Raw genomic sequence first — 288,358 nt, 5'->3', positions numbered from 1 at the left:
AAAGATCCAAACCCATGATTATGTTTATTCAAAAATAGGATTTGTTATTTAACTGAACTGTGGGTTAAATGCCAGAATCGGAAAGGTGACTCAGAGGTAGTGTCTGTCTGGCTTCCAGGAATTCAGCGGAGCTGTGGACCACGACTTACAGACAGATCGCTGTGACATGATGATGTGCTGAGTGCCATCAGGATCAATACACAGACTAGGACCCGTCTCGCCTCGTGGAAACGGGATTGGTTTCCCAAGGAGTCAGCAAATGAATTGGGTCTTAAAGTAGGATTGGCCTCAGAACGAATAAAGAAGTGTTTAGGGATGTTGAGGTAGAAAATTCATGAACAGAAGCAAAGTGTAAAGGTGCAGGCGTGTTCATTCAGCTACTGAAATTTTTAAAAATGATTAGAAAAACCAATACTTATTAAATTTTGCATTAGTGCTGAAGGCTGATAATAAGAGAGAATGGTCTGCTGCCAGGAGACGTGTAAGTAAAAATAGAAGCGAGGGAGAAGTCGTCTTTGTTAATCTCACACTCCACGCGTGGATCTTAGCTTCTGTAGAGTGGATTTATTTTATGTTTGGTAGTAGCCACGCACTGATAGGGCTAAATATTGAAATTAAAAAGTGTGCGTTTCTTAAGGGAAGAGGTGAGTGCTTCTGTGCGCCTGCCTGTTCACACTCTGCTCTCCAGAAGCTTCCTGAAGCAAGAACTTGTCTCCTCCAGGGTTTTATGGTTTTCTGTGCTGCCCCTGCCATCCCCACCTGCCAGCCAGCACAGACCCCAAATGATTTTCCAAGTGGAGGTTTTGAAGACACACCGAGGTCCTATTGTGTGTGTGTGTGTGTCTGCTGCAAGCTTGACAGGGCCCTGTAGTCCTTGTCCCTCAGACTCACATGGCCACCCCCCTGCCTACCACGGTGGCTGGCACCCCACCTGGGGGCCCAACAAATGTTTGCCAAAACCGCCTTAGATAAAAGCCCAGGTGGTGGGTGGCCCTCAGGGTGCAGCTGTGGCCTCAGGGATGCTTAGTTCTCGCTCCCCTTGGGGTGGGGACCCTTTACCATGCCAGTGAAGAAGACTTTGGAGTGTGAAAAGTGGTGTTAATAAAACATATGAAAAACAAACAAACAAAAAAACATACGGCAGAGGAGGGCCTCCTGGGTGGCTCAGTTGGTTAAGCGTCTGTCTGCCTTGGGCTCAGGTCCTGATCCCGGGCTCCTGGGATGGAGCGTCTGCCTCTCCTCTCCCTCTTTCCCTCCCCCACCTTCTTAAATCAATGAATGAATGAATCAACTTAATTAACAAAAATACATATGCCAGGATTTTCTGGCGGAAACCAAGAGATCTGGTCAGCCCTCCCGCTTCTCTTAGCACAGGATTATTGCGAGATGTGCCTGTGCCCCCCCCCCCCCGGGAGTCCCGTGACCCCCGTGCGCCGATCCCAGGGGACCTCAGAGTGTCCGTTCAGGATCTCCGAGAGGAGGGTGGCCCTGGGGACCCGAGCGGACCTCCTCCCCCACCCCCGGGGTTCCTGACAGCCCCGTGCCCCTCGGGGACACGCCACACTCTTCAGGCTGAGCTCGCGTCTCCTGTGAGCCCCGGGGTCCTACCCAACGGCCGGGCGTCGAGGGCGGGACCCCGACCCCCGACCCCCTCCCTCTCCTCCCCCGCCTCCCCGCAGCGGGGGGCGGGGCCGCTTCTCGGTCGGCTGGAGGGGCCCGCGGGCGGGGCACGGGGCTGGCGGCCGGGCCGTGAGCTCGGGACTCAGCAGGTGTCCCGGGAGCCTCACAGGAGGCAGAGGAGGGCAGCCCGGGGGCCCGGCGGTTAGCGCCGCCTGCAGCCCGGGGCCTGACCCCGGGGTCCGGGGATCGAGTCCCACGACGGGCTCCCTGCGTGGAGCCTGCTTCTCCCCCTGCCTGGGTCTCTGCCTCTCTCTCTGTGTGTGTCTCATGAATAAATAAGTAAAATCAGAAAAAAAGAAAAGAAAAGAAAAAAGAAGAAAAGAGAAAAAAGAAAAGAAGGGAAGAGAAGAGAAGAAAAGAAAAGACTAAAAGGCAGAGGAATGACGGAGGCACGAGTCTGCAGTCCGAGGGAGCAGCCCCCGCCCCCCGCCCCGAAGAGTCCCCTCGGGGCTGTGTGAGCCGGGGCCGCGGCGGGGCAGGTGTGGGCCGCGCAGGCGCAGGAGGGCCGCGGGCCCAGGTACGCGCAGGTGCTCTGCGGCCCGGGCTCTGCTGCGGGAGCGGGAGCGGGAGCGGGAGCGCGCGGACCCCCCCCCCCCCCCCCCACGGGACCCGCCGGGGCCCAGCGCGGTCGGAGCGGCGGGTCGCCCAGCGGAGCCTGCCCGCCAGGCCGAGAGCGGGCGGGATGGGCCGGGCGGGGGCGCTCCCCGCTTCCCGGATGGCCCGGAGCACCGGCTCTGGCCCTGGCGGGGCGGGAGGGGGGGGGGGTTGATTAAAAAAAAAAAGATTAATTAATTAATTTACTCATGAGAGACCCAGGCAGAGGGAGAAGCAGGCTCCCTGCAGGGAGCCCGACGCGGGACTCGATCCTGGACCCCGGGGTCACGCCCTGGGACGAAGGCAGACGCTCAACCACTGAGCCCCCCAGGTGCCCCCAGAGATGTGTTTAAAAAAAAAAAAGAAAAATGGCTCAGCGGTTAGCGCCGCCTTCAGCCCAGGGCGTGACCCCGGGGTCCCGGGATCGAGTCCCACATCGGGCTCCCTGCAGGGAGCCTGCTTCTCCCTCAGCCTGTGTCTCTGCCTCTCTCTCTGTGTCTCTCATGAATAAATAAAATCTTCAAAAAAAAGAAAATGAATGCAAGCCAATCATCTTGGAGAGAGATTCTGTCCATGTGCAGTTGCTCTGGTTAAAAAAAAAAAAAAACCACACGATCTCCCATGAATGAATAAAACCTTAAGAAAGAAAGAAGGAGAAGAAGAAAGAAAGAAAGAAAGAAAGAAAGAAAGAAAGAAAGAAAGAAAGAAAGAAAGAAAGGAAGGAAGAAAGAAAGAGAAAGAAGAAAAAGAAAGAAAGAAAAGAAAGAAAAGAAAAAGAAAAGAAAAGAAAAAAGAGAAGAACACAGACCGTGTGTGATGAGGTGAGGGTTGGGTTGTCTTATGTCCCTCCTCTCAAGGGCTGACCATCCTTTCACTCTTAAGGCCGGGCCCTGACCCCCAGGGGGGAGCTGAGGACGCCCGGAGCCGTCCAGCGAGCATCTGAAACCAGCATCAACTGCTGTCCTGGCCGGGCAGGCTCCCCGGGCTCCAGGCCTGCGGTGCACCCTTCACAGCTTCCACTGTCCATCTGCCATGAACATTTCCTCCGTTGTGTCGTGGAACCTGCTGGAGCAAGAGCTGAAACAGCAGTAAGGGGACGACTCCCCTATGGGTAGGTTCAGCGCGGGCCTGTGGGTCAGGCCACAAAGGGCTCCCCAAGTCCTGGCCAGCGGGTCGGTGCGAATAACCATCATGAATTTGAGGGCAGGGGACAGCAGGGAATCCGAGTTCTCTTCCCTCTGCGTTCAAAGCCACAGGACTTGTTCTTCAAGGGTGACTCAAAGCAAATGTCACAGCTGCTGGGGTATTGGAATTCTGATACATAATTGATATTTACATAGTGATTTAGGATTCCGGCCTGAAAGCTCCGACGTCAGTGCGAAGTAACTTAATTACACTGTGTGTAAATACAGTATAGTCCTTCCCCGGCCAGCACTGCCTGGCAGGGACTCCTAGTCCCACAGTGACACAGCGGTCATCAGGTGACCCGCGGAGCATTTAGCAGGCATCTGTCGTGGTATTGTGCTCCATCACCTAAAACGTACCCCTCCAGATGTTACAGCAGTCCTTTCTTTTAATATATGGATAGGTTTGTTTTTATATGTTAGTTATTTAAATCCCCTGAAGAGGGGAAGCTCATCAGAGTGTGAGTCTTGCCTTTACAAAAGCCATGGTTTCATTTCTTCTTTTCTTTTCTTTTTTTTCTTTTCTTTTCTTTTCTTTTCTTTTCTTTTCTTTTCTTTTCTTTTCTTTTCTTTTTTTCTTTCTTTTCTTCTTTTCTTTTCTTTTCTTCTTTTCTTTTCTTTTCTTTTTTTCCTTTCTTTTCCTTTCTTTCCTTTCTTTTCTTTCTTTTTTTCTCTTCTTTTTTTCTTTTTCTTTTCTTTCTTTCTTTTTTTTTAACTGGCTATCATACAAGGTGTTTTCAGTAAGATTTTGGCAGGTGAAGCCTAGATTTAGCTATAGATTGCATAAGGGAGGGTAAGGACCACACACTGTGGGCAACACTTGGTCCTTAGTCTCTTGGTCTAACTAAAATTGTGATTAGCTGGAATGCCTGGGTGGCTCAGTCGCTTAAGCGTCTGCCTTGGGCTCAGGTCGTGATCCCAGGGTCCTGGGATCCAGCCCGGCATTGGACTCTCTGCTCAGTGGCAAGTCTGCTTCTCCCTCTCCCTCTGTGATCTCTCTGGCTCCCACTCTCTCTCAAATAAATAAATAAAATCTAAAAAAAAAAAAAAAAAAGGACTGTGATTAGCCATCTGATCTCAGTAGTAGCTAGTTTCTTACACTGGGTGGTTCATTAATTTAATATAGAGAACTCAAATTTCAAGGTCAGAGAGGCATAAAATGGACTTACTTGTTATGAAGGGATTTTAATGCACAGAGCCCTAAAAATAGACTTCTGGATTTTGTGTCTCTGCCTCCCTTGGGCTGGCCATCTGGAGGGCAGGTGGAAAACGATATAGTGATCCAGCAGCCCTAGGGTTGACTTCTGAATCATCTTCTCCATATAGAAAAACAGGACCTAGTGGGGGAATAATACCTGCCCGTTCCATGGAAGGCTGGCGGTTTATCCATATACATGAAACAAAGCTGGTTTGTCAACGTAGAATGCATCGTGTGATCAGTGAAGAATCATTTTCCAAAATTCAGTTAATGTAGAAAATCAAGCAGTTTTCAATTTTTAGAATGCTTGTTGTGGAATGAAATAGACCCCTGTCGTAGCCCCTAAGCCCCCAATCTAGACTTTTATTATAAACACTTAGGCTTTGAGACAGTAATGTTTAGAACAGAAAACTGGTTAAGGAAAAAGTGATTCCATTGAACACATAGGGCAGCTCATTTGATAGTCAAAGAGAAGCAAAGGTGGATCTTAATGATATCATCATGTTTTCTCAAATCTAAGATGCGCTTTATTATTTTTACGTTTCCAGTTCTGTAGTGGGTAATATCTTAGAGTGGATATCTATACTGAGTGTGGAAATGTTACTTTCCTCTCCCGATTCTCCCCAAATTCCCCCCAAAATCTGTCATCAACTCATCCTCTGAAAAATCAGAGGCAACTTCGAATTATTTCAAAAATAAGCCAAGAACTAAGCAGAGATAAATTTCTCTACATTTCTGCAGAGCCTGTAACTTTATATATGAAAGTGTAAAGATCAAATATTGTCTTATTTGATTAAAGGAGTGTCCCAAATGAGATCATTCTACTCTGTATTTCTTTGATTAAAAATCATCACCTATCATAACATTTTGAATTCTTGAATGATTGTCAGCAACTAAGAATAGTGGGAAATAAAATATAAAATCCATTCGAAATCTTTCCATTTGGAGCTAGGCCTCTAAAAATCCCTATAGACCTTAGCAACTGTTGTGTGATCCATGCGAGCAAACTATAGGCATTTACCCATGTAAATGCTCCGTGTCCACCCCAAGTGGGTGTCCTGCAACACAATGCCCACAGCAGCTACCTGGTTAGCATCACGCTCCACAGGTTTAAGGGCTCTTACAAGACTGTCCTCACTTCAGACACCACCTGAAAGTCTCAGGGCCACCCATGCTCCTTACCAACCATCTATAAATTTAAGGGTTCCCATGAGCCACTCAGGTTCAATAACTCATTGGGATACCATAGAACTCAGGAGAGCACTATACTTAGGATGATAGTTTTATCAAAATGGACACAAACCATGACCAGCCGAATGGAAGACATGCTCAGTGCAAGGTCTAGGAGAGTCCAGAGCTTCCATGCCTCTCATTGTGGAATCGAGGTGCACTACCCTCCCGGCACATCAGTGGGTTCACCAACCAGGAAGTTCCGCTGACCCTGAGTCCAGAGTTTTTACTGGGGTTTCATTACGTAAGCACGATTGATTAAATCATCGGCTACATGATTGAACTAAATCTCCAGTCCCACTTCTCAGGGATGGGGCTGGTCCATATTCCCACCTTCCAGTTACATGGTTGGTCTTTCTGATTACCAGCCCCCCTCTGAAGCTAGCTGGGGGAGAGGGGTCCACCTTGAGTCATCTCTTTACCAGATCATTGACACCTGGCACTCTGGAAACTTCAAGGATTTCTGAAGCTTTGTGCCAGGAAAAGGAGTCAAGTATCAGATATATATTCCCCATTATAGTAGATAGTATAATCCAGATTTTGTATAAGGTTCTCATTTGTGTTCCTCCCTTTCTGCTGGCTTACTCACAGGCTACTGCAGTCACTGAGACATATCTTGCTGCCAGGTAGCTCAGCAAGCTCCAAGTTATGCTTATTCCCCAAATTAGCTTGTCCAAATTCCCCATAATGGTTAATAGAAATCGCTGTCCTCCTGGACATTACAGCTCCAAATTTCAGATTCATCCTTGACTCTCTCCCTAACGTTATTAAGATTTCCTACAAATCTCCTCCGATCACATTACTGAGATCACTTTCCAACCTTTCTGAACCTAGGCCCCTTGCTAATATATGTTAAAAATCCAAAAGCAAACAAAGCATGTAAAATTCCACACACTTCACTTTGTCCTTTATCCCAGAGATTCTGGGACTACCCTTGTGGTTGAGAATTTCTGAGCTGGATGATGGCTGCATCACAAATATGACTTTAGTCATTTTCAGCCCTTCCAAATCAAAGATCATCAGTAATGTTTCAGGGAAACTTGGCTCCCTGGGCCCTTGAACACACTGCCACTAGCTCCATTGGCTCTGAAAATAATAGTAAGGGACTTAAACATTCCACTTCATCAATGGATAGATCATCCAGGCAGAAAATCAATACGGAAACAATGTCTTTGACCATCAGATGAGATGCACATAACAGACATATATGGTACATTCCATCTTACAGAGCACTTTTTTGGATTTAAATAAGCATAGGGGGACACCTGGGCGGCTCAGTGGTTGAGCGTCTGTCTGCCTTTGGCTCAGGGTGTGATCCTGGAATCTGGGGATCAAGTCCCATATCAGGCTCCTCACGGGGAGCCTGCTTCTCCCTCTGCCTATGTCTCTGCCTCTCTCTCTCTCATGAATAAATAAATAAATAAATAAAATCTTTAAAAAATATATAATTAATGTTGGGCTGGGTAGCTTGAGAGCGGCCGAGAGCTTGCAGGCAGTAGGCAGTGGCAGGTTGCAAACACACTAACCTCATTTTTCCTTTTCTTTCCTCTTCCTCGTTGTTCTATTTTATACATCCCACAAATTAAAATTTTCCAACCCACTTCTTTTGGTGCATCCATGCACCCATTTGTTTTTTTTTGTTTGTTTGTTTTGTTTTGTTTTGGGGTTTTTTTGTTTGTTTGTTTTTGTTTCTTGTTTTTTGTTTTTGTTTTTGTTTTCATGCACCCATTTGATCCTTAATTTATTCATTCATTTGATAATCTCTTGAGCACCCCCAGGCCCAGGCACAGTTTTAGTGTCAGGGTAGAACAGTGTTTAACAATATCCAGCCCCTGGCCTCAGGGAGATACAGTCTCATGGCAGGGGTAACAGGTAGATAAACAGACAGCATAACTTCAGAGTGTAATAAGTGCTATGAGAACAATATTAAAATAGGCTAAGGCGATAAAAGGGGGAGGGTGATGGGGGAGGGTGATGTGTAAGTTAGGTCGGGTGTGCAGAGAATGTCTTTCTGAGTGGGCAGCATTTGAGGCAAACCCTGCATGACCTTGATTTGTCTCTTGACTCCTGTTTCCCAGAGGCGGCCCCCATTTCCCTATGAAATGGGGAGGGGAAGAGAGCATTCTAGGATCACACTGCATGGAAGCCAGAGTCTGCAGAAGTTGAGAATATGGGATTTGGAGACAAGCAGACCTGTCTTAGGGTCACAAAGGCTTTTTGATCTTAACTCTGAAATTAGAGAAATTGGGCCCCAATGGAGTTTGCTCTTAGTTTTCATCTTGGGGAACTCTGTGCCCTGGGAGAGCCCTAGCATTCTTTCCTGGAAGCTCAGTGTGAGCAGACCACACCATCAAGCTGCTGCGACCTCCTACACCGCTTCCCTGAGTGTCCCCCAAAGAGCCTTGAAGGGTGTATATGGGTTTCCTGCTACAGTAGGAGCTCAGCAATGAAGAGCTCTGCTTCTGCTCTCTTAGATTCTGTGGCTCTCCTTCTCTCTCTCCCCGCTCCGCTCCTCTCTCCATAAATAAACCTTCCTTCTGTTTATTTAGGGTGGTGAGCAAGTCGCACTCAGCCCCAGGGCCCTCCTTGAGGTCTGCTGCATTCAGGAATCTTTGTGGGGAGCACACCTCTGGGGATTAATAGGAACAGGCAGGGCAGTGACAGTGAAATGTGAAGAATGTTTGGGGGGTGGGGAGGGCTCTGCAGGCATAGGGCCGTTTTCATAGGCCGGAGCCCCGAGGTGAGTGAATGCCTTATTATTAAGTCATGCAGAGGGGGAAAAAGTCACTTTGGGGCTGAAACCAAATATGGGAACTTTCAACACCAAAGGCAACTTTTTCAGAATATTTTATTAAAGACCCCTGTGTCACGCTTCAAGCCAGTATATTATCAGACTTTATAAAAGATAGGCTTTTGTTGAGGTTCTTAATTGGAACTCATTTGAAATACAGGTACCTAGATTTGCGTCTGCATGAATGCATCGGGACATCACAATATTTAATGCAAAGTAACGTAACAGATATAGGATACTTTTTGTACGTGCTTGTGCCTGGAAGGTCTGGAAATTCCTTCTGGCTTCCCACTCCTTTCCCTCTTCCCAGCTCACGTTCACTCTGTTCCCACACCGCACCAGACCATCACTCCCTATGGCCTGGTAGCAATTCCTCTCCCTTTCTCTCTGTCTTAATTCGTTCTAGAAGAAGTACAAATGGAGAGGAGCAGAAATTAAAAGAGCTTTCTCGCTGGTGTTTCCCAGGGATAAGCTGGGTTTCTTTTCAGGTGTCTTCCCTGCTATTTCCTGCTAAACTTGATGCTTATGCCCAGCCTGAAGCTGCAGAGAAAGAGAAAAGTCAACAGAGGAATCGAATCCAAACCAGAACTTTGCCCTAACTATACCGCAGCTGATTTTGTAAAGACTTCATTAAATATCAGACATGGCCTGCTCATGGAGAATTAAATTAAAAGTTGCCCATAGAGAATGCAAAGCTGGTGCAGCCACTCTGGAACACAGTTGGAGGTTCCTCAAGAAGTTAAAAATAGAGCTACCCTATGACGCAGCAATTGCCCTACTGGGTATTACCCCAAAGATACAGATGTAGTGAAAGACTGAGACACCTGCACCCCGATGTTCACAGCAGCGATGTCCACAATAGCCCACCTGTGGAAGGAGCCTCGATGTCTTTCAAAAGATGAATGGATAAAGAAGATGTGGTATATATATTCCATGGAATAATACTCAGCCATTAGAGAGGGTGAATACCTATCATTTGCTTCGACATAGATGGAACTGGAGGGTATTATGCTGAGTGAATTAGGTCATTTGGAGAAAGACAATTATCATATGGTTTCACTCATATGTGGAATTTAAGAAATAGTGAAAGGGACCATGTGGGAGAGCAGGGAAACTGAGTGGGGAAAAATTAGAGAGGGAGACAAACCTCAAGAGGCTCCTAACTCTGGGAAATAAAGGGCTGCAGAAGGGGAGGTGGGTTGGGGAAATGGGGTAGCTGAGTGACAGGCACTAAGGAGAGCATTGGGTGATGAGATGAGCACTGGGTGTTACACTATATGTTGGCAAACTGAATTTAAATGGAATATTTTTTTAAGTTGCCCATAGAGAGCATATCACATTTAAGAGAGTAAGTCGTATCAATGCTAGACGGACAAACAAGCCCGCAAGTCCGAAGACTCTCCATCCACAGTGCTTTAAGCCTCTGAGAACCTGAAAGCCTCTGGGGTTCATTAAAGCTCCTGAAGCTCCGTTCCAGTATTGACCAGCTCCAACTGTTAGTTCTTTCTTGAGCTACAATTTCTCTCTACCCCCTGGAAATAGCTCTGCATCTGGTGGGAGGGCGGGCGTGCAGAGTAGGCCCAGTTTTCCTTTTGGTTGAAAGCACTATCCTATCTCTAGGTTTAACACATTTGATTTAAGTGAATACTTTTCACCTGATGTTTTTTGCAAGTCCCCTCAACAGCCTGCTTTCTCTCTTGAATTCTTTCTAATTAGTCTCTAACCCAATTAGACTGGCACGTTCTAAACATCTTCTTTCAATGACCTCTCACTTCACTTTTTTGGCCCACTTTTCCTCTGATCAAACACTGGGATGATATCCACTAGCTGCTACCCCCACCTTTGCCATTTGCTTTTGTGGCCCTGCTCTTTTTATAAAAACAACCACTTAAAAACTTAGATGAGGGCAGCCCGGGTGGCTCAGTGGTTTAGCGACACCTTCAGCCCAGCGCCTGATCCTGGAGACCCAGAATCGAGTCCCATGTCAGGCTCCCTGCATGGAGCCTGCTTCTCCCTCTGCCTGTGTCTCTGCCTCTTTTTCTCTGTCTCTCATGAATAAATAAATAAAAATCTTAAAAAAAAAAAAACTTAGATGATGTGTATGAATAGGAATCTATATTCTTGATGTAATAGGTAGTTCATATGTATTTGTCTCTGTGCTTCTATGCCTGGGAGAGGCAGACTATAGGAAAATCTGTCGTTCCAAAAGGAACTTTTCCAAATGTCTCAGGACACTGAAAGTAGCGCTTTCTTTCATATTGCGGGCTATTTGATAGCAGCCACTGTTCTGAAAGCTTCACGTGAGTATTCTCATATACTTTAATTCTCACAAATTCATAAGGTAGATGAAGCTGAGGCTTAGAAGGATTTTGTGGCTATCGCATGGCTCTGTAGCTAACATGATGGAGTCAGGATTATAACCCACCTTCACAACCAGTGTGATATCCTGCAGCCACTCCTGTGGTCTTTGTCATAATGTCTGATATAAATACGTGTTGATTTACTAATTATCAAGTTAATCAAAACCTAACATTGTCTTCCAATTTTGCCCATCTGGAGTGTTCATCTAAATAGCTTTAAGAAACACTCCAAGTATTTTTGAAGCCCATTCCCTAGGTAATGATCCGAGGATTTGGCTCTTTCAGGACATGTGTTTATTTCCTCATGCTTATTCTCTCTCTCTTTTTTTTTTTTAATTTTTATTTATTTATGATAGTCACACAGAGAGAGAGGCAGAGACACAGGCAGAGGGAGAAGCAGGCTCCATGCACCGGGAGCCCGACGTGGGATTCGATCCCGGGTCTCCAGGATCGGGCCCTGGGCCAAAGGCAGGCGCCAGACCGCTGCGCCACCCAGGGATCCCTTTCTCTCTTTTTTTAAGATTTTATTTATTTATTCATGAGAGACACAGAGAGAGACAGAGACACCGGGAGACGGAGAAGCATGCTCCATGCAGGACTCGATCCCAGAACCCTGGGATCACAACCTGAGCCGAAGGCAGACACTCAACCACTGAGCCACCCGGGCGCCCCTCATATTTATTCTCTTAACAAGATTTGCGGGGTAATTATCACAAACACATCAAAATTATGTAAATGTCTTTCCTCCTAGATCAACTATAACCGAATGACTGCTTTTGTGTGCGTGTTTTAAATAAACTTTACTGAGGTGTACTCTACTTACCATAAAATGTGTACACTTAAAGGGTCGATGAGTACTGACGAATACATAAATCCATGGGATACCACCCTAATCAAGGGACAGGACATTTCTGTTAATCCAGAAAGTTACCTGTGTCCCTTTCTGCAATAGGTCTTCCCTCTGCCCACCCGAAGTCAACCAGTAACCTAATTTTATCACTAAATCTGATTTCTATCACTACAGCATCACAAAGTAGAATGATACCTACATAGATGGGATCTTTTATTTCTGGCTACTTTCACTCAGCCTGAGGTTTCTAAGAACCTTTTGGGTTGTTCTGTGAGCTAGTATTCATTCCTTTTTATTGGTGAGTGGCAGTGTGTTGTATGAACATAGCACAGTGTTCATCCATTTGCGCATTTGAGTCGTTTCTACTCTGTGGCTAATATGAATAAAGCTGCTATAAATACAGACAAGTCTTATGTGGACATATAATTTCATTACCCTTTTGTAAAAACTTAGGTTGCAAGTTAAGTGTATGCGTAACTCCAAAATGATCATACTGTTTTATATCCCACTGGCAGTATATGAGAATTTCAGTTCCGTATGTCTGCCAACACTTGGTGGTCAATTGGATTTTTTTTTTTTTTTTTTTTTTTACTTTATCCTTTCTAGGGGGTGGTATCTCTTTGTGGTTTTAAGTTGCATTTCTCAGATGACTAAATATGTTGAGTATCTTTTCATGTTATTTTGGCCATCTGGTTATTTTTGGTCTTTTTTTTTTTTGGTTATTTTTGTACATCTTATTTTGGGAAGTATCTGTTCTTTTAGGTTTAGCTTGTTTCTTTTTTTTTTTTTTTGGTGGGGTTTGTCTCATTGTGAGTAATAAGAGATCTTTATATATCCTAGATGTAAGTTCTTTGTCAGATTCATTTATTACAATTATTTTCTCTTGGTTTGTGGCTTGCCTTTTTTGTTTGTGCCCAATTTTTTATTTAAAGTTAGCATCTAATGTAATTCTGGTTTCAGGAGTAGAATTTAGTGATTCATTACTTACATATAACAGCCCGTGTTCAACATAACAAGTGCACAGCTTGCCTTTTTAACTTCTCAACAACGTGTTTTAATTTTAATTTAATTTAATTTAATTTTTGTATTAACACAGCTTTATTTGAGGTGAAAAATAAAGTCACACTTTTAAAAACAAAGTAAGCCTCATTGCCATCTTTTTTATTTTTAATAAATAGGACTGACTCTGCTGATTGGATTATATGGTGGACGTTTTCCATAAATTCAAGGAACTTAAACCAGCAGCGTAAGAGGGTTTTTTTTCCAGCTTTGAGATGTAATTAACATGTAATATTACATGTTTAAGGTATACAAAGTGCTGATTTGATACATTTATAAATTGTAAAATGATTATTACTATAGAATTACTTCCATCCTGTCATATAGTAACCATTTTTGGGGGGCATTTAAGACCTTCTCTCTTAGCCACATTCGGGTATATGATACAGTATTATTAGCTATAATAGCTATGCTGTACATTAGATCCCAAAAGTTATTAATCTTATACTGAAAGTTTGTACCCCTTTGACCAACATCTCCCCATTTCCACCACCCTCCCCAACTCTTGGTAACCACCATACTACTGTTTCTCCAAGTTTGTCTTTTTTAGTTTCCACATATAAATGAGACCAATACAGTATTTTGTCTTTTTCTGTCTGACTTATTTCACTTAGCATAAAGCCTTCAAGGCCCATCCAAGTTGTTGCAAACTGCAGGATTTCCTTCTTTCTCAGGACTGAATAATATTCCATTGTGTGTATATGTACACACATATTCTTCATTAGCCAGTCACCTGTTGACAGGCACTTAGGTTGTTTCCATATCTTGGCTATTGTGAGTAAAGTTACTGTAGACATGGGAGTGCAGAGGTCTCTACGAGATTCTGATTTCACTCCCTTTGGGTATTTACCCAGGAGTGGGACTGCTCGATCATATGGTAGTTTTATTTTTAATTTTTTTTTGAACCTCCATACCATTTTCCATAGTGGCTGCACCAATTTATATTCCTACCAACAGTGCACAAGGGTTCTCTTTTCTCTACATCTTTACCATCACTCGTTATCTCTTGTGGGTTTTTTTTTTTTTATAATAGCCATTCTAGCAGGTGTGAGGTGGTATCTCATTGTGGTTTTGATTTGCATTTTCCTGATGATTGGTAATGTTGAACATTTTTTCATGTGTCTGATGATCGTTTGTGTCTTCTTTGTGAAACGCTGTCAGTTCCTCTGCCTGCTTTTAAAAGAGTTGTTAGGGGTGCCTGAGTGGTGCAGTTGGTTAAGTTTCTGATTCTTGGTTTCAGCTCAAGTCATGATCTCATGGCTCATGGGATTGAGCTCTGCTGCATCTATCTCTGCACTCAGCAAGGGGATCTCCTTGAGATTCTCCCCCTGGCCCTCTCCCTACCATGCTCTCTCTCTCTCTTGAACATAAATAAATCTTTTTAAAAACTTTTTAAAAATAAAAAGAATTGTTAGTTTTTTTGATACAGAAGTGTATGAATTCTTTTTATATTTTGGATATTAACCCCCTATCAGATGTAGGATTTGCAAATATTATAAAATTATACAGTTTCAGGTCTTAGATTTAAGTGTTGAATCCATTTTGAGTTCAGTTTTGTGAGTGGTGTAAGGTAGAGGTTGAAGTATAATTTACATTAAATAAACCACATATGTTTAAATTGTAAAATTTGATTAGTTTTGATATATATATATATATATACCATTGAAACCATCATAACAATCAAGATAATAAACATTTCCATCAGCCTCTAAAAGAATTTCTCTTGAAGAACAAAATTTTTTTAACTTTGTAGTTCAGTTTATCAAATATTTCTTTTATGGTGATATTTATTTATTTATTTATTTTAGAAAATCTGGGGATCCCTAGGTGGCGTAACGGTTTGGCGCCTGCCTTTGGCCCAGGGCGCGATCCTGGAGACCCGGGATCGAATCCCACATCGGGCTCCCGGTGTATGGAGCCTGCTTCTCCCTCTGCCTATGTCTCTGCCTCTCTCTCTCTCTGTGACTATCATAAATAAATAAATAAAAATTAAAAAAAAAACCCTCTTATTTAAAAAAAAAAAAAAAAAAAAAAGAAAATCTGTAAAAAATTTTTGCCTAAGAGAGTGAAAGTTCTAGCCCATGTATTTTTCTAGAAGAATTTTTAGCCCATATCCATAGGTCAAGAAACCATCTTAAATCAATTTTTGTGAATAGAGAAATAGGATCCAAGATTTATTTTTCCCTGTGTGGACATCTAATTGTTCAAACACCCATTTGTTGAAAACACTGTCTTTTTCCCCCATTGAACTACTTTTGTGACTTTGTTGAAAATTACCACATATATATGGATATATTTTTGGGCTACTATAGCCTTATCCTAAGTCTTAATATCAGATAGTATAAGTTCTCGAACTTTTTCAAAATTATTTTAGCTCTTCATTCTTTCATTTCTACAAAAATTTTAGAATTAGCCCATCAATTTTGCACAAAAAAAAAAAAAATCTGCCAGAATTTTGTTTGGTATTATTTGACCCTATAGATAAATTTGGAGAGGATTGACATCTTAACAGTATCCAATGATGATGGTAGACTTCTTATATTGAAACTTTCTCATTTATTTATTCAAATCTTTTATTTCTCTTAGTAGTGTTTGTTGGATTTCAGAGGTCTTACACACTGCTTGTTAAGTTTATTCCTAACAATTTATAGGGTTTTGATGCAACTTTAAATGGTATTGTTTAAAAATTCAGTTTCTAATTACTTGTTGCTAGTGTATAGAAAGATAATTCATGTTTGTGTATTGATCTTGTATCCTGTGACCTTGTAAAATTTACTTATTAGTAAATTAGTATTAGTAGTAGTAGTAGTAGTATTGTTTTGAGATTTGTTAGGATTTTTAAAATGTAATCATCTGCAAGTACAAAAAAAATCATCTGCAAGTACAGATAGTTTTACTTTTTTCTCTCCAATCTGTATGTTTCCTCTTATGTATTTATTTGTTTATTTGCCTTGTTCCACTGGCAAGGACCTCCTATACAATATTGAAAAAAAGTGATGACATTGGGCATCCTTGCTCAATAACTGATCTTTGAAGAAATGTATTCAATATTTCAACATTAAATATGATGCTTGCTATAGGTTTCTCCCCATTGAGGAAGTTTTTATAAAAATGAGGAAGTTTTTTCAATTCCTTGTTTGCTTAGAGTTTGTGTGTGTTGTTTTAACCATTAATGAATGTTGACTTTTGTAAACGCCTTTTCTGCACAACTTGAGATCATATGATTTTTTCCCCCTTATTTTATAATGTGTCGAATTTCATTGACTGATTTTTTGGATGTGAAATCTTGCATCCCTGAAAAAACCCTCACTTCACCATGATACATTACCCTTTTTATATGTTTATATATTTTATTTTGTGAGAATGTTTGCATCTGTTTATGAGAGATGGTGTGTATTGTCTTTGTATTAGGAAACGTTCCTCCTTTTGTATTTCCTGGAAGAATTTGCTTAAGATTATTATCATTAATTCTCCGTTAGAATCCACTGGTGATATATTTAGGCCTCAAGTTGTCTGTATGGGATGGTGATGGTGGTGATGATTAAATATCTTAAATAGGTATTGAACTCTTTAGAGTTTTTATTTTCCCTTGAGTCAATTTTGGTAAGTTGTGTTGTTCAGTCATATTCTCTGGTCAGTCCTATGTAGTATAATCCTATACATGTGCAGCCCAGCAAAGGACCTGAAGGGAATTTTCACAGTTTTTTGCCCACATATATTCCCCAACTCCTAAGCAGCTCCCTTTTCTCTTGCACCCTTCCCGTATAGATTCCAGCAACTCTAACAGCTCTAAATTCTGATCTCTGCCTTCTCAGCTCAAGGGGACTACCATGTACTGTTTGGGCTCCAGCTTCCTGCACCATGATCAGGAAATTGTCCCTGGAAAACAGCCAGAGCAATCAGAAGACACACTTCATGAGTTTTCCTTCTTTTAGAGCTCACAGTCTTATACTACCTTGTGTCCAATAGCAGAAAACATAGTTTCATATCGCTTGTCCAGCTTTATAATTATTTATGGTGGGGGGGGGGGCTAGTCTGATCCTAGGCATTCTATTATGGCCACAAATAGAAATAACTTTCTTGTGTTTAGAAAAACAAAAATTATTAGTGAAGGTGTCCAAATTTCTATATATAGACTTTGTGACCTCTTGTGACCTAGCTTGTCTATCCTGCCTGTCCATCTAACCTTATCTGTTGCCACACTGCCAAGCACTTTATGCTTCAGAAAAACTGTGCTACCTAGTGTTACTCTTTGCTACACATATGCACAAATGAGGCTGGATTCTTGGGTGTTTGGTATATGCTGCCTTTTTTGCCTTAAATGTTTCCTACCCCTTCACCCATGTATGCTTTTTCTCCAGAACTTTTTCTGACCCATATTGCTGGATCACAGGGCCCTCTTTTTTCTTTACTATGTTTTTACTCTCAGCATAGCAAATTAGACTTGGCCATTCATCTTTTTTCTGCTTCTTCCACTTGCAGACAGCAGTTTTTTCTTTTTTGTCTCTAGATAAACATCCAGAAAGTCCTTAATAAATATTTGCAGAATGACTAATGCAATACCATTAATAGAAACTTTAACTTAAGACATATGTTTTAGTGTTTCACTGCTTTAAATAATTACCTTTAGTCATTTGGTTATTAATCTATCTTAGTGTGCCACACTAGAAATAAATTACAGTCTTTCAAGCCCAGCTCCTGCCCATCAACCTTAGTGAGATGGTGTCTTTAGGAATTAGGGGCAATAATGGTATCCCATAGGCCAGACTCCACAGCAGTCTGGAGTGAGACCTTTCATGACGTGTCACTTTTATGTTTTTGGCTCATCTGATATCTTGATTCATGATCTTGGGACTGGTGATTCTTTTCTCTGACAGATCACCTGAGAATCTGGCAGCTGTTACTTCTGCAGGATTCCTGGTGCTCCAGGTTCCAAGGCCGCCCCACTCTGTGTTTTCCATTTCCATTTTCCATTTTCCATTTCCATTTCCATTTTCCATTTCCATTTCCACACATTCTGCAGTGGCTGGTTTCCTTTGCTAGAGATTAGATGTCTGATATCTGAACATCAGGCTTTCAGTTTCTGGGGACTTCTTCTGTTTGTATTCCATTTTAACATGTTCTAATTTTTCCTTGCTCTTTTATCTAAGAGGAGATGATTTCTTTCTTGGGTGCATTACTTTCTTGTTTACATGAACATTCTACGAAGGATTGGAGTATCATATGCCTCAGAATTGCTCTAAATGTGACATTCTGAACATAGATTCTGATACTGAAACTAAAACTTTCTTAAAAGTGTGACTTCTCCCTCAAAAGAATAACTTATTGGTCAAAACCCGTTTGCTGAGAGATCTTGACTTTCTAGAGCTTCAAAGTTGGGTCCTTATAAGCAATGTTAGCCAGCTGCTGCCCTTCTTCTAAGGACCACGAGGCCTTCTTTTGTACCTTAAAACCACTAGCATTTATACAGGCAAACACAAGCATCTATGAAAGAGCTCATGACTTAAACTACTACTCAGGACTAAACTTATGGAAATTGAAGTTAATTCAATTAACAATACATAGATAAAAAAAAAAACATAGATCAATCTGTTTCCTTACTATTTTCCAGTAATAACAAAATTTTATATTTACTTTATAGACATGAATAAATAACTTCCTGACGTCTATATTTGAGAACACTTCTATACTTTATAGATTTTTTTCTTTAGCAGTGGGATGACATCTACCAGCAGAAATGTCAGAACTTATCGGATGGATTATTTGATGACTTTCTACATTTTTTTCTTGATATTTGATCTATTCAAAATTTCATCAATTTCAATCACCTTTTTTTTTTTTCTTCCAGAATTTTTTTCTATTTCTGGGGCCCCTGGGTGGCTCAGTCAGCTAAGTGTCTGACTCTTGATTTCAGAACAGGTCATGATCTCAGGGTTCTGGGATTAAGCCCCACATAGGGTTCCCTGCTCAGGGGGGAGCCTGCTTGACTCCCTTTCCATATGCCCCTTCCCCTCCCTCTGATTGTGCTTACTCCTCTCTCTCTCAAATAAATAAATATTTTTTTAAAAAAATTTTTTTCTATCTCAACAAGTTTATTGAACCTGTAAGCATGCGATTAAATAGACTCCTCTTATAATTTTAGTGAATTATCTGGTTATTTTTAGGAATTGAGAAGAGACCACGGAGTTGATTTTTCTGATTGTTTTAATATGGTATTTGGCCAGGAAATCCAGAAATCTCCAAATCCGGCCTTGGTCCAGTTGGTCCTCTTTTCTGAAGGGACTCCAAGGGAACTAAAAGAACAGGAAACAATAGCAAAGTGACACAAAGGAAAGCAAAGTTGAGCTTCAACTGGACTCTGCCTTGGCACTGCAGAGCGAATGGCAGTAGGCTGCATTGGGTCTGGGGTGCACAGCCAGGTCTTCTGACTATTGAGAATGGGGAGAGCAAGTATCTCATCATCCCACTCTGATGATCCAGAAGAAAAGTAGACAGAAGACCCAGTATTTGCCCCCATAGCTAGCATCGCCCTAGGACATTTCTGGTAAGCCAGTAGTTTCCTGCCCAATCGCCACATTGGAGAAAAGATACAGGAGGAGAAAAAGAAAGATGACCAGTGCCTCCTGACAGCCACAGAGAGGGACCTATGTCTTGGGGATGGGGGAGGTGTTGTGGAAGGAGGGCGCAAGTAATAAATTGGGAGAAACAAGAATCTCTGTACATTTTAAGATTTTCTCCTTTGGTAACAACTTTATTATTACAAATTTATTGTTGACAGATTTTAGTGTTGACATTTTAGTGGAAGCACAATTAACCTCTCCGCCTTCTCAGCCAGGGGTCTGCTGCTGAGTCATTGTAATGCGCATTTTCAATACGAAATGGACGCCCCCTTTTAAATGAGGCCAGAGAAGAGAGAGTTAGGGGTTACTTCATTTTAATCTAATACTTTCTTCTTTCATATTCTATATTCTTTAACGTCTGGTTCAAATATGATTTATCATGGGTGTTATTTTACATGATTTAGATGTCTTCCATCCTTGTGAAATTTTGAGGTGGCAAAGTGGACCTTCTGCTTTGAATTCATCTTCATAAAATGTGAAGAATTGCCAGGTAGGGTTTTCTCTTGACTTATGACCTAAAGGGAATGAAATATATATATTCTACTTTCTGTTGCTGTGAGTTTAATATCGTAAATACTAGTACAAGAAACAATTCTGCAAAAAAATAGGCTTGTGATCCAATCTCCATTATTTTGCCTTGTTCCTGAAAATTGTAGAAAATGAGTTGGCTAAACAAGAATTAATACGGGGATCCCTGGGTGGCTCAGCGGTTTAGCGCCTGCCTTCAGCCCAGGGCGTGATCCTCAAGTCCTGGGATCAAGTCCCTGCATGGAGCCTGCTTCTCCCTCTGCCTGTGCCTCTGCCTCTCTCTCTCTGTGTCTCTCATGAATAAATAAATTAAATCTTTAAAGAAAATTAATACTTTTCCTAAAATTATCTACCTAATACATTCGCTTACCCAGTTGTTTCAATTGCCAATCTGTGTTCACGATTTAAATCTTGTTCACGATTTAACTGTTTGAAAGTTACGTTGTTTTTGAAAAAAAATAAATTTTTGCAGGAACTTTATTCTTGCATGGCAAATATACATCTATATTTTCACTGACTGATAGAATTTCAACCAGTAAAGTATATAAAAAGTTTCATCTAAGTTCCCTTAAATGAGCATTTAGATTTTAACAGTAAATTAGACTGGCAGGTCTCATTGTAAACTGACGTCATAGTACTTAGAAATTTTGGTCACATGATCATCGACCATTCTTAAGTTCAGGAACACTAAAATTGAAATAGAATTCAGCTATTTGACCTTCCGTGTGACCATGAGCAAAACTGAAACAAGTTTATATCTAGTTGAAAGTTGCAGCTGAAACTTGGTACTTCTTAATATTTACTTACATTTTTTCCTATTTTTTTTCTAAATAATTACAATTATGATGTTATATTCTGCTTAACCATGGTTAGACTTTTTTGGGATTTCTCAGTAATTATTTTTTTAGACAAAAATTTTTTATTACTTTTAAATTTTATATTATGATCAAATAATGTCTACTTTTACCATGACTCATTTTTATATTTTGTTCATTTCTTATGTACTTAGTCTGTCTTATACATTAAGCAGTGAAGGTTAAAATAGTCTTACAGTGACTGGCTGTATAAGATGTTCTATGCATTTTTTAAAACAAAGTTTCCTATATATGTTTTGATGCCATGTTATTCATTTTTTTTTTTTTTGCCATGTTATTCATGTATTAAAAGTTCACTCTAGGGACTCCTGGTTGGCTCAGTCAGTGGAGTGTATGACTCTTGATCTCAGGGTTGTAAGTTTGAGCCCCATATTGGGTGTAGAGATTACTTAAAATGTTAAAAAAAAAAAAAAAAAAAAAACATGAAAACCTCACTCTACTGTTTTCTGTTGTGACCATGGCAAGTTGTTTAAATTTTCTGGGCTTCAGTTCCTTCTTTGTAACCCAGGGTTGCAAGACTAACTTTTCTGTAGCCTTTACTGGAGGATTAAATGAAATAATTTGCACAAAGGGAAAGTGCACATTTAATAGCGGTTATTGTACGTTCTTTGTGTTTTATGCATTTTGTCAATGGCATTTTTTATTCTGTTTGATCCATTTTCAATTTTGCCTGGTGTCAAATTAATATTGTTATACTTGTTTTCTTTTGGTTTCAGTATGCCTGAAATATCATTCCCTATTGCTTTATTTTTTTTATTGTGATAAGCTATACATAACATAAAACTTACCATTTGAACCATGTGTAAGTGTACAATTCACTGGCCTTAAGTACATTCACAGTGTTACGCAACTACTACCATTATCCACTTCTGGAACTTTTTCATCATCCCAGGTAGAAAGTCCTTTCCCATTAAACGGCTCCCTATTCTCCTCTCCTTGTAGCCCCTGGTAACCTCTATTCTACTTTTGTCTCTATGAATTTGTCTTTTCTAGGTACCTCATATAGATGGAATCATGCAATATTTGACCTTTTGTGTCTGGTTCACTTAGCATAATGTTCTGTTTTCAGAGGTCATTCATGATGTGGCCTATATCAAAATTTCATATATTTTTATTGCTGAGTATTATTCCACTGTATGTATATTGTATTTGTTTATCCGTTTATTTGTCAGTGGACCCTTGGATTGTTTCCTCCTTTTGGCTGTTGTGAATAATGCTGCCATGAATATTGGTCTCTAAGTATGTGCTTGAGTCTCCTAATTTCAATTCTTTGAGTATGTACCTAGAAGTGGACTTGCTGGATCATATGGTAATTCTATGTTTAACATTTTGAGGTACTGTCATAGTGCTATTCTTTTTTTTTTTTTTTCCATTATTCAGAGTTCTGTGTTAGGTGTATCTCTTGTGAGCAAGTATATAGTTGGTTTTTATTTTTTTCAAAACTGTACATATACTCTCATTTCACCCTCACAAAATACACATGAGATGTGCGTGATTATTTTTAACTTAAAAGAAATAAACTTTCACTAATAGGATAGTTTCCTCAAGCCACACAACTGATTAATTTCAGAGAGCTTAAGTGATTCCAGATATCTGATTCTAACTATAGTGTTCTCTTTTTATCTGATGGATCCCATTTCTTTCCAGTAGATTTTAAGTTACTAAAAGATGGGCCTATGTCTGATGCATTTTTATGATCCTCTGCACTTTGATGAGTACTTTGCAAGCAACGTTCTTTGTGTTCAACAAACACATACTTGTTGGTTGGCAGATTCATCATGCATCTAGATCATCATGCCTAGAATATCCACATTTCTGACCAACCTTTTACTAAATCCTATGCATCAGCCAAAGGATATATCATATTTCACTAAATTTATTAGACCGTGGCTGCATACAACTGTTTCTCTGAGTCTCTGTTCTCCTAATATACTTGTTTTCTGTTGGGCACTTCATCCTATGACACCTTATTACCTGCTTCACATCTCATGTGTCAAATATTTTATGTTTGTTATTTGATCATTCTTTTCTGTGCTTGGTCTGAGATACTTATTATTTGCAAAGAGGCATAACTCTTCTTAAGATTTTTCTCTTAGTCTTGATTCTCTGCAGTTTGAGTGTGATCTGCCTCGGTGTAGATGTTTTTGGTGTTTATTATGCTTAGTGTTTTTTTTCTGAGCTTCCTGCATCTGTGGTTTAGCTCTGGAAAATTCTCAATCATTATTTCTTCAACTATTTCTTCTGTTCCTTTCTTGTTTTTACTCATGTTCTGTTCATTGTAGTTTTAGGATATTCTGTTCATCTGTTTCATTATTTTTTCTCTTTACATTTCAAGTTTCAAAGTTTCTTCTGACATCTCTTCAAGCTCATTGATTCTTTTACTGGCCAAATTCAGTTTACCAACGACCTCATCAACTACATTTTTTCATTTATATTACATCTTCATTTCATTACAGTATTTCTTTTATTTCTAACATTTCTTTTTCTTTATTGGAGTTTCCATTGCTCTATTTCTATTACTTTTTGTCCTAGAGCCCTTAACATACTAATCATAGTTATTTGAAGTCATTGGTCTTATAATTCTAAAATCTCTTCCATCTATGAATCTAGTCCTCAGACTTGATTTGTCTCATCACATTATGTTTTTTTGCCTTTTAGCATGCCTTGCAACTTTTTGATGAAACCAGGCATGATGCATCAGTTAAAAGGAACTGATGTTGGTAGAGCTTTTGTGTCAAGTTTTATGTTTATCTGATTAGGAGTTAGGCTGTTTTTACTCTGCTGTAGCCTTGGTCTTAGAAGCTAAACTTCTCTCTTCTATCCCTATTTTGGTCTCTTTTGTTATTTGTGGGCGTCCCTAAAATTTCTTAAGTCAGATCTGAAGCTCACAGTTTTGTTTTTGTTTGTTTATTTTTAAGGTGTAGTCCCTTTTTTTTTTTTTTTTTTTTTTATGGGAGTTCTCTTGATGTGGTGGTTAGGTGAGAAGGGAGGGGAAGCATTCTACAGTTCTATGATTGGGTCTCTGTCTTTTAGTGAACTTGAGTATCTCTCTTCCCCCACATGGAAGGCTAGAGGGGGCTGAAGTTGAGTGTTTTCCTACCCTCGGGTCAGTTTGGCTTTGGTATAACCCCAGTGGGTTAGGTTCTGGTAAAACAGTTTCCTTTCAAGGCAGGCCTTGTTAAAAAGAATAGAAAGCTCTGGGAATATTTCAAAATGGTTCTATTTCCCCACTTTCCCCTGGAAGCACTAAGGGATTATTCTATTATCTTCACAAGCTGGTAGGGCAAAATGTGGGAGCTCTTCAAAGAATGGGTCCCCTTGGAGATTTTAACTCTAAAGAGAGTCTACAGTGAGCCTCCAGCAGTCAATCAGTCAATTGTTTAAAATGTTCCTACTGATATTGTCTCCAGCTGTGGCCTTCTGGCTCTGTTTTGCTCCTGGTGTGCTGCGATTATCTGTATCCATCTGTCTGACGAGTTTTCAGGGCAGTTTGCCCTGTGACCTCAGTTCTGATGGATTTAAGAGGAGTTGTTGATTTTCAGTTTGTTCAGGTTTCTTTTTCTTGTTATGAGTATGGAAACGATGACTTCCCAGCTCTTTACATGTCAGGCTAGAAACCAGAAGTCAAATTTATAAATATTTTCCCAAGTGGTTGGATCTTCATTGCTTTCTCATTCACCTGAGTTGTCTCTAGAGCCACCAAGACCCAAAAGACACATGAATCAAATAATCGTAAGAGAATGGATGAGAACTTTTTATGTTTTTATGATGTTAATTAGCATTCTTTTTTTTTTTTTAATTTTTATTTATTTATGATAGTGACAGAGAGAGAGAGAGAGAGGGAGGCAGAGACACAGGCAGAGGGAGAAGCAGGCTCCATGCACCGGGAGCCCAATGTGGGATTCGATCCCGGAGGGAGCCCAATGTGGGATTCGATCCCGGGTCTCCAGGATCGCGCCCTGGGCCAAAGGCAGGCGCCAAACCTCTGCGCCACCCAGGGATCCCCGTTAATTAGCATTCTTTTACTTCCACTGAAAGAATTCCCTTTAGCACTTCTTGTGAGATAGGTGTGGTGGTAATCAAATCCCTCAGCTTTTGTTTGTTCTGAAAAGTCTTCATCTTTTTTTTTTTTTTTTTTTTTTTGAAGGTTGGCTTCACAGAGGATAGAAGTCTTGGTTGACAGTTATTTTCTCTTACTCTTTTGAACATGTCATCCCATTCTCTCCTGGCCTGAAAAGTTTCTGTTGAGAAATCTGTCACTAGTCTTATGGGAATTCCCTGGTATGCAATTTCTCTTTTCTCTTGCTGATCTTCAAATTATTTGTCTTTGACTTTTGACAATTTAATTATAGTGTGTCTCAAGGTAGTCCCATGCAGGTTCAACCCAATGGCATTTTGGGCATCTTGAACCTAGACATCCATTTCTCTTCCCAAGCTTGGAAAGTTTTCAGCCATTATTATTTTAAATCAGCCAATATTATTTTAAATTAAAAAAATTTTTTTTAATTCTGTCCCTTTCTCTTCCTCTTCTCCCTCTGGAATTCTCATAAAGTGAATATTGTGTCTTTTCGTTGTGTCCTGTAATTCCTGCAGGCTTTCTTCACTTTTTTCATTTTGTTCCTCTGACTGTAATTTCCAATGTCCTGTCCTCCAGATCACTTATTCTTTTGTCTGCATGATCAAATCTACTTTTGAAACTCTAGAATTCTTCAGTTCAGTTATTGTATTCTTGAACTCAAGGATTTCTGTTTGTTTTTGATGGTTGCTGTTGCTTTGTCAAACTTCTCATGTGTTCATGTATTGTTTTCTTAACTTCATATAGTTATCTGTCTGTGTTTTCTTGTAGGTCACTAAACTTCCTTAAGAGGATTATTCTGAATTCTTTTTCTGACAGTTCGTAGATCTCCATTTCTTTTGGGTCAGTTATTGGAACTTTATTAGTTTCCTTTAGTGGCCTCCTATTTACCTGATTTTTCATGATCCTTGATTCCTTACATTGGTAGTATCTGCACATTTGAGTAACAGAGCTCCTCTTTTAGACTTTACAGGTTTCTTTCAGCAGACACAGTTCTTCCTCACCAACCAGCTCAGTTTGGATTTCTGGATGGGTCTGCTGGTAATGTTCTTGGGCAGATGGGACCTACTAATAAGGTCTATTTGGGGGCAAGACAATCATTTGAGCTCTAGGATAGGGATAGGGGAATGTGCCACTGGCTGAGAATAGTTGGGTAGGACTTCTGGTTTGGCTCACTACCGAAGTAAGGCTATAAGATGGGCTCAGGAGTTGCTTGGATGTTCTGGTCCTGCTTACTAGATGGTCAGGACTGGGTTCTAGATGGTCAGGAGTAGTTGGGGCTACGAATTAGCTTTCCTGCCCTGGCACGGCAGCAGGATAGGACCCCAAGCCCATATAGCTTTGGGGAGCTGGATCAAGCCAGAGTGTATGTTGAATTCCCTGGTTAGGTGAGGCTGCCAGTTTCACTGCAGATGGGGGTAAGCCATGGGCTGTACTCTCTGTTCAATCACCTCTGCACATAGGGATGTTGAATTGGCTACAGAGCTTCTCACATGCTCTGGTTAAGTTCCCTGGTTGAACAGGCTGAACGCTGTGTTCTACAATGAGCAGGACCGTGAATAACTCTATCTGGGCACAGTGAGGAAAGCAGTAAGGATGTTCGTTCATTGTCTAATCAAGCCAACCTGCACCGCAGGGCCACTGGCTTTTTTCTGCAAACCATCAGCTCTGCCTGCCTACCTCAGCTTGAGTACCATTGGGTTGCACAGCTAGGAGTTGTCTCCAACTGTTCTGGTCAGATGAGGTCTGAAAACACTCTCCACAGTAGGTGGGGCTATGTCACAGTCTCGTGGCCTGGGTGGGAGGGTAAGGGCCACTCCAGGCAACTCTCAGTTTCCCCAACAGGATCTCCAGTTTGGAGGGGCCGGGGGCTACACTCAGCCTTGTCTGTGAATTAATCCTCCTGTTTGTGTGTAATGTGGGAATGCTGCACACCTGGTATTGGCTTTGCTCTGGGGGCAGTCAGCTCTGCCTGCCCCCCTCTTGGTTAAAGCACCATGGGCCACACAAGGTCAAGAGCTGTTGCCAACCCTTTTGGTAGGATGGGGCTGGAAAACTCTCTCCACAGTGGGCAGGGTAGGATTCAGTTCCTTGCCTGGGTGTAGATAAATCGGGCTCTAGGGCTAGTAAAACTCCTTGTTTGAGGATCAAAATCAGGCAGATCTGTACCCCACTGAGTTCCCTGGTCAGAGTGTACCCCTGACTTGGTTCTACAGATGAGCAAACCTGCTGGTTGGGATTACTCTTTGGGCACTACAGGTGTGAACTCAGTCTGCCAAGATTCATGTGCTGGTTCTTGCAAGCCCTTCCCCACTTTTCTAGCACCATCAGATTTCCAACGGTTGACTCCCAGGACTCCCCTGCAGTCCTTGTAGTACAAGATCAGCATGGGGCCTCCCACAAAACAGTCCACAATGCTGGGATTGGGGGAGCCCTGGTTGACTTTTCTCACTGAAAAAACAAGTGGCTAGGGGAAAGCCTCTCCACTTGGTGCTGCCCTGTCCGGGGGAGAAACAATATAGTCAATGTGTAGCCACCTCTCTTATCCGTCTAATGCAATCTGTCCTGTTCTCTGTGGTTCATGGGTGCTTCAGCTTCATACCCATGTTCTAGGATTCTCTCAGTGGCATCTTGTTCTTGAATAGTTGTTAGTTGTTCTTATGAGGGGGTCTGAATTCAGAAACAGTCCATGTCACTGTCTTGGTGACATCACTTACTTCTACTTTTAACCCCAAACTGTCTTTGATTTTAACTATCCCAATACTTTATTAGAGTTTGCTTTTAATGGTTTTTCAAAAATCCAATCTCCATCTTCAGACTCAAAAATTATAAAGATGCCTTATGACCTACCTGTCCCACCCACAATTCCCATGTAAGGTGTGAAATTTAAATTGTTTCCACCTCTTCATCTTGATTGTGCTTTAATCCCAATCTTCATTAATATAATCAGGAGTTTAAAACTCAGGCTACTGTTATTATTTTATATTTTGTAGATATACACACATTCATTTTCAAATGTTGCGTCCCACATTTGCCTTGAGCTTAGCATCTGTATTTGTGATAGTGTATTTTCTATAGCCCTATCTTTAACTGCCTTTAGTGCTCTCAGCTAATGCTTTTGGTTCCTGATTTTCAGCTTCTTGTATGTTTATTTGCTCTCTTAGTCAACTAAATAGATTGAACCTTCAAGGAATTTTTTCAAGAGGAAATGAAGGCAGTTCAGATTAGAGGCAGCTTTACCAAGTGCCCCTGAAGGGTAAGCCATACGACATCTCACATAGAGTACTCCTACCCCATCCCCAAGGTTGCATTTGTAATGCTACAGATTTTTCGGGGGGAATGCTATTTTTAAAGAAGTTCCCCAAATTGTATTAGCTTTAGAATCCTCAAGAGGTTGGATCAGCCTTTGATTCTATTAATTAACCTTTGAGTATTTGCAACTGTTACTTTCCCTTGGGAAAGATTTGTGGAGCTAAGTTTGAAAAAAAAAAACAATCAGATTTTTAAGTCTTTTTAGGAAATACCCGATCTGGAATTCATGTGAGATCATTTTTTATCCTCAGAATTCAAAAATTTCACTAGATTATGTCCCTCCACCCCCCACCCCCACCACTTTCTATCCTGGGTATTTTCTTGAAGTGTTACTGTCTCCAAATAATGGTAGAAGGAGAGCTGTGGGATGGGATGTGGATGGAGGGCTTTATTCTGGTTGTCTGTAGAATAACCAAAGCATAAATCCCAGTGTGAGTCTAAGTTTTGGTGGCAGGTTTCAGACAGTTGGGTAGGGATGATACTTTGGTCTATCTTTTTCCAAATATGGTAGAGCTGCCATAATTTGTAAGAAGCATGGGCTGTTTTTCTCAGTCCAATCCCACTAGACTTATAATTTGTGGCAAGATCAGCCTGACCATTTTTTTTAAGTAACAGTTTTATTGACATATAATTCACATACTGTATGACTCACACTTTTCAAGTATACAATTCAGTGGTTTGTTGTATATTCACAGATATGTGCGAAGCCCATCACGATCAATTTTAGAACATTTTCATCACCTCAGAAAGAAAGCCCATGTCCCTTAACTATTACCCTCCCTCTAACCATTCATCCCCGTTATCCCTAAGCAACCACTAATCTACTTTCTCTACCTATAGATTTGTCTAGTTTGCACATTTTATATAAATGGTATCATGTAATATACAATCTTTCATGACTGATTCCTTTCCTTTGGCATAATGTTTTTTTTAAAAAGGTTTTTATTTATTTATTTATTTGAGAGAGAGAGAACAGGAAGGAGGGGTCCAGGGAGAGAGAGAGTCTTAAGCAGAATGCAGGCTGGGTCCCCCGCCTAATACAGGGCTCAGTCCCACAACTCCAAGATCATGACCTGAGCCAAAATCAAGAGTTGGATGCTTAACTGACTGAGCCATCCAGACACCCATAGCATAATGTTTTTAAGGATCATCCATGGTGTAGCATATATTAGAACTTTGTGACCAAATCACATTCCATTATGTGAATATTACCACGTTTTATTTATCCCTTCATTAGTTAATAGACATATGTTTCTACCTTTTGGCTATTATGAATGTTGGCTGATGTAAGCATTTGTGTAAATGTTTTTATGGGCATGTATTTTCATTCCTCTTGGATAGATACCTAGGAGTGGGATTTCTTTTTTTTTTTTAAGATTTTTATTTATTTATTCATGAGACAGAGAGAGAGAGAGAGAGAGAGAGAGAGATGCAGAGACACAGGCAGAGGGAGAAGCAGGCTCCATGCAGGGAACCTGACGTAGGACTCGATCCCAGGTCCCCAGGATCAGGTCCTGGGCTGAAGGCAGCGCTAAACCGCTGAGCCACCCAGGAGTGGGATTTCTGAGTCATATTCTCACTCTGTGTTTAACCATTTTAGGAACTACCACACTGTAGCTGCTCCATTTTACATTTGCTTCAACCATTTAGGAGATTTCTGATTTTTTTATGTCCCCATCACTACTTCTTATTATCCAACTTTTTGTTTATGGCAATTCTTGTGGATATGAAGTGGTATCTCACTGTGGTTTTGATTTGCATTTCCCTGTTGACTAATAATGTTGAGCATCTTTTCATGTGGTTTTTGGCCATTTGTATGTTTCCTTTGGTGAAATGTCTATTCAGATCCCTTGCCCATTTTTTTTAAGATTTTATTTTTATTTATTTATTCATAAGAGACCCAGAGAGAGAGGTAGAGACATTGGCAGAGGGAGAAGCAGGCTCCCTGCGAGGAGTCTGTTGCAAGACTTGATCCGAGGACCCTGGGATCACAACCTTTGAGCCAAAGGCTCAACCTTTGAGCTCAACCTTTGTGGCTCAACCACTGAGCAACCCAGGTGCCCCTCCCTTGCCCATTTTTAAGTTGGCTTATTTGTCTTTTTATTATTGAGTTGTAAGAGTTCTTTATAAATTCTGGCTATGGTCTCTTATCGAATATGCTACTTGCAAATATTTTCTCTTACTCTGTGTGTCAGCTTTTAACCCTCTTGATACTGTCCTTTGAACCCTTTTATTTTGATGAAATCCTATCTATTTATTTTTCTTTTGTTGCCAGTGCTCTTGGTGTCATATCTATGAACCATTGCTTAATTCAAGGTTATGAAGATTTACGCCTATGGTTTCTTCTGTGAGTTTTATCATTTTAGCTCTTATATTTAGGTCTTTCTTTTTTTAAACATCTTATTCATTTATTCATGAGAGACACAGATTGAGAGACAGAGAGAGGCAAAGACATAGGCAGAGGAAGAAGCAGGCTCCATGCAGGTAGCCCGATGCGGGACTCAATCCTGGAACTCTAGGATCACTCCCTGAACCAAAGGCAGATGCTCAACCACTGAGCCACCCAGGCGTCCCTCATTTAGGTCTTTGATCCATTTTGAATAAGCATTTTATATGGTGTGAGGTTAAGGGTCTCACCGTTTTTGTTTTTGTTTTTTGTTTTGCTTTTTTGGCATGTGGAAATCCAGCTGTCCTAGCACAATTTATTGCACAAACTATTGTTTTCCTACTGAATTGTCTTGGAACCCTTGTCAAAAATCAACTGACCTCAAATATAAGGGGTTATTTCTGACACTCTGTTGTGTTTCATCGATCTATATGTCTGACCATAGGCTAATTCCACACAGTTTTGATTTCTGTAGCTGTGTAATTTTTAAAAAAGATTTATTTACTTATTTGAAAGAGAAAAAGAGAAAGGAGAGCTCTTTCTGCCCCCCTCTTTCATTCTTGGATTCCCATTATGCATGTGTTGATATACTTGATGGTGTCCTAGGGGTCTCTGAGGTCATTTTTCTTCATTCTTTTATTTTAATTTTTTCTTTCCATCAGACTAGATAATCTCAATTGAACTTTCTCCCTCAAAGGGTGAGAGAGAGAAATCCTCAAGCCGACTCGCTCCTGAGGACCCTGAGATCATGATCTGAACAGAAATCAAGAGTGGGGTGCTTAATCAACTGAGCCACCCAGACACCCCTGTAGCTGTGTAATTTTTGAAATCAAGAGATTAATAGTCTGTTACCTTTATGCTTCTTTTTTAAGGTTGTTCTGGCTATTTGCAGTCCCTTCTGATTTCATAGGAATTTTAGGACCAGCTCGTCTATTTCTGCAGAAAATCCAACTGCAATTTTAATAAGGATGTCTCTTATAGACAGCATATAGTTGAGTCATTTTTAAAAATATTTCTAATCTGCTCTGCCAGTCGCTGTACTTTTATTGAAGCATATAATTCATTTAATGTAATTACCAATAAGATAAAATTTAGGTGTACCATTTCCTAATTTGTCTTATGTATTTTTTGTTCCTTTATTCTTCCATTACTGCCTCTTTTTGTATTAAATAGATATTTTCTAGCGTACCGTTTATAATCTTTTTTCTCATCTTTTACTATATATATATTTTAGTCATTCATTTTGGCGGTTGCTTTGGTAATTACAATTAACATCTTAACACAACAATTTTATTAAAATTAATACCAATTGAATTTCAGTAGTACATGAAAACTTTGTCTCTCCATAACTCCATTCCTAGTTTCCTCTTTTGGGTTATTATTTTCAAGTAAATGACATCTTTTATACATTTTATGCCCATCCTCAGAGATATATGATTGTTGCTTTATTCAGTTGTCTTTTAAGTTAGTTAAGAGGGAAGAAAAGAGTTGCAAAAAATACATTTGTAATGTCTTTTATGTTCACCCATGTAGTTACTTTTGCTGATACTCTATTTCTTTAGTGGATTCAAGTTACTGCCTATAGTCTTTTCATTTCAACCTGAAAGACTGTTAATTTCTAATTAATTTCTTGTAAAGCAGTTCTGCTAGTGACAGTTGCATTTCATTTATCTCAGAGTGTCTTAACTTCTTTCTTTTGAATGATAGTTTTGCTGTATATAGAATTCTTTGTTGGCTTTTTCTTTCAATGCCTTGAATATGGCATCCCACTGCCTTCTTACTTCCATGGTTTCTGATAAGAAATCATCTCTTAATCTTATTGAGGATCACTTCGTTTAACACTTACATGCTTTTTGTTGAACTTGGATGTGTGTGTTAATGTCTTTCATTGAATTTGGGGAGTTTGGGGCCATTATTTCTTCAATTACTCTTTCTGCCCCCCTCTTTCATTCTTGGATTCCCATTATGCATGTGTAGATATACTTGGTGGTGTCCTAGGGGTCTCTGAGGTCATTTTTCTTCATTCTTTTATTTTAATTTTTTCTGTTCATCAGACTAGATAATCTCAATTGAACTCAATTGACTTTGGAATTCTCAAATTGACTTCATGAATGCTTTCTTATGTCTGCTCAAATATCCTGTTGAACTATCTAAAGACCTTTAAAATTTTCATGTAATGTACTTTTAAGTTTCAGAATTTCTGTTTGGTTCTTTCTATAGTCTTTATTGATATTCTCTATTTGGTGAGACAGTGAGACATCATTCTTACACTTTTGTTTAGTTTCTTTTCTTTGATATATTCAAAATAGCTGACTTAAAGTTCTTGTCTGGTAAATCCAATATCTAGGCTTCTTTAGGGACAGTTTCTATTGATTGCCTTTTTCCCTGTATATAGGCCACTTTCTTCTTCTTCTTTATGTTTTATTATTTTTGTTGATTATCAGGCATTTTAAAAAATATAAGTTTACATATCTGGAAAGGAAATTCTCCTCTTCCCCAGGGTTTTTTGCTTTTGGTGTTTGTTGTGGTGGTGGTGGTTGTTTTAATGACTCTCCTGAACTAATTTTCTAAAGTCTATATTCTTGTGTGTGATCACTGAAGTTTCTTTTCCTTTATTTTAGTGGTCAACTAATTATTGGAGAAATATTTCCTTAGATGCCTAAAACATCTGAAAAATAAGTCTCTCAGTCTTTGCTGAGAATCTCTGTGTGCATGTTGGACATGCCTTCAACACTTGGTCAGGCAGTTGACAACTGCCTTAGTCTTCAATTCCTGTTTGCACAGAGCTTCAACATTATCCAGAGGTGAGAGCCTGGTGCCTTCCCAGGTCTTTCCTGAATATTCACACAGTCCTCTAGAATTCCAGGAGTTTGTTAGAGATTTTGAAACCCACCCCCCTTCTTTTTCCTTTTTCTTTCTTTCTTTCTTTCTTTCTTTCTTTCTTTCTTTCTTTCTTTCCTTCCTTCCTTCCTTCCTTCCTTCCTTCCTTCCTTCCTTCCTTCCTTCCCTCTTCTTTTAAAGATTTTATTTGAGATAGAGAGCAGAGTGCATGAAAGAGAGAGTGAGCAGGGGTGAGGGGCAGAGGGAGAAGGACAAGCAGACTCCCTGCCAACCAGGGAGCCCAATGGAGGGCTTGATCCTAGGAGAGGCTTAATCCCCTGAGATCATGACCTGAGCCCAAGGAGATACTTAACCAAATGAGCCACCCAGGCACCCCCAGCTTTTCTTTCTTAAGTGTTTTTGTCAACCTGTTTTTTGATCCCCAACTGTTATTACCGCCTCAGGCAGCTGCAATATTAAGGAATAGCCACTAATTTTTTTCAACAAATACCCTCAGAGGAAAAGCTGTTTATATTCAATGATCTCTGAGTCAGATCAAATGAAGACAAGTTCTCTGAGTGAGATTTTCCGAAGAAATTCCAGGTAGGTCTTTAGGTGTGGGGATTTGTGCCCCCTCCAGTGGCTGCTGGGCTTCTGATATTCGCCAAGATTGTGGGACTGGTTGGTTACAAGGCTACCTCAGAGGCTGGTAGAGAAGGATGGGCACGGAGCAAGTTAAAATACCTCAAAGTTGTTCTTATAATTGGAATTCAGGCTTTTTAAAAATTTTTAATAAGTGCTCCCCAGATTGTTGCAAGCCTTTAGTTAATTTCCAGAGTTTGAAAAAAAGTTGATGTGGACAAGTTTTGAGTGTTCTCTTTGCTTTTTTGGAAGAAGATGATTTCCAGAGGTTTTTACTTGCCCATTCCCAGCCACATCACCCTTTTAAAAATCTTTAATCAAATTGTATCACTGTGTCTTGAAAATCTCCCAAAGGCTACTCCTTATAGTTCAAGTTCCAATCCCTTATCAGGATGTATTAAGTCCTGTGTGAGTCTGCCCCTCCTGCCCCTCTGGTCTCACTACCTATTGCTCTATTTCTCTCACTCTACAGCCTCTCTATTCTTCTTTCCATTCCTTAAATACAGAAGGCTGTTTCTTTCTGGTCACTCATGTCTTGGTTCATTGCCGCCTCCTCACAGAGACTATGCCTTTGCTACCCACCCTCCTTCTCTTTTTTAATTTTATTTTATTTTATTTTATTTTATTTTATTTTTTTTCCTCCTTCTCTTTATCACATTTCCCTCATTTATTTATAGCAATAAATAAAATATTTTATAACATTTTATAATGTAATGTTTATAATATTTTATAACATTATATAACATATAAATAAAATATTTATAACATTTAGCACTACCTGAAAAGATTATGTTTTTTATTTCTTTATTGTGAATGAGCTCTCTCCTTCAGGCGACTGTAAACCCTATAAGATCAAAGGCCTTATCTGTCTTCTTCTCTGCCATATCTTCATTGCCTAGAGTGCATTTTCAGCATATAATTAGGTATTCATCGTAGAGTGAATTAAAAGCTAAGTTCATAGTTGCACGGGCCCCCCAAAGAGACCCACTCCAGTTTGGGAAGAGGATTAGAACTTCGTTTTTTTCCCCCTAAAATTTCTCAGATCTGTAATCTAGCTGTTAAAGTGTAGTTACTAAACTTTCTCTTTAAAGACAGTTGTGACAATTATTTTGTGAAACTAGTCATAGTCTTTGTTAGTTATGCCCAGTATACATTCTCAACCTCTTTACACTCCTGGCCTCATATCTTAAGACCTCTGTTTATTTTAGAATTCAACTTTATATGTTATATAACCTTACCTTCCCTTAACACTAGGGAAAAAAAAAAAATCACAGGAAATTCTGAAGAATTTCAGTCCCTAAAGTGAGAGACCATAAGATCTGAAAGGAAATTGAACTATAATAACCTGTAGAGGGTAAGACCTGTGGAAGTTTTGGTTGTTAAGTTAGGGTCTTCAGCATACAAATCTATTCTTCATGCTATCACTTAATACGCTTAGTGCTACAGTATTCCCACAGAGTGAACAAACCAAATCTGTATTTAATATAAGAAAAATTTCCATCGTTCCCCTGCCACTCTTATGTGTAAGAACCATTTTCCTCTTATGGCACTCCTTGCAGAGATGAAATCTAGATTATTGTGAGTCCTGTATTAGTATCCTAGTGTTGAGCACACTGAGGTGTGGCATTATGACTCATTCTGTGTAACTAACTCCACTCTATCCAGGAACTGAGCCGTATCCATAAGTGTAAGAGATCCAACACCAGATGTCAAAAAGTCAATGTTTATTTAAGAAAGGAAATATGTCATTGTGCGATTAACTCCTAAAAGCAATAGTAATCTTTTTAATCATCTGAGTTTGTTTTAAAGTGCCACTGTTCTTTACTTTGTAGTTGGGATTGTTTACTAAATACTAGGTTTTCAATGAGAAACCAACATGAACACTTGTCAGCCTCAAGAGTTTCTTTCTGATGGTTAGTCGATAAAATTAGCCTGGGAAATTCAGAAGTTAATAATTTCTTGCTTTGAGAGAAGCGTTGAACCTTATCAGGATTGTACCTGGGTGGATTCCGCTGAGGTATATTCTCCTGGAGGCAGGGAGTAGCCTGTGTGCATAGAAGGAGGCTGGAAACCAGACCACGTGGCAGTGAATGGCACAGGCAGGTTATAAGAAAGGTTCATTCAAGGAACCTTTTTTTTTTTTTTTTTCATTCAAGGAACCTTTGATCCCCAAAGGCCTTCCGTGGTAGACATGCTGCAGGGTATCTCATTGACTCAACACACACCAGGCTGAGAGGCACTGGCAAGCATATTTGGTTGGTTCAGTGGGTTGAAGCATGATACTAAGAGGGTCCAAGGACACCCTCCCTGATTCTTCTCAGGCCAGTTTGCCTGGTTCAGGGGTAGAGAGTCTAACCCAAGGCCATAAACATTATCCTTGGTTATTCACTTAAACCAATGCTAATTAAAATTCTGTTTCACAGTTATGCTCTTGGTTCTATAGGGGATAATGGTAAACAGCCTATAGAAGTCACCTTCTAAATGCTATTCTCTTAGTTTGTCCGTGTTCCAAGTTTATTTCTAGAGAGAAATATTTTGTAATGTGAATGGAAAAGCTACATATGGGAGAATTATATAAGTTGTACAAAACATATCCAGGCATTTGCTAGCTGATTCATTTAACCAATATAGAGTATGTGTTTAGGACCAGGTTCTAAGAATACAAAGCAAGTAAGAAATAATTCCTGCTGTCAAAAACTTACAATATAATTAATACCCTGTTTTGATTATTTGTAATATACACACTTTTAGGGAGGAAAACAATAATATGAGGTCACATGAAAGTCAAGTATTCTCACACAGTTCTACAAGTAAGCTCTTTATTTTTTCCTTCTTATTAAAAATATCAAATCTATTTCTCTTGATGTTGCAAAGTAAATGGTTAATATTTTTTAAAAAACTGTATTTCTAATAAACATTATATATACACATATTATTATATATAAATTAGTTCCAGGTGCTTTAAAAAAGAAATCTAAATTGAGTATTCTATTTAAGAATATAATTCTGGGACAAGTAAAATCAACAACATAAGAAACAACAAGTGGTGGCTAGGATATGGAGAAAGGAGAACCCTTATTCCCACTGTTGGTGGGAATGCAAAGTGGTGCAGCCACTCTGGAAAACAGTATGGAGGTTCTTCAAAAAGTTACAAATAGAACTATGATCCAGCAATTACACTACTAGATTACACCCAAAGAATACAAAAACACTAATCCAAAGGGGTACATGCACCCCTGTGTTTATAGCAGCATTATCTATAGTAGCCAAATTATGGAAACAGCCCAAGTATCCATTAACTGATGAATGGATAAAGAAGATGTGGTATATATATATATATATGTTAGATTATTACTCAGCCATAAAAAAGAATGAAATCTTACCATTTGCCATGACACAGATGGAGCTAGAGAGTATTTTTATAGCTGAGTAATATTTCATTATATATCTATATATACCATATCTTCTTTATTTATCTATTGATGGACACTTGGGTTGCTTCTATATCCTGCCTATTGTAAATAATGCTGCAGTAACATAGGGGTGCCTGTATCTTTGAATCATTGTTTTACTTTTCTTTGGGTAAGTATCTAGTATTAGATACTAGATATGGTCATATGGTAGTTCTATTTTAAATTTTTTGAGGAGCCTCCATACTGTGTTTCACAGTGGCTGCATTGCTTTACATTCGCATCAGCGGTACACAAGGATTTCCTTTTCTTCACATCTTCACCAACACTTGATATTTTTGTCTTTTTTGGTACTAGCTGCTCTGACTAGTGTGATGTGATATCTCATGGTGGTTTTGATTTGCATTACCCTGAGATGATGAGTGATGTTGAGCATCTTTTCATGTGTCTGTTGGCCCTCTGAATTTTTTTTTTTTAATAAAAATATCTATTCAGATGCTGTGCCCATTTTTAAATTCTATTGTTTGTTTTTTTAATGTTGAGTAATGTAAGTTCTTTATATATTTTGAACATTAACCCCTTATCAGATATGTCATTCACAGATATATTCTCCCATTTATTAGGTTGCCTTTTGGTATTGCTGTTGGTTTCTTTCACTGTGCCTTTTATTTTGTTATAGACCCAATAGTTGATTTTCGCTTTTGTTTTCCTTGCCTGAGGAGATAAATATGTTGCTAAGGGCAATGTTGAAGAGATTATTGCTCATGTTTTCTTTTAGGAATTTTGTTGTTTCAAATCTCACGTTTAGGTCTTTAATCCATTTTGAATTTGTTTTTGTGTAGGATGTAATAGAGTAGTCTAGTTTCATTCTTTTGCCTGTAGCTTTTCCCCATTGTATAATAATTCATGCTTCCTCTGTCATAGATTAATTGACCACATAGGTGTGGGTGTATTTCTGGGATCTCTCTTCAGTTTCATTGATCTATATGTCTATTTTTGTGCCAGTACCATATTATTTGATAATAATAGAGCATAAAATCTGGAATTGTGATACTTCCAGGTTTGTTCTTCTTTCTCAAGAGTGGTCTGGCTGTTTAGTGGTTCCATACAAATTTTAAAATTATTTTTTCTAGTTGTGTGAAAAAACACTACTGATATTTTGATAGGGATTGCATTGAATCTGTAGATGGTTTTGGGTAGTATGAACATTTGAACAATATTAATTCTTCCAGTCTATGGGCATGGTATACCTTTCCATTTATTCGTGTTATCTTCCTCTTCATATGTTTCGTGGCAGTTTATGATTTAATATATTGTGTATTACTTTCCTTTTCATTAAATAGTCTACTGAGGCATCATTCGGAGTGGGTACATGGTGTTTGTTTTTAAGATTTATTTACTTGAGAGAGAGAGAGAGAGAGAGAGAGAGAGAGTGGGGGAGGGGCAGAGAGTCTTAAGCAGACTCCGTGTTGAGCACAGAGCCCAACACAGGGCTTGATCTCAAGACTCTGAGATCAGGACTGGAGCTGAAACCAAGAGTCAGAGACACTGACTGTGTCACCTAGGTGCCTCATGCCTGGTGTTTTAACCATAGATGTACTTAATCAAATTTTTAAATATTTTGAACTTTTTTTGATAGTTATGTTGTTATTATAATAAGTGCTAATGAGAAGCATCTGTTGTTTATAATAGCAAATAAAACAAAATACAACAAGCAAGAAAGTATTTTGTAACCTCCCAGTTTATTTTCTTAGGATGAATTCTTAGCAACAGTTCTGAAAACAAGTGCTTGAATAATTTTGCAACTTGTTATAGAAATACCAAGAGCATATTCTTTTTGCATTCGGTGCCTATATTTCCAGAACATAATGGGCATAATGATGATCTGATATTTTTCCATTATTATCCATTCATTTAGTACACAAAGCGAACTATGTTACTGCTCTTGGGTTGTCCATCCCTTCAGCAGCTGCAGCTCTTGAGTTGCCAGGAACTCACTCGACCGGCAAAACCTTGGAACACTTTATTGGGCTCATGGTACCTACTTATAGCACTGGGGGAGATGATGCATTTCTTTCAGTTCAAAGAAATGAATTCAAATAAGTTTGTGTAAGTTTAAATGCCAAATGAAGGTTTTTGTATGTTCAAACCTACCCTGCAACTTTTTTTTTTCCATAGCCCCCTCCTATCACCATAACATCCAGGCTCTAAGACATATCTGAGGAATTATCAAGAAAAATTAGAAAAGGGAATAAGTCTAGTCTAATAATGTGGGGATATTTGAACTTGGAGATCGCATCTGAGGATCTTAAAACCCTTCTGGGCCTGGGCATCTTGAGACATATAGCATTCACTAGCAGCCTTGAAAAAAATCCCTGGAAAGTTTTGGATGCTCTCAACATCAGCACTGAGGAGACTGCCTAAATCTTCTATATGTCCTTGCCAGTGTTTGGCAACTATTGATAAAATAAATACAAAAATTGTATAGAATGTGCATGTCAAATAGTGAGAACATTAAAAAATCAACTCTAGGAGTACTTGGGTGTCTCAGTCAGTTGAGCATCTGCCTTCAGCTCAAGTCATGATCTCAGGGTCCTGGGATCGAGACCTACATGGGGCTCCCTGTGGGAGCCTACTTCTCCCTCTCCCTCCATCTCCCGCCCCCCTACTTGCTCTCTATCAAATATATAAATAAAATCTTTTTTTTTTAAAGTCAACTCTAATATGCCCCTAACACAAAAGGAGATTCTATTTGTTATTTAAGACCAAAGAAGGGACGCCTGGGTGGCTCAGCGGTTGAGTGTCTTCGGCTCAGGGCCTGATCCTAGAGTCCCAGGATCAAGTCCTGAATCAGGCTCCCTACATGGAGCCTGCCTCCCCCTCTGCCTCTCTCTCTCTCTATGTCTCTCATGAATAAATAAATCAAATCTTAAAAAAAAAAAAAAAAAAAAAAAAAGAAAAAGAAAAAAGAAAATGCCAGTCTTGGCTAAATACTAGAGAACTATAAAGATTCCCTCTAGGGAGACAAAATGATGATGATGATGATGATGGTGATGATAATGATGATAAGTGATCAAGGCAAATTTGACCTCTAACCTCTCCCCTACTCATAATCTTCCCAGTTTCTTAATTCCTTTGGATTTTGTTCTAAAACTTTCTGGAATCATTTGGTCCTATATTTGTGACTTTGTTTTGGAAAATGGTGTAATGTAATTGGAAACTTTAAAAATATTTTCTCACAAAAATACTAAGCACATAAGTTAAAACAAAACAAAACCCTACCTAATTCTTTGAGTCTCCTCAACTCCAGCCATACTTGAGTAAGTCTCATGTATGGATTCTACAGAAAGGGAGCTGACTGGCAATAGTGGTTCTTTCTTCTGTGCAGAATCCAGCTGTAAAAAATAGTTAAATATCACCTGCACTTTGGTGGGCTTATAAGTACTTTGAAATATTTAATATCATATTTCCTGTGTTAGCTTAGAAGGTGGGGAAGTAGTTGCATATTTACTTAGGTCTGCTGTGGGTGCTAGTGGCAAGTTCTATTGTGTCTCTGACAAGCCCTTCATAATGGGCTTTCTGACTTCCTACTCTACCTACACGTTTCAGAGAAGCACTGTAGAGTCAGTCTGGAATAGTTTCTAAGGTAATAACGTCTTTAAGGCTGAAAAACCTTCTTGTACCGTCCATGGTACATTCTATAAATGTCCTTTGATAAGCTTGTGGTTTAAAAAATGAACTTTTTGCCTTGAGGTGGAAATAAAATCACAGATTTAGTTAAAAGTAGGATACTTTCCTGGCTTCTGTAGATTTAGCTAGGCCCCAGGGAATACAGTTCCTGGTATAATATCTTAAGTCTCAATATTACACATTGAGTTATAAATGTTGATGTTGCTTTTTAAACAGGTTTTCCATTAAAGGCATGACTTTTAAAAATTTACCTCCTCCTTTACCGTGATTTTTATTGCTTGACTGTATCACATGTTGGAATATACCTTCAATTTTGTAAGGAAAGCTAATGATGATATAATAAGCATAAATTTACTTTCACTGGGGGCATCTGGGTGGCTCAGTGGGTGAGCATCTGCCTTGGGCTCAGGTCGTGATCCCAGGGTCCTGGGATCGAGTCCCGCATTGGGATCCCTGCATGGAGCCTGCTTCTCCCTCTGCCTGTGTCTCTGCCTCTCTCTCTGTGTGTCTCTCATTAATAAATAAATAAACTTTTTAAAAAATTTACTTTCACTAAAGGATCTGTATTCCATAAAGTGAGGTATGACTTGGCTGGTGTAAAACGTATCAACTTGTAATGTAGATTTAACTGATTATATTTAGTATTTAGCAATATCTTTTATTCTCTTACATTTATTACTACTATTGTTTATGGCATATATATGGGTGTGTGTGTACATGTATGTGTATATATGTAGTTCTTCTTAATATTGGAAATAATATTTTTTAAAGAAAACATGACTCATATATTCAGCATGAACATTTGTTAGTCATGCATCAAACACTGATTATATGCTAAGTCCGTGCAAATAATTTCTGGTTAGAGATGATAGTAACTAACTGTGAAAAGTCTTTATTGTGCCCTTTTCAAGGGCAATTGAGCATTCAACTTTAAAATAGCTCTTAGAGCTGCTTTAGTTATTTAGGGATGCTTCTATTTTTAAAGACATCTTTACTAACCGTTTTCGAATTACACAGAAATGCTTAATATAGGATTTGCAAATTGTTCATGATGTCCTCTTATTATTATTGTGGCTGTGTGTGCATGCACGTGTGTGCGCAGGCGTGTGTGTGTGTGTGTGTGTTGTCACTCCTTCGGCTCCTTCGTTCTCCCCCACATTCCCACTGTGTGGTTGGATTATATGCGTTCGGTATACCCAGTGGTGTTGTAAGCTACCTCTTTGTGACAGTTCTCCCTTCTCGGGTGGGTTTTCCTTATAGGTTCTCTCCTTAAAAGATGCTTGTGCTCACCTGTATTAAAACCAGGACATCCAAGAAGCATTTGAGTATTTGGAAGAAGATAGAACTTAAGATTCAGTCAGGGTTGGGAGGCCTGGGTGGCTCACTGGTTGGGCGCCTGCCTTCGGCTCAGGGCATGACCCCAGGGTCCTGGGATCGAGTCCTTCATTGGGCTCCTGGTGGGGAGTCTGCTTCTCCCTCTGCCTGGGTCTCTGCCTCTGTGTGTGTGCGTATGCCTCATGAATAAATAAATACAATCTTAATAAAATAAAATAAGATGGAGTCAGGGTGACAAGCTTCCTGGAACCTGGCTCTCCCCTGAGTACACCGAGTACACCTCTCCCTTGTAGTACCTTCCCGTAACACCTGCCCGTTCTCCATGTGATATTCCACAGGCAGGGAGACTGCAGGCCTCCTGTCTGCCCCTCCCTGCTGCTCTTGACGAGGAAAAGGGACAGCAGTAAACTAGAAGCAGCCTTTCCACCCTCACGCAAAAGCCCTTTACTCCTCTGGAATGGAAGAAATGCCACCTCTGTCATTAATTCACAGATCTTTAGGAGGGTGCCAGATTGGGGTTAGGCCTCGGGGAAACAAAATTGAAGAAAGCAACCTGACATCGCCGAGCTCCCCAGATAGGGAGGGAGATGGACAGTCCCCAGACAGTGACGGGGGGATGCTCCCCAGGAGGGGCTAAGAGGTGGAATTGAGGGCAGCCCCGGTGGCCCAACGGTTAGCGCCACCTTCAGCCCGGGGTGTGATCCTGGAGTCCCAGGATCGAGTCCCGCATCGGGCTCCCTGCATGGAGCCTGCTTCTCCCTCTGCCTGTGCCTCTGCCTCTCTCTCTCTCTGTGTTTCTCATGAATAAATAAATAACATTAAAAAAAAAAAAGAGAGATGGAATTGAGGACAGAGGGGTGCCTGCCTGAGTGAGGGGGTCAGAAAACCAGGGGATGTTCCTGGAGGGAGTCAACACCTGAGTCCCCCCCGAGGCACTGGCCTTCCGGGGGGCCTGTAGACACAGCACACAGCCGGGCCGGGCGCTGGACAGGAAAGGGAGAAGCCACGTCCCCGGGGACTGGGAGCCTTCAGTGTCCAGGAGGTTCCCCGTCCAGGGAGGCCGCGACGGCGGGAAGGGCGCGAGGCCGAGGCTGGCGCCCAGGGACTCGGAGCCTGTCCCGCTGCTGCGGGAAGCCGGTGTCATCGGGGGGCCACGAGCCGCTGGAAGCTGCACTTGAGCTTGGAGGCTTGGCAGGGGTGCGACTGGCTGGTGGCCCACGGGCCGGAGGCCGCGCCTGGCCTGGAGGCCCCCGAGGCTCAGGGCGCGCTAGGCTGGTGGGCCGCGGGGCTGGGACAGGAGCCGGCACAGGGGCCGCCAGCGGGGCGGGGTGCGCTCGGCGCTGGCCCCGCGACACCGGCCACCGTGCTCCCGGCTCGGCCAGCAGTGGCTCCCTCTGCCCCGCAGCGCGTGTGCCCCGAGCCCAGAGGGCGCCTGAGCCGGGACGCGCTGAGCCCCCTGCGGACCCTGTCGTCCTGTGCGCACGGACCCGTGGTCAAGCTCAATGTATAAACTAGGTGACAGAGTGACAATAATAATAATAATAATAATAATAATAATAATAATAATAATTTGAGTAATAATAATAATAATATAATAAAGTAGGGCAGCCCCAGTGGCCCAGGGGTTTTGCACGGCCTTCGGCCCAGGGCATGACCCTGGAGACCCGGGATCGAGTCCCACGTCGGGCTCCCTGCATGGAGCCTGCTTCTCCCCCTGCCTGTGTCTCTGCCTCTCTCTCTCTCTCTGTGTCTCTCATGAATAAATAAATAAAATCTTTAAAAAAAATAATAATAATAAAGTAGAGCAATTGTACAGTATAACAATATACTGTAATAGCAGTTGTGCAAATGCGGTCTCTCTCTCTCCCTCTCTTCTCTCAGAGTATCTTACTGGACTGTATGCACCTTTCTTGGGAGGATGTGAGGTGATAACGTGCCTAGGGGACGAGAGGAAGTGAGGGGAATGGTGTTGGCTTTGTGATGTAGTCTCAGGCCACTACTGGCTTCCCACACACTGTGATGACCTAAGGATCGTCTGCTTGGAGCAGAAAGCGCTGCTGTTCTGGTGGCCCCCAGACCAGAGGGGCCCCCTCCCTCCCTCTCTCAGCACCCCAGCTCCGGCCTCGCCACTCTCCTTCTTCTCTTCCTCATCTCCCGGAGTAAAGCCCAGGTGGTCTCTCAGGATGGCTTGCAATCTAGAAACTTCAGACTCCCACTTCTCTCCTCCCTCTCACGCAACCCCCTCTCCCTCTTAGTCACCAGATTTGACTGATGCTACTGACTGTTTCCCAGTCTGGTTCCTCTTGGGCCCCTGCTGCTGCTCTGAGTCCTTTCCCTCTGCTCCTTCATCCCTCCCTGCTCCCTGGATCTACCCCTGAAATCCTTGTCAGCACTGATTAGCAGGAAGAAAGATCAGAGAGGCGAGGAAATAGAACTCATTCCACCCAGCCAATTTCAATTTTTGGAAGATTTAAGCAACGAACTAATGACATTTGGGGAAGTTTTTTTTTTTTTTTTAATCACAATTTAATCTGCCTTTTCAGGTCTATAAAAGTTGATCAAATAAAAGAATTAGGACAACTTTCTTTTCCCTGAAATACAATGAATTATATAAAACAGTAGGTCTTTATCTAAAATTATTATTGAAGAAACTACCTGTCCCTTCCTGTCTCCTTTTCACCAAGAAAAAGCTAATGTATTTCAATGAGGAACAAAAGGTTTTTAAAAATTCACCCCTCTTGTATAGGAAAGTGATGATACATTATGAAAAACCCCAAAATGAGGGCACCTGGGTGGCTCAGTGGTTGAGCATCTGCTTTCAGCTCAGGTCATGATCCCGGGGCCCTGAGATCAAGTCCCACATGGGCCTCCCTGCATGGAGCCTGCTTCTCCCTCTGCCTGTGTCTCTGCCTCTCTCTGTGCACGTCTCATCAATCAATAAATAAAATCTTAAAAAAAAAAACACCTCAAAATGATTGCAAGGGATTACTAGGATTGCAAATATCTAATTCAAATATTCTACACTATTGTATGTATTCTAAAACAGAGATGATGAAAACGAGAAAGAGTTCCCTAAGAACAGTGTGGTGAACATCTTTTTGCGCAGATGGGACAAGTTCTTAGGCACTCTTGCCAAATAGTGTGTGCTGTTTAGAGCAGCCACTAATACCAGATCTCATTAATAAGCACTAATCTCTTTTCAATAGACTGCATTGGATATCAGATTCATAAAGTAAACTCTCACCCCGGGGTGCATGAGTGGCTCAGTAGGTTGAGCATCCGACTCTCGGTTTCAGCTCCAGTCATAATCTCAGGGTCCTGAGATGGAGCCACGCATTGGGCTCCATGCTCAGTGGGGAGTCTGCTCGAGGTCCTTTATCTCTCCTCCTTCCCCTCCCCACCTCGTGCATTCTCTCTCTCGAAGAGGTAAATAAATAAAATGCTAAATAAAAGAAAAGAAACTCTCATTTCTCATGATGACACTTTGTTCCTGAGAACTTTCTAGGCTTGCCTCAAAGACTTGATGTTTGAAGATTTTTATGTTTCAGAATATATCTGGAATACTTCTTCCTTGAATGGGAAAGGCTTTCTGTATTGCAGAGAAAAATGTGTTTCTGGAATGGGAAGGCTTAGACTATAAACCATAGAAGCCATTAGAAGAAGGAGGAAGGGGGGATCCCTGGGTGGCTCAGCAGCTCAGCGGTTTAGTGCCTGCCTTTGGCCCAGGGCGTGATCCTGGAGTCCCGGGATCGAGTCCCGCATCGGGCTCCCGGTGTGGAGCCTGCTTCTCCCTCCTCCTGTGTCTCTGCCTCTCTCTCTCTCTATGTCTATCATAAATAAATAAATAAATAAATAAATAAATAAATAAATAAATCTTTAAAAAAAAAGGAGGAGGAGGAGGGGGAGAAGGAAGGGGAAGGGGGCGGGCTATTCCTTCTTAGAACTTGGCTTTAAGACAAATAGACAACATATGAATTTACATTCTTTGCTGAAGGTCATGATACAACTATGATCATGAAAAAGGTGATTTTAGAAGATCAAAACTGGTGAATCGCATACCTTTGTAACACTATAGCAGCAATTATAAAACAAATGAAATGTCCAGTTAAGGCACTGCCATCGGTAGAGGATGGGACATTATTTAAATCTGGCAAATTTCCATCGGTAAAATGCCTGAGAACTTCCAAGACTGTGCTCCCAGGTTAAACTGGCCCAGATGTTGGGGGGATGGAGGTGGGGCCCCCAACAAGCTGGGAGATGGCCTCCCTTAATCGAAGGAGACCCTCCCCCCTTTTAGCTGAAAGCATGTCTCTGCACAATGACCTCTGACACTAGGCATGGTGTTAGGAATCCACAGGAGAGTGGAATCTGATGGCAGAAAACACAAAGAACAGCAAGAGGGAGGACATTTGGGTTGTAGTACCATCATTTCTACTCATAAGCTCTTTGTCACACACAGCAATTATCTTAATGTCTTTCATCCTGATTTTTCTCACCTCTAGACATGTGTGCGGTCGATACAGCATTGCTTATGTATGACCAAAAATATGGCAAGGAAGGGTCAAGGGAAAAGATGGAAATGAGGGCACGTTGCAAGAGGGTTTCATAAAGATAAGGTGGTGCCCTGTGCTTTGGTGTGTGTGCCTGAGGGGCTTCCTGAAGGCCAGGGAGTCCTGTGAAAGGAAAACTGAGATGAGAAGGGGAATCACTTCCATCTTTTGCTTCATCTCTATTATTGGCATTTTTAAGTAGAGAACGTGTATTAGTAGATTACTTGTAAAATTTTAAAACCTGAGAGTATAGAAATAAGACTATGGCATTTTTTTAAAGGAATATTTTATCAGTTATAGAAATTTAACGTAAAAGAAGTAATTCATTTGTTTTTCGCTTTGAATATAGGTCAGTGGTCCTTCATTATTCTGAAATCCAAAAACTTTGAAGACAAAATGTTTTAAGAGAAGTTTTCAGCAAACTTATTCGATGATAAAATAGAACCTGGACTGAGGTTAGTCTTTATTCCTTTTCTTACACTTTTTGTAAATGTACACACTGAGAACATACATCATACGTGAGTCATTTTGTCTTGTGAAAAGCTAAAAAAATTCTGATATAGCGTGACTCTGAAGTTTTCCTATAAGGAATTGGTGTATCTGAATATGTATATCAAATTCACGAATAAAACCAATAGTCTAGTGGCTCGCTTTCTAGAGATTTAGTCAGGAGAAATCCAGGTGCCTCAGGTCTGGTAGCTTTATTCAAGGCATAATTCAAAACAACAACGTTTACTAAATTGGTACTTTCAGGGGAATTATCAAGATTAATAAGAGGTGATTGTTGGGGCAACCAGGTGGCTCAGTTGGTTAAGCCATTGACTCTTGATTTCAGCTCAGGTCATGATCTCAAGGTTGTGAGATGGAGCCCCTCAAGGGGCTCCGCCCTGGGTATGGAGCCTGCTTAAGATTCTCTCTCTCCCTTTCCCTCTGCCCCTCCTCCCTCAAAAAAACCCTCAAAACAAGAGATGAGGGATCCCTGGGTGGCTCAGCGCTGCCTTCAGCCCAGGGCCTGATCCTGGAAACCCGGGATCGAGTCCCACATCGGGCTCCCTGCATGGAGCCTGCTTCTCCCTCTGCCTGTGTCTCTGCCTCTCTCTCTCTCTCTCTCTTGAATAAATAAATAAAATCTTTAAAAAAAAAGAGAGAGAGATGATTGTTGTTCCCAAGGAATTTGCATTTTCATGAGGAATGCATTTGCACTGAAATTTAATATAAATTACATCAAAATCAATGCTGTCGCAGGACTATAATCAGAAGGCAAAGACCCGTGAGAGTCCCAGACTCCAGGAGGAGGACGATGGGTCTAGACTGGGGGACGCTGAGAGAGGAGACAGTTTCAAATTTTGAAAACTCAATTCCTTTTCTCTAAGTAACAGGTCGCGTTGCTGACAACACGTTTCTGCAAGCTCTGGGAGGCCCTGGGGAGTCTGTGTTCCCGGGCCACCCCCCAGAGTTAGGAGACATATAGAAAGTGTAAACACTGGGGACTCCTGACCCGGTCGTTCACAGTTCTGGTGATCAGGAGTCAGGGGTCCTCCTGTTACCCAGGGGCCATCTCACCCAGGTGCACGAGTTCCAGCTGTCCCTGAAAAGATAAGCTTGCAGCCTCACAGTTTTGGTGATAGACACCCAAGCACATTGGTTGTAAAGCCACCGAAAGAGTAGTAGATAGTGAAGAAAGAAACTGATGATTAAAACACGATTAAAGGGGATCCCTGGTGGCTCATAGGTTTAGTGCCAGCCTTTGGCCCAGGGTGTGATCCTGGAGTCCCGGGATCGAGTCCCACGTTGGGCTCCCTGCATGGAGCCTGCTTCTCCCTCTGCCTGTCTCTGCCTCTCTCCTCTCTCTATGTCTATCATAAAAAGTAAATAAATAAATCTTTAAAAATAAATAAATAAATAAAACACGATTAAAGCCAAGTTTTCCACTGAAGCCTAAGTGGGCTACACCAAGCCCTGAGAGTGAGCAAATGAGAGACTTGTGATTTAAACGCCTTATAGTGGGATCCCTGGGTGGTGCAGTGGTTTAGCGCCTGCTTTTGGCCCAGGGCGCGATCCTGGAGAACCGGGATCGAATCCCACGTCGGGCTCCTGGTGTATGGAGCCTGCTTCTCCCTCTGCCTGTGTCTCTGCCTCTCTCTCTCTCACTGTGTGCCTATCATAAATAAATAAAATAAATAAAATGCCTTATAGCTTTAGTGCCATTCGTTCCCTTGAAATCACTTCCTTTTGCTTATTTCCATTTTTATGATTATGATTATGGTGGTGGATTTACCGTATCCAGAATGACGGTGCCAGGGGTGCTGCAGGTAGAAGCTTCGCCAGGTATTGAGAAGAAGGGATGTGTCCTGTAACGGCAGAGAATTCGGGCATAGTCCACATGGGCCGAGCATTCCAGCAAATGCATGAGAGCAGCTGCCAAATCAGCAGGCAGGAAATGCTCTCTTGGGGACCCGGGACGACTTCAGGGTGCGTGGGGCAGGTACCAGCTGTGGCAGCCTAAGTGGAAAGTCCGGGGACCAGCGTTATAGGTGGGAAACTAGCAGTACTAACAGCAGGACAGTGTCTACACCCGCTGAAACGTCAGCCTCCGGAGCCCCATGTTGTGGACGCTCTATGGAAAAGGCCTCTAGGCTCTTGTCATTCCACGCGAGGGAGCTGTTGGCCACGGCTCTGGGGACGTTCGTGGCTGTTGTCGCGCTCATCGTGTTAGAGCGGTGGCAGCTGCCAAACCAAAACAGAAAATAGAAGAAAACAACTTCCATGAAAATATCTCCTCTCAAACACACACAACTTGTTGACTTAGTTGGCGTTGTGTTCCTTCCAGCCCGGTGCCATCTTCTGGGCTGTCACATTCGTAAGACTGGTGGGTGGCAAGATGATGTCAACTGGATTCGGCGGCTCGTAGTCATTTCCACTCCCGGCCCCGCTCACGGGTAGAGATGATTGCAGTCAATGGGCTCCGAGCTCACAGATGAAAGCCTCACTTTTCTTTTCCATTGAGATCACAATACTGTCCCCTCTAGCAGGATGACAGTTGTGCTGTCACCAACATCATGTCATACCATCTCCCTCGCAGTGGCCTCGTCTAAGCGTGTGAGCGCAGCCGTGAGAACAAAACATACGTTACCGTGAGCTTTGTGAATCCTCAAGGCACGTATTAATGAGTTTGCCTTTTTAAAATAATGTCAAAAATGTAACGTAAGAGGCGTGGCCACTGTGAGGGAGGAGGAGCAGGACCCAGGAGGCCGGAGGGCAGTGAGTCGGGAGAGGGAGAGGTCGGGCCTGGCTGCTGGCCTCTTGCCGTGGGCCTACCTGCCTCGCAGGTGAAAGTGGGGGTTCCTCTGCAGCCTCGGGACACGTGCCCCTGACCAGCCCAGGGAGACACTGCTGAGTCACCTGGGACCACAGGACGCGGGGCCGCTTATATCACCAGGTTATCACCGGGTGATGACCGAAGGGACATCGAGTGATTGTATCGTGTTCTGGACACAGCACGGACCATCCAGCTCCCGAGATCTGGAGGGCTGAGTCCGTGCTACAGCTGCAGGGCCCCGACCCGGAGAAGCATCAGCAAATACCCAGAACAAGTGTCCAAGGATCAGATATCGTCACCTGGCAGGCAGGGCAAAGCCAGAGAAGGTTCCTGGCGTTGGAAATAAGCTTCAGCTGACCGGATGTTATGCTGATGGACGCAGGAGGATTAGACACAACTAACTGTGCAGGAAAACACCAGCCACAGGAAGGTTCGCTTCCTTTGTTCCCAAGTGGCAAAAACCGTCGAACTCCGAGAAGTGCGTACTTGGTGGTTAGCAGCAGTGACTCCGTCCATACGTGCTGTGCGAAGTGCGCCTTCTGAGAAGCTGAGGCACGGCCTGTGCAGCCCCAGTCGGGTGGGCCGGGAGCAGCGTGGGGCCCTCGGGGGTCCCGCTTCACAGAGAGCTGCGCTGCGGCTGGAGCCCCCCTAGCAACTGGGCCTGGTCTCTTGCTCTTTGGTCTTGCCTTTTGCTGCGTTAAAATGTGCAGAGAGGAAAATAAGAAACGGAAGGTCACCGTGATGTCAGACAAGGGTGCCTCGTTCCGAGAGCTGGGCATCGACAGGCAGAAGCTGTCTGGCCACCTGTCCTGTTCCCAGGGTGCACCGCTCCCTCCCAAAGGGAAGGCTCTTCCAAGGCTCAGCATCACCAAGGGAAGGAAAGACTTGCATGGTGTTTCACGTCGCTGGGGTTGTGCACCAAGAACCACAGACGGGGTGGCGAAAACAACAGAAATGTGTATTCTAACAGTGCTGGCAACTGGAAGTTCGAGATCAAGATGCTGGCAGGACTGGTTTCTTCTGAGGCCTCCTCTGTCCTTGGCTTGTAGATGGCTCTCCCTGGGTTCTCACCTGGTCTTTCTGCGTGTCTGTGGCCTAATCTCCTCTTCTTTTAAGGACACCCATCCTGTTAGATTAGAGCCCACCCCATATGGCCTCACTCAATTACTTCTGTAAAGTTCCCATTAACTTAGATACAGTCGCATTCTGAGGCACTGGGGGTTCCAAATTCAACATATGAATTTGGAGGACACACAGCTCAGCCCAGACCCAACATGAGCAGCCTCAGAGTCTGTGTCTCCCACCAGCTAAACTCAGGCATGCTGACTGGGCTGACCGGACAGGATCGCAGTGGGGTAACTCGGGGGACCACTCAAGAGCCTGCAAGATTGGCCCATTGAGACTTGGCTTCAGGGCCCTAGTGTCAAATTCTGTCCCTAGTCCCCCCCGCCTTTTTTTTTGGATTTAAAAACAGCTCTTAATGTCTTATATGAGGGACAAGGTTTCAAGCTGCTGTGGAAATTTTTTTCCTAGGGAAAGAGTGGATTTCTTCCTTGACTTCTTCCAAAAGAAGTTTCCAGGGTGTAGGGCATTTCTCAAAATCCATATGAGGTCCTCATTATTGTGTCTGTTTTGCAGACAAAACACTTTGCCAGGAAGTCTTTGGCAGAGGCAGCCCTGTAACTCAGAAATTCCAAAAAAAAAAAAAAGAAAGAAATTCCAGACTCCTTGAGTCTTGGGGACACAGAAGGAAGCGGTTCCCAGGACCGACGCATACTGCCTGTCTGCACGGAGCAGCTCCACACACCCCACTAGGCCCTGAGCTTCTTCCTGTGATAGGGGACGGAGGACGCCACTGCGCGTGGAGGGCTTTGGCTGGAACAACAGGACTAGGACTGCTGTGTCTTGAAAACTGCAAAGAGATTTTTAGTGGAGCAGAAAAGCTACAGTTACATCACTGGGTTTGCCCATCATTAAATGCATTGGCTTATTTTATATTATGTCTGACCTACATGTGTGAGGCTGTAGAGTCTTCCCTGTTTAGTAAAACATGGAGCAAGAAGGCACAACTGAATAAATACCAGATATTCAAGACTCGATTTTTAATGTTGGTCGAAAGGTACACAGCTTCACAGCTGGCTCATTATTTCTAAGCATGAAGACTGAAGACCTGATTTTGTTGCCTTAGTGCAATCCGTTATTAAAATGTTTGAAACTTTGGTCTTTATACTCATGGGATTATTTTTTTTTAAGAGGGGAAAATAAAAGGTAATGACATATACAGAAAAAGACTGATTTGGACTGAAAATCCTTAAACAGATACTTTTATTTCTATGGAGACATAATTCTAACAATTTAAAAAGAGAAGTAGATGAAAATTTTTTTTTTTTTTTTTTTGGAAAACATCTCTCCAAGTTTCCATAAGCGTCTCTGTTTATAAACAACTTTAAAATTAACTTCAGTGCCTTAGGTGCCAAAAAGTTAGACTCTAACAAGGGACATTTGGATATATTCCTTAAATGCAATGGACACCCCGAAGGAGGCATCGCTCTGTGGAAGTTCAGAGGAATACACTGATGCTTTTTTCAGTGCTTGATACCAGCTTGTTTTGGGGTAGATTCTTTTTTTCAGAGATGAATGCTAATTCACTCTGAATTAGTTACACAGAATAAGTGTTAACAATATTTCAAAATTAGCTGTTTATAAAATAAAGCACCATATGGGGGTGAGGATCTCTTCCATTGAAGAACGAGGGCATTCGCTTTTACTAGAACTTCTCAACTCAAAGCAAACAAACTCATGAACAGGCTGTCTTTAGTCAGGAAGGCAGAGTCTTAACTTCCAGTCTATTTAATCCCACGGTGCAAAAGGGCAATGCAAGTTTTAAGTTTTCAAGTTCACAGTGTGCCATTTGGGAAAGGCCATGTTGTTTAAAAGCATCAAGGAAGAGGAAGGAAACCCTAGTGGAATCACTGTGCCTGAGATAATTCTACTCTCATTTTAAAAAATGTTCTGAGACTGCCATACACTGAATATTCATATTGCCCCAGATTTCATCTGTTGAAATCCTAACCCCTAATGTGACGGTGTTGGAAGGTGGGGCCTTTGGGAGGTCATGAGGTCACGAGGGTGGAGCCCTTGTGGATGGGATCTGTGCCCTCACAGAAGAGACCCCAGAGAGCTCCGTGGCCCTGCTCTGCCATGTGGGGCCATCTATGAACGGGGAAGTAGGGCCTCCTTACTACACACCAAATGTTCCACCCCTTGCTCTTGGACTTCCCAGCCTCCAGAACTTTGAAATAAACATCCGTGGGCTATAAGCCATCCATGGTTAGAAGACTGTGGTGGTCAGTGAGAGCAGCTTGACTGGACTAAGACAGGCACTTTTGGGTAGAGAGGCTTGGCTTTTGGTCCCATTTTATTTCTGAACACTCGTCTCCCATCAATTCCCAAATAACCCAAAAACTATAAAGTTGAGAAAAGCAGCCATTTTTCAGAAAACTGTGGAAACAAATCATCAAAATGGCAGAAATAAACTTGTTCCCAGATGCATGGCATGGCTCCTGGGAAGTAAATGGTAAAGTCCTGGCCTCCGTGGAGTCTCTGGGGGTGGGGGGAGGTGGGGGGAGGGCTGAGTTCTGGAGGAAAGTGTGGGCTGTGAGGCTCACCCTGGAGAGCACCCTGTGAAGTCTGCGCAGACCCCCCCCACCCACAGAGCCAGGGCAGGACTCAGGACATCCAGGCTGCCGTGATGAGTGAAGAGCTGTGGTTTCTAGCTCAGGAGAGGATGTAAGTGTGAAGGTGGTTGTAACCGTGGTCGGCAGCCTGGGGAGATTGGGACACCCCCCCACACACACCACCATGGAACAAGAAGCTGCTGGGAGTGGTGGGAGCCCAGCCTGGATGGTGGCCAGTCTTTGGGGACACAGCGACAGCCATATAGAGAGATGGGACTGAGGAGACAGATATCCAGATGCCAGACAGGAGGCCTCCCCGTCATCCTGGTGCCAGGCAGAGTGGCTTCACTCTAGATAGAGACCAAACCCCCTAGTCAGCGTAGCCTGAGGCTCTGTTGCTCTCCGGGCTCCCTCAGGCTGGCTCACTGATTAGCAACAATCAGTGAGCAAGAACAAAAGTAATATGCTGTCCATGGAAAGATTCTTTCTCATGAAATCCTATCAGTAAGATCCAGAGAAAGTGTATAATTTTGAAAAGAATTTGTGGCAAAAAAAAAAAAAAAAAAAGAAGAAGAAGAATTTCAGACAGCATCTACTCTTTACTGTCAACAGTAAAAAAAATATGCTCTCCATAAAATTAGATGAACTGTAAAATGATGTGACAGTGGAAGATTATGCTGAGATAGAGGCAGAACCATCCAGAGAAATAAATGAGGGTTTGAATAAATGTTGTAGAACTAAACAGATAATATCAGAGTGTCATAATGCATCCAAAGCAATGAAGAGCAGAATTATGCCAAAAATGCCAAAAATTATTTCAGTGATACAGAAGACAGGCCAGGAAATATATATAACGCAAAAAAAATAATGAAAAAAGAGAAAAAGAATATGCAGTATTTCATAGATATACAATGGAGATTCAGTATGTAGGTGGCTATATTTCCGAAGAAGATACCAGAACAAATTGACCAAAACAATATTCAAACGCATATAAAACTTCTTAAAGACCTCAGTCTCCCAATTAAAATAGCTCACTGGATACTAAGCAAAATGAAGAGATTCAAACTCTTAATATGCCCTGGTGAAAGTTCCAAAATGTATGTAAAATTAGGAACTCTATTAATGCCCTAAAACAAGATTGCATACAAAAAAAGGGGGGGGATTCAAACCGGTCCCAGAGTTCCTTATTTTTTAAGATTTATTTATTTATGAGAGAGAGACAGACAGACAGACAGATAGGGGGTGGGAGGAGCAGAGGGAGAGGGACAAGGAGGTTCCACACTGTGCTCAGAGCCTGACATGGGGCTGGATCTGAGGACCCTGAGATCACGAACTGAGCTGAAACCAAGAGTCGGATACTTAACAACTGAGACACCCAGGAACCCCAGAATTCCTTAAAAAAAATACTATAGATGCTGAAATCAATGATGCAATCCATGACCATTAGAGTTTTGAGGGAGAAACTCTGTGACCCCAAATTCTTTATATAGCCAAGTTGTCTCTCACTGTCAAGAACATTAAAATATTTTCAGAGATTCAAGGGCTCAAAATACACAATCCATGTGCTTTTCGTGGGGAGAACCACTCAGATGTGGTCCACAGTCTGGCAGCATCCTATCACCTGGGACTTTTCTGGGAATCAGAATTTCAGAACCAGACTCCATCTCAGATCTACCGAATCGGAATCTGCATTTTAACAAGATCTCCACATAATTTATATGCACATTAAAGTTCAAAAAGTACTGCTCTAATAAACCAAGTAATTAATAAAAAATGTAGCTACTCCCTCCCAAACAGTAAAGTCACAGCTTCTCAGCCTTGAGCATTTAAATTAAATACCCTAGAATCAAATCTTTTTTTTTTTTTAAGATTTATTTATTTAAGATAGACAGAGAGAGAAAGAGAGGCAGAGACACAGGAGGAGGGAGAAGCAGGCTCCATGCAGGGAGCCTGACGTGGGACCTGATCCCGGGACTCCAGGATCGCGCCCTGGGCCAAAGGCAGGCGCTAAACCGCTGAGCCACCCAGGGATCCCCTAGAATAAAATCTTAATAAATGTATATTGAAAGTCTATGTATACATTTATATGACATAAAATCATAACCTGAAAATTGATGTCTAAAATTTAACATAAATAGGGGAAAAGAGATGACAGGAAGTAAAATGAGCCTACATCATGTCTTATGGTTCAAAGGCACTCAATGGAATTCTTAAGTTGGGACATTTTATCCTTGAATTGGTAGACAGGTATGTCTTCTTTTTTTTTTTTTTTTTAAGATTTTATTTATTTATTCATGAGAGACACAGAGAGAGAGGCACAGACACAGGCAGAGGGAGAAGCAGGCTCCATGCAGGGAACCCGATGTGGGACTCGATCCCAGGACCCCAGGATCACACCCTGGGCCCAAGGCAGACGCTGTAACTGCTGAGCCACCCAGGCGTCCCGATGGGTATATCTTCAAATATGTTCTTGAAACTCTTAAAGAACAACGATGATCAAATTATAAATTAGCTATGTAACAAACTATTTGAGAGGGGAAAGTTCATAATTCATAATGTAAAGGAAAAAATAAAACATTTGAAAACTGAAGAATGAACCAGAATACATTCTTTGTGAAAATAAAGGTAAATGAGATTAGATTACTTACTGAAAGAATTAGTCAGGTTTTTGTCGATGAAAATAGTTTTGTTGCTTATCTTCAAAAAAAAAAAAAAAATGGGAAGTACAAAGCACCACAGGGGTGAGAGCTGAAGTTCAAATCTGAGTTGTCATTTGCAGTGGCTGTACCATTAACCACTAAAATGTACTGTCGTGCATGTTGTGACTGTTTTGAATATACCTTTCCCTTTTTAACTCAGTCCCCTCCTAAGGGCTGTAGGGTTGTGGGCTATTATAAACAATGCTGCAATGACCTTGTGAAGTTTTCTCCCAAAGATAAGGTCTTCAACCAACGGCTAGGTGAGGGGGTATACTTACTTACATTTAAGCTACCTATTGCCAAATTGCAACTAAGAAGCATTTCTTAATTAAATTTAAACGGTTTCCAACGGCAAAATTACAAAAGTGATATGAAAACAGGCTTATTGCAAACATTCAGATGAACTGTTAACTGCGTATGTATGTGCACATGTGCACACACAGCCCTCAGATCCCGGTCCTCTCCTTGTGTCAGCCACTATCACAGTTTAGAATGTTTAGCACACAGGATTTTGAAAAGCAGAGCGAGGATTTCACGCCGAAAGCATTAGCATGAGCAGCATCTGACAAGGGCAATAGGAAGGCCAGCCTGTCTGGGACAGAGTTACATGATGCAAGAAATAAGTTTGCAGGGGCACCTGCGTGGCTCAGTTGGTTGAGCGTCTTCATCTGGTTTTGGCTCAGGTCATGATCCCTGGGTCCTGAGATCAAGCTCCACATCGAGCTCTCCGCTCCGTGGGGAACCCGCTTCTCCCTCTCCCTCTGCCTCCTCCTCCCTACTCATGCTCATGCTCTGTGTCTCTTTCTCAAGTAAATAAATAAAATCTTATTTTTAAAAAAAGGAGTTTGCAGAAGCAGAGGGAGCTGTGAACCCCACGCAGATGATGTGGGGTGTCAAGTAGTAGGAAATACAGAGCTGTTCTTTATTTTGGGGCAAAGCAGTGGCATGACAAAGCTGCTTTTTACAGTATTTTGGACTATCTCTGTTAATCTGTTTATATTGCTTATTAGTCATTAGTCATTAATTAGATTATCATGGCCAAGATGGTTGCACATGGAACTGGTAGTAAGAGCCAAGATCCTAGGGAGAGAATCCAGGGAGGAAATGAGCTCAAGAGTAGTAGCAAAACTCGAGGAGGATGTGTGGAAGGAGACTTCTCAATAAGCTGACCGGTGACCTACTGGAAATTCCCAGCGTATCCAAGCCGCAATGAACCTGCGTACTGTATGGACACCGGCCGAGCACGACAGCTTCTTCAGATCATCCACCCAGCTTCAATCCCATGGTCAAGTGGTATCATTTCCTCCCTGTGTCCACTCTCACTCCGTGGCCTCTCTCTGCGTCTGCGCCCTCGCTTGACTAAAGCAGCAGCCTGGCCAAACTCAACAGCTCGGCTGCCCCACGGCCGGACTATACAGCGGATCCGCTGACAGGTGCACCTGGAGAATGTTCCCATACGTCACATTGACTTCCAAGGGTCCTCAAGACCCCCAGGCAGTCGTACCAGCCTGCCCGGGTCCCTCACTTCCCCATCCTCTTCTGGACCCCCACCTCAGACTTCTCTTCCCTCCCCAAACCTCCAGTGCTTCTTCCCCCATCTTCCGTCCCACCTCCTGACATCGCTTCCCATCACCATGACACAGTAGAAGCAGCCAGAAGAGGATCAGTGCAGGTTCCCATCTACCCACCTGTCGGGATCACTGCTCACCCCTGTGTCTGCCCGCCTCTTGATACATGCGACTGGCCACGCTCCTTGGGCCAGCCAACCTCTCCCCCTATGCAGCTAGTGGCCTCCCCCCACACTCACCCATGAACAGTGCCCCACAAATCCTCCCTTCTCTCTCGTGCACCCTCACTGCTTCCTTCTTTTCTGGATCAGCCTAGAAACCTGCTGGCTTTCCTTCCACGTTGAAGAAACAAAACCCTCTTAGCCACACTCTCTCTTCCTATTGTGTTCCTCCCCCCCCCCTTTTTTTATATACGAAAGAAGTTCTTAAATGTGTTTTTATACTCATTTCTCTGGTTCCTCTCTTCCTGCCCCCTGGAAACCACTCCAATCACATTTTTGTGGCCACCTCTCCACTGAGACTTACCACGATCGAGGTCACTGTGACCTCAATATTGCCAAATTCAAAGCCAAGTCCTCTTCCCAAAGGGACAACACAGCCTGTTGGCCCATCACACCTGACTGATCATAGGATGACCTGTGAACGTGCCGTCCACGCTGGCACACATTTGAGAGGGAATGGGGTACTAACAATGATCACACCTGCCCCTCAGGTGCAAACAGGGATTTCCAGGGCAAGTGAAGACATATTAGCAGATTTACAACATCTACACACTCCCTCCTCTTTGAAACATTTCTACTCTTTTTTTTTTTTTAATTGTGTTTATTTATTCATGAGAGACACCCAGAGAGAGGCAGAGACACAGGCAGAGGGAGAAGCAGGCTCCATGCAGGGAGCCCGATGTGGGACTTGATCCCAGGACCCCAGGATCATGCCCTGAATCAAAGGCAGACGCTTAACCACTGAGCCCCCCCAGGCGCCCCAACTTTCTACTCTTGCCTTTTAGGGCAACGGTTACCACATTGTCCTCCCATTGTACTCGCTGCTCCCTGTGAGTCTTTTTTTTTATGCTCCTGCTCACCTGCTGGTCTTCTAGACCGTGAGGGGTCCCAGGGCTCAGCCCTTGAACCTCTTCTCTTGTCCAGACTCTCCCACAGGGATCTCGTCCTGTGTCATGGCTTTAAATTTCACCTACATGCTTATGGCCCTCAAATTCCTCTCTGGCCCCATCTCTGCCCTGAACTCGAATAGCCAGCTGCCTACCCCACGTACCTACAGACACCTCTAATTTCATGTGTTCAGTTCTGAGTGACTATTTCCTCCCAAAACCTGTTTCCCATCAAAGGGAATGATGTCTTGATCCTCTAGCAAAGAACCCCAAGGTCCTCCCTAACTCCTGTCTTTGTCACACAACCCTCCTCTGCTCAAGTGGCACATCCTATTGGCATTTATATCAAAAAGTGTGCGTGGCCAGCTGGCATGCAGTGACTTCCCTTCCCGTTCATAGAAGCCAGCCTTCTCCCTCTGAGCTGCCCTACCCTGTGGCTGTCCCCCCTCTGATCACCTAATACTCGCCCCTTCATCCCTTCTGCTCTGAGTCCTCTGCTGTTGCTGTGTCCTCAGCTAGGATGCTCTTCCTCCCAATGGTCACCGGCGTCCCTCTATGTCACCGCCCTTGCACCTTTGCTCAAAAACCACCTTCCCGGCGAGCTCTTCTTAAAACATAAGTGCCACCGGAACCCTAACACCTCACATCTCCCTTCCCCGCCTCGTGCCTGCTCCTTGGCATTTGCCCCTGACAGAGGATGGATCTCCCTTATCTTAAAATTCTAGTAAAACAGGAGGGTTTTGGGGGGACCTGGGTGGCTCAGCGGTTGAGCGTCTGCCTTTGGCTCAGGGTGTGATCCTGGGTCCTGGGATCGAGTCCCGCATCGGGCTCCCTGCATGGAGCCTGCTTCTCCCTCTGCCTCTCTCTCTGTGTCTCTCATGAATAAATAAATAAAATCTTTTTTTTTTTTTTATTTATTTTTTATTTATGATAGTCACACAGAGAGAGAGAGAGAGGCAGAGACACAGGCAGAGGGAGAAGCAGGCTCCATGCACTGGGAGCCTGACGTGGGATTCGATCCTAGGTCTCCAGGATCGCGCCCTGGGCCCAAGGCAGGCGCCAAACCGCTGCGCCACCCAGGGATCCCAAATAAATAAAATCTTAAAAAAAATTTTTTTTAAAGACAGGAGGGTTTTTTTTTCCCCTACTTCAGTCATTGCTGACTCCCCAGCGCCCAGAGGTGTGCCTGACACAAACTGGACCCCAGTACATGTGTGAGTGAATTTCCCTGCAGTTAGGTGCACAGAACGGTGGAGGACATGCTGCACTTACAGCGAGCCCAGGAAGCCAGACATTCATCTTTGACTCTGAAATAGTACCTTAATCGAGCTGTTCATGAAGAGTTCTGCAAAGCATTAATGGCCTGAGATCTACCACAAATAAAAAGCAGTCTGTGATCAAATAAGTTGGGGAGACACTGCATATGATACTGTTGGGGATTCACAGGATGTGTCTACATATTCAAAGTCCTGAGAACTCCTTTGGCAGGTGAGCCTGTATCTTCTTATTTCTTCCCCATCCCCACTTCATCTGGCCACTCTCTCAGTCTTCCCAGCTTCTTGGCTCACCTTCCCGGTGCTTGTGGGGCTTCTAAGGTCACATTTCCGACTTTGAACCTGATTGCAGGGCGCTGGGCCCTGATGCAGCGGGACTTCTGGTGGAAGCCAGTTTGGTGAAGAAGCAGGTGTCACGCAGAAGCCATTCCTGCTGGGGGCTGGGTGGGGGGCAGGGCGGCGGGTGCGGAGGCTGAGTCCAGCATCCTGGACCCGAGGTGGGACAAGCAGAGCTTGTGCCCAGAGGTGGTAGCAAAGGTGACTGCACCTGAGCAGTACTGTGGTGTGACCTGGAAATTGCTTCTGGCTGTTTGTCCCTGTTGAAACCCAGTGTTCTGCAAACATGTTGGGGTCAGAACTCTTTTCTTTCTCTTTCTTCTTTCTCTTTCTTCTTTCTTTTCTTTCTTTCTTTCTTTCTTTCTTTCTTTCTTTCTTTCTTTCTTTCTTTTTCTTCTCTTTCTTCTTTTTCTTTCTTCTTTCTCTTTTCTTTCTTTCTTTCTTTCTTTCTTTTATTTATTTATTTGAGAAAAAAAAAGAGAACACGAGAACAGGGGAGGAGTAGAGGGAGAGGGACAAGCACACCCCACACTGAGTATGGAGCCCAGCACAGGGCTCAATCCCACGACCCTGAGATCATGACCTGAGCCAAAGTCAGGAGTCGGATGCTTAACCCACTGAGCCACCCAGGTGCCCCCTAGACCCCTTTTCTCAACCCCTATTAACCAGGGAATATCAGCATTCCTCTGCTGGTCTGTCCCACATCTGTATCCCCAGCGCCCTGCAGCACCCCCTCCAGGGCCACCAGGGGCAGAGAGCCCGGCTGTGCATTACCTAACCCCCATGCCCCCCAACTCTGGGGGCCAGGCCAGGGGACCCAGCTGATCCTAGTATGCAGCCAGCGTTGAGAACCACTAGTTGAGGTGAACTCTTTTCCTGGATTCTGAAGTTGGAATAGGGCAGCCTTTTAGAGCCATTTCTCAGCACCGGGAGCGTAGGATGCCCCCCGGGCCCGAGTGAGACGTCCCAGGCCACGGCCAAGGCAGCCGCCAGCTGGCCCAGCCACGGGGGGAGCGGAGCTGCCTCCTTGGGGCGAGGCCCGGGTGCTGACGGGCAAGGCTCCGCACCAGCCCGTCTCCTGCACCGAGGGAGCGTGTGGGACGGTGGCAGGAGGGCTGCCACAAACACGTCCAGCAGATGCGGGGCTGGGAGCAGGACCCAGGTGCTGAGGAGCAGGAGGGTCAGCTGTGCAAGGACTGCAGCGGGCCGCGGCGGAGAGCTAGAGCCACAACCCCTGGGCCTTGGGAGACAGCCTGGTTGTTTCCGCTTAATGGTCTCAATCTGTTCGAGAACAATTTTTAAAATGCTCCCCCTGGCATGGATCCCACGTGGGTTGTTTTTTTTCTTTTAAAGATTTTATTTATTTATTTATTCATGAGAGACGCAGAGAGGCAGAGACAGGCGGAGGGAGAAGCAGGCTCCCCGTGGGGAGCCCCATGCGGGACTCGATCCCGGGACCCCAGGATCATGACCTGAGCCCAAGGCAGGTGCTCAGCCGCTGGGTCCCCCAGCCCCCCAGTCCCCCCCAACATGAGTTTTGAGCTGAATCTGCTATGTCCCAGTGTCTCTTCCCGTGATGAGTAATCGTTCAGCAGGAGGTGGGCCGTGTTGCCCAAGGATGTCAGCAGGCCAGCAAGTCACTGTCACATCTCTGTGGGCCTTTTTCAAACACTGAGAATAGCTCTGCTCCTCTGAGTGATCCAGGCTGGGAGGCTGCCTCAGTCTTGAGACTGCCTCTGTAGACGCTCCCCGACGAGAGCAGTCCTCTAGCGCGGCCCTCTCCCTCAACAGTCACATTGGAACAGTCACAAAAGCTCATTGAGAAAAGTGGTTTCTCTCCTTCAGCTGCACCTTCCAGAATGTTCTGACCGACAGAACCACAGGATGTGAATGCTCTCAGTACCTGCCTAAAAGTAGCATTTTCAGCCCCGTAATAACTCAGGATGCACCTGTTAAAGTGGTTCCAATGGTGGCATTTTAGTTTCTGTATTAACAAAATGTTCCGTGGGGTCCTCTTCCCAAAGTGACAACCTGCCGGGGTCACATTTTACTCTCAGAAGGTGGACAACGCAGGCTGCAGTTTTACCTCAATAGCAACTGCTCCCGCTTCAGCTCTGATTGCACTCCCTGGGATGAGGACAGCTTTACGAACAAGAGGCGTCGCACCCCTTGGGGCTGCTGTTGGGATGAGCGCACAGCTCTCTGAAGGCTACGGGTTTACAGTAAAGGGCAGCGCAGCAGCACTATTTGTTCGGGGGTGATACTTGATCCTCGCCTCCGGGCCTATAGCCTTATCTGCTGGGGACAAGGCTGTGATTTTAAGGGCCCCAGCTGAAGGAAGCCCTCATCTGAGAGCAAACAGCTGTGACTTTTCGTTTAATCCCTCGTGTATTCATTCAGCAGACACGCAGAAGTGCCTGTACCAGGCATCGTGCTCACAACCCTGGCCCCATGGAGTCCACAGGGGAAGCCCGACACTAAACAAAGAGTTATACAAACAAATAATGACTGTTCTCTTCAAGGGTAGAAAGGATGGGTATTGTGAGAGCATCGTGGGGGTGAGGGCCGACCCCTGCTGGGGGTCAGGAAAGTCTTCCCTGAGAGAGTTAGGTTCAGTTCATCGTATAAAAACTCCATTTCTCCATTCTTAGGCTTTCTCGAGCTGAAAACCAGGTTGCTCAGAGGTGGGGTTCCGAAAGGGTAAGTCGTTTAGTCTTCCTGGAGCCTGGGAAAGAGACATGGGCTGGGAGATGGGCTCCTTCACCCAGCACTTGAGCGTCTACCATGTGCCAGGCCTTTGGGCTCTAGGGAGAGAGCGGTGAGCGTGACGGAGAGGGCTGGCCTTCACGGGGCTGCTGGGCAAGGCCAGTGAGCTAACTTAGCACGTGCATCTGCAACACAAGGACATCAGATTGTGAAAAGGGCCACGCGACAACTACGCTGCACAGTGACAGAGACAACGGGGTGAGCAGAGAGGGGCTGTTCTGGACGGCTATGCGGGGAAGGTGTCCCTGAGGAGGCGATGTGGGGGTGAGAGAGCTGATGGGGCAACGAGGCCAGTCACAGGAAGAGAGAGGAAACAAGCCTGGGGCACTGTACGTGGAGGGTGTTAAGAAGCATCCAGAGGGGGGACACCTGAGTGGCTCAGTGGTTGAGTGTTTACCTTTGGCTCAGGTTGTGATCCCAGGGTCCTGGGATCGAGTCCCCCATCGGGCTCCCCGCAGGGAGCCTGCTTCTCCCTCTGCCTGTGTCTCTGTCTCTCTGTGTGTCTCTTATGAATAAGTAAATGAAAAAAAAAAAAAAAAGAAAAAAATAAGCAAATGAAATCTAAAAAAAAAAGAATCATCCAGAAGGGCTGGAATCTAGGGGAGCAAGGAGCACAGTGGTATGGGATGAGACCTCACCTTTTCTGAAGGCCCTTGGAAGCCAAGGCAAGGAGTCGGGACGGCAGTCTAAGAGAAAAGGGTTAAGTGACCATGTTGTGAGTCAGTTGTAGCTTCTGTATGAAACCAGACTGGAGGGACGCATGGGTGGCTCAGTGGTTGAGCATCTGCCTTCGGCTCAGCGTGTGATCCCAGGGTCCTGGGATCGAGTCCCACAGCGGGTTCCCTGCATGGAGCCTGCTGCTCCCTCTGCCTGTGTCTCTACTCTGCCTCTCTCTCTGTGTCTCATGAATAAATAAATAAAATCTTAAAAAAAAAAAAAAAACGGAAGTGACTGAGCCTGCTGGTGTGAGCTGATGGCCGGGGTACGGACTGAGACATAGCAATAAAGAAAATGGGATGGAAGGCGCACAGCCTGTGAGCAAAGCCCCGGGAAGCAGCACTTACCAAGGTGGAGAAGCTGAAGGAGGAGCAGATGCTATGGGGAGTCCTGAGCTCGGTTAGGGCCACGTGGGGAAGATAAACGAGTGGTGGTAGTGACGACAGTGAGAGCTCGGAGGAAGGTCTCTGCTGGTATATGCACCTTGGAGTCACCAGCGTGGGTCCCATGGTGACCACAGCCACAGCCATGGCTCTGAGAGACCTCGCCTGGGCCCTGGAGTGTAGCGAGAGAAAAGTAGGTCGGAGGCTAAGCCCCCAGAAACTAACATGTTAGGGGTTGAGATGAGGGGCTTGAGGAGTGGGGAGTAAGGCGGGAGGCGAATCAGATCCCCATCATGAGTGGATCCAGATGCAGCCCACGTTGACTGTAGGCCCATGGAGGCGAAGAGAGCAGAATGCTCCTCTGGTGAGCCAGTATGGACACCTCTGGTGAACCTGGGGTCTGGTGGGTGTGGGAGCCACAGTGGCATGGACTCAAGAATGAGTGGGATGTGAAATGCAGGTAATTCTTTTTTCTTTTTTCTTTTTTTTAAATTTATTAATGATTTGAGAGACAGAGAGGGAGAGCGCGCACAAGCAGGGGGAGGGGCAGAGGGAGGACAAACAGACTCCCCACTGAGCAGGGAGCCTGACTCGGGCTCCCTCCTAGGACCCTGAGATCATGACCCAAGCCGAAGTCAGGCAATTAACGGACAGGCACCCCAAATGCAGATAATTCTGGAAAGATCTTGCTGTGAAAGAAAAGTAAGGAAATGGGATGGTAGCTGGGAGATTGTGAGGTTAAGGGATGTTTTTTATCTTTTAGTTAGGCGACCTAAAGTATGTTGTGCATGCGTGGAAATGTCTAGGAGAGACAGAGCAGTTCATAATCCTGCCAGAGAGAGAGAGAGAGAGAGAGAGAGAGAGAGAGAGAAGATACTAGGAGGAGCAAAGCCCGTGGAAAGGCGAGCTGAGATGGTATCAGTTTCCTCTGGCTGCTCTGAGTAACCGCAATGAATCTGGGGGCTTAAATAACACACACTTACTCTCTTACATTTCTGGGGTTCAGAAGTCCAAGATTAGCTTCACTGGACCAAAGTCACATTGTCAGTAGGGCCAAAGATCCCTCCTTTGAGCCCGAGGGGAGAGGCCATGTCTCTGCTTTCTGGTTTTCAGAGCTGCATTCCTCGCTCATTGTCCCTCCCTCCACTTCAAAGCCAGCCACGGAGCATCTTCGAATCTTTCTGTGCTCTGCCTGCCTCCTGTAGTCAAATTTCCCTCCGTTTTTCCCTTCTAAAAACACCTGTGATTACATTTTATGTAGATGTTCCAGAATAATCTCCCCACCTCAAGATCCTTAATCTAATTACATCCACAAAGTCTCATTTGTCCTATCAGGTAAGGCTCAGAGGTCCCCCGGGGATTAGGACCTGGATATCTGGGGGCGGGGGGGGGGGGGGGGGTAGTGCATTACTCAGCTGGGCATGGATTGCTCTAGAGCACTGTAGAGGCCCGGCCTTGGCTAGAAGGGGGGTAGTGCAAACATGAAAGTTTGTGCTTTGGGCTGCAGTTTCCTGAGAGCAGTGTGAGGTCAATTTCCACAGAAAGGTGAAGAGGGGAGTGGAGGCGGGTTTTGTTGGTAGGGGTGTGAAAGCACGGCAGAGAGCAAAACCCAGCTCTTTCTTGGGCCTTGCCAGCGTCACTGCAAGGGAACGTGGCACGGCACCAAGTAAGAGAACTCACCAGATCCAGTCTGGTCAAGAGGCAAGCGGGCACACAGCAGTGTGGACTGCAGTGAGCACGTGGGGTCAGGAGCTCGGGGCCCATGAGGAGGGCACATGAAGCCAGCGGCCTATCGGTAGGGACAAGAGGTGTTGGGCGGAGTGGGGACGCCTGTGATGCAGGTTTTGGAGACAGTGCAGTTTCAGGTCATAACAGGTTCTAGGGATTCCCTTCGGGAAGGAGTCGCCGAGGGACACAGACAGGCCGGCCACCCACCTGGGTGCTGAAGACCCCAGAGATGAGATAGGAAAGGGGTGGCCAGGAATACCGTGAGCCAGGAACCAAATCTTCAGTGAAGGGTCGGGTGGGGGGGTCAGATGGAACCCGGCAGGAGTTAGGTGACAGAAGGGGGTGGGTGACAAGGCCCGCAAGAGCAGCAGACGTCACACCCATCGGCAGAACTCGAGGGGCGCTGGGGCCTTTGCAGGAGGAAGGGGAGAGGTGGTTGGGAGGCGACTGGGAGCAAGGAAGGAAGCACCTGCTTCACTCCCCGGCTGGAGGGGCTCACGGTGAGGGCGGGGCTGGGGGCGACACGTGGGGGAGCTCCCGTGTTTCTGTGCGCGGCCGGGAAGGGTGGGCGCGCCCCTCGCGCGTGGCAGTGGTCGGGAGAAGAGCGTTCGAGGGGAAACTGATGGTTGGGCACCTGGCAAACTGCGGTCAGGGTGGCCTCCGGGTGGCCGGCAGAGTCGGGGGCCGAGGAGCGCCAGGTGAGTCACCCGGCGCTTGCGCGGTCGCCCTGCCAAGGGTACCTGCCCCGAGACTGCCCGGTCGAGGATGCTCCGGGGCCACGCGGATCCCCGGGCGCAGGCAGGGGTTCCCCCGAATGTAGCTTCAGATGCCCGGGCTCGGCCGCGAGACTCCGACTCCCGCCTGCGGGGAGGCGCGGCGCGAACGGGGGGGGGGGGCGCGCAGGGCCCGACCCCCCCCCCCCCCGGGTTCCAGAGCAGGGGTGCGGGCAGCGGCCGGGCTTCGGGGCTCCGCGGCCGGCCGGGCGGACGCTTACCGGAGGCCGCTCCGACCCAGGACCCAGGGAACTCAGGCGGGGCGCGGATGACAACCCGGACGGCGGGGCCCCAGGACCCCAGGGCCCCAGGTCCCCGAGCCCAGGCCCCCACCCCCCGCGCTTTCTTCCTCCAGCCGGAAATCCCCGGGTCTCCTCGGGACTGAGCGGGCCCTCTCCTCCCCTCTCTGCCCTCCTTTCCCCTCCCCTTCCTCCTCCCCTCCCCTTCCATCCTTACCCCTCTCCTCCATCCCCCCCTCCTTTCCCCTCCCCTCCCTTCCCCTCCCCTCCCTTCCCCCTTCCCTCCTTTCCCCTCTCCTCCATCCTCCCCCTTTCTCCTCCCCCCTCCCCTCCCCTCTCCTCCATCCTCTTCCTCCTCCTCCCCTTCCCCCACCCTCCCCTCCCCCACTCCTGCCCTCCCCCCTTCTTCCCCTCCTTCCTCCCTCCTTATCCCTCCCCTCCCCCTCCTCATTCCTCACCCCTCCCCCTCCCTCCTCCCCCCTCCTTACCCTGCCCCCTCCCCTCCCCTCCCCCCAGTTTCCCCTCCCATCCTTCTCCTCCCCCCTCCTTCCCCTCCCCTCCATCCTCTTCCTCCTCCTCCCCTTCCCCCACCCTCCCCTCCCCCACTCCTGCCCTCCCCCTTCTTCCCCTCCTTCCTCCCTCCTTATCCCTCCCCTCCATCCTCCTCCCCTCCCCCTCCCCATTCCTCACCCCTCCCCCTCCTCCCCCCCTCCTTTCCCCTCCCCTCCCTCCTTATCCCCCTCCCCTCCCCCCACCTCCCCCTCCCATCCTTCTCCTCCCCCCCCCTCCCCGGGCAGCCGGGGCGCAGCGGGCGCGCGCGGACTGGGCCTCGGCCTCGGCGGGCGCGGGGCGGGGCGCGGCCGGGGCGCGGCCCGCGGGGGGCGGGGCGGGGGCGGGGCGGGGGCGGGGCGGGCGGCGGCGGGCGCGGAGGGGACCGGCCGCGGCGGCGAGAGCGCGCCAGCCCCGCCGTGATGCCCGCGCGCCCCGGACGCGTCCTCCCGCCGCTGGCCCTGGCCGCGCTGCCGCTGCTCCTGCTGCTGGGCGATGGCGGCGGGCGCGGGCCCGGGGGCGCCTGGGCCCAGGGCGCGGCGGGGGGCGAGGACGGGCCCCAAGCGGGCGGGGGCGCGGGCGGGGGCGCGGGCGGGGCGCGGGCGGGGGCGGGGGCGGCCAGGACCCGCACGCCCGGCACCTGTACACGGCCGACATGTTCACGCACGGGATCCGGAGCGCCGCGCACTTCGTCATGTTCTTCGCGCCCTGGTAAGTGGCCGCGCTCCTCGGGGCCCCGCGGGGGCGGGGGCGGGGGCAGGGGCGGGGGCGGGGGGCAGGGGGCGGGGGCGGGGGCGCTCGCGGCTGACGTGGCGCAGGGCGGCCGGCGGTGCAGGAGGGCGGGCCCCAGGCCACCGCCGGGAGGAGGCCGCCCGCCCCGCCCCGCCCCGCCCGCCCCGAGGCCCCGCCCCCACCCGAGGCCCCGCCCCCACCCCCAACTTCCTGCGCGGCGGCGGCGGCCTGCGGGGGCGGGGGCCCGGGGCCACGTGCGGCGGGGTCTGGGTGCGCTCCCCGCACGCCCGTCCCTGCACCGGGGGCTACTTGTCACGGCCCACCCCGTGCCCGGGGCGGAGGTGGGAAGGGGCAGCTCGGGCCGGGGGTGCCGGGGACCCCCTCGCAGCTCAGAGTGGATGGGGAGCTGTGCCCGGACTCCCGCCCCCCTGCAGCCCCCCGCACCTCCACCCCGCTGCTCCCGTGGGGCCCGGTCCTCTGCTCCCCCCCCGCCGCACCTCCACCCCGCTGCTCCCGTGGGGCCCGGTCCTCTGCTCCCCCCCCTGCAGCCCCCCTCACCTCCACCCCGCTGCTCCCGTGGGGCCTGGTCCTCTGCTCCCCCCCCTGCAGCCCCCCGCACCTCCACCCCGCTGCTCCCGTGGGGCCCGGTCCTCTGCTCCCCCCCCTGCAGCCCCCCGCACCTCCACCCCGCTGCTCTCGTGGGGCCTGGTCCTCTGCAAAGCGCGAGGTCCGCAGCCGGCTCCTCCTGCCCGGGCTCTCCGCTGGCCGGTCGCGGCGACCCTTCCCCGGGACCCGGCCTCCGGGGCCCCCCGACGCACAAGGGCCCAGACGCCCGGCGAGGAGCCCGGAGCCGGTTCGAGGGCCCAGGCGGTTCGCAGGCTCACGGCAGCATCTGGCGTGCTTCCCCGGAGCGGGAGAGAGGCTCGCGGAGACGTGGGGAAGGGATGTAGGAAGGAACCGGGAGAAGATGCCCAAGAAAATCCGGCTTGTTCCGAAAATGTGCGGGCGGAAGTTGGAGGAAACTTTTTTTTCTTTCCATAATCAGGCTGTTCGTGCATTTCAGTTCTTTGCAGATAAATCAGCTTCTGGGGCGGGGGCGGGGGCGGGGGAGGCAGGTCTGGGTCAGAGCTGTCACTTATTAACAAAGTATCTCGGGTTCATTGTGTCGAGAACCGAGAACCTGCCGGAGGTGAGGTTTTAGAGCTGCCCGAGGCCTAGAAGATATTTTGTAGCAACAAATAATCGTTCATTATTCATAGTTCTTCTGTGAAGGAGTATTTTCAGAGTAACTACTCCAGTTAAATACGCTACTTAATGGGAGCCTTTTTCAGTGGGATAAGCCCATGGGTTGTTTTTCTTTATTGTTTTAAAAAACTGATCCATAGACATATAAAGTCCATACAGTGCGGATGGAGTTTTAATTTTGGAGTCTCAGTAATACCTACAGCTAGTCCTAGACGGAGTGAGGCACAAGACTGGCAAGTCTGGGCATTTGCTCTTAAGGAAATTCCTTTTCTAGATGGATGCTCCCAGAAAAATTAACTTTTGAAGGTTTTTTTCTTCTTCTTAAGAGTCTGCTACAATATACTTAAATAGAGACGCGTGGTTTCTCTGATGGCATTTAAAAGCCTGACTTTAAGAACACATTAGAGCTCACGTAGAACATGCTGTGGGCTACCCCTTTCCCCCATCTCTTTCCAGTTTCCGTCTCCGGAATTTTAGAAGCCCACATGTGATCTGGGGGGCAGGGGTGGCATGTAACAAAAATATTGCTCTGCATATTTTTGCTCTGAACTTGGTGGATGTAAGGATGTCCCTCTGCTGTAGATTTTGCATTAACGTCAGGTCACAGCTTCTGTATGGCCAGTTGTGGCTCACCTTGAATCTGGTGGACAATGAGGTCAAGGCTGGGGCCACCTCCTGGGGGGGCACCAGGTGGCTTTGCTTCGTTACATGGCCACAGACTGCCTTCTGAATGTAGCTACTGTCTCAGAGGTTCATGCTAGAGCCACAAGGGGCCCAACCAGAGGTGCCGACCACATGGCACCTACGGATCGATCCATCACTAAGAAATTGCCGAGCTTAGTACCTGCCAAGCATGTGCTGAGTGCTGGGAATACAGCTGTAAAAAGAACAGTGCTTGTCTTCATGGCACTTGCACCATATAAATTATGTAACTTAATACATAACAGTATAACTTACATGTAACACTGGTTTTCCCTCACAATTACCGTCCAGGAAAGAAGGAATCATACTGTATTTGAGCTTCTTGTAAAGCAGGGGTTCTCTTTGCTGGCCAGGTTAGTGCTTGCACAGGGAAGCCACATTAGCTTGAAGCCGACTTGTCCAGGGCTACCTTTCCGTCCTTGTTATGGAGGTCAACTGTCAGAAAAGAAAAGAGGCAAAGAAAAAAAAAAAGACGCAATTTAACACTGATTTTCTTGAGAAGTTACTTTGAGGACAGATGGACCATTTTCAATGTCGGGGCGTTCATATAAGCACACATTTTAAAGATCACTTTGAAAAGTAATAGGGCAACTTTGTCCTTTGTAGACATCGTGAATACACACACCAGGTGATTGACCCCCCCCCCGCCCCCGCCCCAGGCTGTAATTCTGTGTGATTGTCCTTGAGGCTCGAGATCCAAGTTTCCAGTCCCGGCTCATGCAGACTTCAGATACGGCATTGCAGGCAGCTGATAAGTAAAGATGGTCAGTTCTGTCTGCATTTGCAGATACTTATTTAGGAGAGTCTCAGCTAAAAAGGAGCGATTAAGGCGAGCAGTGCAAAGTTGCTGCAGGAGAGCAGGGAGCCAGGGAGGTTTCCAGAACAAGAGAAGGGCACCAAGCAGCCTGGGAAGTCAGAGCTGACTGCTTGGAGGAAGTGACACCCAAACTAGACCTGAAGGGCAAATTCCTGTCTGCCCAGGTGGGCCTAGAGAGGCGGTGTCCGAGGGAGCCGGTACCGCTTCCTGGGGGGCAGGCCAAAGCAGGGCCCTTCCAGAAAGTGCTGGTAGTAGCATTTGGCTCCGGGACCGATGGCAAGGGCAGGCGGGCAGCAGGGGAGGACCGCAGGCCCTGAGCAAGGTGGGTGGCAGGCCCAGTGCCTTGCTGGGTGTCCCTTTGGGGCTGGGAACCCCGCAGGGGCTCCCCGGTGGTGGCGGCAGGGCAGCGTGCTGCAGTGATACCCACAGAGGTGGGTCCGGCGCCCTCTGGCCCGAGACTCAGCGTCCCCTCACCCGCTTCCAGGTGCGGACACTGCCAGCGGCTGCAGCCTACCTGGAACGAGCTGGGAGACAAGTACAACAGCATGGAGGACGCCAAGGTCTACGTGGCCAAGGTGGACTGCACGGCCGACTCAGACGTGTGCTCCGAGCAGGGTGTGCGAGGATACCCCACGTAAGTCGGGGCCTAGTCCCCTGCGCGTCCCGCGCTAGGCTTCTGGTAGCCCACTCTGTGGTCTGAGGGGGGGAGGCGCTGAAGCTAAGCCCGGAGGGCTGACCCTCACGCAAGAAGAAATGCCTTCTTGGGCTTTGTTTGGAAAACGCCTTTCATTAATCCGTGTGGGGTTTTCCTGTTTCTAAGAGTGTGTGTGTGTGTGTGTGTGTGTGTGTGTGTAAGAAGCAGAAACGGTGGCCTCCGCGGCGTCCCGTCAGCCGTGATGCTCACAAGTACCTTGACCCCACGAGCAAGCTTTGTCATCAGTTTTACTTTGAGTCTTTGGTCACTTCTGTTGTTGTCGAGCATCCTTCCTGGAGTAAGTTCCCAAGCGACGCGCGCAGGGCTGCTTCTGTTGGAAGGAAAGGGGACAAAGGAATCTAGCCGCTCTAACAAGGGGCGTTCCTTACGGCCTTGACTGTTAAAATAAATTTTGGGGGGTGGAGGGTGGGGTGTTAAGAGACAGAAATTGAAACTGGCCCAGTAAGCAAAAGGGGATGAAATGGAAGGCGGTGGAAGAAGCTCTGAGGCTCAGCTCCTCCAAGGGTTTAGGGCCCCGTTTAGTCCCGTAAGTGATTAACCCTTCCAGCCCTGCATCCCTCGCAGTCACGGTGGGCTTGGGCTCACCACCGATTGCCCAGCTTCAGTGGAATGTTCTTTGCAGTCCTTGTGGCCAAAGGGGCAGGGTATCTTAGGCAGCAGCCCCCCTCAGACCGCAGGCAGGTGGTAGAGTGAAGGTGCTGTTTCCATATGTATGGCGGGGTGTTGGCCACTGTATTCCCCAGATACTGGTTTGTGTTGATGAAAGAAGGAAATTCTTGTAAAACCTGGGCCTGTCTTCAGACCCGAGAGACAGCATGGAAAAGTGTAGTGCAGAAGAGGGGAGGGAGCTCTGGGCTGGAACCTAAAAGCCACGTCAGAATCCTGGTCCTACCCTTTATTTATCACGCAGGCCAGGTCACGCTATTTAACCTCGGAGTCTGAAAAAGGATGTTGATACCACCCCCTCCAGTAACATTGTTAGATGAAATAACATGTTTGCAGACACTGATCTGAACACACACAGTAAATGTCTAAGGTTTTCCCTAACATTTGGAATTCGGGCATTTTCACAAAGGACACTAGAATTCTTGGTCTTTGGTGACCACTGCTGATCTAAGTGCCATCATTCAGATCAGATCAGTAGAGAAAATTTTCTACCACGTGCACCTACCTAGAGGCATCATTGTCCTATGCTTCATAGCGTTGCCTTTAAAAGAAACTCCGCATAGACGGAGAGCGTCGCCAGGAAGCCGTCTGAGTGGTGGGTCCAGGTGAGGAGATTGATGCTTACCTGTTGAGAGCCCGTTACTTTCAAGGTGCAGAGATAGTAGGCTATGGTGTCCACTCTTAAGGAGTGGGCCGAGTGTGGCCATGTGGTCATGTGTGCCACCAGCCACACCACTGGGAGGGAGGCAGGCCTCGTGAGGCTGAGCAGAGCAAGTGTGAGGGGGCGGCAGAGGGTTCCACCTCCACCTGGTCATCTGAGCTATCTGGCTGCGACATCACTTGCTCCATAGATGTTATCCACAGATTTTTAAATATTTCATTTATTTATTTGTGAGAGGTGGAGCGGGGGGAGGAGCAGAGGGAGAGGGACAAGCAGACTCCAAGCTGAGCACAGAGCCTGACGTGGGGCTCGATCTCCTGACCCTGAGATGGTGAGCTGAGCCAAAATCAAGAGTGGGATGCTCAGCCAACTGGGCCGCCCCGGTGCCCCATTATTCTCAGATTTTAAAGAGCCCCGTTGAATCACGTGTCTTGATTTAGGAGATACGGTCTCCCCGAGAACACCATGCACTGGTTTTGTGTCCTTAAAAAGAACTGAAGTGAGCTCGCACGACAGTGAACATTGTTTGGGAAGGACATTCCTCTGTGACCCTCACAGCCCTGAGCCAGTGCTGGAGGACAGATTTCTTGCGGGGAATGCAGGAGGCAGGGTGCACCGCGTTAACCCTGGTCCCGCCGGGCATTCACGTATTGACCTGTGTGAGATTTGCTTCCCCCGACACGGTGCCCATCTCAGGGAGATGCAGCAGATGATGGATGCAAATGCCTGAGCACACGGTGTGGGGTCCTTCTAGCCATGGGCCCTCCCACTGAAATAAAGGGTTGCACGGGGAGAGAGTTGGGGTTCCCATTCTCCTAGGATTTCTCAGGGTGCTTAGAAAAGTGTTTGGAGGTCATGCTGTTGAGCTGGTAAGGAATCCGCATCATCTGGGGGAGGTTTGCTAGGGCTGCCGACACAAGCACTGCAAACCAGGTGACTGAAGAGAACAGAAATTTATCGTCTCACAGTTGGGGAGGCCAACAGCGCTCTGAAACCCAGAGGGGAATCCTTTCTGGCCTCTGCCTAGCGTCTGGTGGTGGCTGCACCCAAACCTCCGTCCTCACGGCCTTCTTCCTCTGTACATGGCTCTCTCTGTGTCCAAATCCCCCCGCCCCTTTTTTAAAAGATTTTATTTATTCATTCACGAGAGACACAGAGAGAAGCAGAGACATAGGGAGAGGGAGAAGCAGGCTCCATGCAGGGAGCCCAATGTGGGACTCGATCCGGCCAGGTTCCTGGGATCACGCCCTGAGCCAAAGGCAGACGCTCAAGTGCTGAGCCACCCAGGTGTCCCAATTTCCTCCTTTTTATAAGGACCCCAGACATGCTAGATTAGGGCCCACCCTCGTAGCCTCATTGTCACTTACTTATATCTGTAAGGATCCTATTTCCAAATAAGGCTACATTCTGAGGGACAGGCGGCTAGGACTTCCGACAGGTCGGCTTTGGGCGACCCAAGTCAGCCGGTAACACCACCTCTTCTGTAGCGCTAGGACTGCGATCCTAGATTTCCAGAGTGACCCACTAATGGAGCTTTTTCTCCCCTGCCGTCTCCTTGAAAGAAAAACAGATCACCAGGAAGAGCAAACACCCATGTGGCAGTTTAGAAATAGGGGGAAACATTTGGGGCTGTCCTTTGGGCTCGTACCCTGTGGCCGTCTCCCCATCGCCTCCCTCAGCCCATCTACAGCAAGAACTGGGGCCAGATGCCCCGGACAGTCTGTAAAGGAAGCCCTTAATTCTATCCCTCGGCTCTGTGAACTTAAGGAAGAGCCTCTGGCTTGGGCAGACTACAAAGATTTCTAATCCAACAAGAAGAGATTTCAAAAAATTATTTGTGTGTTGCTTAGCACACACCAAATCAGAAAAAAAAAAAAAATCACAGGTGAGGTTTTACTGCATTTTAATGTTAGCAAAGAATTGGAGGGAATGGGCCCGATGGTGCTGGTGGCTCCAGGCCTTTTCCACTCTGAAGAGCCCTGGTGAGGGAGGCCCCCCTGGAAGAGAGATGGGGGGGGGGGAGGGCATGGGGAGGGACTCCACTAAGCATCTTCTAGCTCTCACGGGCACAGCAGGTTTCCAGAGCTTCCAGAGGTCCCAGGGGTGGGTGCGGCCTTCGGATCCATGAGATCATCCTCGAGCTGCTCACCACGTATAAGTTGGTCAAGTAGCGGGGTCCTGGCCAGGCTGCTGGGAGTCCGGCCGGGAGGGCCGTAAAGGTCCGAGCTCCCGAGGAGGCAGGGCCCGAACTCTCCCCGGAGGCCCGTGGGCGACGTCGCCGAAGCTGCACGATCTCAGGGTGGGAAGGCCCGTGAGCCCACAGGGATCCCACCGCCTCTTCCAGCTAACGCACTGGTCTCGAACCTTCATTCTGAGGCCTTGGGGAGTTAGCTCTTCAGCCCTGCGGCGCCGAAGCCCGGGTACCTTGAGTTCTGAGGCTGCGCCCCGCTGCCAGTGCCCACGCGCGTGACGCACAGCGCAGGGAGATTTGGAGGAAGAGGCGCCCAAAACTGCTGGCCTCTGTTTCCCTCCTTCTGTGGTTGCCGTATATTCCTGCTGCATCCTCGACGCCTCCTGTGAAGCGCTATCTAGAGCCTGTTTTTCCGTCACCGTCACCTGTTGAATGGCACAGGATCTGGAGGTGTGCTTCCCGCCCCCGGCGGGGAATCCTGCTCGGCCACCAGAGGAAGGGCTGTGCATTCTATCTGCAGCCCCCTTCGGAGGCTAATTTACATGGAAAAAGAAAATTCCTGCTCCGTAGGGGAAGTGATAGACCCTTTCAGGCAATGTCAAGGCTGTTCTCATGCTGGAAATGTAAATTCTCCCAGAACCTGGACATTCATGCTTTGTAAGAGTCGAAGAGCTGACAGGGTAGCCCGGAAATACATTTATTGCCAAACAGTACTATGTCTACTACATTTTTAAATTTTTTGTTTAAAGATTTTATTTATTCATGAGAGAGAGAGAGAGGCAGAGACACAGGGAGAGGGAGGAGCAGGCTCCATGCAGGGAGCCCAACGTGGGACTCGATCCCCGGATCCCGGGATCACGCCCTGGGCCGAAGGCAGGCAGGCGCTCAACTGCTGAGCCACCCAGGGATCCCCCCGCCACTTTTTTAAGATTTTATTTATTCATGAGAGACAGAGAGAGAAGCAGAGGCAATAAATTATTTTCTTTAAAAACTGTAAGAGGGCAGCCTGGTGGCTCGGCGGTTTAGCGCCACCTTTGGCCCAGGGTGTGATCCTGGACACCCTGGATCGAGTCCCACGTCAGGCTCCCTGCATGGAGCCTGCTTCTCCCTCTGCCTGTGTCTCTGCCCCTTCCCCCCCTCTCTCTGTGTGTTTCTCATGAATAAATAAAATATTAAAAATAAAAAATAAATAAATAAATAAATAAAAATAAAAACTGTAAGACTCTAAGAACTACTAAAGCCTGGGAAGGATGATGAATACCTAGCAAGGAAAAGCCTGGAAGTCCTGTCTCCTAAACCCCAGTGGTTTGGGGTTTCGTTCACAGCCTCTTGGACTTCATGTGTTCTGCTCGGTCTTATTTTTCTTGAATAAGTTAAGAGACTTCTTAAAAGTGTGGGATTAGGTGGATATGTTTTCTCCCGGGACATCATTTCCCTGTCTTTCTGAGGTCTAGCCGAGGGTGGCAGGCCCGTGCCTGGCTGCATGCGGCCCACTGAGGGGTCCCAGCGGGACAGCGCCATCCACTCGGAGCGCTCCCACCTGTTGAAAACTGCTCTGTCTTGTCCTCTCTCGACCTTTCAGCTTGAAGTTTTTCAAGCCTGGCCAGGAAGCTGTGAAGTACCAGGGGCCTCGGGATTTCCAGGCACTGGAGAACTGGATGCTGCAGACGCTGAACGAGGAGCCTGCGGTGAGTGCAAGGAGGCCTCCCCGCCTCCCGTCCTCTCTCCCTTCCTACAGTTCGGGGTAGTAAAGAGGCCGGTAAGGTCCCGTTTCGAAGCACCTTTATAGTCTTAGAAATGGATCGACGTTTGTAGGTAGAAAGGGACTCTTTTTCCCTTCCCAGTTTCTGTTTATTGTGGTAAAATACACATGGTACGAAATTTACCGTCGTAGCCATTTCTGAGCACCCAAATCCGGTGGTGGTCGGCGCGCTGGCCCTGTTGTGCAGCCATCCCCAGCCCTCTCTTCACCTTGCAGAACCGAAACCCCGTCTCCACTGAACACCAGCCCCCCTCGCCTTCCCCACCCCAGCGCTCCCCGCCCCTCTGCATCCCCTTCTTTTGGTCTCTGTTCTCACTGCTCTGAGTAGCGTAGTGGAAAAAGGTGAACTGTTACCGACCGAGCTTTTTATTATGGAAATACTCAGACACGCACACGAGTAGAGAGAAGAGTAACAGGCAGTGCGTGAACGAGGGGGAGGATGACGATGGTCCCCGATGCTCCCCGTCTTGCCCACCTTGTGCTGTGCCCTTGTCTGGCTGCGGAGTCAGCCCTCGGAGAGCATCATCTGTGGACACCCCAGGGCACATCTCACAGAGGTGCACTTAGTACTTTTTAACATCAACCTCTGTGCCACGCTCACACGTATACAAGTGACGCTAATTCTTTAGCATCACGGATTGACTCGGGGTCAGGGCCAGGCCTAAGCCCAAATATCCAGTCCAGGCCAACTTCCCGCCTTCTCTTGCCGTGTGAACCCCTCCTTTTCCTCTGGACTGAGGACCGAGGTGCTCGCCAGTGTGGCCAATAACGTCATTTAATAAAAACCTTTAATACTCTCAGTGTCTGCCCTCCTTGGCCTCAGGGTAGTGAGATCAGGGCGGTGTGGAGACTGTAGGATTTCTGAGAGAATTTCTAAAGATGCAGCTGTGTGTAGAATGTTACTAAGAAAATTCTGCAGTTCTCCCCCTCCAGTTGATGTTGGGGGTCTTAGTTTTGTCTCACAAATCAGTATGATCATAAAGCATCCAGTAAGTGTCCCTTCGTGTGCGGCGTGTTCTGCTTTAACGCAGATGCTCAGGAGGCTGGGTTGGGTTTGACGGCTCATGGCGCTGTGTCGTGAGGGTCCGGAAAGATGGCCAGCGGCCCGTGCTGTAGGATTCTGACGAAATAAGAGCCCCTGAAGTCTAACTTCAACAGAATGGTTCAGTGAGACGAGACGGCTTTAGGGTCGGAGGTGGGCGCTCGCTGCCTCGAAGGTGGTCCGCGCCCGCATGAGGGACCAGCAGGCTTTGGGGGCTCTGCTGCTGTCGGGGTCACTGCCCAGGGTGACTGCGTGGTCCTCTGGCTGTCCCCACGTTGTGCGTAGATGTCACAGCCTGTCGGAAGCGCACCTGCTACTCTGGTGCCGGGTCCCCTCGTGCTCACCAAGGCTGCAGCTAACTGCATGGTGCAAGGCCTCGAAGGAGGGTTGAGCCGAGACTTCATCTAATTTTAGGTAACGGGGAAAGCCACAAGCCCTCAGAGTCCATCTGCATGTTCGTCAGGGCCAGAGAGTTACATGTGCAGGTGGAACTTTCATACAGATTTAAACTTCAGTTGGTTTCCTCTGTGAAAATGTTCTCTGATTGGAGGAGACCAGCTTTCAAAAGTCAATGGTCTCACAAACACGTTGATCTCTTTTCTCATCGTTCTTTGGCGCCAAAATGCCAGTCTTCTGTGACGGCTTCGCTCAGGAAACCCGTAGGCACGTGAGGACGGCAGAGGGACTTGTCCAGTGCACTGAGCTCCCCTCTCAGGCCGTGGCAGCCCCAGCGCAGGCGGGGAAGGACCGAGGCCGGCCTCTGCCCGCTGGCGGCGGAGACGTCCTGAGCCCAAGCGGGTGTCCCCTCCGGTGGGGGACTTGGCTGCTGGGGTCCACCCGCGCCCCATGCCCTCGCTCCCACAATCGCTGGGAACAGTAACGGTGTGCCTCATTGTAGGAAAGTTCAGATACGCCCACCTTATATTGCAAACCGAAAATTCTTTTCAATTTGGAACTTGCTTTTTATTGGAGGCGAAAACGTTTTAAAAAGTTCTTCATCCGTATTTATACCTCAGTAACTCGATGTATACGTTTTTTGTGTATTGAAACAGGATAGCTTTAGATTGCCCCCACCCAGTGTTGTGGCAATAGTAGAGAAACTGAAAGAAAGAAAGAGAAAGAAAGAAAACCTGCTACTTTGTTTTCAATTTCCGTATTTGCTTCTGTATTTTTTTCTTAAATAGCTTAAAACCATATAAATGTCGTCTTTTCACAAGTGATATTTTTATATAGTTACCTTTATATTGATCATATATTTTTTAAAGATCTTATGTATTTGTCCATGAGAGACACACAGAGAGAGGCAGAGACACAGGCAGAGGGAGGAGTCAGGCTCCCTGTGGGGCGCCCAATGTGGGACTTGATCCTGGGACCCGGCCCGAGCCGGAGGCAGACGCCCCTCCGCCGAGCCATCCAGGCGCCCCTGTATGTATCAATTTGATACTGTCACGTGGGTTTGCCAGAACTCAGCTCCTTCTTGTCAATGGATATTTAGGTCATTTACAATTTTTCCATCAGAAGTGCTCAAGGAATGTGATAATCTTTGTAAAAGACATCTTTTCCTACTTTTGAGTGAGGTTTTTTTTTTTTTTTTATTTAAAGATTTTATTTATTCACGTAAGACAGAGAGAGAGGGGCAGAGACACAGGCAGAGGGAGAAGTGGGCTCCAGCAGGGAGCCTGACGTGGGACTCGATCCCGGAACCCCGGAATCACGCCCTGGGTCGAAGGCAGGCGCTCAACCGCTGTGCCACCCGGGGATCCCCTAGAGTGAGGTTTTTAAAAACCTGTCACCAGACAAAATTGTAAGGCCAAGCAAGCCAGACCACTCGCAGGTGAGTAGGGCAGGCTGCCGTCGGGGGCTGCGGCGCGGCCCCAGAGCAGGTGGGACCATAGGAGGCCTCCTGCAGCCTCCGGCCGTGCGCCGTCACTGCTCCTCATGGCTTCACCTGGATGTTGTCCTTCGGAGAAACAGGCGCGGCCAGGTAGGACCTGAGTGGCACCCGCCCCCGTGCGGGGCTCCCTGTCGCCTCGGGCGCTTGGGTTGAGGCCCCCGCTGTGTGGTGCTGCGGTGACAGGACGGCTCCTGCTCTGGCACCGGCAGATGCGTCCCCCAGAAGGCCCCTCGCCGCTCTTCGGGGCCAGCGCTCGGGGAGTTCACCTCGAGCTCCCCGGGGATCGGAGGCCCTGCGCCAGGGAGCGGGCGGCGTGTCCCTTGGGGTGGGCCTGGCCCCTGCGTCTGCCCGCTGTGTCCCCGTGGGGACGCCGCCAAGGGGCTTCCTGCAGGAGCGTGGATTCCCGCCTCGGGTTCCCTCCACACAGCAGCATCCCACGGAGTCTGATGTAGCCAGGTCAGGGAGGAGGCCTGTGGAAGGTTCTAGACAGACACGAGTCTCCTCCTCAGCAGGTCTCACTACGTCTCCGCATGGAAACCCAGTGACCGTTGTCTCGTTTCTCCCCATTAGACACCAGAGCCAGCAGCAGAACCGCCCAGAGCCCCTGAGCGCAAGCAGGGCCTGTACGAGCTCTCAGCGAGCAACTTTGAGCTGCATGTGGCACAAGGTATGCCGGGTGAATGGCGTGGCTGTCCGCGGCGGGAGACGCACCTCAGAACCACTGAGCATCCGCCGCTCCTTGATCTGCCGGGCGTTTCCTTCTTGGCACTTGAGGGCTCACAGGAACGTCTGTGGCACTGAGCCTGGTTTCTCTCTTCCAGACCTGTTAGCATCCTTGTTCCCGCTCTTCCTCTTGGCAGTGATTCCTCTGGTCCCTGTCCTTAGATGCCAGTTTTAAGGCTAGCCGAAGCCTTAAGCTCACAAATCACAAACGGGCACACTTAATTTGTACACCAGCTGGACGGTGCCTCCTCGGCTGAGAAAGGGTTTACTTATATTAATGTGAATCGTGCTTATTGACCTGAGGCAGAAATAGAAGTGTCTTATGTATTTACACTAGAATTTAGTGGGACCGTCATGTGCAAAACAGAACGGGTGTTCTTTATGCTTAAAATACTTTTCTGTATCACATCCCCCTTTTTTTTGAAAATGGTCTCCCGAATACAGAATGACCTGTGTACAGTCTCTAAGGTCAATGGCACGTAAGTCCCCGATTCGCACGTTCCCGAACAGCTGGCTCGAAAGCACATGCGGCCCCCTCGTCCATCTCCGTGCTCAGAGGCAGCCGCGAAGTCCTCCCAGAAGACTGGGTTGGAAAGGTGGTGAAAAGGGCTAAAAATCCTGCCCGGCCTTGTCACTCCACGGCCGCCGACTCACAACCCCACCCCACCTGAGGCCTAAGAGACTTCCTGCGACACCTTGAGCTGTTCTCCCTGGGGTGAAAGGTTTGTCCGGGCGGGGACGGTGCGGCCTCTGAGTGTTTTCCCTGACGGGGGCTCACGTTAGTGCCCACGAGCTCCACTGGGTCCCTCCCCGAGCAGGGGCCGCCGACCCTCCAGTGGGCTCCTTCCCGGACGTCTCATCCCCGCCTCACGGACAAGGCCAGCACCGTCCCTGTCTGGGGGGGCGCGGCTGCAGCCTTGCAGATCAGGTGCCGATTTGTTGCATCAAGTTTTTCACCATTTCCCTGGAACGTGTCGCGGCTGTGGTGATAACGCGGTGTGGGCAGGTGGCGCGGCCGAGTCCTGCACACATTGGTGCCCGGGGGTTTGTTCTCACTCTGGTCACGGCCTGATTTAGGTCTTGTCTCAGCCAAACATCTTTTAGTCTGGTCAATGTAGAACAGCCTAGAAAAAATCTTCAGTATCTAAGTAATGAGGTTGTGTGGGTTTGGGTTGTGTTTTTTTTTTTTTTTCCCTCCTGGCCAAGGGGATGTTAACTCAGGTTTTAAATCCGTTTATTTTTATTGTCAAATAAGATACAAAAAGCAAACGTGGAGCTTAGTGAATTGTTCTAGAGTAGCCACTCTGTAACCACTGTCCAGTTCAAGAAATAAGACCGCCAGCCTCTCTTAACTCTGGCCACGTCCCAGCCCTCCTGCCCTCACGGAGGTGGCGTCCTGACTTTATGGAAACCGCACCTTACTTTATCATTCTCCGCCCAAATATGCATTCCTTTTTTTTTTTTTTAAGACTTTATTCATAAGAGACACACAGAGAGAGGCAGAGACACAGGCAGAGGGAGAAGCAGGCTCCCTGTGGGGGAGCCTGATGCGAGACTCGATCCCAGGACCCCGGGATCACTCCCTGAACTGAAAGCAGGGCTCAACCGCTGAGCCACCCAGGCGTCCGCCCAAATATGCATTCCTAAAACTAATGTTTAGTTCATTCTTTCTTTCACATACATCCCTCGCGAGTCTCAATCTACGTGCCTCCCCAACATCTCATTTTCTTCCTTGCGCTCTGGTTGCTGAGCACAGAGGTCATGAGACCTGCGGAATTCTCCAGCCCGGACTTTGCCAGTCCTGTCCCCGTGGTGCGGTTCGACGTGTTTCCCTAAGTCCATTAATTTATTAGGGTTGCCGGATGCTGATATTCTAATGAAAACGTCCTTCTTTTCATTGTTTGACGGAGAGAAACTTGCCCTCCTTCGTCACACGGTCATCCAGCGGTACAGCTCGTGTAAGACAGGCAGGGGAATTGCCCGATTCTTCCCCTTTATTGCCAGTTCTTCAAATGAGGAGTTGGTTCCCTGCTGTCCCCCAAAGATAACAAACTAGAATTTGTTTTGAGGCTCCTCGTGGGCTCACAGACTTTGTCGGCGGAGTCACTTGTGACCAGCAAAAGGGTTCACACTGACGTTAGCGTAGCAGGAGGACCACGATGCCTCCCTCCAGTCTCTAGTAAGGTGTGACGTGAGTAACCCTCCTTCTCCCTTCTCTGCCCCGGCTCCCCACCGAAGGCGACCACTTTATCAAGTTCTTCGCTCCGTGGTGTGGTCACTGCAAAGCTCTGGCTCCAGCCTGGGAGCAGCTGGCTCTGGGCCTTGAACATTCTGAAACTGTCAAGATTGGCAAGGTAAGTGAAAGCCCTTATTACCCTGGAAATAGACCGCCTTTGGCTGGATTAATTAGCAGAGTAGCCCATTATTCATTCCGTGTGCAAAGTCGCAAACGTGATTTATTAATTCCATTTAGTGTGCCACTTGATAATTCATTTCGCCTTCACAGATGGCAGGCTGGTTTCAAATGTGCTGGCTTTTCCACAGCCTCCAGATAAATTATGGCTTTGGCTCCTTTGTTTATTTTGAAGCAATGGCCAATTCTGAATTGGCAGCCCCAGAGCCCTTCCTGCAAAGATACGGGGCACAGCCTTCGTGAGTGCTCGCTGGCCGGACTTGGAGGCCATCCACATTTGACCTCACCCAAGAGCTGTCACCGAGAGGAGCCTGAGCTCCGTGCTCACAGAGGCCTGCACAAGGGCCCCCTCCGGTGAGCCCCGCTCTCCCTGCTGCCTGGGAGTCTTTCCAGCTTCCCCCACTTTGCGGAGAGAAGCCAGAAATGGTGTCTAACAACTTCTGTGTAAGTGGATTTTCTGGAAATATCCAGAGCAGCTCCTGGACCGTCAAACACTTTCAGTCTCACCCAGCCTTTAGCACCCACCAGACATCCAGGCACGGGTTTCCTTTTATGAAAATCCCATTTTTTGCTTTGCCAGCGGGCTGATTTGTTTACAGAAGTAATGCTGCGTGTCCAGGAACTGCAGTTAATGAGATGCTCCGCCCAGTACAGGGAGACGGTCCGAAGTGTGAGCTTAGGAGCCGGGTAGACCTGGCCGGCCACCCCTCGGCCACCCCTCGGCCACCCCTCCACACCTCGGTCTCCCCGCTGGGCAAAAGCGTGAGGAGACCTGACATGTGGCGGGTGGTGCGGGTGAAAGTCGGATGCTTCGTGGGGCGCGTGGCATGAGGCATGTGCCTGGTGAACTGTAAGAGTTGTTGTGAGTTCAGTGGATTGAAATACTTTCGATTACACATTCTAGTTATACATGTTATGCTTTTGAGTTTAGTGAACATTTCATGGAAGTGGTCAGAATTTTCTTGTCTTCTATCTTCCCAATTCCTTCCATCCTTAAATTACTTTATGAGTTTTTATGGGACATAACTTCCAGTTTGTGTCAGTAGAGGTTTCTGGTAGAGTCAGGCATGAGCGGCACAGTCTGTCCCTCCAGGCTGGGGCTCTTCATCTCTGGACTCGCAGGCGGCCGGTGGCCGGGTTAGCCTGGACCCGTGTCATGCCCCCCCCCCACCCCTCTACCTTCAGGCTGGGCCTCCTGGGCTTCCCCTTAATAATCTAACTGCTGACTTCAGTCTTGTGTGTGAAAGTGATATTTTCATCCTACTTTTTTGACACAGTGAAGAACAACTTAGTGTCCCACTAGCTGATTTTAACGCCAGTAGACAATCAGAAAGAAGTGACTTAGGATAAAATGTTTCATGGAAACGTTGAACAGAATCTTGAAAAGATTTAAATGCAATAAATTTAAAGAGCTGTGATGGTGAGTTGAGTTTATAGAACTAAGAACATAATATAACCTTAATTTGAGGTCTTTTCAGTTATCTTTATACCAAGTACTGCTATTTATATACATTTTAAGATTTTATTTATTTGAGAGAGAGAGAGACAGAGAGCGCGTGCACGCAGGTGAGCACGTGCAAACGGGCGGAGGCAGAAGCAGGCTCCCCTCTGAGCAGCCCGACGCAGGGCTCCATCCCAGGACCTGAGATCGTGACCTGAGCCAGAGGCAGACGCTGAACCCACTGAGCACCCAAGAGCCCCCAAATACTCCTATTTAAAATTCACTGCTTGCTCCTCCTTGATTCCACAGTTCCCTAGGTTGGAGCGTGAGGGTAAATCTGCAGGCTAGCATCGGCCTGGGCCTCTGTTGCCCACAGCCAGGCCTCCCGTCCCCAGACGTCAGGCTAGGCTCCCCTTGCTCCCCTTTTCGCTCTGCTCACCAGCTCCAGGTAAAATGTTAACCCAGCACTGGCACGCGTAGGTGAGCTGAGTCGTTTCTCTAAATCTCCCCACCCTGCTCCCTCAGCTCAGGTGGACCCTGGGGTGGCCCTTAGGAAGTCTGTCCCCAAACTGCACCTTGCTGGCAGGGGTGCCACGGACCCAGAAATCGGTGTGGCAGGAAGATCCTGAAGAAACGCACGGTGACTGTGGTCTTACTTTGTGCTCAGGTTGACTGTACGCAGCACTATGAACTCTGTTCGGGGAACCAGGTCCGCGGATACCCTGCTCTCCTGTGGTTCCGAGACGGACAGAAGGTACGTCCGCGGGGCCGGGGCTGCCCTCCCCGCAGCGGGCTGCTGCTCGGTGGCTTCACGGCCGTGGCACCTGCCAGCGTGGCTCGTCTGGGCACGGGCTTGAAGGCTTAGGTGATGGCGGAACCGGTGTCGCTCCCTTACCTGATAAGGTTTGGGTGGTGGACAAAACCTGTCCGTGGTCCTCCCGTTTGGAAACGTTTCAGTCGGCTCAAGGTAGCGCCAGATGAGCTGCCCTGCTGTAGCTGCGGGCGGGTCACGGTCCCCAAGCGGGGTCAAGGTGGGCTCCCGGGAAGGTGCTCGCCCCTGGCCGACGGTCAGCTTCTCAAAGAGCGGAGTGGGCCCGCTCGGCCTGGTCCCCACCGCCCCACCTAGGAGCGTGGCTCCACACAGCGCCCCCGTGACGGCCTCGTGAAGCCGGCCGGCGGGGGTGAGCTCTGAGCGCAGCACCCAGGTGAGCTAACCCGACGGCCTTTTTGGGTGGCCCTTTCCTCGGACAGATCGACCAGTACAAGGGGAAGCGGGATTTGGAGTCCCTGCGAGAGTACGTGGAGTCACAGCTGCGGAGCGCCGAGCGCGAGGCCCCGGAGACCGTCCAGCCGTCGGAGGCCCCGGTGGCAGCTGCTGAGCCCGTGGCGCAGGTGGGTGCTGCTGGGTGCTGCTGGGTGCAGCCGGGTGCTCGCTGCGGTCGGGAGGGCCCACGGCAGCTCCTCTGCTCCAGCACCGCGGGCGATGGGGCAGCGGGGGGCAGGTCACAGTCTCCAGGTGGGTGCCCGCTGCTGACGCCTCCACGTGAACCGTGCTCTTCGGCCGCTCACACGTGCTGGTAAGGGGTAAACCTGCCAGCTTCTCTGAAGTCGCCGGGAGACCAATCCTGGGAGCATTTGGTGGCAAAGGCTCTGAAAGGCTCCTCCCTTTGAGTCCGTAAGCGCTACATTTGAGGGCATTTGCTAGGAAAATCTGCTGCCGCCAGTTAGGGCCCCACCTCTGTTCATCTTCAGAACCTGCGGCAGTAATTTGAATCCCTGGAAAGGCCCTGAAAGATCAGCAGCAGCAAAGCCTGAGAGGCCGCTGGCCCTCGCGCACTCCGTTTGCTGAGGCCGGCCGTCTCTGACTCACTGCCGTGCTGCCTTCATTCAGAGAGTGGAAGGTTCTGGATTCACTCGTGCATTTTCTGAGCACATTTCAGGCACTGTCCCGGGCCACCAGGAAACAAAAGCAAATAAGAGCGCTTTCCCACCTGGTGGGGCAGATGGAGGGCCACACACACAAAGAGAGGCCCTGGGGCCGTGACCCACGCGTGCGTGCAAGGCCGTTCAGGGCTGTCGTGGGAGCTGGGGGCAGGCGGGCGGGGAGTGTCACCAACTGAAAGGTGCACTGGTGTTTGCCGGAGAGCCGTGGCGGCTGCGGAGAGACAAGGCTTGTCCGATGGAGGAGAGAGCGGGAGCCCGTGGGTGTGCCGCGGCCGGGCACGCGTGGGGCTGGGGCGGCCGGCAGTCGGGGCGGGGGTCACAGAGGCCTGTGTCGGCCAGCCCAGGACTGTGAGCTTCGCCCTGTATGTATTGGGAGCCAGGGGAAGGTATGAGATTTGCATTTTAGATGCTTGGCAGAAAGAGATGGAGAACCAGCGCACTGGGGCCGCAGGATGAAGCAGCCTCCGAACTAAGGCCGTGGCGGGGGCAGAGGGGAGAAGCAGGAGGCGGAAGGAGCCCCGCTCTGCCGAGCACAGTCGGGAAGGTGGCGTGTCTGGGGGGACACCTGGCAAGCCACGGTGCACACGTGTGAGAGAAGCGGGGGCAGGGGGAGTTCAGGTATCGAGTTGCTGATTTCCAGGGCTGTGGTGGGGACCAGGCCGAGGGGTCTAGCGGTCAGTTAGACGGGGCCCCGGAGCGGACACCTGTAGGCTTCTGCATCTGCAGCGTTAGGTAGAGGCCAAGGCCGAAGCCGTGGGCGCAAAGGACATTCTCCAGAGACCCAAAATCCTGTCCTCCTAGGAAACCCGTGCTTGATTGCCTGCCTACCTGAGAGCCATAAAGCCTGTCAACCTATTTCCAGAACAGAATGTTCAAGCTCGTACGACTGTCGTGCATGGCACGCCGAGTTCTTAGCTGGGACACCGGGACAGGGTGGGCAAAGAAAGGGCAGCGTGGCCTGGTTGCGTGGGGCCGGGGCAGTGAGTGTGCAGACACCACCCCCCCTCCCCCTCCCCCCAGCAACTCTCGAACGCTCAGCATTTACGTAACAGATCCTGGCTCGCCTGGGACCACTGCTCCCTGGGTCGTAGTCGTGTGGAATTGGAAAACACCGAGTCCTCCTGCCCCCCACCCCGTCCTGCTAGAGTGGGGACAGGGATGGGCCTCCTCGCCCCCACAGCCCATCCCTGACTTGGATTCTTAGGTTGGGGACGACCTGGGTGTTGGTTCCAAGTTGACGTTTGGTCTGAGAAGCCAACAACAGATTTTGTAGTAGCCGCGACCACGTATGTTAGGGGAGCGTGTGTGTCACGGTGGTTACGAAGGTCACCCCAAATTGAGTATCATTATATACCGAACAGCTTCCATTTATAATACACTTTGCCAGCATTAGGTAGGCCTCCCCGGGAGCGCGGTGTCGTATTTCTGGACACAGAGAAAGCTGGAGGTGCTCTACGGCCGCCCGGGCGGGCTGTGCCCTCGAATCACTGAGACTCCAGGGGAGCAGCCCTGTGCGTTTAGTCCCCCGATGTTTATCACGCTTATCACACGATAAATCATCACGTTCTTGCTCTCGTGAGAGGAGCGCAGGTCCATTTTTGGAAAAACCCACGGACGTAATTCCGTAAAGCCCTGTCAAGGCCACATGGCTTTAGAGCAGGCTGCCGCGTGGCACCTTCCCCCGACATTGCCCAGCCAGAACGATGAGCGGTTGGTACATTTACTTTGAATTTAAAAACGGAACGAAGCCTGTGATACGTAAAACATGCACCGTTGCCTGTGGTTTCGGGACCGTCCGGGGTAAGGTCAGTGCGCAGAGACCGTTCACAGCTCCGTGTGCTGGGGGGCCGGAGGGCCGGCGAGGACGGCGTGTACGCCACGTCAGGCGGGCCAGGGAGTCGGGGTGTTGGACCCCTGCTGCGGGGGCTGGGGGCTCCGAGCCTGGGAGGTGTAGACCGGAGCCCAGGCCACACAGAGCCAACCGGGCCGCACCCCAGAGCCCCGGAGGGCGGCAGCGGCACCCGAACCCACTCGGGCTGGCCGAGGACCACGTCCTGCCTCCTCCGGGGCTCAGGACCTGGGCCCTTCTGGTGCAGCTTGTGAAATGCAAGTTGCGTATTTTTGTGCGACCCTGGAGCACGCGTGACGGCATCTTAAAAAGATTCTCGAAGTGTGTTCCTGCTACCCCGAAGCACGGCCCTGCTCTGCCTAAGGGATGCATTTGAACCGCGGCTCCCCCCCCCCCCCCCCCCCACGCAGGGCACGGTGTTGGCGCTCACGGAGAAGAACTTCGAGGACACCATTGCAGAAGGATTAACCTTCATCAAGTTTTATGCTCCGTGGTAAGTGGCTGTTTACCTAGAAACTTCTCTGTCCCGGCGCTGGAGTCCCATCGTCACCTCCCACTCTTCAGCCAGCGCGCTCTGCTCGGCGTCGGCGGGGGCCACCTTTACACACAGGTTCGGTTGTAGGAAGTAAGAGGTGGCTGTTGGCGCCTCCGTTCAGCTCGGTTGAGGCCGGTTTGGTGGTGTCCACAAGCAGTTATTTATGGAGGATGAGGTCAGTTAATTTTAAAGTTCAGTCTGTTCGGGGGGAAAACATGAAAACGGAGAATTAGGATGGCCACGTGACAGCTTAGGTTTTGTGGTATCTGTCCTTTTCCAAATAGATTGATTTTTTTTTTTTTTTTTTTGGTAAAGTCCATCAAACCACGAGTGTCATGACGTTGCTTCACTCCGTGGCCTCTCGGACGTCGTAGAGCAATCCAGTAGAGCTCTGGTGGAGCCGTTCCGGGGGTTACCCGGTGAGCCGAACCTTCCTGCCACATGGTCCTCGGGACCCAGGCAGAGAGGGAGGACGCCTGGTTGGTGCCCAGGGCCACCTGAAGCGGGGCAGGTGGCAGGGGCCAAGACTCCACGTGCCCTCCCTATCCTCTGAGCCTCAGTTTCCTCAGCTGTAAAAGGGGAAGAATGCTTTGTCTTCAAAACAATCCCCTTAGAAAAGCAGAGTCTCGAGGAGAGAGTGTGAGATTCTCTTTCTAAACACGAACGAGTAAGCCCGCCAACGTGTCACTTCTCTGCAGTTTGTTCCATTCTGGGTGTTTGTGAGAAACCACAGTGGCAGAGATAAGAAGTCAGTGAGCCTGTGACTTGCGGGAGTTGTGCAGGGTTTGTCCCTAATGAATAGAAACACAAGGGGCGTCTGGGCGGCGCCGTCAGTTGAGCATCCAGCTCTTGATTTTGGCTCAGGGCAGTGAGATCGGGCCCCACGTTGAGCTCCACGCTCAGCGGGGAGTCTGCTTGAGGCTTCTCCGTCTCCCTCTGCCCCTCCCCCTGCTCGCTCTCTCTAAATTAATCATTTAAACAATAGAATCACTAGTAAATGATACCAAATAAAGTGTTGAGGCTACATAGATCAAATCTGAGGACAGGAGCTCCCTTTAGTGAAGGGGCGCCGTCACGGGTAGGAGGGCAGGCTGGTGCGAACTTGGCATTGGCTTCAGTGCTCGCACCAAGCGGATGAAGCGCCAGGGAAGCCTTAAGGTGGTCTTGAACTTGGGACCATAGCAATCAAACCTAAAATGAAGTGTTTTCTTAAAAAAATGCATCGAGTTGGTTTGGCTTCCTGTGTGTCGCCTGTGCTCATGTTGCATCCAGCTCCTGCTGCTCCACTTACCGTCCTGGAAAGGGTCTCAGAATCCAAACTTGCTTCCACACGAGCTTTGCTGCTACCGGGTTAGCCAAAAGTCTGCTTCGGATTGACTGGAATTCCTTGTTTGGGACGGAGGAGGAGGAAGCGTTAGTGCCCCCGTGGGCGAATTTGATGTTTTACGAACTTCTAGGCAATGGCTGCTTGCCTCTCACGGCAGAACAAGGCTCGGCTTGGCGGCAAGCTGCAGGGGAGCCAGCCTGACCCAGGGCTCCCACAAAGCTGTGTCCTTCTCTTCCCAGGTGCGGTCATTGTAAGAATCTAGCTCCCACGTGGGAGGAACTCTCTAGAAAGGAATTCCCTGGTTTGGCAGAGGTCAAGATCGCGGAGGTGGACTGTACTGCCGAACGGAGCATCTGCAGCAAGTACTCGGTGGGTACATGTGCGTGGAAAGCCCCCCGGGAGCCCTGGCGGGGAGGGGGGTGCCCACATGGAGCCGTCGTCTGAGGTGGTCGTCACCGGGGTGACCCACGCTGCCCTCAGCTTCTCAACGAAGTGTTGCTTGTGTCCTTGTGAGGTTCCCGCTTTGTGTTCATTTTGAAAAGCAAAAGAGATGCTGAGTCAAAGGAAGGGCTTTTTCCATGAGCTCTCCACCTGTCCTCATGGGGGGATTTGGGGTCTTGCTGTCTGCATAGGAGATGGCGCAGTGGACTCCAGGCTGAGAATGGGGTGCCCCCTACACGGCCGCTCTGGCTGGCCGAGCAGTCTTCGTTCAAACCCTCGAGTGGATTACTTTGCAGACCTAAGCCCATGTTCTCAATAAGGGAAGCAGCCGCACGTCCTCCTGAAAGGGCCGTCCCAGCAAGCCAGACCGCGCCCGGCTTCTTACTGGGCTGTCGCCCACTCTCTGAGCCGTCAGCACAGTCTGCGCGCCCAGAAGATTTGTAATTGACGTTTTTGCTTCTATGATGTCTTGTTAAAACATTTGGAGGCCCTGGAGTTTCCTCCCTCGTTAGATTGAGAGTAGATGTGGGGGCGCCCGGGTGGCGCAGTCAGGTAAGCGGCAGACTCTTGGTTTCCGCTCAGGTCATGACTTCAGAGTCGTGAGGTCGAGCCCCGCTTAGTGGGGAGTCTGCTTGGGATTGTCTCCTCCTCCCCTGCTCTCGAGTAGGCCCCAAGTAAGTAAAATCTTAAATAAAAAAAACTTCTTACAAGAAGATCTTATTTTTTTGGTACCTTAGTCTTAGAAAAGAAGTGCGTTGCAGCTGGAAAACGTATCCTCGAGGATGTTGCTGCCACACCGTGGGGCCCCCAGAGTGGGGGGATTCACCAGGAGCTTGCTGGGAATGCAGAGCCCCAGGCCCACCTGGCCTGCTGCATCGGAATGTGCCTGTGCACCAGGGCTCCGGGTGGCAGCCTGTGCACGAAAGCTCCGGACGCTCCCCTTTTGGGTGACGTCCTCTCTTTGACATTAGTCTTGAGTGTGTTTTTGGATGGGAAAGAGTAGAGCCCCCAAGGCTTTGCTCTTTGCTTTTTTTTTTTAATACTTTTTAAACGGTACATACCTTTCAAGAATGTAGCCACGAGCTCTCCCGGTCACGACGATAGGAGCTTTTCTGGTTTTATTTAAGAAATAATCTGTACGTGACCTGGACCACTGGTTTTCATCTTTTTTTTTTTTTTTTAAGGTACGAGGCTACCCCACATTGTTGCTTTTCCGCGGAGGGCAGAAAGTCAGCGAGCACAATGGAAGCAGAGACCTGGACTCCCTGCACCAGTTTGTCCTACGACAGGCCAGAGATGAGCTGTAAAACCCGCGCCCGGGCCGTCGGAGCGGAACCGCGCGGGTGCCGTGGAGGCTCTGCTCGTGGCTTTTCAGAGAGCTGAATGTACTAAACTTGTGGTATCCTCTTTGTGTGTGTGTTTTTTAAGCCAACACACTCTACAGATTCTTTATTAAGTTTCTCTAAGTAAACGTGTAACTCATGGTCCCTTCGCAAACTAAATATTTTCAGTGGCCGATCTGTCGTCCCCTTCAACCTTCTCTTGATGAATCTAAATGGTTTCCTTTGAGACTAAAATAGAGTTGAGGAAAATCAAATTGCCCAGCTATTTTTGGCTCCTGAGTGATTCTGGTGAAAGCATCCTCTAAAGCATCGCTGGTGAACTGCCCACGAGCTCTGGAAAGGCGGCAGTAGTGCTGCTCCTCTGATCTGAAGGGCAGAACTGGCTGCTTGATCGCGTGCTTGGTCACTAGCTTGGAGCAGATCTAAAAACAGAAACCCCAGGCCTCTGGAAGATACCTCCACGCCCACCCCCGGCTTTGCTGCCTCTGTCAACGCTTCTTTCATCGCAGAGCTCAGCCATTGTAATGAGAGCAGTGGGATTTCTGACACGTGCCTGAGTAAGAGAATGTTGGTGCCATAACCGTGTGCGTGCGTGTGCGTGCGTGTGCGTGTGGAAGCCTCTGTCAGTCATGGGAAATCTCATGAGAGACGTCTTTAGTTAGGTCCTCGTGAAGCCTAGAGTCCATGTGAACGGTAAGACTTGACGTCTCCCACAGAAAATGTGGGCAAGGAAGTTCCATGAGGCTTGTCCTGACTGTCCTGTCACCTCCCAGAACGTTTCTGGTTGGATTTGCCATCTGGGTACGGGGACCGGGGAGGCCCTCCAGCCCCGCTCTGCTCTGCGGAGCCCCCGCTCGAAGCGGCTCCAGATTCTGCTTCTAAGTCATTGAGAGGCTGACTGGGCTGCTCTCCACCGTGGGGAGAGCGCGATTAAATTGGCCTCAAGACCAAAGACTGAGGTGGGGGGGGGTGCTGGGCCAGGGCGGCACAGGCCACGTCGCCACCCGTGCGGGACCAGTGTAAGCCACGCCGTCCTGGTGGTTGAGCATTTCACACTGGAAAATAGGCTCCCTTCGGACTAGGCTCCCTTAGGATACGGACCTGTATGTCCTTTGCCATCGACTCCCTTCTCCTAACAACCCTCCATTTCCCACACGCTCTGCCCCACTTCCCATGCTCAGGGTGGGTGCGGTCCGTGGACACCCAGTAACTGGTGGTGGGACTCTGAGAAACAGAACCACGTCTGCTGTCTGGGGCAGGAGACCACAGAGCAGGATCTCGGCCAGCCTCTGCCTTAAAGGAAATCTTTATTAATTATGTATGGTTCACAGATGTCCTTTTAAAAACCCCAACTTTCTAGAGAAGCACAATCCTCATGAGTGGCTTCAGCTTTGCATCATGAGTCTTGTATTAAAATCCAAGTGGTACAATTTGTTTACACTATGATACTTTCTAAATAAACTCTTTTTAAAAAAAAAAAAAAGTCTGGTCTCTCCTTAAATGTTACAGCAAAACAGATATAAAATAGACAATAAATTATAGTTTATATTTACAAAAAAGCTGTAAGTGCAAACAGTTTTAGATCATAAATGTATTATTTAATCAGTTTAGTATGAAATTGGCTTCCTAGTACATGATTGTGAAAAAAACACTTTAAAAATATTCTACGGTTTCTTCTGAGTCTTCCTTTCTACAAGAGAAACTGGGATTCGGGTTCATAAGGGCAAGCCCGCTGGACCCCCTCCTGGTGGTGGGGGTCGCCTTCCTCGCTTCCTCTCCTTGCTGGGTCTGACCCCGCCACCCGGCACGCAGTCGAGGAAAAGGCAAGGGACCGTTTTCCTGAAATGGGTGAAATCCTAGAGCCGGCCTTCCTGGGGCTAATGTGCTTTTTCCAGAACCCGAGAGGGGCAGGGCCGGCCTCGGGGCGCGGTCCGCGGCCAGCACCCGTGTACGGGGCCGCCGATGGGGGGGGACGGGCCGAGGTGTAGGAGTGACGCAGCTGCTCGACCGAAATCCGTGTCCCACACCCGCGGGCCTCCACCCTGCTAAGGGCAGCGACAGAAAAGGCACTTCCACGCGGCCCCGGGGGCGGCCCGGGCCGCACACCTGCATGAACTGCCCTTCTCGGGGTGCATCCCCCGCCCACCCCCCCCGTTCCAGTTGTGACAAACTACGGACCGGGCCGGCGCCTCGGCCAAGATCACTCTTCCTCCTCTTAGGGTCATTTCCCCTGTTCACTCACTAACACCACAAATAGCTTCATCTAAAGCTAAAGCTAGTTTGGGTGGGCTCTGGGGGGGGCCCTCAAAGCGATGCTTCTGTCGTTACCAGACTCTACCGCCGACGTCCAAACCCTGCTCCCCGCACACCAGCGACTACCCGCGCCCTTTACCGTGTGAGCAAATTCTTCGGAGGCCCTGGGAAGCCGCCTTGGGCAGTGGGGCACCAACTGGCCTGGGGCCGCTTCAAGGCCGCGCCTCCCCCGTCCCCTCCTCCTGGGTTTGTTTTTTTTTTGTTTTTTATTGTTTTTTGTTTTTTTAAGGCAGATGTTATCTGGGAACCCAAGGCTGTATGTGTGTCCCCAGCAGCTGGTTTTGAGGAGTTAGTGGCATCCACAAGCTCTGACAACCATATTCCGGTATTTTTTCAAGATGACATTGGAGTTGTCATCAAAGTAAAGAACGGAGATGGCGTTCAGCTTAGTTGGCGCGCAGCACGGTTTGGGGACGTACTCAGGATTCATGAGGTGGACCTGTTGCCAAACAGAAGGGGAGAGGCACCGTTAAGGAGCCACACCTGGTCGTGGCTTCCTCCTCCCTCGCGTGCAAGGGGCCCCCGGGTGCTCACCAGCGTCTGCACGATGGCGTGGTTCGTCGCGTTCATGTGCGCGTTGAGTGGGAAGGAACATTCTCCATCACAGTAGTTGGCGGCATAGCCCTTGGGTGCAATGATCCAATCCTTAGTTGAAGGCAAAGAGACACAACCTACGATCAGCATGTGCCCCTTACGTCATCCGTGCTCTCAGGAATCCTGGGAGCGGATACCCCTCGCCGGGGACAGCTGGGCACACAAACTCTGGGAGGCCAAGTTCATGTTCAGGCGGCAAAAGCTAGGGCATGAGCCTCATCTATCTGGCTCCAGAGCCTTCTCTCCCTCTGCAGGCCCACAAAGCCTTCAGTCGCTACCCACCTGCTGGGCCTGGGAGCACACAGGTGGGTGCTTAACGCACCTGGACCCACAGGCGCGGTCATCATAATGCCACCTGCTTATGGACGTCCTTTCCTATCACTCGTCACTTGTAACTCGCTTCTCAGAAACTAGTGGTGGTTCTCAGGTGTGGGGCTAATCGTCCGTGCTCTTCTAGATAATTCGGATGAGTCCATTGAGAGCCATTGGACCGTTAGAGGAGTTTCTCCAACCCTTTCTCAAAACACCAACAAGGTCCAAGTCCGTACGTGCCTCATGGACTATGAAAGACCAGGGGCAGAGCACCGGGAGCTGTGGGATTGATTCTGATGTACACAGAACGTGGGAACCTGGCTCCCTGGGAAGGTTGCTGGGGGCAGGGAGGGGGTGCGTTGGGCCACGAGGAGGCCGGCCCTTCATCCGCCTTCTGCCAGAAGCCCAGCCTCCGGAAGAGCTCGCAGGTCCCGTCCCATGAGGAATCACCTGGGCCCTCAAGCTCAAGATCTTCGAGGACAGCCGCTGCCATCGAGAGGGAAGGGCCTTGGTCTCCCTTGCTGTCCAGAGAACTCACCTGCCATCCCAGGTCTTGGAAGCTCACATACAGCTCATGCTTCCTGCAGGCCGTTTTCAACTCACTGCTGTTGTAATCTGTCAGAGGAGAGCAGAAGATGCGCCCATCAGCTCATCCACTCTTTCACTTCAACACTAACGCGGGGCGGGGGGCGCCTGTGGGCCGGGCCCCGTACGAGGCGCAAGACGGCAGGGAACGAGGCCCCCGCTAGATACACATGTGGTCCCCAAACAGCTGTCAGGCTCCCAGTGGCCTCACTCAGGCCACCTCGTCCACGCAGGTGCGAGTGCTAGGCCGCCTGGCACCCGGTACGTGATCACGGACTTGAGTGGATGTCCGCTGTGAGCCCCTGCTGTATGCAAGGCCTGCGGAGGGGGCGCCTGGGATGCCCTGAAGCCCTCCTCGGGCTCCTGACTTGGGAGACCTCGTGTTCACCAGACAACTACCCTAGGTGGGATCTGCTGTGATTCCCACAGGGACAGCCTTGAGGCTACACCGGGGCTGTGGGAGACCTGGGCCCTCACAGGAGAGCAGCCTGAAGGGAGGGCAATGCAGCAGGGCCTAACCGAGAGGCCTGTGAGCCCGCCAGGGAGGGCCACCCCGCGGCCAAGATCACGTCCCCAGTCTCACTTCCAGGGTTGAGCCCGCTGACCTGCACCAAAGCACAGGCTCCTGGGACAGTAGAGCCTGGTGGGACTACGTGGGACGTGTGCACCTGGCCTGCGTGGGGCAGCCGCCGTGAGCCTGGCCTCACCTAGAGGAGTGTGGGAGCGCCTGGACCATTCAGGCCAGCGGGAGCAGCTCTCCTGGGAGGCGTCCTGTGCTGGGCGCCACGGGGAACAGGAGGCTGGCTCCCTCCAGGAACTCAGAGGCCTCAAGGAGTGGCGTGAGACCAGGAACTCACCCAAAACAATGTGGATGCTACGGGCAGGCATCTGGGGAGTCCCACGGGGAGTTCAGAGAAGGGTCACGGTTAAGGGTGGGAGTGAGAGGAAAAGTGAGTGGTTCTGGTGGAATGAGTTGTAAGGACATGGGGCGATGAGTCAGGCGAGATAAAGCCGGGGAAATGAGTGGCCTGGAATGGCAACCGGCATCATCTGGACTTTCTACCAGAGGCATTAAAGTAGGCCTGTGAAGGCGTTTGAGCCAGAGGGGCCTGCAACTGGCTTTAGGAACTACTGTCATAGTGAACCGTGAGGCCAAAGGATCCATCCTGTGCTGGTGTCCAGAGACATCAGAAGTAGCCTCCAGAGAAAGGGTCTGAACCGACTGAGCTACCCAAGCGCCCCAAGACTCCAGAGGAAGCTTCTTGATCTACAACGGACTTCGATGGATGCAAGAGCAGGAGGTCCCTTGCACGCCACCTCTGCCCTTTTTAATCACATGAGCCAGTAAATCACCTAATTGTTGAAAGCCTACTTGACCTAGGTTCCCTGCTACCTGGACACCTGGGCCCTGAAGTAAGACGGGGCGTGCAGATCTCAGGAGTTTGGAAGGCAGAGAATCAAAGGGCACGGACGCAGCTCAGTCAGCTCTCCCGGGAGGAGAGACCGGCCACCTTTTGAAGGTGATTTGCTCATTCTAACTTTATTCATGCTCCCTTCCTGCCTTTTCAGCTTGCAGGGCAACCCAAGCTGTAATTTCAAGTACCCAGAAGTTGAATGCAAAGCCACCCCGGAGGGAGATTTTCACGATGAAGACTCTCTGTAAAAAAACAAAAAAAAACAAAAAAACAAGAAACCACCCACCATCCACAAAGCAAGACAGGAACCTCCTGCTGAAAATAATCCCTCAAGAAAACAGCAGGCACACAAAGGAACTGTCCCAAAAGGAGAGTTAGGATAGAAGAGAAAATACAGGGACTGCAGGCAAGGGTCATCCCTGAGTGGGGTTACAAAACGAATATCTAACGGAAGGGATAAAATAAGAAACAGAAACCCTAAAGCAAGGACATTTTGGATAAACAACGGGCCAAAAGAACACGTGGATGTGAAAGACAACAAAATAGAACTTTATAAAATTCTGCTGGAGAGACAAATGAAATGGATGGGTTAGATAGCAGATTAGACACCAATGAAGAGAGGATTAAAGAAGTGAACAAGGAATTTGAAGAAATGCCCCCAAATACAGCTTGGAGTACCATGGCTTGAAAATTGAACTCTCTCTCTCTCTCTCTCTGTGAAGAGATAATGAAAGACAGAATGAAAAGTCCAATGCATTTCCAATAGGAGCTTCTGAAGAGAATATTGGGGAGTTATATTCGAATACAGGAATGCGTGGGAATTTTCTAAAAGTGAAGGAAGGCCAGCGTCTTCATATTGAAAAGGCTCAGTGAGTCCTGAGCAGAGTAAATAAATTCCTCCCTGGCCGCACATGGTGACACTGGAGTATATATTAAACGCAGAGGAATTCTTAAGAGAATTCTGGTAATTCTTCTTATCTTTACCAGAAGATAAAAAGAAAATGAGCCACAGAGGAACACCAAGCAGATGGGCAGCCAACTGCTTTGCAACAAAAATACACAACATAAGCTGTTTAACACCCTGAGAATGATGCCATCAACCCAGAATTCCATACCTGGCTATGGCAGATGTTTCCTGCGTGGGCTACCCGGGTTCCAGTAACACCTCTCCCCTCTCACCCAGACAGGTGGGAATCAAGGCCCCATCTCCCATGAGGTAGCTCCTGCCTTTGTCCCCTGGCAACTGAGTATCAGCTTTTGACGAGAAGTCATGCAGATGCCCCCACCTTTGACAGCGTGACTCCAAGGGGAAACCAAGAACGGGTGGCATGGCAGCGAGTGTCCAGGGTGATAGCATCCAGAGCACACTGTCCTTGTAGCCGGGTCGGAGCTTGATCACTTAATTCTCTACGTGGTTCTCCAGCCTTCTTGTTGGCTGGATGAGTGCCTGCTACTCTTATTTTTCGTTAGAGTCTGCTTCTTTTTCATGTAGTCAAGAAGGGCCTTGACCCACTAAATGATTATTCAGTAGTTGGGAGACGGGGAGAGCAGGGCCCAAGCGAGGGGTCACTCTCTCATCGGGGTTGGTGGGCCTGGCTCTCTGTTAAGGTGTCTTCCAAGCAGAGACCCGCAGGAATGTTGGGAGCAAGGCGGGAGGCTGTCTGGGGCAAGGGGAGTCTGCACGGTGGGAACAGCAGATGTGAAGGTCCTGGGGCGGCCTGCTGTAGAACAGCCCGGTGAAGTCCACTCTGTGTTCATGAAAGACCCCATCCCCTGTCCACCCACTGGGCGCACAGCCCCTGGACGCTTCCCATTGGAGTTAGGCGTGGCCATGTGCCTCGACCCTGCCCACACAGAGGGGAGGCAGGGAGAAGGGAGGTGTGTGCTCCCAGGCCTGGCCCTTCTGAACTCGCCCACAGTCCTCTGCCCCTGCACGTCTTCTCCTGCCAGTTGCAAGTCTGAAGACTCCAAGGCCTCAGTTCCTTGCATTCTTGAAGTCGTCCTGGGTTAGATGATAAGTGATATGACTCCCCAACTTATAGTCCCAGTCTAGAATTATCCTGCCTGATCCCAGTTGGCTTTGTCCCCACAAAGTAAACATTCCCCACAAATGCCTTCTCTGTCCTGGGACCACGATCTCCCCAACGTCCAGCTTGGAATCATGAGCTATGGGAAAAGCAGAGATTTCTGGGGTACCTTTCCTTCCAGGCCAGTGGACATGGCGAGGAATATTATAACCCGGGAGATACAAAAGTCATGAAATTGCCCGACGGTTCCAACTCACGGGTCAGGCAACAGGTTTAGGATGGGGGCTGGCCACCAGGAAGACCAACCAAGGTGTCATGGCCAAGGACCTTGCTTCTACCTTCCACAGCTCTAGCTCTCTGTGAGCCTCCTGCGAGTCTGACTCTCAATGCGCAACAAAGAGAACTTTCTCCGTAAGAACAGCTATTTCTTTTAGAGCTAGACACTGGTATTTTTGTTAAGATCGGGGCCAGAGAGAGGAATGGAGGGATTCCACTCTGTTTTCCCTCCCACGGACCCTCTCGGGCTGCACTTAGGATGCCTTAGGACTCCATGCTGCATGCGGGCAGAGGGTGTATGAATATTTGGGAAGGTCAGTGCTCCTCAAAATACCTGTGCCTGCCACCCCGGGGTCGGTGCCCTGGGTCGTGGAATTACACGGCCACGCACCGTTCCGTTGGGTTTTAGGAGGGCTGACGGATTGCGGGAGAGCATCCTCCCGCCCTGGCCGCTGGCTATTTGTTGGGATGCAGGGTCTGGAGAGGGCCGGGGAGAGCTCCTACAGCGACAGGACTCGCCCGCTGCAGTGGGGAGAGGAAGGCAACCCAGCTTTCCCCAAACGGGGGTTGCCAGGCACGGGGAAGGCAAAGGAAAAGCAGCCGCGCGGCTGGGCACAGCCACAGGCGGGAGGCCGGGCCACACGCCCTGGGGGCAGTCGTCCTCCGTGGGACCCATGGGCGGCCCCATGCCCACCTGGTGAGACGCATCGGGGAGCTCGAGCCCCGTCTCCGACGGTCAGGCCAGAGTCCTCGGAGCCGGGCCCCCGCTGCCCAGCTGAGTCTGCAGACTCTCGAACCTGGGTCACGGGGAGGGGGGCGCGCACGCCGGCGATGCCATTGCCCCTTCACCCCCAGAGCCCGTCTGCAGCCCCCAGGGCTGCCCGGGCGTCCCCGGATGCAGATGTGGTGCAGGCTGGTCTGGGACCTGAGACACATTTTCGAGGAATCTGGCCTTTTCGAAGTTGAACAAGAGGAAGTGAAATCTGGCTTCCGCTCGTTCCCCGGGATTCGGATTCTTCGGCCGAACGCGGAGGGCAGGCCCCGGGCGCAGGCCAGCGCGGAGTCAGGCGCCGCCAGACCAGGCCCAGGGCGGCTGAGCCGAGGCCGGACCGCCAGGGCCTGGCCACACGTGGGTTGGGGCGGAGAAACCCCGCTACGAGGTGACACGACCGGAGGGGCACAGGAGCCCCGGGACCCGTCTCCTCCATATCAGACAAGGGCAGCTCCACAGCTGCTTCCAGCAGGAGAGAAACGCTTTCCCTCACAGGGAGCTGGGGCGGCCCCACCCTGGTGGGGAGGGAGGCCTGAGAGGCCGGAGGGCTGAGTTCTGTTGGTGGAAGTTGTTAGGGAAAAAGTGGTCCTGAAGTAAGCTTCAGAAGCGGGGCAGACCTTGGGGCACCCGACGGGCTCCGTGCAGGGAGCATGCTGACTCTGGATCTCAGGGTTGTGAGTTCAAGCCCCATGTTGGGCATGGGGCCTGCTGGACAGAAAAAAAAAGCCCCCAAAGCAGCCCTGCCTGTTTGCCCCCTAAGGGAGGAGCATCTGGCAAAATCCTCCGGCCTCTGTCCCCGTGGATGCTGCGGAGCAGAGCAGAGGGGCTCTGGGGGGGCCGATGAGGGCAAGGGCGCGCTCCCCGCACAGGGCCCCCCGCACCTCGCCAGGCCTTCTGGGCCGTGGAGCGGTGGTGCAGACCCCCCCACCTGGATGCCCCGGCCGAGCGGGGCTGAGCGCCCTGGGCCAGGTCCTGGCGACCCTTTGTCCCTGGCCTCGGGGCCGTGGCCCTGACACTCAGGTTCATGGGTGACAGTCTCTGCCCCCCCCACCACCTCAGCATCCGGGCTTCCCTGCGATGCTCCAGGGGCGTTTCCCCCTAGGGCGAGAACTAACGAGACTAACGGGGCCTGGCTGAGCCCTGGGCCGCCTCCCCCCGTCCCCCGGACCCCGCAGGGGGGCACTTCTGGGGCTCAGCACGGTGAGGACAGGGTGCTCCTGACCCCGCTGGAAGCAGGTGGCGTGCCCAGCCCCGCTCACGGCACCCCCGTCCCCGGGCACCGCACACCGGTCCTGCCCAGGCACGAGGGACACATCCCGCCACCCCGGAGGGCAGCCCCACTCCTCGCGGCCGCCCCCCGGAAGCTGCACGCACCGCAAGGCCCACCGGAGCCACACGAGGGGAGGCCTTGGGCCCGGCCACTGGCTTCCTCCTGCCGCCCACTGGCCACACGGGACGGGACCCAGGCTTCCCGGGCACCAGGGGCCAGGAGAGTCTCGGGGGCACGAGTCCCGGATGAGCAGGGACAGCACCGCCATGACCCTGACCCGCAGGGCTGCGCGGCCGGCTGGCCCCAGGGGCACCACCGGGAGGAGCAAGGCAGAGAAAGGACAAAGTCAAGGCAACCCGCGAAACCGGGGTGGGGGGAAGCAGGCCGGGGCTCCTGTGCGGGCTGGGCCCTGTAGGCCGGGCTCCTGCGCAGCAGGCCGCACACCTGCCAGCAGCTGGGGACACAGTGACACACCCCACGGGCCCCCAGTGTTTGAGCCCAGGCTACAGGGACTTCCCAGAGGAAACTCGTGTTTTAGAGGAAACAATTCGTGGCTCTCATTTCCCCTCCCTCCTAGAAGGATGGGGCCAAGAGCAGCCCCGCCGTGGGGAGGGCCCCTCCGCCTCCACTGCCCTGGCCCCTCCGTCCACATCCCCCGCCCTTCCAGCCCACCTGATCCAGACGAGGCTCTGGCTCCCCCGAGCTCATGGGGTGGCCGTGGCGCACGCGCCGGAGGAAGCCCAGGTCCTCGAGCTCTGCTGCGCGGACAACTGCAGGTGGGGGTCATCTCACAGAAAGCGGGGAGCGGGGAGCCTGATTTTCAGAATCTAGATTTTGTTTACAACCAGGATGGTTAGACAGGGTTCGAGGCAACGGGGAGGTCTTGTTCCTTTTGTGGGGCCAGAATTTCAAGATCTCCTGCTCCATTATCTTGGGTGGACTTTGGTCTCTTCTCGGCCTTTATTTCGTTTACCAAAGAATGCAGAGATTAAGGGTCTTGAAAACAGACAAAGGCTTCTCTCGAAGACTGAGCACTAAGACTCCCAGTACTTTAAGCACCTCTGCTCTCCCTGTTCCCTCCTAGACTGAGTCTCCCGGCCCCCAGCATCCTCTCAGGAGCTGGTAGTGGTTGAACTATTCAGGCCTCCTGCAGCTCCTGGTCATGCCTGTTACTGCCTTTCAGCATCACCTGCCATCAGGACATTCATAAGGGGTCAACTAGGGATGGGGTAAAGGGGAACCTATCACTCCTTGACACCTTTTATCCCAAAGGAGCTTACTGGCAAATGAGAGTCAGGTATTATAAATAGGGAGTTCGACATGATTCTGTTGAATCACTAACGTCCTGTCTGTCCACCACAGCTGTGGAGAATTAAGATTTGCTTTCTTTTAGAAAGCCCCGAACAAGCCTCTACCTCTTGACCAAGACATCTGGAAGCCAAGCTGCAGGCCCTAAAATTTTAATTTAAGATCAAAATGACAAATTACAATTCCCAATTCCTTTGAAGAACCATAAAGAGCTAACTCAAAGCCCTGACCCACATCCATTCTTCTCCAGCTCTGGATGTCCATGGGGTGGGGGTGGGGGTGGGGATGGGGGTCAGCTCACTCAGTGTTGGCATGCCAACCTATGCAAGCACATGACGACCTAGTGGGGACACTTGCCAGGAACTCACAGGCCAAATACACACTGACCGGTCAGGATGAGGCCCCCAGCCTACTGCCTGGAGTTCCCTAAAATCTACAGCAAGATTTCATAGTCACAACAAAGGACCCAAGCCACTATTTTGCAAGTGGTGAAGTCCCGGTTGCCTTTCTTATGCTGAGAGCACACTGAATGGTCCTAATTGGGAAGTTCAAGAGATAAAAGATCAGAACTGGAACTATCAGTAGGGTCACTGGCATATCTATATGTACCAGAGCCATACTCCCCTCCCACACCCACCCAAGACCCTTAAAGACACGTGTTTGGCTGGGTTGGAAAGACGTGGAAGGAGGAAGGACTCTGAAATGCTAACACGTAGCACTGGAAGCAGCAAAGGACTCCTCCCAAAGGACAGACAGGGTCTTGAAGGCTCGCTGGTTCGCAGATGGTTGGCAGCGGTGCGTGGTGGCAACAAAAACATCAAGGATGAAAGAGGCCTGAAGGTCACCGAATTTTACACGAATTGTTAAAAGTGGCAGAAAAGTTCCCAAACCCTCATCTGCCAAAACCAAGAGCAATTCCAAGTCACAGCGTTGGCAACCAGGGGGTTGACATGGCACGGCTGAGAACCTCAGACTCACATCGTGTTAACAACTCCCTCCGCAGTAAGGTCCGGAAAGATCCTGGGAAATTAGCTCGACTGGTGTCTAGAGCTCCCACATGGAACCTTCCCTCAAGGCCATTTGTGCACAGTCCTGGTAGTGAACTGGCCAGGTGGTATCACAGGCCCCCAGAAGATGAAGCAATGAACCGCAAGAAAAAGTTACCATAAAAGACGGTGAACGGAAGCCACTAGAAAGATGGGAGCTAACAAACCCGAGGGCAGGCTGGCGCAGGGCAGTAGGGTGGTGGAATTGGAGGCTGAGAAAGAACTGCCAGATTCACTGGAATCCCCAACGGGCTGCACAGCACGGCTTGGACCATGACTCGTAAAACATGTGCAAAAGTGATCAACAATAGTGTCCAGATGAGATCCAAGCCGCTGGAGAAGTGCGACACAGCCAACACCCGTCATTCACTGGGAGCAGACAGCTGCAGAGAAGCAGGGGCAAGTGAAAACCATCCAGGGAGCCTTCGATCCAAACCCACACTTCGGTGCATGTGTTTGCAAAGTCCGCCTTGAAGGCCAATGCAGACGTTCGAGCAGATTCTGGTGGGCGGTGGGGAGGAGGCCGACGGGGCTCTTGGCCTTTCCCTCGCTGCGGACTTGCCCTGTCGGCCCAGGCATCTGCAGCTCGGTTCCAAAAATAGCCGCACATTTCCCTGCCATGTTTCACCCCGATGACAGGCAATTTGATGGATTATGTTCACTTCTCTGCCCAGATGCAGGATGGTCTCTGATGGGCTTCCGGTGGTGGTTGTCTCAGCGGAGAAATATTAATTCCCTGGGAGCACTCTGTGGAAGAAGGGGGGCAGCAGAGGCAAAGTAATCTCTTCCTTCAAACTTCCAGAAGATTTCCAAAGGGAAAGTCCTGCCTCGGGTCACACCAGAGAGGACAACTTTCTGTCTCAGCTGCGGCTCCCTGCTTCACGAAGGTGGGCAACATCTGGTCCCACGGCGGCTTGGCACAAACCAGACAACCCATTTCTCTGCGTAGCAGGCAGTCTTTCTGGAAATCCTTTCTCCAGGAGCAACCTCTCCCCTTGTACGTCTGCTCCCATTAATGGCAAGGATGAATAAGGAAGAAAATGCCAAATATCTAAAGTGGCACTTCCGTGGGCCCGACCTGAGCAATTTCTCGACCAGCTTCAGAGGGTCTTTGAAGACACTAAGAGGGAAGGAGGGTCCTTCCTAGTAACACTCTCTTCGGGGGTCTGAGCCTTTGAAGGAGTGAGGCCAGAGGTACCCGTATGAACTCTCTTGTCCTAGTACCGCGGGAAGGAGCAAAGCGTATGGGCGAGGACCAGGCTGGGAGGCGGGGGTGGGAGGCCCAAGAAAGAGCAGATACGCTGGCCTCTTAATACACGTTCGATCAACTTTCATATTCCTATTTAATAAACTTGTCAAATGCTAATTTTTAAAAAAAGCTGAAAGAGACGTGGAAAAAGAATAGTTGGATGATCCTGGTAAAAACCCAAATCAGAGACATGTTTTTCCAATTACAAAATCTGTTGTGTGTACTTGGGGGAGGGGGTGTTGAATAAATCAAGTGAAATTTCAATTTTAAAAAAGCAATCAACATTTCAAGAGCTGCCTTCGTGTCTGGGGCCCCAGCGCCAAAGCGACCGCAGTTCATTAATGAATCGACGCCCGCCACGGGCAGCCTCCTTCATCGCGCCCTGAAGGGGGACACGGACATGAAGGCCTCTCTTTAGCAGGCTTCCTCAGAGGCGAACAAAGGAAAGCAATCATTTCTTCTTCTTCTTTCTTCTGTTTTTAGTGGTAAACACGGGAACACCCACGCTGCACGACGCTTCCAAGAAACACCAGGATGACAAAAGCAGCAAAATGTCACCTCACACTGGGTGGTGGATCCTCTAGCTCTACAGCTCAGTTACTCGTAAGAGGGATGGCTTAGTAGGTCGGAACCTAAAACGGAGATGCCTCTTCCCAAAGAGAAATGGAGCACTCTGGAAAGCTGCGTGAAGTCTTTCTGGCCGCTGACGAGGACACTCTTAAATAGTCACCTGGTAGAACTGGTGCATCTTCCAGAAGCATCTGACATCCTTTCTTGGGTCCTAACATACGCCCTGGGGACCTGCTTCCTACAACTGGATGCAACTACTCTGGGCATTATGAGGGACCAGATCAAATACTTATTTAACCCCAACAAACCGACCGAGTGTGCGTCATCCCCACTTAAAAGACAAGTAACCCGGAAGCTGAAATAGGTTTGCCCAACGTCACGGACTAGTAACAAGGGAAGCAACATCTCTGACTGCAAATCCCACCGCAAATCTTCAACTTCATGCTTGAATCCTGGGCCAATTCAACAGCTCAAGGAGACCCAGGACTTGTAAGCCTTGGCTTTAGAGCAAGATGCATCTCTTTGAATTTGGTGCCTACTAGCGATGTGAGCTGATATTAGGAAGCAACACCTGCTCCCCACACTTCATGTTTTGATGAGTGGACTTCCATATCCCTTTCTAGTAAGACACAGCATGGGGGGGCGGGGGGCAGCGGGAAACACCTCTGAAGGACTACTGAATTGACACTCAAGCAGTAGGAGTTCTTCCTCTCTCTAGCCCTCGGAACCTGCCTGTTTGGGGCAGGATGGGGCTGACCCCATTCCCTAGCTCAGAGGTGAGCACCTGGCCTCAGCCTGGCTTTCTACGGAAGCTACTACCAGAAAGAGATGTTCTCTTCTGAAGCTGAGGTTACCAAGTGGGATAAAATCCTGGGACTACCGGTTGCCTCCACCACACAGAGATGGTCTTTCTGAGAATGCCACCAATAAGGGAAAACAGAAGAAGAGAAGGCAAGGTAGGTCACACTGTGTGAGCCCATGAATCTGGCCAGGCCTAAGATAGAATCCGCAACTTCCGGTTCAATGCACCAATGAAACCGGTCGGAGACGGTTGTCGGAGCTGAGTTTCCATCACTTTCAGCCAAGAGCATGGACAAGTACGAGTCCATCTCACACAAATACACCACGTTTGTTTGTATGCCACAGCCTCCCAGGAGTGACACGACTAGAAGAAAATCTAGGTGTTCTCAGGACCTTTGTGTGAATGAAAGAGGAGTTGGAGAAATCTCATCAAACGGAAGGATGCTCTTCTAGAAAACCAGATGCTCAGGTGTCTAGCCTGCAAACTCAGTCCCCAGAGAACAAACATCCCCTTCTGATGGCTCTAGGAACCCTTCTAGGTAATTGGTGGCTGTGATGAGGCACCTGTAGGCCTTTGTAGTTCTGGGCAGAAGCCAGGTAACAGCTGACACCATCAGCACATCCTTGTTCTCATTGAGACCTGAGTGCTAACCAGGCTTCCTTTCTGGAAAAGAAAGGGGGGGAGGCTCCACCCAAACCTACCTGAGGCGCTGGAGACCCGTGACACATCCTGGGACTGGGTTGAGCGATTGCGGCTCTGCTGGCGGCGCCGACCGGGGGCCGACCTTGTGGTGCGCACGTGGACCTCACTCACTTTGAAGAAGGCCACCATGAAGGGCTGCTTGTCGTAAGGCCCATCTCTGCCCACCAGGCCTGCGGCTCGGGGGTTGATGGGGAGTCCTTGAATGCAAACCACAGAACCGGTCTTCAGTCCATGGAAACTTGTTCCTATAAGCTGCATAGCTGAGCCTCCCTCACCGCGCAGGTGTCAGCCACAAAGAAGGAGCGTGAGGGAAGAGCACTAGGCCTTCTCAGAGCCCTGCTGCCTCCCTTTGGATGGGCAAAATCAAAACACTCCTTCCAAAGCTCCACGAAACCAAAGCAAGGACTGGCGTGAACTCCCAGGCCCTCCCATTCCTGAAAGGCTTCCTGATGCGACTGTTCTTTTCTGATCATATGCCTCCCAAACAGGGAGGTGACTGACTTCACAGGCAGCGTGGGCCCCGTCTGAGGACCTGTGTGGGGAGTCTGAGCTGTTGAGCTTTGGTGCTGGAGGAGTAGGGGGCACTGGAAGGGTTTCTGTGCAAACCTCCCCTCCCCGGCCCCCCACCCCAGCCAATAGTCAGAATGTAGCCTGGCCTCCCCTGCCTCTGTGAGCGGTCTTCCCATTGTTACTGGAACTCAGACCATCTACTTATATCCAGTCCTTCCTGGAGACCTCCAGGAAAGATTTTGCTTTTCAGTAGCAGTTATGAGGGAACAGTCAGTGAGGTCACCCCAGAGCTGTGGTCTCCACCGGAAACCATGGCTCTATCCTAACTGTTGGAGAGGAAATGGAAGAAAACTGTTGGCCGATTTTGGCAAACTTACCATCCCGGGTCACCACGCTCAGCTGTAGCCCCATGTTGTGCTGTGGGGTCACGACCCACAGATTGCTAGTGGCTGTGATGTCAAATTCCAGCCAGCCTTCTTCTGAGGCCCACACCACGCGGGTGTCCAACAAAAATAGGTCAGAGTCTCTGAAAGAAAGAAGAGATGGTGTGGTGAGTCGCGTGCTGCCCTCTCGGCCCACCCTCTCTGTCCTGCCTTGGCGTTAGGATGAAAACACCAACGTTGGGTTACGTGCACACAGGAGGAGCCACGCACAGTGCCCTACTGCAGCTCTGGCTCGCGTGACACACCGGACACATGCATGGCATGATCTGGAGAGGAATACATGCTAGGGAGCTTCACAGAAATGAGTTTTCTCCCCAAAATATGTAGATCTCTCAACTTCATCAAAGGCCTTGCTATGGCTGTTCATGCCAAGTCTTTCTTGGAAATAAGGAAGGGAGGGCAGGAGGAAGAAAGTAAGTCATATTGTTGCTTACTTTGTGGTAAACGAACTCTAAAAAAAAGAGCAAGGAGGGGTGTGAGGGAAAGGATTGGGAAAATATTAAAATCAGGAATCATATGAGCAAAAAAAAAAAAAAGGGGTGTGCTTTGTTCATTTTTCTCTTTTGTAAAATGAGGACCCAACAATCTTCATATGTTAGTTCCTGTGAAATAAGGAGAATCGAGAGGCCACATCAAATCTGTGAGTAATCATCAGTTCCTTGCTTTTAATTACGGCCTTTGAGCAGTCCATGCTGAGTGTGGGCTCCTTTCTTGTGTGGACGGTGTAGCTGTGGGTGGATGTTGAGTGATTTTAAAGTTCATCCCGGTGCAGCTGTGAGCCATGGCTGGGCTTCTTGTAGGAAAACCTGGAATCCATTCTTTCCACTGGGCTCCAAAAGGAGTAGTTTTACATACGTATGTATTTCTTATAGTTTTCAACTAACATAACCCTGGGAGTTGTGGGAAGATGGATGAAGGCTTCTTCCCACTCGTGCAACACTTGGTGATAGAGCGGTGTTAGGGGACGGTCCCCTTCGTGTGTTTCAAGGATACTCTGAATCTGAGCTGACATCCCAGGGTCACGGGCATGAAATGGCCAGGCACTCCCAGGCCAGGGAAGGGCACCATTTTGGCCATGGAAAGATTGAAATCCTCGGGTACCATCTTTTACAGGATAGAAAAATTACTAGAACCCTGCATCATTAAGATGAGCACTGCAATGCAAACACCGAATGTTGAAATTGGTTATAAGGCGCTCTTGTGCACTTCGTTCTCCTATCAACGATCCTGAGAGATGGTTGAGGATCACGATCCCCATGGGACGGCTGGGGAATCGGACTCGTCCTTGAGGTTACAGCCATGCAACTAAGATCAAAAGCTGGTAAATGAAAGAGCTAGCTAGTGAAAAGCAGCAAGCACGTCCAGTTTTCCGTACTGTGTCCCTGCTGTTTGAGATTGTTAAGAAAGGCCAACCCGTGGCAAGGGAGTACAATTTCTCTCTGCCCCATCAAATCTTCGTGAGGCCAGTGAGATGTTGGGAGTCAAAAGTCTTAGATTTCTGAGGGGAAACAATTTTTCCTGTTTACGTGGCTTAGAGTTAGAAGGAAACTCTACCGTCATCTTTTCCAAGCTTAAAACAGTAGGTACAGCGAAAAGGAGTTTACTCAGCTGCCGACCAGAGTCTGCGGGGGGCCACATGCGGGCCTGCCATCTTTAAAGCACTCCCCGACGTGCATGTGTCATACCTCCTGTTGACAAATTGCCCCCCAGGCCCTAGGTAACTGTGAGCAGGGAGACAGGGGGTGTTCATAGAAAACAGCAAGAGCGGACTGCAAGTCCAAAGCTTTGAAGTGAAGATATAAAAAGACATAAATTCTCTTCTGGAAGGTTGGAGAAGACCCTCATCCAGGAATAACACAGACACGACGAACAGCACTGTGGGAAAAGGAGCCCTGGTCCCCCGGCAGGGCAGGCACGTCCTTCTGGCACCCTCTAGAATGAGAGTCCAGGGCGCCAAGCTGCCCCGGAGTGAAGGGGGTCACTCGTCGCTGTTCACAGAGCTTAGGTGACGCACCTGTGCACCTGGCAGACAATTCTTAAAGACTTGGCACGAGGATGCAGAAAACTACAGTCTGAGATAGGAGGGCGGCGGAGCTGGTACAAAGAGCTAGAATGAACTTTAATTTGGAAAAAGTAGGGTCTATGAAGCAGGAAACAGTTACAGGAGACAGTGTGGGGCAGGGTGGAAGTCTCCCACAAAGGAGAGAAAGCAGAGAGAAGGAGAAAAGGGCACGGATTAAAGGGGAAAAGACGAACCCCAAGTTAATCTTGGGATAAAGGAAGAAGGCTCTGAGGGGAGGAGGATTAGCAATCGGGAGGTGGAAGGGATGCAAGCCACAAGGCGAGTGGGGACGCGTAGATGCGAGCGGCCTGGCTTACTCTCCTGCCTGCTCCTGAGTCACTGCTGGGTCCCTGGGCACCTGTGCTGCTTCTCCACCTCCGTCCCTGGCCGGGCAATGGCGAGGATGCTGGTCCTCACTGCTCAGGGGGCCAGGGGGAACACACAGGCAATCAGATAGCTGAGCCCGGAAAGACAAAAGAAGTGGCTCACCGGCCGTGAGGTAGCCTCAAATTGTGATGCTCATTACATCATCTAGGAGGCTCGGGTCCACGGACGGAAGGAGAGGTAGAGCATGCACTTAAAATAAGTGGACTAAATGGAAGAGAAGCAACAAGAGTTACTGTGTGCTTCCAACATGCGGGATGCCCCAAGAGCCTCGCCTTTATTCCTTGGGGTCCGCAGAGAGCCAGATCCTTTCCCCGTCTCTCTTCTACAGCTGAGGGCATGGAGCCCACAGAGCTTAGGTGTGTGACCAGAACGTAAAGTCAGAGCCTATGCTCTTAGCCACCACATATCTAAAAAGCAGAGTCTAGAAAGGCCCAGGGCACAGGTTGAAAATACTGAATGAGGGCTCAGAAGGAGGTAAGGGATCAAATCTACTGCACAGAGATGCCAACATCAGCTGGATACAGAACCATGTTAAGATACTCAGAGCTTGGGGCAGCCCCGGTGGCTCAGCGGTTTAGCACCACCTTTGGCCCAGGGCGTGACCCTGGAGACCCAGGATCGAGTCCCGCATCGGGCTCCCTGCATGGAGCCTGCTTCTCCCTCTGCCTGTGTCTCTCATGAATAAATAAATAAAATCTTAAAAAAAAAAAAGATACTCAGAGCTGGCACATGATCAGAAATCACGAGCAGGTTCTCCTATCCAGGCCAGGGTAGGAAGGGGTGAAAGATACATGCAGGAAGGGACCAAAGATGGCCGCCACCTGCTGTTGGAACTCCAGTGACCTTCCCAGTCTTGCTCTACTCCTCCTCTCATGCAGAAGGCTCCCCATCTAGACTGAGAACACTACCGACATGCATTCACAGCCAGGGTGAAGAACTTAAAAAAAAAAAAAAATTACAGCTTTAAGGAGCAGCCTCTTTGGCTCAGCCTCAACGCTCCCAATAACACAGGTATTTAGGAAACACTATTTATGGCAAGTCACTGAAATGGGGTGGGGCCGGCTGATACCTATTTACTTGGCATCAATGACCTGCAGCCTGCCCAGTCTCCTGTGCAAGTATAGCCTCCAACAGGATGCATCTGATTTTGCCAGGTGAAAAACACAGGGATTCCCTTCTAAATCTGACTTCAGCAGACTCAAGGCCTGTCGTTCTTTCTAAAACATGTGTTACCAATGGATAAAGAATCCTAGGGTTTGGCCAAAGTGACCATCATGACTGGATTACTTGGATCTTCCTCTTGGGATGACTGACATGCTCAAGTTCATCTATCATGAAAGAAAATTCTGAAACAAGACAGAGAATTCTGAAACAATTTACTGGCTGTTTTGTTTTCTACCAACTCACAGAACCCCATGTTTCATGATGAATATGCATTCTATCTTCGAGGATACAACAATTTTATTTTCGGTGTTAGCCCACTTGAGGTCTTTAGATCTTCCTGGGAAAATTAAGTTCTTAACAATTAATAAGCCTACCAAGGGATGTCTGGAAAATCTAGAAATTTCTAGAAAATTTTACAAAGTCACCCTGAGGCTAGAATTGACTGACCAGCAAGTCACTCATAGCAAGACTTGTAGAACTAGTGTTTTGTTGTCGAGGTCACCCCACCTGGTCTCTCCTAATACAAGCTCCCAAAGCCCCCGCCCTTGCAGGCGATACTGCATCAGGCTGGCGTAGAAAGCAGCATGGCAAACACAGTGGGTCCTATTTCTTTTCACCCTCGAAGAAGAGCAGGAGGTATCCGAGCTCCTAGTGGCTGGCTTTAGTCTTTCCTGACAAATGGCACCCACTAAGGTCACACTGCCCTAGACAAAGTGCCACTCTGCTTACTACTGTTTTACTAGAAAGAAATGTTCTTGACCAAGTGAAATTTATATGCTTGAAGCAAACAGATTTATGAGATGTTTGATAAGGTGAGCCTGTTGTCTTCTTCCTTTATTTCTTTACAACATCCCTTTGCAGTACGGCTGGACTTCACGGTAAACTAAGATATGAAACAACTCTCATCAAGTGATGGACCTGCTTTATGCAATGAGGCAAACTTAAATTTCAAAAAGAACGGAAGCCCAAAGCCAACCATTTTAGAAAATTAGATAGTAAATAAAGCAAGCGGTTTTACTTTCTTCTTATGTAATATATCATATACAGAGGATTATAAGTTTAAACTTTTACCACTAAAAGGAGGAAAGAATAGGATATTTGAAAACAGAGCACTACAAATCAGGGTAAACTGCTACACACACACGGATTTGGGTAATAAGAGTGAATGCACATTATTATTATATAATTAAGCTCTCACTGATGTTATGCCTCTCAGTATTAACTAATATTCACCTCAAGGACTAGCAGGGTATAAAGAGATGGTTTAAATATCAAAAACACCTTAACTCTGTATGACAGATTTCATCTTCAACAAACGGATACAAATCCGTTTGCTGACACAGTATTAACCTAGCGAGCCCTTACTTGGCGTTTACTACATGGATGCTTTTCCATATGCTAAGTCCTCACAACCACCATAAGAGGTAAATACTATTAATGCCATCACAGGCTTACAGAGAGGGAACCTGAGGCACAAGGGGGTTAAGTAGCTTGCTCCTAGTCATAGAGCCAGTAAGTACAGAGTAGGGATTTGAATATAGGTCACTTGGCTCCAGTGTTGCACACCCTTTAATCATCACAGCAGTTGTTCTCAAGTTCAGCCTGTGTTGGAGTCACCTGGAAGGTTTGTTAGCACAAAGAGCTTCTGGGGTGGGGCCTGAGAATTTGCATTTCTAAGGTACCCAGGTGATGCCGCTGCTGCTGGCCTGGGCACCACACTGTGAGAGTCTGACCTACAGCAGGGTCCTGCTCCTTTAAATATGACTAGTATCATCGTCATCTGGTTTTTAGACTTAAGGTTCAAAGCTAACTGCTCTCAAGATTTCTTGCTCCTCTCCCTAAAACAGTACAAAGCAAACGTAGAACACTCCGCAAGTAAATGTTTGATTGTCTTATGCATTGGCCCTACCCTCAGGGAGTTATCAAGTTAGACTAATAATCAGAATCACAAATAAGATCAAGTCCAAAGTAGCAGTATTATTAGAAATCCTGCTTCTCTGTGTCCAAGGCAGAGAGGGAGGGTGGAGGGTGGAAAGCAGATTATTTTTTATGAATTCATGGCAACCTAACCTGACCTCCTTGGCCACAGAAACAAAACAATGTCCTCCTTCACGGGGATATATACTCCAACACGCCCTAGTGATCAAGCACACATTGAATGAGACGTCCTGCTACCTTTTAAACATGTTACGTGCAAATGTTATGTTTTCATCACCAATCCTACATTTCCATTTCCTGTACGATACAGGGAAACAAAACAAGAAAAAAGGTGTTCATTTGGGATTTAAAAAAAAAAAAAACAACAGATGTCTCAAAAGATAATCTTAGCCTCCACCATAGCCGGCCTCCCACAAGGCTGGACATCCTGGAAAGAAGACGCATGTCTTCTTTCTGGGGCAATCTGTTTCTGGGGATGAACACTACAGAAGGCATAGTTTCCAGAAACAAAGACTGATCTTTTCTTCTCTTCCATGTTTACCAAGTGTTAGGTAAACAGTCCCCAAACAACTGCTTCTCTTGCCCACTGCACCCGATTCTCCCTTTCCCTCAAATGGAGCATTCTTTTGAGTGTACGTTCCTCTTTATGATAACCTTAATTCCTCCCTGTAATACGCTCTTCTACACCATGGCTCTGCAAAGAACAGAACTTAGATAGGCTAAGGAATAAGGTTTGGTTGAATTTTTTGTTTTGATTTCAGGTGGATCACTCTAGATATAATAGGACTTGACTAAAAAGACAAAACTAGTTACATAACCTGAGGTGTTGTATTATCCTCTTTTCGGGGGCAAAGCAACAAAACTGAAAAGCTCATTGCTTGCCTGAGGCCCACACTGAGTGTGCCAGAGATTATCAAATAAGCAAGTAAGATTTCAGGAGTCCCTGAGGATCACACTTGTGAAAGCCAGACACAGAAAGAGAAACAGGTGTGGCTGGGCACAGCGATAAAAGGCTTTGATTTCGCTCTGCCCCAACCACAATAAGGTTCTCCCATCCTGGCTTTCTCAAATTTGCCCTTCTCTTAAAAAAAAAAAAAAGTCTCAGGTATCTCACTTATACCTCAGTTGAAGATAAAGGTTCATGTCACTTCACTTTAGCCAGCAGCACTGAAAATCCAGTAGCACTCTAGAGCAATCGATCTGTAAGAAATGCTCTTCTAAGGAAATTACTCTCCCAGATCTTGGAACTGGACTGACTGCCCGGTTCAGGTCTTGTTTCCCAAACTACACTATTTGGTTAATGAATCACACATATCAACATTTGTGGGGATTCATTGTAAAGATTTCAAAATAAAAATAATAAAAATATTATGTTTCAGAGACATATGCTTCTGGTTATGATGTATCAAACTAACACTCCCACTGAGGACAAGTGAAAAAATAAACTTGTTTGTAGTCATCTTAAAGCAACTAAGACAGTCAACACTTGATGGGTCAAGATCACAGGGAGAAGAAAAATACATGGAGGTGAGCCCTACATTTGTATTGTTTTTGTGTTGCCTTTTCATTTCAGTAGATTTGATCATTCCTGGCATGATGCATGGGTATCAAACAGAAAGGAGCAGAAGCCTACAGCTTGGAGCAACATCACTGGCAGGGACAAAAACTGGAGCTTCGGGAAGTTTGGACCTGGAGGGCTAAGGTCCCAGGGGAAAGGGGCTGCATAAAAGTGAGCTCATACAAGTTTGGTTTCACCTCCTATAGAACTTTGGCTCTTCAAGTCCTGGCTGCCTTCAACTCCAACATTTCCATTTGAGATATTTGCCAAATATGAGGCTGTGAATGCGTGGAGTAGGAAGCTGAGAAAACAAGCAGAAAGAAACTGCTTAAAGGACAAAAAGCTAAGCAGAGTTTTTGGCAGTTTCTCAATGCTGGAAGTTAAAAATTAGAGTGCAGAGCCCACCAAGGAAGAGGAGCTCTGGTAAACATCAAACATCCTAGACCTTCAGCTGAGACCCCTAGAAGGCTAAACTCTAGGAGAAAGGAAAAAACCAGAAACAGATCATTCTTAACACATCCTTAAATACCCTTAAATGCTTGAAAAGAATGAGAGATCACCCTGTATTTTGTGTGCCTCCCAGAAGACAAGGAAATCCACTCTAGAAAGAGATAACAGCATTTATAAATATTTTCCATAGATAATGGCCAGAACTGAATTAAAAAAATGATCAGTCATGCCAAGAAATAAAGTCAAATGAGGAAAAATCAAGAGAACAAATAGATAATGGGAACAGACCCACAGGTGATCCTGAATAATAGAGTTATCAGATATGATCTCTGAATCTAGCATTATGTAAAAAGGATAATAAATCACAAGTTGGGCTTGTTCCATGAATGCGAGGTTGGTTTAACATTTGGAAATAGTTTAATGTAGTATATCACATTAACACTTAGGGGAAAAAATCAGAAATTTTTAAAAATAAAATTCCACACGAATTTCTAATATTAGAAAACTTAACTCGAAATAGAGAACTTCTTTAAGATTCTAATAAAGAGTACCTATAAAGATATTATATATATATATAATTACATGCAAATTCATTCAGGGATTTCTGATCTGAGACAGAAATCTGACTCAAATTCAAAATTGTACTGCATGTCCAGTCAGTACAATAAAACAAGAAAAATGGAGAAAAAAAATGTAAGAATTACAAAAGAAGAAATAAAACTGATATTTATAGATGACATGATTATATTTATAGAAATTCCAAAAATTTTGCACAAAAAATTATTAGAATGAATAATTGAATTTGCAAGGTTGCTGGATATAAGATCAATATACAAAAATCAATTGTATTTCTTTGTGAGCAGAAACAATTAGACACCGAAGTTTTTAAAAGCTAATAATATTATTTACAATAGCATAAAAATCGTCAAAACCGGGAATATTCTAATGATCTATAAATCAGAATCATCTAATAAGAATATATAAGACACAAAAAAATCATAAAATATTACTAAGAAAAGTGAAAGAAAGCCTAGGCAAATACCACATTCTTAGATTGGAACATTCAATATTAGTAAGAGTCAATTCTTCCAAAATTGATCTCTAGATTTAATGGAATTCCAATTAGAAGCCCCACAAGTTTCTTTATAGAAATTAAAATGCTGATTTTACAATTTATGTGGGAATGCAAAAGGCCATAACTAGCTAACAGAGTTTCAAAATTTAAAGAATTTATATACAGTTATCAAGCCTTCTTATGAAACTAAGATAACGAAGAGTATAGATTGGTGCAAGAAAAAGACAACCAATGGAACAGAATAAAGGTCTTAGAACCAGACCCACACATACATGGTCACCTGATTTGTAACAAAGATGCTACTGAAGTGCATGGAAAAAGAATAGTATTTCCAATAAATGATACTAGGGCAATTATTTATTTCTATTCTTACACAACTAGGCTATCTAATCTACTTTACTAGTTCATTTAGAATCTCAAATATCTACTACTCCAGCTAGCTCATTCTGCTGAGCTAAAAACTTTCATATTTCACTGCCTCTTGGGCATCCATTCATGTCTCAAACATGTCCAAACCTGAACTCATCCTCATTGCCCTTCCCTCACTTATTCCTGTGTTCTCTATCTCTGTGAATGGTTCAGAGGAGCATTATCCAACTAAAAATTCTGGAAAAATGTGTTTTTGCCCTCTAACAGTGATTTTCTCTCTTGAAACAATTACATTCTATCTGTAAAATATGTAAATGGCGAACTTGGTGAAAAATTTAGTTTAAGCAATAATTCTGTCTGGGATTATTCCCAGGGACTGTACTAGCACAGCTTCTGGGTGGCCTAAGGAAATCTTTCTCAGTTTCAAAATCCATTTCTAATGCTCAGTTCTCTTGATTCAAACATTCATTTTTCACACCCTAAGCCTAATGAAGTTAGGATGAAACATGAACTAAAAAAAAAAAAAAAAAAAAAAAAAAACAAAAAACAAAGAAGAAAGAAAAAACTTTGCCTGTTTGGAAACAGAGGAGTAGGTTGTGATATTGCTTACACCAGGACACACTGAATTTTAAATTTTGGAATTAATTCTTCCTCTACATGTCTTCCAAAGACTGCACCATGATAGAACACAGAAAAGTTATATGCACAGAAGACAGACTATCACTTCCAGCAATGTAATTTCTAAAACATAGTAGTATATGGGATTTCAAAGCTAGCAGAAACAAGTGGGCAAATTCAAGTACAAAATAGGGCCATCATAAAAACAAAACAAAACAAAATAGGGCCATCTTTCAGACACTGAAAACATTTCTGGCTGGCTTTCAAGAGATGCTATTTGACTTTAACTTCTAATTATATGAAATTCAAATAAGAACCGTAAAAGAATGTCTTTAACCAAATAAGTGTAGATGAAAAGGATATTTTTGGAAGGCCCCAAAACTGCACTATTAATCTACAGGAGCTATAAAATTAACGATCCAGTGCTTAGGTGGCTTGATCATTTTAAGCATCTGCCTTCAGCTCAGGTTATGATCCCAGGGTCACGCTCTCTGCTCTGTGGGGAGTCTGCTTCTCCCTCTGCCTCTGCCTGTCTCCCTTGTTCATGCTCTCTCTCAAATAAATATATTTTTAAAAATATAATTAAAGATCATGAGTACACATTCTGAAAAGCAACAGACTACAACCACAAATATAGAAGGTCAAAGGTATTCAGAGCAGCCTTTACACTACAAGCATGAAGACAGCTTAGTGTGTATGAGATGTGGGAGAACAAGGTAAAGTCCATGGACAAATAGGTAACACTCGGAATAAGTACAAATACTTTTGTATAGAATTATTCTAGTCTTTTTTCTTGTCCATACCCTTCCTCTAGAAAAGCTGCTAACAGTTTTATGGTTTCTCAGTAGGTCAACAAACATTTCTGAAGAAAAGCCTGGAAAGTCAAAGAACCAGGGCCTGAACTCTAGCAGACACATCTGCACCCCCAACAGAGCCATCTCATTGAACACCCACACAGAAACATCTTTAGGATGTTTGCATCAAAGCTAACCAGATGGAGACAAAGGGCATGCCCCAAGGGGATTGCTTACCTCTTTCTGGCACTTCACCTTTATCTTGGAACTGTCCCTTTGTCATCAGGGTGACTTGGGAAACAGCAGACAACAATGCAGGCCTAATTTGGACTTGGCAAAATTCTTACGTGCCACGTTTCATTCTCTAAAAGGTAACATGCCTGCCCTGCTTATCTGATGGGGGTCAGCGGTTAAATCCTAGTGAGGGAATATGTGAAAAGGCTCTTTCCAAACTCTAAGTGCTATGCAAATGCCGATTTTTACCAGCGTCATCATAAAAACATGATTTATAACACCAGATATTAACACCCTTTGCTGCTCTGATTTTACTGTACGTGCTGTTGGGTTGCTGATCCAATTCTGCTCTATGGGTTGCTCCAGATCTTTTCAGGACTTAGATTCTATCTCAAAGCTTATTCTCAGGTTTTGAATAAAGTATCAAATGTTTCCCTGTTCTTACTCAAAGCACCATCTATTCAAGTAGTCACTTTTTTGAACTTACCTGTTCCAGTGATTTCTTATCAGTAAGAGGAATATGTTTCTGCACAATTCATAGCAATGGCCTATCCTCCAAGAATCTTTTCTGACCCTCCCCTGGGTTAGGCTTCTTAGCTGCCTTTTATATCAAGAGGCCCAACACATAACTTCTTTTGCCTTAGCTGGAGGTACAATTCAGCACTGAAAAACCTGCCTTTTTTGTAGTTTTCTTTTTCAAGGAGGCCAACTATTTTGCAAAACAAACATTTGTTAAATTAAGTGAATCCATCAAATACTACAAATTTCACTTACACACAGATTAGACAAATAAGTTTCTTCACAAGCTTGGCCGATCATTTTTAGCCAGGAAACCCCAAGACGGTACAGATGGGGAGATCAAACCTTCCCCAGAAGGAGCCCTGCAGTTAAATCTGGAGGCCTCTGGAAGAACATCAGGAGACAGCAGGAGACCTGGGCTCCTAGCCCACCGATAAGAAAAGAAAATCTCCTGTTGGTCAACCTGCAGCCTTTCAAAAGCATGAGAATTTCCCAATTCTCCCATATATCCCCTTTCCTATGCACAAAAGTTAAACACATCCAATCGCCAAATACTCCCATCCTAGAAGGCAGAGAAATTACAACTCTGCTTTGACAGAGTCATCAAAGGTTGGGGCTGTTTGGGATTTTGTTTTCCAAACTCACTGCTGGCCCGGAGAAAGTATGACACCACCATCTTAAGCACAAGGCAGCTGTTCGTTTTTGGCTGGAGTTCAATATAAACCTTACAAATGGTCTGCTAGCTCTATTTTTTAAATAATAATAATTTTGAAAAATCCCATAGTTACACAAAAATCCCAATCTAGTGTTTTCACTATAAAGCCTTTCCTGCGGAACAGAGAAAACCATGGATTCCAAACAAATGTCTGAGCCAGGAAGGTACTGGTAGGTTATTTCTGCCAGATAAATGCAGTGGACATATAATTAGGCAGACTGACAATCAATGGCTTAAAGCAGGCTCCAAGAATCACCACTGAGTATCAATTCTTTCTGAAATATCAAAAGACAAAAATCTACCAACAAATAATTTGTTATTTCAAAAGAGGCCCTTAACAGTTAAGTCACTGATGATACTTTTATTTAGGGGTGAAAATCAGACAACAGAAAACCTTCCCTTCATTCCGAAATTCTAGTCTGTTATAGATACCAATGGCTGTATTTTACTTATAACTATCCCGACAAAGAACTCACATACAATGCTCAGTGCGTATATTCAACACCACAATGTGCCCCCAAAGCCTGGCACGTGTTTTCCCTTTCCTGTTTCCCTCATGACACACTCGAATATGCACAAGGGCCACATGTTGGTAGTGCTTTCAAAATAAACCTTTTATGGGGCCAGTTTACAGTCATTATTATTTTAGCGTGCATATTTGTGGCAGAGCCACACATAGATCCGTAAGTCCAGGAGAAACCGAAGTCATTCCTAAACCTTTGGACATTCTTGGGAAGTCAACAGATTTCCAAGCCCAAAAGCAAGAATCTTGACTTGGTGTGTGAAACCAAAGCTGGCAAATCCCCTACAGAGATTGTAAATGTGGGGTTCCCTCCATCTCTGTACTCTCTCCCTTTGTCGTCTGCCTATTTACCGTATAATTGCCAGGCTGTCCCATCATGTGCTGTGTTCTCCATCCTGGGCACTACGTATGCAGCGGTGCTGACCTTTGCATCAGGCCCACCAATTCTCAAGAACTAACTGACTGACCCCCAAATACTAAGCACAAGTCAAGATCACTGGCTTGCTTTCTATGTGCTACAGGATTGGACCAGCTGCTGTAATATTTCTTCCCTTGGCCCTTCTAATCCTCCAGAAATCACTCCATGTTAGTTTTTCTTTATTGGTAGGCAGCCCCAAGAATGTAAGCTGTTGAAATTCTTTCATAAAAATGGTCTAGCCTCATTTCAAAAAACAAGAATATTCCAGACATGGGGTGGGAGGGGGGCAAATAGTCTACTGTTCCTTTGTATCCAAATGAGAAGAGATACATTCGAGATACACACCCATACACACACTCAAAGACAGCTCACATATATGTATTAGAGGCAAACACACAGCTTTCCACTAACTTAGTGAGTATCATTTATAAGCATCCTTACATGACTTTCATGTATGAATTGATTTTAGCCACCCTCACCGGTCGAACCACGGTGGGCAATGTTTTAACCCCAATAAGGCATATGTTCTCTGATCACAAAGGATGCTTAGTAAATACCGTCCACTGGCTTGCTTAGGAAAAGACAACTATTTGGAAAAAAATCTTCATTTTAATAACCAAAAAAATCTTCTTGCTGGCTAAACACTACCATTCAGAATGCATTCCTCATCATGCTCGTGTGCTGCCCCTGAACTCCAAATCACCTTCCACAGACATACTCGGGGTTAGATGATGGCAGGGTGAGAAATGGGGGCCAGCCCCACCCGTATGGGTGCCTTGAGCCTTCATACCTGTGCTGATGCTCCTGCAAGACTTGATAAATGCTGATAAGAAAAGTTTGGTTTTTAAAACTCCCCACAACACAGTCCTTGTAGATTCGGAATTCTGCAGCCGTCACCGCCTCACCCTCAGGAATCTGGGATAAGTTGAACTTGAACTCTTTGTGGTGTCGCTGGCCAGGGGAGAACTCCTTCTCGTACTCCACTATAAGATTAAACAAGAGAGAGTGACAACTATTGTTACTTGACTAGGTGCCACAGGCTCACCTCAAGAAAGCCGCCCCGTTTTCATTCAGAAGTGGATTACCAGTTAGCAATGGCTTGGGAGCGGGATGGGAGTGTGGGTGGGTGGGTGAGTGGTCCCATGAACCAACAGTGGCTGGGCTGTCAGGCTGAGATTCAAATCCCTCATCTTACCCAAGGAGTAAGTAAAATTCTTAGATTTTATTTGGTTTCAATACTTTACATACTTGGTTGAAGTACGTTGCAGGAAAGCAAGTTATTTAAACTCTTGCCTTCAGGTTTCCTCACCTACGAAGGCAGGAGTGAACTGGGCTTCCCGAGGAAGTTGTGAGAATGAAGAGAATGGTGAACAAAAACGTCCCTGGTGATCCTGGCCCCGGTCACCCCCTCCCAGCCCCCTTTCTTTCCTGCTGCCTGGCCCCCTCAGGTTGGGTCACCTCCTGCCATCAACAGTTGGCACCACTGAGGGTAGGTGTGAGCTGACCTTTGGGAAGAGGGGTCCTAGGGTGGTAGGGGAGTGAGCAGCACCTTTGGCCTCAACCTGAAGCTCAGTGGAAAGTTTCACTGGGGAGAGGGGTACGGGGGGCGGGGGGGAGGTTAGGGTAAAGCTTCAGAAAAAATCCAGCTAGAACTCAAGAGCACTGCCCCCCCTTCTCCCGGAGCAGAGGGGGAGCTGCAGGGCTCTGAGGCTAGGGCCCCTTCACTCAAGCTGCACACAGAACCCAGGTGTGAGGACACGGGTGTGGAAGCAAATTACCAACAGCATACCTTGCTATTTTCTCTAATGCTTTTTTTTTTTTAAGATTTTTTTGTTTATTTATTCATGAGAGACAGAGAGAGAGGCAGAGATACAGGCAGAGGGAGAAGCAGGCTCCTCACAGGGAGCCCAATGCGGGACTTGATCCCAGGACCCCGGGATCATGACCTGAGCCAAAGGCAGGCGCTCAACCCACTGAGCCACCCAGGTGCCCCTCTAATGCTTTTCTAAAAACTGGGGAAGAATGGAGTCTGGAATCTTTTTTTTTTTTTAAACAAAATCTTCCCCCTGCATGAAGACAATCTATGGAAAACTTCAACCACTGATGATCACTCTTCAGAGTCAGCTTCCACTGAATCTATATAAAGTCCTGTGTGAGAGAAGTGGTATCGACCTCAGATACTTCACTCCTAATCACTGTAAAAGAGAAAAAGGACTGCTCTGCTTCCCACCGTAAATCCTTGACTCTTTTCTCCAGGGATTGGAAACGCTTCTGGCCTACTGTTCCTGTTAGGTGTGTTTTTTTTGTTTTTTTTTTTTTTATGGCAACTGCAGTGAAATCGCATGAGCAAATTACTCCTTTATGGCAGAGTTCTCCCCAGGGTTGTGGGTAAGGGGGGAAAAAAATCAAATTATTTGCCACCTCCAACTGCCCATTTTGTCCCACATGTGTTATTCTTTATGATCACCAGAGAAAAACTTCAGAGATTTAGCTTCTTTAACAAAAAGAAAGGAGAAAGAAAGAAAGAAAGAAAGAAAGAAAGAAAGAAAGAAGAAAGAAAGAAAGAAGAGAAAAAAATGTCAATGACTCTTTATAAGAACCTAAGGCCTCAATGGCATTTGCCGAAGCTAAGGAACTTTAATCCATCTATAGGTAGGAGGTTTTAAATAAAGAATTTCTGAAACTGCCATAGGACTAAGCTAAAATCTTTTAGAGTCAAGTTATCTCTTTCTTTCCGGGGCGGGGATGGGGTGGTAAAAAAAAAAAAAAAAAAAAAAAAAAGCTTTGGATTGTGTAAGAGCTTGATATAAATTAAAAATAAATAAATAAATAAAAGGTCTAGCCAGAAAATAAAGCATGGTTCAGTCCCAACAAGAGAACAGGTTTTCAAATTAGTGGCTAAGCATGAAAAGCAATCTTGTGGGTGAGTTCACTGAAGGACACCCATACATGAGGGTGTATCGCTTTTCCCTAAAACTGATCTGCCTTTTAAGTGTGATATGTTATCATCAGTGGTTAAAAAGTGAATCAAATCTGATTTCCCAAAGAGACTTTCTAAAAAACAGTCATGTAGCTTTTCTATAGGGCCCTCTGGGTGCTTAAATTTTAATATCAGTAAATAAAAATATATTGTTAAGATTCATTTGAAAGAATGCATAAGAATTCCTAAAAGAAGTCTTTCAATCGCTAGTAGTATAAACAACAATTAGAAAGAAGAAATTAAAAAATTAAAATAAATAAAAGAAAGAAGAAATCATAAATCATGGATGTGACACAAGACATGAGACAGTAACTTAAGATATTTCAGTCACAAGGAGTCAAATTTCAATAAATCAGAAATGTGGTAGCCAGGTTTGCAGAAGTACATCATCCCCATAAACCATACCTCCCTGTATTCGTATAGGGTCCCTCTCCCCTAGAGTGGGTTTTGTTCTGACTTTCTCTGGACCAATAAAATGCAGCAACAGCGGTGCTGAGTGACTCCCAAGCTTTGAACCTCCTTCTGCTTTGGTTTTTTGGATTGCTTATCTAGGGGAAAAATCGTTACCATAGAAGACCTCCCACTACTCCGAACCTCCATGCTGTGAGGAAGCCCAAGCTAACCACGCAGAGAGGCTGTACGGTACATGAAGGGACAGATGGAGGGAGAGAGGGAAGCATTCAGTCAGCCTCCCACTACTTCACCTGAGGCACCACAGCTGTTCTACCGAGATGCCACCTCAGGTGCCCAAACCAGAGGAGACGTTGGAGGGCTCCAATCCCAGCCAGCCTCTGACTGCAACTGCATGAGGCACCAAGCGCAAGAATCACCCTCTAGAACCTGGTCATTTCCCAAGATTGTGGGAGACAACAGCACATTGCTTAACGCCACTCTCATTTGGGTGATGTGTTACACAGTCACAGGCAACTGACTGACACAAGAAGGAAAGGGAGGACAGGAGAGGACAAGAGAAAGAAGGGGAAGTCTGAACTTGCTAGGATGGGGAGAAACCACATGCGACTCTTAAGGATGTTGAGATGCTGGGAGGCAGTAGGTATGACTGAGGAGGAGCCCTGGCAGGCGCCCACTGACAAACGTGAAAGATAAAGAACCTAAAAGAAAATAGGAACATCGTTCAAAGCCTTCACTTTACTACAATACGAATTAGAACGCATGGGCTTATGTGAGCATTTTCCCATTTCTCTACTGAGATAACATTATCTGGAAGCAGTCTGAACTGTCTTTTGCCTTTCTTTTATCCTTCTCTGAGGAGATTCAGGAATCTGAGCCTCCACTCCCCTATCTCGTTATAAGCCCTCTCACTCAAAAAGTTCACTGTCTTCCAAACCTCTCTTGAGGCCTCTTGGCTGGAAGCTGGACCACCTTCTTCCCACTCCCCGTGATACTTCAGCTGTCAGCCATGGGAGTTCGCCTGGAACTCCTTTCCCCCAGTCTTCGATTTCTATAGTGAATTTATATAGTGTGTTCATGAGTGTCTGGGAGGGAGACAAGACATAAATGCAGCTAGATCCCTGCCTCCATGTGCATTTGAAGACCTCAGTGGTAAAACTATAATGTTTCTAGCGAACTCTGCATTCCCCGCCTTCAAGCTCTATGATTCTGGACTCTACAAATGTCAGACAATCCAAAATATGGGAGGTACTGCAAGGGACCGGGCCAAGTTCTGAATTCAGCTCTCAGGACTTGTTTTGTGGCCCTTAGCATTTTAGCTTTGCACTGGGGGTGTCACGTGTGCTATTCAATTGAGTAGTAGCTATGCGTGTTGATGAAGGGTCGTGCTGCCAAACCGGTTCTGAATTTTTAGCTCCCCTTTCTCTGACTTACGTGATGCCGAGCAAGACATTAGCCAAGGTTCCAGTTATCAGGGAAATGGCAATAATGCATTTCTGAGCTTTAAGTGGGACAATTTCTACAAAATAGTGGTAGAGAAAGTACTCAAATGTTAGTTTTGATCATCATCAGCTGATGTTTGAGACGCTAGCTCTACTGACTTGGAGTAGGTCTCTGCTGAGTTAATTCAAATTTATTCAGGAGTCTTTAGGTAGGGCCGATCAGCGGTTCCTCTAAATCACCTTATTAAGTTGAAGAGCTGCATTCTGTGTCAAAAGTGGTAAGTAAAATCACTACCTTGAGTATCATCAGCCTTGCTGTTTGGCTAATGAATGCCGTTTCTGTTCTCTGAGGCAATAATTCCTAGAATTTTTTATTTCAAGGACCATAACATTTTTCAATGGTAATGACCTTATACAAGGTCATCTACTTTTTTTGTTTGCCATTTGTAAAGACAATAAAACAAACAACACAACAAACTGCATCCTTTTAACTCTATGATCATTTCTGAAGGCTCTTTTAATACCAAATTAAAGAGGACATTAATTGAAAAACACGATCCTTGAAATCAAGTAAACTTAGCTTTATAAAACTCCCTCTATTGTCTCTGCCTTATACTATGCCAGCTGAAATTCAGACGAGCACCAGATCTTTGACCAACATGTAAGAACCAGAGCTCTAAGTAATAAGAGTTACTGGTTGAGGATTTAAAAATGTAAGTTATGTAATACTAAATATGAAAAAGGATATATGCAATTTATAGAGGTAATGAAGCATCATAATAAGGACCTAAGGAAACCAGCACCCAACTTAAAAACCAGAACATGACCAATACCATGGTATTCCTCTCTGGTGCTATCCCCAACTCTTGCCCGAAAGGTACCTAGAATCATGAATAATGTCTAGCATTTTGTTGCCTTTTAAAAACTGATAGTTTTACTATATATATGTACATATCACTAAATCAGAGTGTTTTCCTTTTTTCTTTTAAAGTCCTTCAGAGCATAATGGAAATTTTATAGGCACACATGGCAAATATAGGCATGGTCACAACTAAGAGTGAAAGCAGCCCAAGCAGATGGCTGTACTGCCTGTCAGCTGGTGGGGGCCTGAAGTCCCATGGGTGGGGCATGACTGCTCTGTAGGCAATGGGTGACTAATAATTCTTCTTCAACTCTACCTCATATAAATCCATTAAAAACAGACATTTTCTTAACAAGCGTTGGCAAGGATGTGGAGAAAGTAGAGCCCTTGTGCCTTGCTGGTGGGAATGTGAAATGGTGCAGCTGCTGCAGAAAACAGTCTGGCAATTCCTCAGACACGCACAGATTTACCACATGGCCAGCAATCCCACTTTTAAGTGTATATATAGGTATCTGAAAGAATGGAAAACAGACTTGAACAGATATTGGTACACCCATATTCCTAGCAGCACTCCCAGTAGCCAAAAAGAAGCCACCCAAGCGTCCATCAACGGATGAATGGATAAACAACGTGGCAAAGACAATTCAGCTTTAAAGAGGAAGGAAATTCTGATGCAGGCTACAGCATGGGTAAACCTTGAGGACATTATGCAAAATGAAGTTTAAGCCGGTCAGAAAAGGACAAATATTGTATGCCCTTATATGCAGTGCCTGGAGTGGTCAACTTCATAGAGGCAGAATGTGCAAGGGTGGCTTCCAGGAACTGAGGTGGGAGGGACAGGGAGTTAGTGTTCAGTGGGGACAGTGTTTCAGCATGGGAAGGTGAAAAACATTCTGGAGATGGATGGTGGCGATGGTCGCACAACAATGTGAACACAATGCTGCAGAACTTGTACATTTAAAATTGGCTAAAGTGCTAAATTTTATATGATGCATATTTTTACCACCAAACCCCCCGCCAAACCAGACATTTTCTTACACAATCACAATGCATGACCATACCTACGTTAAAATAATTTGCTGTTTTTCTCTAATACCCAAACCATAATCAAATTCCCTCCAACAGCTCAAAAAGTCTGCTTTTGGCTTATTGGAGGCAGGAGCCGAATAGGATTCACTTCTTACACTTGGTTGTTCTGTCTCTTAAGTCTCTTCCAAACAAGCAAACCAGGAACAGAAAGAACTCCACTAATCTGATCAGGAGTCCATCTAAAAAACCTACAGCTAACAACATTCTTTTTTTTTTTTTTTTTTTTTTTGTGCTAACAACATTCTTAATGGTGACACCCTCAAAGCATGTCCTTTAAAAATCAGGAAGAAGGCAAAGATGCTCATTTTCCATCTTGAAGTCCAGTTCAGTATTGTTAAGATTAAACAATAGTAAAGGAAAGAAATCGAGTCCAAACTGTTGAACCTAATAAGAAAATGTAGCAGATTGCTTCCTTGACGGTCTCAGTGAGTTTGGGCTGCTATAACGAAAATACTACAGACTGGGGGTGCTGAAACAACCAACACGGACCTCTCACAATTCTGGTGGCCAGAAGTCTGAGCTCAGGGTGCCAGCATGGCTGGGTTCTTGCTAAGGGCTGCCTTCCTGGTTAGGTCTTCACTTCGGCTTCCTTGGTACGTGCATGTAGAGAGAGGGTGTGAGCTCTAGTCTCTTCCTCTTCCTGTAGGACACTAATCCCATCATGGGGTCTCCACCCTCATGACCTCATCTAGACCAGATTACATCCCAAGGCCCTACCTCCTAAAACCGACTCATTAGGAATTAGGGTTTTGTTCATAGGAATTTGAGACACACACACACAGTCTGTAACACGGACCTTAAAGGTTTCACATTACTTGCCCTGTTACCTTTTGAATTTGTGGCTTGGAATTTTTGCATTTGTGTTTATAGGCGCACACGTGATGGGCTCACCTCATACAGTGTTGTTCGGTTTCAAGTTATACTTGCTCTTGGAATAAGTTGGGGAATGCTCCCTCTTTCTTCTCAGGAAATGATCTCTTCCTTCAAAGTCTCGAAAGCTTATCTGTAAAATCATCTGATTCTGTGTTCTCCTTTGGGGAAAATTTTTAATTACCCATTCATTTTCCTTTAAATGTAGAGGTATCTACTATTTAAAAATATCTACTTTTTAAGTCATTATGCATTTTCTAGAGGTTTGTTAAGAGGGGAAGAATTTATCCAATTTATTACCTTAAAAATTTTCAGTCTTCTCTTATTTAATCTCTGCTCTAACTATAGCTTTTTCATTCTAATAGTATTTGTGAATTCCCTTTTTTTGGATTTGTCTTACTGGAGGTCAGTTTTTTCCTCACTATTGCTTAATTTGATTGTCATATTTTTCTTTTTTGAAATGTTGAAAGCAAAGAACTTTTTATTACTTGTTACAAAACAAGGAGACAGGGAGATAATTCTCAAGGCACTGGCTGTAATAATTGATATTTTAACATATTTTCTGAATACCATCCTGCTAACTCTGAATGATTTCAAGTTGTCTAGAGAAGCAGCACCTGGGTGGCTCAGTTGGTTAAGTGTCTGCCTCCAGCTCAGGTCATGATCTCAAGGTCCTGGGATCAAATCTTGCATCTGGCTCCTTGCTCAGTAGGGAGCCTGCTTCTCCCTCTCCCTCTGTCAAATAAATAAATAAACTCTTTAAAAAAAATAAAGTTGTCTACAAAAAAAATAAAGATACAACCTGTTTCAAGTGAAAATATAAAAGAGAAAAGAAAGAAGACAGAGTGGATGGTAAAAGAATAGAACAATCACAATCTTCCTATGTTTAAGAAAAGCCACATACTCATAGTTTCTCATTATCTGGACTCATTAACTGGTTAATTCGGCATGGCTTATTTAAGGCAAAATTACATTCATTGACAGTAAATTCTACATTTTCCAAATGTTTCATGCTTCCACTTATAGTCCTACACCAAACTTGAAAAACTTGAAACTCTTTAAAAAACAAAAACAAAACAAAACCCTACCATTCCACTGACGACGATAAACAATTTTTTATGCTATGGCACAAGTGTATTTAATTTTAGGCAACAAGGACAGTTCCAGCTGGTCTTTCAAGGTTTGTAACAACAGTGGCCTTCTTACTTTTCTGTTGCAAGCATTCAACCTGAAATAGCCATAGAGACAATAAGCTGGACTCTCCAGCTCACTTGATAACCACAATGAGACAACAGACTTTACCCTCTGGGGTGTACCAAATATTTCTAAATATTTGTTTCTATTAATGTTCTATTAGAATCAGAAATATCAAGAAGAATCTATTTTCCTGGCTGCCATTTTTTTCCTAAACTTTCATTTTTTAAATAATTACAGACTCACAGGTAGTTGCAAAAATAGAAGAATGGATTAAAAAAACACTAAAGAGATCCCATGTAACATCTTACATAATTGAATAACAATAACAAAACCAGGAAACTGATGTTGATATATCTTAAGTGGACTACAGGTCTGTACTCTGATTTCCAATTTTCACATGCATTATCTGGTGTGTGTGCGTGTGTGTATATACATGCATAAATAATTCTGTGACATTTTATCACATGTATAGATTCCTATAACCAACACCACAATCCAGACACAGAACTATCCTGTCCCTGCAAAGGAAGTCCTTTGAGCTAGGCTTTCAGTTCAAAGGACATTTTAGGACTAGACCTGGCACATATAAGAGCTTTAGGACCAACGCTAAGTACCTTCATATCGTTGTTAGCAGTAAGGGTTAGACAAGTCATTTTTATTTTAAAAAACATTTTAGAATCCTTTTCATACCCAAATGCAGATGTTACCATCGCTCTAGGTTGGGAAGACGCTCCGTAGTGTCTACACATGTCTCAACTATGCAACTATATGGGTCTCACACGTGTTTCACAGACACAACTATATGTGTCTCACAGTGGAAAAGTTGCAGACTCCAGCTAACGTGGTAGGAATACACTCAGGCACTTAAGTCAATAAACATGTGTCATGAGGAAACACTTAAACTGAATGATTGCAGCCTTGATAGAGTTCCATTAATATGAAATAACCACATTTTTGCCCACTTATAAGGACTACTATAAAGTAGCAATCAGACATTTAGTATCAATATATATGGTACGCATTTTTTTCACTACCAAGAAAAACTAAACATCTTTAGTCAAAACACAGAACTGGGACAGCCTAAAAAGAATGGTCTCCCATACCTCTGATTAAGAAAAAAAAAATTGTATTCAATTAAAAAAAAAAAAAAGACAGTTCACCCATTTCTCCCACCCTCCGCCCTTGCCTCTTGCAACCACCAATCTATTCTCTGTATCTATGAGCTTCAGGTTTTTTGTTTTGTTTTAGATTCTACATAGAAGATATAGATAGATAGATAGATAGATTAGATGATAGATATAGATATTACAATTTCTTTATCCATTGACTGACATTTAGATTGTTTCCATTGCTTTGGCTCTTATACAGATGTGGTTTATGTATACAATGGAATATTCCTCAGCCATTAGAAATGACAAATACCCACCATTTGCTTCAACGTGGATGGAACTGGAGGGTATTATGCTGAGTGAAGTAAGTCAATCGGAGAAGGACAAACATTATATGTTCTCATTCATTTGGGGAATATAAATAATAGTGAAAGGGAATATAAGGGAAGGGAGAAGAAATGTGTGGGAAATATCAGAAAGGGAGACAGAACATAAAGACTCATAACTCTGGGAAACGAACTAGGGGTGGTGGAAGGGGAGGAGGGTGGGGGGTGGGGGTGAATAGGTGACGGGCACTAAGGGGGGCACTTGACAGGATGAGCACTGGGTGTTATTCTGTATGTTGGTAAATTGAACACCAATAAAAAATAAATTTATTATAAAAATAAATGAATAAATAAATAAATAAATAAATAAATAAATAAAGCAGCAGTGAATATGGGAGGGTGTATATACTTCTTTCATTTACTGTTTCATTTCCTTGGGTACCCAGAAGTGGAAATGCTGGATCATAGGGTAGTTCTATTTTTAATTTTCTGGGAAGCCTTCATATGGTTATCCACCGTGGCCACACCTTCCATTCCCACCAATGGTTCACAAGGGTTCCCTTTTCTCCACATCCTCGCCAGCACTTGTTATTCCTTGTCTTTTTGATGTTAGCCATTCTAAAAGGTGTGAGGTAGTACCTCATTGAGGTTCTGATTTGCATTTCCCTGATGATTAGTAATGTTGAACATCTTCTCATGTGCCTGATGGCTATCTGTAGTTGCTGGAAAATATGTCTATTCAGATCTTCTACCCATTGTTTGATCTTTTTTTTTGCTATTGAGTTGTAGGAGTTCTTTTATATATTTTGGATATTAGCTCTTTATCAGGTATATGATTTGCAAATATACTCCCGTTCAAGTAGGTTGCCTTTCATTTTGTTGATGGTTTCCTTTGCTGTGCAGAAAGTTTTTAGTTTGATGTAGTTCCACTTGTTTATTTTTGCATCTCTTGTTTTGGTGTCAAGATTCCAAAAATCTCCAAGTCCTAGGTCAAGGAGCTTATTGCCTATGTTGTCCTCTAGGAGTTTTACGGTTTCAGGTCTCATATGTAAGTCTTTAATCGATTCTGAGTTATTTTTTTGTGTACAGAGTAAGACAGTGGTCCAGTTTTACCATTTATGGAAGAGACTGTTCCTTCCCTGTTGTGTATTTTAGCTCTGTTGTCATAAACTATTTATGTGTGAGTTTATTTCTGGGCTTTCTATTCTGTTCCATTGATATATGTGTCTGTTTTTATGGCAATACCATACTCTTTTTATTACTATAGCTATGTGATGTACTTTGAAATCATGGAACACGATATCGCTGTGGTCTTCTTTCTCAAGATTGCTTTGGCTATTTGGGTCTTTTGTAGTTTTATATAAATTCTAGGATTATTTTTTCTATTTCTGTGGAAAATACCACTGGAATTTTCATAAGGATTGTACCGAATCTTTATACTGCTTTGGATAGTATAGACATTTTAAGAATTCTTCTAGTCCGCGAGCATGGGAATATCTTTGCATTTATTTGTGTTTTCTTCAATTTCTTTAATGTCTGATAATTTGCAATATATAGGTTTCTGAGCTCTTGATTAAATTTATTCCTAGTTATGCTTTCTCTTTTTACCAAAATTAATGTGTTCTCTTTTTTAGTATAGTTGACACACAATGTTACATTAGTTTCAGGTGTACAACACAGGAATTCATGGCAATACTGATTTATGTGTCACTCTATGATATTTTATTCTTTTTAATGTAATCATAAATGGGACTGTTTTCAATCTATCTGATAATTCATTAGTGTGAAGAAATGCAACAGATTTTTGTGTATTGGTTTTGTATATTGCAACTATATTGAATTTTATTCTAAAGGTTTTTGATAGTCTTTAGTTTTTGTTTGTTTTTACATATAACATCATGTCTTTTGCCAATAGTAACAGTTTTACTTCTTCCTCGTGAATGTCTTTTTTTCTTGCCTAATTGATCTGTCCAGGATTTCCAATACTATGTTGAATAGAAATGGAGATTCTCATCTTAATCCTAGTCTTAGAGAAAAAGCTTTCAGCTTTTCACCATTGAATATGGTGTTAGCTGTGGGCTTGTCATATAAGACCTTTATTATGCTGAGATACTTTCACTCTATATCTGCTTTGTTGAGAATTTTTATCATAAATAGATGTTGGATTTTGCCAAATGCTTTTTCTGTATCTATTGAGACGATTGTATGATTTTTTTCAAAGATGAGAGAGAGAGAGAAAGTGAGCACATGTGAGCAGGGGAGAGGTAGGAGAGGGAGAGAGAGAATCTTAAGTAGGCTCCACATCCAATGTGGCTTGATCTCAAGACCCTAAGCCTAAATCAAGAGCCTGCCACTTAACTACTGAGCCACCCAAGTGTCCTAGATAATCATGTAATTTTTATCCTTTGTTAATCACATTGACTGATTTGCAGGTGTTGAATCATCCTTGCATCCCTGGAATGAATCTCATTTGATCATGATGTAGGATATATATATATTTTTTGCACGTCTTACCTTCTTCACCTATTTCACCCATCCTTTAACCACGTCCCCTCTGGCAACTACCAGTTTGTTCTTTGTATTTATGATTTTGTCTGTTTTTGTTCATTTGTTTTTTAAATTTCACTTATAAGTAAAATCATATAGTATTTATCTTTCTCTGTTTGGCTTATTTTGTTTAGCATAATACCCTCTGGGTTCATTTACCCTGTCACAAATGGCAAGATCTCATTCTTTTTTACAGCCAAGTAATATTCTGTTGTATACTAGTTGATAACAACTAGGTTGTTTCCCTATCTTTGCTATTGTAAATAATGCTGTAATAAACATAAAGGTGCATATATCTTTTCAAGTTAGTATTTTTATTTTCTTTGGGTAAAAACCCAGTAGTGGAATTACTAGATCATATAGTATTTCTATTTTTAATTTTTTGAGGACCCTTCATATGGTTTTCTACAGAGATCGCACCAATTTACATTGGTTTATGATCCTTTTAATGTGTTGTTGAATTCAGTTTGCTAATATTCTGTTGAGGATTTTTGCATCTGCATTCTTCAGGGATATTCCTGAAGATTCACACTTCCCATTCAACTGCAGAGCACTAATGGGAAGAGTGTCTTCACTGTAACTGAGAAGAAATTTACATCTGTAATTCACTCTATCAGATTAACCTTTTTAAAAAAAATTTTATTTATTTATTCATGAGAGACACAGAGAGAGAAAGAGAGAGAGAGAGGCAGAGACACAGGCAGAGGGGAAAGCAGGCTCTATGCAGGGATCCCAATGCGGGACTCGATCCCGGGACTCCAGGATCATGCCCTGGGCTGAAGGCGGGCGCTAAACCACTGAGCCACCCAGGGATTAACCCTTCTTTAGTTGACCTGGTTTCCCTTGTTGCTTTCATAATGTCACTGCTCCTGGTATGCCGCGGCTTCATTACAACATGCCTAGCTGTTTCTTTTTATTTATTCCACTCAGATTACATTGTACTTCATGTATCTGTGGTTTCCTATCCTCCATTAGTTGTGGAAAATTCTTAGCCTTTAGCTCATTGATTAGGGCTCCCCTCCATTCTCTTTAGTGTCTTTTTCAAGAATGATAATTAGAGGTGTAGAAGATTTTCATCCTAATTTCCACTGCTTTTTTTTTTTTTTTTTTCCTTAAGTCATTTACCTCCTTGTCTCTTGGTGGGGAAATTTCAGATTTATCAAGTTCACCAATTCTCTCTTCACTTGTGTTTACTACATAGTTTAAACCATCTATTAGTTTGTCATTTTAATGAGTTTTAAAATTTGCTACTGATTCCATCTGTTGTCATCATTGCTGTGTGGTGTGTCATTTTCTTTCCTTTTTGTTTTTAAGATTTTATTTATTTATTCATGAGAGACACAGAGAGAGAGAGAGGCAGAGACATAGGCAGAGGGAGAAGCAGGCTCCATGCAGGGAGCCCAACGCGGGACTCGATCCCAGGACTCCAGGATTACGCCCTGGGCCGAAGGCAGGCGCCAAACTGCTAAGCCACCCAGGGATCCCCATGTCATTTTTAATCAATTGTTCTATGTCACTATTATGTATTACAATACATTCTTTATTCTTTATGTATTTCCTATATACCTGATTATAATTTCTCACTTGGTGTCTGTTTTCTGTGAAATCCTTGGTGAACTTAAATCTGCATTGCTGTCCCACCCTCTGATGACTTTCATTTTGGTGGTTTATGTCCTGTGTGCTTGGAAATTTTTTAGGTAATTTTTGATTGACATTCATCCTCAATGTTTGAATTGTTTTATTTTCTCCAGAAAAAATTAAATAAAGACACATACGTTTGCATTTGTGAGGAATATTACTGACCGGACCCAGTTCTCTCCCATTTAAGGGCTTACCATGGGAATCCCCGGGACAGCTCTCCCGCTTTGGCCTGGACCCTGAGCTGGTCTCATGATCTGCAGGAGTGTTGGTATTTGCATTCACATAAGCCCAGCTTTTATGTTTGTTTGCTCACAGTAACACACTCAGGGGAGTCCTCAAAGATGTCCCTGAGTCCCTGACATTCATGCTGTAGACATATTTGCTTTTGTTTTTCCTGGATCTCGTCATATTTTAGCAGGAGGGCCTTACACATTATCTAGTCTGCAATATTTCCAGAATTTGACGTCTTTATTTTATCTGTTATGTTTGGAAAACAACATTTGGGACATATCCCTCTCAACTCCTAACGATACCATAAAACACGCCTAATGTTTGAAGAGTTTACAAGCATTTTCATACGTATCAGCTCATCTGTTTCTCAGAACAGTCCCAGAAGGTAGGCAGAGCAAATATTATCACCATCATGGCAATACGAATGTGCGGCCAAAGGCAGTTAAGGGGCCTCCCCATGGCACTCACTTTTATGATTTCAATTATTACTTTATGCTAATGCCTCCCACATTTTCATCTACAGCTCACTGCTCTGCCTTAAGGAACGTGTTTATCTTCCTACCTGGTACCCTTCATCCCGACACCCCTTATGCATGTGAAGCCAACATGCGCAAGATGAAACCCATATCCTTGCCCATTAATGTGCCCCTGTAGCTTTACCTCTGTACACCAGCACTGCAAACTGGCCAATTAATCACCAACTCCTACTGATTTTACCTTCTGGAACCTCACTGTCTAATATAAGAGCCACACGCTGCTACTTAAATGTAAATGAATTATAATTTAAGATTCAGTTCCACAGTCACACTAGCCACATGGACAGGGTTCAATGCCCACACGTCGCTGGTGGACACTGTATCGCCAGGCACATCGTAGAACATTTCCATCATCACAGAAAGCTCTTTTGGATGGCACCGTTCTGGAAGTTTCTCTAACCCACCTGTCCTGCTCCTTCCGTGACACCACTGCTCTTGCTCAGAGCCGTCCGACTGCCTCAAGTTGTGCCCCTTGCCCACCCCCTCCCCACCCCGTGGCTAGTACCACAGTCAGAGACTCAAATCGTAAACTACCTGCTTAGAGCCTTCAATCTATTCCCCTGGTTCCAGCTTCACCCCCCACCTTTCCCTGCCTCAAACTTTACTCTGGGACGTATTACACCATTCTATTTTCCTGAAAGCCACCCCCCAGGATTGTGCCTTTCCCTTACTTATACAATCTCTTTGTCCTTTCAAAGACCTTTCCCTCCCTCCCCTCCAGGATATATATAGGCTTTTACAGGTTCTGAGTTTTGAAGGTGCTTTGATGCTCCTATGTGATTCTAAATAAAAACAATTCATTAAAGCCACATCTACAATTACACTTGTTTCCCCCATAATGATGAGTGCTTTGGTGAAAAATACCAAAATGAAACTTTTTAAAATGTAGGTCTCCGGGATGCCCGGGTGGCTCAGTGGTTGAACGTCTGCCTTCAGCTCAGGGCATTTGATCATGGGGCCTTGGGATCGAGTCCCGCATCTGTCTCCCTGCGGGGAACTTGCTTCTCCCTCTGCCTGTGTCTCTGCCTCTCTCGTGAATAAATAAATAAAATCTTTAAAAAATTAAAAAATAAAGTGTATGTCTCCACTCAGTGTCAAATGTTCCTCTTTTGCTAAAACCCTCACCATTACTTGTCATACTTAATGGGTAATGCAGCAGTATTTTTAGTCTTACCTTAAGAATGAATTCCAGGAGGTCCAGGAGGTCCTCCTTAACTGCCTTCCTCTATATCCTCTATACCCCCAGTTGGTTTGGGTACCTTGACTTTAGGTTTCTAGAATGTCCCATGCAAATTTTCAGCATTACGCCTCACCTTATATTAAGGTGATCATTGGTCGTGTGTCTACCTCACCCGCTGGACTGTAAGCCCCTCAAAGGTAGGGTATTAATAGAGGTATTAAAGTGTCACATTCACTTTAATACCTCCAATACAGGATTCAAGAATGTTTGTTGAGTGAATGCAGAAGCCAGGACCGAGGTCTGCTCCATGTTCTTTCCTGGGCACCGGAGTATTCCCAGTGGGCAAAAGGAGCCAGAACAGAACTCAGGCTTTGGACTCCAGCCCCAACAATCTTTCTTCAAGACCCAAGGGCATTCTCCAGAACACAAACAGCTAAACTAAGGGACCAACTCAACACATCTGTCTGGGTTTGTTTTTTGAAGCAGCAGCACTATAAGCCCTGAATACCAATTAGCATATTGCTTTGCACTCTGAGCTTGGGATGCAGAGTCCAAACATGTTAAATCTTAAAAAGCTAAGGAAAGAAATTAATCTGCTCAAATTACTTCAATTATACTCAAGCCATATCACAAGGTCATCATGCATGAGAAAGACAGGATGAATTTTAAAATCACATCCTCGATTCAGAGAAACAGACCCCTGGACACACACACACACACACACACACACACACACACACTCCCTTTGTTTATAAAGAAAAAGAAAGAAACTGAAATTTACAGAAGATGAAGTTAATCATTTTAACGTGAACAATTCAGTGGCATTTAATACATCCACAGTGTTGTGCAATCACCACCTCTGCCTGGTTCCAAAACCTTTTTTTTAAGATATTATTTATTTATTCATGAGACACAGAGAGAGGCAGAGGCATAGGCAGAGGGAGAAGCAGGCTCCCCAGGGGGAGCCTGATGCAGGACTTGATCCCAGGACCATGACCTGAGCCAAAGGCAGACGCCCAACCACTGAGCCACCCAGGTGCTCCTCTGAAACATTTTAACCATCCCAAAAGCAAGCCTCTTACCCATTAAGCAGCATCTCCTCATTCTAGCCACTGGCAGCCACCAACCTACGTACCTCTATGAATTTGCATAGTATGGATATTTCATATGAATGGAATCATATAATCCTTTGTGACTGGTTTCCTCTCACTTAGCATGTTTTCAAGGATCATCAATAATGTTACCATATATCAGTAATCCATTCCTTTTTATGGCCATATAATATTCCTTTGTATGCACATACATTTTATCTGTTCATACACTGATGGACATTTGGGCCATTTCCACCTCTTGGCGATTGTGAACAATGCCCCTGTGAACATGCATGCACAGGTATTTGAGTGCCTGTTGTCAATTCTGTTTCTCTTTTGCTTTTCCTCTTCAGTCTCCCTTTGTAGCCCCTGATTCCTCAGAATTAATGTTGGGTGGGTTGATGATTATCTACCAGACTGAAATCAGAGCCTGTTCCAAACACACGCACAGTCAGGTAGCTAGGCACCCTCTTCCCCAGGGGCCAAGCTAGGTAGGCCATCTAAGAAGAGGCCAGGGAACCAATGGGTGGTGGAGTGAACATGCCCAGCATGCTCTCTGGCACGCAGCAGGTTCACAGTAAACGTTTGCTGAGTCTGAATATAAACAAGGTCACTCCAGATGAGTTACAGAAGAGATGAAGAGAAGAAGAAGTAGATGTTGGAAATCGACAGTCAAAAGAACAAAAGTCAGAGGTCGACACAGAGGAAGGGGAGATGAGAGAGAGGCTAACGATCATGCTGGCGAGAAAGCATCCTGCCGGAAGGAAACCCTGGGAATGCTGAAAAAGAGAGGAGCCCTAAGCAAAGGGCTTGCTTACATTTCTGAAAACCAGGAGTCTAGCGTGCAGTCAGAACACCTCAGCCTTGAGGTGAGGGCAAGATGCGGCAGTGTCTCTGCGTCAAGTTACTTAACCGTTTCAGCTCTTGCCGTATCTATACAGTGGCCATAAAATCTGGAAACAAAGGTACTATTATCATGGATGACAATGTAATATTAATACTTCATTTATGATGGATTTGCCCGTGCTCCCAGATCTGGTAATGCCCTCTATGTGTGCGGTAGGAACATCCATCCACAAGGGAGCACGAAAGCCAAATGAGAGCCTACGCGCCCAAGTGTTCTACCCAACAGGGCAATAAGGTGCCAGACGATGCATCCTTTTTTATCAAGATCACTGCCATCAGGATTTTTCTTCATCTTCAACCCCTTCCCCTGGCCAATAAAGCTGTACTGCTTCCATCAAAACTTTTGCGGAGAAAGAATGCGTGCCAACAAGCACGTGAAAAATCCACAAAATGAAAAATCCGTCCTTAAAGAATCGAGACATGAACTGTGTGGGGCCACAGTTTCTCTCATTTAGTGGCAGCTTACGTAAACATGAAACCCTGTCTTTCTCCACAGTGGACTTTTGACCATGACAATGGAGCTATTTGGTTTAATGAAACGTTCAAGTTCTAAAAGTTAAAAGTAACTGACAGGCCAAATCCTTGCTTCGGTTCCCAGGGTTACCAGGGTTTCATATTCCTATCAAGTTACACTGCATCAGATGACCTGTTATTATTCGAGGCCCAGCATCAAGCGTGCCAAACACGGGGACGTGGGGAGAGTCCTTTCTCATGATCCCATTCGACCTCTCCTCCCCCCGATTGGTCCAGGATGGCCTGACCCCGGGAAGTCGGGGCCAGTGTGTGGCCCTACTTGGAGGCATCTGCACCACCACCCCCCCGCCCCGTCACCTTAACAACCCCCAATCCGGTGGCTATGGAGAAAGAAAATGCAGGTGTGTTACCGCTGAGGCCTAGAACTCGCCTCCAACGTATGCCGCAGCCCTATGTGTCCCGGGTGCCCAGGGTGCCCAGGGCAGGTGGTCCGGACGTGTGTGTTGACGGAGTGGACGACTCATCTAGAGCCAGTGGAGCTGTACTTCTCAAGCACCGGGCGGCCTGGCCTGGGACAGACCCTTGACCCTCTCCTGGTCAAACGAAGACCAGCGGTTCCAAACTGAGATGTGACCACGGCCCCCGGGCTGTGTGGGGGACGTGAGCCCATCAGGCCCAGGGGTTCTAAATAAGAGAATGGAAAAATAACCACCGTGGGGGGCCAGACTGACTCTGCAGCACAGCCGTGTGATGTGAACACACAAACACAGAAAAGGGCCATTCCTTTCCTTTAATAGACAAGACTTGGATCCCCACATCCTTGCAAAAACACAACCAATGCATCTCCCAGAACTGTTCTCAGAGAATCTCTTTCCTTTTCTGGGACAATAAGCGCCCTCCTGCTTCCTTTGGAGCAATAGCTGGGCTGGTCTGTTTAGCCCTATGGGATGCCCTGTGCTTACAGGCGATGCTTCCTCAGTCAAAAAACCACCGCCAAAGAGAGCTCAGCAAGATTAAGCACTTGGATATATGGTTTGGAGAAAAACAAACAGCAACAAAAACAAAGAAACAGAACAAAACACAAAAGCCAACTCTACATACGAGAGGCCTTAAGGGTGTGGGGGAAAAGTTAAGTCTATGGCTCCTGCCTTCCTGTTCCTCCCAGCGAGCCACAGAAGCCTCACCTCAACAATGTCATTGCTTAGGCAGATTTATTTAGGGGACTCAAGCGGAGTCCGATCTGCCCAGGTCCCCCGAGGTGCTTTTACTCCCCCATGAGGACAGCAGCAGATGATATGGGGTCAGCGAGACAGGACTAAGCGGGGAAACAGTCAAGGGTGACAGATGTGCGGTATGCTCCTAGTTGTGTTTTTCATTTGGTTCTGATTTGCTCATTAACAAACGGAGCAAGAGAACTGCATTCGGGCCGAGCTGGAAGCGCCCACTTTAACAGCTCCGCATCACTGCTTTCTGGAACCTTCGGTGAAACGATCATCTGGGACTTGCTGCTCCGTGATAATTTCCATGCCTAACGTGGCCTCATCATTTCAACTGCAGGATTGAGTTTAGGAAAAACCAGGCTGCAGAAGAACATTCTTATCCAAGCATCTATCTGCGGGAAGGAGGGGGGGGGGGGCAAAAGGAGCAACAAAGTAAGCAGCCAAAGGTTTCTCAGTTACCCGCTCTCCCCTTCTAATTCAAAACATTATACTTTATTATTGGTGCGGCACCAGAGAGCACATTCTTTGCTCCGGTGATTCACTTCATTTTCCTGAGAACACAATGGAGAGAGTCTCCCAGTGTAAAGTTACTGATTTGCCTCCAGATTAAGTCCAAGCTAAACTGCTCACTTAACATTTTGTTTTCCCTGAAGCACAGCAGGTCCACATGCGGGTGGCTCCTGCCGCCAAGTCACAAGGTCTCGATTCTTTCAGAGGCTCAGATCACAGATGGATGAGACCGGCACACAGGCCTGGCACAACTGGGCTTGGGAAGGAACCGAGGAGGGCTATGAAGATGATAGAAAAATGACCAAGGACATTGGCTGCTGGTTCTCAGATTGACACGGGGCTGTGGTTTCCTTGGACCAATTTTCCAGCCTCCTTGGGGTAGACCAAAATGATCAAAAGTCAGTGTGGTTCATAGGACACACACACACACAGAGGCAGATGAGAGGAAATGAGTGGATGGCGGTAGACTAGGGTACCAAGGAGCACCCCGCAAAGTCAGGAAGCACGTTAACCAAGAAATCGTCCGTGCAGCCCTGGGAAGACCAGTGTGGTCTCATATCATGGGCCATGGCCCTGACTCCTAGCACATGCTCGACGCATGTGGCCGTGGGGTTCATGCATTTGCAGTACTGTCTCGGGCTGTGTCTTTGGTTCACCCACATTGGGTTCTTGCTGGCCTCTTCTCTTCCCACCTGGTATCGGCAATAACCACGCAAGCCAAATTAAGAGGAGCACAGAAGAAGAAAACGTCAGGGTAATTATTCAAACCATCTTTGTTCAGTAGTGCCCTCCCCAAGAAACCTTCCACCAAAGCAATTAGTCATCAGGGCAACTGACGGTCTGAATTCTAATCTCCCTCTTCTCACAGTTTTCGGATCCCAGGAGTTGGCAGTAAGGAGCCGAGTGCAAAATTAACCACAAACAAAAATAAGCAGTTCTCAGGCAGTTCAAACCCAGGCTGACAAAGGGCTTTTCCATAGGGCCTTCCCAGGGTTGGGACCAGGCCGGCCCCTTGGACGTTCTGGGAGATAAATAAACGACGTAGGAGAGAGTAAGAATAAGAGAAAAAGGAAGGCAAAACCTTCAACAGAAAGAGCCTGACTTCGTTGTAAGTGACCTCTTGAGTAACAAAAAGGAAGCCACTGCCTTACAGCCCGTAGGATTCAAGAAGGAAGTCTACCCAACAGGGCTCAGAAATAGAGAGAGAACGTCGTGTAACACAGCACAGCCACTACCAACCAGCCCCAAGCCTCCCTGAGTAGTCTGGAAAGATCCACAGCCCCTGTGATGTGGTCTCAACTCACAGGACATCCAAAGTCCCCTCCGCCTCTGGTATCCTTGCAGTCTCGCTCCTGCCTGGAGTGTGACCGGATAGATCCCAGACAGGAAAGGGGAAGCCAAACTGTAGCATGGGGTAACTATAGGAGAGCTGGGGATGACCTGCCTTTTCTGTGGCCCTGCCTCACCCAAAACACTGATGGGAAAGGATAAGATGACTGGGGAACATTCTCCAACGGGCTACCCCCTGGATTATAGCTGATGGGAATCTTTGTTAGCCACACGGTTGAAGAAGCAATGTGCACTTCCAATTAAACCTTGGGAAAACACTTTGTCCCTTAAAATCACTACAATTCTAGAGGCTACCAGAAATGAGCAGATTTTATTGTGACCTGACAATGTCAACCAAGTCCAGTCCAGCCAAAAATGATCCTTAGAAAGTGAGCAGGGGTTGAAGTCTGCACGTTTTCAACGAGCAGTAAGTGTGTGGGTCCCCAGAGCAGATGCCTGGGGTTCAGCTGGGAGATTCTCCTGCACGTTCCCCGCCCCAGTGATGAGGAGCTAATGGCATCATCCAGACCAGTTCCTCCCATTTCCCACTTTCTCCCATCTCAGGCCCTCACTGGCAAAGTGCTAGAAACACCAACCATTAATCCCACCTGAAAGGGAGGTGTGGCGCTAATTGCTAATATTAGGGGATGGAAATAGACATGTTTCAGAAAAAAAGCCAAAACTCCATTTTCAACTTCAAAAATCACTAAATTCAACAGATATTACTGAACATCTATGTTCGAGGCATGCGGCTAAACCTTTGGGATTATTGGATCATCCTCTATATGGCTCACACCTGCACATGAGGTAATCGTTAAGGTCATCAGTGGGCTTTTAAAGATGCGACAAATACACTAAACGGTATGCTGCTATTTAATTGGATATTCAGTTAGGGCCACCCTCCCCACCCTCCCCAACCATGACCTTGAAATAAATTAAAAGATTACACAGTAATAACTTGCTAGTGTCCTCCCTCTATTGTGTACCAATCAGGAAGGGTCGATAAATGTCTGTGGTCCAAAGTAGGTCTGACCGAGGAAGAAAGGTCGCAGCTGCATCCATTCTTAGAAGGCTCACAATGGCCACAGGGAAAGGGGCCAAACCAGAGGAGGACCCCCGCTATTCAATGACCCTTGCTCAGAGTGTTCTGGAAAAAGCACAGGGACATCCGGGTTCATCAGGAGGGGTCTGGACCTGCCTTCAGCCAAACAACATCATTATTATATCATTTCTTGAATGCTTCCTCTGAGCTCAGAGCCCCCTGGGCTCCCCTCTTTGTCTCACACCTGCTCGAAGATACCAGAACAACCTGCCCACTCTGTCTCCAAAATCTATCAGAATCCAATCTGCTCACCATCTCCACAGCCACCATCTGTTACCTAAATGATTGTGGCAGCCACCTGACTGCCTGGCTCCACTTTGCCCTATAGCCTTTTCTCTACGCAGCAGCCACAGGGATTCCTTCAGAATACAAATTGGATGGGTCCCCAGCACAGAAGTCTCTAGTACCTTCCTCTCTCAGAGCAAAAACCCCTTCAGAATAGAATTCAAAATCCTCAGGGTGGCGTACCAAGTCCTGAAGTAGTCCCTGGCTTGCTCTCTGACCTCATTTCATACTACTGAAGAAGCTTTTCAGTAGGCCAATTCCACGAAGACACCCAGCACACCCCTGCCACAGGACCTTTGCACCTGATACATCCTCAGCAGGGATGCCGTGACTCCAATAGCCATACGGCTCACTCTCTCACTGCTCGTGTCTGTCTGCTTACATCCTTGCACAGGCCTTTCCTGACCACCAGTAACAGCACGTCCAGTTACTCTGTCCCCTTAAAATGCCTGTTTTACTGACCTCCACTGCATTTGTCACCAACCTGGTATGATATTGAACTTATTGCCTGTCTCCTTGCCTAGAAGGCATGTCCCAGGCACACAAAAGCTTTGTGCTGTGCATTTGTACACTGTGCACCTAGAACTGTGCATGGCATGTGGATGATGGTCAGTGTTCTTTTGAGCGAATGAGTAACTGTCTTGATTTTATTTTCTTCATTGGCTAAAAGGAGGAAAATAATTCATCTGCCTCCGAGGGCTGCTCAATGCTTAAGTGAGATAAATGTGTGGAAGCACCTTGCAAAGTATGGGATGCAGTACCCTAAGTGAAAAGCGCTCTTCCCTTCTTGCCCACCTGCCTTGGAACGAGGCAGAGTCCGTAACTCCACCAGCATCACTTTCTGCAAGTGACATGCGTGGTGGCTCCTCATGTCCTGGTCACTGCAGCCCCTCGACTTAGAACTTTTGCCAGGCGGAAAGGAAATCAGGGTGAACGTGAGACCGGGAGATCTGGGGGTGCTGTTGGTCATGGACAGTGTGGAGCAGGCCTTGCTATAATCTGCAAATCCCAGACTCCGGAACTTGACAAGTGAATCCGCGCCAGAGGGAAAGGAGGAAGAGCGTTCACTGGAACAAGTGAAGCAGCCCCATCCCGGGGCAGCGCCGAGGGCCCGCTGCGGTTTCCACAACTAAAGGGCCCGGACGGGCTAGTTGCTAGGGCTTCAGATGCCAGCACATCAAAAGCCTCCTGAATGCTGGCACGAGTGACTTCTGGAACTCGGGCTGTTGAAAGCCACGCCGCTCCTTCGGTCATCTGTCCCATTTTGCTTCACTCTGTACTGCGGCTCCCAGGGCAGTGGGACCGATTAGTGGGGAGGAAAAGAGCAAACAGGCTCCCAGATGAAAGGGGGGATGAAGCAGGGCCTGGGAGCCTCGGCGGCTGGGGCGGCAGGTGGGGGCTGCAGGTGGCAGGCAGCGGGGCCCGCAGCAGGGCAGCTTCAGGAACACGCCCAAGGGGGCAGAGGAAAGAAGGCACCGCCTGTCTCGGCAGCCTGTCTCCCTTCCGAGGGCCACGGTCCCCTTAGAAAGTCCCTTCTGGGGCCCGCGGTGACCGGTGACCGGCAGGCAGCCCCCGCTTGCACAGGGAGGAGGGAAAGTCACAACCCCAGGCTGATGCGAGGTTCCATGTCATCCCTGGCAACTCGTGCCCTCAGAGTCCAAACAGCCAGTCCCTTCATTGACCCCTTTGTAGTGCACCCAGTGTCAAATATTCCTAGAAAGTAGACAGCGTTTTGCTTCAATAAGAATGCATGGAATAGGGACCCTGGGTGGCTCAGCGGTTTAGCACCGCCTTCAGCCCAGTGTATGATCCTGGAGACCCAGGATCGAGTCCCACATCGGGCTCCCTGCATGGAGCCGGGTTCTCTCTCTCACTCTCTGCCTGTGTCTCTGCCTCTCTCTGTGTGTCTCTCATGAATAAATGAATGAAATATTTTTTAAAAAAATAATACATGGAATAACTGACCACGTGCCAGCTAACCTGCAAAGTGAGGGCTCTTCCTAATGCCTGCATGCAGTAGTCCCCAGCACCCCACACCCACTGCACAGTTTGGGGAAGCAGACTCTCAAAAGAGGGAAGAAACCTGTCACAGGATAGATAAGGGCACCGCGGGGACCTGACCCCAAACCCAGGCATCCTCATCGTGCCCCACCCAGCACCTCCAATTAGCTACAGAAGAGATTCTGAGAACACAGATGGCCCGAGAGGTGACCCCAGGCTTGGCAGTCTCGACGGGCACAATGCAGAAACTCTAGGAGCACCTCCGAGTTCTCCCACTTGGACCAGGAGAAGCTGGCCCTCAGGTGGGGACAGGTAAGTCTGAGCCCAGGACCCCAAACCTCACAAATCTTGGCTCCAACAGCCAGACCTGGATGAAAGAGTGAGGCAGAGAGCGCCAAGAAGCCTGGGGCCCCCGGAAGAAAGGATCACGTGGGGAAACAGCCCACACCAGGCAGTATTACTTTCTGTGGGTCACAGATTCCTGGGGAAAACTAAAAGATGAAGGAGTAATTTAATGACTAGTGAATGGACCTTCTCCCCTTGGACAAGCTCATCGGTCTTAAGGAATGAGCAGACAGGTCAGGTCCTGGCTGCCTCTCCTCCACCTGACTCACTTTGGGAACACGGGTACTACGCACGCGTATGGTGCCCTGGCCACAAAACCACCACAGGGCTAGTAAAGCTCCCAGACACAACCTTCCTTGTGCGGGGAAAGAAGGGCCTCGTGAAGCAAAGAGCATCTAATCATCACCAAGTTCTGAGACCCACGGAGCTCCTGAACTTCCTAACCCTCTGCCAACCCACCTGGGTCTGACTTCATCATCTACAGGTGAGAGCTTTAGTCCAGGGTCAGTGAGCCCTGCCAGACTCAGAGCAATCTTCGTAACAAAAAAGGACAAACCTGTATTGTACATGTGGAAGTTGCAAAGAAAATAGATCTTGAAAGTTCTCATCCCAAGGAAAAAAAAAATTATGACTGTGTGTGCTGGTGGATGTTAACGAGACTTCTTGCAGTGATCATTCTGAATACAGACAGATCTGAACCCTTACGATGTACACCTGAAACTAACGTAAGTTAATTACATCTCAAAAAAATGTTGTTTTTTTTTAACAGAACAGACCTTGGAAAGTATTTATAAAACTATATACGTATGATACCATTTGTATGCATGCACATAATACAAAAATGTACACACATACACACACTTTTTAAAAGACTAACAGGGTATATAACAAGCTGGTAAGCCAGGATGATGGGATTATGAATAGTTCCTATTTCCTTATTTTTTGTTACTTCTATTTCAGATATCGTTCACAAAAAATACAGTCGATTTATAATAAAAATACATTATGTAAAGCAAAAACATTAAGCGGACCACAACTGCCCCCAATTTCACCAACTTTTCACATTATTTCTCAAAGTTTAATACTCTCAGATGACTAGAAACATAGTTGGAATGCCTCTTTCCATCTGATAAAAAGATTATTCACTGTAGTCCAATTTATGTTAACTCTGGTAAGAAAGAAAGAAGAAAGAAAGAAAAAGAAAGAAAGAAAGAAAGAAAGAAAGAAAGAAAGAAAGAAAGAAAGAAAGAAAGGAAAAGAAAAAAAAGAAAAAAGAAAAGAAAGAAAAGAAAGAGGAAGGAAGGAAGCAAGGAAGGAAGGGAGGGAGGGAAAGAAAATGTAGCTTCTGTTTCTTGGGGAAAATCACAGTATTACCTCAACTCCACAGCTGGACAATGGAAAAACAACATTTAGGATTAAGATCATGTTCATTTACATTCTGAGTTTTGGAAGGATAGAATAATGGAGAAAAAAAATTAAGTACAACTAAACGTGACTTCCAGAACAGAGCCTTGGTTCCCGTGGTTGGCTTCACTTTGGTCTGCGGACACTGCTGTGACCTATGCCACACCGTCCAGGGGCCTGCACCCCACCCTCCAGTCCTTCTCTTGCTTCCTTTCTCTCGTCCAACTTTTTCTTTTTCACTTTTCTGCCTATTTAAAGTTTGCCAAGTTCAAGTTTAAACAACTTCTAGATCTCCAGGCCCGACAGTACGAAGACTATAGTCAGGCATGCCATTCCTAAAACCTTAGCACAGAAACCGGCCTGGATGAACTCCAGCCAGCGATCTGTGAGCAGTGGGGCATACAATGCAAGAGGGATGCAATTGGACCAAATGTCTGCATTTCTTCTGGACCATCCTCACCAGCCTGGAGCTTAAGGATGCATTAATAAATAAGAGGTACGGAGACCATCCATGCTGGTTTGCCCAAGACGGAGGGATTTCCCAGGACACAGGCCTTTGAGTGCTAAAACCAGGACGGTCCCAGGCCAACTAGGATGTTGGTCACCCGAGGCCTTAGGATAGCTACTTCAATAAAACCTCAGAGTCTAGAAGGTTCCCAGATTGGAGATCACACGTGCACACAAGCACACGCACACACACAGACTCACACATGGTCACATGTACTCACATGCAGCCACACGTGTGCCTGGTCACAGCTGGTCCCTTTCTTCCCCTCATTCTCTTTTCCGGCTGATTCTTACAATTCACCTTGTCATCAGGAGTGAACTTTCTCCCTCTGAGCACTCACGTTCTCACCACTTTCTCTGGTTGGGCAGGGGATATCCCTCTCTGAAATCTGAAAAGAGCATCTTGCCAATTTCGTGTGTTTATGTTTTTATACAATGCAATCATCAGCTCATTAAAGGGCTCTCCTCTCCCCAGAGAGGGATGGCCTTTTCCTGTTTTGATGATATCAGCATGTCTACAAATGAACTCTGACCCAGGTTGCAGGACCTGTGACCCTGGCAGTCAGATGCCACATGGTCCTGAAGATCATAAGGACCAGCAGCCGCTGTTCACATCAGAAAACAGAAGGCATGGAGCGAGGCTCCAGAAGCCCAAGCCCAGAAAGGCGCATCCTTATTTGAGAAGACAGTCAGTGCTCTGACTCTGTGACCAAGCCAGCTAGAAGCATGGCCCTTTCCTGGCTGCTTTGTGATTACTGTTTAATGGCAGACAGCGCTTGTCTACATAAAAAAGAAACCTCTGAAAGCACCAGGCCACAATAAAGAATGCTCCGCTGTTGGGTACGTTGACAAACCACAAGTCATATAAAGATGTTCGTTATTGCCTACAGCTGCTAGCAAGTTTGGGGGAAAACTCCCCAAATCAGAATTAGAAGTGTTGAAATCTTCCACAAGTGGTGGTAGTAAGTTAAATAATATGATTCTACAGGGAGTATTGAAGATTCCAAAATCCCTTCTATTTTTTCCCCCAAGCCCCGTTCAGCAGAATATAAAATGCCCCAAAAGCATACAGCGAACACAATGTTGCCACTCTTGTCTTATATAAAAAACGAAATGTTTAGGAGCTTTTTTTTTTCTTTAATACTTCTGTGGCAGGGAGATTAGAAAATCTGGAAAGCTGTCCTGGCTCTGATTTGTTCATATTTGCTTATTTTTGATCTACTGTGATTCTTGGTATTTTGTAAATTCTGAGAAAAATCAGCAGAACAAAACCGTCTAAACCATGGATTTAGTCTATTTTATGCCTTTTAAAACATTTTTTCGAGGAAACAGTCCAATTACAAATGTGCTAAAAAAACAATGTGTGGGCATGGAGACATGATCTAAATTTATTCACCTGTTGGATCCATAAAGCGATTACCCGTGACAGATGGGACCAGCTGGCTGAGCAACACCGGGCAAATGGCCTGGCTTTCAGGACCTCCGTTTCCTGACTTTGCTAGGTGAGGTGGTGCAAGATGATTCCCAAAGCCCATTCATTCCAACCCTACATTTCTATCACTACAGGAAGTGTTTGGGATCATCTAATAATCCACATTAGACTACGCTAATATTCAGCTGAAGGGAACTTGATAAATGAAAAAGAATTTTCTTAAAGACTGTATTTATTTATTCATGAGAGACACAGAGAGAGAGGCAGAGACATAGGCAGAGGGAGAAGCAGGCTCCATGCAGGGAGCCTGATGCAGGACTCGATCCCAGGACCCGGGGATCACGACCTGAGCCAAAAGCAGATGCTCAACCACTGAGTCATCCAGGTGTCCCAAGATATTATTTTTATTTTTTTTATTTATATTTTTTTTAGATATTATTTTAAAACTTGATGGAATACTTGGTTGGCCAAGGATCTGCCTAAAAGTTGGTTTCGTCAAGTCAAAATGGTGGTAGGCTTGGGAGGGAGCCTACATTTTGACTTGCCTTTGTTTTCGAGTGTGTGTCCGTCTTCTCTAAGTACAGCTCCAGAAACAGACAGGCCTGGTGAGCTGAAGGATTGATCATAGTAACTGAAGTAATCACCATAACAGAAAGACCAATCAGCTAATAACTGGAATCAGGCACAGGCCAGCAATAATTCCTTGCTTCTATAGCATTCTGTAGTATTTTTCCCTAATGCCATAGTGGGTTTTCTTTTTTTTTTTTTTTACCTAATATAGAACCCCTCTAGGGAAACCTGACATTAACAGAAAAGAGTAAAACCAAAACCCACCACAACCAAAACAAACTGTACACCCTGATGCGCTAATGCACTGCATTCGGGTTGCACTGGTCCTCACAGTTTCCTTAGTCCATCTAAAATAAAGGTCAGCAAGGACAGGACATGTAATTATGGATAAGACTTTGAGAGACATTCTAATGGAAGGGATTGCCTCAAATACGTTTTCAATTTCATCTTCCCCTCCAGAATTACCATGGTGAAATATATTGGCACCTTCTTCGTTATGAATTTCACTTTGGGCCAGAATCTAAAGCTGGAACAGTGGAAAATGCGTAGGTTTTGTGGTCAGACAGATCTATGTTTAATTCAGCTCTCACACTCATCAATTCCTGTGACCTTTAATAGCTCTTTGACCTCTGAGCTGCTTGCTTACCTTTAAAACGGGGAGAGCATCATTCTGTGGCTTGTCCGGAGGATCAAAGGTAAAAAGAACAAAGAACCGGGTATTATGCAAATGTCAACGCCAAGGTCGGTCTGTCCCCACCTCCTCTACTTCCTCTCTTCCCATTCTTCCTTCTCCAATAGATTTGTCAGGAAAACATACACACAAGTCTCTCTAGGCAGTTTTCCATCTTACTAATGGATGGCTGTGCAACCCCAGAGGGCAGGACTTCCTCAGGGCCTGTCGGAAATGTCCTAACATAAAAGCACAACCCCACCCAGAAATGTCACGAAGTCAGACTGTGACCATTTTGCCAGCAAGCATGGCTTAGGCCATATCAATACACAAGCGATTAGTAAAATTTCCCTGCCAACCATTTGGTTTCCAGCCAAAACTACTATTTCTATGCTATGTTCTATTTCCTCTGGTCCTATTTTTGGATAAATGGGCTGTTATTAGGAAGTCCAGCTCCTGGAGACAAAGGAAAATGTTAATACAAGGCACATCTTTGCTGTTAAATGCTTACTATTATAAGTGGAATGAACTAAGCCATTTTCTTCCATTCTGCAAAGACCTTATTATAGTGTCTATTCTCCATTTAAAAAATTTAGTATTAACTTATCATTCAATGATATGGTCTATGGTCATTTTAACCTTTAAAATGTTTCATTAATAATGTAATTTCAGGGGCTCCTAGATGGCTCAGTGATTGAGCGTTTGCCTTTGGCTCAGGAGGTCCTGGGGTCGAGTCCTGCTTCGGGCTCCCTACAGGGAGCCTGCTTCTCCCTCTGCCTGTGTCTCTGCCTCTTTCTCTGTGTCTGGCGTGGATTAAAAAAAATAGTAATAATAATGTAACTTTAACCAAGACTATGGCATTATTATTGCCACCACTGATTCTTAGCAAAATAACAGTAGCTCCTATTTACTGAACCCTTATTATGTACCAGGCAGTGACAGGCTCTCTACAGACATCTAATCTGTTTTCTGCAACTCCTAATGAGAAATTTGCCCTAATTCCTAAAGCTTATCAGCGTCGAGAGCCAGGATGCAGGCCAGAGATTTCTATGGTGAAGTTGGTGGTGTTAAACCACGCTGCTATTCTGCATGCATAGAGGTAGTTGCCACACGTCCAAAATTACTTCCATGCTTGTCAGTTCATCAGTGTTTTGGTTCTCCAGCTCTCCGTGGAGGTCTGAAATGTGTGGCTTCCAGGAAGCACCCGGAGTAAAGGCTCTAATTGCTTGGGGAGGCTGATCCCTTGATTATATCCTAGGAGGTCTCATGCTTACCATGAGACAAGGGAAGGGAAAGAAAGGGAAGAACGATCTCACAGTAGGTGCCTTAGAGCCTGGCATCCCATAAGTGACATTAATTTGAATATTTAAAAAAAAAAAACACTTAAATGAGTTCATTTGATACCTCAAACAGGTTAACAGAGGCACACTGGTTACTGCCAGCTGAGAAATCTAAGGCAGTAAGAGATGAAGCCATATATTTGCCTTAGGGACAAGGGTCTCCCAGACCACTTCATTTCTCCACCCAGCCGCCTGAACAGAGACAGAGACAAAACAAGAAAGACAAAGGTGGAGAGAGAGACTCCCTGTGGTCGCTAGTGAACAATTCAGGAGATGGCGTGAAAGGATTGAGCAAGTACTTTACACAGAACAAAAAATCCCGCAATGAAACTGAAGAACAGCAGAAGCTAGTGCACAACAGAAAGACGGAAGTGGAGACTACAATAAATACCATCTTAAGGATCAAGAAAAGTTAAAAGCGTTTTTGGCACTTGGCTGTGGCAGGCAGTTTCCTAAAATGGATTCCTGGAACTTCCTGCCCTAATCCCCAGGACTGTAATGTGATGAGAGGTAATGTCCTGATTCTCATGACAAAAGGGATTCTGCAGATGGAATGAAGGTAACTGATCAGTTAACATGGAGTTAACCAAGGGGGAGATGATCCGTAAGGGCCTAAGGTAATTCCGGGAGCCCTCTAAAGGCAGAGCTTTCTCCAGGTGGTGGCAGAGGTGGGAATCGGAGAGATTCCAGGCATCATGTGCCGCCAATTGCTTTGAAGATGGAGGGATCCTCATGTTGAGGAATGGGGAATGGTTCTAGAATCTAAGGGCAGTCCTGCCTGGAAACTAGCAAGAAAATGGGGACCTCAGTCCTACAACCACAAGGAACTGAATTCTTTCAAAACCTGGTATAAACTTCGAGGTAGATTTTTCTCTGGAGCTTTCAGATCAGAGGCCAGTTGGGCCAGTATCTTATCGTCAGCCTTGAGAGACCCTAAGCAGAGTACCCAGCCATGCCTCCCAGACTTCTGACCTACAGGACAGTGAGCTAACAAATGGATGTTGTCTTGAGCCTTTAAGCCTGTGATAATTTGTCAAATGGCAGAAGAAAACGGATACACTGACTGGCTTGGATTCAAACCTTAGATCTTTTCATAATTTGTTTGGTCAAGTTACTCAATCTCTATGCTTCCCCATCTTTAAATGGAGATAACTATACACAGCTCAGAAAGTTGGTGGGATGACTTAATTAGTTGGGCTGGTCCTGGCACCTAGAAGCTAACACCTGTTACCTGTGAGGAAGAATCCAAATAGCTGACTTCCCCCCGGAAACTGGCCACCAGGTGGTGCCACTAAACAAGAACAGCTGTGTTTCCACTCCTGAACCCCTGGGTGGACTGGGGTGGGAGTGTGGGGCAGCAACAGCAGTAGGGTGTGGGGGGGGGGGGTCATCACCCAGCTAACTATTTACACAAGGACTTTTTACAACCCAAATGTAGAGAACATGGGAATTCCACAGAGAGAATAGAGATGCTATAGAATACATGTGTTAAAAGACATTTTACGTCATGATTTACTTAAACCTGTATCATTTTTAAAAGTATTTGAGGTGGTTTACAAAATAAAACTCCACATCATGTTGAAACTTAATAAGTTAAATAACAGGGAAAAAGAAAAGAAAGCCAGATGTGTGCAAACTATGCGCCATTAAGATCTTTTACCCATGCTAAGGATGGTGTTTGACCTTCCTGGCAATTACTGAAAACAAGGAGACATGGCCAGGGACCCAAATCATGGAGAAACGCTGCTCAGAAAAAAACCTGAGCAGCTTTTCTGCTGGTGGGAAGTGTGTGTGGGGGTCCTCCTGTGGGTCCTTAGAAGTGGGACAGCACACCATATTGTGAAAGAGTGCTTGGAAATACACCAGGGATAGTCACAGCTCTTTCTCGATCTCTTTTTGTGCCTTTTGCATATTTAAAAATCAATTTTAGTATTTTTCTTCATGATCTGTATGGGTTTGTTACACAAGAATAGCTTTCGTCCCATTTGTTGTCTATCGAATGTACAACAAATATACCAAAGGGTTCATATCATGAATGTATTTGTTTATATTTGGACATAAGTGGGATTTTAAAAGCTTATCTAGTCTGACGTACAGGCATATATTCGCTGACATATTTATATGGAATATGTATATATGTACAAATACATTATACAATCTCATACTACTTTACAGCTAGAAAGCATTTCTCCATCTAGAGACAAGTTAAATAGTCACCTTGGGCTGGCTCAGATGCCAGCCACCCTTGAGGGTGGGGGGAAGAAAGGGAACAGTAGAAGGGTGCCTGGGTGGCTCAGTCAGTTAAGCATCTGACTTGATTTCAGCTCAGGTCATGATCTCAGGGTTGTGAGATCTCACGACCCTGAGATCAAGAGCCTTGCGTCAGGCTCCATGCTGAGCATGGCTTAAGATTCTCACTCCCTTTCCCTTCCCACCCCTAAAAAAATAAAATAAAATAAAAGTAATATAGTCACCTTTATTTCCTTCCAGGTTCTAATGGTTTAATTTTGGAGATATGTCACCTAAAGAGTACTGAATTTCAAAACATACCTGAGGCTCAGGCCAGTGTTCGTCAGAACTGGAATGGATAGTGTTCTTTAAGCAAATAAAAGGAGATTTCTTTTTTTTTCTAAGACTGAAAGTTTAAAATAGATACTTTTTATCTGGAATGGATTCACTATCAGTCCTGAGAACAAGCAGGAGTTATTTCCTTTCCCTAAAATCCTTCCATTTCCTCAATCCAATTATAACACAGTTCTATCAAAGTATATAGAATGTGCCAAGCCCTGACCTAGCTCAACCCTAACCCAACACAACTAAATCAATGTTGAATTTGGAATGTCAGTCCTGGCTTGCAACCCCCACCCTGTTTTCTCCATTTGAACACCTGCCTATGTCGACACAGAGCTCTGAGCAGAGGCACTACCCTGTTCTCTTAGGACCATCTGCAGAGCAGTCATTTCATACATATTTTCCCCCCCATTGAGTTAAGGAGCCCAACTCGGAAAACAAAAACATTAAGGATTGTCATCGCCAGAGCTTTGACTGCCCTAAGAGAAAATTAGGTGCTTTCACTACAGAAGTTACCTGTAGTGAGTTCTCACCACTGCCAGAGTTTAACAGGGAAGGGCTTAACCAAGAGCGTAGGGAACCCATGTGCAGGAAGGTGTGGACAGATGTTAGGGTAACAATGAGGAGGCCTGGAATCAATCAAGTCAAATTATACCCTGTATTACATGTGCAAAACTCCTCCTGCTACAATCACATGCAAGAGCAGAAAAGAATACTACCTTGAACTTAGACCCTATTTCGGAATACAGAGTGCTTTATAAATAAAGTCTCCTTAATCAAGCCTTTTCAGTGAGAGCGGGTCAGAAACTGCCAGCTGGAAGAGCTTTCCTCTAGGGGATATACACCGGTCCTAACAGGGGGTCCATCCCTATGGCGACTAGTTACCAGGCCAACCCTTATACCTACAAACCAGACCTGCTTCCTAAATGTTTCCTCTTCCACCACTGATTTCCTCCTCCCACCATTTCATCCCTCAAGCAAGCGTTTCCCACTCCATAACCCACTAGATGCCCTAAATTTTTGCCCCCCGAGACCCTCATGCCCGTTTGACTCTTGCTCCTGGAACTGGGCCCTTGAGACTGTCCCACGCATGCCACAGAAGTGCCAGGGATGCTGAGCACCTAGGAGGGGGAGTCCTGGGGTTCTGGGGACAGGGTCCAGCAGGGTGGAGGGGTATATCTGTTCACTCAGGAATCACTATAGTAACTGAGGCCTGAGAACAAGTCAAGAGCCTGTGACACAGGGACAGGCGGGTGCCTTCTCAAGAACAGACCTTTGACAGCATCTAGCATGAGCTTCAGAATTTACTAAATAGGGCTCTAGTCCCAAAGTGTGAGCGGTACCGAGGAAACCACATACTTTTTTGGGCCCTCGATGTGGCATTTTTCAATCCAGGGAAAAGTGGCCTCAGGGGGTCTCCATCGGATGCCAGGTTTCAAAGTATGACTGTGGCTGGGTGAGAATTCCAGGCCCAAGCCCGGCTCCGTACTGCTGCCGTCCTCATGGGAACTCAGGGGAAGCACAGCTCATCTCGAACCACCAACCCCCGAGATTCAGAGCTGCTTTAGGTAGCAGAGAAGCATCTCCCATAGACTTTGAGAGTTCCCTCCTCTTAAGAACGAATGCATTTTAGCGCCTTCTAAACACTCCTGGTATAATACCAAATGCAACTACTAAGTATAATCCTTCAGAAAATAATCTTAACAGATCCTCAGGTTAATCTTCCCACTTTGTGAGCTTCCACTTTGTAACATTTGAGGAAGAGAGATCCAAGGCAAATAAAGGCTGTATGTGAGCTCAAGAACAAAGACTTCTGATTTTTTTTAGTCACTGAATCTGGCTCAGGGGCTGAGGCCAAGTCAGAACCTCCGTAGGAGTTTGGGGAGTATAGAGCATCTACCCTGAGGGAAGCAACGCGGCCCCTGTGCTCGGCTAGCTGCTCCACCGGCTGCCTCTGTAGTCTTGGGACAGCCGCTCGGCCTAAGCTCAGTGTGCTCATCTGTAAATTTAGGATAGTGAACTGGATGTTCTCGAATATCCCTTGGAGCTTTAAGAGTCCATGATGCTATATGTAGCTGCTTCCTTAAATTCTGAGAGTCACACAACTTGAATGGATCCATCTTGCTCTTTATGGATACGATGAACAACTTGGCACAGAGCAAATGTTTAATCCGTATTCTTCAGTGAACCAAATAAATGTGAATTTTGGGGTTTTTTTTTCTATCAATACAAACGATTAACCAGGAAAGTTAGACTCAACTTTGGGAATTTGTAGAGCAGGAAGGGTAAACATATTTATATACATACATTTTTAAGTGGCTTTAAAACGTTGGGCAAACAGTATCTAGCTTTGTACATAATAAGTAGCCAAAAAATGTATAAATAAAAGTGATCTCACAGTGTAAGAGATTTTGGAGAATGCAACATATTTTCATGTGCAGATTCAGTTTCCTTTAATTTTGCTGTCTTTGATAATGTTTTATGCCCTAGAAACTTCCTGAGCATTCAAACCCAATTAGGCCAGTTTGCATACAGTCTTTTTCTCAAGCTGAGTGTAGTATAAATGCAAACACAATCACACACTGTTCACCCACTGGGCTATAAGCCCTAAAAAACAACAAATAGCATTTGCAGTAATAACCATGTCAGCCTATCTTACAGAGTCTGAAGATTTCCACTGAATGGTGGTGGGTGGAATGTGGTCAATGGTCAGGAGTATCTCCTGGATTAAATGTTTTCTGGCATTTCTCAGAGGAGAGCAGTTAGTCTGCATTTAATTTTTAAACCGCATTTCATCCCCTTTCCGCCTCTACACAGCCACACACAGGAAAAAAAAAAAAAGAACAACAAAACCCTGTTGCTCATGCTACGCATTCTTTTTCCAATTCTTCTGGGCTGTTCTTCCATTTCTGTTTAGAACAGCTAATCTTCCACAAACCTGGATTGAGTGCAAGAGGCACATCTTGCACATCCCTAATCACACAAACATAAATAAGGTTTGGACACCATTAACCCCTTGCACAACAGCTCTTTCCTGGCCACTGACCCAGGAAAGGTTCAGGAAACATATGATATCTATTTCCCACTCGTTCCAATGAGTTTATTACAGGTTGCAAAAAGCTACCAGAGAGTTCCATTGAAATAAACTCAAGCCAAATTTTACAGGATTTAAGGATGAATGTTCAAGCCGTAGTTTTTTAAATCTTTGTCAACACAGACATTCTAAAGAGAGTATATTTCTATACTGTACATCCATTAGAAGAAACAGGACCCTTGCCAAAGCCTTTTATTTTAAGAACTAGCTCTATGGGATAATTAGGTGATGGGAATTTAAGAGGGCACTTGATGCAATGAGCACTGGGTTTGTTTGTTTTTTTAAGATTTTATTTATTTATTAATGAGAGACACACAGAGAGAGAGGCAGAGACACAGAGGGAGAAGCAGGCTCCATGCAGGGAGTCCAACGTGGGACTCGATCCCAGGAACTCCAGGATCAGGCCCTGGGCTGAAGGTGGCGCTAAACCACTGAGCCACCCATGCTGCCCAGTCCTGGGTGTTACAGGCAACTGATGAATCACTAAACTCTACCTCTGAAATGAATATTACACTATATGTGAACCAACTTAAATTTTTAAAAAGTTTTTAAAGAACTCACTCTAGATTTTCTTTATGACCACAAGTTCTCAGGAGTCTCAAGGCCCAAGGAGTGCTAATGGCAAGCGGATGCCATTAGCACTCCTGATCACAGTAGTTGCACATTTGCCTGGCTTGCTCTTCTCAAGGTAAATAAAATCTGACACCTTTGGTGTCTTTTGGAAAGGAAGAGGGAAGCTGTTTCAGAGACCATCTGAATCTTCTTTAGACCTACCATATCCTAAGAACAAATGCAAAACTTAAAACTGGTAATTCAGGGGCACTTGGGTGGCTTAGTTGGTTACGTATCTGTGTTCAGGCTAGGTCATGATCTCAAGGTCCTGGAATCGAGCCCTGTGTCTGGCTCCTTGCTCAGTGGGGAGCCTGCTTCTCCCTCTCCCCCCTGTTCATGCTCACCTGTGCTCTCTCTCAAATAAATAAATAAATAAAATCTTTTAAAAAATAAATAAAACCAACAATTTGGAACCTGTAGTCTTAAAAAGTGAGCTGCAGGGACACCCGGGTGGTTCAGTGGTTGAGCATCTGCCTTCGGCTCAGGGAGTGACCCCACATCAGGCTCCCCATAGGGAACCTGCTTCACCCTCTGTCTGTGTCTCTGCCTCTCTCTGTGCCTCTCTCATGAATAAATAAAATCTTAAAAAAATAAAAGTGAGCTGCAGCACAGACATCCCAGGTTTTGGTAGGATTGCAATGCACTCCCCCCACCCCAAGAGGCACTGATCGGTTTCTGGTCAATGAAATGCACATGGTTAAAGGTCTATTTGAGAAAAGCTTCTCCATCCATCAGTACATGTTCAGATTTCGTAGCAGTTTGTCGTCTCCCAACCAAAAGTATGATTTGACTTTCGAGGTGCAATTCTTTATATGAATATTTATGTTTTTCTACTTTAACATTTCAAGACTTTAGGTTAGGAACACATAAAAGAACTGGGATTGTTCAGAGGAATAAGATAGAGTATGGCTGCATCCTGTGGTTGGCTTCCAGAAGTGCGATGGAAGATGCAGAGGGTCTGCTCTTCCCAGGGCGATTTGAGTTGTCCTCTCTCCTTTATGACTGCTTTCCCCCAACCTTTTATATAGCCAGGGTTCTCAAACCTTGCACGCATCAGAACTATCTTGAAGGTCAATTAAAACACCCATTGCTGAGCCCCAACCCTGGAATTTCTGATTTAGTAGATCTGAGGGGAGGGCCAGGTGCCCAAAATATGCATGTCTAACAAGTTCGCAGAAGCTGCTGATGCAGCTGATCTGTGGCCCACACTTAGAAAGCCACTGCTACGTGTGTCGAAAAGGTGGAGATGAGACAGGAGATGCAAGATTCTTGCAGGACACTGTTCCCTCCCTCAACTACAATCATAAGGAGAGCATTACCTAGGGTGACCCACTATTCCCTGCTTATAAGGGTAAATGGCCAACTGACACACAGAAGCAAAATATGTCGGGATTGGCTGTTCAGAGAGTTGTTGAGCGTTGCCATGGATAACAGAGGGATCATGGAACCCTCTTGTCAGGAAGTTATTAAGACTAGGGCTGACCCTTAATTCAAAGGTCGGATTTAAACTGAAGACAAGGGCATTAACCCATCCATTCCCATCCTGTGATAGGTGAAGTTTTTCCTTTCCTACCCACCTAACTTTCCGAGATTAATCAGTCTCTTGCTAAAGCATGAAGCTTTTATTCTAAGCTACATTTCTCTTCTAAAAATTGAGTAATCCAATCACAGTTTAAGAAGATAGACTCCTAAATGGAAAATATTAATTTCATTAGGATGTAAAGTCTTTAGAGATGTCCAACCCAAAGAACAAGGTACCTAAGGAAAGGCCATACTAAAAGTTCTCTAGACTACTTTGATATGCTCCCTTTATTTAAATCTCTTTCTTCCTTACTTGTCAGGACCAGAAGTATGTGTTCCTTAGAATCAGAGAAAATAAACAAGAGCCAAGAAATTCATTTACACAAACCACAAAAGCCATACAGTTGCGAGTCAAAAATCTGGAGGGGGAAGGAAAGAAGTTACGATTTACACATGAGAAAAGCTGCAAACATTTTCACAATGAGAATGTGAAGGATTATAAAGATGTTTGCACAAGAGGAAATTAAATAGTTAGTAGTCCTAGAAATGGGTCATAGAAATTGTAACTTACACGCTATTTATGCTAAGAAGTGACCACTATAATAGAAACCGGTTTCACCAAGCTGGGTTGGATAACAACATATATATCCAATTCTCATTTGAAGATCCTGCCCCCCTCCCCTGCCCCCTCCAAGTGAGGAGGAGAGAAGAAAGTCTTCAGGGTCCTGGAAATCCAGAGAACAGCACTTGTCTCATGTTCCCTGGGCCTCTGAAGGCTGGCACCAAGTGGTTAACTTGATGTGTTGAGCAGGCTTTTAGAAATGTGTTCGATGTTAATCTCCTAAAAAAGCATCCAACCACATTGCTGACCCCACATCTCAGAATGCGACAATCCTTATGTGTGGAAGACTGCATGCATTCTTTCCAAGTGGACACTTCACACTTCAGCAGTAATGAGACTAAATGTGACTGCAGTCATGTGTCATTCCAACTGGAGATAAACAGACTCAAATGTGCCTTCCATGGTGACCTCGCTTAGTGTGGGAAGCCTCACTGGGACATTTTTCACATTGTGGAACAGTTAGGATTTTAATGGCCTTTTGACTTCTGTGCTAGAATATTTTATGATCTCTAGTGACCCTCAAAATGCTCTTTCTGGGGTTTTATTTTGCCTTACATGGTCCTACGAGCTCTCTTCTAAAACTGACGAGCTCTCGATCCAAATATCGACACGGTTTTCCCCGTCATGATGAAATATGTGCCCACTGGTTCACATTCATTCCTGTTACTTGACACCTCTACAAAACTCTAATAGATGGATCTGGTTTCCTTCCAGAGTATCTGATGCAGCTATACAATTAAAATTCCATCTATCTTAAAGCATTAAAAGAAGACAGCAGGACAGGCTTGATTGTTTAAATGAACCTAGCAGAGAACCACAAAGAATAGTAGCATCTCAGTGTTTCACATTAAAAAGACACAAATTTCATTCTAACTTTTTAAGATGACTGCAGCCAAGATAACCATCTTGTAGGTGTTGAATATGACATACCTGTATGTCAGTTGTAGCTCTGTAATCCAAAAGATAACATTTATGTACTGACAACCAGCTCAGGATTATACTGGCTCTGCTGGAAGGGTGACAGACGGCACGGCCAACAAAGCTCTTTTACGTGGGGAAGACCTACGTGGACTCCTCTGCATGGCTCTTTGTCTACTGGATCTCTAGGCCAGGGATGAAAAATGGAAACTGGGTTGGGGATCTCTGGGTGGCTCGGTGGTGTAGCACCTGCCTTTGGCCCAGGGCGCGATCCTGGAGTCCCGGGATCGAGTCCCACGTCGGGCTCCCGGCATGGAGCCTGCTTCTCCCTCCTCCTGTGTCTCTGCCTCTCTCTATGTCTATCATAAATAAATAAACAAATGAATAAATGAATAAATAAATCTTTAAAAAAAAAGAAAAATGGAAACTGGCAAAGAAGGTTTACAGCAGATCAGCATCAGTACTACATAAATAGGTCACATTTTGAATAATAACTTGATTTCTATGAAACATTGCATCACTTCAGTGTGACCTGGGAGTTTACAAGCATCAAATTGGTGATGAAGAGGGGACACTATCTGTGGGCAATGGCTGTTTTTTAAACACTAAAATGTGGCCATAGAAAAAGATGGAATCACCCAGTCTGGTGGGGGAAATAACCTAATTTAAACCCATCCAGGACAGAGGTTGTCAAGACATGTTTACTAATAGTCCTGAGCATAGCCTTTCCCTCCCTGATATTGAATAAATGACCTACTAACCAATTCTCTTTGTGTTTAGAATAGAAAGAAGCTGCTTGAAGGAAGGAAGCATATCTTCATTTGTCTATTTTCTGAACCCAGCATAGCAACCAGAGTTCAGAAAACACCAGATGTTTGCTGAATGACTGAATTTTCCAATGACAGGGGAAGAAAAGACTTCCAGAATTTTTCATGCATCTCTGGGTTCTAAAATATTTATTCCCACTGAAGTTCAGGTTGACTGTGAAATTAGTAATTTAAATAAAGGACTTGGATAATTGGTCCTGACAGTCATAGAACTGCCTGAAAACTCTGCCTTGACGTTCACTACACACAAGACTAGGGCCTCTACTGAATAATGAAGAAAAAAAGCAAAGGCAAAAGAAGAAAAGGAAATGTTGGAAATCCAGTTTACATGGCAAGATGGCTGGTGGTAAAGGGAGGCAAATTAAAAAAAAAAAATATCTACGATGTTTTAAGTAGGGAGAATCATGAAAAAAAAAAAAAAAAAAAGAATGATCAGAAGTGAGGGTTAAAACCAGAAGAGAGGAGGTTAATAATAACCCTCTTGAGTTTTTTACTTCTTACTTAAACCTCTGTTTTAATGTCCTATCTCAGCAGCTGTCTTAGTTCAGGCTGCTTTAATAAAAATACCATCATCTGGGGGGCTTATGGACAATAGACATTTATTTCTCCCAGTTCCGGAGACTGGGAAGTCCAAGGTCAAGATGCCAGCAGATTTGGTGAGAGCCCGCATCCTAGGTCACATGTGGAAGGAAGAAGCAAGCACTCTTGGGACTTCTGGAAGAGCGCTAATTTCATTCTTTGAGGGCTCCACCCAGATGACCTCATCTTAATCCTAGTTACCTCCCAAAGACCCCCATCCTTATATCACCACATTAGGGTTTCAACATAAGAATTTCGTGGGGACACAGCACTTGGTTGACAACAGTGACTTTGCATCTAACTTGTCTGAGATTCCTCAAGAGGAGATGAGAATTCTTTGGCCTGGCATTTGGGTTCTCTACTAATGGGTCACCCACCCCATTCTAGACAATTCCATCTCTTATAATGCTCCAATTCAGTCCCTCAGATCTACCTGGAGTAAATTCCTTTTGGTTCCTGCACATTTTTCTCTCATCATTTCTCAATCATTGTGGAGCACCAGCTTTGCATGTCAGAAAGTGTGCCTCCCTTGGGATATAAAAAGGGGCAGCTACTATGTGGACCCTGAACTCAGAGCCCTTATCTCAGAAGGGGAAAATGCAATCCTACAGATTACAATAGCATATGGCAGACTGGTTACCATGTTTATTCTGATCTAAGGTGCCACTGATTGTAAAACGCAGACTTCATTTACACAACCTTGAAGTTAAAAAGCACTTCCAGCTAAGCTTTGTTGGCATCAACTGTTTGGCACAACCTAACTTCAGGAGTTGAATGTGGAAAAAAACACGCACCTTGAAATTCCTGAAATAATAGCGGTACTCATGAATTACAAAAGGCTCGTGGAGGAGGGAGAGCACATCTGGGCTGAGAAGACTATGAAAGAGGGCATTGTGATGGGGAAGACGTGTGAGCTGGTCCTTGAAGGTGGGGAGTTTTCTGGACACGGAGATAATGGTTCGGACCAAGGCTTGCGGTGGGAAGAGCACAGGATGCAGAGGTTGGTATTAAGCTGGAAGTTAGTTTGCCTGCAGGCAAGAAATGAAAGACAGGACAAGCCGAAGGACACTGAATGCCACTTGGAAGTTGGTGGGGCGTCCTGGGTGATTTTTGTGTAGTGCAGTAACCCACAGAGACCGTTAATCTGGTAGCAGTATCTAGGATTACATCACAACTGTATTCAAACACTTCAATGGATTCTAGTTAGGACACATCCAAACTCTTTTTCAAGAAATCCAAAGCCCTGAATGATCTGGCCACCGCGTCTCTCTGCAGTTCCACCTACCTCTCCCCCTCAACCACGGATCCAGACACACTTGAACCAGCCAGGGTTGCCTGCCTGGGGGGCATTTGTGCTTGCTGCTCCCTTTGCCTGGGAGGCTCTTCCTTGGGTCCACACCGAGTAGGTCCTTCACATCCTTCGGTTTCCTACTCACCTTCTCAAATGGGGGGGCCTCCCCTGGCCAACCCCACCCAACACCTGTTATTTTCCTATTCACCTTTTTGTGTGCTTCTTTCCTAGCACCCAATCACACTTTGAGGTGGCTTCTTTATCGTATTCATTTGTTCAGTTAGCTTCCCTGCTTAGGTTCATCATTCCAGGGACCAGGTCTCCCTTATCTTCTGCTATCCCAGCACTAGCCATGTCTGGCATGGAGCAAGTGCTCAGTGAGCACTCATGGAGTGGATACACGAATATCTACCACGCTCATCCCCTAGCACATACACACTCTAAGCCAGAGTGCCAGATGGGCCCAGGTCTATCTAGTCTCACCACTGGAAAGAAGGCATTGCCTAAGACTATCTCCCTGGAATAAAGAAACCATGAAGATGCTGCATGGTCAGATGACAGTCCAAAGGAAGGCTCTCGGGGCATCCAAGGGCACTGCCACCTCCCCTTCTTTTTAGCAACCTGCTCGGAAGAAGCACACATCGATGGATGCAGTTTCTCTGCTGGTCAAGGGACTCCCTGTCCTTCCCTCTCTCTCTGAGGTCTAACTCAAGCTTACCGAATGGTCCTCTTCTAACTCAGCCATGCCACAAACCCAGGCTCTGATGAAGACTGTACCTTTGCCATTAATTCTGACAACAATTGGAAAAGCCCCTTACTAATAAATATCACAAACCTCTAAAAACCAGGGTTCAAGAAAGATGAACTGTGAGAGCTGTCCTTAGTCTCTGAATGATGCTCCATCATACGAATCAACAAATTCCAAGAGGACAGGGACATATCTGTTTAATTCACCACGTAGAGCTAGTACCAGGAACAGAGGCACTCATCTAATACTTACTGATGAAGTGAATGAAATCTTCCAATAAGACATTCTTCCCAAAAAAAAAAAAAAAAAAAGAGACATTCTCCCCACTGGGCTTAATCACAACTTTCTTTGAAATCTAAAATATCTATAAACAATAGACTTTCCCCCCCGCCAAGAATGGGTATTAGTAAGAGATGAGCTGAATTAGGTGGTAAATTAACCGGCTCACATATGGCTCTTCTTCAAGCTGAAGATCTCTTGAGCATTCCTCCCAATGTCTTCTCAATGGTCTGTTAGCAGGTTCTCTTGTGTTCAGGAAGCAAATTAGGAATCCACCCCTGGACCTCTAGATAGAGTTAAAGGTACTCTCTATCTCCCTGATAGAAAGGGCTTTCTACAGATTTCTGGGCTGTACACATGCCTCCCTGGCCTAGATCAAGCTGACCTTATTCGTGAATTTAACTGCAGAACCATCTGCACTCCACCTCGTTAGATGTCAGGGCGGCTGCTGCTTCTGCCAACCAGAGCCACATCATTATGTCTGCCGTGGCTCCGGGCCTCACGAAGGCACGAGAGGCAACCTCATGTCTAAGTTCCATAAACCTCATGGAGATATAGAAGGGATCTGTATTCACGTGGCATCCTGTCAACCATCTGAGCTTCCCACCCACCCCTGTTTGGCACACATCTCCCAAGCCGAGAGGGAAACGCGGAGGGAAAATATTTCCTCTGACACTACTCTATTATCTGGATAGACCTTTCCAGGCCCTGAACTATTTCAAGAAACCACCTGAGATCACGGGGGATGCCAAGCCTGTGGGCGAAGCATGACTTGGCAACATCCAATTGTCCCAGGCCCTAGCATTTGATCACTGTGGATCTCAGAGCTCACTGTTGACCAGAAGGAAATGATTTCCTGTTCACCTGGGTTTGCTCTTAAGAACGTATTCAGATTCAGTCTGGCAGGGCCCAGCCTGAGCGTCAGGCCCTGCAGGTGCTTCTCACTCGAGTTTCTCGGTGCGTCACTGCCCAACGATGAAGAGCTGGCTTTAAGTCCAGTCGTATCAGGCAATGCCAAAAATAAGAGGACTGGTCTTCAAGAAAGCAATAAACAAAGCAGCTCGAACATTCTGCAAGAAAGCTTCTCAGAGGGCACAGTTTGGGTTGGTAAGTGCGCTGCGAAAAAGTTAATGCCAAGCTACCAGAATGAAGGAACGCTATTCATTTGCATGGGGGGGGGGGGTCATCAATGTAGAAATATTTTGCTTAATCATCTTAGCCTTCATTGCTACATCCCCCAAACAGAGACACATTTCTTCTTCCAAATTAAGTGGCCAAAGGAGAACAATCTCAATTTCTGAAAAGATTATTATGTAAGCTTCCCCCAACCCGAGGCAAGCTGACCCTTTGCCCTGAAACTGAAACAGACGTGGCTAGCAATGCCCCAGCTCAAGTGATTGGACTCAAGGTCAGGGATTCGTGGCCCACTTTTGATGTGCTTCATTTTATGGCCACAACTCTGTCCAGTTTAGGTAAAAAAAATAAAAAAAAAATCAGTGCGGGTAAAGAATCATGGATACTAGAAAATATGGGCTGAATTTTTTAGACCAATGAAGTTCTATTGAATCCATTGCATCAGTTAGTTTATAAAATAAAGCTGCTCCAATAAATACTACCACAATGCTCCTGAACGTGGGGATAAAATGGAATAAAAGGAACTTCAGAATAACTAAATAACATATCTACGTACTCACCCTCAAGCCCCAAAGGAAAGAAAAATGTCTTTGCTCAATAGGGAGAGCTGCCATGGAGTCCCTAAGCTTAGTAAGAACAGATGCAAGAGATCCCTCCATCCAGATATGGTTTAAGACCTAGCTTCCCAGAACTGTAGGGCAAAGGAGGGAAGCAGAGAAGAGTTTCTTCAGGATATAAGTATTAACACAATTTGTGAGACATTTGGGCTATGGAAGCAAAGACCAGTATGGGGGGGGGCGGTGGAAAGGAATGCAGTATTGAATACTGAATGCAGTATTTTATGGATATCGATTACCTAACAAAGTCTTCCTCTGGAATTACTTGGATTTAATGAGGTAATTTTTTAAATGTGTATTTAAAATCTTTCTCAAGAGTTCAAAGAATGTTCATATTTATTACCTCCTTTGTCTCTACTACTTACTCTGAAGTAGGAAAGAGAAGGATTATCCCCTTTTAAGTCTTTATTGAAGATAAGAACAGCAATCAGTGTGATGTTTGGAGGTGGTCATGTGAGGAGTGAGGAAATCATGTGGCAAGGTGGCTATTCTTAAATAAAACACACACACACGAAAACACACCCCTCCATTGTTTATAACATACATAAAGATAATATAAGCAATAGAAAAACTCAAAAACCATCATGTACTAGAATCTCATCAAGTCAAGACTTCATTAATTTGCAAGGTCTGCTTTCTTTCTTTTAAGATTTTATTTATTTATGAGACAGAGCAGGAGTAGGTGGGAGGGGCAGAGGGAGAAGCAGACTCCCCTCTGAGCAGAGACCCTGACATGGGGCTCAATCCCAGGACCCCGGGATCACGACCTGAGCCAAAGGCAGCCGCTTAACTGACTGAGCCACCCAGGCACCCCTGGGTTGTCTGCTTTCTAGATGGCACCTGACCCATCACCATATGAACTGACAAATCAACAATAGTCCCTTTAAGTAAGTAAATGGAAATAACACATATGAAGGGATGAAGATGAAACTCAACTGTTAATGAGGCTGTGGACTAAAATCAAGCACCTTTCAAGTTTTAAAGATTCTAAGATTACATCCTTTTAGGTCCTCCCTAGGGACGTTATTGTTTTTCACAAACACTCTAATTCAGTAGGTTTGGCTGGTGCTGCTGTCAACTATAAATAACAATTTACTAAAGTAAGCTAACTGGCTGGGATGCTTGACTAACTCTACCAGCTCCTGCAGGCTTTTTTTAAGTACCAGTCCTATGCTTATAAGGCATTGACACTGGAAGACACCTGAATATTCATTTTGGTGAATGAATGACGGGATGGTCAGGGGATTTTTTCGTTTGTTCATTCATTCGTTCGTTCTCCTTATTTATGGGTGAAATCCAAGGCCCAGAAGAGTTAAATAACTTGTACAATGATATTCAGCTAGAATTAAATAGCCTTTCTTGGGAAAAAAAGAAATCTTTAATTTCTTCAATAATTTCATCAGGCCTTCCCTGAATTAATCCAAGTTACTGGCAGTTTTCTAAATTCTATCTTACACACAATTACGGATCCCTGACCCCCTGCTTTGATTGGCTGAGACTCGGTGATCATTGAAAATCCACAATGTAAATAATCCTTGAAATGGATAATTGAGAAGCGAGTACAGTAATTTTAACAAATTAGCTTGGCACTCTGGCCTGAAAATGAGGTTATTCTGTTGAATAAGCTGTTCTCTCCTCTCTGCCTCCTTTGGAGTCCTTGCCAGATTCTTCCCATCCAAAACCCTGGAATTCGCAGTAGCCGAAGTTTTCTTGCTCTATGTTGGAAAGTTCGAGTAAGCTTGTTACTCTTCGGCTACTGACCAATTAAAATCAGTACATGATGTGGTGAGAGAAAGTGAGTGAGTGAGGTCAAGAGGTAATAATTAAACATGATGTAATGAGATGATCCAATCTCCCTAGGCCTGCCAGAGGGCCCATGGCTGACCACGGTCCTGGTTTCCCTGTATCACTCTGGCATGTAGCCAGAGAATCTGTGAAATGAAGCCACCTCTAATCCTAGCAGGGGTTTCTCTGGTTCCCGAGCTGAGGCCAGTTCTCGTAAAGTCTGAATCTAAGGGAATTACTTTAGAGATCATCTTCCTCAAGCTATGTGTGGTGTGGGGATTAAGGACTATTTAGAAATACTTCATATTGACAGGTGTCTGATTTGCCCTTGAACTCCCATCCTTGGCCCAGTGTGTGGCACACAGCAGTCTTCAGTGCTGGACTATGGAAGGAATGTGGGAGTCCTTACTCCCACGGATGTATGGGAATGGCAAAATGTCACGGTCTTTGGGAACAGGAAGACAGATTGTTGGGAACACAGGAACATATGAAACAGGTGTATTTTTGCTTGCTTCCAACAATAATATGGGATATTTGCTGAGATATCTGTGTACCCTATACCAGAGGAGAACTGGATGGGAAGTGGTCATCCGGCTAGCAGCTCTGAGAGACCATGTGATTGTGAACATGGACTTGACATCCTTGGGCCTCGGGTCTCCATCTGTAATATGAAGAAAATGACCCAGATCATCTCTGCTAGAGACTGAATGTGTCTCTCAAAATTCCTATGTTGAAATCCTGAATCCTCACCCAATGTGACAGCATTAGGAGGTGGGCCTTTGGGAGATGCTTAGGGTCAGGAAGGAAGAATCCTCTTGAATGGAAGCACTACACTTATGAAAGACCCCCGAGAGCTCCCTCACCCCCTCACCAGGTGAGGACACAGCGAGAGGATGGCTGGCTAAGCCTGGTTAGGAAGTGAACTCTCACCAGACACCAAATCTGCTGGTGCCTTGACCTTGGACTTCCCAGCCTCCAGAATGGTGAAAAATAAATGTCCGTTGTTTATAAGCCACCCAGTCTATGGTTTTCTGTCATAACCACCCTAACAGACTAAGGAAATCTCTGTGATTCCTGCTGGGCCCAGAGCCCTCAGCTCTCTGGTCTTGCATCCAGTTCTACCCCATGACCCATGACAAGGAATTGACTGATTTGGCCTAAAAGTGTAGCTTACAGTCTTAAAATGTTAGGTTAATGGACTCTATAGAGATGAATGCACCTGGTACCCTTACATGCATGTGTGAAATATGAGTTTTATATTTAATCTAAGACATTCTCCTTAGTACTTCACTCAACCAAACAAGTCAACTAATAAAGAAAACAAGATTAAACTAGTAGACCGTTTCTAGAGGCAAATTTGGCTTAAGGGAAATAATATTAGAGAAGCACTGGGTCCACAACATAACGGCAAGCAGAAGTCACTCTATCCCAGGAGGGGATGGACCGACCAACATGTCTGACCTTTTCAATTGCTAGTTTCTACATTTCTCAAAGCATCATGATGGAACAAATGATCACAGAGGAGTTCACTTAGTAAAAAAATACACATAAATCAAAAAAATAAAGTCTAAAATAATTTTTTCACTTTGGGGTTCTCTAAAGCTTGCGTCAATCCACTTTTTTGTTGCTGTTATTAATAAAGTTGAAGTCTAAGAGATGAACCAAGCAATCTCCTGGCACATGGAACTTACTACTCATGCAACTTGTACTCCAAGAAAGAGATTTACAGACCCAGTGAGAAAAATAAATCAAAGGTACACTTGTGAATGATGTCCAATAAGAACAGTGGTGTGATGACATGTCGCCATTTGAAGTTTGATGGTTTATTACTCCCTCTCAACACCCACTCTTGTTTCTCATCTAAAACACAATTTCACATTGAAATAATTTATAAGCATCAATTTGCCAAGGTTGATTGCTGTCCTTAGCTTTTCACTCAATGAATTCTTAGGTGCTTATTAGAATTAAAATACATCACCTCTTAGAATATTAGTTCCGTAGCTTTATATGCCAAGAGAAAGTTGAGGCAACTATACACTTCACTGCTTGGGATTGGTGACAGCCCATGTTTTGTGTAGTGGATGAAAGAGGGGGTGCTGCTTGTGCTGGAGGATTTATTTTGGAGTCTGTGAACTTAAGGACACATTAAATAGAGCATACATTTAAAAATAAGCACCACCTGAAATTTCCAGTGTGTCATCTCCACAAAGAGTATGATGATGTATATTTGTTGTACTTACTGCAAAGTTTCCTATTGCTTTACCAAACCTCATTATTGGATTTGTGAGTCTGCATTGAAGCTTATTATGAATAGGGAGGACTTCATAAAGTATTCTTTAGGGAAGATACTTTACAGGTCCAGGGTTTTAGGACTTAAATTGATGAAAAATAAAAATAAGCCGCAACCCAACCCAATAATGAATCTACTTGGATTTTTCTTTTGGGAGCCCAAGACTGGGCTGATATCTGGAAAACAGAAGCAATCATCCAGAAAGATGTGGACAGCTGTGAATTGAGAATAACAAGATTATTTCAGGGAATTATTTCACTAATTTACAAAAATCTAAAGATTTAATTGTGAATCCAGCAGCCTTCTCTTATCAAAAAGAAGTCTGCTACTAACTTGCTTACAGAGAAAATATTAAATGAAATGAAACTAAAATTCCAGTATGTATTGATTATACTAGGAGTTAAGTTATAAATGAGGAAACATTATTTTGTAAGTATTGTATTTTCTGGTAAAATAGAAACTACTTCATCACGAATTGTAGGCCCCATGAAAGTTAAAACATTCAACACATACAATTTTTCTTCTCTAAACAGAATGTCCATAATATAACTGACAAGAATTTGGGAAAAATTAGCTAAGATATTCTGGCATCAAGACAAAGTCCAGAGTGAATACTCCTACACACAAGGGAGAAATACTATTAAAATGCCTTAATGCAACAATGTGGAGAATGGGGTGAAAATAACATTTTTTCCACCAACCCTGAAAGGACTTTCCTGCAACAGAACCAAGACTCTCATGGCCACGATGGCTAAGTTGGGGCTTCATCCTCCATATCTCTGTCAAAGCATTTCTCCCTCTAGTCACCAATGAGCTCCCCAGTGGCAACGAAGATGGCACTCTTCTTTTTCTTTCAAGATCTCTCTGCCGGAGATGACGTGACCCTTCTTGAATGCTTGCTGCCTCTTTTGCTTTTCGGATCCCGTGCATTTCTGATTTTGTTCAGCCTCCTTCCCAGGATCCTCTTCCACTTCCATCTTAGTCTACCCCCAGAGCTATTTTACCTTCACCCTACGGACCCTCCCGGGGCAGTCACATCCATTTTACAGTGTCAACTTTCACTCCATGATGTAGACCGCAAAATCCAAACCTCTACTTTTGACCTTTCTTACAAATTACAGACTGGATTCCAACTGCCTACTTGGTATTTTCCAAGAGTATCTCAAACTCAACATATTTCAAACTGAACTCAATCTTTCCCCCAAACCTACTGTTGTAATTCCTCATGATTTTATGGGTCAAGTTGGCCACCGGTGCCCAGAGCAAACATCGGGTCTGGGAGGGCGTTTCCAAAGGGGACATTTGTTTGAATGGACAGAAGGAGGAAAACAGATCCCCTCCACAGTGGTGGGGGGGTGGGGGTGGGGATGGTGCTCATCCAGTCTGTCAGGGCCTGAGTAGAACGAAAGGTGGAAGGTAGAGGAATTCACCCCCTTTTTTCTCTCTCATTGCTTGAGCTGGACATCTCATCTTCTCCTGACCTCAGACTGGCATTATATCATTGGCTCTCAGGCCTTTAGACTCTGAATTACTCCACCAGCTTTCTAGGGTCTCCAGCTTGGGATTTTTTTCATCTCCATAATTGCATGAGCCAATTCCTCATAATAAATCTCCTTTTCCTTCTATATAATGTAAGCCTATAATATATATTTAATATAGTTATGATTGATTGTTTTAATATATAAATACATAATATACAAATTTATATAAATAGATAAACCCAGGATATATCTTATAAAGATATAAAAATAGCAATTTATACATTTATATACATTTGTGTATATTATATATGAATATATGTTATAAACTTAAATATATTAAAATATATAAGCATATATTATAAATTTATGTTATATATACACATGTATAAATATGTATTTTATATATAAATGTATATATGTAAATATATTTTATAATATACAAATATCTGTATCTCCTACTGGTTCTGTTTCTCTGGAGAACCATAACATATCCCTCATCCTCTAACTCATTTAGAGGTACCACCCTCCAGCCATGCACCTAAGATAGGTGTCTGGGAGTCTCTAACACCTCACTCCCCACTATCCTTTCCCCTTTCCGATCAGTGCTAAGTCCCACCAATTGGACGTCCCCAGTGCCCTTTGGCTCCTGCTTCCCATCTGCGCTGTCACTGCCTCAGCCCAGGCCTTCATCTCTCTGCTGGACAATATGATAGCTTCTTATCTTCAAGTTCTGTCCCATCTACCCTCCTCACAGCCAGCCACTCAGCAGTGCACCTAAAAACACAACTCTGATCACATCACTCCTGATTAATCCCCTTCAATGGCTTGTCATCACTTACATAGTTGAGTCTAAGTAGCTTCATGACAAACCAGCCCCTGTGACCAGGACCTTGCTTCCCTGTCCAACCATAATGCTCTGTGCTGAAAATCCCTGAACTAACAGAGCTGTTTACAACTCCATAACCTGCTTCCCTTTTCTCAGCCCGGGACCACCACCCACCCTCTAGCCCAATCACACCCTCCAAGATCATCTTCCTGGGACTTGACTCTTCTTTCCTTGGGACTTGACTCCATCCTTGGGGAACCAGCCCCTTCACACTGAGCCAGGGTACTTCTCTGGGCTGCCGTGCCCCTTGTGCAAGTTTCTTTCAAAATCCCAGATTGTGTGTAAATGGAAATATCTTGCCTCGGTGTTTTTCTTCCCCTGTGAAAGGTTCTAGACACAGAGACTATACTTCATTCCCCCTGTGACCACAAAAGCAAGCACCCTACTATCTAACAAAGTATGCTTATTTTTTCATTAACTACGCAGCAGTTCTGTTATTTTGCAGTTTAATAAAAACTCAGAAAACATAACTGTTTAAATGTCTGTTTCCTACACAGTACTGGGATTCTGAAATCTAGAAACTTTCCCCTAGGAATATAGAGATAGCTGACTCTCACGGTTCTTTTCACACTGTGTCCGGTATCTCTTGGAAAATGATTGCTCCTTGGTCTATCTCCTTACAAACAGCACGGCACATGAAGCAAGACCAACCTGGGTCCGAACCCCTGCCCTACCACTTAAGAATGTGGGCAAGTCATAGCTCCTCAAACTCTCTGCACTTCCTCATCTTTAATCTGGGGGTGAGAGTGCTATCTCCTGAGGTTGCTATAAGTGTGGCAGAAAGCAATCCGACTTTTGTCTTTTCTGTTTCGAAAGTCAAGATCCTTCCATAAATAGGTTTGGACAGAACACATGCTAAACCAGGTGTATCTCCCTCCACTCTTTCCCAGACACCTGAAAGGAAATTTCCAGGGCATAGGAAAGCAAGGAATAAGAAGGTATACCAAAAGGATAAGCACTAATGTGGGTCTCTGAGGACAGGCCTTACCCATAGGCAGAGCTCAGGGATGGGAATAACAGAACTTCCAGATGGGTCTGGGGATCCAGACTTTTGTTTCCATCTGAAGCCCTAGGAGATATAGAGCATCAGGGGACAGAAAGAGCAGACTAGAAGTGGCTGAATAGCTGGATGGAAGAGTCACAGAGAATTCCCTAGAGATCCCAGAGGGAATGAGAGAATGATACCCGCCCCACACACACACACACACATGTGCTCGAGAATGGAATTAGCAGAGATGTAGCTGGCAGCTCTGAGAAAGCTTTGCAGTGTGAGAGCAGCAGATGCTGGCCTGGGCTAGCTGGCTAGGATTCGGGTACAATCACAGACCCATCAGCAGACACCAAGGTAGACAGAGGACAGTGCCAGGGGACGAGATGAGGATACCTACATCCCGGCGGATATTCCTGGAAAGATGGAAACTGATGACAGATGCCCTCCCTTACCTCTTTGAAGTTATGTGAATCCCCACAAATGAGATGCAACCCCACTACTAACATTTCACTGAGAAAACTTTGGATTAACTAAGTGTTCCTGGCACTGTATTAAGTTTCTGCCATCAGGCACATGTGAGGATGAGAGGCAAACTCATTTACAGAAAACTAAAGATATTATAATTCTTGAACTCCAAAATGAGTGACCTAGAAATGTATAATCGATACATAATGAAATATCATGTGACCATTTTCGAGTACTTCATATGGTACAGGTAACTAGTAGTTGTTGCTACTAGTCCCTTAAGTATGAAATATTTAGTTAAAAGGTGACCCATGTTTTTCTTTCTCTTGTAGTTTATCTGCTACCACTGGATCCAGACCTAGGCTATGGTAAACGCTGAAATGTTGGTAGTACAGCATACTGAATGAAATGTTGTCCATGACCTGACAACTGTCCACTGCCATCAAATATCATTTATCGGGGCACCTGAGTGGCTCATTAAGCATCTAACTCTTGATTTCAGCTCAGGTGATGATCTCAGGGTGGTGAGCTCTGAACTGGGCATGGATCCTGCTTAAGATTCTCACTCTCCCTTTCCCTCTGCCCCTCCCTCCACATGTGCAGTCTCTTTCTTAAAAAAAAAAAAAAAATGTTATTTGTCACTAGTCCTACATCATTGGGACCACTGTTTGCTTCCTACAGATAATCCATGAAAACACAACTAAGAAAATATTCATACATTCACCTTGCTCCTACATATGTATAAGTGTGTGTGCGTGTGTGACTGTATGCCTGTCTGTGCATTCCTATTTTATGCAGGCATTAAGTAGACAACATACAATCTCTGCCCACAGTCCAGTGGAGACACAGATGAGTACACAGCCCATTTCAATATAGTGAAATATAGGCTTAGAAGATGTGTTCTATGGGAACATCCACCCAGGAGGAGAACTATAATGGTTAGTTTTATGTGTCAACTCAGCTAGTTAATAGCATCCAGTTATTAACCAAACACAAGTCTAGGTGTTGCAGTAAAGGTGTTTTGTAGATGTGGCTAATCTACAATCAGTTAAGTTTAAGTAAATGAGTTAAGTTTACGTAAAGGAGATTTGCCTTGAAAACATGAGTGGGGCTTAATCAGCTGAAGGCCTTCAGAGGAAAAACAGACATTTCCCCTGGTAAGAAGAAATTCTGCTTCAAGACTGCAACATCCATCCCTGCCCGAGTTTGCAGCCTGCCGGCTTGCTCTACAGTTTGGGATTGTCAACACTCACAACTGCATGACACAATTCCTTAAAATAAATTCCTATACACCCATCCACCCATCCATCCATCGATCCATCCGTCCATTCGTCCGTCTATCATCCATCCACCCACGCATCTGTCCGTCCATCCATCCATCCATCCATCCGTCTGTTCGTTCATCCATCAATCCATCCATCATCCTACTGGTTCTGCTTCTCTGACCCATGCAAAATCCCTACCTGTTTTTGTGAGGATGAGAAAGTCTTCCAAGATAATGACTCTTAAGTAAGAGATAAAGTGTGGAGAAGGATAAAAACAAGTAGACAGATGTGAAATATATCTATTTTAAAGATTGTATTTATTTATTCATGAGAGACACACAGAGACATGCAGAGATGTAGGCAAAGGGAGAAGCAGGCCCCCTGCGGGGAGCTCGATGTGGGACTCAATCCCAGGACCCCAGGTGGAGCCAAAGGCAGATGCTCAACCACTGAGCCACCCAGGCATCCCCAGATGTGAAATATATTAAGGAGGCAGAACTGATTATTATCTGGTAGTTAAAGTGGGTAGGTGGGGGGTGGCAGGAGGAAGGGAAGAGGAATCTAAGAGACACCTTTGCTGCTGGCTTAGGAAGCTGCGTATGTGGCTGCCATTTGCTGGACAGGGAACACAGAAAGAGTGGCAGGATTGGGGCCATGAGAAATGCATTTCCTGCATGCTGCATTTGAGGGGCCCCTGGGACTTGCCAGCTCCAGTGTTCAGAGGGCGGTTTTGAAGGGTCTGGCGGGGGGGAGAAGGGAAGGATTAGACAGATTCACAGACATCAGCTCGATGACAAATCGAAGCCCTGAGAGAAGATGGCTTGCCACAGAGAGCGAGAAGGGATGAGGGCCAAGGGCAGGGCCCCCAAATCTCCCAACATTCCAGTGGTTTGTCAAGACAACAGGGCAAAGCAGGAGTCAGAGAGAGCAGAGGGAAAACCAAGAGTGGGGCCGCACAGAAGCCCGAAGATGATGACGCTCCCCAGAGGGGAAGAGACGGAGCAGTCTCCTGGAAGGGCCGGGAATGAGGGAAACCACCAGGGGCAGGTCATGCGTCTCCTGGAAACACTTCAGGAGTGTGCCCGGCTATGGTACAAATCTCAGCATTTTAACAGAAGAGAAAGCTTTGCTGTCTTCTCCCGTAGGTGACCATGCCCCCCTCTGCCTGCTGATGGGCTGGGGGGGCAGCCAGCTGGGGGAGCGATGGCAGGAAGAATGCAGACAACCACTCTCAGGAATTCTGTCCAGACAGGGGAGGAACAAGGAGGCATGTGCCTGAGGAGGGGAGGCCGTGAAGGGCTCCCGTGGGAGACGGGGCCACAGGAGCACGTTGAAATGCCCGCTGGGGGGCACCTGGTGGCCCAATGGTTGGCATCTGCCTTCGGCCCAGGGCGTGATCCTGGAGTCCCAGGATCGAGTCCCACGTCGAGCTCCCTGCGTGGAGCCTGCTTCTCCCCCTGCCTGTGTCTCTGCCTCTGTGTGTGTGTGTGTGTGTGTGTGTGTGTGTGTGTGTATGTGTCTCGTGAATAAATAAAATATTGTTTTAAACAATGCTCACAGGAAGGAGCTGCAGGTTTGGGGAACATGAACCTGTGTGGGAGAAGTAAGATAAGTGGACGTGGGGGTGGCAGGAGTTAGAGCCTTTCCGTGTGGCCAAGAGCAGGGGAGGCAAAGACGTTCCTGCGGCAAAGCCAGAAAGCGTGGAGGTGGGGAAACCTTGGGGACGAGTGTTTGGACGTTCGGACACACGACAGGGCCCGGTGCAGGGACACCGGACGTGCCCTGAGAAAGGAACCTGGTGGTTTGGGTTCTGTCCTGTGTCGTTTTCAGTGCCAAGGCCGCAGGACCACGAGGGACAGCGACAAACTCGACCAGCCCTGTTGCCTTATCTTCTCTGCCAGATGCTAGAAAAATTCCGAAGTGGACAGGGCAGGAGGAAGGGGACCATGTGAGGGAAATACTTGAAAACAAACTTGAATAAACACACACACACACACACACACACACACACACACAGCCCAGTAAGAACAGCTGTGTGTGCGGGATCTCGAGCCAGCATCAAAACAAGTGGCACAGGTTCAGAAACCTGGCTGTGGCGATCGGTAAAACACAAGAGGTTTCTGGAACACAGGGTATTGCTCAGAACCGACAGAGGGAACCTGACAAAGCCCGAGCCGGCAGGGACGCCGCCAGCCCAGCGGCCCCCGCTCCTGGGCCGCCAAGGGTGCGAAGCGCCGCGGCCTCCGGGTCCAGTGAGGCACGCTGCGGCCTGGCCGTGCTCATCAGGCCGCTTCTAGCATCTTCTGAATCTTAAATAGAAGGGTAAAAATTTTTTTTTTTTTTTTAAAGGCCAGCCAAGGAGAGTCTCTGAAGAAATCCTCCAAGCTGGGGAGTGATTACCGGCTCAGAGTCCTTCCAGAAAGGAAGTTGTCAAGACATTTTGGAACTGGCCACTTAGGAGCACGTTGCCCGCTCTCCGTGAGACTCGCGCAGCGTTTGCCAGCCTGTCTGCCTGTCTGTCTCCGTCTCTAACTTTATCTACACTTCTGCAGTTCGAGGATCCATGTGAACTACATGAGTCTCGTGGGTCTCATTTTTCTTTGCATTCTTCTACCTATTTTTAAATTTCTGTCTACTGTTCGGTTAATTTTTCACAGTGTCTTCGGGGATGCTTTCCCTTGACCTTTCTCTCTACATATATGCCTGCTAAGAGTCATGTGCTCTAAGTCAGTAATCTCCCAAATGGGGTCCATAAACCCCTGGGGAAGGACAAAGATTTTTCTGGGAGAGGTAGCAGCATGGAGGATTTCTAAAAGTAGATTACATTTCCAGAACCTTTTTCGATACGAGTTCTTTCCTAAGACTGATAAGCCTGGGATTGTGCTGGTTTCTCCTTTCCTACCTTTCCTTCCTACTCTCGCCTCCTGCATCTTTTTTTTTTTTTTAAAGATTTTATTTATTTATTCATGAGAGACACAGAGAGAGACAGAGACATAGGCAGAGGGAGAAGCAGACTCCCTGCAAGGAGCCCAATTTGAGACTCGATCCCAGGACCCCGGGATCACACCCTGGGCCGAAGGCAGATGATCAACCGCTGGGCCACCCAGGCGTCCCTCACCTCCTGAATCTCAAAAGCACACTGACAGGAGTTTAAAAGCCTCTGGGGGTGCCAAATAAAAGGAGTAATTTGAGAATGCATTCCCAAGGGAGAGCCCTGAGGAGTAAAGCACAGAAAACTTTTCTTTATAATAAACAGAGATATAATAAGGGGGGAGGGAGTGTGTTTTATTTCTTCCAGGTGACAAATTCACTGCAAGGCCCTTGCTTTTCTGACCTATATACTTTAGATACAAATCCAGAAGTCAGATGGTTGTTTGAAGACTTCGTAACATGTTTTTTTACATTGAAAACCAAAGTGACCACTTCTGATTTGCTCAATTAGCTTTATTACAAGGATCGGTCCTGCCACCATTTGTTTTTATAATGCTAGATGTATTCCAAATATGAGAATTCGTGACTTCAACATTGTTTTTAAGTAGGCTCCACACTGGGTGTGGGCTTGAACTCACAACCCTAAGATCAAGACCTGAGCTGAAGTCACGAGTTGCATACCTAACAGACTGAACCCCTCAGGTGCCCCCGTAAGTTAAACATTTTGATGAAAATATATCTAAAGCACATACACAATGGTATAAGTAGTAGAACACTGTCACTTTAAAGCTATTCAAATTCATAAAAAACCTTTAACTGTTGGCCCAAAAAATGTGTGAAGGGGTCTGCAGCTGTTTAGCATATATATGGCAGACGGTATTTAGAGCACGTGACTAATCATTTCCCCATTTTATGCCAGTATACATAGTAGTACACACTTGTGTTTCTTCTTACTCATAATTTACATACAGGCGAGCTGGAAAGGCAAATGTGTGAACTGGGGAGTTCTTTCCATATTGGATGCAAACAATGACCCTTCTTTGTCGAGTGCCCTCCACTGATGGTGACTAAGCCTCTGCCCAGGCACAGTGAGAGGTCTAATAAATTCAAACACTTCCAAGGACTCCATCTTATTCTGCTGATTCAAGAAATACACTCCAGACGTGTACAAGGACCACCCACACATGAGGGACGGAGCCACTCCTATAACTAAACGTTGATCATCACTCTCTACAATTTCTAATAGGTCACAGTTATTGCATGTGGTGTGAAACTATACTTGGAACAGGCACCCCAGCCTCATACAATTGCACCAAAATGACTTTTGGTTAAAAAAAAAAAGTCAGTCTACCATATTCAGCAATCCAGAAGGTGGTTAAATCATGCCAAATGTAAATGTGAACCCACCAATCAGTAAAAAGAAAGGAGAGTCCTAGAAGGGGAATGCCAAGATCAAATGATTCTGGGTAAGAAATCTTATTATTTCCATAATCAAAGTGATAAACATTCCATAGGAGTTAGGAAATATGAATTCCAGAGAAGTTCTAATATTTACTAAATCGAGAGTCTTCATTCCAACCTAACACACAAATATGCTGGAGTCGAAAGTGGCCTTGACCCTTTTAGACAGAGCAGCCTCGGCTGAGAAAAAGTAGCCAAGTGGCACACCACACAAAGCACATGCCCCCTTGGTTTGCTAACAGGGATGCAAGCAAATAGATCCCTGCTCTGAGTAAGGAGTCGATCGGATTCCTCTTAGAGCTTTTTCGCAGCCTGCAACAATTCATCTGTCAAAAAAGTGCATGAATGGGAAAAATCCAGCATCTGAGCCAAGGACTGTGTTGCAAGTGTCTAAGATTTTTGAGAGCTGGCCAAACACGCCTTTATGGATTGTTTTCACTCTCTTGGCTTTGTAGCACCTCATCCCTAAATACTTGATAACTGTTTTAGAGGTGTAACTCCATTTCAGACACTGACTCACTTAGGCTCTTCCAGAGAAATCCATGCACATTTCTCAACACAGATGGTGCATTTGCATATGTACGACTGGCAAGAGGACAAATAAACACATTTTCCTTCTACTAAGCACTGATCTACACTTAGCTATTCAAAGACTGATTTCCTGAACTCCTTATTCCAGTTCCCTCTCCGATGCTGCCCCTCTTCCACTGGACTTTTGCTTCTCCCTAATATCTTTATCGGGGTAGCAGTGGAATGGAAACTGAACGCAAATGAGTCAATTCAGCTCCATATGGTAGCTCTGGGGAAAAGGCTCCTGGGGGCAGGATGTGAAAACCATTATTAAGATTTGGGGATTATTTGTAGATCTTAATTATTCCTGTTCTTCCTACTTGGAAAGGTCAGGGATGATTAACAGCTGGCGGCTGGTGAAGTTCCATGCGGGACGGATGTCCGATTGGTGGACCCTCAAGGAAATCTTCCCTTTGCCCCCGACCTGGGTCACCTGCATGGGGTTTCTACCTAATGCTCTGAATGAGGGTTATAAACTACAAATCACTGCTTTCCTCTCTGCTTTCTGGGTTGTCTCATGAATTGCGAGGTACGGCAGGCTCGTCACTGGGGGCCGTCTGTCTGAGGCTGATTGAATCTACAGTTTTGGTACACACTCACAAAATCCCTTCTAACGCATGGACCAGCAACCTGCTAAATCAATGACCTGCCTATGGTAACAGGTGCTGGGCAGGAGAATGGCATGGCACGGAATGTGAGGGGCTTTACTAGGGAAGCATTGCCAAGGATGTGAGCTGAAAGGTTTCCGGAGGGATTTTATTTAAAAAAAAAAAAAAAAGAAAGAAAGAAAGAAAGAAAAAGAAAAACAGACTAAAGGAGGGAGAAGCAGCTGTTTGGAAATAAACTGTAAAACATCTGTAGCACACGACCAGAATTCTCTAAGTATGAGCATGAGCTTTTAAAGGGACCTCATCTTTCAGAAACACCACCCCAAAGGCACAGCATACACCCAAGGCAACCAATCCTTTGAAGGGCACCTGGCAGGAAGGAAGAAAAGGTGTATCCAGATGTGCTATGATGGGGCAAAGTCCACTTTTCCTGGCAGCCACTGAGCATAGCTGTCTTTTGCTGCATCAGGCCACACAGAAGGAACAACTCAGAGAAAACTTAGCTATGGGGGCAGCACTGTTTCATCGCGGATGGAGTTTAAAAAACCGAATACACATGGACCTGCTCTCCCTCTACTGGGAAGCCTGCACTTCTGCTTCATGAGCCTTCAGGATTCTTTGGGGTACCTTAGTTAACAAAAGAGCAAACAAACTTTCTGCACAGCTTCTTTGGCTTTATTTGCATCACTGCAATAGAATTCAGAGATTTTTTTTTTTTAAATCAAGGTTCAAGGGTCTAAGTAGCTCAATTTATTTTTCAGTAACTAAGTTACCAGAAATTTGTAGCGTGGCTGTATTTATTTTCTGAAGGAGGCTCCAAGTTGGCAAAAGGGTCCTTGGAAGGACATATTTCTTCACGTTCTCTTGATCTCAGTGTGTGGAGATTCGCTTAACAGCTGTTTTATGTACAAGTGTTTTTTCAGCCACGTCCTCCCCCTCCATAAACAGATTTTTTTTCAGGCAAAAGAAGTCTGCGAGACACAACAAAATACTAGGCTGGTCTTCGTGCTTCGTCCAGCAGCAGACACAGCAAGAGTTTAAGACGATTGTCATGTTGCATGCCACCATTTATTCCTTTAATAGTTTAAGATGAACTGCACTGAAAACAAAAGATGCTCCTTCTCCTGTATCAGCTAGGGAGGCCTTTCCAGGCTTATCATCGCTCAAAAGGCAATCTTGACATAAGATCATAGGAAATGCCAATTTTACTAAGTGTTTGACAATTCTGAATTTCAAATAGGAACGGACCCTTTTCTCATTTACCAGGGAAACTAGTAACAGGGAGTCAAAGTTGTGACGCAGGAAAAGAAATGAACAGAAACAAGTAAATGAACCATCCTTTAAGCTGTATATATTTTTTAATCACAGCAATAATCAGCAATAATCCCTTGCATTTTTTAGACATCAGGTATTTGAAGAGTGCCAAACTCAGTAAATCCAGCACTGGTGGCGGGAGACAAGCACTGTTTTTGTAAATACTGGAAGCGGACCGTCATGGAAGGCTATCTGGTATACCATCACACTCTTAAACCTCCAGTCTTCCTCTAACTGCCTAAAACAGGTGTCTAGGGAGGAAATCTCTTCTCTCTGGAATTCATCTCAACTTTCTAGTCTCCATGACTACTCTTCTTGCTTCACCAGTAAAGTATTAGCTATCCCTTGCTAAGTAGGTGGCAGATGGTTCTAGAGACTTCCCCTTCCAGGACTGAAAAGTTCACTTCAGACTATAAGAAACACAAACCCTCCTTTCACTTCCTCAGTACACTCTAGAGCTCTGGGAAGGAGGAAAAGGACTGTGGAACTGGCAACTCAGGATAGGAGGCAGCCCATCTCTGCGGAGACAACTGGTCCCTCCTTCCCTCAGCTGCTTCTATAAGCTCAGGGTTAGCATCCCTACTGAGAAGTAAGAGGATTTCTTACACTTCTTCCAAGATCAACTTCCTACACTTCCTTCTCTTTTATGTTTGATCTTCCCCCATGCTTGTGTCAAATACTATCATCTAAAGTTCAAAGGATTTGGTAAGAAAAAGTGAATTTTGCCAAATGTGTTAATAAAAAAAAAAAAAAAGCAGAAACCATGGGAAAAATATTTGCATTGAGGCACTGAATGTAAAAAAAAAAAAAAAATTATCCTGACACAGAAAAGCTTTATTTTGTAACACCTGTGATAACACCCTGAACACTTTATTATCACATGATTTGAACATAGCCTCAGACAGATATAGACCCAGCGAGTTATACTTGAAGACAGCCAACTGATTGAAAAGAAACTGTCACCAAAGATTACTAACTTTCACATTTCTTTAAAAATAAGATGAATTTAGATATTAAGCAGGGGGAGGTGCAAGAGGATGAGTCACACATTTAATGATGAAATGCAAAAATGTCAATAGTCACAAACTGAAGAAGGAAAGAACACTCTAGTTTTCTACGTGCAATACAGAATGTTAAGGTTAGAAATGATGGCACCTTTAATTTTTAAGTATAAAAAGTGACCCAACTGCTAAGGAATGTTCATATCCACTTACCAAATAATAAAAAATACTGAATTTTCGAAAAGAATGAAAATTCAAAGGAACCATTTCTCCATGTAAAAGAAATAAACAGCAAAGAGAAGTCAAATGAAATTGGACCAGACCAGAAAGATGGAGCCTTAAAAAGAATCCAATAAAAATATACAACAGCATAAAGGATGGGAACATCAACTGTTTTGAGAACTTCATGTGTTATCTCATTTAATTTTCACAATAATCTTATGAGAAAGATATTTTCAATTCCGATGCCCAATCATCTGTTCTCTCTCTTGGAGTGTCAACCACTCCCTCTCAACCAGCTCCTTCCCAGGGACAATTAAAACAGATCAAATCTCTCCCCAGCATAGCTGCACACACTCCCATCCTCTCCAGTGCATACCTATTCTCTCTCCTCCCCTTCACAAGCCAAGTGAATCTCAGTAGTAACTTCCATGTTGCAAAGTTTAATGGACAATTTTAAGTTCTCATACAGATTTCTCACAGCAGCATTTGAAACTGTTCATCACTTCCTCCTCCTCAATACTCCCTCTTCTCAATGCTCCTGGGTTTCTCTCCTACCTCCCTGGCTGCTCCTACACAGCTTCTTTTGCACGTTCTATCCCGGGCCCTCTTCTCTCTCACTCTGCACCTTTTCCCTGGGCGAGTGCATCTATGCCCATTGCTTCAGTTACCTTGCATCTCTCCCATCCTCTTGCACCAAGTTCTATCCCCACCTTATGTCTCCCCTTCAGACTTCAGATCTCTAAAAACCAATGAGTATTTAACAATTTCTCCTGGGTGACTCAAAGATCTCTCAAAACTCAACATGATGATCATGCCCCAGATATAATCTATCCACCACTAACGTAGTGTTCCAAATCTCCCTATCTCCATGAGTGACATTCCCTCCATCCACGTCTGCAAGCTAGAAACCTGTGCATCACCCTCCACTGCCTCCCTCCTGCTCAATCCTTCATGTTTTATCTATCGCTAGGTCCTGTCTGTTTACTCTCAAAGTCTCTCAAAGTTTACCCCCACTTCTCTCCATCTCCTCTGCCATTCAAGCCACTATTTCTCAACCCAGCTACTAAAACTGCTTCCTCAGTGGGCCTCCCATCCACTCCAACCCCTCCATTCTGTCTCTTCTCTGCACCAAACCACAGTGATCTTTCCTCAAATGTATAGTTGACCAAGTCAGCCCCCAACCAAAACCTTTCCATTGCTCTTAGGATAAAGGTTAAAGTCCCAGTTGCAGCCTGTAAGACCTTGCAATTACCACCCCACCTTTCAGTTCTTCCAAAGACCCACACCCCCTGCTGACACAGCCTTTGGCGGAGCACTATTTATTCCATGATAACATCCCAGAACTCATCTTGCCTAATAGCTTTTACTCCTTCTGAGAACTTAACCACAGCTTACCATTATACTCAGTACTAAAATTACTTAGTTGATATTTATGTCTTTTTTTTAAGATTTTATTTATTTATAGACAGAGAGAGAGGCAGAGACACAGGCAGAGGGAGAAGCAGGCATCATACAGAGAGCCTGACGGGGGACTCGATCCAGGGTCTCCAGGATCACGCCCTGGGCTGCAGGCGGCTCTAAACCGCTGCGCCACCGGGGCTGCCCTATTTATGTCTTTTTTATTTCATTGCATGCCCACACACAGTTCCTAGAGCTTGATATACAACTGTTCGATGGACAAATGAATGAATGAATGAATGAGACTCATTTAAATAACGTGCTAATTCAGCAGGTGACAGAAGTTTGATTCAGAGGCAGGCCTACCAAATGCTAATGGTCATCTCTTTCCACTTGTGTGTATGTTTGTTGAGCCTGAATCCATACAAATACAGTAAAAAGGGGCTAAGTCCCAGAGTCTGGGTCCACATCACCAAAGGCATGCCTTGAAGTTGGCAGAGACAGCAATATGACAGGTATGAAGGAACGCAAGTTTGTGCACTCATTGGCTATGTGAACTTCAGCACATTAATCTTTCTGTGCCCTGGTTTTCTCATCTGTAAAGTAGGAATAAGAGTAACTAATACAGGACTTTGGTGAGGATTAAATAGAATGCAAACAGTCTCTTGACAACTGAATGCAAGGCATTCAAGGAGAAGGGGCCAGAAGCAGCAGTGGAAGCAGCTTTAATGATCATGTTAGGGCAAATAAAGAGAGTCACATAGTGCATTATACCGTTTGGATTAGAAAGTTCCTAAGAGGTACAGGTTAACAAACATAGTCTCAAATTTAACAAATATCCATTGATCACTTACTAAGTAGAAGCGGTTTGGGATATAAAAGAAGGATTTAGATTAACTCAAGGATTAAGGGAAACTGATTGAGTTTGAAGGGTCTTACTTTTTAAAAGGAATTAAAAACGCGATTGTGGTAGGTGAGCAGTCTGGTCCCGGCAACACACACCAGGACACGTGAAGTTAAATCGGTCACAGACACTCAAGGGTGAGAACATCTTGATTCCCCCAGAAAAGTCATGACAAATTAGTACTACAGTTAAGTAGAAGCGGCACAGAAATAAATTACTGGGTGTGTGCACTATCTAGATTCTACTTAATTCAAACACACACTCAGCCACACACAGCCTATGAAGTAAGGTAGAATGAGGTGAACCAGAGCAGCAAATTGGTTTCCCAAAGGCAGCCTGTGGTTTCAGGGCGGAAAGACCATACGCACCCAAACACTCTCACCAGACACCACAAAAAGACACAGCGAGCGCCAAGGAGCTACCAGAAAAGGCTGTTTTCTCATCAATCCCTTCTTGACCTCAGATGGCATGTCTTTGCTATTTACGTGTCCTTTCCCACTTTGGTGTCCCCATCTCTAAAATGGGGACAATGGCCTCCCAAGAACACACCCAGTTGAAGGGAAATACTGCAGCTGGGAGCCCTGTGGAGGACACAGAGCTATCTATGCAAGAGTAGTAACACTTGTTTTCACTGTTATAAGTACACGGTTTGCAAATTAAAAGCCTGTTAGAGATTAAACCCCCCCCAGGTGAGGCGTGGAGGCATAACCTGAGCACCCCCCCCGCCAGGAGGTGCCTTGGTAACTTGACAATGTGGCCACCACCCTGGAGCACAGGGTCAGCTTACTTGGGAGAACACCTTGCAGGGCTGTAACCAGGGTCCTAGGGCAAGCACTTGAGTCCTTTTGCCTGGCTTTGTAGGATCCACAGGATCCAGAAATTGCCAAAATAATCCACCCAGCAGCCCCAAGTCAGGAATTACCATTCTGCAAGAAGCAGAGCTATATGGCATTCCTAATGCGTACGTGAAAATCAGAAATATTTGAATGCCTACAGGTTTGAGGCACTGGCCTACGAGCTTGGGGGAAAACAAAACAGATGGTACCTGCCCTCAGAACGTTTCTCATCTTGTTGGAGAAACAAGATGGGTCAGGAGGCAGGATGACTGAAGACCAACCCCCCGCTGGAGTGTCCTGGAGGGGACAGGATTGAGGCCGAGTGGCATAAGGCGGGAGAGTCTGGCATCCCAGACTCAAAAACAAGCTCTGCTCCTGTCTCCGTGAATCTGGGAAGGTGCTTCAGAGAACCAGACTCCAGTGAAATGGTGGGGTGGGGTGGGGGGCATTAAATTTTAAACCATCTCAAACTCTTTCCTAGCTTGAAAAACCTAAGACTATAAACGGCAGTCCCGATTTCTCTACTTCTTCCGTTTTCCCCATCACTCATTTTCAGAAACTTACCAAAGCACAGTCACAGAAATGGAGTCTAGGAAGCAGCTCTATTCTGCTCACTTCAAGGGAGGCAGAAACTTTCTAGTGGCCAAGGGATGGGGTTTGGAGTCAGATGCACCTGACTGCTGACTGAACTCGGCTGTTGCTGGCAACGCAACCCCAAGCCAGGTGATGAGCTTCTTGAGAGCCTCAGTCTCCTTATCTCTAAAATGGGGATGACATCAACTATGTCAAGGGTTGTTGTGGAAATCAAGCCAGATGGAATATTTAAATAACAGCGTGCAACATTTGGTTCTGCTCCCATTTGGACCTTTAGCTGCTATACGCACCAGCTATTTGGTGCGTCGTACTCCATATATGCTGGCTGTTAATAATGTTTGTATTACATTTCCCTATAGTGTGCATTTGTCCCATGTAACCCCACCACCTTGAGATGAGACTACCTCAAAGCTGTCACATCCGCTGTAACACCTCTCCCTTGTGCTCTCAAGGCCTGCCGATAGTAAACCGTTATTTAAAATAATTTCCAAATGGCACAGTTGCTTGCTCCGAGGAGATGCTCCTCTAAATAGAAGCATGTAACCAGACTTCTGAACTAACAGGTAATGTTTCTTATATAAAAGTTATTAGTGCTCATTTTGGGAAGGAGGAAAAACAGAAAGCAATGCTATCACTAACGTTCTGTGGGCCAAAGAAAACACTAATGTATACAGCCGTGTCTCAGGCGGGGGCCCGGAGGAGGGTTGGTAGGCTGGAAGTCACTGCTGTGCAAGCAGCAACCTCCGAGAAGGGTCACTCCCCGCGTGGCTCCAGCTCTAAATATAAAGGTATGTTTGCACACAGTACTAATTTTGGTAGTTCTCATGTGTTTACTAGGGTTTTATGCTTTACTTTCAGCTTTTTCTCCCCTGTTTTTTTTTTTTTAAATGATTCCAGAAAGATACAGTCTTCATTAGGTTTCTGTGTTTGTTTTAATATTGGCCTGAAGTTCCTCCCTCTCTTCCCGGCTTCTCTCTCCTGCCTAACCCTTCCCAAACCTGCAAATGCCAGAAGTCTTCTAAGAAACAAGGCAATTCCTATTTGTGCAACTGGCCTCAGGAGAGCATGATTGACTCTGTATCTTCCATTTTCCAGTACATGCACTGGAGAAAGAGAGAGGGCATTCCAGTTGACAGAGTTACTCGAGGGGAGCTTTAACATGCTTTGGAGAACACACTCTTATAAAGCAAGCATTCATGCATTACTTGTATAACTTTTTCAAAACCACAATGTGTAAAAATGTGTCCAGTCTACTCTCTCCCAACTTGATGGCTGCCTATTTGAAGTATCCACACATGGATGTGTGTCCCTGCGCAATGCGCAATGCACGTGTAGGGTGTTAATGGTCTGAAGTTGAAGCGCACCCAGGGGCCACCTGCCAGCACTCAGGGCTGATCTGGCCAACTCAGCCAGCACCCCTGTCCTCCTTCATATTACCAGGTACCCTGACCCAAAAGGTGCCTGCCCATCCGGAGGACAGCCTTCTCAGGTATAAGATACTTTCCTTGATCAGGGGCATAGGGAAGGCTCCACATCCCTGCTGGAACCTTCAGGTGAGTCTGTCATTTAGAAAGCTAAGGAGCCATTCCTAGCTCCACAGCATAAACAGTTTCTGGTTATGACCACCCCCTACTGTGGTAACACCGGTGTGTCGGGTCTTTTAAGAAGAACTCTGAGACTACGTATCAAGTTGTGACCAGATTAAAACCCTGAGGACTCAGTTATCACCTTACCATAGGTCTTCTCTTCTCCTTCCTCTTCACTCCTACCACCATAAACTAGGATATAGTCCTGAGGGGCTTCCCATATCAATAAAAATGACTATATTGTACTTCCACTCGTTTATTCTGACAACAAACCAATAGGAAAGTTGAGGAATGAAAAATAAGAACAAATTTTGGGGAACAGACTAATCCTAGTAAACAACCCTAGTGACTAAATGTTTTTTGTTGTTGATGATGATGCTTGCTAACCTAATTGGTTTATTTAATTTTTATTTTTAACTTATTTTTTAAGAGTTTATTTATTTATTCATGAGAGACAGAGAGAGAGAGAGAGGCAGAGACACAGGCAGAGGGAGAAGCAGGCTCCATGCAGGTAGCCCGAGGTGGGACTCAATCCCAGGTCTTCAGGATCATGCCCTGGGCTGAAGGCAGTGCTAAACCACTGAGCCACCTGGGCTGCCCATGACTAAATGTTTGATACTGAGGTTCTTCCTCCTAAAAGTTTGGGACTGGGCAGGGCTGACTAAAAAGAAGAGGCTCCTTGGAACCATCATTTTTCCTGGATCATGAAAGCAGATTATACAAGCAAAGCAAAAAACTAAGCTTTATGTTACTTTCTCTATGAATTTCTCTTTTATTATATCAAAGTTTCTATAAAAAGTCTCCTTTAGATGTTCTGTCCAGTTCCAGATAGTTAAGGCTCTTGGGCCAAAGTGGAAAAAAAAAAAAAAAAAGGTGGAGCAGTGTGAGAAGTTGTCAATGTCTTCATGTATAACTTAGGCAACTATCTCAATGGCTAAATTCAGCTCTGAAATTTGTTTAATCAAGTTGGGAAACCACTCCTCAAAATTATTCCTGTTCTGGTTACATAAAAAATTAGGGGCACTGATTAATGCTTTATTTAATATTTTTAGAACTAAAGAAAAATATAGAAAGTTTCAAGTGCTAGTTCATCCTAAAGTGATGGAAAAGAGTGGAGACTAAGTTACAAATATATATATATATATATATATATATATATATATATATATATAATTTCTTCTTAAGAGTTAATGGAGAATGATACCTTCTTTGCTACCCCAAATGCTTAGTTTTAAAATTGTGGAAGAGAGATTATCAGTACCGAACTAAGTCACTGAAATTGATGAAGAACATTAGCAAACTTAGCTCCCAAAATTTAAAAAAAAAATGCTAATCTGACCTGGAATGCCAAGCAGTGAAAGTCATCTTGATTGGCAGGCAAAGGGGGAAGATGATAGAATCAGAGAGCTGACCTTGACTCATTCCTCCAACTGGGGATATAAGCCTCAGGTCCCTTGGCTCTCTAGCAACAAGTGAGTAGTTTCATAGGCTAACGGGCTCATCTTCTTGGGGAGTCAATTTCACTCATCAGGATATAATTTAAAATATAATTTTATGTTAAAAACAAACTAGATATATTATGGACAGAAAACAAAACTTGCACAATTTTTTGAGAATGCAAGAAATTTGAAAAATATCACAGGCTCTTGGTGGTGGCTGTGGATGCTCCAGATCCGTCTAGAATACAAATTTGGTCATGAAAGCTGCTGTAGCAGAACCACTATTATCAAAATTTCCCACTGATTTCATGCTTGAAGCAGTGGAGAGACAAGTTTAATAATGTAGATATCTCCAGCTTAGCTAAGTCCACAGTTTAACACTTCATTGCTTATCTTAAACATTTGCATGAATTTCCAGTATGCTCCACAATATATCCATGTTTATTCTGATAAAAAAATAATGTCTTAAGGTCTTTATCACCGAGGGTCTGGGGAAAACATGCTGTTTTGATCCTTTATACCTTAGGAAACCTCCAGGATATGTTCTCCTACTGTAAAAGAAGTAGGTAGAAAGAACCCTGGAGTGGAACAGATGGGTACTATTCCAGTTCCTGACACTAGCCAGCTGTGGGACCTTAGGTCAGTCACTATCTCTTTGGACTATCTGTGCTCCATGATGGTTAATTTGATGTGTCTACTTAATTGGGCCGTGGGGTGCCCAGATAGCTGGTCAACATCATTCCAGATGTTTCTGCAAGAGAATTTTGGGATGGGGTTTACATTTAACTTGGTAGACTGAGTAAAGCAGATTGCCCTCCCTAACATGGGTGGACCTCACCTAACCAGCTGAAGGCTGAGTAGAAAAAAGGCTGACCCTTCCTCCCTGGAGTAAGGGAGAATGTTCCTGCCTGATGCCGTCAAAACAGAACATCAGGGGTACCTGGGCGGCTCAGTCTATTAAGCATCTGCCCTTGGCTCAGGTTATGAATCTGGGGTCCTGAGATCGACCCTGAGCCGGCCCCATGCCTGGCTCCTTGCTCAGTGGGGAATCTGCTTCCTTCTTCTGCTTGCTCACTCTCATGCGCTCTCTCTCTCTCTCCTTCTCTCTCTCAAATAAAATCTTTTTTAAAAATGGAACATGAACTCTTCCTGCCTGATCAATACTGGCTCTTCCTGGTCCTAGAGCAGCTTCCAGCCTTTGGATTTAAATTGGGACTTTGGCTCCACAAATGTTGGACTTGCCAGCCTCCATAACTGCATGAGCCAACTCCTTATAATAAATCCCTTTCTACACACACACACACACACACACACACACACACCCCTGGACAACCCTGACTAATACAAACTCTAAATCTCCACCATTCCAAAATATTATAATTGGAATTACACATTCAATGTTTCTCACTGCCTCTTTCTCCCACCCAAATTCTAAGAGTAATTGGACACACTTGGCTCTTTCCTTCTTCTAGTTTTTATAGTCCTAGAGCCAGTGTCACTGGGGAGGCCAGGGAGGCAGGGGTAGGAAGGGTGGGGGGGAGGACTTAAATTTTTTTTAAAGAAAAATATTACATGTTTTAGAATTTCATAACACAGTTTAATGTGAAAAGACTAAGTTTGTAGTAAATAAGTCCTTTAAACTGTTTGGAATCCCTTTCTAAAAAAGAAAATATAGAAGTACCTGGGTGGTGCAGTCAGTTGAGCATCTGACTCTTGGTTTTGGCTCAGGTCAGGATCTCAGGGTCATGAGATCAAGCCCTGCATTGGGCTCCATGCTGGGCATGGAGCTTGCTTGAGATTTTCACTGTCCCTCTGTCCCTCCCTGCCACTTGCTCACTCTAAAATAAATAAATCTTAAAAAATATATATATATATGTCTGTTAGTACCACCACAATAGCTCTTCAGCAGACATTTTTAAAAACAGCAAATTGGAATAACTTTTCAGGCCCCGTATATCGGCATCTCTCTCCCCACCTGCCATCCTGGTAATGCAGCCACCAGGTAACTCTGTTGTGATTCACCTAGGTGGCCATAAAAAGGAAGTACATGGCTCAACTCTAAGAAAACTGGTATGAACTTGGCAGGGAATCATCCCTGGCATCTCTCTTTGATACTAAAGCAGCAACAATGCTTGGCTTACTCCTCCTGACTTCAATTCTCTCCAGCTGCTCTTAGTTTTCAACTGAATCTAAACTCACCTATAGGATTCAGAATAATTTATCCTTGACCCATACAGCCCATTAGGATATATCTGTTGGTCAGAGGTGGTATTTATCCTCTATCTTGATGGGGCTTTGTCCTCAGCATAGACCCTAAGCACATAAAAAGCACATATGATTTCACTCATATGTGGAATTTAAGCAGCAAAATGAACAAAGGAAAAAAGAGACCAAAAAACAAAAACAAAAAACCAGACTCAACTCTAGGGAACAAAGTGGTGGTTACCAGAGGGAGGTGGGTGGGGAGATGGGTGAAGTACGTGAAGGGGATTAAGAGGACATTTATCATGATGAGCACTGATGTACAGAATTGTTAAACCACTACATTGTTCCTCTGAAATTAATACAATGCTGTAAAGTATACCAGAATTTTAAAAATAAGTAAAAATTTAAAATATTGGCCAAGTAGCAAATGGGAGGAGACATTAGCAACAGATATATATATTTATTTATTTATCTTTTAAGAACCTACTAAATACCTGTAGAATATGTGAATGAATGAGTAAAAGTGCAAAGAGCACTTGAAATACTGGAAATTTCCTCCACAGTATGAATGTAGCTCTGACTCGGGTTCATGACAATAAGGATTAATGGCCTCCTGGGATCTGGGGAACACAGAAAGGCACGCTGTGCAGTATCCTGTGAGGCCAACACAGTGGATTCAGGCCAATTTAAACACCTCCCAGTGAGGACTCCTCTTCTCACCAGAGTCGGGAATGGGGGCATCAGAACAATCTGAACTCAGTGGGTACAGGGGCATGTCCCACCTATCATGGGCAATGGATCTGCCCCTTAGCTGTCCACAAAATCAACCAGGCAACTGACACCATTAGGGTGGCTGCCACAAGGGCCAGTAATAAATTACAGATTGAAGCACTGGAAGCCAGGACTCCAGAATTATCCATTCAATCCCTATCGTTCTACAAACGAGAAAACCAAGGCCAGGAGTTGTTAAATAACTCACTGAAAGTTTCAGATTTCAGAGCCAGAACTTAAATCCAACTCTTCTGGTTCCCAGTCCAGTATGTTTCCTACAACACCACCCTCTGCTTGGGCCTTGCTCAAGCCTTAAACCTGTCGCTAAAGCTTTTAACACAAATGTTTTGAAATTGTTTTAAGAAATTCTTGGAAACATCTGCTTACATTCTTTCGAGTTGTTGGAGGATCCAGAACAGAACAGCAGCAGAACCCATGTGCAATCCACCCAACCACAACACACAAGGTGAAGGGTTTTTCATGTCCTGTTGCAATTACTCATCTCCATCAGGACATCAGAGCCACTATTGCTAAATGGTAACAGCAGCACCTAGCTCATCCATGGCTGCATATAAAATTATCACAAACATATGTTGTTACTAAGAACGGTGTCACTTAATGGGGTCTTGGGGAGGCAGGGTAGCAGGAACATAACCAAGGGGGCTGTCCTTGCTGCTTCTATGTGCTCATCACATAGCATTATGCATAAAACTAAGCAAGATGCCAAACCCAGGTTCCTTAGATGGATTTTATTTCTTTTCCTGATACTTTGGAAGTGTTTTTCTTTTGGTTGGAGAGATGGGAAAGAAAGATACAGGCTTCAGGTTTTTTTTTAAGATTTTATTTATTTATTCATGAGAGAGAGAGAGAGAGAGAGAGAGAGGCAGAGACACAGGCAGAGGGAGAAGCAGGCTCCTTGCAGGGATCCCAACGTGGGACTCGATCCCAGGACTCCAGGATCACGCCCTGGGTTGAAGGCGGCGCTAAACCACTGAGCCACCCAGGCTGCCCAAGCTTCAGGTTTTACTGTTGCAAAACATGCATAATGCTACAAATGCTTTCATCCAATTAGTTCACATCATTGAATAGACATGACTTCACACTTTTGTGAAAGTCTAAGCTTATTTCAAAGTAAAAAAGTTAAAAAAAAAAAAAGAACAAAAGATGGCAAGGCGAAAGGAGGAGGAGGAGGAGGAGGGAAGGTGGGAATCGGCATGTGAGTGCGAGGCCCTGCTTGCTCTGCAATCCAAGCAGGCAAAGCATCTGCATCCCACGGTGCAGTGACCCGTCCATACGGTCAGGGTGCAGTCGCATGTAACACAAACCAACTGAGCAACTTGAAACAGAAAGGATCTTAAGTCAGGCAAGCAGGTGCTTTGAAAGTTGTGGGAGAGCCAGAGACACAGGCCCTGGGGCTGGGCCTCTGAGAAGGGGGCCTGGAACGACACCCCAGAACGGGGCTGCCAGGGGAGCTGTCAGCAGCACAGTCAGAAAGCCTTGCTCCAGGCTGGCCCCAAGACTCTACCCCACTCAGCCACCCCCAGGCAAACAGGAAGCTGCTCCAGGAACACACCAGGCATGCAAGACACGCACTAGCCAGCAAATGGGTGCCTCAGGCACCTGCCCCTCCTCCCTCAAGCTGGTTCCAGCTTCAATTCCCCCACAGCACATCTGACATGGGGAATGAAGTCGCGTGTAGAACTACAACTGGCTGCACGGGGTCTCCCAGGCTCCGCAGCACAGCAAGGCACACCAGGAGGAGGGTGGAGCAGTACATCCCACATCCACCAACCAGAGAAAGCCCTCCTTCCATGGAGCAAATGCCCCCGCAGGCTGACGGCAGGTGGAGGTGAGTTCAATCTTCACTCTGAATGGTCTCTTTCTAGAAGACCCCAAGCTCAAGCATGAGTCTTCTTCCGGGTTAGCCAAACCCCCACAAAAACAATATGCCCCAATGACAAATTCCAAAGAAGACAAGCTGGCCAACAAAATGCATGGTAAGGTGCTCAGCATCACTCACCTCCATCACTCACCTCCATCACTCACACCTCCATCACTCACCTCCATCACTCACACCTCCATCACTCGCCTCCAGGGAAATGCAAAACCACCAAACCACCTGACACCTGTTAAAATGACTAGTATCCAAAAAGACAAGAAACACCAGAGTGTTGGCGAGGAGGTGGAGGAAAGGGAACGCTTGCGCGCTGTTCATGGGAGCGTAAATTGGGGCAGCCACTGTGGGAACCAGTGTGGAGATCCCTCACAAAGTTAAAAGCAGAGCTACCAGAGGATCCAGCAATCCCACTTCTGGGTGTTAATTTGCAGGAAACAAAGACACTAACTCAAAAAAATAATCGCACCCCCACGTTCATTGCACATTACTTACGATGGTCAAGACATGGAAAGAACCTAAGTGCCTATCAACGAATGAATGGATGGAAACAACCTATCAATGACTGAATGGATAAAGAAAATTATATATACGCACAGACACACAGTGGAATATTACTTGGCCACAAAAAGAAGGCAATCCTGCCTTTTGCGACAACATGGATGGACCCGGAAGGCATCGTGTTAAGTGACATGATCAGAAAAAAGACAAATACTGTATGATCTCATTTACATGTGGAATCTAAAAGCCAAAATTGAGTTCACAGATGCAGAGAACAAACTGGTGGTTGCCAGAGGCAGGAAGGGGTGGAGGGCAGAGAGAGGGTGAAGGGGACCTAAAGGTATAAACTTCCAGTTATAAGACATATATCCTGGGGCTGTGCACTACCAGGTGACTGAACAAACAAAACCCCAATGGGCACACAGTAACCTCACTGGAGCCAGCTGGGGAATCAAATCCTGGAACAGCCATCTGCCTCCACCTTAGCCACTTTCTGACCAGAAGAGCCTGACAAGCAGTGCTAGAGACAAGATGTCCAAAGGCGCCTGGTGAACCAGGTCTGTGGAAGTACTTGGATCATCCCTCTTTCCTGGACCACACTGTGTTCGTGCCCATCGCTTTCTCCTCACCTTTCCTGCCCACATGTGCACACCTGCCATCAACTGCCCACCTCTCTGGACTTCCTCCTCTGCTTGTCTGCTGCCAAGCAGCATCCCAGTCTGTAGCCCCTTCCCGGGCCCCTTTTGAGCCTGGTGGTTTTTCAACCACAGTGAGTCATAACCAGATGTAATAAAACACTGGAGTCTGCAAAAGATACATATTTTTCATAAATCAGATGAGTTGAGGCTATCCCAGTCTCACTCACCTACTTGAATGGAAGCTGGCACACTGAGACTCATCCCGGCCATAGACCCGAGAGAGAGCCACCCAAACCTTGGGTGTGGACTGTGCACCATGTGTGAGACCCTTTGGGCGAAATCCAGGTTCCACCACAAATTCATGTCCACACATCGGCTTGGCTCAAAACCAGCCCTCCCTGGGGCCAGGCAAGGCTGGGATGATGTAGGCTCCTCTGGAAATACACAGGGGGGACAGTTAAAGGCACTCATGGCACCTGACCCTTTCATACATTCCCAAGAAACCACTACAAGCGGGTTTAATAGGTCATTTACCCTAGAATTCCAAGTGGGCTCAAGAAAAGGGTTACCCCCAGGAGAATGAAAGGGAAGGGAGGAGAATCTGTCCCAGTAACTCTAGGCCAAACGTGAAGACCAAGGTAGGATGGTGAACACATGGACATTCCACATCATCTCCTCGGCTGCTTCAGAAAAAGTCACCTGCATATGCTTAGTTTAACCCTTTGTTCACATTTCTCTTCATCCATCCCTCTTCCTTTTTAAACCTTTGGCTTTAGGATGCTCTTCTGAACATCTACAGATGCACATATGTATTCATGGAACAGATTTACGGTGCACCTCCTAAACACACGTGAATAATCTGCATACTCACCATGAGCCTGTGTTCATGCATCATGCAGGCCTGTAACAAAGTCCGGCTCACCCGTCCTTTCTCTGTTCCCAATCTGGTCTGTAGGATACTCGCCACAGTGATCTCTGCTTTCCTGTTCTTCCCTAGGACCCTGCCCAACCACATTCACCAGGAAAATGCTCTGTGATGAATGAACACGATTGATAGCAGATGTTCTCTGCTCCGTCGTTCCTTCTCTAATTCCCTTTGGAATACGGGAAGTCATCTGGCTTCACCAAAAATGCCATAAGCAACAGTAAAACGGGGCCTATTGGATTGTATACATGTGCATAAATGGAGATGAAGGACAGAGGGAGGTTCATATGTGTACCCCCTTGAGAGTGTGTGCAAGCGGAAACCACTGAAAGAGTATCAGGCATTAGTTAGGGGAAAGTCTATAAACACAGAATCTAGGTTCTTCTAAGTATCTTTCTTCTGTCATTTTCCTAACTGTGAACAGCATATAGGGGCCACAGCCAGGAATCCCCTCCAGGCATCTGAGAAAAAAGAGAAAACTGCCCTTGGAAAATGAAATTTTTAAAAAAGAACCCATAATGAATCCAATTAAGGCACCAGAAAGAGAAAGACTGGTTCCCAGGCTTGCAAGGCATGAGGGTAATCAGATCAAATGTTCTATAAAATACCTAAAGAAAGAATGTAAGAATGTGCTAATCAGCAGTGGGCAGAGGGGGTGCCTGTCACCTGTTGGTCACTGGATCTTAGAAAATGAGGGCATCCAGAGATTAAGACACACAGGTTCTACCCAAGCACTCACAGCCCAAAGTTAGGGGAGCCCTGCCCCCGGGAATTTGGAGAAGAATCCCAGTTTTAAAAGTCTAGTTAACTCTTGCATTCGCATTCTCATTTTGCCTAACCATCTCCTGGTTCTAAGTTGACGCTTGTGGCCTCAGCCCTGCAGGAGAGAGCTGGAGAACATGTTCTCGAGGACACAGTGCTTAGTCCTGCTGACACTTGGTCTCACTGGAAATCAATAAACTGGCAGCATGTTTGAAGTCTGGCTTGCTCCGGCTCCCACCGACAGGGAGACAACGCTCTGCTCTCTGGCTACATTTGTCTGGCCCTGCCAGTGATTATAAGCTGGTCCTAAGTTCATTATTGGCAGAATGGGCTGTGAGCCTTTACAACGATGGGACAGGCTCGATCTTGACCAAGGAAAAGAATCCCTGATGGGTGTGATTCTGCAGCAAGAGAAAGGACACATGGGAACACACCTTTAGTGTTTGTTAACCGGAGGCCTCTCTGTTGGCTTAGGACCTGGATGCGTTTGCTCGGGCAAGTGGAAAGAGGAAGTGCTCTAGCAAATAGAAGAAGATGACTATGGAGCTCCCAAGGAGATCCTGAAGTGGGAAGATCGGAGCGGGGGTTAATAAGGCTGGCAACGCAAGGGATACAGACCAAGCGACAAGCCCCTTTTAGTGACAGCTGAACAGACCTCTAAGGAAGCACTGACTGACACACAGTTTCAGATTTCCACCATATGACCTGCTGTGCCATCATTCCCTGCGACACCCCCCCTCCCCTCACCCCCCTGACCAAAGGCTTCCATAAAATCTACTGCGAGGCAAGGTTGCAGGACAATAAAAAAGCATCAAAACACAGTCTCTGGGGCTAGGACGCCTGGGCTCAATGTCTCGCTCCACCACCTACCTACTGCACAATCTTGGAATAAGTCATGTAAGCTCTCTGCCTCAGCTTCCTCATCTGAAAAATGGGGATAATGATAGCCACCTTACATAACCATGCCACATGTATATCGTACTTAGGAGGGAGGGATGATTTCACAGATGGGTACAGGATGCTTCTAGGCACAGAAGCCAACACCCAGGGGCTGCCGCCAACAGAACCACACCGACACCGAGGAAGCAGCAGGTTTGAAAATGGCAGAGTGGGGACTGGGTGCAGTCAGGTCTGGAGCACGAGGAGTGGGATGAGCCCTGCCGACATCTGGATTATACCATTTATCAAACATCTGCTGTGGGTCGGGGACACATCTGTTTTTCTGCAGAGCTTTAACCTGGTTGATCAGGATGGTTTTCAAAAAGAATTACACTGAAAAGAAAGAAATAGAAGGAGGAGGAGGAGGAGGAGGAGGAGAACAAGAAGGAAGAAAAAGAACTGGAGCAGAAAGGGGGTCTCCATCTCCTTCCTGTTATGCAAAGACACAGAATCCACTCAGGTATATCATCTTGATTTTCCAAATAGACAAGGAATCAACAATGATCTCCCAGAATTCCACTCAGTTCTCAAGAATGCTGAAGGTCAAGGACTCCCGGGCTGACACTGAACATTTAAGAAATACTGCTGCCCAGGCCCCATCTCCAGAGATGCAGTCGCCTGGTGAGAGAGGCCTGGGCATCAGAATCTTTAAAGCCCCCCACTTGATTCTTTTTTTTTCCCCCCACTTGATTCTAATGTGCAGTCAAGCCTGAGAACCACTGGTCTGATGAATTTTAATCTATTTCCACACAAGTTGTTTATCAAGCTTTCCTAACAATAGAGATCACCTGGGACAACTGGTTAGGGGACAGATCCCCTGGGTCCCCTCCCTTGGATTTCCGAGTCAGTAAATCGGGGATGGGGCCTAGGAATCTGCATGTTTACAAGCACCCTGGGTGACGTACATAATCAAGAAGGTTCAGAAAACAAGGTGCAACTTTCCAGAAAGGGTGTGGAGAATCAACAGGGGAGTGAAGAATGACTCTAAGTATACCTATTTATATCCATAAATCCAGTCTCTGAGGTTTTGTGCCAGTCCCAGTCTATGTCCAGGACTCAGATGATAGACAAAATGTGGAAAAAAATTAAAAAAAAAAAAAAAAACAGTTCTGCAGATACCCAATCCTTAGTGGGCCATGGGCCCAGAGAGAAGAGAACCAATTGTTACATGTGGTTTTCTGTCTTCCCTTAAGGGATCATTTCTCTTCACTACTATTTGAACCAAATCACCAGGACCTAGCATTTAACAATGATGTAAGCTAGACACACATCACTGAACATGCGCTTAGATATCAATTCACTTGAAAGTATGTTCAACCACTTAAAAACAGGATGTGGCTTCTTTTCTCATTTTAAATGTTTTATACTGTATTATTTCAACTGTTCCATGCGTTTTTTTTAAAAAAGGCAGAAGGTTTCCAACTTCATTCTTTAAGTTCACACTATGAGTGGCTATAAAATCCAGATACCAAAACTGGGCAACAACAGAGAAAAAGTGGAAATACATAGCAATCTCATTTGACTATATCCAAAGATCCTAAAATAGTAGTTTATTAGAATAATTATATTATAAAGGATTATTCTGGGATGCAAGAATGATTCAATAGTAGAAAATCTGCATAAATCGCTACTTTGAAGGAGCCCATGGTTGCTATTTTTATATATTTTGTGATAAAACATGTTTAGGATCTCTCAGAAGTCCCAGACACTGAAAGACAAGGAAAAGAAAATTATCAATATTGGAAAGAAAAATACAAAATTATCTTTATTTGCAAATGGGATGGTGGGCTACCTCAAAAATCCTAGAAAAATCAACCACCTTGCATTGTTTTTCTTCTTTGATTTAAATACTTGTAAGTTATGGTTTCAAAATTATACTTTAACAAATTTGCTTTTTTCCTGACATTCCATAACTCTTATGGCAACTACCTTAGGTATTTTCACATGTTTGATCTCTGTGACCCTATCAGATAAGGTTTTAAAATTCAAAGGCCATGGAGACAGACACCTGAGTGACTGAGCGTCTGCCTTCGGCTCAGGGCGTGATCCCGGGATCCAGGATCGAGTCTCACATCGGGTTCCTTGCAGGGATCCTGCTTCTCCTTCTAACTGTATCTCTGCCTCTTTGTGTGTGTCTCTCTCTCATGAATAAATAAATAAAATCTTTTTAAAAAATTCAAAGGCCAGAAAATGTAGAAAAACAAAAACCCTGCAGAGGTCAGGGCAGTAGGGATGTGAAGATCATACCCCCATGTGCTGAACTTGACCCCAACTCAACACGCTTCATGCAAGAGCCCATGGCTCTCCCACTCTGCTGCACATTGGAACCTGCTGGGAGTATCTCTAAAGGAGCCTGACCCCCCAGACACCAAGACTACATTAGGATGTATAACCTGGGCATCAAGTTTTTTTAAGCTCTCCAAGTGGTTCTAACGTACGACATAGTCAAGAACCAATGGCTCAAGCAATCTTCAGCGTGCTCAGCTTTTTGACAAATATAGGCTATGAAGAGTTGGTCAGCATAATTCCACTTTGCCTTTCCAACAGTGAGCTCTGTTCTCTTACTTTTAACCACTCTCTTTTCTAAATCAAAAATGATCTGGGACATGTGAGTATTCTGTTTGCCTTCGGTTTATATTTTTTTCAATCTGCATTACTGTACTAACTCATTACTCACTTACTGAGGATGTTTGGTTTGGGGAGGACATGTGTATCCCTGTAGAACTGTTTTATCTAGCCAGTACAATAAAATTTCTATCAGATTTACTGACTGCCTGCCATGCAGGTGCTGGGGGAGTAACAGTGATGAAGGAGACCCAAATCTCAGGCCCCCTGGATGTGCACAGTGTACAATGTGCAGAAAAGGACACAGATAACTGTAACACGTGACAAAGCATAACGAGCTGTGGTGAGTTCAACACAAGAGGAACAAATGAAGTGTACCAGGAGTTCAAGGGAGAAATATTCTTTTGCACTGCAAAATGTTGAGATGGAAAAAAGTAGTCAAGCCTGAGGCAGGGGTTGTGGAACCATGAAAAAGGAAATTGCATACACACACACACACACACACACACACACACACAATGGAATATTACTTAGCCATCAGAAAGGACAAATACCATTTACATCACTGTGGGTGGAACTGGAAGGTATTATGCTGAGTGAAATAAGTCAATCAGAGAAAGATGATTATCATATGATTTCACTCATATGTGGAATATAAGAAACAGCACAGAAGATTATAGGGGAAGGGAGGGAAAACTGAATGAGAAGTCATCAGAGAGGGAGAAAGACCATGAGAGACTCTAGGAAACAAACTGAGGGTCACTGAAAGGGAGGTGGGTGGGGGGATGGGGTAACTGCGTGAGAGCATTAAGGAGGGCATGTGATGTGATGAGCACTAGGTGCATAAACAATTGATAAATTACACACTATATCTGAAACTAAGTATGTACTTTATGTTGGCTAACTGAATTTAAATAATTTTTTATTAAAAAGAGAAGGAAAGAAGAAACTGTCAGGCCCTTGAGCAGGAAGGAGAGATGTGACAAGGTGATGCCAGAGGGGTTGGGGTGACACTTTTCCAGAGGAGCCATGACAATCAGCAAGAATGGGAGGAAAAAATGGGAATGGTGAGCACTTGTGACAAGGACACCCAAGTAAGGCCTCTTAGAGGCTCAAAAACCTAGGTTCAGAGCAGGTGGACAGATCAGAAGACAGCCTAGGGAAGCAGATGTGAAGAACCCAAGCCATGATGAAGGCAGGGCACTGAATGCAAGTGAAATGAGTAATTCTCACTTCTGTTTCCAGTTTGGCAGGTAAGGATCTTGGAAGTCACCAGGCCAACCTAACAGGTAAAAAGTTGAACAAACTGAAAATTAACAGCTCTTCACAGGTCCATTCGAGAGGTGAGGTCACAGGATGAGCCACTGCTCCAGAAACTGGAGACATGGACAGGCAGATATAGAGAATCGCAGTTTACCAGAGCAGAAACCTCCAGGGGAGCAAGGACCCAGGGAGGAAAGCCTGAACTGTAGTTGAGCCATTGCTGGAGGCTCCATGTGGACAAGTCTGAGAATTTACAGGTCCAGGGGAACCCCATACTTTTTTGAGTTTTAGCTTCTTTCTGAACCTGACCAGGTTCTCACAGTGAAGATCCCCTCTGCTTCCAACAGGAGGAAGGGAAAGTACTCATTTTAAAATACACTAGAGCTCTCGCTTTTTTTTTTTTTTTAAGATTTGATAGAGAGAGAGATTGCACAAGCAGGAGGGGCAGAGGCAGAGGAGTGGGAGAGGTAACCTAAGCAGACTCCCCACTGAGCGTGGAATCTGATTCAGGGCTCAATTTCATGACCCTGAGATCATAACCTGAGCTGAAACCAAGAGTCTGACACTCAACCAACTGAGCCACCCAGGCATCCCTGGAGCACTCTCTTCTAAAGACCTGCACTCATGAGAAATTTTAACAGGAGAGCCCAACTAACCTGGGGGAGGAGGAAATACTGACTCCAGCCCCTCTGGCCATCATATCCTACCTAAGCAGAGAAAAAACTGAGAAGCACTGGTGAAGTTCAGGGCCCAGGGCCCAGGCACGATAAAGACTGTGGAATTTAAGACAAAACAGAGGATCAGAGGGGAAGAGAGGAAAAAGTAAAATGACAAAATCAGACAGGGAGACAAACCATAAACTCTAAATCATAGGAAACAAACTGAGGCTTGCTGGAGGTGAGGGGATGGTGGCATGGGGTAACTGGGTGATGGGATTTAAGTAGGGCACTTGATGTAGTGAGCACTGGGTGTTATATAATGCTGATGAATCACTGACCTCTACCTCTGAAACCAATCATATATTATATATTAATTAACTGAATTTAAACTAATTGAATTTAAATTAAAAAAAAAAAAAAAAAACTGAGACCTGGTCATAGGACCATAGAATGTGGATATGGTGTCCCTGCTCCAACACCTCATCACATTACTGAAGATTTGTTTACTGAAGTTCCTTTTATCCAGCACCTCAAGTTTTTTTCCACAAAAAGTTACAAGGCATACTAAAAAGTCAAAACAAAAAACAGTTTAAAGACAGCAAGTATTAGGATGACTCAGATAGAGCTGGGATGTTGGAATTAGATCAGGAAGTTAAAATAACTATGACTGTCAGGTACAAAACATTTGCCCTACACTAACTGTTACATTCTCACCTAACACGTAAAAAATATTATTTTGTAATTAGCTTTGTATCTGGGAGAAAAACAGCTGAGAACTGAGTTTTCTGAGTCCCCATTCCCATCCTGCACCTGCTGAAGCTGAATCTCCAGGGTGGGACTCAGACCTCTACACTTTACAAAGCCCCCGGGCAGCCTGATGAACAAGCAGTTTACAAATAAATGCTCTGTTTCAAGAGAGGCCCAAAGGTTACTGTTATCTTCTCTAACAAGCATAGTAAGCATAAAAACATCTTCCAAAAATAGCTGACCCTTGAACAACACAGGTTTGAATTGTATGGGTCCACTTCCACATGGATTTCTATCAAAAAATACAGTACCATAAATGTATTTTCTCTTCCTTAGGATTTTCTGAACATTGTCTTGTCTCTTACTTTATTGTAAGAATATAGTATATAATACATACAACATACAAAATGGGCATTTATCAACTGTCTATGTGATTGGTAAAGCTTCCAATTAACCCAGTTGATTGTAGTTAAGTTTTGGAGGAGTCAAAAGTTGTATGTGGATTTTTGGTTGCACAGAGGGATTGGCACCCCGAATTCCCCCATTGTTCACCAACAGTCCACCATACTATGCTAGTTTCATACCTTTTTGGTTTGTTCTTTACTGGGCATCTCTAATTGTCTGAAGGTATCGGATTCGTTTTTGCTCTTGTTTGACTTTAAGGAGTCCTCAAAATGGGGCAGCAGGCTCACCAATAGGATAGGGACGGTATCTAAAATATCTTTATACACGTCATCCTGCAAAGTCTCCTACATAGAGGATATAACATCAAAATATATACTGGTTTTTACTTGTGTACATTATTCTAAAAACAGCAAGCCTACATCTAGGCACAAGGAAATAATCTGTCATTACACACCTACTGATTAATGATTTCTGATAATCTACTTTATTTAGGTCATTAAATTAGATTGAAAAACCACTCAAAACCTGCAAATGGGATGTACTCCTCAAAATTCTCCGTAGGATCCTCCTTCCTTCTGCTTGAAAAAACAACCAGAAGCACATACTACACGCAAATAGAATCTCCCACTTGAAAAAAAAAATGTAAGTTATCATAAAGGCATCACACTTACTGCAGCAGACAGAATAGTGCCCCCCCCCCCCGCCCCAGTGCTCACATCCTAAGGGCTGGGACCAAGGAATGTGTTACGTTTATATGGCCAAAGGGATTTCAAGTGTGTGATGAAGCTAAGAGTTTTGAGATGAGGAGATAATCTTGGATTATCCAAATGGATCCATAGTAACCTCAAGTGCCCTTATAAGGGAAAGAGAGGTGGGAGATGTGACATAGACCCTACCCTGCTGGATGTAGTGTAACATGGAGAAAGGGGCCGTGAGCCAAGGAATGAAGGAGGCTTCTAGAAACTGGAAATGGCAAGGAAATGTATTTTCCCCAAGAGCCTCCTGAAGAAACCCCGCCTGGAAATCCAGGGAGACCCACATCAAACCTCTGGTCTACTACAGAACTCTAAGAGAACAAGCTTGCAGAACTTTGTTACAGCAGCCACACGAAGCACCCTTGCCACCTGCCAGTGTATGTGGAACGAGGGTCAGTAACTTAATGAGAGAACAGGAATCGGGATCTGTCACCTTGGGAGGTGCTGATGCTCATGAGGTGAGGCATGTACTTCGGTTAACGTGTGCTTCTGACAGGCTTATACGTACATAATTGTTACCATTCGGTAGGATCATGGGATAGAATTTACCCAACTGAACCAAGCAAGGATCGACCAGCCAAGGTGGCTGTTTTTGGGGGAGGGAAAGGGATTTTTCTTTTCCCCTCTTAAACTGTAATGGTGAGAGTTGATGCAATTGTGCCCTGTCCTTCCTACAATCCTGAGAAGAGATAAAGCAGTAAATATGGCCAAATATAATGGTGGTTCCCCACTGTGGTAAACTAGCGTGGCCTTTCTGAGAAATAAAGCCCCAACCCCCAGGGAATCTCTGTGCCAACCAACTAACTGAACCAGTCGTTGGGGGCGGGGGGTGCAGAAAACAGTCATGGGGAAATTTGAGGCTTTCAGGTCTCAGGACTGGCCCATTCGGGAACATTTTATCAGTCACTATTTGTTAAGAGGACAGATTTATAATGAAAGGGAATGAGCTACACATGAGTGAGAGTGAAACAGGGCATGCATTGTGTCTGTGTGTTCAACTAAACTATTATGAAGGTGGAGTCCGGGATGAGAGCGTCGCCATAGCTCCAAAGCACAGCCTTTCCCCTTTGGTCCCACTCACCAGGCGGTGTGGGCGCCATGCCGGCCTCCACGAACCAGTCATGAAACATCAAGGGATCAGTCTTAACAATTCCAGGGAACCATTAAGGAATAAGACTGGATTTGCACACTGGAGGGGGGTCAGGTTATTCACGTCAAACATTTTCCAAGTTCAACCTATGACCCCTCTTTAAAACCAAGAACTGACGGGGCACCTGGGGGGCTCGGTCGGTTAAGCATCTGTCTTTGGCTCAGGCCGTGATCCCGGAGTCCTAGGATCAAGCCCCGCATTGGGCTCCCTGCTCAGTGGGGAGCCTGCTTCTCCCTCTCGCTCTCTCACTCTTTCTCTCAAATAAATAATAAAATATTTAAAGAAAAAAAAATTTTTGAGAAGAGGAAATCCAAGAGTTGAGGACAGTGACTCATTGAAAACGATACCGCAGGTTGGAAGAGGAGGGGAAGACCAATGGGGAAGGAGACAAAATTCAAACTTCTCACCAGCCCTAGAGATATTGAGAGAAGACTTGGTCTTGAAGTCAACCAATTACCTGCACACAGTTGAGTACTGAATACACGTCTATTAAATAAGTGGAGGCCTCAGTAGAGCTCCTCGAGCTGTCCAGGGCCGAAGTGACAAGAGCTCCACGCACAAAATGAATCCCCCCCTGGCTTCACTCTTCTCTGTGGCTCTAGTAGGACCATGTGCGGTGACCAGACACCCGAGTTCACCCCCATGCAGCCATCTGACCTCTGCAAAGGGTCATCAGAGCACACAGTCGACACACATCACAACCGCATGCTCTCACCTTCTGGAGAGCATACCATCAGCCCACATTTTGGCAGTAAAGAAACAGCACCATGGTGCAAGACTTATTCTTGGTGGGAATAACTTATAAATGCAGGCTGCTGGGCCCATGAATTTCTAACATCTTTCTCCCAGAGTCGCAGATTATTCTAAAACAAGAATAAGTGGAGAAAGATAAAACTTCCCTCCCATGGCCTCCAGAGGAGGACAGCCGGGGGCTTGTCTACTAAACAGAGGTTAAATCTGAGAAAAGCAGATGAAATTTCAGAATTCCCTTTTCCCCCAAAGCCTTCCCACACTAATCATTCTAAATGCTTTACTGGCCTCCGTTGAAAACACAACACTGTCCCTCCTCACACCCAGCTTACCCTGGAACACGTGGCACCCCCGCCACCCATCACGGCCCCGCCGAGGTCCCAGGGCACAGAGTGTCTCTCGCCTGCCGTGGGCTCCCTGGCAGGGCAGCACGGGGTTGTTGTTGTTGTTTTTTTCCTTTCTCTTTTTTTCACCATTTCTGAGGACAGATCCTTCACTCAACAGCTGTGTTTGTTTACAGGACGAGGACTGAGCACAGGACACACACGCTTGACCCAACAGTCTTTCTTTTGGCATCTCCCCCTGCAGACTACACAGTATAGCCAGCCTTGTCGTCCAGTTGTGATTTGCCATCGGTGAGAGCCAAGAGGGTGGGCAGAGAGAAAGTCACCGTGCGGGGGAGCCTGGTATTATTTGCCCTACATTCTCTAGGACAGACAGATTTTTCCTTTAAGCAGGGCCAGGAGGCCACACCTGCACGTCCATCTGAACCTGCCATTTCCTTACAATGGAGGGACACAGTCCCCACTGTTCAGACACAAGGGCCTGGTAAATACCCCTCTGAGTCCATCAGAGGTTGTGCAGGAGTGAGCCAACTTGCTAGTCACAGACTACAAACCACACTTTCTTATCTGGCAAAGTGTCCCCCGTAGCAAATGGCTTTTCGCGTGAAAACCCATTAGCCTTCATTTTGCAGGCTGTTTTAAAAGCAAGAAGGTTAAAGTCTGGAACACAGAAAAAAATGTGGATGTTTTCATGAAACTTCTGTTCAGAAAACTTTTTGGTTTTGGTAGGGTTTTTTTTTTTTTTTTTTAAAGACGTTTCTTTTTTTATTCCCCTAAGAGTGCCCTTCCCCTTCTGCAACTTTTTAAAAATAAAATCATCTAGAAGAGAACCATTATTGTCTGTAAAAAATATGGAACTTTTATCATTACTTTTCTAAATGAATACTTATGGTCCTCTTGTTTCAAAGTAAAGGGGTATCTTGTGCTTTCATTTCTTTGAGATTCTTTTATATTATTCCTCCCCCTGGGGTTGGCTGCAGAGAGTGGAAGCTGAAAATATCGGTGAACTTTTTCCAAGTTCTAAATTTGCTTCTGAGATATACGCTTTGTACTTCAAAACACGGGTTTCTGAAAGCCAACCTATTTATCCGATGCTTTCAGAATATTTGCAAAGCAGAGCGCGGGGCGCAAACACACACAGGATTTTGTGGGGTCAGGCAGGAAGCAGGGCCTGTCGCACTTGGTCACATTTTATGGGCTGTGGGTGAATCTCAGTCATTCAAAGGCTCCCAGGATGCCATGACTGCACAAAGGCTGAGCAACTGGGTCACCAGGCGGCTTCACCGTCCCGCCAACTACCAAGAGTCCCTCTGTCATTTCACAGCGTACCCCCCAAGGGGAAACCGTGGGAATAAAGACGTACAGTCAATGTTTTGCTAGGACGTCATGGACACTGGAGAAACATTTATAACAGATGGACACACACTAAGGCAGGCACACTGAGCTCTATGTTTTGACTGCATCAGAATGGTCACAGACGCTCTAATGCTCAGAGCTAGAAAGATCACTCGGTACGCCACCACTTACATGGCCATTTCTACGGTCTCTACTGACTGTTTCACTCAGCTAGCATTTAGAACATAGTTAAGTCCTGACTTATATTGTATATTTATCTTATCTTCCCTGACATGTCGTAAACTCTGAGGGGCAAGGACTGTTGCATAACGGTTTGAATCCCACACATGGCACCTTAGCAAGAGATGCCCAGTAACACTGGGAGAGACAACTCATTATTAAAACAAACCTGGGACTTTGAATAAAACTGGCAACCCAGGAAGTCACTGGCTAGGCCCAGACATGTCCTTTGAAAAACAGCACGTAACATTTCATTAAGACATGGCTATTCAGGGCAGCCCGGGTGGCTCAGCGGTTTAGCGCCGCCTTTGGCCCAGGGCCTGATCCTGAAGTCCCGGGATCGAGTCCCACGTCGGGCTCCCTGCATGGAGCCTGCTTCTCCCTCTGCCTATGTCTCTGCCTCTCTCTCTGTGTCTCTCATGAATAAATAAATCTTAAAAAAAAAAAAAAAGACATGGCTACTCATATCCTAATAAAGGACATCCTCTTTCCTGTAACAAATCCAAGGTAAGGGAGACACTGCCCTTCCTCTCCAGGAGGTTACAGACAAGCAGCAGCAGTAAAGAACAAATGACAGCAGAGCGATTAGAAAATGCTATGAAGACTGCAAGGAGGGGCATCTGGGTGACTCAGTCGGTTAAGCATCTGCCTTCAACTCAGGTCATGATCCTGGGGTCCTGGGATCGAGCTCTGCGTTGGGCTCCCTGCTCAGCGGGGAGTCTGCTTCTCCCTCTGCCTCTCCCCCTGCTTCTGTGCTCTGTCTCTCCCTCTCTGTCAAATAAGTGAATATCTTAAAAAAAAAAAAAAAAAAGACTTCAAGGAAATGGAGTTTGAGCCCACTCAGAAGAGCCCCATAAAGACTTAATGAAAGGGGTACAATTTGACACTGGCCTTGAAGGTGGTCCAAGAGCAAACAAAGGAGAACCAGAGACAGTAGGGGCCTAAGATGGAGAGAGGCCGTGCCTGGGGCCCAGCACTTCACTGGCTGTATCTGCGCCCTGGCCCCATCCATCCCTCCACCCGTTGACTGCATTAAGCAGCAACCGTGGCTGGGCTTGGTGATTCCCTCAGCTGTACTGGAATTTTCTATGCTATTAATTGATCACACTGAGGCTGCTACAGAATATCATATGTCCTTCTTAATCTTACGAAGAGGGAAATGCACTGGGAATTCTATGTTAAAATAATATAATGTGCTCCTTCTGTCTACTGCCCAATTCTATTAGGTTGGAACACTCTACTGGAAAACTTACTATAATGACCGGCCAAGTGCTGAAGGGCATAATGTTTTGATTGTCAGACAGGTTGTACATGATGCAAATATATGACTTAAGGAGTGATTTCACAAACATTTTGGTAACAGTAATCTGAGTCATAAGCTCCAACGTAGTCTCATAAAACAGCTGTGTGTATAAGTAATCCAAAGATGGTCCTTGAGAAATGTTACAGAGAAAGGCCTTAAATAAGAGGAGAAATTTCTGTTTGAATCTTGAAGAGGATATCGTTTTACATCGTAACCTTCAATGGCAAAGGTCAAATTGACCACGCAAACAAAATGTACCGTTGCCGTTCAGATCTGTTGGCATTATTGATCTGAGGAGAAAGAATATACATGTAAATACAAATTTTACAGAATTTACCGGACATTTTCTACCCACTAATTACAGCGCTAGGCAAAGAAAACACATTTGGGAGGCACTGTTAAGATAATGCTCATTTCACAGGAAACTTTTTGATCCATTCCAGACTTTTACTCTGGTTTGTAAATTTTATTCACTGGGCATCCTATTTCCATGTGTGAAAACACTATGACCCAGGAGAGTCAAGGGACTTGCCCAAGGCTGCCCAGCACCAAAGTCAAAGTAGGAAAACAGTGCTCCTCCCTTGACTCAGATTCCTTTTATGCAGGCTGACAAAGATCCTCAGGAAAAGGGCCAAATAAATTATAATTCTGCATTTTTCTGTGCCACTTTCACTAGGCTCAGTTTAATCATGCCAGCATAAAAATTTTGAAATTCTGGTTTCTTAAAAACAAGAATCAGGTATCTATAATGGACTTCTTTGTTCTTTTACTTCAAAGAGTTAAAATCTGATTTGTTTCCTCCCATCTAATGTGTCTTTTATTTAAATTCCAAAGCAAATTTGAGCCAAGAGTTCATAGTGAGAAGAACCTTGAGGAGCATGTGTTTTATTGACGAGGCAATTGGGACTGAGGAAGGTCAAGTCCAAGGTCACCAGCTAGTTAGTGGCAGAAACAAAACTAGAAGCCGAGTGTTCCGGATTTCAGTATGCTGAGCAGTGGCTGAATATGAACTGTCTACAGCACACAGCCTGCATGTCTTCCCTTCATCCTCAGACAGATCTCCTCTACTTCCGGCGGCTCAAGGAACCATCTGGCAGAACTCATCTGGTGGAATTATTCTAGATACTGGAATAATGTGGCAATGTATGACCCTCCTAGGGACACAGGTTCCTGGTAGGATTGAAGGTCCTGCTAGTGTTGAGGATACTTACATGGTCATGAGGGACTTAAAAGACATGCTACTTCAGGGGATGCCTCTGGAGTCACTGAATGAGTCCCAAAGCCAGCAGGGAGAAGGAGAGTAACCATTTGGAAGAGAGTTCGACTGCTATTATGTGCCAGGCTATGTGCTTAAAGAGACACAGGAAGGAGAGTTTCTGCTCTTAAAAGCTCTCGGTCTAGTGGGAAGCACTGATAAGTAAACAGATGGCTCGTGTTGGTCTGACATGAGACACCTCTACTCCACCACTGCCGCATGGCCTCTCCTCAAACCACCGATGCACCTGTGGACAAGGTGAGCAAACAAAAGGGAATGCAGGCTCTACGGGCTCTACCTCCTGCCGCTCACATGAGCACGTGGGAGGTGGGTGCAGAAAGGGTGACGGGGGAGTTTGTGGTTAGGACAAAGACGAGACTGGATAACAAAACTGCTAGTCACAGCCTGACTCGAAGGCTACATTTTTCTAATATGTCAGGTTTGGCAACTGGCCTCCTGTGACCAATCCCTCTAAAGTATCCTAAAGCCTCACCTTTTAGCCACTACCACCACAGCTATTCAAAAGAAGTCAAAATTAACATACAAAGACCACAAGGCAGAGGAGGGAAGACAGGGGTCTTGTTGATCTTGTTTTAAATAGGTTTGGTTGCAAACCCTAGTTGTCGGTATGGCCATCTTCCAAATCGCAGATCTAGCAAGGTCCTGCAAGGACCTCATAGAAACTCAGTTGAATTTCTTGGCCTTTACAAAAATGCCTGGTGGTGAGTGTTCAGCCAAGATTCCCTAAATCTATTCCTGATTCTGCCAATAATTTCTAGCCTTCAGTGAAAATCACTGTACCCTTATTCAGCTCTCTGCATGACAGGAGGGACAGTACTCCTGTAGGTGTGGGAGCCACTCTACCTGCCTTCATGTTCTCGATTTGAATTCACAAAGATGCTGGAACCTGCACAGATTATCATCTTTCGAAAAAAGAAGCTGAGCCCTATGTAACTATGTAAGGCATTATGTGAAATGTTTGTGAAAAAAATGTTACGTATTTGGTTGGTGTCTTCTCCATGCACGAGCATTCTTCTCTAACCAGACAGTCATTTGCCAGGATTCTGTTTCTCAGCTGCAGAACTCTGATCTGGAAAAGGAGCCACTTCCAAGGAAAATACGCCACAAAGGAAACTTGCAAAGATAATTGCAGGCAGGATTCTAAAATATGTGAGCCTTCAGAGAATGGCCATTTTAGCAGAATAGGGAGTAGTGACCAGCAGTTATGACCAAGGTTGTGAAAAGAATGGAGAGAAATGCTAGATGAGATTTCCTCCCTGCTCCACAGTGCAGCGAGCCTTCAAGGGAATGAGTGCAGTGGAAACAGCTATGGAGATGGAGCTTTGGGTGCACTGTGTATAAAAGAACACCAGCAGATTGCTGGGTAGGTGGCTCCCACATAAAGGAGAAGTCTGGAAATGAAGCAAGTGGTAACGTTGAAACTGGTCTTGTTTCAGCATAAAGAATTTCCTTATCAAGAGTAATACCTGATGTGAGTTCCTTTTCCCCTGAGCTATTTAATAACTTCGAGGGATCAAAGGGTCTCTGGGGACTCACAGTTGCCAAATGTATTGGGTTGGATAGTATTCCCCCAAAATTCATGTCCTTCCCAGAAACAGCAGAATGTGATCTTACTTGGAAATAGGATCCTTACAGTTATAATTAGTTAAGACAAGGTCAGACTGGAGTTGGGTTGGCTGTTAATCCAATATGACTAACATCCCTGTAAGAAGATGTGAAGAGACACAAAACAAAAGGCCACATGATGACAGAGGCAGAGACTGGGTGATGCTTTACAAGCCAAGGAATGCCAAGAACTGCCAGAAGCTAAGAAAAAGGCATGAAACAGATTCTTTCCTGTTACCTTCAGAGAGAGTGGTACTTTGTGATGAAAGCTCTAGGAAATTACTACACTCTAGGAAATTAATATTATAGGACTTTCCCCTTCTACCCATGAAGGATTAACTGCTATAGAATTGCCTTCTCACCATAAAACAATCAGAAAACTGACAGTTACGAAACAAATGATGTGAGCCCACAACTGCCCCAGATCACAACCAGGAGAGAGAGTTCAGGAATGAGGGACCAAATAGAACCCAATAATCTCACTGAGTTCTGCAGACAGAGACTGGAGTTTGGGGAAGCCAAGGTAGCTAAATTTGCAGGGCTGAATACCAGAAAAGAGAGCTATATAGAGAGACTGCTCCAAAGATTTTCAAAGGGGTCCTTAGCCTTTAGCAGTTCCGAACTGCTCACATATTAGTAAGACTTCCAAGGCAGGAAAAGAAATGTGAAAAAGCAACAGGCAAAAGAAAAAAAAATTACAAGAGCCCACACATGGCTGGGGAAATTTTGTGTAGCGACCTCTTATGGGAAATTGGGTAGAAACCTCAAAAAAAAAAATGTGCCTTATTAGTGGGATAAGCTATTCCCAAAATAGAGGCTGATCTAGATCCACCATAACAAAGCTTAAAAGCAAACCTCAAAAGGATCCTCAAACAGATCCACAAGTTACTTAACTGCACACCAGAATTAGATCTAACTTTCCTTTAAAGAATATAACAAAATCTAGTACACAGCACCAAATCAAAAATTAGCAGGCATACACAGAAAAGTATAACTCCTAACCAAAAGAAAAAAAATTAATCAATAGAAACAGACTCAGAAATGAAAGAGATAATAGAGTCAGTAGGCAAGGACCTTAAACACTGTTATCTTAAAAAATATGCTCAAGGGTACAGAGAAAAATATCAATATGAGGAAATAAATAGAAGATACAAAATAATCAAATGAAATTTCTAGAAATCAAATGAAAAATACACTGGATAAGAGTAACAGCAGTTTAGACACTGAAGAAGAACATATTAGTCAAGTTGAAGACATAGGAATGGAAATTATGCCACATGACATAGCCTGGGAGAATAAAAGGCTGAAAATAAATGGACAGGATTCAGTGAACTGTAACATAACAGAGCAGTCTAGCATTTCTGCCATTTTTGCCATTATATCAAAACACATGACAATATAATTGCTAAAAAACAGTGATAAGGTGAAAACCATAAAAACCTGCCAGATAAAAGAAGACATTATATACAGAGGAACAAAGATAAAAATGATAGACTTCTCATCAAGCCATTCAGGGTAGAAGTCAATAGACTAAAGTGTAGGAAAAAAAAATGCTGTCAAATAGAATTAGATTTTGAAAGTGAAATTTTTTGAAAAAAATGGAGATACTTTTTCTGACAAATAGAAGCTGAGAAAATTTATTACCAGTACACCTATATTACACGAAATGTTAAAAAAAAAAAGTTCAAACAGAAAGGAAAATAATTCCAATAGAAATTTAGATCTACACAAATAAAGAGCGTGAGAAAAACTATGTAGATAAATACAAAACTTCTTTAAATTTCTTTAAAACAAATTAACTCGGATGCCTGGGTGGGTCACTGGTTGAGCGTCTGCCTTTGGCTCAGGTCATGATCCCAGAGTCCTGGTATTGAGTTCTGCATCAGGCTCCCTGTGAGGAGTCTGCTTCTCCCTCTGCCTATATCTCTGCCTCTCTCTGTGTGTCTCTCATGAAAAAATAAGATCTTTAAAAAATAAAATAGGGGATCCCTGGGTGGCTCAGTGGTTTGGCGCCTGCCTTTGGCCCAGGACACAATCCTGGAGTCCCAGGATTAAGTCCTGTGTCGGGCTCCCGGCATGGGGTCAGCTTCTCCCTCTGCCTGTGTCTCTGTCCCTCTCTCTCTCTCTCTCTCTCTCTCTCTATATATATATATATATATATCACTCATGAATAAATAAATAAATAAATAAATCTTTATAAATAAATAAAATAAAATAATTACCTGCTTAAAATTTAAAAATAGGATATTAAACAATGTAGAACATTTGTAATATGTTGACAACATATAATATGAATGAATGTAATGTAATATGATGTAATATGAATGACAACAATAGTACAAAGGACAGAAGGGGTAATTGAGGTATACTTTATAAAGTTCTTACACTACACATGAAATGGTAAAACATTACTTAAAAATAGAATGTGATCAGTGTAATGTGTACACTGCAAATCCTACAGGAATTACTGAAAAAAATAATAAGTGTATAAACCAGTAATGGAGATAAAATAAAATCATAAAAAATACACAATCCAAAGGCAGCAAAGAAAGAGGGAGGAAAAGAACAAAGAACAGATAGGACAAATTAGAAAACAAATAGCAGGATGGTAGATTTAAACTCAAGCAAGTCCATAAGTCATATTAAATGCAAATGTTCTAAACACGCCAGTTAAAAGGCAGAGATTATCAGATCATTAAAACACACACACACACAAGATCTAATTCTATGCTATTTACAAGAAATCCAATTCATATATAAATACTAAAGACACAGAACTGTTTAAAGTTTGGAAAGTTATGCCATGCATATATTAATCAAAAGAAAGCTGGGCTGGCCATTTTTTAAAGATTTTATTTATTTATTCATGAGGGACACAGAGAGAGAGAGGCAGAGACACAGACAGAGGGAGAAGCAGGCTCCCTGCAGGGAGCCCGAAGCGGGACCCAACCCCAGGACCCCTCCCCCCCCCCTGAGCTGATGGCAAACGCTCAACTGTTGAGCCACCCAGGCATCCCTGGACTGGCCTTTTAAATTTCAGGTACAAGATGGCCTCACAACAAGGAATATGACCAGGGTAAAAAAAAGAACATTTCAAAAATGCTAAGGAGTCCAGTTAATTAAGACACAGAACAATCCTAAATGTATATTCTCAAATAATACAAAAAAAAATTACAGAACTGAAGAGAGAAGTGGATAAATCCATAATTATTGCTCTAGAGTTCAACATCCAGTAATCAGCAGAGCAAATAATCAGAAAATTGGTAAAGGTACAGGAGGCCTGAACGACACCATCAACCAACTTGACCTAATTGCCATTTACTGACTGCTCCACCCAACAAGAGCAGGCTGTCTATTCTTCTTAAATGCGCAGGAAACATTCACCAAGACAGACCATATTATGGTCTCCAGACAATATTCAAATTCAAAATTACTGAAATCATACAGAGCGTTCTCTGATTACAGTGGAGTTAAACTGGAAATCAGTAAATCCCCAAATATTTCCAAATTAAACAGCGTACTTGTAAGTAATCAACAGGTCAAAGAAGAATTCACATGGGAAATTTTAAAAAATATTTTGAAATGCATGCAAATGAAAACACAACATAACAAAAACTGGTGGTTAGAGGGAAATCTATATCATTTAATGCTTATTTAGAAAAGAAGAAAGGTCCACATACCAGAGTGATGAGAGTACTTGTAACTTTGGCACTCAGAATAATCGCATTTTGTAGATTTCTGGGCAAAGTCTCAGTGCCATGGGAAGTATGACTTCTTTCCTCCACCTTATCTCCCTAAAAACAAATAGGGACCTTTCTGAAACAAAGATAACCTTGCTGTGTCGCCTCTACAAAGGTGGCTGTAAACAAAATCAGTGGCTCTCAAACTTTAATGGGCCTCCGAATCACCGAGGGGTCTTATGAGAAATGAGATTCTGAATCAAAAGATACAGGGTTGGGCTGGAGATGATGCATTTCTAACAAGCTCCTTAGTGAGGCAAACCACAATTTCAGTAACAGGCGACAAGAACCATCTCCCCCAAAATACATCATCTCGTTTTAATCACGAACTATTTCTCCTAATAAATCTGAATTTTCGCCTTTGGTTGTGTACTCTTCCTCTTTGGAAAAAAAATGCCAAGAAAAGGTCAGTGGGTGATTAGGGCAAAATCACTTAATATGGATGAGACAGGGCTTGCCAGTGACCGTTTGATCAGCTAAGTAGCAGGTGCATGATTGAGGTCAAGACTGGCTTTAATAACCATTACTTAAAATGTTCTGAAATCTTTCATTTAATTACTTTGGACTCAGACCAGTAATTTTTTTTTTTTAACAACGGCAGTGTTCTTACCATATATAATGCAAGATCTTAAAAATGAAGCAAGTTCTGTGCTTCATAGTGTCTGCTGCTTTTGCAGTGTGATAGACTCTGACTCCTGGCCAACCCTGTTTCTTGATCCTCTGGGCTGTAGGTGTTTATTATGCCCAGCAGACAATACTCTGGCACTACCAGGGCCCTACAAAGAATGCTAATCAATAAAGAAGAAACCCCAAAGAGCAAGAGGAAAGGGGGAAAGCCATGGGAGCAAGGCTTCACGTAGCTATCCTGTGAATCCACCTAAACTATAATCCAAAGCTCTTGAAGGACGGTTGTATTCAGAGCCATAAAAACATTCTGCACTTTGGGGGCAGAGATTTTTTTTCCACCTGCATCTTCCTCATCTCCACATTACCAACCCTCAACTGGAAAAGCTCAGTGATCAAATGCTCAAAGCACTTTCTTGAAGTTACTGCTTCCCAACATGAAAAATTATGTAGCATTAAAATCACCTCTTTTAGAAAAAGAGAAAACTATCTCAAAGTCCCTCATAATGCCACGCACACTTAGAACGTAATTCTACTTACACATTCATTTCTTGGACATAAGGACTTTAGATGGACATTCCAATAATTCATCGAGCAGAACAGGTGGAAACCAGCCTGGAACTTAAAGTTTAAGTAATTCACATCTGTAGTAGTAATTCACCTAGATTCTAACATAGCTCTAGAACAGAAGCCAGAAAACGATGGCCCATGAGCCACGCACCTCGTGTGGCAAATACAGTTTAATTGGAATACAGCCACTCTCATTTGTTGGATTACTATTGCAGCAGAGTGGAGTGGGGTGACAAAGACCATGCCTGCAAAACCAAAAACACTTGCTATCTGGATTATTCCACCCCTGATCTACAAAAATTAGCAAGGATCAAGAATTTTTAAAGATGTAGAAAAACTATTACACCAAGCAGACAGCTATCAACTCTTACAGCACAAAAATTAAATCAAGTGTCTTTGTAAAGTAGTGAGTTTCCTGTAACCGGAAGCATTCAAGCTACTCCTTGATGATACTCGTCATCTCAGAAAAGGGGATACCTGCATGATTCAAATGGTTTATTAATCACTTCTGAGATTCTGCATCATTTTATGCTATCATTGCACAGAAGTCCACATTAGACTTCTTGAAAAATAGTCTCACTTGTCTCACAAAGAAAAACAGCTTACATTATACCTAAGAGAATCTAAAGAAAACATACATCTTGAAAAGGAGAGCCCTGGGTATCTTCTGGTGGCCAGTTTGTCTGTAATAGGCCCACAGAAGTGACTCTACTGGACAGAAGCCATGTCTAATTCTGTGGCTATTATACCTCTTAACATGCTGTGATTGCTCCAGAGAGATTTGTAAATATAATTTAATGATGTCTTTGTGTAATCCAGATTGCCAAATCTTTCCGCAATCTTACTCTTGGGCAGAGAATGTATATGTCAACACAATTATATACTTTGAAATATCTGCTGCACTGTTAGGATCTCTTAGAACAACAGTGAGCATTGTTTCCTAGAAATCCAGGTGGGTGGGCTAATGGAGAAAGAAGGTTAAGGCTGGAAGAGTCAAAGATTCATCATTGTTTTTCATTTCTTAACCAAATTGCTTTCGTAATAAAGCAAATTAGGAGGGTTTTTTTAAGTTTCCAAATTAACGAGTTTGACATGTCTACTACATTTTAGTTAGGGAGCCCCATGAGGTAGATCTGGGCTCCGTTCCTCTGCCAGAGGAACACACTTTGCAATTCTCAAGCCAATTCTTTGACCAATTTGGCAGCGTGATTGGCTGGGTTTGCAGGTAGTAGAGCGAGCACTCTCAGCAAAACGTTCATTTTTATGGTGTTGGCTTTCACCTAAATATCAGCGGGAGGCAATACCACTTGGTCAAGTCTGCCTTTAAGCTACATCAAGGGATGGAGCTTAATGTGGCTGAGTTCAGAGCAATCCAACAATATTCAAGGCTTTGGGTTGGAGGCAAGGACAAGTAGGTTGAGCATTTTAGCTCTGGCTCTAAGTTAAGAGCAAATTAAGTAGCATCCTGAGATGGATCCATCCACCGTCATACTTGGCACAGTTCGAGAAGACCTGCAAGGTGGAAAGAACACTGCAGAACCAGGGGAGGAGTTGAGTGAGGAGGTTATCTGACATTCAACATCAATGTGTTTGATGACCACGGAAACCAGACTTAAAAGGAAATAAATAGCAGCCAGGTTATTAAAAAGCTATTTATTTTCTCTTTCCAATAAAGAATGTTCACTTTGTTTTTGAAGAATAGAGAATAGGGGCGCCTGGGTGGGTCAGTCGGTTAAGTGTCTGACTCTTGATCTCATCTCAGTCTTGATCTCAGAGTGGTGAGTTCAAGCCTCACTTTGAGCTCCACGTGGTGCAGTGTGGACCCCACTTTAAAAAAAATTGAGGGTGCCTGGGTGGCTCGGTCAGTTAAGTGCCAGACTCTTGGTTTCAGCTCAGGTCATGACCTCATGGTTGTAAATCAAGCCCTGTGTCAGGATTCCTGCTCAGTGGGAAATCTGCTTCAGATTCTCTCCCTTTCCCTGCACCTTCTCCAGCTCATGCTCTTGGCATGTGTGCTCTCTTTCTCTCTCTAAAATAAATAGAGAGAGGACAAATAAAAAGTAAATAACAAATAATATATAAGTAGAGAATTTTAAAAATTAAAGAGTTATTTTTTTTTATTTCAAATTCCAGAACCACCTAGAAAAATCTCAAGATACACCGAGGTCCCTCTATTTATACAGTTCACTTAGTTAAGCAGCAAAAAGGCAGATAGAACACAAGCAAACCACCCCATAAAAACTAAAATGCTACTGCAAAAGTCATTGTGGGAGAATCTCCAACTAAATCACTGCACTGTACAATTTTAGAAACTTTAAAGACCAATATCCGCACAACTTGTTTCAGGATCCCTCTGCTTCCTCATCCCGCTCTTATCATTCCCTAACTGATACACTCCGAATAGGTTTCTGTTGTAATGCCAGCCACGCTCCAGAAGTCCTGGGCGTCTGCACATCAGCCTCTCCGTTCTCAACAACCTGCAGCTAGAAGAACGTGGCCTCTATATTTTAGTATTCTTGGTGCTTGGCAAAGCAGCCAGCACACAATAGGGACTCCAGTGTGAAGAGATGTACAGGCGGCACTGACAGTAGGAAAAATGCCCTCAGCATGCATAGAATCCACACTTTGGCCTCCCTGTGTCACCCACCCATGCCCATTACCATGAGCTATGCCTTTCCTTCCACTAGTTCTGTCATCTGAGGTCCACTGCCCCTTATCTCCTACCGACCCCCACCCTATAAGGTACTGCTACCCAGAGTCTGGTCCATGAACCACTTCATCAAAAAAGATTTAGGGTGCCTCTTCACATGCAGATCCCTTGGTCCCAGAGCAGACATAATAAATCAAGACCTCTAGGAGGGAAGCCCAGGACTGTGCATGTTAAATAATTTCCTCAAATGATCCTGATGCCCACTATCCACTGGCCACACTGAAAGGCGAATGTCAAGTCAAACCTACCTTCAAAGCTAATCGACCAGTCAATGTCACATTGTCCCATCCACCCTGAGCACTGTGTGTGACACATAACCACTTGGCAGAAGACTCCAGCCCTACACTCATGGTGATATCACAAGGTGTAGGCCATTTCTTTAGAGAAGAGTCCCAAAGGCACGGCCATAGAATAGGTGTGGGACCTACTGGCTCCCATGACAACAGGCAACGGTTTCTTTGACAATTTATTATTGATCTTGAGCAGTAATTTGTTTCTCCCTAATTCTAAAATCAGACCTGAGACAATTTGCAGAGGTACAATTTTACGGAACATTACGCAGATATGGAAATAGGAATAAAAGGTGGAAAGGGCAAGACAACAAGGTTAATAGAGGAAAATAAATACCATACGATAAAAAGAGAAGTAGTTCTGAGTTTCTTAGTGACCAAAGAATATGAAAACACGATCATTTATACTACTTCAGCATTCATAAAACACAAGTAATGGTGGGGGGCGAAGGGGAAGCCCCTGAATTTCCCTGATGTTGGCAGTCTGACTCAAGCATAGATTCATATTCTGAAAAGCATATCAATAACATGAAACACCTATGCCCACTACTGCCCGGGGAGGTGCAGTGGCTCATCCGTGGTTGCCTTTGGTAGGTGAAACACACAGTAGGTCATGAGTATCTACAGGAAAGTTATAAGCTCTTGTTACACTGAAGAACAGAGAACCAGTGGCATCGATGTGGGAATTCAAAGTGGTGGTACTAGAGATTTTTCCTCTTTTACTAGGATACCTTACTTGGCTAAATGAAAAAATGGAAATCTTTACATCAGTAGGTGCATCCTCCAGATACCAGCATTAGGACATCACCCTAACACAGTAGCACACTTGCATTTCTAGGGACTGGGACCATCAATGGGTGCAAGAAAACTGTAAGACTATGGAAATTATGGGACTGTGGAATCTCAAAATGATAGGCCTATGGAATTGGAATGTTCCTCGGTACATGCTGATTATTTGGACATTGACAGGGGATTTTAATCATTCAGCCTGGGTAAGCTTAATAGTGGCAAACATCTCCACCCACTCAGAAGCTGACCGTAGGCACAAGCTGACTCATCGAGTATCTCTGGTTCCCATAATCGGTACAGCTCCCAAATGCCCTGCTTTATTTTACCTTATGCTGGTATAGTGCTTTAGCTTATTAAATTTCTCTCAAGCATTACTTCAAGTTCCAGAGAGTACATAATGTCTAAGTTCTTCAGGAAGAATATTTACTGCCTGAAGTTTCCCAGTTGTTGTTTTTTTTTTTTTTATGGTTTCCTATCCTTAGCATAAGAGGATGTGTTAAGTTGCATGACACGCAAAGAACCTAAAAATTCTTTGTATTGGCCCCTTACTACAAACAAGTCCAACAGCTGGTAACTTTGCACATAGGTACGTAAAATGTACCAAGCACTGCACTAAGCTTGTTACGTGTAGCGTCTCAACGAAGCCTCACAACCACCCCAAGAACTAAATGCAATTATTATGTGCTGTTTTTACAGGTGACAATACCACACTGACCTAATGCCACCCACTAAGGGATGAAGCCCAAATACAAACGCAGGCCTCCGGCAACTATTGGTATAACCCCTCCAGAAGGCTACCATCCAATCACCAACTGGAGGGATTTCCAAGGGAACAAGAATGCTATCAAAGCCCTCTATATAAATAACATCATACTCCTTTTTTATTGCTGCCCTAACAAATTACCACAAACTTAGCAGCTTAAAACCACCACAGTTCCGTAGGTCAGAAGTCCAACGTGGGTCTCACCAGGCTCAAAGCAAGGTGTCAGCAGAAGTGCTTTCCTTTCTGGAAGCTGTAGGGGAGAGTCTGTTTCTTTGCTCATTCAAGTTTGGCAGAATGTAGTTCCTCGCGGTCGTAGAACTGGTGTCCCCATTTCCTTGCTGGCTGTCGGCTGAGGGCCCAGGCCACCACAGCCCTTGGCCTAAGGATCCTTCCTCCATCTTCCAAGCCAGCAACAGTGGGACGAGTCCCTCCCGCACCTGGACCTGCCTCCTCTTCCACTACATCTCTCTGCCTCTTCTGTTGTCTTTAAGGGCCCCTGTGGCTAATCCTCCAGGACCATCTTCCTCGTTTGAAGATGGCTGTTGAGGAATCTTCATTCATTCCCTTCTGCCAAGGAAGGTGACAACAGAACCCTAGGCTAACACCAGGGGCATATGCCATGGAGGCCAGGCTCCATGCACTCCAATACCAGCACTGACCATGGTCACATGTCTAACCCATCTCCCAACCACACAGTTGTCCTGGGTTTTGTGAACTGTGCACTGGGAATAAAAATGCTTAGGAAAAAAAAAAAAATGCTTAGGAGCAGGTCCTTATATGATGAGTTAGGGAAGCATCTGAAAGGAGAAGAGCGTGTCACCTGCTTGAATTGACACCAGCTAATTCCCAGCCCCAGAAGAGGACACCTCTTTATCGCGTGACCTGTTACAGGTGTGGGCTGGCCAGCAGAATGGAGACAAACCAGGTGGGAAGTCCAGCTGAATTTCAATCTGGTCAGTCCTTGGGCTGAGCGGCCTGTGAACAAGGCTTTAGTTCACTACTCTCAAGTCTCCTCTTGAGCCAATTAGTTTCAAAAATGGAAACATTCTCCGCAGCTTGACCACGATTCTAAGCTCAAACCGCTGCTTTTAATTGTAAGGAGAAATGAGGGAAAGAGTTCCAGGAAGACCAGGTTAAGTCTATTTAAATGTCTATTTAAATCACCGCATTTCAGATTTTAGTTACTGGAAGTAGCACTTTTTCCACGAGTTATAATCTCTTAGGTGCTATTCGTGAATTTGTCACCTAATTTCCCTTCTTTATTAAACATTCTAAACTTAACTGAAGGAAAGAAAAAAAATTCAAAATACTTTTAAAATTTCAAAAAGCCCCTCGATGCCGCAGATACGCATTAAAGGGGCCGGGCGTGCTTACCCAGACAACTGCAAAAATGTCCTGGCTGGCCTCCCCATCTCCAGCCTCTTCCACACTGCTACCAGAAATATCTTCCTAAGCACACATCAGCCATTCCACAGCCTTCCTGAAAAGTTTTAAGTAGCAACTCACTGCCTACAAAATCAATTCCAAACTCCTCAGAATTGTTTCAATATTCCTCCTTAAGGAATATTGAAGGCCTAAGCCTACCTTTTCGACCTCCTCACCCACCGAGTCCCATATCACCTCCAGGTCCACTTGCCTCAGCTCCAGCACCTCAGACCTCACTATACCCAACGCCCTACCGCCATTCCCCTCATGGTTTCATCAGGCAGGAATGCCTGTGCCTCCCACATCCACCAGCAGAAAGCCAACCCTTCTTTCTACACTCAGCCTGAATGTCATGTCTCCCCATAAATTAATCACCTCCTCCTTGGTGCTCCCATAATATCCTGTTAGCTTTATCACAGACACCACCATATTCTGTTTGGGGTCAGGGTTAGGTGCCCATACGTCTGCCTCCTTCTCTGGAGGCAGCAAGTGCATCTCTCCCTCCCTACTAGAGTCAATGCTTAGCCTGGTGCCCTGAGGGAGCTCCGTACACATACGGGACAACCAAATTAAATCTGTCATTTCTACACTGATGACACTCCCTGGGCTTAAGGAACTTTTTTGTCAGGGTATGTCACCCAGTGCCTCAGATCCCATTCTATCCGAGGCACACTGTCACTGTATCTTCCAGAATTTAAAAGGATGTGACAATAGAACCTATATACTTTTGCCTTCATGTGCTATATGGGAACTTTTTAATAAACAGATTTCTTTTTCCTTTTGCATTCTTTGGGGGGGGGGTGGTATGTAAAATATCACTGTAAAATCTTTCCACTTTTCTGTTTGTTTGGAGTTTTTCACAATAAAATGTTGGCAAAAATTAAAAGATGAACTGCAACTTGGAATTTGCTTCCTCAAGAAAGGTGTAGAAGTAAATCAAAATATTTGCAGAAATCAACATGGAGGAAGCCAAGAATTCATTGTGGAACTGTAAATGAAAAGCACTTAGGTAAGAGTTTGGTAAAACATGTTTGCTGCCCAGTAGGAAAAAGTATGTACTGTAGTTGACCTTAGAGAATCATGGAAATAAATCTCTCATTCCAGCGAAATGTTCTAGTGACATATTTTATTTTTGTAGCGTTAACAGGGCTACCCCGGTTGTCTCTGTGGTTTTAGTGATGCAAGGTGGTACTTCAGGAGAAGTTTCGATTCTGAGTTCAGGTTCCTATGAGCCAGGCCCCGAGCACCAGAAGGGCCATGAAAATGTAACACCCAATGAGACAGATCAAGTGCATGAGAAAGAGCAGGCATCTCTACTGTCCTGAAAACCCAGGTGAAAAAAAAGTCAAGGCGATGACCCATTTGCTTTAGGAAAGAGTGTCTACTATCATCCCACATTGAGACAACAGAAGTTAGACGATGGACCACAGACACAAGATAAATTGTGACAATAACAAGAGCTGGCCAGGTGGGAAAAAAAAAGTGAGAGGACAGAGATTACAACAGCCAAGATACCTTAACCTTAGAAATCCTGAATAATGCAACATTATACACTATTACTTATTCCTAAACACAGCCAAAAAAAAAAAAAAAACAGTCAAGATATGGAAACAATCTAAGTATCCATGGACAGATGAATGGTAAAAGGATTGTGATATGTGCAGTGGAGTATTATTTGGTCTTAAAAAAGGAAACCCTGATACACCATAGATGAACCTGGTGGACATTACGCTAAGTGAAATAAGTCGGGCACAGAGAGACAAACACTACATGATACCACTTATATATGGAATCTAATGAAACAAACCCAAGCCAAGAGTAGAGTGGTGGTTGCAGGGGCTGGGGCAGGCGTACATGGAAATGGGACGACGTTGGTCATAGGGTATGAACTTTGTTACACGTGTTGAATTCTAGAGATCTAACGGATAGCATGGTGACTATATAGTTAATACTGTGCTGAAATACCTGAAATGTGCTGGAAGGGTAGATCTCAGGTGTTCTCACCACATACACACAGAGAAAATGATGATAAAACTATAAAACATGATGGACACGTTCATTAGCTTGATTGTGGTGATCGTTTCACAATCACTTGCGTCAAATCATCATCATGCACACCTTCAATATATACAATCTCTATTTGTCACTAATACTTCAATAAAGTTGAGGGGAAAAAAAACCCTGCCGAATTGGGTGGGAGTCAGGTAAAGGGAATATATACTATATAATAATACCTCCCTCTACATTTATACATATCTTAAAATTATAAAATATGCAAGGTCATCACTGACAAATAGGAATCTGAAGTCATCTCCTATCCCTCTTGGCCAGACTCTCACAGTTCATCAGACAAAACGTGGAGAACTGGATCTGCCCCTTTGATGGCCGGTATCAGCTCTGTCTCTCTCCCTCGGACAAGTGTCAGCTCTGTCTCTGTCCCTCGGACAACTCCTCTCATCCTAAGGCTACTATCTATCATGGAAATGAAAGTGGTTATGTCTTGCATACTCTGGTAGGGAGAGCAAAGTTTAAGTGGGGGGGGGGGGATGTTTTCTGTTCCAGGACCTACCTGTCTCATTACACATAATTTAAGTACTGAAGAGCTGTTTAATTTTAAACTTTTATAACAGTCTATAAAAAAAGAGAAACATCACATCTTGCATGTGCTTACTACAATTTGACATTTTTTCCGACCTATTTGGACATGCTTGTGCCTACTTAGGCAGTCTCCCTGGATCGGCCGCTCAGAGATGAATTCTAATTTGTTTCACCAACGCTCTGGAAATACAGTGAGGCAATAACGCACGTCTGTTCGGGCAACCAACCAAGAGACCACCCTCCCCCTGGCCAGACCTCTCTGCTCCTGGGTAGGGGTATCTCAACCCTGCCCATGGCTTTGATCTGTCTTTGGGTTTTAAATGCTCCCTGTTGCCTAGTGGGGAGCTAAGTGAGTTTGCTTCAATAGACATTATGTCACCCCCTCAGCCCTTACGTAAACAGAGTGTCTAACACCTTCGCGATGTAAGCCAAGCCATCGAGCCTGAAGTAGAGGCTGACAAGATAAGTATTTTGTGTCGGCACCTGCAGGCGTCGTGCCTCCTCGCATGCAAGCTTTCTGCATGGCACAACCAGGAAATTTAAATTCAGACTCAGCAGCAATTCTTTCTGACTCCTATTAATACTTATTAAAGTTATAATGACATCAGACAGAGGGAAAATAATATTTCTTCTTCCTGAGGGCTTTTTGTTTCCCCTAAACCATCTAGAAAGTCACAGAACATAAAGCCTAAAGGGAGAAGGCAAGGTCCCTTTTTTAGAACTGCTGTTGCAAACAGAAAGAAGTTAAAGAGCATTTCTCTTATCTGCAAGGTGTTTCACAGTTTATAATTCTCTCACTCAAATGTTTGAAGTTATTGGTGAAGAGACAAAGAAGACACGCATACACCCAGTTTTATTTTTGGACAAGCAGACCTTTGTGAGCGCTTATTCAGGATCAAAAAGATTAAGGTGCCAGGTTAGGTACTTGGGGGTGGGAGGTGTCAAGATGAATAAAATATTACACAATAATGAATCTTAGAAGTTGCAGCTGAAGATGATTTGCCCAAATCTGGGCCAACCCTGGAATTCAAGGTTCCCACACCCTTCCTGTGAGCCACACGGAGCTCATGTGCAAAGGCACATCTGAAGTTACCAAGCTGCTCTGTGGCATTCTGCACACAAGGGAAGGCTCCAAACATTCTTCCAAAGGGTCATGGCATGTGGGTGAGCCCCTGTCAGAAAGGCTACCAGGATGAGATGGCATTTGAACCCAGGGCTAAAGGGTAGAATGGAGAATGTGGAAATGGGCAGTTGTGCAATATCATCGTTAAAACTCGGGAGAAATAAAGGCCAAGAGGAGGCAATCACTGGGAGACTGGTTAACAGAAGGAGAACACACACAAAGATGGGTGCAGGAGGGAAAGCTCAAAGGGGTGGGAATCAGAGGGGCATTGGGGCTTTATTCAGGACACCAAGAGGATCCAGGGAAGGGAGGGCTGGGAGGGCAGAAAGACGAGCCAGCAGAGATGCATGAGTGGGTTAGCCAGGGATGAGAGAGCACACAGAAGTCTAGGCCAACGTCACCGAGACCTCATGCAGGGAACCTGGGGAAAAAATGGAGAAAACCGGTGGAAGAGAAAGATCTCTGAAGCAGAAACAGCAAGCCTAGCCATTGGCTGGATGTGGGAGGAGGGCAGAGATTGAGGCCTCATCCTGGTGCCCAGCTCCCTGGTTCCCAGACCCTGGTAGATTCCCACACCAAATGCCCCAGAGCCTGCCAGGTCCAAGAATTTGCTCCTTAACAAATACTCGAGATCTGTGCTGACCCACAACTGTCACCAGCCCACAACAAGTACAAAAGTGAAAGCCATTCAGTTTGACAGTAATTCAGTAATTTCCTATCAATAGAATCCAATAATGCAAGATTGAGGGTTGATTTTATATGGATTTGGGTTTTTTTTTTCATTTCACTTTTCTAATAACTCATTTTTGGTGGATCTTGACAAAAGCATAGGTCCACATAAATTAAAAATAAAACCAAAAAAACTGGTTCTTGTGCAAAGGTAGCTTGAAGAGCACAGTGCCAAAGGGTTCTGGAGCCACATCACGCCTGGACCACACTCTGAATACAAAGGGCAGAGAAAGAGAAAGGAACACATCCACAGGTGCTCAGCACAGACAGACCTCCGCTGGCTCACTCTGGCCCTCTGACTACCCCAACTGCTGGACTCCCCATCCCCCTGGCCCACACTCAACCACCAGGCCACATCACCTCTGTGGCAGGGCACTGAAAGCCTGGCACCTGCCTGACATCATGCCCTGTGGTCACATCTCATCTCCTGAGTCCCGTACCTGGGTGTGCTCCCCCAGCCCCCGACCCCATGGCTATCTCAGCCCCATGGGTAGGTTTAATGCCACATGCCAACCCTTCTCAATCTTTTGCTGCTTTTCAGGAAATGTCCCAAAATACAGCAGGAATCTATAGGATAGACAAAGAACCAAGAGGGAGCAAGTAGCATTACAGAAGCTAAGGAGAAATTTTTTTTTTCCCTTATGGCTAGCTGTATGGTCCTTTCAGAGGAGGGGGTGGTCAAAAGGTCTCAAAGTGACAAAGTCTTGTGGAAAGCAAGACGACAACCTGGGACAGCAGAGTGATGGGGACAGAAGTCAAGGGGAAAGGAGAAAGTGGGTAGAAAGGCAAAAGCAGCTTCCCTTGGTCCAGAATTAGGACATGGCCAGTAACTTCATGAAGCTATTCCATTATGAGACCTGAGCTATTAGGAACATTAATACAACTCCAAGTAACTTTCTCCAAATTCTCCCCTATCTTCCTATCTACTAATATTCAGTATGAGTTTGCAGCTATGAAAGTCTCGGTTTTTGCCTTGTTGAGATAATAGGATAATAAGTGACATCAGTCATTCTTCCAGGCAAAGACCATAAAGAAATACAATACTTATGTTTTCTTGCAAAAAAAAAAAAAAATGTAGTTTCCACTTAAACTTACAGAACATTTGGAGAAGGATGAGCATAGGGGAAAAGTTAGGGGTAAATTGGAGTCTACTTTCATAAATTTCTTGGACTTGTGCCCTACCTAAATTGCCAGAATTTAAAACAGAAACACAGGAAAGCATCTTTGTGATGTTTTCCAGAAGGATCAAATCTTTTAAACTTGAGTATTTAGAAACAAGATGTCAACAGGATCGCTAACAACCCAAAAGTACCCCTGTATGCTTGATCTCGAAATTAGAAAAGATTATTTGCCTATTTTTGCTATTATTTCCTAAAATAAATATGGGAGGTGAGCTATAGGATAAAAGCCAATCACAGCTGCAGAGAGCAAGCTTGACCCCAGGAAGGCTTGACCCCCACAGTTCTCTGTTCCAAGATAACCATTCACAAACATCTTCAGCAAATTCCTTTCTTCAGGATGTTCAAAGCTTGTGAGATGAATGCACGAAGAGCAACGTCATCCATGAAAAACGGGGATTTTCACTGAAGTTCCCGTGTGTTAGGATTATTTCATTCCCCAGCATAGGCAAGTGTATAAAAGAATAGCTCAGGATATTTCATTATCTTGACTGTGGTGGTGGTTTCACAGGTACGTGTCTGTGTCAACACTCATCAAGGCGTACGCTTGAAATAAGCAGCTTAGTCTATCAAGAAAGCGGATTTAAAAAATAAAGCATCATTCAGAGAAATGCAACAGGGCAGGTTCCCAGTGTTGAGTTCTGACACTCTCTCCTTGGAGCTTCTCTGTGTTCCACTGAGTTAAGAGGTCATGGCCACCAAGAATCCAACCAGGGAAAGCAAAATCCCTGCAAGTGTTTACAACGGAGGGGATTTAATGTGGGGAGCAGGTGGTGTGGAAAGCTGTGACAGAGTCAAGCAGCCAAACAGGTTATGGCGAGACACAAACCCGTGGCTTGGCAGAAGCAGAAGGCCACATCCACCCTCAGGAAAGGGAGTGCCCCCTGGAGGGGGGGGGGGGGGCGCCTGCAAGAGGTGGAATAAGGCAGCCCCTTCCAGAAACAGCTGGAGTCCCAGAAGAGCAAGGAGCAGCTAGCCTGGGGTCCCACCCCCTGCTCCACAAAGACGACCGGGGGAAAGTTCAGGAGTGGATCTGGGGGCGTAGAGGCCTGAGTCTGACACAGAAAGCACTTACAGAGCAAAAGAGAATTCAGAGAAAACCCTATTAAAGCAAATAGGCAGACTTCTTCACTGCTGGGCTGGTCAGAGCTTTAATGCACCGGTAGACCTGTAACTCTCAGAGGGGAAAGAGATATAAATGAGATTTCTCCATGATCATCTTCTGCAGGACATTTTGGAAAAGTAGTGTTCCACAAAACACTATTTGGAAAATGCTGATCTAGCCAACGCTCTCACATTTTACACACGAGGAAAGCTATTTTACAAGGAAGAAGACCAAGAAATTCCCTAAGTGGCTTGAACAAGATAGGATAAAAAGGGACAGCATAGAGACTAGAGCATAAATTCAAGCATCCTAAATCTTAATCATGTACTCTTTCCCCAAGTCTACATTGAATTGGCCATAAGTACTTTTCAGCACCATTAAGAAAACCAGCAACTTAACCATTCTAGGGGCTGATGGGTCATTTTGCTTGTATAACATCACCAGACTCATGGGCAAGCATATGAATCTGCTGTGTTAGGTCAATGACCAACCAAAGGCATCAACACTATGAGGAAAGAACAGAGAGGAAAGAGGAAATTAATGCAACGGAGTTGCCAAATTTACTAATAGGAAGAAAAGGGAAAAGCAGAAGAGAGAAGGAAGCTATCCTCCACTGGGGACCTAACTACATCCCTGAAGCCATGTTAGATTCCACATCTTGTAATGAGGATAACAAATGTGCGTGCCTAACAATAGGCGTCAAATGCCCTCAACTAAGCAAATGAAATAACCAAGGTGCCGGGATTTGTGGGAGCAGTTCCCAAAGCTGGTGTTAAGGGATTCCACTGTACACAGATCCCCATAAAAATGCAAAGGCCTATTCCATGGCCCCCTGGGAGAAGTGCAACGCTCCAAAGGTCTTTGGCTGAGGCACTTAGGTCCTCCTCGCTATTCTTAGTCCTGCCCTGTGGTGTCCTTTCACTTAGGGCTCCATCAAGCTTCTATCCTACCAGAGGGCTGTACTCAAACCACAGCACGTCCTAAGTCAGACGTTACGGACCCAAGCTAAACTTCTCAAGCGCGTTGATACCTCCAGGGCCCCAAGATCTCCCTCCTTTTTGAGAGGTTTCATTGTGAGTGGGGGAAGGAGTGGGGAGGCAGGGGGATTGAGCTAGAATTTGGTATAAAATGGAGGGTTGCATGAGAATTGAGAATTCATGAAGTGTCTCACCCGTACAATGCTTATATATATTTAAAAAAAAAATACCCACAAGTTCCCAAAACATCTCCAATTGCTGTTTGTTCAACAGCAACCTTTTAGAGTTATGTTATTTTCTTATTTACCATTTATCTGTGTTGCCCTATCTCACAGAAAACAGCTCAAAGAAAATAAGCTTAATCTATATATCACTTAACAAAGACATCTGGATTTATGGGGTGTCCATTAATTTAGTGTTAATCTAATCAAAACAGTCTCTCCTGAGAAAATCTTTTAAGGTCCCCTGATCCTGCCTTTAGGGCCAGTAAAACGTATTTTTGTGAGTTTCTCAATCCAAAGGCACTCTAAGTTCTAATATGTTTTCAGAAAGGAAGGAAAAATATTTCATCTCTCCCTTAACCCACCCCCCAAATTTCAATAATTTTCAAGCACAGAATTCCTATAATTCTTGTCCATTCTTCAGGCTTGACTCCCCCAAATCCTGCAGAGCATGGATCAAACAGGGCACAAGCCAGGGAGAAATTTAATCGCTCATATCTCTGCCTAAGGGATTGTCTAGGTACTATGGTGACAGACACCTCAATGAAAGTATGTGGAGGAAAAAAGATTTTTAAACTCCCAGACTTAAAAAAAAAAAGGTGGGAGGAGGGATTTCTAATGGATTTGGGGTCAACACACACAGAAGCACAAAATAAGGTCTACGGAGTCCATCGAAATCCTTATTTATACACCAATGTGGTAAGACCACAGAAACAAAACATTATTCAACAAAGGCATTTTGTTTTTTTCCCCCCACAAAACTGCCGATTTTGAATTTTCATATTCCCGTTGGTTTGTTTTTCTGGTTACATGTACAGCTTCTCCACGGAGGAGCTTAAGGGCGGTGAAATGACTCTGGGTGATACCATAATGAGAGATATAGGTCCTCCATCAGTCCGAACCCAGGGAATGTTTGAAATCAAGAGTGAACCCTAAGGTGATCAATGAAATTGGGGTGCTAATGATGATCAAGGTCGGTTCCTCAAGTATAATGTTGACAGCAACCCAGGCAATGGTTATGGGGGCGAGGAGTACATGGGAAATCTCCGGACCTTCCACTCAATCATGCTATAGACCTCAAACGGCTCTAAAAAATATAAAGTCCATGTATATGTTTTCAAATGCACAGCTTCTCCGTTAACCTACTCTGACATGGGAGTGTTCAAATAAAACCTGGGGAAAAAAAAAAACGAAGTAAAACTACTAGCACCTGATTTTGTAGTTTACAAAGCTCTGTCTTTAGAGTATTTCAACGTAATTCATAGATGTGAACGAGGGGAGAGGAAAGAACTGGTGTCAATTATACAAAATCTCCCAACCTAATCAGCACCTAAACTCGCTCACACCAACGACAGGGTTATTAGCTCACGCTCTGCTGATGCACGAATCAGAATTTTTTTGCCAGCCTGTGTTCATGGACAGGAAGCCAACAAGACTGTAAACACAGGAACAACAATCAACACACACAGATGTCTGAGGCTGGAAGTCACATTCGGGACAAGGTGAAAAGGGTAAGTGGCAGGAGAGTCATAATAAGGATGGAGGCGGATATCAAAGTTCAGTGTGTAGAGGGCTCAGGGCCCGGCTCGGCTCGGGAGACACTGTTTTCTGCCTGCGGCAGAGCCTCGAACTCACCCCACCCCACCCACCCACCCACCCCCACCGAGCTCTCGGATGATGAGAAAACAATCTGAGCCAAAAAAAAAAAAAATCAGCAAAACGAAGCAAGGACGTCTGAGGCCCAGCCTGTCCAGCAGGATCAGTAATCAAGGGCGTGTGCCCGTGAATCTGAAAGTCAGGAAGGCAGCCCCGCTCGGAACCAGAACCTCATTCTGCAAAAATGTCTGAAGGGGAGTCTTCTATCCAGTCATCTGGGACTGGGCTAGAGATAACAAGACCGTGGGGACCCATCAAGGAATTACCTGATGTCATTTAGATACCACTGCTATTATAAACCCAATCTTTTAAGAATGGACTCGGGAAGGGCAGGAAGAGAATCAGTGCCTGGAGATATCAGCTGAACAATGCCACTCATAGCAACCTGGATTTCAACTCACTTTCAGAGCAGAGAACAATTCTTTGGGGTCCTCAGTGCTGCGGCATGCCAAACAAGGGGATATTTATAGACATGCCCTGCTTTTTCTTTTCCAAAAGCTGAGTTCTAGGAGAGAATGCTACCCACGAAGAGAAAACCCACAAAATTCCAGATCTGAGCTTCCCCACCTCTCGCCCAGGGCAGTGCTCTTGCATGCTTTTGTAATTTCTCCTTAATTATCCACTCCTGCCTGACCAGTGGCTCTATGGCCCTATTCCTCTGATGTATTAAGGATCTCTGTGGTTGTCCCTCAGCCTTAAGATATAACAGCAGTGAAGAAAGGGTCCTGACTAAATCAAACAAATTTAACTGCAGAGAAGTGATTTAATAATATGCAAAAGCCTTTAAAGCTCTAAATCCTATGATCTATGGGTAATAGATTTACCAAAAATCCCAAACTTCCTATTTAGGATAGTGAAAACCTTGCTTTAAAATGGGGGGTCTGGGGGACGCCTGAGTGGCTCAGCAGTTGAGCGCCTGCCTTCAGTCCAGGGTGTGATCCTGGAGTCCCAGGATAGAGTCCCACATCGGGCTCCCTGCATGGAGCCTGCTTCTCCCTCTGCCTATGTCTCTGCCTCTGCCTGTCTCTCATGGATAAATAAATAAAATCCTTAAAAAAAAAAAAAATAGGAGGTCTGTTGCTTGGGCACCTGGGTGGCTCAGTGGATGAGTAGACACTCATCAAGCCTTTGGTTTGGTCATGATCCCGGGGTCCTGGGATAGAGTCCCACATTAGGCTCCCTGCAGGAAGCCTGCTTCTCCCTCTGTAGGTCTCTGCCTTTCTGTGTCTCTCATGAAGACTTAAAAAAAAATAAAATGGGGGGAGGGGTCTGTTGCTTGGGCATGTTTCCCCAGATAAAACAATGTTATGGAAGGGAGCCATGTCCCCAGCCAGCTCCAGAGTCTAATTTTATACATAGGGGACTGAAATACTATATTTACAGTGGAAAAAAAAATGACAGAGAACAAAAAAATCCCATCAACTTCAGTGAACTACAATTATTTTCTAATGCTTCCAAGAGGAAGATGAGCAGCTACAACTCTAAGTTCTGAGGATTTCTGACGCTCTCAAAAACTTCAGAAGGGTGATGGCCCTGCTCCTTGAGTGAGTCCTGCTTGCATTAAAAAGAATGGTTTTCCTTCTCCTTGATTTAACTGTCACCACTTTCCTATATTCCAGGTAAGACTGGAGCCAATCTCCAGCTTCCCAGTTTCCAGAGGGCAAGGGTTGAAAGACAGCACAGCCAGGGGGTTAGAGGCAGTGGGGGTGTTATTAGAGGAGAGAAGGGGCTTGAATAAAAGCAGCAAGCTGTCACGATGAAAACAGAGGAAAAGGCGTCAGGTTTTTGTCAAGAATACAAGAGAAGTGGGCAGCTGTGCCCCACACCAGGCCCTGGGGCACTGCTGCTTCGTTGGGCTTGGCCATGGCCACCGCCATGAGGGTGGGCACAGAAAGGTTAATGTGTGACAGCTGTTTACATCCAGGAGGACTCTGTCAATTGTTCATCTCTCAGAGTTTCTATACTGATTTCTACTCCTTTCACTTAGGTATTTATGGAAGTTTCTAGCCAGGAACACAATCGTCTGATGAAAATCCCTATTGCCTGCTTTCCTTCCCTATTCTTTGGAAGGGCCAAAGAATATGAGGTGACTAAAACTCAAGCAAGAGGAAAGATAGAAAAAGCAGGATGAGGCTCAGTATAGAAAAATTAAGAGAAAGCTGTCCTGGCTTTATATTAAGAAAAAAATAAGCATTCCATGCACTAATTTTCAAATACAGGAAGGGAGGGCAGAGAGTGAAGGACAGACTTGTGGGAAAAAAAAAAAATCAAAGAACGCTGGTGAATCATCCAAGAAATGTTGCCCTCTTCGTTTTTGTTTTTGTTTTGTTTTTAAGATTTTATTTGTTCAGAGACAGAGGCAGAGACACTGGCAGAGGGAGAAGCGGGCTCCCCCGAGGGGGGAGCCCCATGTGGGACAGGATCCCAGGACCCCTGGCATCAAGACCTGAGCCAAAGGCAGATGCTCAAACACTGAGCCACCCAGGTGCCCCTTTGTGTTCCTTTTCTAATTCAGCTCTTGCAAGTGACGGTGAGGCAGGATGTCAGGGCTGTCATCTTCGGGAGTCTGCTAACCAACCACCGTTGACACCCACAAGCACCCACCCACCCCCGTATTTAAGTAAAATATCACTTTGGAATCCAACGTTTAAAGTCGCTCAACTCTGAAAACTGTGAGGGCACTTTCTGAATAAAGTGTTGAATGTCATTCCTGCTCCCCTCCCCCGACACACGGATTTTTCTATCAGTAGGAATCCTTCCTCCAAGCTAATCAGAGGTGGGCTCTTCAGGAGAGGAACTAAGCATGATTCAGCACATTTAAAAAGGACTTATACCCATTCTTAGAAGGACAACCAGAGGAAACACCATCTGAGGTCGAAACAATGATATCTGCTTGCCCTTTGATCTGAGTTTAAGAACACTTTGTACAACTTTTTTTTGTTGTTGTTGAAATACCACTATTTGAAATTTCTTTAGGACATCTCCTGCTCCTTTGAACCACACTCTGGCAACCAAATTCTCCAAATTACATTCGCTGTGAGTAGCTTGCAGGCAGGGATTTATTTTCTGCTAACAAAAATCTTCATAAGTACAGGCAGCCTCCATGAAAAATAGTACCACTGATCCTATGTTTATGAGAAAAAGACAGTACAGTGTATCTGGTTACAAATACAAGTAGGGAGTATTCCATTTTTCTTCTAATTTATGTTTCCCAAGGGTAATTTTGTTCAGAAGATTGCCAGTATTTTTAGTACAATAAGTTTCTTGTTACTTGTACTAATACATACTGATTCCCTTTTCTGAGCATAATTTGAGTTTTTTTATTTCATTTTTACCCTAGCATCTAGAGATCAACACCTCATTAATTCAAAATAAATGAAGTCTGAAATGCAGAGATTTAAGGAAACCTCTGCACCACTCTTAAATGTGATGCACATCAGAAATACACATATGAGTAACTAACCAAAAAAAAGGTGCATTAATAAAGCATTAAGATAGACATCAGATGCCATTAACTTCCACGTCCTAAATAAATGCCTTTACTTCAAATGTCTTTGACTTAACAGAAATCAGGTATATGATTTCCAAATAATCAGACCTTCCAGATTACTGAAATAGGAATTTTAAATGAAGGATAGGTCTTTCTTTTCATTAATTCAGTCTTTATTAAGCATCTTCTATGGGCTCAGCATGATAGTAAGACTAAGGTTTCAATGGTGGATAAAGCCTGACTGCCTTTTGAGGCTGCCACCCAGAGGAGTGACGAGTAAGCAAATTTTAAAAAGAAAAAAAAAAAAAAATACTCGTGATTAGCCCGAGCAAAGGGAATAAGCAGCGTTCTGTGACTGTAAAGAAGTGGGGGGGTTGGGCGGGGGGTGAAGACAGCACGGTTTTCTATAGAGGGGTTAGAGAAGGCTTTTCTAAGAAGGTGAATTTTAAGTCCTAAAGGATATTTCAGGATACTTCTCCAAGGTCACCAAATTGGCAGGCCTGCTTATGGGACTGCCAAGACATTTTTAGCATTGGAAAACAAGCAGAAAATGGCATCTGTGGCCCTGAATGAATGCACCCACCCGTCCAGGCACCCTGCACACCAGCCAGTTGGTGCTACCGAGGTTACACACCTCCAGCCTATTCACCCAGGGCATTTAAGACAGTCAACTTCAACAACAGTGACCTGGTCGAGGGACCAGCATTTGGGATCTGTGGGAGCGACTTAATTGTTGATTCATACTTCCTGATGGCCACTCTGGCTGAGAAGGCTCAGGATGTTTTAAATGTGTTTCATGAGTAAATTGTTCTCTCTTCTCAGGGAAAAAAGATGTTTACAACTATGTGTCACTTTCTCATACTTTCAGTTTATTTACCTGACTCACTCAGGGTAAAAGTACTTTAAAACCTGTAACTTTCTGTAGGTTCTTAAATGAGTCCTGTGATGCAGCAGCTACCATGCCCCGGACATGGAAATCTGCAGAATTCTCCCAACATCCTTATTCAAATAATCCATACTGCTAAGCAATTACTTTCTTCAAATGAACTGTCCTCATGCTCAGAGTTATGATAATCAGATTTTATCACATTTTAGCCTCTCATTCTGAAATCCTCTTTCCTACAGCTAAATGGATTAAGATTAAACAGAATTGCTGGACTGGCAGGTGGCATGGCTTGTGACTTGGATTCTACTTACCTGGAAAAGGTCTCCCCCCCATCCTCATTCCACACCCGCCCATGTGGACTCCACAGCTGGACCTACAGATAGTGACAACTTGTAGACGGAAAGCCCAGTGCTATGACAGGAGGGGCTTGGGGCAGAGTTTCCTACCCAGGAATCTCTGCCAGTTCCACATTAGCCTGTCCCAGGCCTGAAATGACACTTCTGTGGAATTCTCTTGGAGTTTCTCCATGTTGTTTTTTTGGAACCTTGAAGTTTCCCTTATGAGAAATATAAGTTAAGCCATCACCTTAGCAGGCTTAGTTGAAAACCAGCTCCAAGCAGTGTGACTCAGAACCAATGTGTACCTGTAGACCAGGAAAGGTCAGACAAGCAAGGAACGAGGAGAATTTAGAGGTCTTTAAACACAGTAAATGTCACCATCCTTTACAAACTTTGCCTCAAGCCAACTCTAACAATTGCAAATAGCACCTTGACAATGGTTCCCCAATACTGGATTCACATGAGGAATCTTTAAAACTACAGATACCCGGCTTCCACCCCAGACACGGGTTTAATCGATATGAGGCACCCCCTGAGCATCTTGACTTTTAAGACCCCCCAGGTGATTCTAATGTGCAGCACTAACATAAGGAAGCCCTGCTTTTAATATTTGACTCGGATAACCTTAATCTCCATCAGACATCAGGATCTCCTGTGTCCATGATGGCACATTAGAAATACCAAAGGTTCTTTAAAAAAAAAAAAAAAAATTACCAGAGGCCACCCCCAAAGACTCTGACTTAGTTGCTCTGGGAGCAGCCCCAGCATCCCTTAGGTGCCCCAGGTGATGCTAATGGACAGCTAAGGTTAGCGCTCTGGTCTAATAAGCCCAGGAACTGTTCTCCGGAGACTGTAAATGAGTCTCCATCAAAGAGCCAGAAGTACCATTCTTCCACTTTGCCCAGGTTGGGACTACCCCGAGTGGTAATAAAACATCTTCCCCCAAGGCTGTCAGGACACCAGGGAGGGGGATGGCAAGAGATGGAATTCACTAAGCCACAAGAAGCCGGGAAGGCAGCAGAGTAAGAAGAGCGCTGGCCCTCCACACCGTCCCTCCCTGCAAACTTTACTGACTGCAGTCAGTCCGTAGAAGGCTTCCTGGAGATGCCTCAACCTTGGATTTGATTCCAATAAATTGTGAAAAACCCTACCCAATCAGTACTCCTGGCGCTGCAAGTAGCCAGATTGGCAGGCCTTGAGCCTCCACTCCCTGTGAGATTCTGTTTCATGAATTTCCCAGGAGGATTTCTGCACCGGTTGGATGCCAAGGGGACCTCCCCCTTGGGCCCCCATTCCTTTCTTCCCCCAAAGCCCAGCAGAGCTGAGAACCATCTCATAGACACAGTGATTGTTCAAGTAAATAATGTCAAAGGACAGACGTCTTTGACATGGCTCTGACAAGCGGCTGGTAACCCACTCTGGGGCCTGGGCAGGGCCACGCGTCTCACACGGGAAGGGAAGTGCGCGGACACCCCCCTCCCCCGGAGGTGACCACTGCGCCCCCACATCTCCCTGCCCAGAACGCATCCCCTACATCCCTGATCTACGCTGAGTCACTTTATGAATGAGCAGTAGCACAGATCAGACGCACTGATCCTGGAGGAGGAGAAAAAAAAGAAAAAAAAAAAGTTTTCCTTGCTCTCACTTAGATGAGAAAACTCGAGGGAAAAAAAAAAAAAAAAAAAAGGCTATGTGACTCCGTCCGGGTTTGCCACAGAACATTTGTGGCGGAGCCCGATTTAGCCGCCCTTGAATTTCCATTCTGTTGCCTGGCAACCAGTTCAGACCAGCTCAGCGCCCAGCCCCGGCCCCTAACCCGCACCCTTTCTCTGCCCGTGCGGCTCGGGGAGCAGCGATCCGAAAAAAGTTCAGGCTTTAGGGGCGCCGGCCAACGGCACGTGAGCTAAGGGCCTGGGTGGGCTCCCCCTGGCTGGGCTGGGATCCGCTCCCAAACCCGCGCGAACCCCGTCTGGCACGCCTTCCCAGGTCCGGCCTGCACCTTCTCCTGCAACCCCTCCCTCCCTCCCCCCGAATCCGCGGGTACCACTTAACGCGCTCACGCCAAGTTCCCAAAGTGCTCGGCTGCGGCTACCAGACGCCCTACAAGGTCCCGGTGGGGAAACTCGCACTCGGAGCTTTGAGGGTGCAAAAGGAAGGGGCGGGGGGGAAGCGTGTTGAGAGCCTTGTGCTTCCCAGCGGGCTACACCCGGGCGGGCCTTCCGTGCTCAAGCCCAGCTAACCTGCCCGGGCCCGGGCTTGCTGCAACGCCGCAGCCCGAGAGCCCGCGCCCCCCGCGCCCCCCGCGCCCCCCGCGCCCCCCGCGCCCCGCGCAGCGCACGTGCAGCCGCCGCCGCGCAGGTGTCGGGAGCGCAGCCCGCCCGCCCTCGCATCCCCGCGCACCTGGGGCGGGGGGGGGGGGGGGCGCCCCTCCACCCGCGGGGCCCGGGCCCCGCTACCCCGGATCCTTACCCAGGTTCACGAAGCTCATGACCATGTCGGCGTCGTTGAGGAAGGCGCTGTCCTGCGCGCTGGTCAGTGCGGACGCGCCGCCGCCGCCGCCGCCGCCGCCGGGTCCCGCGGCCACGAGGCTCCTGCCGCCGACCGGGGGCGCCGCGCCGGGGGGCGGCCGCCGGGGCGGGGACGAGCCGGCCCCTCCGCGGGGCCCGCGCGGCCGCCTCTGCTCGCCCGCCTCCCAGCCCTCGTCGTCGGCGGCGGCCAGGGCGTTGTACAGATCCAGCATGAAGAGCGGCGCGGACTTCAGCCGCCCGGGAGGGGGCTCCCCGCGAGGCTGCTGCTGCGGGAACGCCGCGGGCTGCGGCGGCGGGAGGCCGTGCAGGGGCCGGGGCCGGTGCGGGAGCCCCAGCACCGACAGGATCTCCTTCTGCATCTCGCGCTTCTCGTGCGTCTTGAGGCGCCGGTAGAGGAAGCCGGAGGAGGAGGAGGAGGAGGTGGAGGAGGCGGAGGAGGACGGCGGCGGCGGCGGCGGCGGCGGCGGCGTGGGCTCCGCGTGGCCCGGGCTCCCGCCGTCCCCCAGCAGCGCCCCCCCGGCGGCGGCGGCGGCGGCGGCGGCGGCGGCGGGCAGAGGCGGGGGCCCGCAGCAGCTGCACAGCAGCCCCCACCACCAGCACAGCCACGGCGCCCGCGGCCCCAGCATCCCCGCCCGGCCGGGCTGGCCCCGCGGGGCGCGCAGCGGCGGAGCGCGGCCGGAGCGCGGCCGCTGTGGCCCTCGGCGTGAGCAGCCCCCGCCACCTCTCGGCGGGCTCGCTTCCCCTTCCTGGCCCTCAGTCCTTATCTCTCATCGTCCCGGGGGCGCCCCCGAGTGCCCGGGCTGGAGGGGAGGCGGCGGGGGCGCGGGCCCCTCGGAGGCGCAAGGTCCGGGCCAGGTGCGTCCGAGCCGGGCCGCGCTGCAGCCGGCGGCCTCGCTCTCGCCCGCGGGCGGGTCACGGCGCGGTCACCGTCGGGCCTCGCGGCCCGCGCACGTGCGCCGTCCCGCGCCCTCCGGGCGGCTCAGCAGCCGGGGCGGGCGGCCGGCAGCATCCCCGCGCGCCTCTGCGGGGCTCGCACGCCCGCCGGGGACCCCCGCCCGTCCGCCGCGGCGCCCCGAGGGGCCAGCCTTCTCCGCCACGCTGAACTTCCCCGCTCGCAGACTCCGCGCCCCTCGACTCTCGGCACCGCCGCTCGGCCCCGCGGGCGGAGGCGGCGCGGCTCTCGGCGCAGGGCGGCTCTCGGGGCTGCCCCGCCGCCCCCGCGCGCGACCTCGCAGCCTCCGGCTCCGGGCGCCGCGCTCCCCGCAGGGCCAACGTGGGCTCTCTGGTGCGCGTCTCGCTCAGGTACCGCACTCCAGCCCGGGAGGCCCCGCCCCCCGCGGTGACGGACAGGCCGGCAGCCAATGGCGGGGCGCGCCTCGCCCGCATTTGAATAGGCCCGCCCCCTTCTTTCACCCTCCCTCTCCGGGGAGGCGTCGCCCGGGCCGCGCGTCGGTTGCGAGTCCCGGGAATTCTCCCGGAGGCGCCCAAAGTAGGTCGACGGGTCCGCACCCTAAGGGAAACCCGCCGTCGTTTGCCATCGCCTGAGAGGCCTCACGGGATGCTCTCGGTACATAAAAGCAGAATCAGCTGCTAAGTCACTGCCACCTGTATTAACAGAGGAACAGCAGCGATAGTTCCTATTACTTAGTGTCTTTTTATGGGTGTTCAGCGGACACGTGACTGCCGAAGGCAGCTGCGGGAAGCGGGGACACACCCTCCGACAAGCTGCTGGCAAAAGGGCCACGGGGGGGGGGGGGCCAAAGTGGAAGCCAGAGCCAGGGTCCTGGGGGTTTGGGGGCCGCATACCCTGAGGGATCTCTTGATTTGGGCCCTGCCTTGGCTTCTCAGGCTAGTATCTTAAAGGAAGGGGTGGGGGGGGGGTAATTAGGTAAATATAACAGAAAAGCCACCCTCTGCTTGTGGTAATGTTTCAGGGCTTCTCCAGTTTTTCTGTTAACTTTTCATTTTAATGCATCGAGATACAATAAGGCCTTTCGTGAATTATTATAGATAATTCCAGCGCAGGTAGGGGCTTGGCGTGTTCCCATTCAGGGTGATGGACACGGGTGCTGAGCGTTGCCGGCAGCACTAGACAAGATCAAGCGGAGAGGACACATGTTGCGCTTGCATGACAGGTATACTTCCCAGTCATGGAGAGGGCCCAAGCATCAGCACCACCATCTGCCATTCAGGATGCAAATCCTCTTGCTCTCACACTATGAGATCTATGGATCTAGAAACAAATTCACTTAAAACACTAGGATCTTTTACTTGGCGAAAAGTACATGAATCAGAAAAGGAAAACTTCGCTGACAGTCTTAGTTCGCACAGTCCAAGGCATCTCTGAGCCCGTCCAAATAGACATAAACTGTGGGATTCATGGACTTCAAAGATCATGGGGTTTCTGCTGATTGACATCCGATAAGCGCCTCTGATTTCAAAGAATCTATTTTTTCATGGGGAAGGGTGTTCACCTCCCCCCATCCACTGAACTGCTCTTTCTCCCCTCTGGGCCCAGACGCAGTGATCATTTAGTCTTTAATTCCACAAATTTAATTTATTAATTCAAGTTTAATTCTAAGAGTGAAGTCTTTAGTTCTACAAAGGTCCATAGCCATTGACCTCAGGCAACACAGCTTCAACAGCACTGAAGGCTGATCTTCAGCAGGGATTCTTTTCATGTGAAAAGAAAATATATCACTACTTGGTCTGGGATGTCAGGATCCTTAGAATTTAAAAGCTTCCATCACTTCTTTCTCCTCTATGGGACTTGTTTGGGCATAAAATCATTGCAGTGCATAAAAATCACAGCAGCCAAGAGCTCTGATCAAAAGATCTGAAATCTCAGCAAGTGTATGTAGGCTTCCTGCCAAGACCCTTCTCCTTTCTCAAACATAGTCACACCTTCGTCCTAAGACGTCTAGTGAGACACAAGCAGAGTAAAAAGCAGTTCCAACCTATGAGGCAGTGGGGAAAGTACTGGAAAGCTGTAAAACCCCTGAGCATAGACAAGGGCACCTAGGTAGGGCTGTGCCATTTAAAACACAAAGATAGGTTGTGACCCATCTATTATATGTGCACTTATTGTATATGCACATACGATCTTGTGGAGAGCACTATATAGGTGTACACACGTACAATCTTCCCTTTATCCTAAATATTTGGTTAGAAGTAGATAGACCTTGTGACCCGGGTTGAAATGGCACTGAATGTATCAAACATCTGAGCAAGAGTCCTGAATTGAGTCTGCCATGAGCCTCCCATCCCCATCAAGATGACCTCTCAGTTCCTGTTGAATAGTGCTGGAAAAGGAGGCGCCCCCAGATGATGAACACAGGAGCACACAAGTCTTGTAAGAGCCAGAGGGGGAAAATATGTGAAATGAAACATGACAATGACCCTGAGGGCAGTGACATTCAGCTGAAGGCCACAGAAGAGGGGGTGCTCTCTTCATGTCCCCACCACTCCCAACAGGTGCACGTGTTTGCAGGAAAACACTAGAAAACACCCTTGGAGTGGATAGTGGGGCAGAGGGGGGATAAAGAGATGCAGCTCTAACATTTTCATAACCTCGAAATTTTCCAAGACCGCTGGATCTCTAACCCACCACCTCACCCAGTCCCGCTTCTCTGACCCCTCCCCAGCACCCCCTGAGAAGTCTCAGGTTAAAGAGCTGGAAAAAGTCCAGATGTGATTCCGGAAGGATGGAATCAAGGGAGAAGGAGCAAGTGTGGTTGGGAGTCTGCTGGAAATGTGTGAATTGACTAGAGAAAAATCAGAGGTAACTTCGCCCCCTGCAGGACACTAAAAGATTACCTCCCCTTCCTCGGTGCCAGAACAACCTTCATTAAGTTCTCTGTATGTGTCTCCAAAACATCTGGGTGGAAAGAGGAGGAATTCGGTCAAGAAGCCGGATGTGGGAGCCAATCCACATCAAACATCTGGTTGCTTGGCTGACATCTCATGCAGATGGCCTTCAGTTTTCTGGAAATAGGTTGCCTGTCCCACTCCCGCCCATCTAATGAAGGAATGAGGAACCCTCACCATAAAACACAGGTTTATCCCCTGACTTCAGTGATGCTGCAGAGAGGGTGAGAATCCCATACCTGGGTGTTATTAATGCACTGGGTAATTCACACAACAAACTCCTTAGGACAGCAGTTCTTTTAGGAGGATTTCTGTTACACATTTAAAATACACACGGCCAAATTATTTCTATTTTTAAAAGACGCTGTTTACTAATTTAAATATCTCACACTCTACACTTCCCTTTGAATTATATCATTAGCAACAAACTGCAATTGCCATCTTTGATTTTATCCTAAACCACGCATCGTCCTCTTTGAATGGTCTTGCAGATGCAAGGAGGCTCCTTCTAGAATGAAGTTAAGTGTCATATCTTATGTTGCTCTTGTGTCAAGGAGCCTGAGGTTCCATTACCTTGAATCCTTGGGAAATTCCACTTAAAATACTGAATTTTCATCTCTCCTGTTCGTGTAAAGATGTGATTATTTCTTATATGCTCTGATTTTAAAAACGTCAATTTGGACTTGAGTGAAAAGGAAATATGGTGAGTAAATGTTTGCAGAGTGTGAGAGATGAAACTTTGAGAGTTAAATACTGCTTTTGAAAGCTACACCTGTAAAGCAGCCTTCAAAATACATGTCTCATCCAAAAGTCTGTGCTAGCAGTTACATCCACTCACACTTTCCTTTCTCTGTCAACTATTCAAAAATGCTGGGCATTCACACTTCAAAATATCATTCGAGCCATCATATTTTCCTACTCATGAAGGACATCTGGTGGCAAAGTGAAAAACTAATACATAAATCTGTTTCCAGAGATTTTTTTTTTTCCACACTGTAACCCAAATGGCAAATCTGTTACTTGTGTGTGCTTCAAACTTTTTGGCCAAGCTCAGATCTTTATCGTCCTAGGATTTAGGCTGTCTACATAATATTAAGCAACAGGTCTTTAAAAACATCCAAATGATTAAATGGTTTTTAAATGTTTCATTGGATAATGTACATGTGCAGACTAAGTCTTAAACTTTTTTTTTACTGAGCAAAACAATGCTTAAGACATTTCCATGACTAGTTCTACTATCCCCGAAGAGTTCTGTTCCAAGAAATCATTGGACACTTGGCTCCACGGGGGAGTGCCTGAGGCTCCACAGCCTGTGCTGGCCTCTGAGCTTCCCTCCATTCTGTGGTCCCCTCTGTACCCCATGTCCTCAGTGTGTCTCTTGTGGCAACTAGGAGTCTCTATGAAAATATGACATTACCGTGCTGCCAATTCCCTTAACTAACCGTGCCGTAAGCAATGATGTGTGGGGGCCGGGGAAAACCACACTGACGGGGTAAAATCAGATCAAAATAAAAGTCAGGACCATCTCTAAAAGAAGAAGAGAAAGTCTAAAAAGATGTGTGCCACTGGGAAAGGCAGGTGTTTACACTAATCTCCCAGACTGCATTCATTCAACAAATATTTGAATGCCTAGAGTGTGTCAGGCAGACAAAGATCCCTGCCCTCATAGATTCTAGAAGGGCGGACATGAACAATCAATGGGACAACTAAGAAAATATGGGAGGCAGGATGTTGTCCCCATGATTCCTACCTATAGTGTTACACCTGCGAATATGTGACCTTCTGGTGCAAAGGGGACTTTGCAGATGGAATTAAGATGGGAAAACAGGTGATGTTACATTGGGAAGACTCTCCTGGATTATCTGAGTGGGCCCAATGTAATCACAAGGATCCTTAAAAGTAGAAAAGAAAGGCAGAAGAGATGTGGTAGCCTGAGAGGGACTCGGCCTGCCTGGGCTGGCTTTGAGGGCGAAGGGGAGTGCAGGTGTCCTCCAGAAGCAGAGCGCAAACCTCGACCAACAGATGGCTAGAAAAGAGTGACTTCAATCTCACCTCTGAATTCTGTCAACAACCTGAACAAGCCTGCAAGTGGATTCTCATCCAGAGACTCTGGCACAAGAGCCCCAAACAGCTGACACCTTGATTTTAGCCTGGTGGGACCCAGGGCAGAGAAAGTAGCCAAGCCTAATAGACTTCCAACCTACACAACTATGGGATGATACATTTGATTGTTTTAAACCACTGTGTTTGTGGTGTTTTTGTTTCCCAACAAGAGGAAACAAATGTGTATATAGTATGTTGGAAAGCGCTGTGGAAAAAAACCAACCAGGGAGAGGGAGTAGGGAGCATGTGGGTGGTCTCCTGACAAGTCTTCACTGAGAAGACAACACTCGAGTAAAGGTGTGTCACAGTAAAGAGAACCAGACAGGATCATATCTGGAGAAAGAGCTTCCCCAGCAGCGAAAACAGTGAGTGCAAAGGCCCTGAGGCAGGGGCAACACAAGGTGAATCTGAGGGAGAGAAAGGAGCCAGTAAGGCTAGGGCAGAGGAAATGAGAGGGAATAATTATAGGAACTTGTAACAGAATGCCAAGGAGGGTCAGAATTGGAGGCCAACGTGGCACAGGGTCCTGGGTATCCTTGTAAAGCCTTCAGATTTTAAGAAGCATAAGGTGGACAAATCTCACAGACAAAATGTTGAGAAGATGCCATACACAAAAAAATATACAGTGTAACTCTATTTATATAGAATTCAGATACAGACTATCCTGACTAATCTAGAAGTAGGTTACTGGTTACCCTTGAGGAGAAAGAGTAGGAATAATAATTGAATGAAACCAAAGGGGGGTTCCCAAGAGTTGGCCTATTTCTTTACCCGGATAGTGGTTACAAGGGAGTGGTCAATTTTAACAGTTCACTGAGTGGCATACATATGATTTGTACACTTTTCTGTATTTTGTTATATCATGATAAAAGTTGGACTAAAAAACAAGGGTTACCATCAAGGACAAGCACAAGAAGGGAGGGTCATTGAACGGTTTTGTGCAGCGTGACATGCGCTGACTTAAAATTTAACAGAGCCTCTCAGAGAATATACTGTGGAGTGACCAGGGAAGAATCAGTGGGATCAGTGAAGAAATTCTCATAATGTTCAGGTGGGAGATAACAGTAGCTTGTAGGGGGCCTTAGGTAGAAGCAGTGGGAAGAGAAGAGTGGTTGGATTTTGGACGTATTTTGAAGGCAGACGCCAATGCCAAGAGGATAGGCTAACTGCATGTAAAAACAAGTCATGTCAACAACTTCTTCCCCTGCATTGGGCCAGCAAAGCGTGGCTCCCCCCATTGCACCTGGCCTGGGGTAGCAGTGGGAAGTTGCTGTGGGTGGAGGAGAAAAGCATTCATGTTCTGGTGACTGTGGGTTAATACACGGATTGATAAGGTCTTCATTTTTTAAAAATTATTTATTCATGAGAGACACAGAGAGAGGCAGAGACACAGGCAGAGGGAGAAGCAGGCTCCATGGAAGGAGCTGATGTGGGACTCGACCCCAGGACCCCGGGATCACGCCCTGGGCTGAAGGCAGACGCCCAACTGCTGAGCCCCCCAGGTGTCCCGATAAGGACTTTAAATAACCCGTCTCCATCAGCACCCATGCTACAAAAGCCAATCCGAATAAACATTGTGTACCCACTAACAGTTTCAAGACAAGTCCCCTAATAGCTTTGCAGCAAGATTCCCTATGTAGCAATATAACAGCTCAACCTCTGAATATAAAATTTCTTCTAAGATAAGAAGTTTGGCCACTAACACTAATATGATAAGGACTCCTAAAAATGTTGTATCCTGGGTGGAATCCTGGAGCACAAAAAAGGATATTAGGTAAAAGCTAATGGAATCTGAATAAGATACAGAACTTAGTTAATCGTAATATATCAATATTGGTTCATTAGTTGTGACAAATGCACCATGATAATGTAAGATGTTAACCGGAAGTACTGGGTGTGGAATTTATAGGAACTCCCTGTACCAACTTGGCAACTGTTCGGTAAATTTTAAATTATACTAAAATAAAAGGTTTATTTTAAAAATTATTCCTGTAGCTTTAATCTTAAGATGCAATAATTAAGGCTTGGCCACATCCTTTGCTCCAGAAAGAAAATATGTCTTTATTCCAATCCAGTGAGCGTTTTATATCTGTAAGTATATTCTTTCAGTTCTAAAACTTCCACTTGGTTCCTTTTTTTTTTTTTTTTTTAATAACTTCTGTTTCTTTTCTAAGGCTTTCTACTTTTTCATTTGTTTCCAGAGAACTTGTAACTGATTGTTGAGCATTTTTTACGACAGCTGCTTTTAAGTCCTTGATGATTTGGATAATGTGGGATAATCCAACATCTGATTGATCTTGATGGAGGGGTCAGCTGATTGTCCTTTCTCATTAAAGTCAGGATTTTCTTCTTCATATGACGGGTGATTTTAAAAAAAAAAAAAACTGAATGGGAAGAAGTCAGAGAGGGAGACAAACCATAAAGGACTTTTTTTTTATTTATGATAGTCACAGAGAGAGAGAGAGAGGCAGAGACACAGGCAGAGGGAGAAGCAGGCTCCATGCACCGGGAGCCTAATGTGGGATTCGATCCCGGGTTTCCAGGATCGCGCCCTGGGCCAAAGGCAGGCGCCAAACTGCTGTGCCACCCAGGGATCCCGTAAAAGACTTTTAACTCTAGGAAACACACTGAGGGTTACTGGAGGGGAGGTGGATAGGGGGATGGGTAACCAGGTGATGGGCATTAAGGGGGCCCCTGATGGAATGAGCACTGGGTGTTATATGCAACTGATGAATCACTGAGTTCTACATCTGAAACTAATGATGATACATTAGCTAATTGAATTTAAATAAAAATTTAAAAATAATTGTATCCTGGACATTTGTTCTATTACATTAGGAGTCTTGGGTCCCATTTAAATCTTTTATTTTATCAGGCAGTTGCCCTGTTTAGGTTCAGCATGTAGGTCCTGGACTACTTTTGTAGCCCCACAGTTTCAATGGCAATTTAATAAGTTAGATTTGTGATGTTATTTTTATCTGCATGGTCTATCTGGAGCTGTACTCTCCTTGCCAGTACTGCCTGAATGGACGGGAGAGCCTTCCCCAGACCAGACTATCAGGTGTCTCCTGGTGGCGAAGGGAGGCCTTCAAGATGAGGAGGATGGGGCTCCCAGGTAGCTCAATGGTTGAGCTTCTGCCTTTGGTTCAGGTCGTGATCCCAGGGTCCTTGGGATCAAGTCCTACATCAGGCTTCCTGCAGGGAGCCTGCTTCTCCCTCTGCCTGTGTCTCTGCCCTTCTCTGTATGTGTCTCTCATGAATAAATAAAATATTTTTTAAATAAATAAAAAGAAATTAAAATTCCATTTGATATACATTAATATGTCTAACATAGTCTTTCTTAAAGTGGTAATTTAAAATTTACCGAACAGTTGCCAAGTTGGTACAGGGAGTTCCTATAAATTCCACACCCAGTACTTCCGGTTAACATCTTACATTATCATGGTGCATTTGTCACAACTAATGAACCAATATTGATATATTATGATTAACTAAGCTCTGTATTTTATTCAGATTCCATTAGCTTTTACCTAATATCCTTTTTTGTGCTCCAGGATTCCACCCAGGATACAACATTTTTAGGAGTCCTTATCATATTAGTGTTAGTGGCCAAACTTCTTATCTTAGAAGAAATTTTATATTCAGAGGTTGAGCTGTTATATTGCTACGTAGGGAATCTTGCTGCAAAGCTATTAGGGGACTTGTCTTGAAACTGTTAGTGGGTACACACTGTTTATTCGGATTGGCTTTTGTAGCATGGGTGCTGATGGAGACGGGTTATTTAAAGTCCTTATCGGGACACCTGGGGGGCTCAGTGGTTGGGCGTCTGCCTTCGGTCAGGGCATGACCCCGGGTCCTGGGATCAAGTCCCGCATCAGGCTCCCTGTGAGGAGCCTGCTTCTCCCTCTGCCTGTGTCTCTGCCCTTCTCTGTATGTGTCTCTCATGAATAAATAAATAAAATCTTAAAAAAAAATATGAAGAGGATATCTTGAAGTCAACTCTTAAACACCCACATATTGATTACCCACACAATGTTGGTTCCAGGACCTCTTCCTCCAACGACTATGTAATGTGTTCACTCCTCTCTGTTGATGAATATACGTTCATTTTTCCTCTTACCTGGATAAGCCAGATCTCCTCTAGGATGGCTCCTGTGGTATATTCTAGAAATAAGTAGAAACTGCTGTTTGGATTTTATTCTGATATTATTTCCCCAAATTTCCTTTGGAGGTTAGTGAATTCATTGAGTGACCCGGGGTGGTGGACAGAACAGGTGGCAGGCAGCTAACTTATGTCAGTTTCCAAATATCTAGTCTGATTAGTGAGAATCCACTACACCTCACTTTCACGTAGAAATCTAGACTGTAAGCTCTGTTGTGTCTCAGCACTTAGCACAGTGCCTGGCACCTAGTAAAGTGCTAAATAAGCATGAGTTTATTTTTTTAAGATTTTTTTTAAGATTTTATTTATTCATCAGAGAGAGAGAGAGAGAGAGGTAGAGACACAGGCAGAGGGAGAAGCAGGCTCCATGCAGGGAGCCTGACGTGGGACTCGATCCTGGGTCCCCAGGATCATCCCTGAGCTGAAGGTGGCGCTAAACCGCTGAGCCACCTAGGCTGCCCCTAAACATGAGTTTAATGATAGAATTTTAATGGTTAAAGACTTGGCCTTCAGGAAGGAAAACACATAGGACCCCTTCCTGGTACATACTTTCTCTACCCTGAGAAGACCCCATAACATAGAAAAAGTATGTGCATTTATAACCCTTAAACTAAATTGTAGCCAATGATAATAAGTTAAAATATTCACGAAATACAACTAAAATGTTAGGGCTTCAAAACTATGTATATTATTCTCTTCCTACACAGACATTAGCATGGGATAACAGAAACTAATTTTAGCAGTCACCTCTACTACTTAAATCACACCCATAAAAATGAGACTTTCATACAGAAATAAAACTAAAATTTGCCAATACACCTCAGAGTAAAATGTTATTTAAGGATTAGTAAAACATTTATTTTCCTAGCATGTGAATAGGACACTTGTTCTCACAACTTTCCTTCACGTCTCTCACCAGAACTGAATCTTCTGGCATCTGGAATAGATTCTTTCAAATGCATACATCCACCTGTTTCAAATTCAGACTCCCCAGAATCAGTAAAAGGAAGCTCTTCCAGATGACATCAGTGGGATGGGGCTCCTGTCATCCAAGCACTTTGCCAAGGAAAGAATGGGATCCATCCCTGTCATTAGAAGTGAGCTGAAGGGAAATAAAAATGCTACTTACTAAATTAAGAAAATTGTGTTATTATCACTTACCAAGTTTACAGAAGTGTGTGCCGTATAAAGCGTTTTGCCATAATAAGCTTTGCTCTACGTCATTTTCTCTTGTTTTTTTAGCAGAACAACTCAAACATTTTCTTCAAGACTGTTGTGTTCTAGTTATGCAAGATGAGTAAGTTCTAGAGACGTGCTATACAATATTGTGCCTATAGGTAAATATATTCTATTGTGCACTTAAAAATCTGCTGAAGGTAGATCTCCTAATAACTATTTTTACCAAAAAAAAAAAAAAAAAGGCAGGGAGGGGGACATAAGGAACTTTTTGGAGGGAATAGATATGTCTAGTACCTTGATTGTGGTGATAGTTCCATGAGTGTACACATAGGTCCAAACCCACTGAATTGTGTATATCAAATATGTGCAGCATTTTGTGCATCAATTTCACCCTCACTAAAGCTGATTTTTTATTTTTTACTTTTTTTCAGATTTTTATTTATTTGAGAGAGACGGAGAGAGAGTTCAAGCAGGGGGGTGGGTCAGAGGGAGAGGGAAAAGCAGACTGCTGGGTATACACCAGGCACTGTAAAGAGGGTGTTGGGTTTTCATAATGAAAAGAAAAAGTTCCTGCCCTTGAGGAGCTTATGGTCTCTCATGGAGATGGACGTGCAAGGAATTGTCAACATGTCATGGCAACGGCTACCACACTGATGGTAGATATGGAGATATGTAATGTTTATAAATAATATAGCAGAGGAGTTCCTGGGTTAACCTGAAGGAATGCAGGAAGGCTCCATGACCTGGGAAAGTTATTAAGAAGATAGTTTTTCAGTTCAGGCTTGGAGCACAAGGGGGAGATTATTCATGTACACACGTATTTACTAAGTACTTACAAAGTATTTAGTGGTGGGTATATGAGTGTGAACAAAGCAAATATGGGCTTTGTCCATATGGAGCTTACAAAATAGGTAATAAATAAAGAAATGGCTAAATCTGTAATTACTAGTTTTGACAAATGTATGAGCCCACTGTGGGGGAGTGAAGGAGGGTATTATAAGCTGAAGAAACAGCATGTGCAAAGACCTGGAAACTGAGAACTCAGTGTGCTTAAGAAATGAGAGGGGCACCTGGGTGGCTCAGTGGGTTAAGCGGCTGCCTTGGGCTCAGGTCATAATCTCCGTGTCCTGGGATTGAGCTCTACATTGGGCTCCTGCTCAGCAGGGAGTCTGCTAGTCTGCTTCTCCTTCTCCCTCTGCCTCTCCCCACCCTTGTTCTCTCTCTCTCTCTCTCTCTCTCTCTCTCTCTCTCTCTCTCCCTCTCCCCCTTCCCCTCTCTGTCTCAAATAAATAATATCTAAAAAAAAAAAAAAAAAGAATTGATGAGAGCCAATGCAGCTGACAAATAGTAAGTGCAGGGTGAATGCAATGGTCTGAGGTTGAAAAGACAAACAAAAGACATATCATAAAAATTTTTGAGAAATTTAGACTTTACAAAGGATAAGGGGACAACAACAGAGAGTTTTATCTAAGAGAAACACAGTCTGAGATAGTATTTCTAAACTATTTAGTTGGCTGCTTTGCAAAGCAGAAAAGCCAGTAGGGGAAGACTATAGTAAACTAGGTGACGAGATGGTGGCTTAGATTAGGGTAAAGATAGTAGTCGAGGAGAAACAGCTGGAGTGGTCATATATTTGGAAGTAGACAAAGTATAGGACTTGGTGATAGATTGGAATGAGGGATTGAAGAAAAAGAATAATTAAGGATTTATACTCAAGCAAACAGAATGGCTAGTGGCTCCGTTTACTGAGGTGAGGAACTCAGGAGAGAAATAAGTTAAGGAGACAGAAGTTGGAAAACAGAAGATCTGTTATAGACATTACGTTTGAGGCCCCTTGAGATTTCCAAGTGGAATTACCAAGTAAGCAGTTAGAGAAACCATTCCAAAGTTCAGAGGAAGCATTGGCTGCACAAATTCATTTCAGGTTCATCTACACATAAGTAATATTTAAACCCCAGGAGTGGGTGAGATCACTTATGGAAAGAGGGAGAGAAGTAAGACACAGAACCGAGCCCTGGGAAACACTATCATTTAGGGTGCGGGTATAAGAGAAACCAACAAAAGAGATCAAAAAGGAACCAGAATGATTCGAAAAAATATGTCATGATGAAATGTAGTGTCATGGAAATCCAGAAAGGAGTAGGAAGGAATGGTTAAACATGTTGAATGCGATAAAAAATAAGGAAGAGCTCCTTGTATGTAGCAATATGGAAATCACTGGTGGCTTTGATGAAAATAATTTCAATGAATTAATGGGACAGAAACATGGTGGATTAGGGTCAGGGAGTGAATGGGAATTGAGGTGTAGAGGGACCACGTAAAGGCAACTTATTCAAAAAGTTTTTTGTAAAGGGAAGTAGAGCAGTAAGATGATAGCTTGAGGAGGACAAGAAGACTAGGGTCATTTTTTTTTTAAATTTGTGACAAGGGAGTTGGGCAAGAAGAAGAATAGTTTGCCAGTGATGACAAAAGGAAAGATGGATAAAATGGCCAAAAATAAAAGGGTGAGACTTGGTTGCAAGAAGATAAAAGATGGCTATTGTCAATTTTCTTAAAGTTTCAGAGGCCAAGTCATCAGGTCAGAGTGGAAGTTATCAAAGGCAGAGAGTAGAGACCTTGTGGTGTGAGGTAAGAGAATTTAGTAGGAAGCCACTAACATGGCTCCCAATAAGCCTAACCTCCTGCTTGTCATGAACTTGTGTAATCTCCTCTTGAGTGTGAACTCGACTTGTTAGCCTTTTTTCTTAAGATTTTATTCATTTATTTGAGAGAGAGAGAGCACAAGCAGGGGTGGGGAGGGGCAGAGAGAAAGGGAGAAGCAGGCTCCCCACTGAGCAGGGAGCCCAATGCGGGGCTCGATCCCAAGATCCTGAGATCATGACCTCAACCAAAGGCAGACGCTTAACCAACTGAACCAACCAGGTGCCCGTGGACTTACTAACCTTTAATAAATAAAAAATGGCAGTGATGGGATGGAAAGTGATAGAACATTCCTTAGGTTATGACATGAATTGGTTCCCTCTTGGATACTCTCTCTCACTCACTCTTTCTGAAGGAAGTCAACTGCCATATTGTGAGCTGTCCTGTGGGGAGGCCCACCTGTCAAGGAACAGAGGGCATGGAACTGTGGCCTTCAGTCCAATAGCCCATGAGGATCTAAATCCTGCAAACAACTCCATGACCGAGCTTAGAAGGGCTCCTCCTTCACTTGATCCTTCAGATGAGACTGCAGCCTGGGTTGGCAGCCCACAAATGCATAAGAGACCCTCATGTCTGAGACTCCCAGGTAGGCTGCACCCAAATTCCTAACCCACAGAAACTGTGAGATGACAAAGGATTGTTGTTTTAAGGTGCTAGATTTTGGGGTGATTTGTTATATAGCAATTAAAAAAAACTAATACAGAGAAGAAAATAAGAGGAATCTTGAAAAATGAGAAATTTAGTTCACTAGAGAATTATGGTAAGGATTGACAGCATTAAATAACCCAGTTATTAAGAAATCTCAACTCAAGGGGACCCCTGGGTGGCCCAGTTGGTTAGGCATCTGACTCCTGACTTTGGCTTAGGTCATGATCTTAGGGTCATGAGATCAAGCCCCACCTCAGGCTCCATGCTATGTATGGAGATTGTTTGGGATTTTCTCTCCTCTCCCTCTGTCACTCCCTTGCTTTTTCTCTCTTTCTAAAAAATAAAATAGAAATCAAAGAAGAAGGAGGAGGAGGAAAAGAGGAAAGAAAGAAAAGAAAGAAGGAAGGAAGAGGAAGAGAGGAAGAAAGAAAAGAAGGAAGAAAGAAAGAAAGAAAGAAAGAAAGAAAGAAAGAAAGAAAGAAAGAAAGAAAGAAAGAAAGAAAGAAAAGAAAAGAAAAAGTCGTCTCAACTTAGGGGGTTGCCTAGCTGGCTCAAACAGTAGAGTGCGATTCTTGATCTAAGGATTATGAGACCAAACCCAGTTTGGGAATAAAGAGTACTTAAAAATAAGATCTTGGATAAAAAAGAAGTCCCAATTCCATGGGGTCAAAATATAAAATATTTTATTTTTTTTTCCAATCTATGCATTCAGTTTTGCTCTTGCAATCCTCATTGCCCATTCCTTCACGTAGCTGGGGGACAAATCATAACTCGCCACTCACTTTCAGTTTAAAAGCCCATATGATTTAACATGCCAATCCCTTAGTTAAAATGTCTAAGATTTTGGAGGAGTACCCCAAAACCATCTGTGTGGTTTACAGGTTGCATAACCAGTGCTCTAAACCGTTATAATAACGTGTCACCAAGGGTATCCCACAGAATACTACGGCTCCTTAGCATATTCTTTATAATTCTGCCAAAACAAAACCAAAAGGATATGCTACTTTCTATTTTCTCTAGAATTCATTTAAACTATAAGAACAACTATAAGAAAAATGTCTGACTACATTATAGAGTTGTGTTTCTTCATTCTTGATAAAACCTGCCTTTAAAAATGGTGTGTCCCCCCCAAAAAAATAAAAAAATAAAAAATAAAAATGGTGTGCCCAATCAGTACATGCTGAGAACCTTTGTGTGTGACTGCGTGGCTTTCATCTGTCTGCTGATGTTCCTAAATTTATTATTGCCTCATGTATGTCTTGATTTGATGACCACTGATATGTATTAGGAGTCTTGTTTAGCACTCCATGTCTTTGATATTTGTTTTTTTCCCTTAATATTTCTAATGTTTTAGCTGATATGAATACATTTGGAATGATTTTTGGAGGGATTAATTTATCAGTGAGACAATACTTGTTCACTACTTTAGTCCAAGTTGGCAAAATTATCTCATGTGCTCCTGTTAGCATCGTATCAATTTTATCATTTAAATGTATTCAGTGCCTACGAAAGCCTGAGATAGGCTGACCTATAGGAGTGCTCGAGCACTGGAATTATTTTTATTTCCAAATATATTTTCTTGATTACCAAAACTGTGTGTGTGTGTGTGTGTGTGTGTGTGTGCAATTCAGAACTATTCTTTTCTCCCAACCTCCTCCCATGCCAGCACCTTGAATTGGACATAAGGATGTGATCTAATTCTGCAACCTATCTTTCCCGTCTCTCTGAGTCTATCTCTTCTGGGGGATGAGGACTTGGGGACACAAACAAGAAAACAGAGGTTATCCTGAGCAACTGATGTCTTCCTGGTGCTGGTGATGGGGAGCATCTTTGGTCCATTTTGTCTCATCTGATGCTGGTACCCTCTGCTAATATGGTGGCTTATAATATATACCCAGTGTATGTGGTTTGAGGGTTGGTGTCAGGTTCACCCTTATCTTCTCCAAGACTGAGGTTCCCTTCAGAGAGGAGCACCATGTGTCTCTTTGTCCCTGACAGTGGTCTACACCCTCAATCACTTCCCCAAGCTGGACATCCCCTGCTGGTCCAGAGGCTTCCTGGAGAGTCCTCCTTCCAGCCTCTCATCTAAGTTCTGGACTTCCTTATGTTGAGCCATGGAAGCCACTAAAGCCCTTTCCCACATTCCCTGAAGGCCAAGAGAACTACACTGAGGTTCCCCAACATCCGTGTTCTTCATACAAAGCAGGTTAAACCATGGGCCTTACTCACCCTGCTGGCAAGGGTTAGAAGGCCTCTCACCTTAGAAATGTCAGGCAGAGGAGACATTGTTTCTATAGACATATATGCTCCTAAACGCCAGGGGACACATGTCAAGTTCTCCTACAGATCCCTTTATCATGTTCCCCTCTGGTTCTATGGAAGGCATCAGAATAGAGCCACAGGTTTCCACTTTGGAACCATGAAGCCAAGGAGTGAGACACCAGCCTCCTCTTCATGCAATTCATTTACCTCTGCAAGTGACTCTCTGGATGCTCCCTGCACACACTCGACTTTGTGGGAAACAGCCCCGTGGCTCCATGGAGAGAAAATAGAAAAGGCAGGCATTCCCCCCACCAGGTCAATGACTCCTGACTACATAGATTCCCCCTCGCTGCCCTACTTAGGGATATGGGGGCAGGATAAGAATCATGGCTGAGGATTGTAGGGAAGCTTCTGTAGCCTCTTTAATAATCCATGACGGAGTGTCTGGCTCTAAATGTGGGCAGTTGCTGGCACTCACTGCTTCTCTAACCTCTACTTTGGAACCCCAGCTCCTGAGCCAGGAAAATAGTAAATGTCTCACTTTGTGTGGCAGACAATCATTGGAGGATATTCCGGGGAAAGAGAATAGCATATGCCAAAGCCAAGAGGCCTTTCAATAGCATCAAAAGACCACGGTTACAGATAAGTAGATCCATATGCTTGATTTGCAAGGACTTGAGTCAAAAGATGAGGCTGAAGACACAAAAAGAAAGCCAAATGTGACAAGACCTATCCGCCTTTCCAAAGAGTAAAAAATATGTATTCAAAGTGATACAGAGTCTACTGAAAAATTTTTTGTAAAAGAGTTGACAAGACCCAATTTGCATTGGGGGCTTAGGAAGGGGGCTCTGTGGCAGTGTGTCAGGGAGATTATGGGGCTGCATCTAGAAAGAGGACAATCTGTCTCGAGAGTGGAGAAGGGCTTGCTCTAGAGCATTAGTGGCTGTGATGTGCTACATGAGTGGAGGTGAAAGGCATTTAGGATAGACCAGACAGGTCTTTGTGAGTAATTAGGGGAAGAGGGAGGAAGGGACATTTACAGTGGTCCATTGGGTTCTGAATTGAGGAAGCTGGTGGATGATATTTGCAAAGACAGAGAGCTCAGCAGAAGAAGACAGGAAGCTCCGCTTTGGACATATTAGGTTTGAGATCTTTATGGGACATTCACATGAAGCTGTCTGGTTGGACACGCAGGAACATCCCCCAGTGTCAGCCTGGCTGGAGATGTTGATTTGGATGTTGGAGCCATGAGTGGGAGTGGGGTAAATATAGAGTGATAAGAGAACTTGGGATAGAGTTCTAGGGACCACTGACATTTTAGGAGTGGGAAGAAGAGGAGGAAACCACACACACACACACACACACACACACACACACCCCACTAAGAATTTACCCCTGAGGTAGGTGGGAACTGAGAGAGAGAATAGTGCCACAGAAACTCCTATAGGAGAGGTCAGGTAAGAAGGCATTTGAAGAGTTTCCACAGGAGGTAACCACCAGAATATCATATCTAGAAGGTGCTGGAGAGTTAATGGAAGGTGCAGTAGAGAGGGCAGAAGGAGAAGGCTACTGGGAAGGAAAGAAGAGAAAGAGACCATAAAAGCTGGAGGAGACTCGAGGTCAAGAGAGGATGGTATGTGTGGGCAAGAGGGTGTGCTGGGGGTTCCATTTTAATTCAGAGAAGGGGTAGGAAGCTGATGTTGAGGGCTTCCTACCCTTCCACATGCTGAGATGACCAGGAATTTTAGAGATGCATATTTATGTTAGCCTGGGACTTGCTAAAGCTTACTTACCACTGTCATGAAGTCTGTCATACTTCAGTAGAATTTGGTAGCCAGAGATTTCCAACATCTAACTTTCAATTCTTTACATTAGCCAAATTATGGAAGCGGCCCAGGCGTCCATCAAGAATATTACTCAGCCAAAATAATAATAATAATAATAATAATATTAATAATACCTTGCCATTTGCAATGACATGGATGGAACTAGAGAGTATAATGCTAAGGGAAATAAGTCAGATAGAGAAAGACAAATACCATATGATTTCAGTCATATGTGGAATCTAAGAAACAAAACAAATGCACAAAAGGAAAAAGAGAAACAAACAAACAAACAAAACCCAGACTCTTAACTCTAGAGAACAAACCGACGGTTACTAGAGGGGAGGCGGGTAGGGGAGATGGACGAAATAGGTGAAAATAAATAAATAAATAAATAAATAAATAAATAAATAAATAAGCAAGCAAGCTTCAATTATTTGCCTAAATCTCTACTTTTCCTCCCAACAAAAGGAATATAGAAACCAGAAATACTGTATCAGTGTCTCTGAAGACCTGTGGATCCACTTCACTTGCAGCGAAATATTCACATCTAGCATTTTGATAGAAACCATGAGCATCTTTGAAAGCATGCCTAATTAAATTAGCAGTCATCTGAATCAACCAATAACTCTTCCACCATTCTTCCAAATCTAGATGATCCCCAAATGCTGCTCAAGAAAAATACCCCATGTGGAGACTGGTCATCAGGTTCATGCTCGGTGGTTTCCCCCAGACGTTGCCTGTGGAGCCTTCCCTCCATCTCTGTGCAATGTCAGGGTCATATCTCCTCAACCTGCTGTGGATCCAGCTCCCTTTCTGCTCTTCCCTATGACCTTGTTTCACACCTTATAGAGGCGAACCTATTGGGAAAAAATGTGGTCGCCTTCCCACGTCAGCTCTTTAAACTCATTTTCTACTTCTTCCTTCATTGTCACAATGAAGGAGGGGACTCTTCTCTGATCCAAGGGGCGGTATAAAATAGAGCAGAATTCACCCCGTGCGCTTGGTCACATCCCCTTGTCATTTCTCAAACACGTTGCTCCTTTGATTAGCCGCCAGCATGTGTCTGACATCCTCTCCCTCATCCGTACACCATCCTCACCAGCAATCTCACCCTTCTGTGGCAGATGACTTTGGTTATTGTGACCAAATGCTTTAGTATGTTCCATGTTCAAGACCTTACCTTCAATCCCAACCCAACATGCACCCCCTCTGGGGCCCTCCCCATCTTTCCCCTTCCCTAGATGGCTAAGTTCCTCTAAAGTGGGGTCTGCTTATGCTGCCTCCACTTCAACCACCCCAATCTGGCTCCCACCCCCACGATGCAGGGTCGGTCACTACCTGCCTCCACATTGTCAAATGCAGGAACATCTTTGGAAATGTCTCAAAGCCATTAACTTGGTCTCTACCTTATTCCTGAAATACTTTCAGCGCTTGGTTTTTATGAAACCCTCCTCTCTTGGCTTTGTCTTTTCCCTTCCTCCAGTCCCTTCTCCTACAGCCGTGATGGTCTTAAATGTAAGACCCCCACTTAAATCTTCCAAAGGCCTCAATAAATCCTGCCGAGCTCTCCAGCCTCAAAATCATGCCCTTCTCTCCAATGCTCACTGCCCTCCTGTCACCCTAGATTCCTTCCATTTCTGAGAAGGTGGCTATATCTCCTGCCTCAGGGTCTTGGCTCATTTTGTACCCTCTGTCTAGAATACTCTTTTTCCCTCACCCTGACTCCTCACCTAGGTGAAACCTACTTTAATGTTTAAATGCCACTTTCTGAAAGACACCTTCTCAGTCTATAATTAGTTCTTGCAGCCCTCTTTAGATTTTTTTTTGTAATATTTATCATAGTTTTTGCTCTTTATCTATTTGTGCATGATTGCTTAACGCACATCTTGCCGACAACCCTGTCACCTCCAAGAAGTCAGGGTCTGTGTTTATTTTCCTCCCAGGAGCCAGCATTGTTGTGGCTCCCAAGAGGTGCTCAACGAATATCTATTGAATAAAATAAATCACTATGTTGAAATAACTTTGTACAATTTGAGCATTATATTCTCAGTATCCTAATTATATCATCTGCAAAAAAAAAAAAATTAGAAAACAATTCCTCCCCTCTCTGGTCACAAGATGGTATGGTGTTGTGGAAAGGTTGTAACCCATCTGGGGACACAGGGAGACAGCTCTGGCTCTGCCCTGAGTCACAGCTTTCTCATTTGTAAAATAGGGGCAACAATCATACCTAACTAGAATTAATAGAATTATAGTGAGGATTGAATAAAGAAAAAAAAATAGGAAAAGTGCTTTGTAAACTGCAATGTGCTAAAAAAAACATAGTTATTAACATGACACTGCCGTCAGATTTAATTCTGTTGAGGAGGCTTATTTCCTTATTCGTTTTCCTTACAAAGAAATAGGTCAATTGGTTGTTTAAGTATTGCAAAAATATAGACCTGTCACCTGGCTCTAGTTCACACCTATTTTTTGATTCACCTAGAAATATACCCTGCACCTGCTGTTGAGGAGAAAGCAGGTGGAAAGCCTCTATTTTTTTAAAAAATATTTTATTTATTTATTCATGAGAGACACAGAGAAAGCCTCTATTCTTTAAAAAGCTGTATTTTGGGATGCATCAATTGGATTAATTTATTGAGACCAACATGTTGGAATGGGGAGTCACCTACAAGGAATGTATGTTGACATATGAAAGGACCTGGGCCATAAAAAGTTGAAGGAGCAAATGTCTTAAGCAAAAGGATTCCTCTGTTATGGCCAAGCTGAAAGGCCATCTACCTCAAAGCACAGTATATTGGGGAAAGAGGGAGGGCTGTGTCCTTGCAGGAGTCTTAAAATTGTATACTTCTTTAATTCTAAATGATGGCTACATAAATATACATCAGCCTTTCTTGGAAAAGAGTGGGTAAAAACCCTAAACAAGTGTTTTTTTTTTCTTTCTTTTTTTTTTTTTTAGTACAGCCACTGACAACCCCAAGAAAGTTTCCCATGAGAGGGTTATGTGCATCTTTCACCCATGATCCCTGGCATCCTCTCCTTTCAGTGACACACAAGACATTCCAGCTCCAACCAAAGGAGGACATTTGGAAGCTCAGAACTATGATTTCTACTCTCATGTCAACTTTGAGGGGGATCAACTGTTTCTTTTAAAAATTCCATTTGCAAGGCACCCGGGTGGCTCAGTGGTTGAGCGTCTGCCTTTGACTCAGGTCATGATCCCAGGGTCCTAGGATCGAGTCCTACATCAGGTTCCCATCAGGGAGCCTGCTTCTCCCTCTGCCTGTGTCTCTGCCTCTCTCTGTGTGTGTCTCTCACGAATAAATAAATAAAATATTTTTAAGTAAATAAATAAAAATTAAAATTCCATTTGATATACATTAATATGTCTAGCACATTCTTTCTTAAAGTGGTATTCATTGAAATGGGACGTTTCAAAAACTGATTTACTGATTTAGAAAGATCATCCTTCAATACTCAGCACTGAGTCAATCATGTTAAAAGTGTTTTCTCATACAGCTGGCAAAATAATTCAGTAAACAGGCAGAGTGGTTTGTGTTTGCTGCAAATTTCTTCAGTTTTACAAGATCATGGATATATAAGCCCTACCAATATCTGCAAGCATTACAAGTATCTGCAAGTTTGGACATCATCCTGATGTCTAAAACATGCTTTGTAACTACCCAGTATGTGATAAAACTGTCAAAAGTGCATGGAGGCAGCTGCCTAAATTCTGAAAGCAAAGTCAAGGTTTTATTTATTCTGTGACAGTGTAAAAGTTGCAAATTTTACAGCATTATGGAAAGTAAAACCCTCACCCCAACTTCTGTTTGGTTGTTTAACTCATGCTATGGGGATTTCTCCCAAGCACTAAGCATTTACTTCTCTATTTCTAAGATGAGATGCTACACATATTTTTAAACTTTTTATCGAAGGTACATTCCTCTCTACATATACTGCAATCAGAAAAGGTACATGCGGAAAAGTGCTCACGTTGTAACACACTATTTGGCAAATGTTTTCCAACTGCTCACATGCATATAACCAGCACCAAGATCAAAGAAACATGACCAGCCTCTTGGACCCCCTTCCAGCAACTACTCTTCCCGAGGAGAATCACCATCCTGACTTCCAACAGTCTAAGTAATTTTGCCTGTTTTTATATTTCATATAAATGGAATCAGACAGTATGCTGATTTGTGTCTGGTTTGTTGTGTTCAACATTGTGTTCTATGTACTTCGTTAATCTGTTTATAGTCAAATGCTAACGTCCACAACATGGTAGTTCTTATCCGATCATTCAATAAATATTTGTCGGCCTCCTAATGTCTGCCGGGAACAAATGAATCCTCATTCCTAGCGATAACGTTTCAGGGCTCGCTTGTTTATAGAAGGTCATAAATAAAACTTTAGTTTACTAACACATCTTTCAAGGTTGATTGCTTTGCCAAACTGAATTCAACTGAAAAATAATCTTAAAATAATTATATACATAAGGACACAGGCAACACTATTTTTCTTTAAATAGTCCCAATTTCCATTGATATTAGCAGTCTCAATGTTGACTCAACAATCAGTGTTTTCGCTCATGACATTTGTGATACATGTAATTTATTTTGTCATAAGATTTATAAATCCAAATTCTTTGAAGCAGTCAGTTCTTTGGACAGATTTTTTTCTCTACAGCAGGTGGTGTGGCTGCTTGAGGACACACTGAACCAGGGCTGCAAATCCGCAATTTTGCCACATATTAGCTGTGTCACCTCAGGCAAGTTTCTCAACCTCTCTGAGCTACTTTCTATATTCTATTAAGAAGATGGTAAGCCTACATGATTTTGGCAGTCTCTCCTAGAGCCAAATCCTATCAGTCTTCGTTAGAAATAAGTACTACTTCCCAAACCAGTCGAATCTTCAAGTATAGGCAAGAATTTGCTACAAACAAGAGAGCCGCACCAAAGGAAGCAGGAGCTCCATCAGGTTAAAGAGGACTACCTGTTGCCATGTACTGAGCTGGCCCTGGACCAATCCAAGATGAGACATTCACTCAGTAGAGAAGCACTCAGAAGGGCCCTGGAGACAGAGCCTGACGGGTTTATCTACTTGCTTAAAGAGGTGGCTCCCTCCCACATCCAAAGAGTAGCACAGAAATGTAATTTCTTTTAGACAAACACCCCTGCTATTGGAAGGAAAGCTCCAAAATTGTGTTTCCACATTTTAAGCTTCCATTTAACTACCCAAATGAAAAGCCACATCTGGCCTCAGTGGCAGCATTTCGGGATCCATTTTTCCCGAAGAGAACAGTGATCAGAGGTGCTCTTTTTCCTTGGCTCTATGAATTTAGATTAATGACCTAATCTAGCAGATAACAACAAAAATAACACTTCAGGACTTCCTTCAGTCCTTACAATTCTTAAGCCTAAGCCCACAGCTAAAAAATTGTAGTTAGTGGATAAGAGACACGTTCCATTGCTGCTTCTGCGTCTCCTTCCTATGTGCCCTCAAAGAGGGGGAAATGGGATATTCTTCAAATTTAAGGAGTAACTAATAAAATGGAGCCCAAACTGGAGAGGGCGTATGATAAATAGACTAATACATTGTCTACTGAAGTTCATGCCTGCTTTCCAGCTGGTTAGCCATGAGCTCATGGCTCCATTTAGTTCATAAAGATTGAGGAAAAACCCAAGCCAGAACCCGTTGATAGGGGCTTTCTGTCCTCTTCAAATAGGGAATCACAAACATTTAAATCAAACCCCAATCCTATTTTTGGTTTATTTGAGGCAGAAATACATCAACACAGTTTTTTTTTTTCTTTTACCTCTGAAAAGTAAGTCACTGCTTACGTAAAACAAACACCCCAGAAAGGAAAGCTTCATCATCCCCAGCCTGCAGTGGGATTTGGGGAAGCGTGCTGACGCAACTCAGGATTTCATTTGCCAAATAACAACTGAGCTCATCTGTACGGAGTTGGTAAATTTGAAAAGGTAAACTACTAGAAATGTTGCATAATGACACCATAAGAAAAAAAAGTCATTTTTCAGTTTGCTGTTCCTTAAACTCTTTGAATTCTTGCTTCAGTGGCTCTGTTGAGTCACAGCTGTGATCCATGTTGGCACGAACCAAAAATAACATGGCTAGCTGCAAAGGTTACAGGGTTTGGGCCAGCTTTTTATGGCCACACAGCAGTACCTTTCTGTTGAGTGGAAATGTAACATTTAGCTTGTAAGGGAAATCTTTCTCAAGCAGGTTCTTATTCAAAGTTGTCTTGGGTCTGGCTCTCTGCTGAGAGCCAGGGTGAGCAGACTGCTCAGAGGATAAAATACACAGCATTAAAAGAACACGCTTATCTTCAGGGCACTTCCTCTGAACATCCTATGCTGGACCAGACCACTAATGGAGAAAATGAAGCTTTTTACTCAAGCAACATGAAATCAGCTCTACATCTGACTTTGATTAGAAAACATAAGCCCTGTTCAGAAGCTTTTCCTCTTCTTTTGCTTACTCCCCCCAACATGGCACTACAGACTGCTTCACTTTTTCCAATCATACAGTGATATTTGGAAAGTTCCATTTGCTTCCATTAAGAAAAATACAGAGAAGGAAAAAATACATAATAGCCATCTATCATTTTGTATGTGGGGTTTAGTTATGGGATTTTCAAAAAAAAAAAAAAAAAAAAAAAACCCCAAACACCAAAACAAAACCTATGTGTTGTAAGAATAATGTAAGTATCGTAGTACTAAGCCTATTCTCCTTTAAAAAAATGATTTGTGTATTTAAGTAATATTTGGTTTTGTAATCTCTCACCAAGGGTTTGTTTTGCCCTGATCTCTTTTTTATTCATTTTTGCCATTTAGTCAACATAGATGCATTAAATACCTATTGTACTTCAGGCATCGAGACACGAAGGTGAGCAGCATCAGCCCTGTGGCAGGGAATCTAGTAGGAAAGACTGACGTGACTCACCAAATAAGTTTGGCAAAACTATGGTAATAAGGACTCCTCAGAAAAACATCACATTTGGTAGAGCATGATGCTGGGAGGGTTGAAGCTCATCAGGGAGGTCAAGAAAGCCATCTCCAAGTAATGGGGCACCTGGGTAGGCAGCCAACTCTGGATTTCAGCTCAGGTCATGATCTGGGGGTCATGAGATCGAGCCCCATGTCAGTCTCTGCTCAGTGGGGAGTCTGCCTAAGATTCTCTCTCTCCTTCTCCCTCTGCCCCTCACCTCGTTTGCACTCTCTCTCTCTTTCTCTCTAAATTAAGTAAGTAGTAGCTGAGCAGAGAGTGAAAGGGTGAGACAAAGTCCACTTTGAGTAAAGAGGGAAGGAAGAGCAATCCAGGTGAACTGTTGCTTCCTGGTGCAAATCCCCTGCGTCAGGAGAACTAGAGGCAGGTCTGGGTAGCCCGAGGGCACAGCAGAACCCGAGAAGGACTTGGGGGTGAGGGAGGAGGCTGGTGAGCTGGGAGGCTCAGAGACCGTGCACGGACTAGTAGCCACTAAATAAACATTTAGTCTTTCTCCCCAGAACAGCAGGAAGCCATTAAGGTGTAGTAATGAGTAAGTAGTGGGCGACTTTGTCAGATTTCAGATTTATTCTTGTCATGCAACTAATGATTGAGTAAAAGAAAAAACAAAACTGTGGGAGATCCAAAAATGAATTATTGCCTTAATTATTAATTATTGTTAGGAATACCCCTAGCAACATGTATTAAGGATAAACTTGGCACACACACCAGTTTCCTAGCGAGGACAGACAATGATTCTTCTCTTCAAGGTCATAGAATCATGGGTCATACCATGATTTGACCAAATCCTGGTAACCTTTGCCATTAGTCATGTCGGTTTTGGCCAACCCAACTTACCTATTTCCAAAACACGGGGAGGAGCTCTGGCAAGACAGGTCCAATGCCCTCACTAAGCCAGTGAATCCAAGGAGCCTCAGTCCCTGGGTATCTCCAAATAGAACACTTGTGTAAGGTAACGGGTGACTCTCAAGAGCCCCACTGAAGACTGCAAATCAGGATGCTAGAGCATTAGCTGGTGCCATCCTTCCAGAAGGTGTTTTTACTTTCTGGTTTGCTTGGAGTGAAAGAGAGCCTCAGACTTTATAAAATTAAAGAGCAACCCCGCTGTGGTTTACCTCTGAAGTCTACCTTCCCAAGCGGGCTTCCTCACGGACTCCCACAAGCACCCCACTGCACATCCTACACCTTGGAAGTCAGCTTCCAGTGCCTTCCTCTCTCTCATGCCTACTTCTGACTAGTGAAGGCCTAGCCAGGTTCACACCCTTAAGACACCCTGCATCAAGAGAACAAACTGTAAGCAAAGTTCTTACAAGGGAAAAGTGTTTTTTAAAGATTTTTAGGCATATTTTCCAGAACGAGGAGGATAGGATGATAATGTATAAGCAAGGCCTCCCTCCCCAGGCCTCTGACACCAGTCAGCCGGTCCCTGCAGAGCGGCCCCAGTGCAGCTGAGGAAGTTAGCTAACCACACAAACCTGAGCAGGCCCTGGATGGGTAATGAGTAGGATGTTCTCGGCAGACCTGGAAGTTGGACTGAAGGAGCACATGTCACATGTCACATGTCACAAACTTATAGCAGAACCCAGTGGAAGACCCGGCAAGGGCTTTGCCTTACAACAGATTAGTCTAAGCAGGGACTCATTATCACTCCCGTGGGCCCCAGGGATTTCTGCTTTTCTGATCCCTTCTCCATTCTCTATATAATGTATATTATATACAACCATTATTTATGTTCTCTATTACATTTCTATATACTGCACGGGTGTAAAGACAAATATTATAGATTAAGGCGAAATCTTCAACGTGAAAGTTATTTTTTTTCTTTTGACTTAAAAAAATACTGAATACCAATAAAAAATAAATAAACAAAAAAAAATAAAATTGGTGGTATGGTTAAAAAAAAATTCAGACATTTTCACAAATTGGTAAGTATTGTGGGCTCCCAGCACGGAGCCTGCTGTGCCCACTGGCTGGGCAAGAATGACCTTTACACACATTAAGGCTTCTCGGGCTTGGGTGTGCAGGTGGTCCTGTGTCCACACTCTCACAGCCCTGGTCGTACTGTGAAAATCACTGTCCCTCGTCCCCATCGGTCTGTGAGCTCTGGGAGCACAGAAGCGTATTTTGTGCAAATTTTCTTCATAAGGAGGAAACTTAGGAAGAACGTGCCTGGCACTTCATAGGGACTTCCTAAATGTTTGTGAAATGAGTAAGTGAGTACGTTGACCAAGGTTTGGGCGTGGTGACGATCACGCAGCTGTACTCGCTGGGCTCAGAGGGCCTGGAGGCCTGCATCTGAGGCTCAGCGATGACCCTGTGTCAACACCCTCGGCAGACGGCTGGGAGGCAGGGTCAGAGTGGGCCTGCCCGCGGGGGAGCTCGGCCTGCAGCGCCTCCCAGCTGGCCTCCCCATGCCTCGGTTTCTCCAGCCTTAAAATGAAGAATCCTGGGGACACCTGGGTGACTCAGTGGTTGAGCATCTGCCTTTGGCTCAGGTCATGATCCCAGGGTCCTGGGATCGAATCCTGCACCAGGCTCCTCCGCAGGGAGCCTGCTTCTCCCTCTGCCTGTGTCTCTCATGAATAAATAAAATCTTTTTCTTTTTAAAAACAAAATAAAATAAAATGAAGGCTCTTGGAATTGGGGTAAATGTCAAGGAGGATAATAGCATGGGGAACTTAGCACGGAGCTGTCAGCACCTGTCAACTATTATTGTCAGTTCTCCTGAACCTCTTCATCCATGTAAGAGGAGCAAAGCTCTCCGTGTTACGGGGCCATGGTGAGAAGGCAGGGGGACAACGAAGACCCTCTTGCCTGTGCGGAGGGAGAGAGGGCACCAAGACAGGCGGTGTAAGGTGACGGAGCACCTGAGTCTGTGTCCCGGCTCCAGTGCCTGCTGGCAGGACACTTCTGAGCCTCACTTTGTTTACTCACAGATGGGGACATTGCCTACCTCCGAATGCAGCTTCGGGCCGAAAGGATGCGGTGAGTGTGGCAAGAGAGCTTTGTAAAGTCCAAGGTGCTATGGAAAAAAAATCACTGCCCAACTCGTGTCATGGGTCATAAGTATCCAAAGCAATCAGTTCACGGCTGAGGGTAAAGGAGGCAGGGCAGCCCGGGTGGCTTGGAGGTTTAGCGCCTACCTTTGACCCAGGGCCTGATCCTGGGGACCCAGGATTGAGTCCCACGTCGGGCTCCCTGTGTGGAGCCTGCTCCTCCCTCTGCTTGTGTCTCTGCCTCTCTCTCTCTCTCTCTCTCTGTGTGTCTCTCATGAATAAATAAATAAAATCTCTAAAAAAAAAAAAAAAAAAGAAGGATGGTAGCCCGTGATCTGTCCCCATCCAGGGCTCCCGTCCGCCCCCTCGGCCTTTAGCATTCCTTCCTTAGAGCTCTACCTTGCAGCTCCTTTGTGTTCCTAGTCCCCAGATGTTGGCCAACCCGAGCGGCTTGCCCCCACGGGCCCCCTGGCAGCCTGAGGTCCCCTGGAATCACTCGCTCCTCTGGGGAGCTTGGCCTGGGTGAAGGCCTCAGGCCCTCTGGCTGCTCAGGCTGAGCGGCCCGGGCCGCACCGTCGGGGTAACCTCCAGGCACCACGGGCTGCCCTCTTTCCCTTCCCTGCAATGCACAGACCCATGAGGTTTCCTGCCCGTTTATAAGGCTATTGTTCTAGGCTTAGGAGGAAGTTGTAAAACAGTAAAACAGAAGAAAAAAAAACCAAAAAACAAAAAACCCCCTGCTGATAGCTTTATCCTCCACGGGAAGGTCAAAGTGACCCCTTCCTGCAAGGGACAACGTTAAGCCCCCCAAAGGGGCACATGGGACTCTGGTGCGACTGCAGACACCGCCACCCAGCCGGTGACTCACCCTCCCGGAGGAAGGGTGCGGCCACCCACGGTAAACAGAGCCAGGCACCTAAGCCTGAGAAGCCTGGGAATGCCCCCCCCCCACCCCCCCGGGACCAGGCTCCCACCGGGATCAGCAGTGTGGACGGTTGGGTCTGGAGGAGGTCGTGGCAGCCCCCTGCCCTCCATGCGGCCGGGTCGTAGTCCAAACGCCAGAACAGTTGGCCTGCAGTTCAGCAGAGACCTCATCTCGGTTTTATGGTTGCAAAGTAGGATTTCCTCCAGTTTCTGAAATTATTTATTCTTTCTCACCCAGGTCATCTGGGTGCCCCCCCCCCCGGGCCCCCATCATCCCTCCCTGTACCCCAGACCTGAGTGCTTCCCCCAGGGAGAGCTGGTGCAGCTGGCAAAGGAAGCCTCCCTTGTGCAAGCACTGGCCCACCCACCCCGCCCGGGCCCAGGAGCCCCTCGGAGGACAAGCATCACCCCGGGCCTGAAATCCCTCTGCCGGTGGCCTTCCCGGGTGCCCTCCCGGCCTGGCTTCTCTAAAGGGCCACCAGCCCTGCTGGGTCACCCCATCTTGCCCCACCTGGTGCAGGTGGGCCCTGGCAGCCTCATCTGGCCCCATATGTCCTGCCATCAGGGCAGGTAGGTGGCTTGAGCTTGCCCAGAATGTCCTGCCAGGAGGGAGGAACTGGAAATCAGAGCCTGCTACTCAGTCCGCATGTTTAGGTGACTGGATGGAGGTGGAGGGCCACAAATTTTCAGGAGGTGAGAGGTAGCTGTCTCCCGCACTGAGGTGCAGGATCCAATGGCCTGCAGGTAAACAGTAAGGCTCCCATGATGAGGGGCGCCTGGTGGGCTCAGTCGGTGAAGCTTCTGCCTTCAGCTCGGGTCAGGATTTCAGGGTCCTGGGATCAAGCCCTGGGTTGGGCTCCTCTCAGTGGGGAGTCTGCTTCTCCTTCTCTCTATCCCTCTGCCCCTCCTCACCACTGTTCTCTCTCTCTCAAATAAATAAATAAAACCTTAAAAAAAAAAAAAACCTTCCCATGATGAAATAAAGCCAAAGAGAGAGAAAGGTGGAGCAGGTAGGGAGCGGAGGAGAGAAGGAAGGAGAGAAAGGAAGAAGTGACTTCTTGGTGTCTGATGGCTCTCGGGTTCTTGACTCCTGACCCTTCCCCCAATCACACTCTTCCCCACCCTCGGGTTCCATGAGACACACCTGTGTCCCTGTGACTTCTGATATTTACTGCCTTAGTAAGCACTGGGGCTGCCCCTTGTCCGCATTTCCCCTTTTTGGCACCTACCTCAATTCCATTGTCCACATTTCCACCAGTGTCCTACGCCTGTTTCAGAGGAGTGTGATTTCAAAACAATACCTATGACTTGAGGTTAAGTTAGTCGGCATAACCTGATCACCCAACCACAGCTGCAGGTTACAAATGACCCACCAGCCACTGAGGCCAACGAGATGTGAGGAGCAGTCTGACGAGAAGATCTCTTGGGGTCTTCCAGAATGACCCCCTTGCTCACGGCTTAGATCCTGATGAAGAGGCATGCACACCAGGGAGCTGATGGCAACTATCTTATAACCATAAAGAGATGACACCATGGAAAACTACATGGGAAAAAAGAAAAAATGGGAGAAAATGTCTCATCTTGGAAGACATCATTGAGCTGTGAGATGAAACCATTTCTAAAGTCCATCCTCCCTCAGACTATCCAGTTATGTGGTCCAAAAAATTCCTTTAAATATCTTAACAAAAGTTCCGAGACACTACCCCAATGTACACATCTCTGTAGCAATAATCCCAACCCACCTCAGTGCATTCTGGGAGAAAAAAAGAGTAAGACAGGAAAAGGTACTTGAAGACTTCCCAGGTACTAGCCTTCCTCTGCCACTAACTAGCCATGGGACCTTCAGGAAGCCGCGAATCTGCCCAGTAATGTATATGCTGAATGAAAAGTAGGCTTCCAACACCAACATTCACTAATCTTAATTATAGACCATTAGCTCCAACTTTTATTGAGTCCTATGGAGTAGTTCATCATTAGGTATCTGTACTATGCCATGTTCTAGCACAGTAAGGTGGAGAGGGGAAAGGAGGGAACGCAATTGAAGAGTCGCCTGGTTGAGTACTGTTCACAAAAGCCAGTCCTTGGAGCATTTGTGAGTTATAATGATCAAGGAATCTATGGTTTTGGTGGCTCCGCTGGTCACACCCAGCCAGGGGACACCCTTCACTTGAGCTGTGTGGTTGTGGTTGACTCCAACAATGGAAAGAAGAGCTGGCCCATCAGGCTTTGTGAAAAAGGATCTAAGTGTAATATTTAACTTGGGCTTTGAGTTAGTTAGAGAATACATTGGCCCCTTAAAAGTTAGTATTTGTTATTGATATTATTTTTAAGACATTTTTTAATTGTCAGAGATTGTTTTGTTTTTCCCTCTGGTGGCTTGGTTACTGTTAAGAAAATAAAACCTGTCCCAACCCAGAAACTCAGAACTGATACTCCAGGTTCTCTCACTGGAAAGAATAACAAAAACAAAGACCAGCGTAATTGCCTTACACCACAAAGGGCACCTACAAGATTGTGCGTGCACACGCACACACATATATATACACGCCCCATTCATGGAGGATATTGGACCCAATCATACAGGAATCAAGCTGGGACTAGACTTGCCATATGGATTTATTTTCACTGGAAGTTTCCAAATATTCAAGTTTAGAGCAGACTTCAATACCATGTTTTCAAGAAGTCTCTTCTCCCCACAGCTTTAAATAAGCTGCGCAGAAGTCAAGCATGATCTCAAAAGAACAAAGCAGGAAATGTTCATAGATCATCATTTGGTGAAGTACCAAGGATGTATCACATGACAGGATCAGTATATCAGGCCAATTTTAAGACTGATGTCTATCCATGCTAGGAAATATAATACTGGAGAAAAATATAATTCTGGAGATTGTAAAGAAACAGTATGGTATGCATTTTCCAAATGCCTTTAGATTAGCTTTAAAAAAAAAAAATGATGGTTGGTTTGGTTGGCCAAAAACGTATTTCAAATAAAAAATATTTCACAATTTTCTCGACTCACAGACTCCAAATTTGAGAACTAGAAGAAATCATAGTGATTACCCAGTCCAGTCTCATCAGTGTTACTTGGCGTATCTCTACTTAGTTATATAGAAAACTAGTTTGAAATATAACTAAGCCTAGTAAGAGTGCATACATTCAATGTAATTTTATTTACATGAAATCCAAAAATGGGTAAAACTAGTCTGTGGTGTTAGAAAGCAGAATATTGACTCCTTCTGGAAAGGAGGAAGGAGAGAGGGGCACCTGGGTGGCTCAGTGGTTGATTGTCTGCCTTTGGCTCAAGTCGTGACCCCGGGGTCCTGTGTTTGACTGCATTGGGCTCCCCACGGGGAGCTTCTCCCTCTGCCTGTGTCTCTGCCTCTCTCTCTCTGTCTCTCATGAATAAATAAATAAAACCTCTAAAAAAATAAAAGGAGGAAGGATAGACAGGAGGGGTCTCTGGTGAAGTTCTATCTCTTGATCCACATGATGGTTTGTTTGGTGCATGATATTTGTAATATTTATAATCAAGCTGCACATTTATAATCTGTACACTTATATATATGTGTTATACATCAATATAGAAGTTTACTTCCCCCCAAGAAGAGCATAGATAACCAAATCTAAGTAAAAAAAATAAATAAATAAATGTCATTGTGTTCTCAATCCAACATTTAACTTAGAAACCCATTAGCTTTTTATCCACCTTTTAAATTAACATACAGTCAAATTCACTGTTTTTTGGTGTCTTCTTCTAGGATTTGAACAAATGCATGCAATCAGGCCACCGTTATGAAGTTCCAGAACAGCGCTCTCAACCCCAAAGATTTCCTTGGGCTGCCCCTTTGCAGCTGACCCCCTCCCCCACATTCACCCTTAGCAACCACTGATCTGTTCCTATAATTTTGCATTTTCCAGAATGTCATATAATTAGAATCATACAAAATGTAGTCTTTTGAGTCTGGCTTCTTTCACTTTGCACAAGCATTTGAGATTCATCCATGTTGTTACGCGAACCAGTAATTTGTTCCCTTTTATTCCATCCTGAAGAGTATCCCTGTATTTGGATGTGCCATGATTTGTTTATCCATTCACCAGTTGCAAGACATTTGCATTGATTCCAGCTTTTGGCATTCATGTACAAGTTTCTTTGCGAACAAAAGTTTCCAGTCCTCTTGAGTAAAAACCTAGGGGTGGGGTTGCTGGATTATACGTTTGGTATATGTTTAACTTTATAAAAAGACAAAACAAAACTGCCAACGTTTTTTTCCAGAGTGGCTGTACATCCCCCTCAGCAATGGCTGAGAATTCCAATTGCCCTGCATCCTTGTAAGCACTTAATATTGTCTCTTTCTTAAAAAGCCATTCTAACTGGTGAAGAGGTCACGTTCGTAGAGAACATTTGTCCAATATTCTGCTAACGGTACACAAAAAGTAGGTTTAAAATTAAGGAAGAAATATATACATTAATATAGTTCTGCAGGCTGATCGAAAGGATTCCACTTCCTTTAAAATTATGAACTTTCTTTTCAATCTCAATCTCTTTAATAACTGATGTTGAATACCTTACATTCATTGGCCATTTGGACCATTCATTGGTCCCTTACTATGTGAATTGCCTGTTTAGATACTTTGCTCCTTTTCTATTTGTATTTTTAAAAGAAACTTGAAGGAGCTCTTTGTGGGGCACCTGGGTGGCTCAGTTGGTTAAGCCGTTGACTCTTGATTTTGGCTCAGGTTGTATCTCAGGTCATAATCTCAGGTCATGATCTCAGAGTCCTGAGATAGAGCCCTCATCAGGCTCCACACTCAGTGGGGAGTCTGCTTGATTCTCTCTCTTCCTCTACCCTTCCTTGCCTTAAGCAGCCACATGCATGTGCATGCTCTCTCTCTTCCTCTTTTTCTCTCGTTCTCTTTCATAAATAAGTAAACAAACAAACAAACAAGCTCTTTGTGCCTTATGGAAATCAAACTGTTGATTGCCATTATTATAGTCAAATGTATGACTACTTTTCTCTATGGTTCCTGAGGTTGGTGTTATAATTAGAAAGCCCTTTTTCACTCAGGACTTCTAAAAAAAACCTTCTTACCGATGTTTTCTATTCTTTTTTTTTTTGTTTCATTTTCTTCTGTGTAAACACTGATCTACCTAGAATGAATCTTGAGGGGAACAACTAAGGGAAAATTCTCAACCTACTGAGATTAAAATTAAGAAAAGAAATTGCAATCTGCAGGTAAAAGGTAGGGAAAATTTTCTTGAGGTTAATGAACTTCTTTCCCAAAATAATTTTTTAAATGTCGAGGTTTTTTTGTTTTGTTTTGTTTTTTAGTCACTTTCATTTGCTACCACATTCTGGCTTTATAACCTTTTAAGATTTTTTATGTTCTTCAGCTATATTTAAAACTGAATGTAACAGGGACCTCTTGGGGAAATGTGGTATGGAGGTCTGTTCTTAAATTAAATATTTGGGATATAAATGCAAATTTAAATGACACAATTTGATCTTGAGTAGCTAAACAGTAGATGCAACACCATTCATTATAAAAACCCCACTGGGAAAAATGTGAATTCCAACGGCAATAGGAAATGCAAACTCAAATGCATAGTTTATCCTCAATACATGAGAACTGTCCCATCACCATTTGTTAAGCGATTCATAGTTCCTCTCCACTGACTTGAAATGCTACTTTTCTTATATAATAAATTCCCATTTGTTGTTGGGTCTACTTCTAGATTCTCCATGATTTTTCCTTAAGCAGTCTATGAAATGGACATTTGTACAGTTTCATCACATTATGCCTTTAAACATGAAAGAGATTAACCATTTTTTTGTATTTTATTGTGAAAATCAACATTGATACAGAAAAGTGCGTAAAATATATAAGGACATTTAAACACTTATAAAGGGAATCCCTGGGTAAACACCACCCAGGTCAAGAAATGGAACTAAAATTTATTATTTTAAGTTGTCTCCCACAAACATCCTATTTAAGAATTATCAGTTAGTTTTGATGATTAGGAAATAACACTCATTTAATAAAAATTGGAATATAAAATGATAGTGGGGGGGCACCTGGGTGGCTCAGTGGTTAAGCATCTGCCTTTGGCTCAGGTTGTGATCTCAGGGTCCTGGGATCAAGTCCCGCATCGGGCTCCCCACAGGGAGCCTGTTTCTCCCTCTGCCTGTGTCTCTGCCTCTGTGTGTATGTGTATGTGTGTGTGTGTGTGTGTGTCATAAATAAATAAATAAAATCTTTAAAAAATAAAAAAATAAAAATAAAAAATAAATTGATAGTGGAACTATCAAAGCTCTAAGAAATAGAAAGCACTTGGTTAATTTTGTTATTTTTATAAATAAATGGAGTTTAAGCTGCCTTATAATTTCATACTATACAAATGCAATGTAATAATCTTTCCTTATTTTACAAAAAGATTTTTCCAAGTTAATCCATCCTGTAAGAAAACAACATTTACACTTGAGAAGGACCCCTTTTCAGATGTTCAGAAGCATTTATTTATAAATGGTTAGGCCTGCACTGTCCAATATGGCAGCTACTCGCCACAAGTGGCTACTTACACTTCAACTTAAGTTAATTAAAATTACATAAAATTAGAAATTCAGTTCCTCCATTGCACTAGCCACATTTCAGATGCTCCAGAGCCACATGTGGCTAATGGCGATCACTGGTGTTCAGCACAGATATAGAACATTTCTGTCATTGTACAACATTACACTGGATGGTGCTGTTTAGACCCTCCTTGGCCCCCACAAATGATTTGGAGTGTCTTAAAACACAGTAATTTGAGATGTCTTTAAAATATACAAGATCTACAATTAAAATAAATATAGGAAAGAGAGATCAGAAATTATATAACAGAGAGAAAAAGCAATGCACTAGGAACCAGTGATCTTATACAATGGAGCACTAAATCTTCTTCTAACCTTGTTTAGGCAAAGCTAAACAAATAAAGCATCTGATGAATCATATATAGTTCTCATTAGGCAGAAGGAAGCATACAGTTTTATTTGGCAAGACCTACTGTTTCCTGGCAATAACATTTGGCAAGAAAATATCATGGAGAACCTTCTATCAGTGTAACCCATGGGTGGCTGGACCATTTGTGTGGTCTCTGTTCACCCTGCACACCTGAGGTTGGCCCATCACTCATCACATCAAAACAGCAGCAAAAATCATTAGCAAGAGTTTCCCAAGGGTTTTGCAAGATGAAAAAAAAAAAATAGACTATGTCACACAAAAGACATAACCTCCAACTTGTATTAGCCATGATCTCCGTTCTTGTCCATCCCAAGGCCTCCTCTCCACTTCCTCTTCCGCTAAGTTTTCTCCGTTCTCTCCTGCTATTCCCCATCCCCTCACCCACACCTCTAAAAATCCTCTGTATTGGTTGCAGCAATTCCGCTCATGCCCTTCCACCATACCTCACTCAGCAAAGCGCAAGCTCAGTGGGAAGTCAATTGGCCATCGAGAGTACTGCCTGCAGCCTACTTCACAAAAGATGTCCCTTTATCTTCCCACATAAGAAACACTGAGCAACTTTTGAATAATGCCTTTAATGGCAATTTTGAAGATAATTTTTTTTTAAAAAATAATTAATTAATTAACTTCTGATTTAGTCAAAGCAATACTTTGGCCAATTAAGCTATCTTGACCCAGGTATTTTGCATTCTGGTAAGCTTTGTAGCATTCAAGGCAAAACAGAAAAACAAATAGACACACATACAAGAGATGATGTGTTTCTCTTCTGACAGAGAGAAGCATACAATGTTTATGGGAGGACATTCTTTTTTTCCACCTCTACAGCTGGTGACATCTGGGACAGAGGGGAAATGATTTTCCCAATCACAGAGATCATTAAGAAACAAGTCTGAGATTCCAGCATATGCCCATTTGGACAATTCCATTACACCATCCTGCCACCCTTGTTGACTATAGCATGGGAGAGAGCAAGTGATACAAAGTTCATCATGGTAGCTTCCAAACCTGGCCTCTTCTTAGAACCCGGGAAGCCAGCATTGGGCACCATAATCAATTCCCCCCAGGGTGGCAGCCTCCTGTTGACACTACACATTTCAGAGGGAGAACATAAAAGATATGGTCCTTGTGTTTCCCACCTTCCTTGCAGACAAAAATTAATTAGAGGTCTATATAGACATTGAAATCATAGACTCATAGAACTAGGAAAAACTCTGCAGCTTACTGCTCCATTTTATAAATGAGATCATTGGGGTCCAGAGAAGTCATGTGATTTGTTTAAGATAACCAGTGGATTAGAGCCAGAAACAGAGTCAGAACCCGAGATTGCCTGCAGCTCCAGTTATTTAACTCAGAGTTCACAAATCATTGGCCCATACTGTGCTTTTAATTTTTTAATCACCTGCTCAAATCTTAAAGTTGGGAAATTACACCCCCATATGTCTGCATTTCTGACTTTAAAAAGAAAATTAGAAGATTTGCTAACAGGGAGTAGTGGCTGCTTCCCTTAGGGAAGCTATGAGCGCCTTGGTTCACTGCAGTTGCCACATATTCTCTACTTACTACACCTGCTGACGTCACCATTTACATGGCCAGCCTGCCCCCCAAAGTCCTGTGAGTCTTTAAGCTCTGCTTAAGATAACTAGTCCATGTGTCCCCCTCCCCAGTCAGGCAGTCAGCTCCCCAGGCTCAGAACCATGCCTAATGTACTTTGGAACTCCAGTAGCAGTGGCTGCCATATGATTGGTACTCAAGGCACGTCTAATTTTTAAATGAGTGTTGCCTGAATGATGGATTGACATTTAGTTACAGAGAGTGATAAGAAGAGGCATATCCTGCTCTGGCTCACAGCTCTGGCTCCCCTGAGTTGTGAGCTTCTGAGGGACATTAGCATCCGTGAAGACCACTTGGTCGCTTGCCCACCTCACTGATCCCTGAGCACCTCAGCTCCAGTAACTTCACCCCTACTTCCTTCACTACCCAGGCATACACAGAGCCTTGGGATTCCCCTGAAGCATTAGATGGCCAACATCTCCTTTCTCCGATGAAAGCTCCCATGTTGTTAGCTCTGTCATGCCCTTGCTTCCACCACAGCCAGTCTTGAAATATGCAGCGACAGACCTTCAGTGCTCAGCCACTCTCTGGTCTCCCAGCCTGTCACAGTGCTCTCGATGGTACTGCCTCCCTGGCTAGCCGAGCTCCACGTCACAGAACCTCTAAATGGTTTTCAGACTCAAAAGAAGTATTGTGGTCTAATAATTTCAGAGCACTTTTCACAAACATTTTTCGGGTTCAAAATGTGTAATTTAGCAACTTTAAACAAATGCCCGACTTTGAGGAGGTTTTTGCTCTGCCTTTTATCTTTGTTTTTTGTTGTTTTTTTTTTTCTCTTGGGCACCATAATTTTTTCTTTGTCAACTATAAGGTTTGTGTTGTGGGGTGTGTGTGTTACCCACCAGATAAAGCAATGCTCGAACCTTACCAAAAACTTTGGGTGCATCATTTCTAGAACAGCTGTTTAGAAGTAACTATCACAAGCTGGACTTTTCTGACCACCATAGAGGCATCACATTCGAGCATGCTGAAAATTTAGAAAGGTGGCTTTAGAGGCACCATAAAGGGATAACATAGGATTCAACTATATGACAAATATATTTCCAAATAAGTAAAAGGGGAAAGTGGGAAAGAGTAGGAGCTGAAAAAAATCCAAATTTCACAAAAAGAGTGGTTGCAAACAAAGTTGAATTAACTCTGAGAGCCCCATTTGCATGAAACATCTGTTATTCCATGTGTGTCAACACAACCAAACATCTAAAACTGAAGTATGAATGATCCATTGTTTCACCTGCAAAAGGGCAAGATTGTGTAAATGAAAACACAATAGGAAAAAAGGTACAAAAAAAAAAAAAAGAAAGTTTCTGGTAGAAACCGTTTGATAGAAACTCACTCACATACACAAAAACTGTGCCAGAAGATTGACAAAGATAGACAAAAATCTTGACAAAGAAAGTAGCAGAATGAGGAAAGCCCACTGAGAGGCTCAACTGCCTAAAACAAAAATAGAAAGGAGGGGTCAGTTAAGCTGACCAGTTGGGAGGGAGGGATGCACAAGGGGGGATGGGAGGATTTCAGCCTCCCAGGCTCCCCTCAGCTTCCTCATGGAGCCATTCCTAGATAAATACCCTGGGAGACGCAATGCCCTTGGACCCAAAATCATTCCCTGCTGTGTGAAGTTTCTGGGACTGCCACTTCAAGGAGGCTTAAAAAACGCCAGGAGTTGCTTAAACAAACAAACAAATCAAACAAACAAACAGAAATGAGCGGGTGGGTTAAAAGTAAGCAATGAAAACAAGAGGTGGAAAGTCTTATTGCATTATCTTCCTGGTATAATAGCAATGGTCACTTATTATTATTATTAATATTATCATTATTATTGTGAATAGCTAAGAATATATATTTTACTCATTTGTTTTGCTCTCTACGTTAATCAAAAAAAAAGGGGGGGGCAATAAAGTCAACAGTTAAAGCTGGCTGGGACTCATGATTCTCCCATTTCCAACCTTGTCTCATGAAGTGGTATATGTCCTTATGGGATTGGGGGGTGAAAGTGGGGGTGGAAGGATCTACAGCCACTCCCTTTGGAGCCATTTCACCCAGATATGTACCAAACCACTGCTGAGCAGCCGAAGAAGAAGAAGAAGAAGAAGAAGAAGAAGAAGAAGAAGAAGAAGAAGAAGAAGAAGAAAGAAAAAGGAGAAAGAAGAAGAAGAAGAAGAAGAAGAAGAAGAAGAAGAAGAAGAAGAAGAAGAAGAAGAAGAAGAAGAAGAAGAAGAAGAAGAGAAAGGCAACAGACCAGCCAAGAGGAGAAGCTAAATTCGCCCCTGCCCCCCCATGAGCTAGGGCAGGCTCCGAAAGCTTCTTCCAGGGCACACCTGAAAAACAAGCAAGCAGCCTCAGAAGCACAGAGTCTCAGTACCAGAGACTTCTCACAACCACATTCGCTTACCACATGCCATTTTACAGCGTGTTCTACGAACTGCCCAGGTGTAGCATGAGGAAGCTGTCCAACCACTGGCCATTGCCACAGTCTTCCTGGACACCTTTGTCCCTCCACCTCTCCTCTCTGCTGACTTCTCTGTCACGTACATCCTCTCTTGTCCTTCCACAGAAATATTCAGAGCCAGTTGGGTTCAGTGTCTGGGCATATGGAGCCCTCCACCTTCCTTCCCCCATCCCTCTGGACATACACCGTAATCCTGCTCAAGAGGAACACTTGCTCTTTCTTGAACACACTCAGTTTCTCCCCTCGTGAAGCTCTCCTCCATCTTTAGAGAAAAATGAACTCCCTACCCGGTGAGCCCTCCATTTTCCATTCCTTCTTTCAGCACACCACCCCTTCCTTAGTTCTAAAATGTCACTATCCGGGTAGGAAGGAGACAATACTTCCCCTGAGGGCTTCTGGAACTTTCTGGCAGTTACTTCCTGTCATGCTTTCCACCCTTCCTGAGGATCTGCTCCTTGACGTCGAGAGCAGGCCTATCACACTCACAAATTCACATACCTCAAGCAGCGAATGCGGTGTCTTGCGCATTCTAGGTACTTATAAATATCGTTTGGATATTTGTGATTGAACTGGATTGAGTTGTAAAATAAGATGTATGGGGTCTGAGCTTTGGGTACCTGGAGCTAGTTTCACAGAATCAGAATGTTGATGCCAGAGGGAACCTAAAGACCATGCCGATGAGGAAGCAGAGGCCCGAGGAGATGATTGACTTGCCCAAGGACATGCGCTCAGAAACAGAAGTCCAAGATGGAGAGCAAGTTGCCAGGACTTAATTCTGAGGATCCCTTAGCATAGTAAGGCCAAATACGATAGGTTAACTTGAGAGTATCTCCTGAGGAAATTGTCTGATTTTTCAGCCATATGGGGAACCCTGCTGGGGCCCAGGCACCGTGCTAAATGTTCAGGGCAGGGGCCCACCGCCTTGCTGTTGTTACTGTCTTGAGAAAGGCGGAAAGACGATTGTCATTCCACCAAGAGCCCACATGGGAAGGTTACGTGGAACCAAACAGCTCCTCATTCTCTACCTTGGTGCTTCTCTTCACCCAACCATCCTCCTCCGTACACGCGAAAGTCCTCTCTGCTCCCCCATCTGCTCTCATCTGTGCCTTCTGTAATAAAAGCCATAGTTTTAAATCCACGCCTGTATTGCTGTCTGCTTTCATTTTTGGCTCCTCTCAGATCACTCCTAGCTACAGCTGCGTGGCTTTTGTCTTTAATGTGGATGATAAATAAGACTCGGATTTTTGACATTATGAGGTTTACGATGGGTCATTTTACTCTAGGAGATACACACTACCTCCCCTACTTCCAGAAGAGGGAAAGGAAGAGGGAGCACAAAAGAACGATTTTAAATGATCTTCACTCCTAACTTGGCCCTTCCCTTGTTTTCTCTTTTTCTTTTTAATTCTCTCCTTCCTTTGTAATCTTTTCAAACTCACCGTCTTCTTACGTAATGTGGAAAAGAATGGGACGCTTCTTAAAATGTAGCCCAGATTAGACATCTGTAAATTGACCTCTCTTCTATGTGATTCTCCACGGCTTCTCGTGTTGTTTCATTTTAATTCCTTCAGCAGACACGAGTGCTCTGTGATGTGCCCCGAGGACCACGGCACAGGCGGCGGCTATGACACTGCATGGCTTCCTTATGGGATGTGGTTCCTTCTTCGTGCATCATGTAGGAGGAGGTAATAATACCTCATGCGTACAAATCACCCTCCTAAAGCTGACACTGGGTTCTTTGTGTGGCCCTTCTTGTTCAAATATCCAACCGTCTTGCAAACCCGGCACATCACACAGGGTCAGAACTCCATCCAAGCCTGGGTGCAGAGAGCTAAGTCACAGGAGTCTAAGTCAGGCATATTGTAAATTCTCATTTCTTCCATTGGCTTGTGTCCTAAATGCTATTGAATAGCAGTTAGTGCCAATGTCCTTTGTTTCTGGGTGTGTATTGAAGGTGTACCTAACGCGAAGTTAATTCTTTATCAGAGTAGAAATAAGAGTTTGCAAGAAGTATGCACAATCCTCTCCACAGATTTAAGAATGAACAGTTTGGGGTTCATTGCTGGATTATGGGTTCTCTTACCTAAGAGTGTTTTGGCTTCTCTGCCTTCAAGCACAGCACGCGGAAGTGGGACACATCATAATGGGTTTCTAGAATATAGGAGAATCCTGAAGATGGCTAAAGATAAGTCATAAGAAACAGCAGATTCCTGGGGTGCCTCAGTGGCTCAGCTGGTTAAGCATCCAACTCTTGATTTTGGCTCAGGTCATGGTCTCAGGGCTGTGAAATTGAGCCCGGCATCGAGTCCTGCATCAGGCTCTGCCCTGGGCATGGAGCCTGCTTAGAATTCTCTCTCTCCCTCTCCCTCTGCCTCTCTCCCTGCTCTCTCTCTCTAGAAGAGAGAGAGAAAGAGAAAAGAAACAGTAGATTCCTTAATCAATTGGGTCAGTATATCTCAAAGCATATTTTATAGGTGTGTAATTCCAAATATTTCAGATGCAAATTAGTAAATATTGCCTATTTCCTTTGTTCAAAAAATATCTCTATTAGTTAGTATTCTCCAGAGAAACAGAACCAGTAGGATATGTATACAAACATATTCACACATGCACACACAGAGAACCAGAGAGAGGGAGAAATTTGAAGGATTGGGTCATATAATGGTGAGCGCTGGCAAATCTGGTATTTGTAAGGCAGGTCAACAGACTAGAGACTGAGGGAAGAACGGATGTGGCAGCTGTGAGTCTGGAGGCAGGATTTCTTCTTCCTCGGGGGGCCACAGTCTTTTCCTCTTAGTGCCTTCAAGTGATTAGATGTGGCCCACCCACAATTTGGAAGACAATCTGTTTTACTCAAAGTCTACTGATTTACATGTTACTTTGATCTAAAGATACCTTCACAGTGACATCTGCACTGGTGTCTGACCAAATATCTGGGCACCATGACCCAGCCAAGTTGACACATAAAATCAACCATCGTGCTGCCATGTGCTCAATCTGACATTCTCTACGAGAAATTTAAACATTATGCTATTTTATGCAACATCTTATAGTTTTCAAAGCACTTTATCACCTCCCCCTTAAAGACATAATGACACGAAAATTTTATAATTGGGACCCCTTGAAAATCGGAAAGAATAGGCCCTTTTTCAAAAGTTTAAGTCCTTTATCTGGCACTTATAATATAGCAATTGCAACAACTAATGTAATAAATGGTTCAACTTCACCTACTTAATCCATCATATGCCAGAAAAGCGCAAGACTGGTGGTCCTCTTGCAGGTACACCTAATCACCATTTATTTGTAAGACTGTGTCTGTGGGGAAATATATTCAAACCTGTTATCCCGCCTGTGCCAGCTTCTCACAAATTAGGGATGACAGTGGATACAAGACGAACAGAAATGGAAAGAGAGATGTGCTCCTGGCTGCCAGTCACTTCTCTCCTCTGTGCATTTTCATAATCATGACCAGCGATCAGTCTATCTTTTTGTTAGCTGATATTCTCTGACCCAAACCATCCCTGGTACCCAGGGGCTTATCACAGGAAACAAAGGAAATATGTTCTGGAGAGAGACCCTTCCTACTAAAACTCTTTCCATAAAGGTTATTTATTAGGCAAAGGCCAACTCATCTAGATAAAAGTAGAGGAGTCATTTTAAGTGTTAACAGCCTTCGGGATCCCTGGGTGGCGCAGCGGTTTAGCGCCTGCCTTTGGCCCAGGGCGCGATCCCGGAGATCCGGGATCGAATCCCACATCGGGTTCCCGGTGCATGGAGCCTGCTTCTCCCTCTGCCTGTGTCTCTGCCTCTCTCTCTCTCTCTCTGTGTGTGACTATCATAAATAAATAAAAATTAAAAAAAAAATAGAATAACAGCCTTCAATTGTGATGTGAAAAATTGCAGTTAATTTTTTTTTTGTCTTTGAATATATAAAAAGCATGGAAACAAGAATAGCAACTCGAACTCATGTCATGGAAAAAGAAGCCCAACTATGTGCTAACATGGTTATGCTGTCGGTACCATTGAGCTGTAATTAAAAGCTCCCGAACTGAGAAAGGTAAGAAATATAGTCTTAAGCATTTACCAGATCCCATTTTATTTCTCTCCTACCCGCCCACATTTTCCAGTAGTTGCAGAGGCAAGACTAGGTGCTGCTCTGGGAAGTTAGGCAAGCACTTTCTTGGCCCCCAGTGACCCACCCTGCCCCGCCGGCAGCATTATCCACAAGCTCTCCTCTCCTGCCAATCTTACAGACCACACTTTGAAGATTGCAGGGTCTTGAGATAAAAGGATCCTGAAATCCCCAGACACTGCTTGATAAAGAGCCACCGAAGAAAGCCATCCTACCAGCGTGACAGGAGCGAGAAAAACCCTTTGTGGTAGTCAGCCGCTGAAATCTGTGGTTTATTTATTAGACAGCATAGCCCATCTTATCCCAGTAGAATGTTATCCAATTCTTGTCATCTGACAGTGGAAAACACCATTTCTTAAAGCAAATAGTATATTCTAAAGAAGACTTGTCATGTGGAACATTATTCAGAGAACAACAAATAGCATAACAGATCACATAAACTGTTCGCGGCTTTCCCACACATTTAGAA

At 45.3% G+C, this 288,358-nt stretch overlaps 2 protein-coding genes across 3 annotated transcripts; one reads left to right on the top strand and one right to left on the bottom strand.

The window, feature by feature from the left end:
• The first annotated feature begins 67,441 nt into the window (after nucleotides 1-67,441).
• TXNDC5 (thioredoxin domain containing 5) lies at nucleotides 67,442-93,022 on the top strand. 2 transcript variants are annotated; one of them, XM_049106029.1, is made up of 10 exons: nucleotides 67,442-67,462; nucleotides 72,306-72,455; nucleotides 77,637-77,742; nucleotides 81,323-81,419; nucleotides 83,714-83,829; nucleotides 85,997-86,083; nucleotides 86,581-86,721; nucleotides 89,533-89,615; nucleotides 91,224-91,353; nucleotides 92,610-93,022. In XM_049106029.1, the coding sequence occupies exons 2-10, from the start codon at nucleotides 72,367-72,369 to the stop codon at nucleotides 92,730-92,732; spliced, it is 972 nt and encodes a 323-aa protein (XP_048961986.1). In that variant the 5' UTR covers nucleotides 67,442-67,462; nucleotides 72,306-72,366; the 3' UTR covers nucleotides 92,733-93,022. The 2 variants fall into 2 exon arrangements, with proteins under 2 accessions (XP_048961986.1, XP_025300613.3); XM_025444828.3 differs by lacking the exon at nucleotides 67,442-67,462 and adding an exon at nucleotides 68,880-69,036.
• Nucleotides 93,023-94,344: 1,322 nt separating this feature from the next.
• Nucleotides 94,345-243,631, bottom strand: BMP6 (bone morphogenetic protein 6). The gene is made up of 7 exons (XM_025444825.3): nucleotides 242,947-243,631; nucleotides 122,577-122,769; nucleotides 108,897-109,045; nucleotides 108,009-108,206; nucleotides 96,526-96,602; nucleotides 95,616-95,726; nucleotides 94,345-95,520 (listed from the first exon to the last, which is right to left on the bottom strand). Exons 1-7 carry the CDS (start codon nucleotides 243,629-243,631, stop codon nucleotides 95,371-95,373), a joined length of 1,563 nt encoding a protein of 520 aa, XP_025300610.3. The 3' UTR covers nucleotides 94,345-95,370.
• Nucleotides 243,632-288,358: the final 44,727 nt, after the last annotated feature.

This window comes from Canis lupus, chromosome 35 (genome assembly GCF_003254725.2).
Source record: "Canis lupus dingo isolate Sandy chromosome 35, ASM325472v2, whole genome shotgun sequence".
In the NCBI taxonomy this organism is placed as follows: Eukaryota; Metazoa; Chordata; class Mammalia; order Carnivora; family Canidae; genus Canis; species Canis lupus.
The sequence above is the reverse complement of the archived record's forward strand: the minus strand, read 5'-3'. Positions and strand labels throughout refer to the sequence as shown.

What these genes read in the sequence shown, in the direction of transcription:
- BMP6 (XM_025444825.3), bottom strand. Translation starts at nt 243,631, where the DNA reads ATGCTGGGGCCGCGGGCGCCGTGGCTGTGCTGGTGGTGGGGGCTGCTG. An exon ending in ACGGGTCTCCAGCGCCTCAG is followed by an intron (nt 96,603 to 108,008) that starts GTAGGTTTGGGT and finishes CTCCTCTGACAG; the next exon opens with ATTACAACAGCAGTGAGTTG. An exon ending in ACGCCATCGTGCAGACGCTG is followed by an intron (nt 95,521 to 95,615) that starts GTGAGCACCCGG and finishes GTTTGGCAACAG; the next exon opens with GTCCACCTCATGAATCCTGA.
- TXNDC5 (XM_025444828.3), top strand. Translation starts at nt 68,981, where the DNA reads ATGTTCACGCACGGGATCCGGAGCGCCGCGCACTTCGTCATGTTCTTC. An exon ending in CGCTGAACGAGGAGCCTGCG is followed by an intron (nt 77,743 to 81,322) that starts GTGAGTGCAAGG and finishes TCTCCCCATTAG; the next exon opens with ACACCAGAGCCAGCAGCAGA. An exon ending in TGAGCTGCATGTGGCACAAG is followed by an intron (nt 81,420 to 83,713) that starts GTATGCCGGGTG and finishes TCCCCACCGAAG; the next exon opens with GCGACCACTTTATCAAGTTC.